Here is a 276,489-nt window from a genome sequence, read left to right on the forward strand (position 1 = left end):
GTCATTTGGGTCCTCTGGGTCATTTGGGTCCTCTGGGTCCTTTGGGTCCTCTGGGTCATTTGGGTCCTCTGGGTCATTTGGGTCCTCTGGGTCATTTGGGTCCTCTGGGTCATTTGGGTCCTCTGGGTCATTTGGGTCCTCTGGGTCATTTGGGTCATTTGGGTCATTTGGGTCCTCTGGTTCATTTGGGTCCTCTGGGTCATTTGGGTCCTCTGGGTCATTTGGGTCCTCTTGGGTCATTTGGGTCATTTGGGTCCTCTGGTTCATTTGGGTCCTCTGGGTCATTTGGGTCCTCTGGGTCATTTGGGTCCTCTGGGTCATTTGGGTCCTACTAGGGCATGCCCGTACTATATCTATATCTAAAATTATATCCCCCCCCGCCCCCTCTATTTACATGAAATGGTTTGGTCCAAAGCGAACGGCTTGCGAGTGGTGACAATCCCCCCCCTCTATTTACATGCAATGGTTTGGTCCAAAGCGAACGGCTTCCGGAGTTTGGTAAAGAAATCGCCATCGCGTGCACAAACGCGCAGGAAAGCGAATGAAACGCAAATTCGTTTTTATTAGTTGTAAAACATAGTTTAACGCCAACATAGTTTGCAAACGTGAAATAAATGAATACGCTCTCAAATGTGCCATCCGAGGCAGAGTGTGTCCTCCACGTTCGGCACACGCGATCGTTCGCTGCTCTCTGATTGGTTGAATCGTTTTTTGGACATAGCTCGGTAAGTAATTGTCCGATTAATATGAAACCTTGAAAAGGCACATCCTCGGGTCCCCAGCAATATACCTGGCAAGTTAAAAGTATATCGGACCCGTGGTTGTCGAGAAACAGCGGTCACAGACAGACAAACGTACAAACGTACAGACAGAGATTACTGGAATTATAGATAGATATTCCTATCCTATAACATATATATCCTATAACCTATCCTATATATATCCTATATCATATAACATATATCCTATATATCCTATAACATAACATATAACAAATATATCCTATATTATGTACTAGCGAGCGGCCGCGTACCAGCCAAAGGGGTAGCCCATGGTTAGCCTAAATATAGATTTGATGACGTCATGTTTACACATCTGAGCGACAGAAACTGGCTACACATCTGAGCGACAGAAACGGAGCTTCACTTTTGGAGAGACAGAAATTCCCAGGCAAACGCTATAACGCACCAGGTTTACAACCTGTGCGTTAATAATAACAGCACAAGTACAATATACTTCAATTGCACAACAAAATACCATATAATTCCTATGATGGTACCACCAGTTTCTTAACTCGATAACTCACGGTGCTGCACGTGAGCGAAATGTAACACCCCCAAAGTCACTGTCCCGGCACCAGGCCAAAGTCGATCCACGCTCTGGTGATCACAAGAAAACAGGTCGTACCGAGACCTGAACCCAGAACGGCTGAAAGTCGACGCTGCCGAAGAGCCGCTGGGTGGGTGTCAGGCCGACGCCGGTCAGGCAAAAGTTCACCCAAAAGGCGACTGGGAATTCACACCTTCAGTTCACCAGACAAGGACGCTGATATGAACGAGCAGTGGCTCCCAAGCAGAAAACAGCGAATTCCCAATCGAAATCCACGACACACACAAGAACCAGGTTAACGGCTGGTGCGCGATGAAAAGGCTGGCGCGAGGTGAAATGGCGGACGGGCCCGTAATGGAGGCGTACCTGCTCTCCAACAATGATTCACTTTTTGGAATCACCAGCAAAACCCGTCACGCAAGTTTATTATCCAAGCATTAAAGACACTGTCACAGGAATCCCTTTCCCGGGGAAACCAATTTTCGCTCTTGACCAACGTTCACCAACGTCCGCTCGACACCTCGAAGCAAATTGGCCTTTCTCTTCCCGATCTCACTTGCTCCGCTTCCGCCTCCTCTTCTTCTTCTTCCGGTTTCTCTCGATCCATTTCGTTTTTCTTTTACAACACTAATTTTTTCCTTTTGAAGACAGTTATCTCCATTTCACTCAAACTATAACAATAATAGTACATGGAACTAAAAATGCTTCCAGTGGATGAAAACCACAAAGACGGAAGTGACGAATCCGTAACACTTGCAAAATCGAAGATTTTAAAAGTATATTGGTCGGTTGCGTTTGTTATTCTGTCTGTTTGTTTGTTTGAACATTGAGTCACTAAATTTGAAAACCAATTATTTTTGAGGTCAAAAGCTCAAAGGTCAACTCAAGTTCAAACTTCCAAAATCATCCATTTTCATCTGAAAACCCGTCAATTTTTATCCGATTGACTTGGAAATTGAACAGCATTTGCACATTGAGTCACTAAATTGGGAAACCAACTATTTTTGAGGTCAACTCAAGGTCAAGCTTCCAAAATCATAATTTTTCATCTGAAAACCCATCATTTTTCATCCTATTGACCCGAGATTTGATCAAGATCATCAATTTTGATATTGATGAAATGGAGAATTTGCTGGATCAATTACAACCTTTTTTCATGGGGGTTTGAGGGGGGAAGGCTAATATGACAAAATGGCGTGCACGGACCACGTGACCAGAATTTTTCGGACACGTCAGTCGTAACTGTATATACAGGTACTCTAATTACAAGTCTTACCAAAATACGCCAATTCTAGGGGAATTATCCCATCCATAAGGAATTACTCAATTGCACAACCGGCTACCGGGGGTGCTGCCTATCCTGAAATGTGAGTAAACGAGTGTATTGTGGAAAGACGTAATAGTCTAGTAGGAAGACTAGGTCCCCCTGCACCCCCCGGAGATATACTTCTAATCAGTGTTTCTAGATTGGAAAAAATGTGTAGAAAATGACTAGCTATGGCCCCAAGCTGAAAAAATGTCCCACATACCATTTTTATGCAAATTACTGCTGCAAATTTTATGCAAAATTATGCAAATTTTATGCAAATTTTTGATGAGGAGTAGAGTTGAGGGGTCTTTGAGGGCTTCATCGAGGTGCTCTCGGTTGCAAGACTGGGTCATTCTGAGAAGCACAGCAGGGTCAGAGATCATGATGTTCTCCTCCTCAGTGAATCTCTCCATCAACAGCCTCTCCATTGCCTCACACACTGTTTTGAGGCAAAAGAGGGACTTTGCGTAGGCCTTTCCACTGAGAACACCTTTGAGAGATCCACTTGTTACTAGTTGTGCCTCAAAGAGAATCTCTGCATATCCAGAACCACGCATCTTGTGTCCAGTGAGCATCCCGATGTAGTTCATGGATGTGTGGAAGGGTCCAATCGTTACTACATGACTAGCAAATTCATTTGGCCAGCGCCAGATGATGGGAAGGGCTTTCATGCAGACACCCAGATCAAATGTATTCAGGACCCATCTCTGACCCACCTCAGCAGTTGCTGCCTCGGAACGCTTCAGTAGCTCACGAACAACTGCGTTGTCTGTGATCGGTCTGTGCCTGGTGCCTGCATGGCATGGCAATGGCCTGCAGCCTGTGCCTGGGCTAGGGGGTTTCACCTCTGCAACTGGTTCTCCCCCACCCAGCAAATCAACAGTCGACTACTGCACGCCTATCCACCAACCGATCACAGACAACGCAGTTGTTCGTGAGCTACTGAAGCGTTCCGAGGCAGCAACTGCTGAGGTGGGTCAGAGATGGGTCCTGAATACATTTGATCTGGGTGTCTGCATGAAAGCCCTTCCCATCATCTGGCGCTGGCCAAATGAATTTGCTAGTCATGTAGTAACGATTGGACCCTTCCACACATCCATGAACTACATCGGGATGCTCACTGGACACAAGATGCGTGGTTCTGGATATGCAGAGATTCTCTTTGAGGCACAACTAGTAACAAGTGGATCTCTCAAAGGTGTTCTCAGTGGAAAGGCCTACGCAAAGTCCCTCTTTTGCCTCAAAACAGTGTGTGAGGCAATGGAGAGGCTGTTGATGGAGAGATTCACTGAGGAGGAGAACATCATGATCTCTGACCCTGCTGTGCTTCTCAGAATGACCCAGTCTTGCAACCGAGAGCACCTCGATGAAGCCCTCAAAGACCCCTCAACTCTACTCCTCATCAAAAATTTGCATAAAATTTGCATAATTTTGCATAAAATTTGCAGCAGTAATTTGCATAAAAATGGTATGTGGGACATTTTTTCAGCTTGGGGCCATAGCTAGTCATTTTCTACACATTTTTTCCAATCTAGAAACACTGATTAGAAGTATATCTCCGGGGGATGCAGGGGGACCTAGTCTTCCTACTAGACTATAAAATCAACCAAGCTACCTTTACTTTACCCCAGCCGTAATGACGTACCTCGTGATGTCATGTGATTTAAATCGACATCACGTCTCAATGTGAATGAGCCAATGGTGACGTGTTCTAAGTGTGTAAAATAAAAAAAAAACAAAGATCTGCACCTCATTATAAATACAACCTTGCTGGTACAACTAATATTTACAAAAATACATCTACAAATACGTTGGGTGGTTCAAGTTTCTAGGGTGTATAATCACCATAACTTTAAGCGATGTACGCTCACCACCTTATTCCTTTATGAAGAAATGTACTGTATTGTTTTGATTTTATTTTTAATTACATCATCTATGCTTAAAGTTAAGATTACTGTTTGAAATTATTTGTATTATATTTGTGTTTAGTTGTTATATCAAGTGAAAGCTATTTTAAATTAATTTTAGATATACGTACTTGTATTAGCACGGCTGTGGGTCGTCGGCCTTTTTTTCCTCTCTCTCTTTCACTGCTCTGTGATTCGCTAATTGCAAGTCGGAAATAAGGATTAATCTATGATTACAATGATAACTTCTTATGTCGTACCAAATTTAAAATTATATAACCAAAGTAACCAGGAACAAATATAACGTCACTTCCTTTTTCTCCACAAATTAAAGGTAATATGTCTCATCCGCTGTATCCGGTGGGATAATGGTTTTGTCAATCGTGTTGATGTTGCTGAAGGTATTGTACTTACATAAGGATTCATTTGCACACATGTTGACGTTATTGTACGGAATTGTTTGCCTGGAAAGGTAGTGGCAGCAGAAACAGTGGATATGTTGAAGTAGAATTGGATAGGTACTTACCTGTAAGTGTAAGCAATGGGATTGGAGGGGTACAATGTACATGGATATTGATATGGATTGACAGGATTGGTCGGTTGCGTGGGTATGGATTGGTTATTATTTACATTTGTAGTGATTGTGATGTCTATTTAAGGATCTCGGCAAAAAGTGTATGTGCTGTCCATGAGTGTTCATTCATTTCATCATTCCTCACCTTGGAACTGTCTTCATTCTTGTCCTTTTGGCGTTAGTCATTCACGAACCGGCTGGCCAGTCCTGATGTTCAACTGGAATCGATTTTTGTTAATTTTTTTTAATTTGTTCAGACTTTCAGTGATAACTCACCTATTCTTCATGAAAAACACCGTGGGATCTTTAACGTCCACTAACTGTTCCAAGCAGACAGGACGTCCAGCTTATTTGATTCTATAAATCGTTTTTGCTCATTCACTCTATGGTGAAGAATCACTTTTTAAAAAATCTTTTTTTCTGTTTTTTTTCACCAAAATTTCTAAAAAAACTCGTCCATGTCACATGCCCAACCTGTCCACCAAGTTTTGTCTGAATATGTCCACAACTTCCTCAGATATCGTGCTAACAGACAGAGAAACTGGGATGAAAATGTAGCCTCTGTCCACCTTTGGTGGCAGAAGTAATTAATGTTTCGTATACCTGATACCAAGATGATGAGATGGAGAGTAAGTTTGTATGTAGATCAATTAGTACCTGAATAACTAGGTGAGGTATCACCTCCACCACCGAAAGTGGATGGAGGTTATGTTTTCACCCCTGTCTGTGAGCAGGGATTGTGAAACCTTGAAAGTCTCACAATTCCTGATCGTGCACACGTTGTCGTACATTATGGCGATCGCCCCATCATTTCTAGTTCTGTCTAATGTTTTTTAAAATTCCTGTACAAGTAAACATTCTCCAACTGCACCAGCCTGGTGGAAGCACATTACCTGTGAGTTAAAAAACAAACAAATTTTCATGAATCTAAAATGTCGTATTTGGTGGTCTCTATAACCTTTGTAAAGGTTGTTATTTGTCTGTTTTACTCGTATTGCTACCTTTTCTTTCTTTTTATTTTCCTAGTGCTGTTTTCTCTTTGAGAATGAAAGAGGACATTGAAAGCTGGTCTCCCATAGCAAGGACGTACAATCCACTCCGAGCAGGCAGCATCGATGGAACAGATGACAAACCACACGATCAAGGAATAGCCCGGGCCATACAAGCACGATACAAGCCGAACAAGGTGTGTATTCCTTCAGTACTGTGTAAGGTATTGCTGCTCTCTCACCGCAGGCACTTTGTATTTTATGGAGTGACTAAAGCTCAGGGATATGCTTCATTTTCAATATGCAGGCTCCTGCAAAAGCTGAGCAACAGAAAATTGAAGGTTTATACACTGACGAAGAAAATAGTCTTCAGAGTCGGTCTTTCGGCATACACCGGCAAATATAGTTTCAAGTACGCAATCACAGGCTCTGGATAGATTCTGATAAAGTTACAGCCGCAGGTTCCTGAGGAACTCTCTATTACAACTTGGGCAGCCACAGCTAGGTGAAGGTGGCCCTCGAGGAGCATTTCATTCATGATTTCACTTTTCATTCACGATCGGCAAGCACCTTCACCTCCTCTCACTTTGTAAAGATGTAGTGGTATGTATTAGTGTTGGACCCAAACCGAGTTCCTGAACTCAAACTCTGGGAGTTGCTCTTCCGAGTCTGAGTCGAGGCAGATTTGTCTGTCAACTCGGAAAATAACTCGGATATTTTCCTGTCACACGAAATGAAGCAATTCCAGTATATTGCAAGCGTGTGCAGTCGCAATGCGTGTTCGTACATGAATCGGATGTGCTATAGAATGGTCATGATGTTTCTCATTGTGAGTTTGAAAGCAAAATGTTGGCATAATCGAGCACTGGAACTGTTACCTGAAGAGCTCTGTTAACCGTGAGCACGGGTCTCACAGCATGGAATGCTTGGGTTAACTCTGATCGACTGTGGTTGTTGTTGTTGTTATTTGTGTGCTTCTTTCATGTACATTTACATATATTTAAGCGGTGAAGTCACTTCAATAATAATAATTGGCTCTCCTTCCTGCCACCCCTCCATCAAAAATGAAGAAAAACCTTTTTAGCCCACCATGTTTAATTCTAGTGGGTTCTAAAGGGTAATGCTAGTGGGTTATAAAGGGTAGTTCTAGAGTGTTCTTAAATGTAATGCTAGGGGTTCTGAAGGGTAATTCTTGTGGTTTCTAAATAATAATTCTAGTGGGTTCTAAAGAGTAATTCTAGTGGTTTCTAAAGTAATTATCGGGGGTTCTCAAGGGTTTCATTCGTATCTAGGCTTTGCCGATTTCATATTAAAAATGCCAAACTGAACCGCTTCATTCACACTGAATCAGATGCGATTTTTCTATTGCTTTGAGAATTGTTACTGCATGTATGATTTTGTGTCGCTATCATATCAGACTTGGTTAAAAACCCAGCTGCTTCATTAATGACCTTCAGGGAGATGCATTCTGCATGTTCTGCCGAGTCCGGTCTGCAAATGAATGCCAGTCGACACCTTGTGGTTGACTGTTAATGCCGTCGAGGTAACTCGGGATGGACAATAAAATGCTACTAATGAAAATTCAATGCCACCCAAAATCCCCCTAACCAAATCACAAAAGGTTATAATGATTTCTGAACGCTGCAGTTCTTGTGTCTGAAAATGAAATGATTATTGTATTTAATTGGATAACTGATGTCACTTGAAATCCCCAACCCCTAAACTCCACATTCAGGGAGTCCAAGGGGATCCTTCTCGGACACTCTTTATTGGTCGGCTGTCTCCCCAAACAACTGAGGACAGCTTGCGAGCGTCATTGTCAGTTTGGGGTTTGATTCGTTCCACACGCCTCGTGCGGGATGTGGTGACCGGAACATCAAAGTGCTATGCTTTTGTGGAGTTCTACGACAGGGAGATTGCTGAAAGGGTTTGTCACCATGGAAACCACATGATCATCGATGGTGTGATGGTACGGCATTCTGCAGCATATTAAATACTTGAGAAAGCTTGGTGTTTGCTTAAGATATCGGGTCTTGTGTTTGAGTCCCTGTTGTGCCGGTTCGTTGACTCAGCCTGTCATTCTTCCGAGGTTGGACAAATGAGTACCAGCTTACTGGGAATAGGGGGCACTTAAAAGTATTCTCAGCCGTGGGTGCATTGTGCTCATCTCTATGTGGAGAGGTGGGGGGAGGTTTATTTGTGACAAAATAATGTAATGCCATTACTAACACGGGGCATGGTAATGACATGACACATGGACTGCATGTTAAACATATTTGCTCTTTCATTTTGCGCATTTGAGAGAATTGTTTCATATCCGAAAGGTAAGAGCCACTGTCTCCCTCTCTCTCTCTCCAAACGGACCACATGGCAAGCTCTCACATCTACTTTCTTAACAGTCCTCTTGAAGTTCAGTTATTCAAACTCTTGGGTCTCATTATCAGCTATGATTTTTTGTGGGCAAACCACATTTCAACTTTGGCCTCCAAAGCCAGTCGGTTGGGCATCCTCTGTCGTACAAAGTCGTTCCTTGGCCCACCTGAACTCCTGTCCACCTACAAGGCTTTCATCTGCAAGATGATGGAGTACTGCTCTGCCCTCCAGACCAGCGCCCCTGCCTCACATGTTGCTCAGATTTATGCCATAGAAACCAAGTCCTTCAAGATTATTGGAATCTCCTGTGATGAAGCGGAGTTTGTTGCTTTTACGTTAGACAGGTCTTCTTCTACCGCCTCCTTTCGGATCTTGCACCCTCTGCTCTTTCTGTGCTCTTTCCCCCAACCACCCCTCAAGTTTCTGCAGGACACATGCAGCCAACAATCAACCCCCTTCTGGTGAAACTACCTAAATTCAGGATCACTGCTCACCTCTGCTCGTTTGTTCCTCTTTTTCCCCCACATGTGGAATCAACTTCCTTGTCCTCTTAAATCTCATTCTTCCCTCAAAGTCTTGAAGACAGCATTTCACCACCATCTCAGATCTTACCCAATCTAAAACCATGATCTTTTCTACCCCCCATTTAACATTACCCCCTCCTCCCTCCTCACCCTGTACTCCCACCCCAAACCCACTTCCTTCCAAAACCCCAGTGTTCCTTCTTGAGTGTTTGCTTCTGTATCCATTTTGTCCACCCCATGCATCCTCCCCTACCTCTCATTCATTGTTTGTCCAAGTCTCCCTCTATTTCATCCTTCATCCCTGCTGTTGATGTTACCCCTCTTTCTACTATTCCTTTTATATCCAGAAGGACGTGGATATAACTTGGTATGGAGTCAACAACGGCTCTGAATTGTTTTGCAGGAATGTGGCACCATTCTTCCAAAAGTAAGTCCTCCAATTCATGTCAGTATGATTGAGGTGCCTCTCCAGACAGTCCCACAAATGCTCTATGGGATTGAGGTGTGGCAATGGGGAGGGCCATGGAAGATGGGTAAGTTTGTCCTTGTGCTCCTCAAACCACCCGGTGATATCGCTCAGGATGGTAACATTGTGTTCTGCATCAACCCTGCCTTTTAATGGAATGAGTGGACTCAAGCCATGCCATGAAAATGCATCGCACACCATTATGGAACTGCCGGAACCTTTTACTGTTGGAACCAGGCACTCAGGGCTGTAGCTCCTTAGGCTGTCACCACAAATGCACCCTCCCATTCCTCGAGAACACGACACCACAGATCATATCGCATTCCTCCACTGCTTGGCAGTCAATGGTATATGCTAACTGGTGTTGCCAGGTGTTATGAGCGGTTTGTGCCTAGTAACCCGGCTATAGTATCCCGTCCTTTAAAGTTCCCTTCTAACCGTTTGACGTTAACGCCCACATTGAACTCTGCACAAAGTTTGTCCACCATTGCTCTCCTGTTTTACCTCGAAGTCTGGACTAATGCCCGTGCATCACATTTGGCAAGTATTCGCTTCCGCCCACTGTTGCCCTTCGATGTCTTTCTTTTTTTTCTGGCTGACATCACCATCAAAACAGTTTCTCGTGAAATGTTAATTTCCACAGCCTTTTCAACTGAAGCCCCTGGCAAGCATGAACCAACAATCACACCCCGTTTAAAGTCATTAAGGCCTCCTCTTGTGGCCATGCTGGTTCTTAATATTGGCCTCGAGCCGCAGCCCATTTACATACGGTGCCTTCAGAAAGTATTAAAACCCCTTATCTTTTTTCACATTTTGTTGTGTTAGGGCCTGAATTTAAAATGGATTAAATTGAGATTTTTTTGTCACTCATCTACACATACCCCATAGTGGAATTTTTATGGGCAGAGGCATTATGTTTTTGGGTTGTCCATCCATCCCTCCGTCCGTCCGTCCTTCTGTGATAAGTTTACTTGAGTGGATCAGTTCATGTGTTGAGTATTGTTGTGATGGAAGCAGGAATGTACCATTATATCTCAATTTCCATCATTCAACTTCCTCATTTTCCTGTTATTTTTCATTTTGCTTCCAGGTGTTTATAGATTGGGAACTTGGGCGTACTCTCACTGGCTGGGTTCCGAGACGTCTCGGTGGAGGCCTTGGAGGCAAGAAGGAGTCTGGCCAGCTGAGGTTTGGAGGACGAGATCGTCCATTTCGTGAACCCATCTTGATGCCAGCACGAGAACGTGAAGGGAGGTTTGGGTTTAAGAGATTCGGTGGGGAAAGAAGAAGAAGGAACTTCATGAGAGCTTTCGAGTCCGATGGCAAAATAAGGGATAAAGGAAGGGTGAGCAGCGAGAGGGGAAGACGGACTGAGGAAGGTGAGCAAGCAAACAAAGCGAGATCGAGAGACGTTCTAGAAAAGGAATGGCCTCATCAGAATCGCCACAACAACACAGAAGATGTCAGAGAATGGAAAAGGAATAAAGACCGGGACAGGGAGAGGGCCAGGGACTGAAGGTTGAGGTGTCAGAGAAACCAAGAGAATAAATAGAGATAACTGAGCAATACGTGAGTTGATGGAAAGGAAGGTGAGAAACGATAGCTTTCCATTATTTTACTAAAGAGCAACCACCAGGAAGGACCAAGCCAAGTGTTGGTTTAACGGTTAAGGTGGCTGGCTTAAGGTCATAGGGTCTCGAGTTTGAGCCCCTGTTGTGCCGTTGAAATAACACCAGATGGGTTGACTCGGCGTGTCATCCTTCTGAGGTCGGCAAAATAAATACCAGCTTGCTGCATCCCTTGCAGCTTGCTGCTTTAACAGGGGGGCATTGCATCAGGGCACAGCCACACATCCAGAAAAAAATGATGCAACCAGATGCTGCATATGAATCGACAAAAACAGCCAGGAAGGACCAAAGGAAGGGATTCTGATTGAAGTGAAGGCTGTGTGACTATTATTGGTCGATTACCTTTCCACATGTTTTCATCATCTCTTGCCGAACAGATGACTGTGTCCTCAGCATGGAAGAATAATCCTGAGGTCTACCTGCCTTACATTTACTTGGCTCTTAATTCCACCAACCTTGTGCTCTCCCTTAAAGTTTAATCCATCCTTCGATTTATCTTGGTGTAAATATTGTATGAATTTAAAATAAAACCTGCTGTGCTGTACTTGTGGTAATTTTCATGTGCGTACTGTAAACACAATGATTCTAATTTCACATTTTGGTCTAAAATTAATGCAAAGCTACAAAAGCCTCAACAACCAATGGATTAATGTTTTTTGTTTTTTCATATCGTCAAATCGAGTCCGTTTAGCCAAGCCATACACCGAAGGAATACTGGGCGATTTGTATCAATGATGCTGGAGCTTGGAGCTGCGTTTAAGATTCGTTTCAAGCTCATCTCAACTGGATGTGTGTCACATGGGCTTTGCCAACGAATCACTTGAATATCTTCCTGTAAGTGGCAATGGATCAGGGTTTTCCATGTGTGCAATGGATGCACCTTCGAATCAGGATGAGGACTATGTCTAATGGAGTTGTCCATCTCCCAATCATGGTTTTTCTCCTTTTCTTTTTTAACCTTTTTTGAATACAAAGTCAAGGCTCGTGCAAGAGCGAGAACACTGGATCAGGACGCAACAGAGCACAAGGAACAGTAGAAAGAGGGGGGAGGGGCGGGCACCAACAGCAGGGTTGAAAGACAAAGAGTTGAACAAATAAGGAATTTGGGGAGGAATAAATAGGTGAACAAGATGGTTACAAAATAAACTCGGGAAGAAAAAAAAACTGGAAATTTGGCAGGAGTTGGGCTTTGGGGTAAAGGAGGATAAAAAAGATCGTGGTTTTGAATGGGCGATTTGAGATGGTGATGAACAGCCTTCTTAAAGATGTGGAGGGAAGAATGAGATTGAAAGGCATGTGGAAATTGATTCTGCAGGCAGGAAAAGAGGAACAAATGGGTGACGGTGAGCTGTGTTATGCTGGATTTGGGTAGTGTTACGTGCTCCTCCCCAAACCCCGGTTACAGTGTACCTCCGAGCCCCGAGAGGAGTCACGGCAGAAAGATGTGTTATTCTGTATGTCAAAGATCAATGGTGAAACCACACCAATTGTTACCAACAAACAAGTATTGTATTAAGATCACACAAGAATAACAGTACAACAACAATAGTAATCAATTGTACAACCAATATATATTTCCTATGATGGTACCATCAGGTTCGTACAAAATAACTCACTGTGCTCCAAGTGAGCGAAAAGAAGAACATTCCCAATGTCTCTCTTCCGGCATCAAGCCAAAGTCAATCCGCTCCAGTGATCGTCAGAACGATGTCGAATCGAGACCAGAATCCCGTTCGGATGACAGTCACAGTCACGCTGCCAAAGCTGCGCAAAGGTGCCCTCCAGGCGACTGGGAAATCACACCCTCGGGTATGGACGTTCCACGGCTCCCAATCGGCGAACCGCAGATTTCCCACTCAAAAGCCACGTTACACACACACACCAAATTAACGTCTGGATGCGGTGAGAATGGCTGAAGCGAAGTGAAAAACCTTGAGCGATGCGCAAAGCGCGCGAGTCAAAATGGCCAACGGCCCGTTCTCGTGGTGTAACGGCACTCCGATGATTCTCGTCGGAATCAACCGCAAAACCTGTCACGCAGGTTTATCTGTCACAGTGATAACAACTCTGTCATAGGAATCCCTTTCCCAGGAAACCCAAAGTTCACACGTGACCCTCGTTCGCCAACGTTTGCTCAGGACCTTGAAGCAGCTCGGCTTCTTGTCCGACTCACTCGCTCCGCCTTCTCTTCCTCCTCTTACTCTTCGTCGTCGTCAGGTTCCGGTTTCATTTAAAACATTAACTTTTTTACCTTTTGAAATAGTAATCTCTATTTCCCTTAAACGACAACAATAATAGTACATGCAACCAAAAATGTTTACAGTGGATGAAAACCACAACAACAGAAGTGACGAATCCGTAACAGGAGTTTCTCCAGAATGCGGTTGATGGTGGACCATGTGAGTCCTGCAGAAACACCCGGGGAGGGAGGAAGGTGGAAAAAGCACGGAAAGAGCAGAGAGTGCAAGACCAGAAAGGAGGTGGTTGAAGACAGAGACCAACAACCTGTCTGCGATGGCGAAGTGATAGGCCTATAGACTCAGGCTCATCACGGGAGATTCCAATAATCTTAAAGGCCTTGTTTCCACGGCATCAAGCTGAGCAACATGTAAAGCAGGGGAGCCAGCCCATAGGTGACAGCAGTACTCCAACAAGCTGTGGATGAAAGCCTTGTAGGTAGATAGGAGCTCAGGTGTACCAAGGAAGGACATTGCTCAAATGAGGATGCCAAGTTGATGGAGGAAAACTTTGAAACGTGGTTTGCCCAAGAAAGATCATGGCTGCTGGTGAAACGCAGGAGTTTGAGTAACTGAACTTCCTCTTGAGGATTGTTAAGAAATTAGAAGAGTTTGCCAAACGGTCCTTTGAGAGTGTGATATTTGTCAGGATGACGTTTTGAAGTTGAGCAAGTTGAAGTCTCCCTGGAATGCATATCGGTGGTATTCATTTTAGTGATAAAGGCAATGTAATAGGTTATGGTAATTGCTTGCAATTCATGGATGGATCGTCTCTGTGTATGGGTGGCTTTAACGAAGAAAACAGGAAAACTCTCCGGGTCCACCTTCGAAAGAAAAATAACGACCATCTATCTATAATTCCAGCAATCTCTGTGTGTCTGTCTGTGTGTCTGTGTGTCTGTGTGTCTGTATGTCTGTGTGTCTGTGTGTCTGTGACCGCTGTTTCTCGACAACCACGGGTCCGATATACTTGAAACTTGCCAGGTATATTGCTGGGGACCCGAGGATGTGCCTTTTCAAGGTTTCATATTAATCGGACAAGTACTTACCGAGATATGTCCAAAAAACGCTTCAACCAATCAGAGAGCAGCGAGCTATCACGTGTGCCGAACGTGGCGATCGGACTCTGCCTCGGACGGCACATTTGACAGCGTATTCATTTATTTCACGTTGGAAAACTATGTTGCCGTTAAACTATGTTTTAAAACGAATTCAAACTGCGATTAAATTAAAACGATTCATCCTAACTGCGATTTGCGAACTTCCGGACAGTGACGACTGTCCGGCAGCACGCTTTCCGGCAGCCAATCACAGAACGCTTTGTTGCGTAGGCGTGGCCGATGTGAGACGAGCACGAGCGGAGCTGAGCGCGTTACGAGCTGACCGCCATTACGGTACGTAATTCGATTTCTTATGCGCATTATTTCTCCCAATTCATTCATCTCCCAATTTCTCCCAATTCAATTCGTATCACTAATAAAAACGAATTTGCGATTCATTCGCTTTCCTGCGCGTTTGTGCACGCGATGGCGATTGCTTTACCAAACTCCGGAAGCCGTTCGCTTTGGACCAAACCATTGCATGAGGGGGGGGTTCTGTGGTCGTTGCGAATGGACCAAACCATTCATGTAAATAGAGGGGGGGGGGGATTGTCACTGTACTCGCAAGCCGTTCGCCGTTCGCTTTGGCGTTGCGAATGAACCAAACCATTTCATGTAAATAGAGGGGGGGGGATATAATTTTAGATAGATATATAGTACGGGCATATATATAGTACGGGCATGCCCTAGTAATTTAAATGCACTTAATCTTACAGATTAATGTGCCAAATAAAGTCTGCTACACGTCTTTCTTTCTTTACAAGGTTGAGGCTCATGGAAACACCAACACCAAAGCAAAGAGAGACAAAGGAAGAATTTGAGCAATCTCGACTGGGGACGAGGTCACAGGGTGAACAAGCAGGATACAAAGTCAAACACAGTAAGAAGGGGCCCAAAGAAAACAGAAAACCGAGGATTAAACAGCAATGGGAAAAGGTGGATGGAGGGAGAGGAGGAAACACAATAACCTGGAATGGAATGAGTTTACAGAGGGTTAATGAAGGGAGAAAAGATCATGGATGGGAGATTACCTGAATAGGTAGTGGGATACAAAGCAAAGGAATGAATGAACAGGAAAAGGGAAGGGAGGAGGTGCAAACACAGAAACATGCAAGAGTGTTAGGTAGGATCAATGGGGATTTTAAAAATAAAATGTGGTAGGGAAATATGGAAGATGATAAGATGGCAGTGCTGTTTGATTGGGACTCCAAATCTAGAAAGGTGATTTACCATTAATCACATAACAACAAACTGACACATACAACATATGACAAAGGGAGCGGGAGACAAGATGGGGAGAGAGAGGGAAGCACACAAGTACTACAGCAGAGAGCAGGGACATCGGGAGATCTGTGGGAGGGAAAGGGCTTGGGGGCACGGGGCATGGGAAGGGGGGGGGGGGCGGGGGAGGAGGTGGGAGAGGTAGAAAACACATGGGCACTGCGAGGACTTCCAGTAAAGAAGTCGGTATTTCAAAAAAGTGTATCTGGGGTGAATTAGTGGGGACAGAAAAGATCAAGGTTTTGGATGGGGGAAGATAAGAGCTGGTGATGAACAGCTGTTTTAAAGACCTGGAGGGAGGAGTGAGATTGAAGAGAGTGAGGGAGTTTGTTCCAGAGGTGGGAGAAAAGAGCAATGAAAGAGTGAAGGTGAGCAGAGAGTCTTGATTTTGGCAGTTTCACCATAAGAGGGTTGCAGGCAGATCTTGTGCGACCTGTAGGAATATTTGGGGGACAGAGCTGGGGGAGCTATGCCGGAGAGGAGTCGGTAGAAGACAGAAAGACCACCAACCTGCCTGCGGTGAGTGAGTGAGTGAGTGAAAGGCTGTAGGATTTGGCTTCATTGCGGGAGATTCCAATGATTCTGAAAGCTTTGGTTTCAACAGCGTGAAGTCGAGCTAGGTGTGAGGCAGGAGCACCGGCCCAGAGGGGAGAACAGTATTCCATTGAGCTGCGGATGAAAGCCTTGTATGTGGTGAGGAGCTGAGGTGTGCCAAGGAAGGACTTCGCACGACGGAGGATGCCCAGTCGGCGACTGGCTTTGGAGGCCAGATTGGAAATGTGGTTTTCCCAAGAAAGATCGTGGCAGATAGTGAGACCCAAAAGCTTGAGCGACAGAACTTTTTGGAGAGGATTGTTCAGAAAGTAGATGGGAGGGTTGTCCAGTCGGTCGTTTCGGAGAGACATAGTGAGAGTGTGAGATTTGTCAGGATTGAAAGACATGTTCCACTTGTTTGACCAGTTTGTGATCTTTTTCAGGTCTGCAGAGAGTGAGGAGGCTGCAGACTGCCGATCTGAGGGATGAGGAATGGAGCGGCAAAGAGTGGAGTCATCAGCAAAGAGATAGAGCGGATTTTCCAGAGAGTTGGAGAGATCATTGATGAAGACCAGAAAAAGCACAGGGCCCAGAACACTGCCTTGGGGAACTCCAGCCAGAACAAGAAGGGGAAATGAGAGAAACCCATTCAGGGCCACACGTTGACTACGTCCAGAGAGGAAGTCCGCAAGCCATGCATGGAGATTTCCATGGATACCATAGGAGGAGAGTTTGGTGAGCAGAGCGGGGTGCCAGACCGTATCGAAGGCACGTGATATGTCAAGGGAGACAGCTCTAATTTCCTGTTTGACATTGAGGACCTCCATCCATTGTTGAGACAGCAGACACAGCATGTCCAGAGTAGAGTGACCTGGTCTGAAACCAAATTGATGATCAGAGATCAAGCCATTCGAGAAGAGGAAAGATTTGATATCTGAAGCAATGATGGATTTCATGACTTTGCTGATAAATGGGAGCAGGCCGATTGGTCTGTAGTTGCAAGGATCTGTTTTGGCACCTTTTTGTGTAAAGCGGTAATGTTTGCTGATTTCCAAGCTGATGGCAGATGATCTTGAGCAAAAGAGAGGGTGAAGAGAATTGAGAGAGGGTGAAATAGAGTGGCAGAGCAGGATTTTAGGACCCGTGGGCTGATGCCGTCTGGTCCAGTTGCAGAATCAGTCGAGGATTGACAGAAACTTCTCCACCTTGTCAGGAGAGAAGGACATAGTCGAGGAGCAGCTGGGTGCGACTGGGGAAGGTGGGTACAGAGAGAGATGGGTTTGGGACACAAGATTTTGAGGCAGACACAGAGTTGAGGCATTCGGCTTTGTCACGTGTGGTGTCAACTGTGTAGCCGTTTGAGGTAGGAGGGGATTGAGGGGGAATAAACACCAGAAACAGATTTGACCTGACGCCACCAGGATTTGGAAGAGGGAGACAGGTTTGAGAGTTCAGTCTTGAGAGGTGAGAGATATTGTTTCCTGGCTCTCCTGAGGGTGGACACACACTTGTTCTGGGGCTTTGTGAAAGGAAATGAGATTGCCTTCCGTTGGATTTGCCTTCCAGGAGGTGAAGGCAAGTTGCTTCAGGGCAACAGCCTCACCAAAAGATTCCATGTACCATGGATGGGAGGAAGGGTGTGACAACTGAAGACGAGATGGGATAAATCTGTGCATGAGAGAGAGCAGTTTACTTTGGAAGAATTACCAGGATGAGTTGATGTCAGAGGCGGTAGAGGTGGGAGACCAGTCCAGATGATTGATGGCTGCTTGAAGACCGTGCCAGTTGGCCTGAGCGAAATGCCAGACTCGTAGACGCTGAGGAGGCTCTCTGAGAATGGTCATAGAGATATCCACTTTGACAAGCAAATGATCAGAAGAACCGATTGGAGCAGAAGAAGAGCAGCAGACATTTGCAGGGAAGTTTGTCATAACCAAGTCTAGATGAGAAGATACTCCGTTGACTGAGATCCGGGTCGGGAAATTTAGATGATGTCATGTTCATAGAACCAAACAGCTTCTCAATAAACGTGACTGAAGAACAGTTTTGGTAAACATTATTTTAAAATGTGATAAATTACAACAGAACTCGGTGGAGTGCATACCTCTGCCAGGCTGAACAGTTTATGTTTTGTACCCCACTGATAGGCCGGATCTGGATTCAGACGTGAACCAAAATCTAATCGGCTTGTCCTCGTCACCTAATCAACTCGTCCACCAAGTTTTGTCATAATCCGTCCATACCGTTTTGAGATATCATGTTTTATATAATATGTGGCCCTATTTCTCAATGGTGAAGAATCCCTTGATGATTAAAATATCCGGATCTGGATCTTCACCAAAGTCGAATGAATTTGTGTCACATCCAGCAGGTGCACCAAATTTAATCCAAATCCATTCAAGCTTTTTAAGTTATCCTGTTCACTGACAAACAGAAGGGGGAGGGGGGGGGGGGGGAAGACGACAACGACGACTTAACGTCCATCCTCCTTCGGTGGCGGAAGTAATAATTACACCAAGGCATAAATCATGAGGTTTTTATTTCAATTTTTTGTTTTTGTTCAATCACCATGTAGATGCAGCATTGTAATCAGGTTTCTTAATGATAAAATATTTTTAACTCTAGGCTGCAATGGGTATTTTAAAATGGCCCAGAGTAAACATCATCTGTATCAGCGTGGAAAGCGGACCGAGACGGGTGGCTCCTAATCAGGCCTCCCGAAATGAAAATGCAAACCTGGGTCTTCTCTTTCCCAAAAGAGAAACAAATAAAGGTCAATTTTACCACATTCCAGAATGCAATGGGGCATGAAGTTCTGTGCTTGCCTCAACTATGGTCACTGCAATGTTACAAGTGTGTAATGTTCCGTTACAAATGTGCCAATGAAGAGTACAATTCGTTTTAAAGTAGAAAATGGTGATGGCAGAGAGTCAAGACCCATTTGTGTACTGGGGGGGGGGGGGGGGGAGGGGGAGTGTCCACAAGCCCCAAAATGCAATGCCACGTGCCACTTCGTCTTCCAATTCCATATTGTTTGGTATATATCAATGCATATTTAATCAGTAATTTGTGTGTCTCTACCAAAAGATAGGGATGTTTGAAGAACTCTGACCATGAATATCACCAGAAGTTGTCCATGACTTGACGGAACTGGATAATATTCTCATCAAGCTGAGATGTTGGCCTCGAGGTACGCAAACTCGCCTCTCAGCCGTCTAGCCTGGGTTTGAACCCCGGCCCAGCAATAAATTATCGCCCCAGTGTTTCACATGCAGGTGATTCATCAACGTGTGTGCCATCCCTCGGATGGACATTAAACGGGGTGTCCCGTTTGCTGGTGGATATTAAAGTTTTGACGGTATCCTCCACGAAGAGCGGGCGAGCTGTCGTGGAACCCTTAAGAAACTCCAAATTCCTTTCCTAACTCCTGCTGGCAGAGGGATGGCAAACCACCAAGCATGACTATTGCCAGGAAACTGCTTCGGCAGCACCGATGCTCTGTAACGGAGCATGGTACATCGGATCTGACATAGTAATTGTTGAAAGCTAGCTCCCCCATGCACATAGCTCCCCCATGCACCCCGGTTGGCAATTTCTACAAAAATAAAAGTTCAAAATATTTCATTCCCTACAATACCACAACTTTTGAAATTTCTTATGTCTGTTTACTGTTGCACTAACATAAAAGTTAAAAGTGTATTATTTACACCGTTGATCATTTGGATCTATTATTTCTGTGAGAATCTCAGAAAAAATATTTAAAATGTGTGAGAATCTCAGAACATAAAAATGTGAGCAAGTGCGCTTTAAAGAAATTCTACAAAGTAACCATTTGTGTAAAATTTCAGTAAAGAAAGCTCAATTCCAGGATATAAACACCGGAAAGAAGTTCCAAAGGTCAGGATGTCCAAAGTGGGGATAATGAGCGTATGGAGAGCTTGACCAGCGGAATGGCGGTTGTTGTGCGGCCGTTGGGCCGGACTGTGCAAGAAAATTCTGTGTCGGATGCAGAGCGGACCAAGAGATCTGGGGGATTAGGAAAGGGAATGATTCATAATGAATGAGAGAAGGCAAGTGGCAAATCAAAACGAGAGGGGGTTTAATGAGAGGAAGCTACCTTGGCATCGGTCGCCCCGTGACACCGCTGTGAAAGAAAGGGCAGCGGGTAGGATCCATTGGCTGCGTTCAAGTCCGAGCGCGAGGCAATTGACAACTCGGCGTTCGGATGCGGTTTGCAGAGAGGGCACAACGATAGTCGGTCGTGTTGAAAATCATTGTACCTGAAACGGGAGGGGGACAAAAATTGTGCTTTTTCACCAAAATCGGAAGACAGACGATGAACTGTCACCATGGTACTTTGCAAGTGGGGCTTTGCACCAGGATGTATGCTGTCTTTCAGAGATGTCCCATCTGCAATCATTTGCTATGGGATGTTAAACAACCCACAATGTCTTTCACTAGAACAGGCCATTGTGTGCCAAACCCTGGCCAAACGTCAGGTCTGTCCAGCCAGTTTGTGAAAATAGCTTTGGCCAAAAACTTTACCTCGCCGACCCAAGAAGTTGGGAATAATTGGGGTCATTAAAGAAGTAGGAATGGAGAGACTGGCCAAATTGCTCTGACCTCACTGGTGATGCAACCAGCTGGCCAAAATCAAAAATGAACCACGGTCCAACAGGCATTTGCAAGATTATGGTGAACCATCTGCCAAACATCACCTCATCATCTTGAGCATAGAGTTTACATCAGTGATGGAGCCCTGATCCCGGCGGAATATCCTTGCACGTGGACATTGCTCGAACTCAAACATAGGTCCATAGCGATCAACCAGTTCCTGCTGGTTTGAAGCGTTCCTTATCGTTGGGAAAAATCTGCAACAAGTGCAAAAAAATGAAATCAAACAACAACAATTAATAATGGAGCTTGAACAGATAAAGATTGAAGAATCATTGTGAAATCTCTTAACATTGAAGATATAACGAGTATCAATGACCTATGCCATGACAATAGCAGATGTAGGAGTAGGAGAGGCTATGACATCTCCTGGGCCAACCTGTCTTTTTTTACCATCTGCCCTCCATCCTTGCTATCTCCGCATTCTCAGCCCTCTGACTCGACCCAAGCATCTCGAAGACATTGCATTCTTCTGGTAATCCCCTCCTGGTTAAACCAGGCTTACTGTCCATCTCCTCTTTTCTTCCATTTGTTGGACTGTTTTCCAAAGACCGTTCAAGACAACTCTTCCAGGGCCTTCCAATTTCATATCATCCCCCATCCCAACCTGCAAATGTTTTCTTCCCCATTAACCCCATCCATTACTCACTCCTTTTACTTGCAGGTGGCATCCCCTCTCTCGTCATTCCATTGCTTCTCATGTTGACCTACTGCTTCACTGACAGTACAATGCTCTATGCCACCATCTGCCTCCTCTCTCACCCCCCTCCCCCCTTCCCCCAAAAAAATGTCCTCGCTCCTTCCTCCATTACCTTCAATTTGAGACATACAAAGCGTGTCCGCTCGCCACCAACTCAAAACCAGGAGGGTGAGAGAGGGGGAAATGCATCCTCCCCTCTTCTTGTTGACGTCACACTCGAACCAATCCTCACGCCCTAACACTTCAGTCCATGGCCATGACCAATCGTTCCCTTCGGGGCGGGGCCTCACGGCCTTTCTTTACACCCATTGAGAATGTTTGGGGGTGGGGTTCCCTTGCCGATCGGCAAATGTGCTGGGTTTCTGTTGGGCTTGTCGGTTTGGTTGTGGCAATGTGCCGATTGCACGGCTGGCCGAGTGAATTTTATAAGAACAAAGGGAAAATTACAGGAGGCGTTACACACTGGGGATTATTAACCATAAGCCCTATTTAACTTGCACAAAACCACCCTCCATATGGCGACATGCAAACACTCTTAACCGCACAGTCGGCCTACTTAATATAGAGATTCTTCGTCTTCATGGCATACGGTCCATTCTAAACTATACATTCCTGACCACTCAGGTAATTCATCTCCTACAACCACAAACGTAACAATATATATATTTTGTGAAACGTTTTGGATTCCCAGCGGGTGTCCTAAGGTGTAGGGGAAGTTTCATAAATTTCTCAATACAATTACGATTTTGTCTTTAGATCTGTACGAAGTGTTTCGTATCCGCCCTTGCTCGCTGGCTGATTTGTCTGTATTGGTTATCATATCAGATCAGAGTCTATATTCGTTTTCCATCACGAGTGTTTGTAACATTGTATTTTGTTATATTAATGGCATAGTATTCATTTGTGATTGGAATAATGGTGTTTGGAATGAAAATAGAGAGATTGAGTTCAAAGTAGAATAAGGAAATGATGTTAGGGTTTCCACCAGTGACATTCAGGGATTCGGCATTTGTGGTTTCGCCATTGACATCAAAGATATATTACCCACCTTACTTCTGTTGGGGTCAACTGCAGTAAGTTATTTTGCCCAAGTCCTTCACGAACCGGCTGCCCGTGCCTGACGTTCGACTGAAGGTGTCACAGAAATGTGGAATTTATTGTTGCATGGTTTGGCGTTCGCTGTTTTTTCGCCGTCATTCATGAACCGGCTGTCCATGCCTGATGTTCAACTGAATGGTAGGCTTAGAGTTAAAGGTATATTAATTTTAACACAGTGGTACTCCCACAGTTTGGGGGCAGCCCCACCAATTTTTTTCTGCAATTTTTGGGGTACCATGCACTTTTCCAAAAATGGGAAGAAATTTTCATAAAATTTCTCAAAACGTTTTTTTTTTTTAGGTTCTGTACCTCACAATTATATATATATCTATATATATATATATATATATATATATATATATATACGAGGGTAGAGAAGGGTGCAATGTTGGGAATATGGAATTTGGCCTCCATATCCGCTTGTAAATATTCCCCTATTTCTCCAATACTCCCCAACTTTCCCCAATCCCCCATTCCCTAGTCCCATTGCATGTAAATAACACTCAGTAGAGCCGACCTTCCCCTTATTCCCCCATTAAATGTCGTGCCCAGGTCCACCGCACCACACGTAGACAACTTTCGGACATCTTGCTAGTTATTCTTAATCTATGTCAGTTAAGGACTCGTTTCCATTAATTCTGACTCTTCGTTGCACCAGAATGTGATTATATGGCATCAGTAGTGAGTTTAGGACCTTTCCCATACCTCCTTCCATCTTCTTCCCCAACAATTACAACAACAACAGAGGAGATGGCGGCGGCGCGGGGGAGGATGCGTCCTCACACCGGCTCGATTAGCGCCATTGACCACGCGCTCCACGGGGTTACCACGGAGGGGCTGGCTGTCAGCTCCTCCTCAAGGGCGGAGCCTGGTAACCCCCCGCACCCAATCAGAAGGGCGGACCGATTCCATCTGGGGCGGCGCTAGCGAGCCGAGGGCGTGTCACTCCCCGCCGGATATACGTGGCGACTTAGCGGACGTGACGAGAGATGCGCCCCCAGCTGGAGAAAGAGGTACCTGCGAGCGCTGAGAGAGATGCGCCCCCAGCTGGAGAAAGAAGTACCTGCGCGCGCTGAGTCAGAGGCGCCCCGCCTGAGAAAGAACGTTGCCTGCGATCGCTGAGAGGAAGCGAACCCGCCTGAGAAAGAACGTTGCCTGCGATCGCTGAGAGGAAGAGAACCCGCCTGAGAAAGAACGTTACCTCCGAGCGCTGTGACCTCCCCGCATCTTTGGACCGGACCGAACCGTGTGGATTCTGCCCCGAGCCCAGGTGCACCTGGAGCCACCGATACCTGCCTTTCCCTGCCATCAACCCCCGTGTGAGTCAGCCGTTGTCCCGTTTATCTGTCGTCTGTCCGGGGTCAATATAAGAGTGTGTCTAAGTGCCTGTCTTCCTGTGATATACCTCTAGCCCCTGTAATCTAACCTTTTCCGTACGAATATAATTGAGAATCGAAACATTGGTGTCTGTCATTATAACCCAGCCGGGTGTCTTCTTTTTCTTATTGAGCCAGCGTAACGCGACTTCGTCAACGTCGAGTATAATCGGGTAATTTGTGCGGACACGACGGCCATTCCGCTCGGCCCATCTTAACATCAAAGTCGTGTCTGTAACAATATATATATACATATATATATATATATATATATATATATATATATATATATATATATATATATATATATATATATATATATCTATATATATATATATATATATATATATATATATATCTATATAATTATAAAATTGAAATCTTGCGTGTTTGTGTGTAACATTCGATTGGTCCGGGGGCGTGGCTTACCCCTTTGAGAGAGTAGTAATATCCACCATTTTATTAACTCGCATAGCTTTGAGGCCTGTTTTGTAGGCCCGTGGTGTCTTGCTCTCTCTCCCAACTTTATTTCAAATCAAATTCGATATATCGTTTCATTTTTCACAGTCGCTAACATAGTTTTAGACTCGGTTGAAAAAAAACGGGAAGAAAATCGCGCCACGTTGATATACGAAAATACACCGCCTAAAATAACAAGCATACAGTATATATCTTCGTTATTTCATTCAACATTATTACCCGGAAGTAAAATATGTTTCAGGAAATTACCGAGAGATATTTCTTCGATTTTTTTAATTATTTATATGCGCATACACTTTAAATAGGTTTATTTGAAATCTTTAATTTTCACAATGTAATTTATTTGTCATTTGATGATCGGCAAAAATATGTTTCAGGAAATTACCGAGAGATATTTCTTCGATTTTTTTTATTATTACCGCTTCCATCTGATTTCATTTTTATCGATGGTTTTAGACTCGGTAAAAGAAATAATTGAGAACATTCACGCACACACGGGAAATTGCAGAGATATATTTTAAAAATCGCGCCACGTTGATATACGAAAATACACCGCCTAAAATACCAGGCATACAGTATATATCTTCGTTATTTCATTCAACATTATTACCCGGAAGTAAAATGTTTCAGGAAATTACCGAGAGATATTTCTTCGATTTTTTAAATTATTTATATGCGCATACACTTTAAATAGGTTTATTTGAAATCTTTAATTGTCACAATGTAATTTATTTGTCATTTGATGATCGGCAAAACGATAGCACAAAAACAATACTATTTGCAGGAAGAATGTCGTATCAACCCTCCGACGGCGCTACGGACGCGGACAACGAATCACACCTCACGTCTATGGACGCGAATAGCAACATTCCTTCAAGTTCTCGTGCGGAAGCAGTATCTCCGAGGGGTGCTGAAACAGACGATGGGAGATTACGACGTCTTCAGCAGCAACGAGAAAGCCAAAGGAAGAGACGACATGCTGAAACGCCTGAGCAAAGGTCACAGCGCCTTCAGCTGCAAAGACAAAGGGCAAGGATGAGAAGGAGTGCTGAGACGGAGGAGGTGAGAGCGCAGCGTCTTCAGGAGGAACGAGAGAGAGTCAGCTTGCGAAGGGATGCGGAATCTGCAGAGGAGACGTCACAGCGCCATCAAGAGCAGCAAGAAAGAGATCGTATGAGGAGAGATGCGGAATCTGCAGAGGAGACGGCACAGCGTCTTCAGGAGCAGCGAGAAAGAGATAGGATAAGGGAAGTTCTTGAGACAAGGCAGAGAAACGCGCAGAATGCAAGAAATTTCACTTCTGCTGACGTCGGTGCGATGGACAAGATTTGTCCACATTGTAGAACGCTTCTTTTCCAAGGTGAAACAGCTCATTTTTGCTGCACGAATGGAAAGGTGTCCTTGGGAAATCTGGGACCTTTACCCCATCAATTACACAATCTGTTTGCCGGCGATGGACCCACAGCGAACGAATTCCGCAGGAACATCAGACAATACAACTGTCTATTTCAAATGACATCATTTGGAGGAAGCCAAGTTTCTCCTCGGCATGGTGCATGGAGCCCATCGGTCATAATTCAGGGTCAAATACATCATCGTATCGGTTCCTTCTTGCCAAATGCGGATGAACAACCGAAATTCCTCCAAATTTATTTCTTAGATCCACATGACAGCGTACAGTTGAGGATGCGGATACTCACCAATGCTGGTATTCACCGTGATGTAGTTGGAGCATTAGAGACCGTGCTGAGACAAGTGCATCCTTACGTTCACTCATTCCGCATGGCACGCGAGGAAATAGGCAATTTGCCAGAGGCGTTCGTTCTTATTGATCCCAACAGGAGACCAGCTGGTGAACATGAGAGGAGGTTCAATGGTCAAATCGCTGATGAAGTGGGTGTCGTTGTGAAGAATACTGTCGATCCTCAAGCTACAGCGCGTCACATTGTATTGAAAGCAAGAGGAGCGCTGCAAAGTATTTCTGAGTTGCACCGTTCTTACGACGCACTCCAGTATGTTCTTTTCTTCCCATTCGGAGATGACGGATGGCAGCCCGAAATGAACATGACCAATGGCAGGAGATTGACTGCCATGAAATACTACTCCTACCGAATAATGAACCACGAGGATGAGTTCAACTACCTCCTCAGAGGGGGCGTCTGTTCCAGCAGTATCTTGTTGATATGGCAGCCAAAATGGAAGGCACAAGATTGGCGTTTATAAGACTGAACCAGGCATCGCTGAGGTCTGCTACATACAGTGGCTTCACTGATGCTCTCAATGACAATGACGATTTGTCCAACATCGGACGCCGCGTACTACTGTCATCAACATTTGTAGGGGGGCCGAGGTATATGATGGAGCGATGTCAAGATGCCATGATGTACGTAAGAAAATATGGTAACGCGACCTACTTCATCACTATGACGTGTAATCCAAAGTGGCCTGAAATCTCCAATAACCTGTTTCCTCACCAAAGTGAGAACGACAGACCGGATCTCATTGCGAGAGTGTTCGAGTTGAAGAAAATGGTGTTCATTAAATACCTCACTGGATCAGAAGGCTTCTTCGGGAACTGTATCGCTCACGTTGTGTGTGTGGAGTACCAAAAGTGAGGTCTCCCTCACATACACTGTTTGCTGTGGCTCGATGAAGCTTCAAAGCCGAGACCACAAGACTATGATCGATTTGTACAAGCTGAAATACCAGATCCCGATGAAGATCCAGAGGGACACAGACTGGTGTTGAAGCACATGATCCATGGTCCATATTGTTCCACAGCAACTGGATGCTGGAAGAATGGAGCATGCAGACACAGATACCCGCGGTCATATGCTCCGTACACACGGTGCGGAGACGATTCGTACCCCATATATAGAAGAAGATCCCCAGAAATGGGAGGATTTGAAGGGCACCAAGAAGGGAGGCAACGACGACCTGTTACAAATCAGTGGGTTGTTCCCCATAATCTCTATCTCCTGAAAACGTTTGATTGCCACATCAACGTTGAAATATGCTGCTCTATAAAGTCGATCAAGTATCTATCTATAATTCCAGCAATCTCTGTGTGTCTGTCTGTGTGTCTGTGTGTCTGTGTGTCTGTGTGTCTGTGTGTCTGTGACCGCTGTTTCTCGACAACCACGGGTCCGATATACTTGAAACTTGCCAGGTATATTGCTGGGGACCCGAGGATGTGCCTTTTCAAGGTTTCATATTAATCGGACAATTACTTACCGAGCTATGTCCAAAAAACGCTTCAACCAATCAGAGAGCAGCGAGCTATCACGTGTGCCGAACGTGGCGATCAGACTCTGCCTCGGACGGCACATTTGACAGCGTATTCATTTATTTCACGTTGGAAAACTATGTTGCCGTTAAACTATGTTTTAAAACGAATTCAAACTGCGATTAAATTAAAACGATTCATCCTAACTGCGATTTGCGAACTTCCGGACAGTGACGACTGTCCGGCAGCACGCTTTCCGGCATCCAATCACAGAACGCTTTGTTGCGTAGGCGTGGCCGATGTGAGACGAGCGGAGCTGAGCGCGTTACGAGCTGACCGCCATTACGGTACGTAATTCGATTTCTTATGCGCATTATTTCTCCCAATTCATTCATCTCCCAATTTCTCCCAATTCAATTCGTATCACTAATAAAAACGAATTTGCGATTCATTCGCTTTCCTGCGCGTTTGTGCACGCGATGGCGATTGCTTTACCAAACTCCGGAAGCCGTTCGCTTTGGACCAAACCATTGCATGAGGGGGGGGTTCTGTGGTCGTTGCGAATGGACCAAACCATTCATGTAAATAGAGGGGGGGGATTGTCACTGTACTCGCAAGCCGTTCGCCGTTCGCTTTGGCGTTGCGAATGAACCAAACCATTTCATGTAAATAGAGGGGGGGGGATATAATTTTAGATAGATATATAGTACGGGCATATATATAGTACGGGCATGCCCTAGTGTTATTAAGTATGCCATGAAAGGTAGCGATCAAGCTACGTATGCACTGCGCACAAACGACGAGATAACGGAGTACTTGACGGGTAGATACATTGGACCTTCAGAGGCTGTTGCCTCCATTCTTGGATTCTCAGTCCATGACAGGAAGCCGGCCGTTATCCGTTTAGGAGTACATCTGCCAAATGAACAACACGTATTTTTTGCTGGGAACGTTCGTGAACAAAGAAATAATCCCAATATGGCCAAAACCACGTTGACAGAGTTTATGGATCTTTGCAGACGTGACCATTTCGCTAAGACACTGTTGTACGTGGATGTTCCGAGATTCTATACATGGACCAAGAAGAGATGGCAACGAAGAAAACAGGGCAGACCGGTGGAGGGCAACCCTGGAATGTTTGAGGATGACATATTGGGACGAGTTTACACTGTTTCGCCGCGTACTGGTGACCTGTACTATTTCCGACTACTCCTCCACCACGTGAGAGGGCCGACTTCGTTCGAAGTCCTGAGAATGTGTGATAATGTCATTCTACCCACATTCAAAGACGCTTGCAGAGAAATGAGTTTGCTGCAAGGAAACGCTGTCTGGCGCGAGACTCTGGAGGATGCTGAGAGGACATGCCTTCCCAGACCCATGAGGGATTTGTTCGTTGTGCTCCTCACACAAAGTGAAGTCGACAATCCATTGGATCTATGGGAACGTTTCAAGGACGCTATGGCTGAAGATTATCTTCTAGCTCATCGACGATCTGCAAATGATCCCAATATTGCCATCAACGAGCGCCATCATGACTTGGCTCTATCGTATTTGCAGCAGAAACTGCAATTGTTGAACAGAACTGTTGCACATTTTCACTTGCCAACTCCAACGACTGTTCTTCGTCATGAAGGGATTGCCAACATTCACCTACTGAGAGAACTCCAATACGACACGGAGGAACAACAGCGAATCGTAGACGAAAGGCAGCTTCTGCTCAATGATGAGCAGAGAGTTGTCTATGACTTTGCGTGCGGTTGCATCCGCACGAATCAGTCATCAATGATTTTCATTGACGCGCCTGGAGGCACAGGGAAGACGTTTCTTATTAACCTGATTCTCTCTAAAGTGAGAGCGAGTGGAGAAGTTGCCCTTGCGGTGGCCTCATCTGGCATAGCTGCTACCCTCATGCCTGGTGGAAGAACAGCGCACTCAAGGTTCCAAATCCCTCTGACACCGAGGGAAGATGGCGTATGCAACATCGATAAAAATTCCACTATCGCAGACCTCTTTCGAAGTACAAAACTCATCGTGTGGGATGAGTGTCCTATGATCAGGAGAGAGAGTTTCGAGGCTGTGGATCGCACGTTGCGTGATGTATGTGACAAAGACGAGCCTTATGGAGGGATCTTGACGATATGCTGTGGTGATTTCCATCAACTTCTGCCCGTGGTGAAAAGAGGGTGTGATGCTGACGTTGAGAATGCGTGCATAAAGAAGTCCTACTTATGGCAGAGCTTTGGAATGTTTCACTTGAGAACTAATATGCGACTGACCGACGGAAGTGGGCAGTTTTCAAGATTTTTGCTCGACATCGGCGAGGATAGAATCGAGAAAAATGCGGATGATGAGATAGATTTGCCAGAGGATATACTGCTGACAGCGAGTGGGCTCGATGAGTGCATCGATACCATATATCCATCATTCGCCAATCCGATGGAGGTTTTTTCAGCAAGGTCTATATTAGTGCCCCTCAACGATATGATGCGAAACATCAATTCAAGATGCATCACAAGGTTCCCTGGTGCTAGCAAAGAGTATGCTGCGTTCAACAGTGTGACTGAGGGTACTGATGCGACGCACTTCCCAACGGAATTCCTAGATTCCGTTGAAGTCTCGGGATTGCCGCCGCACAACCTCGAGCTCAAAAAAGGATCCCCTATCATTTTGATGCGGAACTTGGACCCTCCGAAACTTTGCAACGGGACGCGCATGATTGTTGAGGACATGCTTCGAAATATTATAGTTGCGAGGATCATAAGTTCAACGTTTGAAGGCGAAACTGTAATGCTCCCTCGGATCCGACTAAATCTGTCGGAAGCTGAGGATATCCCTTTGCAGCGCTGCCAGTTCCCCATACAATCCTGCTTCGCAATGACGATCCATAAGGCGCAAGGGCAAACTATGGAGAATGTGCTGGTCTACCTGGAGAAACCGGTCTTCCAGCATGGTCAGCTGTATGTGGCGCTCAGTCGAGGGAAGAGGAAAGAGAACGTGCGAGTTTATGTAAATGGAGGATCGTCGACAAAGAACATCGTCATCAGAAGTGTCTTCTGACAACAAAATCGTGGTAGTCCACGGGTCGCGTGTTTTTTCTAAAAAAAAAAAAAAAAAAACGTGATCGGAGATAAGGGCCGAAATCACGTGTCACAGATAAGTGATTTAGAACGCTGAAGAGGTGAGCCTTATGGCTGGCTGGCCCAAATAATCTCCCTGATGATGTCCAGCATTCGCTTTAGTTCTATTCTCATATCTATTCAAACTGACTGACCCAACGGGTCATGGGTCGTCTAGTATATATATATATATATGTGGAGAGCTATTATTCCCCTCCCCCTTTGTATTTTCTTACTGCTTTACCAATTACCAAGTATAACCAATTATATGTTTTGTTTTGACTGATTGCTGTATTCTTTTAAGATACTTAGTCCTTTCTTGTGCATTGAGGATGTGTAATACCCTAATAAGGAGTTCTGTGCTTGTGAGCTCTTGCCCTGTGTTGGCATAATCTCTTGTTCCCCTTCCTGGCCTTGGTTGCAGCTGTTATCTCTCAGCCTCCCTCATGACTTTGCCAATATCCTGTAGGCTGACACATTTATGAGTGCCCACTCCCTTTGTACTTTCCCAACCAAGGTCTCTATACAGAAAGTTGTAAACATGTTGCCACATATTGCTGACCATCTCCTTATCTGAGCTAACCCATGAGTGGCCTTGGATGTGCTTCCTCTAACTAACTGAACAACAGGATGGGACTAATGGTGGGAGGACCAATGAGCCCATTCTGTCTCTGTATCTTGTGAGCTAAAACCACACCCGATATTCCTTATATAAAGCAAGTTTTAATCGAATTATTTCAGAGCATCTTGTTGTAGTGTTGGTCATTTTGTGTGAGCTTCCTGCGACACCCTGTTCTCCGCAAGCTTGTGTAACGAGTTCTAATAAAAATATCCGTTGCTCCTTTCTCTGAGTCTTCTGAGTCCCAAGTCCTAAGTCTCAATTCCAACAAGTGGTGGCAGCGGTGGGATCAGTCTGTGCAGTCCGGGACGCGGTCCCAGGCAAGTGAGTGGTGAGACCAGCTGGCAATTGATCCGGGTCAGGTGAGCTGTGGTTTTCTTTTGTTTTTCCTTTATAGCCTGGGGGTCAGTCCAAATTGTAACCCACTCTCTTGCTCGGGTGCCGTTTGTTCCGTTCCCTGCTCAAACCTGATCCACGAACCTAAATTTAAATACGGACCGCTTGGGTCCCGGAGCAACTGACTGTTTATGGACTCGTCAGGGTAACGTTACGTAAGGGGAAGTGCCCCATGTTGGGCGCCTGAGGATAAGGAGTAATAGATCTCTGGGTTGTGAAGGTAAGGATAAGGGCGGCGTCCCGATCCAAGGCCTACCCGGGAGACGTCGGAATTATAAGTAAGATTAGAAGTATTATAAGGGCGTAGGACGCCAGGAGAGTATAGTAAGGGTAGGTTAGACAGCTGAGTAGGAGGGCGAGCCTCTCAGGAGAGTAGGTAGCGTGGCTGTACCTCGCGAGGCGGGCGAACCTCACGGGTACAAGGCTACGAGCCTCTCAAGAGTTAGGTAGACGGCCGTACCTCGCGAGGCGGGCGAACCTCACGGGTACAAGGCTACGAGCCTCTCAAGAGTTAGGTAGACGGCCGTACCTCGCGAGGCGGGCGAACCTCACGGGTACAAGGCTACGTCGGTAAACTAAATTTTCCTAGGATGGGGAACAGGATGGGTAATAAGACTGTAAAGGCAGGTGAACCTCTTAGAAATACCCCAGCATTTTTCATGTTTCGGAGGTATGGCTATGATGCTGCGAGACCAGGGAAGTCATGGGTTGCGCTGACTAAGGATTTAGGTGAACCGTGGCCCGAAGGAGGGTCTTTTGCGCTGGAAAAATTGGACGTGTTGTATGAGGCATTAGAAAAGTTAGAACAGGCCACGAAACACTTCCCGCCTGACTATTGGAAAGTCTTTGGTTGGTGGAAGGAAGAAGCGATGAAGCGACATGCAAAGTCGAAACAGGCCAGCTTGGCCGGTGAGGTATCAAAACTCAAGGGTCTGAGAAAACAGGCGAATAAAATGCAGGATCAAGCGATTAAAGAATTAGAGAGGCAGGCCAACGCGCGACTGATGTCGCTCGTTGAAAACCCAGACCCCGCGGTAGGGGAAGTAGTGACCAATCTACCCTCCCCAGCCCCAGACCTAAGCCCTGTCCCGGGGTTTCAGGCACCACCTATCCTTTCTGCGCTCCCGCCACCACCTCCCTGTAACCCCGCTACCATCGCGCCCCAGATACCCCAGAACCATCCGAGCCAGGGAAGTCCGTTTGCACAACTCGGGGCTAACGGGATAGATGACGGGACCGACATCGCAGGGTTCCCGCCACCGATAGGACAGGATGGGTTATACCCCTCACTGGTAGGCTGTAATGGGAAAGAGACCTCACAAACTACCCCATTGGAATGTCAGGAAATAAAGGGAAGGAAAACATTGTGCCCCGTACAAATTATTGGAGTTAATGCTCAAGGTCAGGGGGTTCGAGAAAGGGTACCATGGAAAGAATCCTCTTTAACAGTAATGCGGGAAAGGATTCAACATTTGCTTATTGAGGACCCACGGCAGATAGTGCCAACCATGTCGAATTGGGTTTTAGCTGGCGAGTGCGACTATCGAGACATAACTCATATGGGAGTATCCGTGCTCCCACCCAAGGTATGGGATAGGGCTAGACAAAGAGCACTGTGGCCGATGGATGACCCAAGGGCGGTGGGTGCAAACCAGATAACACTAGCGCAATGGGAGGAACTGAAGGTCCGGCTGCTAGATGCCATCGCGCTGGCGCTGTTGCCAGCAGGAGGTCCGGATTGGGGAAAAATCGGGGCCATAAAACAAAAGACAGGAGAATCAATTGGAGATTACCGAGAAAGGTTGGAAAAGGCCATCGCGCGCTGGGGAGGACTGGGTCCGATGCAGCTGGGAGGGCTACCCCAACCATTGGTAAATCAATATCTAATCGAGGGGCTTCGGCCGGCATTAAAGAAACAGGTACAGTCCGTCCTCTTCGGCTGGAAGGGAATGACAACCAACGAATTATGCGACAAGCTGGAACAATGCCCGGGCTCCTCCTTAGAGGAGAAGAAGGATATTAAGGAGGAAATATTGCAAATGTTTGTCCAGGAGAAACGGGCTCAATTTAATCAAAATAAAAAGGGGGATCAGAGTCAGAACCACATACGCGAACAGTGCCAGAAGTGGGGGCCTGTCCGGGGTTATGAGGACCATGGGAGGGGGTGTTTGCCTTTCTATAGGGGCCAATTCCCCAACGGAGAGTGGATCCACCACGAAAACAACCACTGCGATGGTTGTACTGACCAAGATTTTGGACTAATTAATATGGACGAGATAAAACAACAATGGACAATACCACCCCCTCTTCCCCCTCCTCCTCAAAACCCTCAAACTTGGACCGTGCAAGGGCCCCCTCCCCAAAATTGGTACCCACCAAGACCCCTTCTCCAAACCCCTGGACCACCCCCCAATAGTGGGATGCAGAATGGACCAAGGCGGAACTGGGCCCCGCCTCGGGGTCCGCCGCAATGGCAACCAGTAAACCAGTCACAGTGGGGGCCGCCAGAACGCCGGCTGGGTGGAAGGGGCGCTGTAGAGGGACGACCTATGCCCTCCGCACCACCGGTTCCGCAGGAACCGTGCTTTTATTGCAAGCAAATGGGACACTGGAGACGTGATTGCCCAAGTGCTCGTAAGGGGTTTCCGCCCCAATACAATAGAGGGGCCTATTGACGGGACGCTGGCGGGTCGCCCAAGGAGTGTCCTCTCTTGACCATGACACCGGCAGAGGAACCGACCTTGACGTTGGACGTGGAGGGAAGACAATTAGAATTTCTCGTCGATACGGGTGCGACTCGCAGCACAATTAACAAGGGGCAATTGCCCTCTTTGCGCCCCACGGCGAGGAACGTTCAAATACTGGGTGTTTCGGGCTTACCCCAAGCGCTTCCTATTTCGGAGGAAGTGCGAGTAACATGCGGCCCGCTGGAGGCTAAACATGCGTTCTTGATGACCACTACCGCCCCGACAAATTTGTTGGGACGGGACTTGTTGTGCCGATTGGGCTGTCAAATCTCATGTACAGAGAAGGGAGTTTTCGTAGACGTCGCGGAATCTAAACGCGACTTGTTGATGATGGCATTGTCTCGGCCCGGCCCCACCGCGTATTGGTGGCGCTTGGATGAAGGGGCTCTGGCTACTTGGACGCATATCATAGATAATGTGTGTTTGGACAGTTCAGTTCTGCGAGATTGGCTACAACTGCACCAAATTTCGATAAAAAACTTAAAGGATAATCCACCCCATTGCACTGCGTACTATGATGCAACGGGCGAGGACGAGAATTATCGAGAGAAGGTTAAGGAAAAGCTGGGCGAGCGCACGCCCCTACACTTATCACGGATATGGATCGGCCGTGAGGGGATAGGTATCGAGGCAGTTCTAACCTTGAGTCAGCGTGCGTTGACCCAATACCCCGAAGGAGCGGTCGCCCATGTTACCCTCACTACTGCCAAGGGGTGGCCACCGGAAAGTGTAGGTTGGATGGTGGGGCGGTTACGAGAAGTTCCCTTACAAGGTTATCGGTGTAAAAGGGGCCGCTGGACTTTGAAACGGCTCCAAAATGGTGAAGGGTTCTCGATTGACATGAAACCACAACGAAGGGAGGGAGTGTTCGAAGAAGCAGAGTTGCCTCCTAAGGGCACCTATGCCATGAGGGCAGTGTTAACGGACCCGGGTGAGTCAGATTACCTCCTAGCGGAGGTGCCAGACAATTTATGGCCTCGGAGCGATGATGAGGTTGGACGGATGCGAGACGCCAAACCTCTAGTGATAGCAGTGCAGCCGGGGATGCGCTTGCCAAACGTAAAACAGTATAAGCTACGACCTGAGGCCGACGTAGGCATAGCACCAGTAATTCAATCCCTAGTGGAACAGAAAATTATCGTGGAAACTAACAGCCCGTGTAATACACCAATTCTGCCAGTAAAAAAGCCGTCGAAAGACAAATGGAGGTTTGTACAGGATTTAAGGGAGGTGAACAAGGTGATACAGGGCATACACCCACTAGTTCCAAATGGAGAAACCCTCATGATGTCAATCCCGCCGGACGCAACATACTTCACAGTTATCGACCTTTGTTCTGCGTTTTTCTCTGTGCCCATCGCGGCTGAGTCACAATACTTGTTCGCTTTCACCCATAGGGGGCGCCAGTATACTTGGACAGTACTACCTCAGGGGTTTTCAGATAGCCCCACTCTGTTTTCCCGGGCGCTGCACCGCGACCTGGCGGACGTGGAATTGACGGGAGGGTCAGTGTTGTTGCAATACGTTGACGATTTGTTGATTTGCTCCCCTTCGAATGAGGCGTGCGAAATGGATTCCATGGCCCTATTAAAGGCCTTGGCGGCCAAAGGCCACAAAGTAGGCAGACCAAAACTTCAGTTTGTGCGGAAGGTTGTAACTTACTTGGGACACGCCATTTCGCACGGAAAACGAGAATTGGATGCTGGACGGGTGACCGCTATCATGGAGTTGCCTCGCCCTCGCTGGCAACGGCAAATGCTGCGCTTCCTAGGTATGACGGGATATTGCCGCACTTGGATACTTGATTTTGCGCTGCTGGCTAAGCCACTGTACGAGGCGACCAAAGCAAACGCCCCGGATCCATTGGTATGGACGGATGAATTGAGGCGATGTTTTGACGGGCTGAAAAAGGCGTTGGTCACGGCACCGTCATTAGGACTCCCGGATTATGCGAAACCATTTACCCTTTACACTCACGCCGTGGGAGGTTTCGCCCAGTCAGTTTTGACACAGACCCATGGGGATAAGGAGCGGCCGGTAGCCTACTTTAGTAAAAAGTTAGACCCGGTCGAACGAGGGTTTCCGGTGTGCCTGCAAGCCGTGGCAGCGGCCAGGTACGCAGTAGAAAGAACAGCGGACATCGTTATGGGACACCCAATAACGCTACGGGTACCGCATTGCGTCACTTCGCTGTTGTTACAGCGAAGCACACAGCATTTGTCTAACACTAGATTAATGCAATACGAATCCGCACTGATCACTGCAGCCAACATCACGATCGAACGTTGCACGACACTCAACCCAGCCTCACTGATGCCCACCCCTGAGGAGGGCGAACCCCATGTGTGTGCCGACGTTGTGCAGCTAGTCTCCACGGTGCGATCGGATTTAAAGGACAATCCCCTAGAATACCCCGACTGTACATATTATGTCGATGGATCAGCTAGGCGCGCATGGGACGGGTCCCTGTTGTCCGGGTACGCCGTGTGCTCGGATAGCGAAACGGTAGAAAGCGGGCGTCTTCCACCTACTTTTTCCGCACAGCAGGCGGAGCTGTGCGCCTTGACCAGAGCGTGCAGCTTGGCGGAAGGCCTTGCCGTCAACATTTACACAGATTCGGCCTACGCTCACGGCGTAGTCCACGATAAAGGGGCCATCTGGAAGATGAGAGGTTTTCTCACATCTGCCGGTTCAGTGATAAAGAATGGCGCGTTGGTAGAAGGGCTCCTCCGAAGCATTTTACTTCCCCGCGCTATCGCGGTAATTAAATGTCGTGGCCACCAAAGGGCGGACACTGACGTTGCCCGGGGCAATGCAAGGGCGGACGAGGCGGCAGGAAAGGCCGCCAACCAACAGATAGAACGCAACATGCCGATGGTGACACGAGCAAAGAAGACATCCGCACAGATTGCTGACATACCGACTGTGGGACCACCCGCCACACCAACTAAGGACGATATCATAAATTTGCAGAACGCTGCACCGACGGCCGAACACGAGGACTGGCTCAAGCGAGGGGCGATACGCCTTGGGCCAGGAGAAATATGGACCCTTGAGGGGAAACCTATAGCACCCCAGGCCTTACTGCCTTGGCTGGCACACATGGCTCATCAGAATGGTCATGTGTGCCAGAGGGGGGTGATGGGACAGATAAACTACACTTGGGCAGCGCCAGGACTGTCACGGATTGTATCCGAAGTGTGCCGATCGTGCGTGGTCTGCCAGCAACACAATAGAGGGGCGCCGCCGAGACATGCACATGACGGGGGACGGCCCCCGCCAAGTGGGCCGTTCGCAACTATCGAGTTCGATTTTACAGAATTGGAACCAAGCATGTCGTTTCGATATGTGTTGGTAATCGTAGATACGTTCACCAAATGGGTCGAAGCCTACCCATGCGTCAAGTCCGATGCGAAGCGCCTCGTGCGGGATTTTATGTGCAGATTTGGCATCCCCCAGATAATTTCGTCAGATCAAGGGGGCCATTTCACGGCGCAGGTGGTCAAGGGCATCCTGAAGGCGTTGGGCGTTAAACAGTCCTTCCATTGCGTTTACCACCCACAGTCATCGGGACTTGTGGAACGAACGAATAAGACTTTAAAGAATAAACTAGCGAAACTTTGCGCAGACACAGGCTTGAGGTGGCCAGAGGCTCTCCCGCTTGCGTTGATGAGCATCCGTTCCACCCCGGGTCGCACTACGGGCCTTTCCCCCCACGAAATATTAATGGGACGACCTATGAGCTTGCCCGTTTCAGCACCAACGGACATGTCCACCCTTGCTTTGCCAGTAATGGATGACATGCTTTTGAGATTTTGCATAGGCTTGTCCAATGTGGCACGCAGCATCCATGCTCGAGTACGAGAGGCGCTGCCTGAACCAATAGGCCACGCCATCCACGACTTCCAGGCCGGCGACTGGGTGCTCGTAAAGCACTTCACCCGCAAGGCTGCTTTGGAGCCACGGTGGAAGGGACCATTCCAGGTGCTACTGGTCACACCGACGGCAGTCTTCTGCGAGGGTAAACCTTCGTGGATCCACGCCACCCATTGTAAGTTGTCCATCCCCGCACCACAAGCCACACAAGACACTGCACCTCACATTGCTGAAGACAATGCACCGTCTAGGGCACTACAGTCTCCTAAGGGCGGCGATGACGGTCATGATGATGGGAATTCTGGGTAGCTGCCGAAAACCCCCTGCCAAAGATAGGCTCTTGCACTTTGAGCTATCGAGAAAGGACCTCCCCAAGTACCCAGGACCCGACAACTATTCAGCATTTCCCCTCTACCCCGTCAAGTATATAACGGCTCGCTGGGGAGACAAAATAGCGGTGAATTGCTGTAACTTGGAAACAAGCTTTAAGTGGTTATCTGTAAGATGGGTGGAAGCTATAGTGGTACACAATAAGACACCACAGGCACGCATGACAAGACCACGCCTAGTCCTGACTAAGGTTAGGAAAGTGGAAAACGGAACATACACTGGGGACATAAGTAGTCGATATGCCCCAGGATATCGATGGGGCAAGGGCATTGAGAATACTACCCTCTTATTGCATTATACCCCCATTGGCCCGGATACAACAATGATACTTGAATGTGGAATATGGCCCCCTCGCACGATAATCCCAAATGGAACTGCACCCTACTTACGACCTAGTTGTGCCGCTTACGTCATTAAAACCCCGCCTGCCCAGGAAGTAAGAAGGAAGCCAGAGGAGAACACATACTGGAAGGTCGCACGGCGTATGGCCACAGTACAGAACAGGACACGGTGTTGGATGTGTATGCACCTTCCCCGCACCAGCACAGTAGGAATACCCATGGTAGTGTTACCCTTATCACTCAATGATTTGTGCTCGAAGCCACTAGACACCAAATGCATTAGTACAACCCTGACAAGCCAAGGTTCTGATGGAACCGCGTGTAAACGAGTTTTCCAGTACTCCCCTCCCATCCAGTCCCGACACTTTGAGGAACGTCCGGCGCCGGTTTGGGTCAAACCGGCGAGGGGGGCCCTCTGCTTAGAAGGAAAGGGCCGAGTAATGGTAGGTAAATCCGTGTGTAGAGATACCCTCCCCGCGGACCCTAGGGAAGGGAAACACAGGCTGTTAGTGAATGTTACAAGTTCGCCCTTACATAACCTCACACACCTCCAGTTGGCATGGGAAGGGGAAAATGGGACGAACACTATCCCAGGCCTTCGCTCTTGCATGACCACCCATTTAGTGGCTCCACACGGGACCATGTTTGTATGCGGGAACAAAGCTTACCCGTATTTACCTGATAATTGGGGAGGTATTTGCTATTTAGGATCAGTTTTCCCAGAAATGGAAATGCGACAACACTTGTATAATACCCCTGCACTCATAAGGACACAACGAAGCACCTATTGGCACGACGACGACACCACCACCTTACACGGCGCTGATTGGGAGAAGGCCGTTGGTTTCTTCTTCCCATGGGCTGGGACGGTCATGAGCAGTTACCGCATTGACAAAATTGCGTTAATCTTAGAAAGTGTGGCCAACGCCACCGCTACAGCACATGACGAAATGTTGAACACGGTTGTCCACCTGCGTACAATGGTTATGCAAAATAGGGTTGCGTTAGATATGCTACTGGCAGAACGAGGAGGGGTATGTGGGATAATTGAGGGTAGATGTTGTACTTTTATTCCTGATCCTTCACAGGGGGTCAGTGCTGCTATTATAAGGTGAAGGGAAAGTGCTCATATATTGACAAGGGATCGAATGGATCGGGAAGCCTCCCACCAGTGGCTTACTGACTGGTTCAAAGGATGGACAGGTACGATAGTAAAGTGGATATTGACCGCCTTGGCAATAGTCCTTGGAATCGTGGTCAGTTGTGTAATAATCAAGGCTTTAGTCCTTGCGTGTGTGAGAAAGTTTACCACAGGATGGACACTGAAGACGACAACAGAAAAGGCCATGGTGATGATCGATAAGCTGATCGCGGGTCCAGATGACACACCGGCCGTCGACGTGACTGCAGACCGCGGATCCTGGAACGACGACCCGAACGAGTCACTGGGCTGCGACAATGAGATCTCCGCTTCCGAAGATTGTTCTTCCATTGTTGATATTACCGATAATGATTTTGATTACACAGTTGCGGACCTCAGAGCATTTCAGGCTGCCAGGAGGCCGATTACACTGGACCCCAACATGTCGCATGCAGACGCCAACGAGTTCCTAAGGGAGTCTTCTCGTTTTTTCTCGATGTGTAAGGCTATGACTGTTGCTGGCCACCGACGCCGCAGGCCTACGCCACCTGAGAATAATGTTACTGATGATGTTACCAATGATGATGTGGGCCACTTGCAAGGGTCCCCGACTGATGTTTATGTCTCAATGCAGGCCTTGCCTCTTTATGTTTCACGAGCTCACCTTTATGTCTCACAAGCTCACAGTGAGTCAAACGTCACTGACCCAGTCCGGGATTTGGACCCAACTGCAAACCCAAGCCCGGATGGAGAGGAACTCAATCGTGGAGATACTCTGAGTTCCGAATCTGATTGTTTTGGAGATTCGTCCATGGATAACAGCGGTGGAAGCAGCATCGCCTCGGACGATCTCGACTTTGACCCAAAGGAAGTTGCTCTCCCTCCTTTGGACCGTTATGCTTTGTTTTATGGCCATAGGTTTAAGCCACCTGATACTGATGATGTTGTGTCTTCCCCAGATCACCAGCATGTAAGAGACCTCATGAACATGAATATCGATTGAGCGCCGAAGATCTACAAGGATTTCACCTGGGGAAGCTTGGGCGAGCTCCCGTCGGGGAGGAGTCCTGGCCGCACCTCTGTGCTCCAAGGGTGGGTCGGGAGATCTTCCTGGGTGTGGACCCCGGCGGAACCAGAGGTCTTCGTTGTGGATTTGACGTGCTATTCGATCTTCATGCCTCTACGGTCTCACCTCATACACCCATCTACACCTGACTTACATCATACACCCACATACACCCACATACACCCACATACCCGCGGATCATCCTGCTGAGTGCGATGTGTGGTACTTTGGGTACGGGACATGCTCACTGGGCTGCATCCGCGTGGTATGTTTAGTGAACCTTTTACACTGTCTATCTCACCTCTCTTGGAGGATTTTTCATGCCATTTGATCACCCTGTTTTTATGGACTTACATTGCATACTCACATACAGACGTGAATCATCCTGCTGGGTGCGATGTGGAGTGCTTTGGGCACTACATGCTCACTGGGCTGCCTTCGCGTGATATGTTGAATGATTTTTCTGATTTGTTTGTTTCTGCTTTGTTTTGAAATAAAGGCCTTTGATTGGCTCGTAGATAACTTTGTATCTTAGATCCAAAAGGGCGGTATGTGGAGAGCTATTATTCCCCTCTCCCTTTGTATTTTCTTACTGCTTTACCAATTACCAAGTATAACCAATTATATGTTTTGTTTTGACTGATTGCTGTATTCTTTTAAGATACTTAGTCCTTTCTTGTGCATTGAGGATGTGTAATACCCTAATAAGGAGTTCTGTGCTTGTGAGCTCTTGCCCTGTGTTGGCATAATCTCTTGTTCCCCTTCCTGGCCTTGGTTGCAGCTGTTATCTCTCAGCCTCCCTCATGACTTTGCCAATATCCTGTAGGCTGACACATTTATGAGTGCCCACTCCCTTTGTACTTTCCCAACCAAGGTCTCTATACAGAAAGTTGTAAACATGTTGCCACATATTGCTGACCATCTCCTTATCTGAGCTAACCCATGAGTGGCCTTGGATGAGCTTCCTCTAACTAACTGAACAACAGGATGGGACTAATGGTGGGAGGACCAATGAGCCCATTCTGTCTCTGTATCTTGTGAGCTAAAACCACACCCGATATTCCTTATATAAAGCAAGTTTTAATCGAATTATTTCAGAGCATCTTGTTGTAGTGTTGGTCATTTTGTGTGAGCTTCCTGCGACACCCTGTTCTCCGCAAGCTTGTGTAAAGAGTTCTAATAAAAATATCCGTTGCTCCTTTCTCTGAGTCTTCTGAGTCCCAAGTCCTAAGTCTCAATTCCAACATATATATATATATATATATATATATATATATATACATATATATATATATATATGTATATATATATATATATATATATATATATATATATATATATATATATATATATTGTTGCGGATATGGGATTTGGCCTCCATCCATATCCGCTTGTAAATATTCCCCTATTTCCCCAATACTCCCCAACTATCCCCAATCCCCCATTCCCTAGTCCCATTGTCTGTAAACAACACTCTGTAGAACCGACCTTCCCCTTTTTCCCCTATTAAATGTCGTGCCCAGGTTCACCGCATCTCACGTAGACAACTATAGGACATCTTGCTAGTTATTCTTAGTCTATGTCAGTTAAGGACTCGTTTCCATTAATTCTGACTCTTCGTTGCACCAGAATGTGATTGTATGGCACCAGTAGTGAGTTTAGGACCTCCCCATACCTCCTCCCATCTTCCTCATGAAACTACAACAACAACAACTACAACAATAGCGCGCGGGGAGTGTGCGTCCTCACTCCGGCTTGGTTAGCCGCCATTGCCCATGTGCTCGACGGGGTTACCAAATAGGGGCTCCCTGTCAGCTCCTCGTCAAGGGCGGAGCCCGGTAACCCCCGCACCCAATGGAAGCGGCGGACCGATTCCATCTGGGGCGGAGCTAACGAGCCGAGGGCGTGTCACTCCCCGCTGGATATAGGCAGCCACTTACCGGAGGTGACGTCAGATGCGCCCCCAGCTTGAAGAGAACCAGACGCCACCTCCAGCGCGACGATACCTCCCTGCATCTTTTGGACCGCGCTATCCTGTCCCTGAGCCAAGGTGCACCTTGTGCTGTCCAGCGACTATCTGCCCTTCCTTGCCATCAATCCCTGTGTGAGTCAGTCTTGTCCCGTTTATCTGTGGTCTGTCGGGAATAAGATAAGTGTGTCTAAGTGCCTACCTTCCTATGCTGTACCTCTTGTCCTTGTAATCTCAACGCTCTGCATACAAATATTATAACCTCCTCCGGAGGTCTTGAGAACTGTACCCCTGGTGTCGTGTCATCTAACCCAGCCGTTGTGTCCTTTCCTTAATTGATTTAGCATAGCGCGATTTGGCCAACGTTCGAGTGGAATCGGGTAAACTGTGCAGACGCGGTCATACCAAACCGCTCGGTAAACTAACATCCAAAACCGCGTCTGTAACATTTGGTGTCGAGGAGTTGGATTCGGACCTGGGACTAAATTCATTTAGCCCAAATTTTGGAACACCAATTGTACTATTAGAGTAACATTTGGTGTCGGGAAGTGGGATTCGATCCGGAGCGCGTTTCACGCGCTCGAAATTATAACAGCGAAATTTAATTGTGTTTTACAAAAAAAATAAAAACCCGAATTTTGAAAGTCGCGCTATGGCAGACCAAGACGGCTGGGTTCCGGTAAAGGAGAGGGAGGCAGGGTCGATCCAGGACCAAAATGAGGGACAAGAGGAGAGCGAAGCAGTGAGGGTAGCAGATTCGCAAAATAGCATCGTCGCGCACGAGGTTGCGGGCGCGCAAAATGGCGCCTCGCACATGGCCACGGCGACCGCGCCCGCGACCGTGGTAGCGCCGCCAATGGATTGGGGCCTATTTATGGAACAAATAAAGGCCTTTATGGTTAAGTCGGGTGAAGAAATGAAGGACGAGATGAGGGCTAATAGTCAGCAATTGGGAAACCAAATTGTGGGATTGAGGGCTGATAGTGAGCGATTAGAGGGCCAAATGGGGGCAATGAGGGATGAAGCGAGGGGTACCGGTGAGGGGTTAGACAATAATTTTAAGGGATTAGACAAGAAATTTGGGAAGTTAGACAATAATTTTGAGGAGTTAGACAAGAAATTTGGGAAGTTAGACAATAATTTTGAGGAGTTAGACAAGAAATTTGGGAAGTTAGACAATAATTTTGAGGGGTTAGACAACGGGATAAAAGAGGTGAGAAATGGGTTAATGGGGGTAGAAAACGGAATGGCCGCTCAAGAGAATCAAATGGAAGGGATGCAAAAGGGGTTAGAGGGGTTAGAAAACAGGATGGAAGGCAAATTGAGGGACATGAGGGACCAAGCGGAAAGGGAAGTTAAACAAATGGGGCAGCAGATAGAGGGGGTCAGAATGGGGGTAGAAACCAAACTGGATGCTCACAGGGAGGAAATGGAGCAGATGAGGGTGGCATCTGGGCAGGAGATGCAAGTGATGGGAGAGGAGATCAGAAGAGGTGTGAGTGAGGAGGTCGGAGGAGTGCGCGAGGAGGTGAGGCACTGTAAGGAGCGCATGGAGAAGGAGGTGAGAAAGGGGACTGTAAAATTGCAAGGGGGTATAGAGGAGTTGACGCTGGGAGTAGAACAGCTGACGGAGGGACAAAAAGGACTAACGGAGCAGGTTCAAAGGAACACTGCGGTATTAGGAGGGTTAAAAGAGACACAGAAAGAACTAAAAGACGACTTGATAGCGACGAAGAGGGAATGTCAGATGGTACGTGAGGGACTGACAACGAGGTTGGACGAGGTGACAGAGGTAATGGAGACGAAGGACCGGCAGGTGAGGACGCACATGGAAACGGTCAAGGTAGCCTCGGAGGACGAGCTTGAGGAGACGTACCGGGAAATAAAAGAGGTGAAGCAGAAATTAGAAGAAGTGGAAGAAGGGGTGAGCGAAATTAAGAAGCGACGGAGAGGGGATAAGAAAGAGATAAAAGAGGAGATAAAAGAATTGGTCCAAAGTCTGTGTTTGGGTCGTGATGATGTGCTCATTAACCGGATGAGGGATTCGCAGGTGATGGAGGAGAAGCGAAGAGGAAGAGGACCCGGTGTAAGTGGTGACCAATATGGTCGTGCGTATGATGCGCCAGGGGATTTAAGAAGCTTGGGGGTCGAGATGGACCCGGGTGTTCGTGAGAGGCCGTGGGTGAAGTGTGCGACAGGTCAGGTGTGCGAAAAAGGAGGTGTGCGAGAAAGTCCGACTGGGGTGTGTGAGGAAAAAGTGCGTGCCAAGGAGTGAGGGTGCTGGCGAGAGTGAGTCGGTCGTAGCGCGTGTGCGAGGGAGCACATGGAAGCGCGGTGTGGTAAGTGTTACAGAGGGTGTGACGGGAGAGTGTGCGCAAGAGTGTGCGCGAGAAAGGTGTGTGACGGACAGGTGCATGGGGAAAGAGTGCGCTGTCAAAGGCAAGGAAGAATGCACGCCTGTGGTGAGTGTTACAGAGGGTGTGACGGGAGAGTGTGCGCAAGAGTGTGCGCGAGAAAGGTGTGTAACGGACGGGTGCATGAGGGAAGAGTGCGCTGTCGAGAGTAAGGGTGAGTGCGCTGTCAGGAGTGGTGGTGAGAGTAGTGAGAGTGACAAGGAGCGTGAGTTGGTTGTGACAGGTGAGAAAGGAAGCACACCTGGAATGGTAGAGCGTGAGTGGAAATGCACGCTGGAATTGGTAGTGAGGCACGTGGTTGGGTGTGCGAGTGAGGGCACACCTGTGATTGTCACAGAGGAGGTGACAGAGGAGGGGGCGCGAAGAGGTGTGTTGGTGAGGTGTGCGACCAACGAATGTGTGCCAAAGTGTTCGGTGGTCAGGTGTGTGACCAAGGCTGTGAGTGGAATGAGTGTACCTGGGTGTGTAAGGAAAGGTACGAGGAGCATGGGAACGGCTGGATGTGTGAGCAAGGAACGGGCTGCGGGGTGTAAGCATGCAGGTGAAGCATCGACGTTAAACGGGTTAGCGGTTAGAGCGACTTTTAGCCGAATCGGGCCCTCGGTGCGTGCTGGGCCTCGCTTTGAACGGCCGCGTCCGTGCTCCACTAGGCGGAGCGGGCGGCTGGATAGGAAGGGTCGTCATGGCGACCACTTTTTGTTGAGGCATTCCGGCAGGTCGAGATCGAGCCATGGGATGGCTCCGTGCCGAGAAGGTGCGTGGGACCTCGGCCCGGGTAAACCTCCTTCCCTGCACCGAATGCCGGACGCATCCAGCCGCTGGCACAGAACAACCCGCATTCATGGCTTGGCTGTACGAAGCCGAGCTTTAGAAGTAAATTGGCGCACCGAGAGGCATTAGTGAGTAGACTGTGTGATGAGGTTAGTGTTTTGGCCCCAAAATTAGAGAAAAACAAAATTTGATGATTGGCAAAGGATTGGCAGTAATGATTGGCAGATGATGGGCAGTGATTGGCAAATTTTTGATTTCTTGAAATTTGATGTGCAAAATTGGTAGTGGGAGATGCCCGATGTGGTGGGATGGCAACTCTGTCATCCCTCACAAAAAGGTGGGGCAAATGCGCAATAGCTTATGGGGTGTATGGCAGTGAAAACTAGCCCGGGTGGGTTAGGATATTGATAGGGCCCTAGAAGATGACATTAGGTAACGTTAAGGTTAGATAGTGACTGATACCTGTAGTGGGGACGCAGGTAGATTAGAGTGGATGATAATGACGAGGGAGCGCAATAGTTTAAAGGGACGACTGGGAAGCGCAAGTTTCAGAGGGGAGTAGTTAGAGGAGATGATGCCGTGTGAGAACTGGACAGGTGTGTGGAGCAGTGGATGAGTAGTGAGTGTGTGGATCAGCGTGAATGCGCTTGGGGAGAGAAGGGTGCAGGCGGCACCAAGAGTGAGAGCACAGGTGTGCAAGTACAGGTGTGTGGAATATATGGAGCAGAGAATGACTGGTGTGGAGAGAGTTGGAGTAAGTGGTACGGAGTGGTGTGCATGGTGCGAAGGTGTGAATGGGGGAAGAGTGGACCCCCATCACGAATACCCGGGGCGGGTAGTGTAAGTGTTAGGTAGAGGGTATAGGTAAATTGTGGTTGGATATTGGCATTTGTGGTGCGGTTGCAGAATGGTATTGCGGATGGGTGCATTAGTGTTGTGGAAATGGCTGGGCGTGTAGCCTGTTAGTGTGTGTAGTTGGTTGGGCACTCCACCACTGTGAGGATGTCGGCCAGGTGAGGCCGCAGGTGGGCTCTGGGAGCCGTTAGTGTCAGTGGGGCCCGAGGATCCGGAGGACGGACCCGGGTAGCCCAGTGCCAGAGAGGGCACTGAGTGGGGAGAGCGCCAGAGGGCCTTCCCCAGGTAGTTAGGTTAGGGTAAGGAGCAGGTAAGCTCGGAGGCAACTGCAGTGGTGGAGGTGTGCAGGTGGGTAGACCTGCTGGGAGAGTTACACGTCACGGCCCAGAAATTGTGCGAGGGCACCGGGAGATGAATCGGGGGAGTGAGACCCCAAATTGAAAAGCACCACAGTTTGGTCAATGGGAATTGGTTTTTAGAACCCATAGTGTAAGAGGGCCAATGGTTTGGCAGAGAAAGACCCCGGGTAATGTAAAGTTGTTAAAGTCATTTAGGAAATAGTTAGGATTGATGAACCTGTCGCACCATACGCAGCCACTTACCTGTGGTGATGATGACTCCACACCTGTGTTTCTTTGTTCTGTGTGCAGGAAATGAGAATTGCTGTGTGGATTGGTGAGACGCATCACGACGTGGATGAGACATTGGGGTGATTCCATCTCTCCCTGATGATGATGAATTGGTGATGGCAAATTATGATGTTGAGTTGGAGATGGCAAATTTTGATGAGAGTTGAAAATGGCAAATTTGATTGGTTAGGAGGGAGAGAAGACGAATTTGGTTTATGGGAGGAACGGGGAAGACAGTAGGGACGTTTGTTGATTTGTAAAATAGATGTTTATGGGTAGTGTTGTGTTTTGTGGATACAGTAAGGGGTAAGGGAGGGGCCATGTAGGTTACCTGGTGGGGGGGGGGGGGGGAGTACGGTAGGAACGTACCTGTCTCACCTGGTTCCCATGTGCCCCCAGTGTGCATTACCTTACATTGCGTGCACTTTTGCGCCCTTACCACCTTACTCACTTGTCTTTTCTTTTGTCTCCCACCTCCGAGGATCTGGCTTTGGGGCAGAGAGAGAGGAGAGAGAGGTGCTGGCTCCGCAGTTGTGGGCCTGCACTTTCGCTGCTTGCTGCCGGGATCGATACACCATATGGACCGCAATGTTTGTGGCCGCCCACCATGGACCGCAGTCTTTTGCGGCCAAGCACCACCCGTCGATGGACCTATGGATCAACGTGGCACCTATGCCATACAGGTGAACCACTTTTAGTTGGCCCCCTGACGGCCACAATAAAGAAATGGACGCGGTTGGCGCCTTTCTTTATTTTTGAAAGAAGCCAGAACACCAAGTGGGCTCCAAGGCAAGACCAGCGGCAGAACATCGGCCGGCTGCGACACCACCGGTGACGTTGAACATTTTATTGGTGCACCGGATGGTGCTGACTGTGTTATGGGGTGGTGCTTTTGGTGCTTGGAAGGGGTGCTCTGCACATTATTAAAGGCCGTAAGGCCACAGAGCACTCGTGGGTTGGTGTATCGATGCTGGCATGCGTGCTCTCTCTATGCATAACATCTGCATGTGTTCCTCCAAAAACAGGTCCTGGATCGGTGTAAATATCAGCGTAGTCTTGTGTAAATAATGCTCCCTACTGGCTGTATGTTTAGTTTGAGAATTCTTTCCGCGATTCGGTTATCCTGTGGGTGTGTTTCTGTGAGGAGAAGGGTGCAACGTCGCAGGGGGCCATATTTACTCATTTGTGAACATCTGTAAAACTGTCGCACTCAGGGTAGAGTTAATAGTAGAGGGAACTACATCTGAGTGCCACACTAAAGTAGGTAAAAATTTATCGGGTCGGGACGCCCCGAGGGTAGAGAAGGGTGCAATGTTGCGGATATGGGATTTGGCCTCCATCCATATCCGCTTGTAAATATTCCCCTATTTCCCCAATACTCCCCAACTATCCCCAATCCCCCATTCCCTAGTCCCATTGTCTGTAAACAACACTCTGTAGAACCGACCTTCCCCTTTTTCCCCCATTAAATGTCGTGCCCAGGTTCACCGCATCTCACGTAGACAACTATAGGACATCTTGCTAGTTATTCTTAGTCTATGTCAGTTAAGGACTCGTTTCCATTAATTCTGACTCTTCGTTGCACCAGAATGTGATTGTATGGCACCAGTAGTGAGTTTAGGACCTCCCCATACCTCCTCCCATCTTCCTCATGAAACTACAACAACAACAACAACTACAACAACAGCGCGCGGGGAGTGTGCGTCCTCACTCCGGCTTGGTTAGCCGCCATTGCCCATGTGCTCGACGGGGTTACCAAATAGGGGCTCCCTGTCAGCTCCTCGTCAAGGGCGGAGCCCGGTAACCCCCGCACCCAATGGAAGCGGCGGACCGATTCCATCTGGGGCGGAGCTAACGAGCCGAGGGCGTGTCACTCCCCGCTGGATATAGGCAGCCACTTACCGGAGGTGACGTCAGATGCGCCCCCAGCTTGAAGAGAACCAGACGCCACCTCCAGCGCGACGATACCTCCCTGCATCTTTTGGAACGCGCTATCCTGTCCCTGAGCCAAGGTGCACCTTGTGCTGTCCAGCGACTATCTGCCCTTCCTTGCCATCAATCCCTGTGTGAGTCAGTCTTGTCCCGTTTATCTGTGGTCTGTCGGGAATAAGATAAGTGTGTCTAAGTGCCTACCTTCCTATGCTGTACCTCTTGTCCTTGTAATCTCAACGCTCTGCATACAAATATTATAACCTCCTCCGGAGGTCTTGAGAACTGTACCCCTGGTGTCGTGTCATCTAACCCAGCCGTTGTGTCCTTTCCTTAATTGATTTAGCATAGCGCGATTTGGCCAACGTTCGAGTGGAATCGGGTAAACTGTGCAGACGCGGTCATACCAAACCGCTCGGTAAACTAACATCCAAAACCGCGTCTGTAACAATATATATAGATATATATATATATATATATATATATATATATATATATATATATATATATACACATATATACATGCCTCAGTGTGCCAGGGTTTGCATGTCGAGTAATACAATTGATGGTGAGCTGCAATTAACTGGTGAAGGACAGCTGGCACTTCGCATAAAAAAGAAAAAAAACAGATATATTGACAACTCGATGTTCAGTTTTTCAAGACCCATAATTGTACAACAGAAAACTTCTGGATCACACTCAGACACGACAAGCGATATCATATATTAACGAAACGATTGGCATTTAACAAGCAAAGAATGCAGGTTTGTAATGAGCAAACACCGCAGCTCTCGGGTTCCAATGAATATTCCGTTGTTCGAATTTAATTAACGCTCCGCATTTCACCACTGCCAAGGTGGGAAGGAAAGGAAAAAGTACTTCAAAGAGAAACACTTACGGGAGGTTGTAACTGGCCCAGTATCCTTGCTTGTACAACTTGGATGTCATGTCTTCACAAACAACTAAGCCCCTGTAGAGACAATAAGATAATATTTAAATTTTATTTGGGTGAAACATGATCTATGCTGTTAGGAAAGCAATCAATTGCATTTTCTAACGATCACTTTGGAGAAGGTTGTTCAGAAACTCATACACACAACATCTTGGGTTTTTTTAAAGGGTCATTTTAGGAAATGTATGCTTTGTCTCCACAATAAAAGCCTGCAATTTATTTGTGCCACACAAAACTGAACCAATCGCACATTGTTACTCATCTTTCCGTGTCATTTAGAGTTAGTTTATGCCTTACAGATATGATGCAGGGTTAGAGCTTGAGTTCAGAAGTGAGAATGAGCCACACAGATGAGGCTGAGATCACCAGTTCTCAGGAACGCCGACGGTGGGATTTCTCAGGACTTTCAATAGCAGAATCTCTCACAAGATCAATGTTCCCTTGGTCTTTGGTAACACTTGGTGGGCGGCTACTGTTGCCTTTATTTTGATTTTTCACGCTTCCATGTGTTTGGAAGTGCTCCACAAACCGCTCAATTCTCCCACTGGAAGGCCTATTACGGGTGTGAACATTGTAATACTGACAGTATCGTTGGAGCACCTGCATGAAGGATTTTGTCTCACACCACAAATTCACGATTTTCACTTTTTGTTGCACAGTGAACACCATCGTTGACGTGCGGTCCTACTGACTACTTGTTAGAAATGACATACCATCATAACATGTAAGAGAAAAGAGTAGAGCATTAAAACGACAGAATTTCAGACTGATCAAATCGTCCACTTTTTTTTTTAAACACCTTGTATATATCTTCTTCTATCTATCTTATATATATATATAAAAGAAAGTTTTTGTTTGTTTGTTTGTCTGCACGCACTAATCTCCTGAACGGTGAAAGATAGGAGGAAACCTTTGAAACAAAAAATGTCGGGACGGGCCCCGGCAAGGTTATAGGCTAGGTGTCGAGGCCGGTCGAGGCCGCCTCGGCCGGGCTGGGCCCATTTCGCAATTAAAAGCTGAGCTGAATTATAGTAGTCAATCTTCTACAGCCACGAGTAAAAGCTGAATTATAGTCGTAAATTCATTCAAAAAGAACCCGGGCAACGCCGGGTGCATTCAAGCTAGTCTATAATAATAAACGGCAGTGTCCGTCCATCCGTCTGTCTCCTCCATAACTCCAAAACCATGAAACCTAGCAGCCCCAAACTTTGCATGGATACACCTGGACCTCCAACAGATTGCAATGATGAAAACTGGGTGTTTGTGTGTGTTATAACACCCTTTTTGAAGATGATTAACGAGGTGCTCATAAGAAAAAAAACCGAAAGAGGCTTACCAATATGGTGGCCTGCCATCTTGGTCAGACCACTGCACTTCGCTGGGTTCTTAAGCCACCATTTTGTTTTGGCCTACTCAAACATGCCTTGCCTTGGAAACACGATCGATTATATCATTACATAATTGAAGCATATCATCAAAATCTGGATTCAGATATGAGGATTGGATGCTGTAGAGTGTAGACTATATAAATGTCCAAATCTGGAGTGAAATCCGACAAAATTTACCATGTCTAGCAATTTTATAACTAAGTGTATATATTCATTTATTTAAGCGAGGCTGTGATTCTGCTTCTGGTGTTAGGTTTTTTTTTCATTTAACTTCATAGTAATTTTTAACTCAATTCATACTTCCATGGGATAGGGTATCACTCCACTGCATGCACCAGTGTGTGGGGGGGGGGGGGGGGGGGGAAGGTAGCGGCCACCCCGACCGGTACTTTGGGGGGAGGGAGGGGGGGGGAACTTTTGGTCGGCCAAACACCGCCATAACCACCCCGAGACACGTTTTTTGAATGAAACGTTTTTAGCAAATGAACACTTTTCGTAGTAGTCGGAACTGCTGTTAAGCTCAATTCTGCAGTTTAAATTTTGAAAATCGGTTTAGATTAAGAGTTTGTAGGGCATATCGCATTTTAGTTTCTAATCGTGTGCGGAAATGTATAAAATGAGAAATAGCAGACCTCCACATTACAGATCACGTGCCTCATTTATATAAAATATATAACCAGAAGAAATCAAATGAGTTATGGGCGTAGCTTCTGGATGATCTTTATTGGTGACAAGCTTTCGGCCAAATAGGCCTCAGCCTCAGCGAGCGTAAGTGGCTCAATCTGTGCCCTGCTGCTTCATCAAGTTAGAGGGTGCAATCTGTTTATTAACGAACTTAATATGGTCAAGAATAAACAACTTAGCATCATGATGTTATTTAGCACGAGCTCACAACTCTGCTTTCATTTATTCATGACCAGGTTTTGGAATAATTCGCGATTAGCGTATTTCAGAGGTCACATGACTCCTTTGCCGATCGTTGTAACATCTTAACAAACAGTTACTTTTCCACATCTGATAGCATATTTGACAATCGGAGCTCACCATATCTCACCAATTATATAGGTATTCGGGTTTAAATCTGAAAATGTTGGGCTTTTTATAAAGCATTGTATATATGGATCTACCCTTGTAGATGGCGGCCTAAGCTCACAAACAAGTAATGGCTCATTCGCTTGTATATACAATACATATATGTATATAATATCTACAGTGCATTCAGAAAGTATTCCGACCCCTTTACTTTTTTCACATTTTGTTATGTTGCAGCCTTATATGCTGAAATCGTTTAAATTCTTTTTTCCCTCATCAATCTACACTCAATACCCCATAATAACAAAGAGAAAACAGGATTTTTGAAAGTTTTGCAAATTTATTAAAAAGAAAAAACTGAAATATCACTGACATAAGTATTCATACCCTTTGCTATGACACTTGAAATTTAGCTCAGGTGCCTCTCATTTCTCTTGATCATCTTTGAGATGTTTCTACACCTTGATTGCAGTCCACCTGTGGTAAATTCAATTGATTGGACATGATTGGGAAAGGCACACACGTGTCCATATAAGGTCTCACTACTGCCAATGCATATCAGAGCAAAAACCAAGCCATGAGGTTGAAGGAACTGCCTGCAGAGCTCAGAGACAGGATTGTGTCGAGGCACAGATCTGGGGAAGCCTACAAAAACATTTCTGCTGCATTGAAGGTTCCCAAGAGCACATTGGCCTCCATAATTCTTAAATGGAAGAAGTTTGGAACAACCAGGACTCTTCCTAGAGCTGGCCGCCCGGCCAAACTGAGCAATCGGGGGAGAAGGGCCTTGGTAAGAGAGGTGACCAAGAACCCGATGGTCACACTGGCTGAGCTCCAGAGATCCTGTGTGGAGATGGGAGAAACTTCCAGAAGGACAACCATCACTGCAACACTCCACCGATCTGAGCTTTATGGCAGAGTGGCCAGACGGAAGCCTCTTCTCAGTGAAAGACACATGAAAGCCCACAGAAACTTGTTTCTCACAGTCTGAGAGTCCTTTAGGTGCTTTTTTGCAAACTCCAGGCGGGCTTTCATCTCATCTCAAAGATCTCAACATCTCAAAGATGATCAAGAGAAATGGGAGGCACCTGAGCTAAATTTCAAGTGTCATAGCAAAGGGTCGGAATACTTATGTCAGTGATATTTCAGTTTTTTATTTTTAATAAATCTGCAAAACTTTCTAAAATCCTGTTTTCCCTTTGTCATTATGGGGTATTGAGTGTAGATTGATGAGGGAAAAAATGAATTTAAACGATTTCAGCATAAGGCTGCAACATAACAAAATGTGAAAAAAGTGAAGGGGTCGGAATACTTTCTGAATACACTTTATACACACACATACATTGCAACACCATAATATTCACTGCAAATCCTCTTCCTGTACCTATAATTGCAATACTATACTCCAGCGCTGTATTTAGTCAGTTATTTGATTGAATATCAACTCATTATCCACCATACAACTACCTTCCAAATTCATGTCACACCCACTCACGGCATTTGTTCCAAAACAACGAGGACATTCTCAGTTGAAACCTTCCCAACTTTGAATGCCTTGTAATCCACCACCATCCACTGGTTGTTGTACCTGAATCAGGATGACAGACAAAAAAAAAAAAGAATTGAAAGGTTCAGTGTTGAAACTGACAAATTGAGAAAAAACAATGAAACAAATGAAAAGTCGTAGAAATTGGACTGTCCTTGCTATTCCACAGCAATGCATTTCCTCACACAATCACTTTCAACAACAAAAACATCTTTTTTTTTGTTTTTACATTTAATGCAAAATGCTTTCAAACACTGCAGAAAGAGGTTTTTTTGGACAAAACCTGAAATGCACTATGGGCACATGATGACCCCGCATCAGCCTCGGATGGGTGGTGCAACCATCCCGACCGCAAATGTGCGGTGCTTCTGCCGAGGCCGCAAACGCGTGGTGCCTCCCACCCAGGCTGCAAATGCGCGATGTTACCGCCTCTGCCCTGGCCACAAACATGTGGTGCCTCTGCCTAGGCTGCAACGTGTGGTGCCTCCCACCCAGGCTGCAAATGCGCGATGTTACCGCCTCTGCCCTGGCCACAAACATGTGGTGCCTCTGCCTAGGCTGCAACGTGTGGTGCCAGCACCCAGTCCATGGATGCACGGTGCCACCGCCCAGGCAGCGAATGCACTGTGCCACCGCCCAGGCAGCGAATGCACTGTGCCACCGCCCAGGTAGCGAATGCACTGTGCCACCGCCCAGGCAGCGAATGCACTGTGCCACCGCCCAGGCAGCGAATGCACTGTGCCACCGCCCAGGCAGCGAATGCACTGTGCCACCGCCCAGGCAGCGAATGCCCTGTGCCACCACCCAGGCCATGGATGCGTAGTACCACAGTCAGGGCCGCGGATGCCACCACCAGGACCGCGAATGCACTGTGCCACAGACAGGGTAACGGACGCGCAGTGCCACTGCCAGGGCCGAGGAGACGACTGGTACCGTGTGCGGAACCACCCCGGGGGACGTTGTGTGGTGCCACCTCCCCCAGCAAACCACTGTTACAACTGCGCAGTGCTGCTCTGGGCCACTTACAACCACGCACCGTTACACTTCCTGTAAAAAAAAACATGGTACTAAACTCACGTTCCACTGTTGTGCTGCTTGAAGATTTGTGCCCAATGACTCGCATTCCTTGCCATTCGATTGGCAACAACATTTCTCAACCATTCAGGAATAGTTTGTGGGGTTACTGCTGCCCACAACTTGGGGTTGTTGTTCTGAATCGTAGTTTCCATGACCACCTGTTGGCGTGTGAATAAGTTGTCAATTATGACAGTCATTGTCACTGCAGTGCTATCAGGATCTATCTTCTCCCTTTTTCAAACATAAAGTCTTTTTTAAACATGGTTCCAATTACCATCTTGACGTAGACTTCATTGAACAGCTCAATTAGATCAAATACAACATTCTTTTTTGGCTTCGGAAGCATTTTTTTCACAACTCGAATTTCCACACCTCCAAAAAGCGAGAGTATACTTGATCTATTATATACATGGTCCATCCCAAATATTTCTTCTTTGGTCTTAAGGAAAATTCATTCCACCAAATTTACACCGCTTGTGGAATCCAAATCAGAACTCACACCAAAGTAATTAATTTCTTCATTTTCAGGTTATTTTGATGTGTTCAGGGAGGTACTCAAGTTGTGCAAAGGAGTAAACAGAAGTAAAATCAGTGTTCCTGTGCCACCAGAGCGGAGGCCAGGGATTAGGGGCAATTTCCCCTCATGCCTTTTGCCAGGAGGGGAAAGGGAGGCATAAAGTGCCTCATCATGTCCGAAAAAGTCTGATGACATTGCTGAACAGAGAGTGTAAGAGGTTTCTAAAATGCATCATATCCTTTGACTGTCAATAATTTGTTCTCTCAAGACTTTCGGAGCCTTTAGGAGGCAGACCTCGACATTTCCTCAAAAGGATTCACCGATTCCAACTTGTCTTATTGTTATATGTTACCTCCCCAAACTCCAGTTACGGTGCCCCCCAGCCTCGAGAGGGAACGCGGCAGAAAGATTTGTTATTTTGAGTGTTCTAATAAGCCATGGTAAAACCACACCAATGCAATTGTGTAGAACAAAACAAGTAAATGTATTATGAACTCTCACATACACAACTAGAATGACACTCAGTAGAGAGCATACCTCTGCTTGGTTGGCCATATCACTCAATGGTGAAGAATCACTTAAAAAATTAAATAATTCTCATATCCAAATCCATATTCCGATCTTCACCAAAATCTAATTGATTCTTCCTTGTCACACACACAACCTGTCCAACAAGTTTTGTCCAAATCCATCCATAACTTTTTGAGATATCCTGATATGTATCATTTGTGCCACCTGATGTCATCCTACATCTCTGCCAAATCCATCCATACACACAGACACACTTCATATGCTACATCTCTGCCAAATTTCTTCCGAATCCTTCCGCAACTTTTTGAGATATTTTGTTCACAAACAAACTAGTCCAGGCAAAATAAGGTTTCACTTGGAACAAATTGCAACAGAAATTATTTCACCACAATGCATTTCTACAAGGTCCCCAGAACAACATACTAAAAGTCCCAAGCAATCCCAACATGGGAAATATGTCTAATTTGCATAATCCGATATGGCCACCAATCTGCAATATTTCTCTCATATAACGAATGATGCTCTGTCTATTGGTGACAGATACACGAGTTTCATTACAAAATCACCATACTATGCTTATATAAAGATGTTCAGCTAGTGAAAATTGCTGTAGTGATTGCTGTAGGTCTACAAAATGCTGGAACATCCAAGTCATACGATTAAACAGTTTTGTCATCCTCCTCTGTGAAATCTGGCAGTTCTGCATTGGTACAACTTGTAATGAAAATGTATCTAAGTTGAACCCAGGTGTTATGCTCTCTCTAACCACTGAGAGGCGTCTATAAGAACTCGGACGACCATCGCTCTGAAACATTCCTGTGACATTTAATCCATGACACGTAGACTCGAATGGTGCGTATACGTAGATGATCCAGGCTTGCTTGCATTGATTGATATTACTGAACTTTCTCCATGATTCCATAATCCTGATATATTGCATGATTGTATTTTTACAGGATGTTGCCAGAGATCGAATTGTCATTAAACCTACTACTAGGTCAAAGTTGTGGAACTGATTTTCATTACACAACTTGTACCATGACATTCCCCGCACACAGCACTGCATGTGAGACCATATTTTCTACAAGTACATCTTCGTGTATTGCAGTCCTTTTTACAGTTGCAGCAGATGACGTCCAGGAGTGCTGATGGTGCTGCAGCCTGATCTGTCAGTATTGGTAGGCAATGTCCATCTACTATGTGCCATCCCCACTCCAGTGGATTTAGATCGATCCCTTTCCACTGCTGTATTTGGTGTTACACACGAAGACTGTGGTATCTTGCAGCTGCAGAGGTGGGTGGCAGGGTCTGTGGCTCTACATGTGAAACATTCTTGGTGACCTTCTCACAAAACCGCTTGTACCATAAGGTGTCCAATCCTTCCTCCTCAGATCCTCCATACAACGGACACTAGTGCATGTTCTCCTGCCTTGGCGATAACCTTCTCCTCCATTTGATGTGTTTGACTGAAAACTTTAGCTTGTTGATTGAAGAAGGCATCGTTCATGATTTTTTTCAGTGCTAGATCCTTTCCCAAACCAAACAGGCGAGAAGTTGTATCGCAACCAAGAATAGCATGGACGAATAGCATACAGTCACATACATCACTGCCAAGCAAATTCTTTGATTGCTTCATGTTCCAAATCCTGTTCTTTCTTGAAGTTTGCTTTGGTTCTGGTATCAGGAACAAGTCATGTGCGTCCATTTCAGCATGGTGAATAAGAAGGATGAGTAAGTCCGTGTCATCTCCCACCAGGACAGTGTCTGTTGTTCGTGCAGAGACGACAGCTGTTTGAACAATGAACAAATCAGCATCTTGCTTCGCATGAAATGTATTGCACCCAGCTGTCTCCAGTTTGTCACTCAGATAAGAAATGAAGCGCTGTTTGTTCCTCGCATTGTTCAAGAAATCCTCTTTTCTGGATTGAATCACCATTTCACTCGCGAAGTGAACTGTCACACCAGTACAGGCTCCTGTTCTTCTCATGTGTGTGGCATCTTTCGTTGATGGGTCATTATTGTAGCCATCAAAGACACCAGTAGCATCAGCATATTTCTGTACAACATAGTTGGTGTATTGATCACACACATAATCAAAGGTAGAACCTCTTGGCCAGGGTAGTCTGTGAAGTAGAGCACCACCATCAAGGATGTACTGGACATTTTCAGTAGGTTCTCGTTGTTTCTCTGGGATGACTTTCCAGATAGAATCAGCAAGAGTTGCCTTATTGGCCTGCAGTGGAAGGGAGGAAGATTCCAACAATGCAGGAGGGTGACTACAGAGTTCATACTTGAACAGTGATGGAACATCTTCACAGCGTTCAGCGACAGTTATCAGCCTCTGGAATATCAGCTGTGGATCCACCTTCACAGATTCGCCTTTGATTTTGACAGTTGATCTTGTACCGAGTGTCTTTGCTTGATCAGCTTTTCGGAAGACAAACTCATCGACAGATTTCCCAACCATTGACGCGAGAATCCGTTCACCAACCTCTCTTGATCTTTCAACATTGACTCCTTCCTGAGCTGTCATGCCATTTGCAATGTTGAGCAGTGTACTGTTATTAACAAATGGGTTTCTCTTTTCAAGATAACTGATAAGGTCAAGGGTGTCGCTGACATCTCTAGCTTGTCTTGCTGATGATATGTCCTTGTGTTGGTCACTGGTTTCATATGACACACCACTGAGCTTTTGCATGGCATCATTGATGTTTGCACACGCTGGCATAGATAGGACCCACACCAAGCGCTGGGTTTCTGTCATCCCCGTTCCTCTTGTAAGTCCCCCACTTGTCCTAACACTTCTCATGAGCACTTGTTCAATAATGAGATCGGTCGACAATCCTGACCAATATCTGTCGCTGCGTCGCACCACATGGTATCCCTGCTCAAATTTCTGGTTGACTTCTGGGTGTGTCTCTGGCAGATTTAACATCATTTGAAGATAGATATATGCAGACTTTGCATATAGTGTGTGTCCAGATGCTGCAAAGTATGGTAACATTTCACGTACTGATTGGAGATGCATTTTTCAATTGCCTGTGTGTTCAGCCTTGAGAAACCTCTGTAGAATGTCTACCATTTCCATATATTGTACCCAGAGTTCTGCGGTCCGCATTGGGGTCATTATATCCTTCTTTTCCTTCAGTTTGCTTCGAATTCTGGTCCAGACATCTGCCAAACACACGTTTTCTACAGATGTTGTAGAGGAAACTGCATTGTCATATACTTATGCTGCTATGGTCAAGTCGGTTGTGTCAGAATGTTTTCCGACATCATCACCTGTCATCACTTCATCAGGGTCCTCTGCTTTCATTTTGGATGGCACTGGTACATTGTATGTGCTGGACAGAAGGATGGTGTTCAGTACAGCATCTACTGGTATGTGACCAAGGACTGCTCTGGACACAGCCTTGCCAGTCAACGTGTGGCTCACGGTGTTACTAGCGTACACAACCTCAAGGACTTCTTCCAATCCGGAACCTGCCATCAGATGCCCGATGCTACCCAGGAAACTCATTTCGCGGGTTTCCATCTGTGCTTGACTCAGAACAAAGGCAACATCTTTCCATTATTCAAGGTATTACATCACCATCCTGAAAATACAAAAGTACATAATTAGAGTGTTATAATTATTATTTCATTGCTATTACTAACTTCTATAATTGCAGATTGGAGGCCATATTGGATTATGCAAATTAGACATATTTCCCATGTTGGGATTGCTTGGGACTTTTAGTATGTTGTTCTGGGGACCTTGTAGAAATGCATTGTGGCAAAAAAAATTCTGTTGCAATTTGTTCCAAGTTGAGTGAAAAAATGTGCTAGATTGCCTGGACCAAACAGACAGACAAACAGAAAAACAGACAAGTCAGGAGACGCCGATGGTTCACGAGCGAGCGGTATTCAATGACAAAGGACGGACGGACTACAACCGAAACAGGCCCGGACAGGCCAGGACCGGAAAAGTCAAAACAAAGGTTACTGACCTTGAAATGGGATAGAAAATAATGTATAATCTGTTATGAGGTTAGTTAGCTACACAATACCGAAAATTCGGTTCGATTCCGACAACTTTGAAACTTTGACCATTGTGACCTTCAAAGGTCAAAGGTCGAAGATTCTGAAATTTGTTGCAAAACTTGTATTTCATGATGTATGTGATAATATAAGATCATGTACGACATTTCACCCTATCAGGAAGCGAACAATGTAATAAAACCATCAAAAATCGACTTTTCTAAATTTTGTGACCTTGTGACCTTGACCTTGGGGCGAAAATGAAAAATCGAGCTCCGTGGGGCTAGACATATGACATTGGCCTAACCAAATACCGAAACCCCTGTCAGATTCCACCAACTCCCTCGGAGAAGATGTAGCTTGAAATCGATTACCCCCTAAAAAGACATCTTTTTTCGGGCGTGGCTCCGCCCACAATGGGCGCAATACGCCCACTCTAGGCAGGACACAACTAGATCATGATATCAACCTCACAACCAAGTTTCATCAAGATCGGATGATATCATCGGGTAGTTATGCTGCGGACAGATAGACAGACACACATATAGACACACACCCATGACGAATATAGTGGTCACTCTGTTTGATAACTCGTGAACCAATAGGGGTGAAAACATAACCTCCATCCACCGTTGGTGGTGGAGGTAAGAATAACACTGTTAAAGAAAGTACCATGAAAATATCACTTCCATCTCATGAACAATACACAAGATGGTACCATCATTCCCCAATACTCTCAAAGCAATAAACGAATCCCCACGCTGGGTGAAGGGCGAAGTCGTGCAGAATGGCAAGAACAATAGGCAGGTATCGGCACGGCTATGAACGAGGAGTTTCTTGGGAAGAGTTCGGGCAGATGGCGGCGCGGGGTAACGAACCCCCAAAACATGAGTGTAATTCACACCCCACGTCCACCAACGATTAAGCCGATATGGAAACCAACGGCGATCAACACGATGTCGATATGGGAATCCCAACAACAAAACACGATGCATCAGGCAGACGGCCTCTTCGAAGTAAAATGGCAGATTGACCTGTAATGCAGGCGCTTGCTTTCCCGCCAACAATAGTTCACGCTTGGTACCAAAACCTGAGACGCAGGCTTAATTGCAATCGCAATATGGGACAATGTCGCACGCAATCCCCTTCATGGGAAGCCTAAATTCATTTGCGACCAATACTGAGGAAGTCCGCTCGCAGCCTCTATGCGACTCACGGCTGTCTCTTTTCCCCGCCGATTTTCCTCTCTCCTCCTCTTCCGGTTTCTTTGCCGCATTTTTTCTTTTTCCTCCACAAACATTTCTTTTTACCTTTTACTAAAGTTATCTCCATTTCACACAGAAATCCTAACAACAATATTACCTGAAACTAAAAATCCGACAAATATATAATAACAACAAAGGCGGAAGTGACGAATCTGTAACACACGATATTATTTAGTAAATTTTCACTGCCATAATACATCGCAAGATCCAGGCAGTGAATGAGGCTACCCACAAGCCTACAGCTACCACAGAGTTACATTGGTTAGCAATAGCGCTTTGTGGTGCAAAACCACCAATCTATATGATTGATAATTCTCAATATCTCGATTAATTAATCTTTCCGCACATGGGCGAGATCACTATTGGGGACCGTTTGGTGTGCAACAGTAAATTTGTCTCTTCGTTCAATTTGAGGCCGAGATTTCTTCTTCGATTTGCAACTCGTTCTTTATCTCCACACATTTATCTATATATATAAAACAGTTTGTGTGTGTGTGTGCGTGTGTGTGTGTGTGTGCGTGTGTGTGTGTGTAATGTTACCGATAGACTCCGAAACGGAGAGGCTCACGTCCTTGATATTTGGCATAGACATGGCCATTGAGCCTGGGACGAACATGGCCGAAACAATATTTGACGAGATCCATATTTTTTATTCATATTTACCTCAGCGCATTTCAGCGAAGTACCCGCTAATCTCAGCCAGTGCGAGCAGCTCGCTGATTCGCTCAGAGCGATCACGTGATGTGACCATTGCCATTCACTCCACATAGGTGGAGATGCAGTTACCGGGCGCCATCTTGGTTGGCATTCGATGCTGGGCGATGGTGATTTCCGTCACACGTTTGCACGTAATTCAGAGCGAAAAGTGATCGTGTTTTGTGTCGATTTTTGTCGATTTTGTGCGATATGAATTAAATGTCTTTGATAGGGACCGGTAATTCCGCCAGGGGCGCTGCGCGCACTATTTACGTCACGCTGTGCATGGCACTCTGTGACCGCCGTTGCGGTGCAACGCTTTGCGGGCAAATCGTTTTTATGCCATGGTATGCCATATTTTGGACTTAACCACTCTTCATGACCGATCATGTGACATCTGCACACTCATGGCTACCACCGAGACGGATCCTGGTTTCACGTGAGTAATATTTACCATATTTGCTCGATTTTTTAAACCGATGCATGCAAATATCGTGTCTATACCACACCTAAAATATTTTTTAGAAAGAATAAGCACATCTCCCCTTTGAAAGTGCCCCCTGAAGTGTGTCCAGGTGGAATTTCTAAGTCGTAGGTCTTAGCAACTCTCAGCAATCTTTTACCGCATGGATTTATCTCGAGTATTTACTAAACTGTGCTAAGTTGAAGTTGCGTACATATTTCAGCAGTTTTCAATGTAAATCGGTGTAATGTAACCTCCCCCCTCCCCCTACCCCACCCCTACTACCCATCCCCCTCCCCCCTCCCCCCTCCCCCCCTACCCTCCACCCCTACCCCTCCCCCTCCCATCCCCCTCCCATCCCTCACCCTCCACCCCCTCCCCTCCCCCTCCCCAGCACGCTGGAGTCCAGCTGATCCAGTATATATATATATATACATACATATATGTCCTTATAACTTTCATGCTCTGCTGTTTCTGCTCCCGTACCCTTCGGCTTCTGCCACTCCTTGAACTTCTTCCTCTTCTCGTCAATCCTCTTTCCAACTTCATCATCCCACCACCATGTTTCCGAGTGCCTCGGTGGTCCTTTTGTCCATCCACATACCTCACCAACGGCTCCCAAAAGACTATAACCTCCATATATATATATATATATATATAAATATATATATAGGTTTTATCCCTATCACTCAATGGTGAAGAATCACTTCAGAAATTAAATAATTCTCGTATCCAAAACCATATTCAGATCTTCACCAAAATCGAATCGATTTGTTCATGTCACACACCCAACCTCTCCACCAAGTTTAGTCAAAATACGTCCATAACCTTTTGAGATATCCTGCTATACAGTATATCGTTTTTGGCCCAATCTCCCAATGGTGAAGAATCCCTTAAAAATTATAGCAGCCGGATCCGAATCCAGATCTTCACCAAAATCTAATCATGTCGTCCTTTTCATATACCCAACATCTCCACCAAATTTCGTTTGAATCCGTCCACAACTTTTTGAGACATCTTGTTCACAAACAGACAGCCAGGGGTGAAAACATAACCTCCATCCACCTTTGGTGAATGAAAAAGGAATGATCGTTTTAAGGCCATTTTTCCCCACTAGAGCGGGGGTTAGCCTTGCGGGCTCCATGACAATCATGGTTCCCTGTTTTGAGGCAATGTTTTTATGGCCGGATGCCCTTCCTGACGCCAACCCTTGGTCACGCTCTTACGATGCGCAGGGATACGGTGTACCTATTTTAAATCGGGGTACACGCCGTGATCATTCATCCCAGCAAGCTGGTACTCAATTTGCCGACCTCGGAAGGATGACAGGCTGAGTCAACCCCCCTGGCGTTAATTCAACGATCGACCGGGATTCGAACCCAGGATCCTAGGATCCCAAGCCGGCACCCTAACTGCTAAGCCAACACCAGGCTACCACCTCCACCTTTGGTGAAACAAACAAAAAAACCTTTGCCGGCGTGTATATCTGCTGGAGTCCAGCTGTCCACCTTTGGTGGTGGAGGCAAAAATTTCTACCATTTAGATATTCAAAAAGAAGGTACACTACTGCCTTTGTTGGTCTTTTGTGGTAGCTTGTTCCAAAATCTTTGTGAACAACCAACAACAACAACATGCATTTTAAGGCCATTTTCCCTGCTAGAGCGGGGGTTAGCCTTGCGGTCCCCATGACAATCTTCTCCATCTGGCCCTATTTTCTGCATCTCTCCTTGTTAACCCCCTTGCTTGCATTTCTTCTTCCACCATCTTTGGCCAAGTCTTTCTCGGTCTTCCCCGTCCTCTACTTCCTTCTACATTCATTTCCAACACTCTTCTCAACCAGTCACTTTCATCCTTCCTCAACACATGACCAAACCATCTCAACCTGTTCCTCTTCACAACATCAATCACAGGCTCTATTCCCATCATTTTTCGCAATTCATCATTTGTCTTCCTCTCTCTCAACGATACTCCACACATCCATCGAACCATTTGCATTTCCACCCCTTCCAACCTTCGTTGCTGCTCTACGTTCATTACCCATGTCTTGCTCCCAAAAATCATAACACTTCTCACACATGCAGCATACACCTTTCCCTTCAGCTTCAACGACACTCCCCTCCTCATCAGCACGCCACTCAGTTCCCGAAACTTCTTCCATGCACATCTCACTCTAGCAACCGTTGCCGAGTCTGATCCACCTTCTCCATTCAGCATGTCTCCGAGGTAGCAAAATGTTTTCACACCTTCCAGCTTCACGCCGTCTCCAAGATCCAACTCAACATTTCCTCCATCTGCAGCTCCCTCTGTGCACACCTCACATTTGAATGTAGCTGCCACACTGGTTAATGACCCTCTCAGACCACTACATTTTTGATGAACCCACTCAGCGCACATTGTACATTGAATGGAGTTCACTCTGACACCCTTCCTGCACACAACACAGGGCCACTTCCCAGTTCTTTCCACCTCACCACATGCTTTACCACTTGCCATCACCTTCGTCTTTCCGATATTCACCTTCAGACCTTTTGTCTCCAAACATTCCTTCCACTTGTTCATCTTTTCCTTCAGTCCATCCATACTTTCCGCAATCAACACCAGATCATCTGCATACAACAACTCCCACCGCAAACCCTCCTTTACGTTCTGAGCCAGCACCTCCATCACAGCTACAAATAGTAGTGGACTTAGTACCGACCCCTGATGCACTCCCACCTTCACCTCAAACTCACCAATGTTCCCGTCCTTCGTCTTTACATCTGTGCGCGCTCTTTTGTACATTGCCATCACAACTCTGATCAACCATTCCTCCACTTCTAACTTCCTCATTGCCCATGTCAATACTTTGCGTGGAACCCTATCGAATGCTTTCTCCAGATCAACAAACCCAAGAAACAACTTCTTCCTCTTCTCCATGTACTTCTCCTGCAACTGCCTCACAATAAAAAGCACGTCTGTCATTCCTCTTCCTGGCATAAATCCAAACTGCATTTCGTCGATCTTCGCTTTCTTCCTTATCCTCTTCTCCAACACCCTTTCCAATACCTTCATTCCATGCTCCAATAACTTTATCGCTCGGTACGAGCCACACTCTAGAGGGTCACCTTTCCCCTTGTATAGAGGGACGAGGGTACTCAGTTCCCAATCCACTGGAATGCGGCCTTCTTTCACTGCCAGATTACAGATCTCTGTCATTCTCTTCACACCCCAACTTCCTGCTGCCTTCAACATATCGTCCACAACTCCCGTCGGCCCTAACCACTTTTCTACTCTTCATTGCTTTTATCGCTTCCTCAACTTCCCTCTCAGTTATCTTCTCTGCCGGTCCTAAAACTGGGTTACTCTCTATGTTGCCATCTCATTCATTCTCTGTATTCAACAGCATTTCCATATATCTTTTCCATCTTCCTTTAATTCCATCTGGGTCCACAACGATTTGTCCCACTTCATCCTTCAAGCAACTCACCCCCATCACATCACACCTGTCTTTCGCTATCTGCTTTGCAATCCTGAATACTGCTCTCTGACCCTCTTCCGAATCCAAGCGTTCTCCGAACATTTTCCTGCATGCCTCCTGCGCCTTTGCTACCTCTTTCTTTGCAGCCTTCTTGGCTGCCTTATAACTTTCATGCTCTGCTGTTTCTGCTCCCGTACCCTTCGCCTTCTGCCACTCCTTGAACTTCTTCCTCTTCTCGTCAATCCTCTTTCCAACTTCATCATCCCACCACCATGTTTCCGAGTGCCTCGGTGGTCCTTTTGTCCATCCACATACCTCACCAACGGCTCCCAACAGACTAGCTTTCATTGACATCCAATCACTTTCAAGCTCAACCACATCATCCTCGACCCGACTCAGCCTCTCTTTTAATGCCTCCCTTACTGGCACCTCTTTCAACCTCCACACCTTCATTCTCGGTTGGTACTTCACCCGCCGAGCTCTCCACGCACCTTTCACCCTTATATCGCAGATAACCAAGTGGTGCTGTGAAACAGCCTCCTCCGCCGGGATCACCTTTGTGTTCCGGAGGTGCCCCCTATCTCGCCTACGCACCATCAGGTAGTCAACGGTTATCGTCGACCCACCTGACGTGTATGTAACAAGCTTATTATCCTCTTTCTGGAACTGATTATTACAAATCAACAAATCAGCTCCATCAGCAAACTCCAAAATCCTTTAACCTTCTCCATTTCTCACACCATATCCGTAACCCCCATGAACTCCCTCAAAACCATCCATACTCCTTCCCACATGTCCATTTAGGTCTCCTCCTACCACAACAACTTCCTCATCTTTCACGTTTTCCATCAGCTTCTCTATCGCACACCAGAACTTGTCCTTCTCTTCATCGCTCCGACCAACCTGCGGAGCATATCCCGAGATGACGTTCACCAAGAGCTTTCCAATCATAATTTTCACCATCATCAACCTATCACTCACTCTCGTCACACTCACCACACTGTCTACAAACTCCTCAGAAAACAGGACACCAACACCATTCACGCCCTCCAGGCACCCTTGCCACACAAACTTGTATTTCTGTCCCTGCCTACCCTTCACCATTCTCACACCACTTCCCTTCCATCTCGTCTCTTGCACACAACATATGTCCACTCTTCTTCTGACCAATACTTCCACCACTTCTCCTGATCTCCCTGTCATTGTCCCTACATTCCATGTCCCAAACCTCAGAAACCGATCTCCACTTCGGGCTGTACCCTGCCCATATGTAGCTGTAATTGTCATGGTTCTCTTTTTGAGGCAATGTTTTTATGGCCGGATGCCCTTCCTGACACCAACCCTCTTAGTCGTCTCTTACGACACGCAGGGATACGGTGTACCTATTCTAATCCAGGGTACACACTGGGAAACGTTTAAAACATGGAAATTCTGGGAGTGGTGGGGGGTAGGGGGTGGGGGGGGGGCATCACGGCTGCGGGGGGCCCGTCAGCACCACGCCACGTTTGCCCGGTCAGCACCACGGCGGCCCGGTCAGCACCACACCCTTGGAAAGGACTTTGATGCACGTCGGCCCGGTCGGCCCAGAGCCTGGCGCGAAGTCCAAGGACATCAGCACGTCATCCGAAAACAGCTCCGGTTGGGGCGAACCACTCGGTCAATGGCGCGAACCAGGTCCCGACACGCGCTCAGACTGCAGCGAAGATTTATGTTCCAACAAGACAATGACCCCAAGCATGCAGCTAAAGCAACACTGGAATGGCTTCAAAGCAAGAACGTGAAAGTCCTTGAGTGGCCCAGCCAAAGCCCAGACTTGAATCTCATTGAGAATCTGTGGAAAGATTTGAAGATTGTTGTTCACCGATGCTCCACATCCAACGTGACAGAGCTTGAGCAAATCATGTAACCCATGGCTGCAGCCAATCTTTGTGAACAACCCTCGTAGGTAAAAAAATTTTTAGACTTTGCCTTTTGCCTCACATCTACATGTCTTCACACTTTGATTCGATCAATACGAAGAACAAGTTGATGAGGGATGTAGAAAGGAAAGAATGAAACACAAAGATTAAAAGTTTGTAATGAATGAAAAGATAAAGTTTGATGCATTAAGTTGTGGTGGTGGGTCGGTAGAGCAGAGAAAGTATTCACCAGGCCACTGCTAAGCACGTAGAAATCATCGATGGAATAGGTGACACCGGGATATGAGGTGAATGCTTCGACGTGACCTGGTGGTGGTTGTCCATCTGTGCAGACACAGACACAAGAGGGTGCACACACACACATGCATAGTGTTACAATCAAAACTTACTCTATCTACAAATGTGTACAGTCATGGCCAAAACGTGGCCAAAACCAAAACGTGGTCTATTCAAACTGGTTGAATGAGTGATATTTATATTGCAGGCACCTGCAACTCACCATAGGTGAGTTCAATTCCCAATTAAAGGAGAATCACCTGCTTGAAATCTAATTATTTCTCACAACTTCTAAAAGGTGCCAATAATATTGTCGTGTCCCCAGGGTTAAGACCCCTGGGTGATGAATGACCGAACGTTGTTAACTCCGAGGCGTATTTCGAAACTTGACGGGATTGTCCTCGGCGCGCGCGGGAAAGGCGCGATGCCTTATATAATCGGGAACACAAGGGATGAATCCGAACCCACAGAACAAAGAAATGAAACAAGACAAGAAATGAAATGCACAAATAATGGGTTTATTATAAATAATTTCAACCCAGGTAAAATAAATGCGACGTAAAAACTATCGTCCTACTTGAGACGTCTCCATATCAGACTCAGTTACAGACAGGGGAATGAGATAAAAGGAAATAAATGTTTGTTGATTAGCACTCAGCTCTGGCCTCGACGAGCACGTTGGAGGGGGTGGTCGACGAGAGGACCATGCGTCGAAACGCCCAACAATGGTGCTGGTCAATAGCGCCAGCACGTTGAGCCGTGCAGCAGGCAGCCAAAACGTCTCCCGCTTGATCCCGAGCCAGCCAGCACAACACGGTCCCCAGCTCCAATGCCGCATTCTTCAACGCGGTGAGGGCTCCACAAAGTTCACCTCCGAAAGCGCACGAACTCCAGCCACAGCCGTGAGCCGGAGACAAAAAGCATCCGCTCGCCATGAAGCCAGGACCAGAAGAGGGCGAGAGAGGGGGAAACGCACCCTCCCCTCTTCTCGCCGACGTCAAACTCGAACCAATCCCCACGTCCCACCACTTCAGTCCATGGCCATGACCAATCGTTCCCTTTGCGGCGGGCCTCACGGCCTTTCTTGACACCCATCGAGAATGTTTGGGGGCGGGGTTCCCTTGCTGATCGGCAAATGTGCTGGGTTTCTGTGGGGCTTGTTGGTGTGGTTGTGGCAATGTGCCGATTGCATGGCTGGCCGAGTGAATTTTATAACAAAGGGGAAAAATCACAGGGGGCCAATTGCACACTGGGGTTTATTAATCTTATGCCCTAGAACGAGTTAACACAAAAGCCACGCCCCTTATGGCGACATGCAAACACTCTTGACCTGCACGTTTACCCTGCTTATGTACATCGAAATGGGCTTTCTATGCCGCGTCACATGGTCCATGCTAAACTATACATTCCTGACCACTGAGGAATTTCATCTCCTACCCCCACAAACATAACAATATTGTCCGGGCCATTTTAGAATTTCTGTGTGGAATAAGCTAAGAGTTAGTAATTTTGTCAGATTTTTACGGTGTAGCCCATAGGGAAAAGCCATCTAGAACAGTGTTTGTCCGTCTGTATGTATTATGTATGTATGTACAGTCACGTGAAAAAGTAAGTACACCCCATGTAAAGTTTTGACTTTTTCAACATATTTCAACATACAGCTATTTGATCTTCATTTCAACAATATTGATAGATAAAGGTGATATAATATAACAAATATCATGAAACATTTACATTTTGTAGTCCATTGTATAATTTAAATAAACATAAATGCAAATTTCACATGTGGAAAAAGTAAGTACACCCCTACATTTATCACTACTTCAAATACCTAAAATTAGAATTAGGTGCACCAGCTCAGGTGCAAATGATTAGAACATCGTTAGAGAGGATCTTGGAGGAACCTGTCTTATTTAAACCTCAGACAATTAGTTTGGTTTGCTCTTTGTTGTTGAAGTGTGCGGCGTCACCATGCCAAGATCAAAAGAGCTCTCTGAGGCCTTCAGAAAGAAGGTTATAGATGCCCATGAGTCTGGGAAGGGATTTAAAAAGATCTCCAAACAATTTGAAATCAATCATTCGACTGTCCGGAAGATCATCTCCAAGTGGAGAAGATTCCAAACAACTGCCAACTTGTTCAGGCCAGGCCGCCCCAGCAAGTTCAGCCCGAGAGCAGACTGCAAGATGCTGAAATACGTCTCTAAGAACCCCAGAATGTCATGACGGGACCTACAGGTAGCTCTTGCCACTGTTGATGTCAAAGTGCACGAGTCTACCATTACAAAGAGGCTGCCCAAATTTGATCTACATGGGAGGTGTGCCAGGAGGAAACCTTTGCTGTCCAGAAAGAACATCAGGGCAAGACTAAAGTTTGCCAATGAACACCTAGGCAAAGACCAGCACTTCTGGAACAATGCGCTCTGGACAGATGAGTCAAAGGTAGAGCTATTTGGCCACAGTACCAGAAGACATGTTTGGCGAAAACCAAAGACAGCATTTTACCAAAAGAACCTGATACCAACTGTAAAGCATGGTGGTGGAAATATTATAGTTTGGGGCAGCTTTGCTGCATCAGGGCCTGGGCAGCTCACCATCATAGAATCCACTATGAATTCTTCATTGTACCAGAGGGTGCTTGAGGATAATGTGAGGCCATCTGTCGGAAAGTTGAAGCTCAACCGAAGTTGGACCTTGCAACATGATAATGACCCTAAACATACCAGTAAATCCACCAAGGAATGGTTGAAAAGAAAGAAATGGAGGGTTCTAGAATGACCAAGTCAAAGCCCGGATCTAAATCCCATCGAGATGTTGTGGGGGGATTTGAAACGAGCTGTGCATGCAAGATTTATCCCTGGTGTTGGGCTAGCGGCTAGGGTGCCGGTTTAGGATCCTAGGATCCTGGGTTCGAATCCCGGTCAATCGCTGAATTAACGCCAGGGGGGTTGACTCAGCCTGTCATCCTTCCGAGGTCGGCTAATTGAGTACCAGTTCACTGGTAATTCCCTGCTTGTCGTTAAAGGTGGCAAAAAGGGTTGGCGTCAGGAAGGGCATCCGGCCGTAAAACATTGCTTCAAAAAGGGGACCGAAAAACAACAACAACCACAGTTCCCGAAAAAGGCCAACCCCCGCTTGCGGGGAAAAATGGCCTCTAAAGGTGGTTTTGTGCATGCAAGAAACCCCTCAAACATCGCACAGCTTAAATAATTCTGCATGGAGGAGTGGGCAAAAATTTCTCCCAGTCGAAGTCAGAGACTGGTAGACAGTTATAAGAAACGCCGACTTGAGGTTGTTTCTGCCAAAGGGGGCAATACCACCTATTAGAGCCAAGGGTGTACTTACTTTTTCCACATGCGAAATTTGCATTTATGTTTATTTAAATTATACAATGGACTACAAAATGTAAATGTTTCATGATATTTGTTATATTATATCACCTTTATCTATCAATATTGTTGAAATGAAGATCAAATAGCTGTATGTTGAAATATGTTGAAAAAGTCAAAACTTTACATGGGGTGTACTTACTTTTTCACGTGACTGTATGTCCCCTCAAACGTATACCCCTCAAACGTTACGTCTCTTTTTTTTTTTCTTTTTTTTTTTATATACATAATCGAGGCTCGTGAAAGAGCTAACATTTTTCACACAAACAAATCAAACAGACAAACAAACAAAGTATATAAAAAGGGGAGCGGTAGACAAGATGGGGAGAGAAGGGGTAGCACATAAACACAACATTTGAGAGCAGGGACATTTCATTTGATTTGAGACAGAGCATTTGAGAGTAGAGTCATCAGCAAAGAGATAGAGAGGATTTTCAAGAGAGTCAGAGAGATCATTGGTGAAGACCAGACAAAGCACAGGGCCCAAAATGATCGCATGGTATGTCTTTAAGTTTAAATTGTTTCTTTAAATTGTTCTCTCGCAACAAAACGGTACGTATAAGCCTTAGGCTTTATGCCTACCCTTTGGGCCGCTTCGGACAAATTAAGCCCAGGTTTCTTTATACAGTAGTATATAGTTTCGTTTTCGTAAAAGTAACAATAATAATATAATAAATATGACCATAACACTTTAATTCCAATGTCGTGAATACAAAATTGATGGAATAAAGCGATGTATGGTTCATGAATCAGTGATAAGCGGTGTACGGACTAAGAACCGTGGAAGTAAGGATTTAGCCTCGGTTTTTTGATCGCATGTTATTAACCCAACCCTTGTGAGGTATATAGATTACAGTAGATCTTCCCTCAGTTCTGTAAGTAAAACTTTACTTCACGGATGTCGGGGTTCCTCCAAATTTCTTTGTTTAATATTATAAACAGCATTAGTGACTGTTTAAAAAGCTAATCATGTGCGTTTGTGGTTTATAATATTTTACAAGCCCGGCTACGCCGCTTTCGGTCCTGTTTTGTTTTGTTCCACTGAAAAGCAAAGAAATACATACATGGATACGAAAAGACTTTTTTATTTCAACAATTTTCTGGAAGAAGTGGTGCATTATTTGAAAAAAGTGCAAGGGTGCCAATATTTTTGGCCAAGAGTGCATGTACAGTGCATTCAGAACGTATTCATACCCCTTCACTTTTTTCACATATTGTTATGTTGCAGCCTTATGCTGAAATCGTTTAACCCTCATCAATCTACACTCAATACCCCATAATGACAAAGAGAAAACAGGATTTTAGAAAGTTTTGCAAATTTATTAAAAAGAAAAAACTGAAATATCACATTTATATAAGTATTCAGACCCTTTGCTATGACACTTGAAATTTAGCTCAGGTGCCTCCCATTTCTCTTGATCATCTTTGAGATGTTTCCACACCTTGATTGGAGTCCACCTGTGGTAAATTCAATTGATTGGACATGATTTGGAAAGGCACACACCTGTCTATATAAGGTCTCACAGCTGACAATGCATATCAGAGCAAAAACCATGCCATGAGGTCGAAGGAACTGCCTGCAGAGCTCAGAGACAGGATTGTGTCGAGGCACAGATCTGGGGAAGCCTACAAAAAAATTTCTGCTGCATTGACGTTTCCCAAGAGCACAGTGGCCTCCATAATTCTTAAATGGAAGAAATTTGGAACAACCAGGACTCTTCCTAGAGCTGGCCGCCCGGCCAAACTGAGCAATCGAGGGAGAAGGGCCTTGGTAAGAGAGGTGACCAAGAACCCGATGGTCACTCTGGCTGAGCTCCAGAGATCCTGTGTAGAGATGGGAGAAACTTCCAGAAGGACAACCATCACTGCAACACTCCACCAATCTGGGCTTTATGGCAGAGTGGCCAGACGGAAGCCTCTCCTCAGTGAAAGACACATGAAAGCCCGCTTGGGGTTTGCAAAAAAGCACCTAACGGACTCTCAGACTGTGAGAAACAAGATTCTGTGGTCTGATGAAACCAAGATTGAACTGTTTGGCCTCAATTCTAAGCGTCATGTCTGGAGGAAACCAGGCACCGCTCATCACCTGCCCAATACCATCCCAACAGTGAAGCATGGTGGTGGCAGCATCATGCTGTGGGATTGTTTTTCAGCAGCAGGGACTGGGGGACTGGTCAGGGTTGTGGGAACAATGAACGGAGCAAAGTACAGCGATATCCTTCATGAAAACCTGAAACAGAGCGCTCAGGACCTCAGACTGGGCCGAAGGTTCACCTTCCAACAGGACAATGAACCTAAGCACACAGTCAAGACAACGTAGTAGTGGCTTAGGGACAACTCTGTGAAGATCCTTGAGTGGCCCAGCCAGAGCCCTGACTTGAACCCAATCGAACATCTCTGGAGAGACCTGAAAATGGCTGTCCACCGACGGTCCCCATCCATCCTGACAGAGCTTGAGAGGATCTGTAGAGAAGAATGGCAGAAAATCCCCAAATCCAGGTGTGCAAAGCTTGTTGCATCATACCCAAGAAGACTCAAGGCTGTAATCGCTGCCAAAGGTGCTTCAACTAAGTACTGAGTTAAGGGTCTGAATACTTATGTCGATGTGATATTTCACTTTTTTCTTTTCAATAAGTTTGCAAAACTTTCTAAAATCCTGTTTTCTCTTTGTCATTATGGGGTATTGAGTGTAGATTGATGAGGGAAAAAATGAATTTGAACGATTTCAGCATAAGGCTGCAACATAACAAAATGTGAAAAAAGTGAAGGGGTCTGAATACTTTCTGAATGCACTGTGTATGCTGGATGTGTATATGTGCTGTATGTATAACACCCTTAACCAGCATATGCCACAAGTCAGAAAGAGAAATAAAGTCTGGTGGCCAAGCATGGAAGAATACATTCAAGTACATAATAAATTGGTTTGCACATCAGAATACACCTCGATGCATATCAGTGCATGGTATTTTGTGTAAGAACAGAGGTGCGTACGTCACACAACACAGACGTATAGACACCTGTGCTAAATCAGCAAGTCCTGCAAAGGTCCTAACCAACTGTTGGTACCTGCCACACATCAACCTTGTTTAGGCATCATTACACAGTTAGAGGTTTCTGAACTGTCGCAGTGGAAAAAGAAAAGATACAAAAGTGAAAGTGCAACTTCCAGCTTCAGCTGCAGGTGTACAAAACCTTCAGGTTGACCTACATGGTGGGGGTAGCAGTGCAGCAGCTGGCACTGCATTTAGCAGTGGGCAGGAATGTGTCTTTCACAGACTTGAACGAAGCAATGAGTTACATGTGCACATGTGAATAAGAGAGTGAGAGTGAGAGTGAGAGTGAGAGTGAGAGAGACACACACAGACACAGACACAGACACGTAATGTCAATGAAGAGATAGGGCAGGAGGAAAGCAGCGACGATTGGGTTTAAAGTAAGAGACCATAACCAGATAACGCTAACCCTATAAAGAAAAAGGAACTTGGCCCATATCTTACCAGGTGAACTTGATCCCATGCGTAGGTCATAGTGCTTGACAATGCGCATCATCATCTGGTACGGGCTCCATGTTATATGGGACACCATCAATTCCTTGTTTCCAGGCAGCAACTTGATCAAGGCAGAGCAGTGGTCGTGAGAGAGAGGGCCAGCCACTTTCGCACTGTCCACGTTCATTTTGCTTCCAAACCGGCCATCCTCGCTCCTTCTTTGGGGTCTACTCGTCTTCTCCTCCTTAAAATCTTTCAGACCCGTGTTTAGTGCCGCTTCAAGATCACCAAGCTCTACACTGATCTGCAGTAAGCTGGAGAAAATTACATTTTACAGAAAGTTTACTGAAGGAGATAGATGCAAGTTCAGGAGGGAAGGATTGTCATTATGGCTGCACCTGAGCCTTGCCTACTACGCAGCTACAGTCACGTGAAAAAGTAAGTACACCCCATGTAAAGTTTTGACTTTTTCAACATATTTCAACATTCAGCTATTTGATCTTCATTTCAACAATATTGATAGATAAAGGTGACATAATATAACAAATATCATGAAGCATTTACATTTTGTCATCCATTGTATAATTTAAATAAACATAAATGCAAATTTCACATGTGGAAAAAGTAAGTACACCCTTGGCTCTAATAGGTGGTATTGCCCCCTTTGGCAGAAACAACCTCAAGTAGGCGTTTCTTATAACTGTCTACCAGTCTCTGACATCGACTGGGAGAAATTTTTGCCCACTCCTTCATGCAGAACTCTTTCAGCTGTGCGATGTTTGAGGGGTTTCTTGCATGCACAGCTCGTTTCAAATCCCCCCACAACATCTCGATGGGATTTAGATCCGGGCTTTGACTTGGCCATTCCAGAACCCTCCATTTCTTTCTTTTCAACCATTCCTTGGTGGATTTACTGGTATGTTTAGGGTCATTGTCATGTTGCAAGGTCCACCTTCGGTTGAGCTTCAACTTTCCGACAGATGGCCTCACATTATCCTCAAGCACCCTCTGGTACAATGAAGAATTCATAGTGGATTCTATGATGGTGAGCTGCCCAGGCCTTGATGCAGCAAAGCTGCCCCAAACCACAATATTTCCACCACCATGCTTTACAGTTTGTATCAGGTTCTCGAGGTCAAATGCTGTCTTTGGTTTTCGCCTAACATGTCTTCTGGTACTGTGGCCAAATAGCTCGACCTTTGACTCATCTGTCCAGAGCACATTGTTCCAGAAGTGCTGGTCTTTGCCTAGATGTTCATTGGTAAACTTTAGTCTTGCCCTGATGTTCTTTCTGGACAGCAAAGGTTTCCTCCTGGCACACCTCCCATGTAGATCAAGTTTGTGCAGCCTCTTTCTAATGGTAGACTCATGCACTTCGACATCAACAGTGGCAAAAGCTACCTGTAGGTCCCGTGATGACATTCTGGGGTTCTTAGAGACTTCTTTCAGCATCTTGCCGTCTGCTCTCGGGCTGAACTTGCTGGGGTGGCCTGGCCTGAACAAGTTGGCAGTTGTTTGGAATCTTCTCCACTTGTAGATGTTCTTCTGGACAGTCGAATGATTGATTTCAAATTGTTTGGAGATCTTTTTAAATCCCTTCCCAGACTCGTAGGCATCTATAACCTTCTTTCTGAAGGCCTCAGAGAGCTCTTTTGATCTAGGCATGGTGACGCCACACACTTCAACAACAAAGAGCAAACCAAACTAAATGTCTGAGGTTTAAATAAGACAGGTCCCTCCAAGATCCTCTCTAACGATGTTCTAATCATTTGAACCTGAGCTGGTACACCTGATTCTAATTTTAGGTATTTGAAGTAGTGATAAATGTAGGGGTGTACTTACTTTTTCCACATGCGAAATTTGCATTTATGTTTATTTAAATTATACAATGGACTACAAAATGTAAATGTTTCATGATATTTGTTATATTATATCACCTTTATCTATCAATATTGTTGAAATGAAGATGAAATATCTGTATGTTGAAATATGTTGAAAAAGTCAAAACTTTACATGGGGTGTACTTACTTTTTCACGTGACTGTATACTAGTTCGTGGTTCCTTCCGGTTCAAATTACAGATATACATTTATCTGAATTCAGGTTGTAGCAAACCATCTTAAAATTTCTCGTCTATAATTTCGTGCTATCCATCACCCAAACCCCCCCCCCCCCCTCCTCCGCCCACCGCCTCCCCGAAATAAATACTGTTCACTCAATACGTGACTTTCAAAATGACGTAATCCACACCAGAATGCTCTGCGCGCATGCACAAAAATCCCTCGCAACAACGGTCATATGGGCAGGAAATGTATATCGTGCGTGCCAGATAATAAATTTAACCAAATACGACTCACAAAGCTTCTAAAACAACCCAAAAATATTTGGAAATGTACCTGAGAGAAAGGGGTGTGTCTCTGCACATCGAAAGATTTAGAGAACTTTCCGACCAACTCACCCAAAAAGTTGATATCTTGCAGCCTGTACTGCAAAAACTCCCTACGATGTGGGCCCGTGCAAGGACTGTGAACAGCACGTTCTAACCGACCTTCCCAATCATCCTTGTCAGTGAGTGGACTTTGGTCCTTGCAGGACTACCTCATGTGGACATGGCAGGCTTGGTGATTTATTTAATGGACATGTGTGTGTGTGTGTGTGTGTGTGTGTGTGTGTGTGTGTGTGTGTGTGTGTGTGTGTGTGTGTGTGTGTCTTATATTCACTGCCACCACTCACTTGTAGAAACAGGAAATGGTACAAACCCGACTCGTCTCATATTTTCTAGATTTCTGTAAGTCTGATTTGCATTCAGGAACAGAACAATTATGGTTAACCATCTTGAAATTGCCACTCTTTCGTCCAAATACTGAAAATTATGTTTAAAAGATGCCGCTAACAACGGCAGGTTAAAAATGCCCAGCAAGCAGAACGGAATCACTGAAAACGCGCACACAAGCGCATGCTCAAAAGGTCTCATTAGCATTCATACGTTATTTTGAAAGTCGTGTATTGATTGTGGGTACACAAATGCAGTTACCAATATCTACTTTAGCGTCAGTTCAAATGCAATTTGATCCCTCACTTGGTAACTGTGAAGAATTGTTCACACATGAAAATCAATTAGACATTTAGTGACATGAAGGGAAACATATACAAACAACCAGAAGCATATGTGCAATTTGGGTGTGGCAGATAAGGATTATGGAGTCTGCTCTCACTAAAGGCCCAATGGAGAGAAGGTGATGTGACGAGGAAGTATGGCAGGTTTCCCTTTATAGCCGTCTTCTAAACCCTTGAACTGTAACAAGGCCAAACGCACCTGCACAAGGACAGGAGAATGATCATCACTCAATGGGGTCAGTGGGATAAACAAACAGCTTGTAGGATTGCCTGCGTATCCTATTTATAATGACTGGAATATATAAGATCTAACGCTTCACTGACGGGAATACCAATACTTGTGTAATTGCTAAACTAGAGGTTCCAGGGAACCTGAACTCAACTGCTCTATATCAACAAAAATTGATTTTTCAATATGGCCGCCCTGCCGCGCCCATTTTTGGGCGTGCAACGCCCAAATGCAATCCCAAACTACAGACTTGGCATTTAATATGGAATATTTTTTTGTGGGGGTGAACTTACTTTTCAAGATGACTTAGAACCAAAAGTTCATTGGAATTATGTTGAAATTATTCTAGATTTTGTTAATGTGACCTTTAAAAGAAACAAAAACCACATTTGACATTTCGAAGCAAATAAATTGATCCTTGAAAGTGATGTAAACTGATATCGAACTCAATTCATGGACAGTACTGTGTTAAACTTCTGTGCGTTTTCCAGAAGTATCTCTTTATTTTGCACATTAGCCAAAATTTTTTTTAACAAAAACAAAAGATAAATTACGACTGGGATTACGGACAGTAAAATTACAGTTCAGTACTTCGTGTAACCCCCACGAGCATTCAGGAGAGCACGTACACGTTGAGGCATGCTGTTCACGAGACTTGCCAAGGTTTGGACAGGAATCGCTTGCCATGCAGTTACAATAGCCTGCTGCAATTCACGCACAGAGGCAGGCTGCTGGTCTAAGTTGTCGATTTGACGCGTTAATTTTGCCCACAAGTTCTCTATCGGATTCATATCCAGGGACATGGCAGGCCACTCCATATGCTCTACACCATGGTCAGCAGGAAAGTGTTGGATCATGCGAGCACGATGAGGCCGTGCATTGTCATCTTGGAAGACAAAGTTTCCTCGAAAGGCTGCACGAGCAAATGGAAGCAATGTTTCTTCCAGAATGGCCCTGTGCTTGAACTAGTTCAGGTTTCCATTCAGAACAACCAGGTCAGTTTTGCCCCCTGCATAAAAAGCAGCCCAAACGGTCACCACACCACCTCCAGCTTGGACTCTTGGCACTATACAATCTTCGTTGTAGGCTTCATGCACTTGTCTGCGCACTCAGACGTGGCCATCTTGACGATAGACCAGAAATCTAGACTCGTCACTGAAGATCATGTGATTCCAGTGTCCTGGCTGCCATTGACGGTGCTCTCTGGCCCACTGCAATCGGCGCTGGCGGTGTTGTCTGGTCAGACGTGGCTTTCTCAGGGGACGCCTGGCACAATAGCCTGCTTGAACCAGTCGTTGGTCGACTAGCCTTCTGGATACAGGCACATTTGTCAGTTGCTGCCACTCAGCCCTAAGCCGATTAGCTGACTTGGTACGGCCATTGCGGACTAACCGGTGCAGCTGGCGATCATCCCTCCTTGTGGTTCTGCGAGGACGTCCTGGCCTCGGTATTGGAGTAGGGACACCCCTCTGAGCATTTCGTTTCAGGATCTTTGACACCTGACCTTGAGTGATGCCATACTGCCAAGCAATAGCACGCTGTTACATGCCGGAATTTCGTAAAGTCACCACTAAATGACAAACAGCATTGTAGAGTTGACGGACCATCTCCAGGGGAAGCGGCAATAACTTTTGTAGACGTGCAGCAGTTGTTTTCCACTAAGACAGAACGCAACAACCCTTATATACCCGATTGTGAAGCCAATCGTCAAATGTACCTGTCCGTACATTTTGTCACGCCACCTGTGATATAATCCTGTCATAGACTTCTTGCTGCGACAGACAATCAGTGACATGGTTCTTTAAACAAAGAAATCACCGAAGCGTAAAAGAAACTCACCAGATTGATATACCGAGTTCAGAAATTAAACCCAAGTCAAGAAAAAAAATATATTCCATATTAAATGCCAAGTCTGTAGTTTATGTCTTAAAGATGCTGCATAACAAGTTTCATCAAATTTAATCAATATTTGTGACTTTTAGAGCGTAGACGTCGAATTGTTTACAGACGACAGACAGACAGACAGACAGACAGACAGACAGACGACGGACACTGGGTGTCAACAAAAACTCAGCTGGACATAGTCCATTTGAGTTAAAAAAACAGTTGTTGTTGAAAAATAAAATTAGGTGATGTATCGTACCGCCCTAGCTATACACTCTGGGAGTGAGGATATTGTTAATAGGATATTAATCACAGTCGTTTTAATAACTGAATTACAAATACTCGACAACAACACACAAAGAGGAAGATCAAACCAACCCCCCCCCCCACCCCTCCACCCCCTCAAACCCCCTTTCTCTGATACCGTCAGTCTCACAGTGTCTGTCTATCTGTCTGTCTGTCTGTCTGCCCCCCCTTTATCCCAATGCCCCTTTAGCTTCGTTTCACAGTGTTTTATTCCTTTTTAATTTGATGGAGAAATCCTCGGTGCACAGGCTAAGCGTTAAAACCCTCATTCCTGGCAATCCCGTGGAGCCACAGGCTCATTGGAGGGTGCTGCTTCAGGCAAGCCCAATAATTAAATGGCACGTGATGTATAAGGAACCAATTATCATCAAGTGCTCTCGGCATTTGCAATGGCGGCTGGCACAATACATCCTGCCTTGCAGTGTTTTTATCCCATCACATATGTTCCGACAATTCGGAATTGTGTCCCTTATGCGATGCCCCTGAAACTGCTTTTCATGTTTTTTATTGAGTGCTCGAGGTTGTCCTCCCTTTTTACAATTTAGTTATGTGTGATTCAGGGTCTCTGTTTGATTTTTACACGTTGTGTTTTTAATATTTGGTTTCAATATTTCTCACCTACACAACTGGTCAAAAGTTTTAGAACACCTCAATTTTTCTAGTTTTTATTGAAATTTAAGCAATTCAAGTCCAGTGAATAAACTGAAATGGTGCAAAGGTAAGCAGTAAACTGCTCGAGGTTTAAAAAAAAGTTTAGGTTAGCAAAAACGGGAAAATAATGTAAATTGCACAGCTATATTGTAAAAAAAGGCCTTCTTCAGGGAACAAGTAATGGGTTAACAACTTACAGCTGTTCTGCAGCAATGTAAGTAAATTAAGCCTTGAAAGTTGATGCAAACAATTCCAACAGGTGTCCCAACCTCTGCTGATTACTTGATTACAAACTCCCTGGCTGTATAAAAGCAGTATTGGAACAGACTGTTATTACACCCTCTGAAGCATTATTTGGGTTGCACTGCAGGAAGTAGTATATTGGAAACTGGAGGAAACTCTGACAGGAAGAGGTCTGGCAGACCCAAATCCACAACAGAATCAGAAGACAAGTTTCTGAGAGTCAACAGCTTGTGTGATAGGCGGCTCTCAGGGCAACAGCTTCAAGTACAGCTTAACACTGGTCGAAGTAAGCAAGTCTCAGTTTCAACTGTGAAGAGAAGACTTCGAGCTGCAGGTTTGACAGGTCGAGTGGCAGTAAGAAAGCCATTGCTAAGATGGCAAAATAAGAAAAGGAGGCTTGCCTGGGCCATGAAGCACCACCAGTGGACTACTGAAGACTGGAAGAAGGTCTTATGGACCGATGAATCAAAAATTTGAAATCTTTGGTTCATCACGCAGGGTTTTTGTATGCCGTCGAGTAGGCGGAAGGATGGTTCCTCAGTGTGTGACACCAACTGGCAAACATGGAGGAAGAAGCGTGATGGTCTGGGGCTCTTTTGGTGGATCCAGAGTCGTCGACTTGCACAGAGTGACTGGCACCCTGAACCAAAAGGGCTACCACAGCATTTTGCAGTGCCATGCAATACCCTCTGGTATATGCCTAGTTGGTCAGGGGTTCATCCTACAGCAAGATAATGACCCTAAACACACCTCTAGGCTATGTCAAAACTACCTTAGAGGAAAAGAACAGGACGGTAGGCTTCAAAAAAGTCTCCAGACTTAAACCCCATCGAGCTGGTTTGGGATGAACTGGACATAAGGGTGAAAGTAAAGCAACCTACAAGTGCAACACATTTGTGGGAACTTCTGCAACAGTGTTGGGAAGAACTTCCCGAACAATATTTGATTTCCATTGTAGAAAGAACGCCACGAGTGTGTTCGGCGGTTATATCTGCAAAAGGTGGCTACTTTGCTGAATCAAAAATTTAAATTAAATTTTGTTAAACAAAATGATTCTATGATTTCTTTTTATCTCCAATTGTTTATTTGTTCTATGCTTAATTTCATCGTATATTGAGACATTAAACTGTGTAAATTTCAATAAAAACTGGAAAAATTGAGGTGTTCTAAAACTTTTCACCGGTAGTGTATGTTGACCTGAAAAAATAGTTGTTCGCTGAATTCAGTTAACTGATATGAAAATCCTATTCAAATTTCAAGTCAATCGGATGAAAATTGAGGATTTTAGAAATTTGAAAAAGGTGGTTGACCTTTGGCTTATGTTGACCTTTTGACCTCAAAAATATATAGGATTTTGTCAGACCACCAACTCTACCATTTGGTGAAGTTTCGTGAAGATCAGTTTGAAATTGTGACCTGTAGGCAAGTATAAGTGAGCAGACAGACAAACAAACACACAAACTTGTCAAAAGATCACCATACTTGTCCAAAAAAAAAATTTGCCTAATAATAACAAACGCAACTGACCAATACACTTGAAAAATCTTCGATTTTGATTGTCTTAGGTTCGATTTTGAAAACAATCTTAGATTTTGAAAACTTTTATTTTTCAAGAAAAATCTTTTTAAAATCTTTCGAAAAATCTTCAATTTACATTTGAAAAATCTTCGATTTTGCAAGTAACAAACAGACAAACAGACAGAGGTGAAAACACAACCTCCATCCACCTTCGGTGGCAAGGGTAAACACAACTTTATTGTGGATATTAGTTCTCATTAACAAACCCATTTCCTCCATAATGGTAATACTTACTCCCTCCGGCAGCAGTATATGGTGACAATACCCCCTCCCTCCAGCAGGGGTCAGTGGTTAAACCACTTGCGCAGGTGGAGATAGGGGAAGAAGGGGATTATTTTGGGCCCATGGCCTGTCTATCCCTGGTACCTCGACGACATCAGCAAAATTTGGTGATCAGCCAAGCCGTTTTTGTTTGTTTTGTTCAGACATACATACATACATACATACATACATACATACACACATACATACATACATACATACACACATACATACATACGCACATACATACACACACATACATACATACATACATACATACATACATACATACATACATACACACATACATACATACACACATACATACATACACACACATACATACATACATACATACACACATACATACATACATACATACACACATACACACATACATACACACATACATACATACATACATACATACATACATACACACACATACATACATACATACATACATACATACATACATACATACACACATACATACATACATACATACATACATACATACATACACACACATACATACATACATAAAATTGCTGAATTTTCACATGATGTAAAGAACAAAATAAACAGCAGTATGCAAAATCAATTTGTAACAGTGATATGCAAAATCAATTTGTAACAGTGATATGCAAAATCAATTTGTAACAGTGATATGCAAAATTAAATCAAACATTCACATCAAAAACCCTCCTTTAGATTCTGTACCTGATGCCAGTACTCTGATGTTGGGTGTGCTTCTAGCTGTTCGTTCAGCCAGATAAGGTTCTTGTTGACAAAACCCTCGACGTGAGCACATGACGAGTTAGGAGAGGGTGGAATTTTACAGTATCCGTCCATGTTGTTCAACCAATGCAGGTATATGGACTACGTGGAGAAAAAGCAGTAGAATGAAACAGATTGCATCGAGCTAAGATGTATGATTAAAGCTGCAGCTGCCCTTGTTCATGACTGCCAAAGATTCAAAGATTCAACAGTATCATTCAGAAAGATTCAAGAATCATGTATTGGCAATGTGGTTCAATTAATTATTGACCTAACAAAATAATTAAATTATTGGCCCACTTATCAACACTAAATAAGCAAGACTCAACGAAATACATTACTTACAACACACTGTGTCATAAGGTAAGCAATTAGAACCAGTGATTTTCAATTTCAAAAAGGTGCTTTTTCGTTCCTAAAAAAACCTAAATTCCGTTTCGTGTTTTTAATGGAAGAAGAAACATTTATTTGTGAATTTGCGTCGGAAAAAGTACTGTACAATTTTACTCGAGTCACTGAACCAAAAATCCTCTACAATACCCCTGAGTGGTGTATTTTTCCATCAGGGTGACATGGAAATGCAGAGAATAATAAAATGAAAACCAAGTTATAAACTGCAGGTGAGAAAAATGTGGAAACCAGATTCATGGGATGTGGCACTTTAAACTAAATTAATCTCGATTACGATGTCCATGTATGCCCACTTACACAGGAAATACACATACATGGCAGTAAGTACTTTGACATAAACACACGAGTTAAAAAAAAAAGTTTTTACCTGCAACATGTCACAGGTCCACAGGAGGTTGTTGTTGTTGTTGTTGTTATTATTATTGGGGTCGATTTTTGAAATGTGCATTCATTGGTCGGACAACTGCCAGACCCCACACATTTGGTCACTTGACTCCACCCACCATGGCATCCAGAGGAAATAACGCCGCCATCTTGGTTTTCTTGTGGGCCGAAGACATCAGGCCTCGAGGCCTCTGCTGATTTATTCACTGCCCGCTGATTCACTGCCCGCCATTGGCTTTGTTTGGGTTGAGTGTTACTCATGATGAGTGACCCCCAAAAAATCGCATTAAATGTGTTTCTCAATCATGCTGTTCATCTTTTAAGAATGCTTTAAATGTGAGTTTCCCAATCAGCCTGGTACCACATTTTGACGCATGTTGTGAACGCAGTGCGGTCATTCTTGTTACAAATTATTTTGCCAATCTCATCTGTATTTCAACGATTTTTCACCATAAAAATCAAGTTTCTCCAAAGGTGCACGCACGTGCATGTGATGACTTGTAATTTGTTTTAGCGATCGTACAGTATTTTGAAATAATATTTTTTAAACCAAATTTTCAAAGTGGGGCAACTACTTTCAAATGGAATTTCGTTTTAATTTGGCTCCCCAGAGATTGGTAGATGGTATTGTATTCGGTATTTAGTGGCAGAAATTGAGATTGATATTCACAATTCATTACTTCCACCACCAAAGGTGGATGGAGGTTATGTTTTCACCCCTGTCTGTCCGTTTGTCTGTCTATTTGTTTGTTTGTGAACAAAATTTGTGGACGGATTCGGATGGAGAGATGCGGAGAGATGTAGCGTATGTGACAAGGATGAAATGATTACATTTTGGTGAAGATCCGGATTCGGATCCGGCTACTATAATCTTTTAAGTGATTCTTCACCTGGATGGATTTGGACGAAACTTGGTGGACCGGTTGGGTGTCTGACAAGGACGATTCGATTCGTTTTTGGTGAAGATCTGAATGTTTATTCGGATATGAGAAATTTTTAATTTTCTAAGTGATTCTTCACCATTGAGAGATAAGGCCAAAACGATACATAGATAAGGCCAAAACGATACATAGCAGGATATCTCAAAAAGTTATGGACGGATTTGGACGGATTTGGACGAAACTTGTTGGACAGGTTGTGTGTGTGACAAGGAAGAATCGATTCAATTTTGGTGAAGATCCGGATCGAGCTAGTAGAATTTTTTAAGTGATTGAGTTTTTAAAGACTTCACCATTAAGTGATATGGCCAACCAGGTGGAGGTATGCTCTCTCCTGAGTGCCGTTCTAGTTTATTGTGTACTACTTTTCATAATTACGATACACATTGTGATTTATATTTTAAATAATACTGTGTAGAATCTTACACACATAATCAGACAATATAGCAAGTATTATATTTGTAATCTTTATAAATATTTTCAAGTTTTTGTGTGTTGTACGTTAATCTTTCACGGCCAAACCATAGCACCGATAGGCCCCAAATTTTGGGTGTAGGTACTTCAGGATCTGGGTAACGCTTTAAGCTACGACAAGTTGGCCTTGATGTCCGTTTTGAGGCCACTATAAAGTGCATATTGGGCGTGGGCATCAGGCAGTGCTCACGCAGCCGGGCAGCACCGGGTAGCCCCTGCAAGTTCAACATAATCTTGACTTTTTTCTGCAATTTACTACATTTCGTACGTCAGATTCAGTTTGTTTCAAGTTACCAATTCCATGAATTCCATCCATTTTCCGTGATCATGGAAAAACACTGGCTCTAAGTAATCAACCTTTCTTCCCCACACTACACAATCTCTTCTGAACACAATCCCCAAAATACCTTGGCTGTCATGTTGCCTTCCACAAATCCTGCTGAATATGCCTGCTGTTCATCGCTGTAAGAATTGTTGGTGGTCACGGTAAAGTAATCCCACCTGTGCAAGGGAAACAGAATCAGGTGGGATCATTTAGGACCAGGAAACAAAAGAAGTCGTTCGATTATTTTAAAAGTAAATGAAGGAAGAAATAATAGGAAGTCAAGCGATAGGAATGTTCCCTCACCCTGAGTGTATAAGGTCTAAGAATGAATGAAAAGGAAAGCAGGAGTGGCCTCGTGGACGATTGTGGATTCTAATCTAATCCAGGACTATTTCGATTATTCTGGAAATTGAGCAAGTCCCAGAACTATCATATCATCTGTTAGATTAATGAACAGAATTTAATAATTAAATTAATATATGTGGGAAAATTACGTGCCCAGACCAGGAATCGAACCCAGGTCCTCTAGGAAGCTGTACCAGTGCTCTGCCATCTAAGCTATCTGAGCAACCCTGACTAAGCATGCAATTTTTCCCATACATATGATTGCCACTCTCTTGGATTTGGATTTGTCCCCCCATTGGAGGAAGACCCTCTCGTATTCAGGCACAAACTGTTGGTGCTCCTATGGTTGGCAGCGAGTGCCCCGGAAGCATTGACGGAAAGAGAGTGGCAATCATATGTGTGGGAAAATTACATGCTCAGTCAGGGTCACCCAGATAGGTCAGATGGCAGAGCACTGGTGTGGTTTTCCAGAGGACTGGGCTCGATTCCTGGTCTGAGCATGTAATTTTACCACATATATCAATTTAATTATGAAATAATCCATGGATAAATAACACAGAGGTAATTAACCGAAGATCATTCACAGAGGGGGTAATAATATGCCTGCCTGTTCTGGCTCACCTTTGGTACCAGTTAAAACCTTGTTGCACCCTTTCATGCTCCCATGCAGGAAACCTACAATGCTACCTTGTATAAAACAGCAACCATTCTAAAATGTTTTGAAAATGGTGCAATTTGCCAGCTGTGCATCAACAAAAACAGGTACACCGACATCGCAGACTCACTCACTGATTTTATTAATCAAGTAAAAACACAGAATTCATCTTCCCAGTCGTTTTGTACAATCAACGTGCAATAAATAAATAAACAATGCACAATAAATCCACTCCAGGTGACAATTGAATACTTCTTAAAATAAAGCACTCGATCCACCTCCATGACCCATTCAAGGAATCCTTAGCAAAACAACTGTCAGACAAAATATTTATCAACTTCAACATAAAAACTGGCTGACAGGATGGCCTAGAGATGTACACACACACACACACACACACACACACACACACACACACACACACACACACACACACACACACACACACACACACACACACCTCTAAGCTGTCTCATTTGGGTTTGAATCCCGACCCAGCTATAAACTGTCGTCCCGGTGTTTTACAGGTAGGGTGATTCAACTGATTCATCAATGTGTGTGCCATCCCTCAGATGGACGCTAAACTGGGCGTCGCGTCGATAGCATTATTCCCCCACGAAAAACCGCGAATACACGAGGCAAAGGACCACGAATGTAGAAGCAGGTCACATTTTATGAACTGCAAATACGTGGGGTCCGTGAATGTCGGAACCGCGAATGTCGAGGTCCTGCAGTATTCCATATGTGCTAGTTTCTGACCAAGAATGGCATTTTAGTTGTCAAACACAATTTACTCAACGGATGTTTCCAAGTTCCTGTTCATAAATATAGTAGTTAGTTTGATGCAATGTCTCAGTTGTTTAATGTTGCTGTAGTTTTATTTAAGCCAATTAAAAAAAAATCTCTCATTTCCACTTTCAAGCCAAAATATTGTTGCGGAGATGAGGACTGTATATTTTTTGATTGTGTGCTGTACTATTATTATTATTGGTTATTCTGCGCCCCCCTACCTCCGGAGCTGTGTAAAGGTGAAAGGGCATCCCATAATTAGTCCACAAGCATACACGTCAGCCAAGTAATAGAATACCCCTGTTGATAGTTATCTCTTATTCTGTGTTCTAGGGTAAGGCTGTGTCTCCCATTAATTGAAGTACTCCATTGCACCAGTGAAAGAGAATAGATCCCCTTTCATTCCCATCCCCAAAACCCTCCATTTCCTATCACATCCCCTTTCGTCATTGCCGAGCCTCGATTGCCCATATTACATCCCCTCTCGTCATTGCTGAGCCCTCGATTCCCAATCACCTCCCCTCCAATAACCGCCATTGACCACGAGGCAGGGTCGGAGAAGAAAGGCGTGTCTCCACCTCGTCATAGAGGGGAGGAGGGGCGTACCCGCCCGTCGTCATCAAGGGCGGAGCCCGAGGGTCGCGCGACCAACCAGGGCCGAGGTGAGCACCCCGATGGGCGTGTCCAAAACGCCGGCGGCTTAATCGCTGGAGGCGCTATAAACGGCGCGCACGGAAGGGAGTCGTGAGTTGGTCTGAGTTGGTCACAAAGAGTTGGTCGTCAAGAGAGAGTCGTGAAGAGTCAGTCAGTGGAGTCGGTGGTCAGTTGGTTGCAGTGAGGAGTCGGTGGTGGTGGTCAGTGGTTGCGTTGGTTGCGGTGAGGAGTCGAGGAGGGAGGAGATCAGAAGACAGGAAGGCCTTGAGTTGGACTAAGCAAGAGAGGAAGTTGTTGGACTGGGTGGGACTAAGAAAGAGAGAGAAAGAGTCCTGAAGCTTGTGAGGGAAGGAGAGAGAACCCGTCACACCAACCCACCAAGCTCCGCGTTGGCTCCACCAAGCGTTCACCTCCACCAAGGCTCCACCAAGCTCCGCGTTGGCTCCACCAAGCGTTCACCTCCACCAAGGCTCCACCAAGCTCCGCGTTGGCTCCACCAAGCGTTCACCTCCACCAAAGCTCCACCAAGCTCCGCGTTGGCTCCACCAAGCGTTCACCTCCAGCCATCCACCTCCTGCCATTCCTGTCATTCCCCGCGTGAGTCTGTCTTCTGTTTGTTCTGTCCTGGGTTAATTAAGTCTGTATAAGCTAGTATTTTCCCTGTGTCACCTGCGTCTTATGTGCTTGTAAATAAACGTGCCTGCTTTCTTTTTGCTTGTGTGTAAATAGTCAATAAATTCAGTAGTATTTCCAAACCTTTCTTTGCCTTCGTTTTCCTCTTTGCATTCGTCGCCTTTGTCTTTTCCCTATTGAGTAGCTGCGGTGCGATCCGGCCAACGTTTGGGTGGAATCGGGTGAGTCGGGGATCCTGTTAGGTCGCGGTAATACACCACCGCTCGGTCATCATAACATCTAAACCGCGATCTGTAACAATATATTAGAGTAGGTACAAAACAGATTATTTTTTATTTAAGATTTCATTATTAGTTTCATCTGATGTTTAAACAAGTACAAAAAGTTTTAATTAAAACAAAAGCCGCGTCGATGTTACACAATGCCTAGATGCAGCTGTGCCTATAACGTCGATGTTATAGGCACAGGACATTCCTATTGATTCGATTACTTGATGTTATTTTTGTGCAAAGTGAAAATATATCTCGGCAATTTCCCGTGTGTGGCGACGAATTTTTAATATATCTCGGCATTTTCCCATCTGTTATTTCAGGCGGTGTATGACTGACCATGCCGCGATTTAAAAAAAATATATCTCGGCAATTTCCCGTATGTGGCGACACGTGAACGAAGCTATGCTCCTCTCTCCACATTATCGTGACGACGTATAAATTAAATATTTCATCGTGACGATTGTCATCAAATGGACGAATTTTTAATATATCTCGGCATTTTCCCATCTGTTATTTCGTGACTCCGCGTTGGAGCTCCGCCTACCTAGACACCTCACCTCAGATGACTGAGCATGCCGCGATTTAAACAAAATATATCTCAATGGACTTGAAGTTACAGGCCTTTGAGAATTCATTTCGTTCTATAAAGGGCAACTTTCATCGGATTTTCTTCACGTTTTTTTTCAACCGAGTCTAAAACTATGTTAGCGACTGAAAAATGAAATGATATATCGAATTTGATTTGAAAGAAAACTGTGTGAGAGAGCAAGACACCACGGGCCTACAAAACAGGCCTCAAAGCTATGCGAGTTAATAAAATGGTGGATATTTGTTTATATGAAGCCTCTCCCACAATGGGTGGAGCTATGGTTCCCAGAATGGGTGGAGCTTTGAGGTTTTGTCTTCTCTGCAAGAACAAGAAGAAGAAGAACAAGAACAACAGCAGAGGGCACTCTATGAGCAGCGTCTGCGACGCAGCTAAAAATGTTAAGATTCCCTATTTTGATTTCAACGTATCACTTCTGATTCTGATTCTGATGTAATATACTTTGTTAGAGCGCCGGTGCTGCCAAGGCAGTTTCTTGGCAAGAGTTTCATACTGGGTGGTTTGCCATTGCCATACCGGATACCAGCAGTAGCTAGCGAAGAAATTTGCAATGTGTTCAGGGTGCCGGCGATAGCTCTCCTACTATTCGCAAAGGACACCGTGGGATCCTCAACATCCACCAACGAATGCTGGCAGACGGAACAACTTGTACAACGTCCATCCGAGGGACGGCACACAAATTGATGAATCACCCTGCCAATGAAACACCTGGATGTCAGTTTATATCTGCATCGGGATTCAAACCCAAGCTAGACAGCCTAGAGGTGAGTACGTTTACTTCTAGGCCATCCTGTCAGCCCAATGAATCACGAGAAAGGCCAAAAGCAAAAATGTTGCAGTTTACAACAATATAAGCAAAGTATAATTCAATCTCTTGTAAATATTGCTTTTTAAATTCAGTTAATCTTCCATTCACTAATCTGAAGCAAAAGACTAACAGTTTCGACCTTTGGCAAATGACGTCACCACAATACTCCCCCATCCCAACCACATTGTGACCGAGTCATGTAATCCTTTATTTACCACCTCAAGACATACATGGAGTAGGTGGAAATCCTTGCAGTATCTCATCACAAACAATGTGTTGATATCCTGGGAATGCAGTGGGTACAGTCCATGACAAATTCTGTTTAACCATTTGTATGAACCGATAAGTCTCAACAGGTCGATGAAACAAATAGACGTTTTCTGTAATGTTTAATATGAGCCTGGTGTTGGCTTAGCGGTTAGGGTGCCGGCTTGGGATTCCTCGGATCCTGGGTTCGAATCCTGGTCGATTGCTGAATTAACACCTGGAGGGTTGACTCAGCCCACCATCCCCCTGAGGTCAGCAAACTGAATACCAGCTCACTGGTAATTCCCTGTGTCACAAAATGTGACCAACAGGGTTGGCGGCAGGAAGGGCATCCAGCCATAAAACATTGCTTACAAAAGGGGACCATGGTGCCCAAAAAATGCCAACCCCTGCTCTGCAGGGAAAAATGACCTCTAAAGGTGGTTGTTTTTGTAATATTTAATATGGGGTGGGACCTGATGGCTCCCTTGGTATAAACAAAGGGCTAAAGTGGGGCACCCTTACATGTATTTGTATGCACATGGATTCTCAGGTTCCTTCAATAATTTAAAAAAAAATCAAATTACATTTGCCGGACTTGCATGCGAGAACTGTGCCTGCCCTTTATTTAACTCCAACAACGCACACAAGTGCCTTTTGCAACTTTTTACAACAATGTACACAAGCACACACCTTTTCCAACTGCACCACAATTCCACCAGGGAGCGTTCCATGGGATGACAATCCCACCAACCGTGGCTTTATCTTGTGACTGGGATAAAGACGTTTCACAAGAAACCTCAATGTAGGAGGCCATTGGACTCAAGTCTGCGCAATGTGGATAATATTCAAGTAGTCTTCAATCTGCAATGCCTCTTGGAGTCGAGGTACATAATGTCAAATTCTAGTTTGCTTTTCTTTCAACGAAGGATGTGTGTGTGTGTGTGTGTGTGTGTGTGTGTGTGTGTGTGTGTGTGTGTGTGTGTGTGTGTGTGTGTGTGTGTGTGTGTGTGTGTCAAACTCGCAGACTAAGTTATCCTTGCGATGGATGCTTCCAGTTGTGAATGTATTTGTTTAAACTGTAAAATGTGGCCATGACGGCGTAGTGCGCGTTAATTAATGACATAAATAAATTATTGAAGACGAAAACAAGCATAATGCTTTCACAAAATGAATACAAAATACAATATGAATACATAATACAATATGAATATGCCAACAATCGCTACTGTAATAATTGGAGTTATTGTAATTATAAACAAATTTTCTAGAATTAATGAACCAATGGCAGGTAGGGAAGTGGGAACTCAAATCGGTACGTATGGAGGTTGGTTGGTGAGATTGTAAGAAGGCTAACACTAACAAGTGTAGAGAAAGGTAGGTACTGCATACAATTACAAGTAGTGAAAGGTCACAAACCCCGTGTCCTGCATCCTCTCGGTAAAATTCCCACAGGCGACGGTTCCCGGTCCACCCAGAACGTCTCTCAAGGATAGACGACCCGAGGGAGTCATTACGACACAGCGGAATTGAGATTTGGACGGAGAGGGTTGCTTCTGTGGTCCAGGTTCCCGTCCATGTACGACGACCAAGAAGAGGGCGACGCACAGACAGAAAGACAGAGAGTGCGACATGATGGAGATGCTGGTAATAACCAAAGGTCGTCCCACGAGAGGAAAGCGCGTCAGCACATCAACGAATAAGGAACGACGAAAAAAAGGAAAAACCGAGGGATTCCGAGAAGCGTGACAGCAGGTTCTTCTTCTTTAGAGTCTCGGGGTGCAGTAATTCGCACACATGGGAATACGCTCTTTTCCTCAGTCTCGTATTCCTCTTCTTCTTTCACGAGCATTAACGAACGAGTTTTCCTCAAAGTGCAGAGTTACATACCGAGCTGTTTATTATTTACATCAACATGAACGAAATTAAATGTTGAGCAATTTAGTTGAAAAGTTTGTCGAGGTGATTGTTTTTGTCTATTTGAATAAAAACTGGTTTTTCACTGACTGGTCAAACAAGTGGACCATGTCTTTAAATCCTGACAAATCTCACATTCTTACAATGTCTCTTCAAAAAGACCGACTGGACAACCCTCCCATCTGATGGGATATTGGGGAATGATGGTACCATCATGTGTATTGTTCATGAGATAGAAGTGATATTTTCATGGTACTTTCTTTAAGTGTTATTCTTACCTCCACCACCAAAGGTGGATGGAGGTTATGTTTTCACCCATATTGGTTCATGAGTTATCAAACAGAGTGACCACTATATTCGTCATGGGTGTCTGTCTGTGTGTCTGTCTGTCTGTCCACAGAATAACTACCCGATGATATCATCCGATCTTGATGAAACTTGGGTGGGGGGTTGATATCATGATCTAGTTGTGTCCTGCCTAGAGTGGGCGTATTGCGCCCATTGTGGGCGGAGCCACGCCCGAAAAAGATGTCTTTTTAAGGGGTAAACGAGTTCAAGCTACATTATCTCCGAGGGAGTTGGTGGAATCTGACAGGGGTTTCGGTATTTGGTTAGGCCAATGTCATGTGTCTAGCCCCACGGAGCTCGATTTTTCATTTTCGCCCCAAGGTCAAGGTCACAAGGTCACAAAATTTATTAAAGTCTATTTTTGATGGTTTTACTAGATTGTTTGCTTCCTGATCGGGTGAATTTTTTTTTTTTTTTTTTTTTTTGTATACTGAATCGAGGCTTGTGAAAGAGCTGACATTTACTTCACAAACACATCAACCAGACAAACAAAATATATAAAAAGAGGGAGCGGAAGACAAGAGAATGGGAAGCACACAAACACTTGAGAGCACACAACATTTAAGAGCAGGGAGATGTGTGGGAGGGAGAGGGCTTTGGAGGAGGCGTGGGAAGGGGGGGGGGGGGGGGGTGGGAGAAGTATAAAACACAAGGACACCAAGGACTTCCAGGACAGAAGTTGGTATTTCAAAAAGTGGAATTGGGCTGAAATTATCAGGGATAGAAAAGATCAAGGTTTTGGATGGGGGAAGATAGGAGATGGTGGTGAACAGCTGTTTTAAAGACCTGGAGGGAGGAGTGGGATTGAAGAGAGTGAGGGAGTTTGTTCCAGAGGTGGGAGAAAAGAGGAATGAAGGAGTGAAGGTGAGCAGAGAGTGTCGTACATGATCTTATATTATCACCTACATCATGAAATACAAGTTTTCCAAGAAATTTCAGAATCTTTGACCTTTGAAGGTCACAAAGGTCAAATTTTCAAAGTTGTCGGAATCTAACCGAATTTTCGGTATTGTGTAGCTAACTAACCCCATAACTGATTATACAATATTTTCTATCTCATTTCAAGGTCAGTAACCTTCGTTTTGACATTTCCGGGCCTGGCCTGTCCAGGCCTGTTTCGGTTATAGTCCGTCCTTTGTCATTGAATACCGCTCGCTCGTGAACCATCGTCGTCTCCTGACTTCTGTATTTATTTTTTTTGGAGGTGCCTAAAACACTCCCCTACCTACACCCATGAAGGAAAATATGTATTTAATGTATTACACATGCACACACGCACACACTTGTCACCCGAGTTCAACCCCCCTGTCATGTTGAATTAACACCAGGTGGGTTGACTCAGCCTGTCATCCTTCCAAGATTGGCAAAATGAGTACCAGCTTACTGTGACACACAATTCCTCAAAAAAAACAAAATATACCAAGATACAAACCTGTAAACCCATGAAGGTACCCACCAGTCAGTCATCTGTGGAGGATTTCACATCAAATAACACTCATTAACCCTTTGGGTGCTGCATCGTTTTTAAAAAAACTTACATTAAGGAATTACATTTGTTTTGTCATTTTCAACTATCCAGGCAAGCCTATACCAAGAAACTACCAGGCTAAAGCAATCGAGCAAAAGGTAGCCAATCTCCCTGAACAACGCCTCACTCCAAATGAACACGTCTTTACGAATGTAGGCATGGATTACTTTGGACCTTTTGAAGTGAAGTGGGTTGGACTTGCGTCAAGAGGTACGGAGTTATTTTTACCTGCTTGGCCTCCCGTGCCGCTCATCTGGAAGTTGCGTGTTCACTTGATACAGGTTAATCTGACACGGTTTTTGTGTTAATTTCAGTCCATCACTGGATGCTTTGAATACTGCTGAATGATGAGCAAATACTGGAACACAACGCATATTATCGACAGTGCATTAAGTTTGTCTTTGGTACATTATAGGGATCAAACCGTGGATATGTCGATACGTTGGACACTGTCTATGGAGCAATATTATAACAATACAGGTAATCGGTAACACAGACCTAGAGCCCTTTATACACTGAGTCTGGCCAACTCGGTAATAGGCGCCATGTTGGAGCCGACGTCAAGTGCACGCGCGCGTGCGTTCAAGCGTGCATGCACGGGGTTACATATTAAGTCTCTGCGTGCATGCAACTTTCTGCTATTAGAGACGGGTTTCTTTTTATGATCCCGAGTTTCATTCATTGTTTAGTCACTTGCAAATCCTGTCCCTGTTACACAAATGTATGTACAAGTATTGATTAGATTTGTTGGAATTTCACTGGGCCATTATTTTTCATTCACAGTGTATTAAGCTTTTGTTCTTTTCACATTCAGTCATCCCAAACGAGGGCCGTTGAATTGCTGGGCTTCACTTCTTTCGTTTGAAGAATAAAAATCTCCATGCTACATCCATTATGTTTTGTCTATTATATCTATATGGGATGGAATGAATTGTTTTTTTTAATGTTAATTCATTTATATCCCTTTGTGTGTTTAACTTTAACCCATCAATTGACACTGGACTCCGCATTATGTGGAGTTTTGACAAATCTTGTAATAACTCGTGATGTAGAATCATAAAAAAAATCTTAGAAGATCGATCAACAGAAAGAGAAAAATATTCTCCACAATTTGAGCTCACATTTTTCACAGTTCAATTTAAAGTTTGCTCACAGGAATAGGGCCTATTTTGAATGCAAAATGATTGGTCAATCATTAAATTGGCAACAATTTTGATGATTGAAAATCACCATTTCTAATGGAAATTAGCAATGTTTGAACAAAAATTATATGAAAATGTTCATTTTTTCATTTGTAATGGAATACATCACTTTTTGAAGTATCAATATAAGTAAAGAAGAAAACAAGTACAGATACATTCAAAGTACACCGCCCCCATGCCAAATATTTAAATATCCTACAGCGCGGCCTTTGGCGCCCGGCAATACCACAGTGCAGCTCATAGTGGCTGCATTGGGAGGGAGAGGTGTACACTAATTGATTGATTAATTGTATAATTAAAATCAATAAAAGTTTATCACAAAATATTTTCTTAATCAATTGGCTAATAGCATAACTAAACCACTAGTGCTTCATCCAAAGATGTATCTTTTAGAAATTTAATTAAATAAGTCATTAAGAAAAAATTTAATAATGAATTGATTAATCAATAAATAATTAATCGATTAATCAATAAATAATTAATCGATTAAATGATTAATCAATAAATCATAAATATCCTTGACAGCCACATCACTTGGTCACTGTCATGTCCAAATATTAGCTTCCCAGCTCAAAAGGTGCCTGAGATATTGGCCAAATGAGAAAGAAAATAAATAAATGATTAATAATGAAAATAAATAAATAATAATAATTAAAAAATTAAATTATTAATCAATTCGGTCAGAGAACACATAAACCACCACCATCTCATCAGAATCTGTAACTTAAAAAAAAAAACAATTTTTGACATTAATCGAATAATTAAATAATTAATCGATTAATTGATTAATTAATAAATCAAAAATAGCCTTTGCAGCCAAATCACCTGGTCATTGGCATGTCCAAATATCAGCTTCCTAACTCAAAAGGTGCCTGAGTTAATGGTCAGAAGAGAAAGGAAATTTGATTAATTAAACAAGTACTTAATTAATCGCTAATAATTAAATAACTCCTCAATTAATTGATTATTCAAAAAACAAAAAATACCGTTTTTGACAAAGGACTTGCTCACTACTGTGCCGAAATTTCAGCTTCCTAGCTCAAAGGATGGCTGAGATATTGTCCGGACAAACAAGAAAGCAAGAAAACAAACAAACAACCAGAGTGAAAACTGAGTACTCCCTTTCAGCGTGCGTCACTGCAGAGCCCCCCCCCCTTCGGTGCCCGGTAATGACGATTTGCAATGCCTGGAGATGGCATAGGAAAGGTGCGGTGTACAACAACCAGAGTGAAAACTGAGTACTCCCTTTCAGCATGCGTCACTGCCGAGCCCCCTTCGGTGCCCAGCAATGACGATTTGCAATGCCTGGAGATGGCATAGGAAAGGTGCGGTGTACAACAACCAGAGTGAAAACTGAGTACTCCCTTTCAGCGTGCGTCACTGCCAAGCCCCCTTCGGTGCCCGGCAATGACGATTTGCAATGCCTGGAGATGGCATAGGAAAGGTGCGGTGTACAATATGTTGCCAATTTGAATGATGAAATAAAGAAATATTTTTGCTCCAAAAATATATGTATTTGGTGGCTTTGGTGTCAACAGGTTCAATGACTGACGATGTGTAGTGTTCACTCTGTACTTTCTGCTGGTATATCGGAAGTGATGAAGATTGGTTCAATTCACTAGTCTACTTGTTGCGGTTTTTAGAACCCTCCACTTTGTAAATATTTGTAATAATCCCTTATAAATAATCCCCTGTAAATATTCCCACTTTTGTGTAAAGGTCAAAGGTCGCACCCTAGTTAGGTCATATTGCAACACGTAGAACACCATATGATCTTCTTTAGTTATTTCATTAGTGTGTTTCAGGTAAAGATTTGTTTCCAATAGTTGAATCTGCGTTGTATGAATTAAATAAGAGTAGGCCCCAAAGTTCCTTTCAACATCAGTGCGAGTGGTCTTCTATCCCGCAAGCCACCATAAGCCACGTGGCAGAGTTGGAGAAGGAAGGAGCGCCAGGAATGAGGCGTGGCCCACCAACGCACCATCAAGGGGCGGACCGGTGAGCCCTCACGACCAATCAGGGCAGAGGCAGCTCACCGATGGGCGTGTCCAAAAAAAATAAAAAATCCAAAAAGGCAAGCGGCTTAATACGCGATCGGCCAATATAAGCGGGCGCGTGGGACTACTTAGAGAGATGAGTGATACGGGAGAGGACGGCAGAAGCGGACGACCCGAGAGTGGTGAAGGAGTCCCTGCTTGCCGTTGTCACGGACCATTGGAGGCGCACAACTGGCCGAAGGCTAAGGGTCAATTTATTACGTACGCCGCATCCCAGTCTTCCCCCCGCGATATAATTGTCCGCTCACGTTAAACGCCACGCGAAGCTGCCGGCCGCTTGTTGCCGCAGTACGAGTGAACACCCGGAGCGTGGACCGGAGCGCGAGGTCGGAGCCGGACCTCACCGCCGACCATCGACGCCTACCTACCACCTGCCCGGACCCTTCTCTTCCTTCCCACCAGCCCTGCCATTCCATCCTTTCGTGTAAGTGTGTTTGTTCTGTCCTGGGAGTGATAATATAAGAGTGTATAAGGTTTGCCCTGTGTATCTGCTTCTTCTTCTTCACTGTACATTCCCTTTCGTTTCTTCCTTGGTTTTGGTTTTGTACATAATTAATAAACCTGTGTTCTTCCTTCTTAATCTTTGGGTTTCCTCTCATCCGGTCACTTTAGCGATTTCTCCATTGATATACGTGGCACGATTTGGCCGACCGTTGTAATCGGGTTTAGTCTTTTGTTAATGGCTCGGATTTCGGACTGCTAACCGCTCGGCAAACTCCATCTTGTCCGGGTCCGAGAAGGGAATTATATCCCTGCATTGGGGAGAGATTGGCGAAGGTATCTGGGAACCCCTTGACCAATCTCACCCTGCAAAGGAGCGTGTAATTTCCAGGAACGGAGGATCGGCCAGTGTAAAAGACAAGGGGATTACCCCCCCTTGGTAAGGGGAGCGCCAACCCCCGGTTCCGTAACAATTGGTGTCTGGGAGTGGGATTGGACCCGAACCAAATTTTTTAATCCATCTCAAAAATTTGGTCAAAAATTTAGGAGCGGCCAAAATTATTTTTAACAACCAAATTTCTATCATGCCATGGATGGTCAAGGCGATCGGATGCCGGTGGGGGAGATAGAAGAGGGGTTAGAATCGACCCAGGACCCAAGGGAAGAAGTGGGAGCAATAGAAGAGGGGGTTGAAGAAGGTGCGGTAGAGGGGGTTGCAGGCACACAAAATCGCGGCGCGTCGCACATGGCCGCGGCAGCCGAGCCCGCGATACCAGGGGACGTCCAATTGTTTATGGCTGAAATGATGGCATGGATGGTAAGGAGGAATCAAAAACTGGATGCAATGAGGGACTAAGTGAGGGCTCAGAGAGAGCAATTGGGAAGCCAAATTGGGGGGCTAGAATGCAAATTGGAAGGCATGAATGGCCAAGCCAAATAAATTAATGAGGGGTTGGCGAGGGGGCAAGCCCGGTATGAAGTAAGAAAGTGTGAGAGGAGGTTAACCGCAGGTTGGGCGAGGGGGTCGCATTTGTGCACGACGAGGTGGCGCGGCTTGAGAAGCGCGGAGAAAGCGAGGCTGAGCAAGGCAATGTCACGTGGACCGGGATAGAAATCGTGACTCGGGGTGTGAAAAACCCGACGGCCGCCGAATTGGACAGGGCAAATTCATGTGCAGCTGCGGAAAAAGAAATTAGAATTGGAAAAGAAACCGAACCAACAGTGGAAATTGGAAAGACGCCAGACTTAGCAGGGCACTCGCGGGGTGAAGAAATGGAATATGTGCAAAGTCCGTGCTTGCATCATGATGCCATGCTTAATCCTTATAAAGATTTGCAGGTGTTGGAGCGAGGAGGAGGAAGAAGCGCCAAGGTGAGTAGGTTGGTATATGGGGCGAAGAGATTTTTCGGCAAAGTGTTTGTCGCGAAAAGAATTTTCGCGCGCTTGGGATCGCGAAAGCACCCGGGCGTTGGTGGAAGGTCCTTGGTGTGCTGCGGTACGAATGGCGTGCGTGTGAGGAAAAGGTGTGTGAAGGTGAACGGCGCGCGTGTGCGGATGGCGCCGGAGCACGAGTGTGTTACAGTGAGTGAGAATGAATGCACGACAGAGTGCGATTGTGACACGGAGAGTGAGATGGATGGAGAGAGTGTGCGAGGAGGCAAACCCGAGTTGGTGGTGGAGCACGTGATGGGGTGTGCGACGAGGGATTTCACACCCCTGGGTAGGTGTGCGCTGCGTGGGTATGTGCAAGAGTGCACACCCACGAGTGTTACGGAGTACGTAACGGAGGCGAGGTGTGTAACAGAGGAGTGTGTAATGAAGCAGTGTGCGAACAGCGAGTGGTGTGTAACAGAGAGTGTGGTGGTGGAATTGACGGAGTGTATGGAGACACCTGGATGTGTGAGTGTAAAAGGGGTCGCGTATGCGTGCGAGCATGTAAGGAAAGAATCGACGTTAACCGGGACAGCGTTTAGGCTGACGGATAGCCGACGCGAGCCCTCGGTCCGTGGTGTTCGTTGTGTGCTGCGGGGGCCGGCGGGGATCGGTGTCGCGTCGCTCCTGCTCGGAGCGCCGTGCGCGATCCGCGCCGGGCTCCGCCCTGCACGGTCGAGTCCGCGCCGGGCTCCGCCCTGCACGGTCGAGTCCGCGCTTTGCCAGGCAAAGCGGGCGGCCCGGTTCGAGGGGAGGTAGGAGGGGCCGGCACGGCGCCCCCTTGTGGTGGCGGCGCTCCACCCAGGCAAGGCTGGGCCATCGCTCATGGGAGCGCAAGGCATTGCGCCGGGATGGTGCCTTGAGCCTTGGCCCAACGAAACCTCCTCCCCTGAATCGAGTGCCGGACGGACCCAACCGCAGGAGACCAAACCACCCGAATTCATTGCTCGGCTTTTTGAAGCCGAGCTGTGATGAAAATGTAATGACGTACCGAGAGGCTCAGAGTAGTGACTGGATTAGCGATAGTGATGATGGCGAATGGTATATGGTGTAGAGGGATGGTATATTTACCATCCCTCACATCACATCTTGGGGGCACATGAGCATTAGTTTATGGGGTTATGGCGGTGAAAGCCTAGCCAGGGAGGGCTTGGATAATGTTAGGGTTTAGACATGACCATAGGTAACAGTAGATTTAAGTAGCGACATGATACCTGTAGAGGGGATGTAGAGCGATTAGTTGGATGATAACGATGAGGGAGTGCATAGTGTAAGGGAAGACGGGGAGCACGAGTTTCAGAAGGGAGTAGTTAGTTAGACGATGCTCTGTGTTTGGAGTGAGAGTGATGAAATGAGAAATTGAACGCGAGTATTTGTGGTGAGCATGATGATTGGCATGATATTGAGTGAATGCGCCTGGAGGAAAGGAGGGTGCAAGTGCCACCAGGTGTGCAAGTGCCAGCAGGTGTGCAGGTGGAATACAGGTGGCAAGTGAGAATGGTTGTATGGAATAGATGGCATGGAATAAATGGAGTTTGGAATGGATGGTGTGGAGTGAGTAGTGTGGAATACGTGGAGTGGAGTGTATGGTGCGAAAGGGTGAGTGGGGACAGGATGGACCCCTCACGAGTACCCGGGGAGGGTAGTTTAAGAGTAGGTAGAGGGAGTAGGTAAATTGTGGTTGGATATTGGCATCTGTGGTGCGAGTAGTTGCACAGAAGTGTTGTGTTGGGTGCATTAGTGGAGTAAATTGGCTGGGCGTGTGGCCTGTTAGTGTGTGTGATTAAATGGGCACTCCACCGCTGTTAGTCTGTCGGCCAAGTGAGGCCGCAGGTAGGCTCTGGGAGCCAGTAGTTGTTCAATGGGGCCCGAGGATCCGGAGGACGGACCCGGGTAGCCCGACACCAGAGAGGGCGGTAGGGGGTGAGAGCGCCAGAGGGCCTTCCCCAGGTCGGTTAGGGTAAGGAGCAGGTAAGCTCAGGAGACAACTACAGTGGCAGAGGTGTGCAGGTGAGCGGACCTGCTGGGAGCACCACACGACCCAACCCGGAAATTGTGCGAGGGCACAGGGAGTAGAATCGGGGGAGTGAGACCCCAAATTGGTGAGCACCACAGTTTGGTCAATGGGAATTGGTTTTTAGAACCACATCGTGTAAAATGGCCAATGGTTTGGCAGGGAAAGTACCTGGGTAGTGTAAAGTGTGTTAAAGTCATTTAGAAGGTAGTTAGGATTGAAAGTCTCTTCACACCATCCGCATCCACTCACCAAGGTGACAGGACTCCACACCACCGTCGTTTGCAGACATTTGGTATGTAAGACGCATCATGACGTGGGGGGTGACATTGTGTTTATGTTCCATCTCTTCCTCCCTAGGAGGGATTGATGAGGAATTGATTGGTGGCAAATTTGGTTTAGAGGGATCAATGACGAATTTCGATTAGGGGAGATATGGGGAAGACAGGACATTAGCGACGGATTTGTAAATTGTGTAAATACGGGGTAAGGGCAAGGGTAGATTAGATGACAGGGGGGGAACGTACGGTAGGGACGAGCTTTCTCGGCTCGCTCTCCTGCGCACCTCACCTCTGCATTACCTTGTGTTGATGTGTTCTCTTGCGCCCTTGCACCCCGCTAACCCTGCTTTGTCTTCCTTCCCCACTCATGGACCGTGGTCTTTGTGTGCCGAGGGGAAAGTGTGCAGGTGTCGCAGTTGTGTGCCCGCGCCCTCGCTGCTGCCTGCCTGGACAGGTACCCCACTTATGGACCGCATGTCTTGCGGCCTAGCACCATATGGATCACAGGTCTGTGGCCAAGCACCACACTCATAGACCCCACGTTTTGGGGCCTGGCACCTCTGCTGGGGACCGGCCATTGTGGCCAGGGAGATCTTGCTTGCGGACCACGGTTGAGGTGGCACCTAAGCCATGCAGGTGGACCACCCTTAGTTGGCCCCTGCTGGCCATAATTTAAAAAAGTGGACGTGTTTTGTGCCCTTTTATTACCAACTAGGCAGCAAGCAATAAGTCATCAGGAACATCGGCCCAGCAGCCAAGAACATCGGCCCAGCAGAGAAGACATCGCAAGTCATCTGCTGATTATTCTTGAAATGTATGACTGTGCACGGGATGGTGCTTTTTGTGCATATTGGTGCTTTTTTCATATTGGTGCTGGTGGTATCGGTGCAGTGCAGTGTACATGCTTTCCTCTTTTCAAAAGTTCTTCTTTTGTTTCCCAAAAGACAGGTCCTGGGTTCGCGTTGTAAATACCAAACTAGTGTCTTTGTAAATAATGCTCCCCACCGTCAATGTGTAGTTTGAAAATTAATTCCGTAATTCGGTTATTCTGTGGGCGTGAATCTGATAGATAGAATGCAACGCAGCAGGCGGGACATACTTATTTGTTTTTAAAAATGTCGCACTCAGGGTGAAGTTAATAGTAGAGGGTTAACACACCTGAGTGTCACACTAAGTTAAAGTTTTTTTCGGGCCGGGACGGCCCTGGAGGAAATGAGGGTGCTGTGTTGCGGTTTTTAAAACCCTCCACATTGTAAATATCTATATAATAATAGCGTAAGGACTCGACTTTGTTATCCCTTTTACGCCGCACCCAGTGACCCGATGCCCACGGCACTAATGGATTTACGATCTACGAACCGTGCTCTTTGTTTATCATGTACAGCCATACTCGAAAAATCTGAATTAGCCGACGTTGGGGCCCAAAAGCATCCGATTAACTGCCGATATGACGCCATTCTACGACGCCATCGTATTGGCGTCTGCTGGGCGAAGGCGAAGCAAGCCGTCCGGCGTCCGCTGATTGGACAGGCGAAGGTGAAAGCAAGCTGTCCACTGAGTGGACAATCCAGAGCATGCATTTGTCCCGGTGATCGTTGTTCATATACGCACTCTTCATTCTCATCTTTCTTCCTAACTCTTACTCGGACAAGCAAATCCCCTATGCCATCCATAATGGTACACTCTATCCATACACCACATCCTCCCTTCCGTGGATGTTCCACGGGTTTCGGCTAGTTTGTAATAATCCCTTATAAATAATCCCATGTAAATATTCCCACTTTTGTGGAAAGGTCAAAGGTCGCACCCTAGTTAGGTCATATTGCAACATGTAGAACACCATAGGATCTTCTTTAGTTATTTCATTAGTATGTGTTTCAGGTAAGGATTTGTTTCCAATAGTTGAATCTGCGTTGTATTAATTAAATAAGAGTAGGCCCCAAAGTTCCTTTCAACATCAGTGCGAGTGGTCTTCTATCCCGCAAGCTGCGATAAGCCACGTGGCAGAATTGGAGAAGAAGGGAGGAGCTCCAGGAATGAGGCGTGGCCCACCAACGCACCATCAAGGGGCGGACCGGTGAGCCCTCATGACCAATCAGGGCCGAGGTAGCTCACCGATGGGCGTATCCAAAAAGGTAAGCGGCTTAATACGCGATAGGCCAATATAAGCGGGCACATGGGACTACTTCGAGAGATGAGTGATACGGGAGAGGACGGCAGACACGGACGACCCGAGAGTGGTGAAGGAGTCCCTGCTTGCCGTTGTCACGGACCATTGGAGGCGCACAACTGGCCGAAGGCTAAGGGTCAATTTATTACGTACGCCGCATCCCAGTCTTCCCCCCCCGCGATATAATTGTCCGCTCACGTTAAACGCCACGCGAAGCTGCCGGCAACTCGTTGCCGCGGTACGAGTGAACACCCGGAGCGCGAGGTCGGAGCCGGACCTCACCGCCTACCATCGACGCCTACCTACCACCTGCCCGGACCCTTCTCTTCCTTCCCACCAGCCCTGCCATTCCATCCTTTCGTGTAAGTGTGTTTGTTCTGTCCTGGGAGTGATAATTTAAGAGTGTATAAGGTTTGCCCTGTGTATCTGCTTCTTCTTCTTCACTGTACTTCCCCTTTCGTTTCTTCCTTGGTTTTGGTTTTGTACATAATTAATAAACCTGTGTTCTTCCTTCTTATTCTTTGGGTTTCCTCTCATCCGGTCACTTTAGTGATTTCTCCATTGATATACGTGGCACGATGTGGCCGACCGTTGTAATCGGGGTTAGTCTTGTTAACGGCTCGGATTTCGGACTGCTAACCGCTCGGCAAACTCCATCTTGTCCGGGTCCGAGCAGGGAATTATATCCCTGCTTTGCGGAGAGATTGGCGAAGGTATCTGGGAACCCCTTGACCAATCTCACCCCGCAAAGGAGCATGTGATTTCCAGGAACGGAGGATCAGCCAGTGTAAAAGACAAGGGGATTACCCCTCCTTGGTAAGGGGAGCGCCGACCCCCGGTTCCGTAACATACTTATACATGATTAGGTCTCTACCTCATCCATGTACTTGCTCTCTTTGTACTCTTTTTCCTTAAATGCATTTCCCTTTTCCTCTCATTTTTACTTCTCAAAATCTCTTTCTTTCTATTTCCTTACACTCTTCTGTCCTTAATATGCTTCTTTCTTCCCTATTTCGACACCTTTCCTCCTCCACTGCCTCCTTTCCCCTCTCTCCCAATTTAATCTTCACTCTTTCTCACTCTCTTGCCTCTCCTCTTCCATCTTCGAAGTGATACTGATTATTGATTGTGTTACAAGGAAGCTTACAAATGTATGTTCAGGTTAACTTGACACTTTAATTGCACAATGTTGGGCAAATAATCTTTGGCAATTGAACATACACTTCTCATTGCACATTATAAGATCTGGTCAGAAGTGTGGAAAATCGGCAATGAATGGCTGAAGCTTTTCATTACCTTACAAATCAATTCAAATGTAGGTTATGATAAGCATGTTTTCCTTCTGATAAGCAAAAATAAATAAATAATAATGGCTGTATCAATGACACACTTAAATAAAGTTTACAACTTACACAAGCAGTTAAAAATAATCCTGATATTAAACATTGCCTAGTTATCATGTTCCCCCTCTCCCTTCTAATTTTTTAATTTCACATTTACAAGCGATCACGAATAATGTACGGCAGTAGTCCGTAGACCTGTTTAGTTAGATTTTGTAGCTCGCGCGTAGGGCTTTAACATGGCGCGTGTTGTCACGTGATCGCTAAAAACTGAAACCGAGTTGGCCAAATTCTGTGTATAAAGGGCTCTGCACAGACTCAGACGAATTTCCGAATACAACAAGAACCAGAAGTGAGAAACTTTCCAACCATTTTATATCCGGATTTCATGGATTACAAAAAGTATTTACACCCTGGAAGATGTGAAGGCATGGAAAGTTTTGATGCCTACAACTAGTTGAAGTCTGCATGGATCGGTGATGTTCTTGTGAAGAATGGTGATTACTTTGTACAAGCAAAGGTAGGCCTGTAACACATTAACGACACGGACTCGTGTCGGCTGAACAGATAAACATGATGTTATATTATACATGTTAACATCATGTCCATCTGCTTTGACATCTCCAGTACTCTTGGATGTTTATCCGGCCCAAAAGCTTTATCTTCTTAAGTCAATTCCAAGAAAGACACCAACCCTCCTACTTGGGTCTCATCCAACTTTCTGAAAGCACTCCTATTGCCCAAAAAATGACTCCCACAAGTTTCCAAATGTGAAACCTTGCTGCAAACCATTTTTGCAACCACAGGTGACCGTCTATTGTTCTGTTCATGAATTGTGATCCCTTTCCAATTCCGCGACGACAATGCTGTGTGCGTAAAGCTGTATTTACATATCATCATTTCATAACCAACTAATATAATATATTGGTTGGATATGAAATATAATCTCCAGGGCCTCTTCTTTACTACCTTTCTGCAGCCGCTCTCCACCTTTGCCCACCTACATCCCCGCTTGTTTAAAACGCCTCCACACACCAACACCTACCTCCTCAGATATAACCAACAAAACAAAATAATATGGGTTTATATTTTCTGTTCTTGCCCCAAAATGTTGAAACCTATGTGGATAAGTTCCAACACAAAATGATGATAAAATCCAAGCCGATGAAAATGTTTCAGTCTTTGGGGGGTGGGAGGAGGGTTGATAAGATTATAATCACAAATGCAAATCCAATCCAACCCATGATCATAATATCAAAGTAAAGAAATTTTAAAATAGAGACAAGATAACAGGACATTTTGATTTGTATTTTTGTTTTTTACTTCTCTTAGCTCATGAGAGCTACAGGTTTGAATGAATATCATATGGCACAAAATGTATCAAATCGAAAATGACAGCTTGGATTGCAAAAAGGATGCATTTTGTTTTCAATAGCAAGTTTGAAGGATTCTTCATGTGTACACTCACCCACAAGTTTAAGTGGGCACACTGAGGCTTGGTGTCAAGCTGGTAAGCAAACTCATTTGGTTCATTTATAGGTGATAAAGTCCAAAACCTCTGCTTTAAACGTCATATTAATGCATCCAGGCCCCCGATTACTGGTAACCTGGGAATGAGTTTGTGGTTATTCACTACCTGACATCAAAATGTGGTCATACTGTCAGCCGGAAACACCTAAAAGAGGACAAGCAGCTACGCACACCATCTTGCTGAACAATGTTCTGGTGCCAACTTGCTCCTCAAAGATCTTATCTGTTGCACCTGTCAACCTCTACCAGGATATCTCGTACATTAATGTTGTCCAACATCATAGCAACATAAAAGGAATGTTACAACTCAATTGTGCTTCAAAAGCATTATCAAAGCAAAGTTGTTGCTGATTTCAATTGTTTTAACAATAATACATCCCTCGGACACATTTCATTGCACATCTGTGGAGATCGTCTGCAGATGCCTGCTGATTGCAAGGGAGCAGACAAAATAAATGCACTTCCTTCTTCTCTCCACATAAAGTAGAAACTGCTCCGGTTAGCAAGAAGATGGCTCATGTCATAGATTCAGCAAGAGAGGAAGATGGTTCATGGAAGGCAATGTCAAAAATGTCATTGTATTTTTCTACAAAATGGACCTCGAGACCCTCTGTGATGTATGTTGCCAAGTCTGCAAAGTCCTTTCTGTTATCAGATGGAAGAATAATGATTATCACACCTGCTCTCCGTGCCTGTGGGAAGAACGGATAGTTTCATTTCCACCTTCGTATCAAATCTCAAAATCCCCACATTACGATGCAAAGTAAAGGTTATATACCGATCTATAAATCACCAAAAACCCCTGGGAGATTATGCACAGAAAAGGGAAATAAAATAAATGACGTTGCTTGCAAAGTTATTTTATCTCTTCATGCACATACCATTAGAGATGTGATTATTACAATCGACCCATTGCAGTGTTTCTTGGAAGCTTTATTCATTCACCATGACCCAGTTGTACAAGGCATTTGGCATATTTCTCACCATGCTTGACGATGTTGCCATGCCGTACTCGCATATTTTCGCGTAGCTCATAAATGTGGAAGTACTGCCACAGAGCAAAGCGTTTAATGCGTGCATCTGTTATTTGTACCTGTGAACCACGTTTGACTACTGGCACTGCCAAGCAAAAACCTACCAAGTACCTGGCACTACCAAGTATAAGGAAATCACTACCAAGTAAAACAACCCTGCCTCTGAATGGCAAATCCTCCTGCATTAGATCACACAACATCTGGCCCACTGCCTCAAGCATATGGCGATATGTCATAGGTGCTTCATCCCACACAATGAGAGCTGCCTGACGGACAAGTGTAGCAAGCTCTGTCGAGCTAAAACCCTCATTTATTATCCAAATTGCTCCTCCCTTTATTTGGGCGATGTATTGGCAACAGAGCACTGCCTCAATCGCTCCCAAAAGTATGAAACAACCTGGGTTACGTACATGAAGCAAAATCGTGGTCACTGCCTATGTGCATACGTATATAATACATCATGGTTATATAGCTCAGATAGATAGCACTGGCCCGTAGGCTGACGCTTTAGTCCTGAAGTCCATCACCTTCACAAGGGTCGTGATGCTTAACATCTTCAATCTTTAAATATTTGATGATCCCTTTAACAGTTGTTTTGGTTGTTTTACCATGAACGGGAAAGTTATTGTTATGTTATCTTATGATTTCCAGAGATGTCTTTAGGCTAACCATCGCACCAAAATGGCAGAATTATGATTTTCCTGCTTACAATTGTGGGCGGAGTCAGGCCAGCTGTCCAACCAATGGGATTTGACCAGAAGGCTTCAGATGCACGCAGCCACGCAGGCAGTTTCATTACATTTTAAAGTTATAGTGATAAATAAATACATGCACAAAACACATGATAAAAGATGATAAAAGAAACCAGTGACTTAAATATTAACAAAACATCTGCACAAGAAAAATAGGTTAGCTTATAATCAACGCACTCGCCTCCGACAGAGCTATCGCGTCTGGGTTCAATTCCTGACCCAAATATAAAACTGTCAGTAGAATGAAGAACTAGTCTTGCCGGTGAAGGCGAGCTAGTGTCGATCTGCGTCGACAGACATAGAACAATGGATGAAATCAGCAGGAGGTTTATGAAGGTATGCATACCACAATGGGAAGCAAGCTGAGGTTTTGGGCATTAATCCTTCATCCTAGCAAAAGACGGCCTGAAGAATTAACGCCCAAAATGTCATTTTCCCCTTGCTTTCCACAGCGTTTATCACACCTCAACCAACTTCCAGTTTATTTTAGTCCAGTATAAAACTGTCACCCTGGTGTTTCAAAGGCATCAAGTCGTGCACAATCCGTGTGATGTTAATGTTAAGATGGGAGCCCGTTTACCAGCATTGGTTGCCAGTGTATGTTAAAGATCTAACGCCATCTCTCACCGATGTACATCAAAGATCCCATAGTGTTTATAAGCGAGTATGCTAGCATCCTGACTAAATTCCAAATCCCAGCATTAACTAGCTCCGGTCGAACATTGACCCTGGCTAGCCAGTCCATGAAAGCCTTGGTTCGACAATAAATACTTCATGGACCTTCAATCCCAACTTATTACAAAAGGCTGATGACAATAAGCAACACAAGTATCCTTTAATGTTCTACCATTCAAGTGAGTCGTCGACAACAATGATCAATTTTTAACCCTGAAATGCATGTTAATGTTTTGGAAATTCTAAATAAAGCACAACATTAGTCTAAATCCCATACCGAGTACCAGTGCCCTCTACTGTAGGCCACTCACCGCAATCGTTTTCTCTTTAATGCCACCGACAGGAAGCACTTTGCCAGTAAGTGAGAGTTCCCCTGTCATAGCCAGGTCTGCTCGTATAGCACGACCCATAGCCAATGACAATAACGCTGTCACGATAGTACAGCCAGCACTTGGTCCGTCTTTAGGCGTTGCACCCTATTGAGAAGAAAGAGGAAAATGGAAGGGAAATAAAACAAGAGGAAAATGGATGAGTGAAATTTGAGTTAGAGTGCAATAAAGGGAGTGCAATTGAGTACACAGAAAGAAAATAGAGATGGATAAGTGAGGCATAAAAAGATAGAGGGAAAATAAGACACTCAAGCTGCCAATTTCTCAACTTCATCAATACTTGTCAATACTCTCTGCTCACTTCTGGAACGTGTAGGTGAAGGTGCCCGGAAGTGAGCAACACCGCAGCCTTTGGATCTTTTTGGAGCAGGAAGGACCGTGCAAAGGTGAGGGCAATTTTAATGCTCTCCTTCATCACATCACCAAGATGTCCAGTCACCTCAATGGAGCCTTCATCCTCAGTCTTTGGGTTCAACTGACGCCGTAGTGCCACCTCCACAAACAGCGTGGAACCTCCTGTGAGGGAGGGGATATGGATGAAGAATATAAATTATGCAGAAAGGAGGATGGTGAATGTAGTTTGGGCACATAGCTAAAATAAATAAATAAATGGAAAGATTCAGGAGTGGTTCAGGAGGGCAGGGGGTGGAGTTGGTGAGAGTATTGTGTGAAGTGAAAGTGGGTGAACTGACAAAATAATCGGGAGAGGGGGAGATACAGGAGGCAAAAACTTATGTCAGGTCACATAAATTATAGAAACAGAAGCGAAAAGTAGAACAGCATGCGGTCGAGCACATATCTCCGCCTGGCTGAACAGTTTACATTTTGTGTCTTACTGAAAGGCCAGGTTTCTATCCTGACAACCAAAATCGAATCAGCTTTTTCTGGTCACCTACCTAACTCATCCACCTAGTTTTGTCATAAACCGCCCACAACTTTTTGAGATATTGACTAATATATATAGTTTTTGGCCCCGTCTCTCAATTGTGAAGAACCACTGAAGTTATCGTATCGGGATCTTCACCAAAATCTCATCAATTAATCCTTTTTGCACACCCAATTATTTCAATCAAGTTTCATCCGAATCCACCCATAACTTGAGATATCTTGCTCACAGACAGACATACAATAAGACATCATGCAGAGCACGATACTTGCAAAATACACTTCGCCCCCCCCCCCCCCCCCCCCCAGAAAAAAAGGTTGCATTTGATCCAGCAAACTGTCCATTTCATCAACATCAAAATTGATGATCTTGATCAAAGCTCGGGTCAACAGGATGAAAATTGATGATTTTGGAAGTTTGACCTCGAGTTGACCTTTTGATCTCAAAAATAGTTGGGTTCCCAATTTAGTGACTCGATAAACAAATGCTGTTCAATTTTCAAGTCAATCGGATTAAAAATGGCGATTTTAGAAATTTGACCTCCAGATGACCTTTGACCTCAAAATCAATAGGCTTCTCAATTGACGACCTCTACAACTTGGTGAAGTTTTGTGAAGATCAGTTAAAAATTGACACCAGTAGGCGACTGACATACAAACAAACAGACAGACAGACAGACAGACAGACAATAATGCACAAGACCAACCAATATATTTGAAAAATCTTTGATTTTGCAAGTTACAAACAAGACGACATCATGCAGAGCACGATATTTGCAAAATCCACCTCTCCCCAAAATAAAAAAATTGCCATGGATACAAATTGTCCATTTCATGAAGATCAAAATTGACAATCTAAATCAAAGCTCAGGTCAATTGAATTAAAATTGATGATTTTCAGATGAAAATAGATAGTAGAAGTTTGACTTTGAGTTGACTTTTTGACCTAAAAAATGGTTTCCCAATTCAATGATGCACTATGCAATTGCTTTTTAATTTTACAAGTTAATAGGATGAAAAGTGATGATTTTTCAGACGAAATTGTTGATTTTATAAGTTTGAACTCGAGTTGACCTTTGACCTTAAAAGTAGTTTCCTAATTCAACGAGGCACTATGCAATTGATGTTTAATTTTCAAGTCAATCGGATGAAAATTGATGATTTTGGAAGTTTGACCTTGAGTTGAGCTTTGACCTCAAAAATAGTTGGTTTCCCAATTAAATGACTCAATATTGCAAATGCTGTTCAATTTTCAAGTCAATCAGATGAAAAATGGCAATTTCAGAAATTTGACCTCAAGATGACCTTTGACCTCAAAATCAATAGGCTTCTTCCTTTTGACCAACTCTACCACCTGGTGAGGTTTTGTGAAGATCAGTTTAAAATTGTGACCTGTAGGTGATTGACAGACAGACAGACAGACATAATAACGCACAAGACCAACCAATATACTTGAAAAATCTTTGATTTTGCAAGTAAGAAACAAACAAACAGGGGTGAAAGCATAATCTCCATCCACTTTTGGTGGCGGAGGTAAAAAGGAAAAAACATTATGAAGAAGAAAGAGCAATCGGAGATTGCAGATCCTCGCTAGGACGCGTTTTCAGTAGTTTTTAAGGCTTTTGGGTTAAAATAAATATGGCGGCCGAACCACGTGACTGATGACGTCATCAATTATTTTTTCTCCACCACTTTATCCCTAGATGACGATCAATAAATTTCATCTTTATCGGATGAAGTTTTTGTAATTGTCGAATTATGACGTCATAATGGAGGCACCTATGACATCATCATCAACATATATTATTCCCCATGGAGAGTTCTTTACAATAAGCCATGTCTCAATTTTTTTATGGGCAGCGCTTTTGGAGTTGTAGAGGTGTAAAGCTTTTTATCCAAGATGCCTCAAACAGGGAACCATGATCGTCATGGGGCCCGCAAGGCTAACCCCACCGCTCTAGCTCCACCCCCATAACTCCACCGCCCCACTGCTCTAGCGGGGAAAATGGCCTTAAAACGATCATTCATTCATTCATATTCATTCATTCCAAGATGCCCTGAATTGCCCTGTAGAATACCACGTGACCTACGATGTCATAGTTATCATTAAAAAAAAAATTATACAGGTGGAGGGGCACCTATGGTGAAAATTTCCTGTCAATCGGCCCAACAGTTGCAGAGAAAATCATACTTATTCTGTGTGGACAGACAGACAAACAAACAAACGGACTCAAATGCAATACCCTCTCCTCTGGCAAGGGTAATAAAGAAGGATGAAGAGGTGGGGTTGGAACATAATTTTAAATTGACAAAAGTATTTGGTCTCCACAAGTCATTATTTCACTGTTAATATTTGATTTTTGTTTTTGATTCAGAACTTAATATATCCTTTTAAATCAGATAATAAATAGAAATGGCATTGACAAAATTATTGACACCCGAGACTTATTATTTGGTAGCACAAATTTGGTAGCCTTTGGACAAAATAAATGCAGTCAAGTGCTCCCTATAGCCATGAATGAGCTTCCTACACCTCTCTACTGGCAGTTTGGCCCACTCTTCTTGTGCAAACTGCTCCAGTTCTCCCAGATTTGATGGATGCCTTCTTCCAACTGCTGTTTTCAAATCTCCCCACAGGTGTTCAATGGGATTTAGATCTGGACTCATTGCTGGCCACTTCAGAACAGTCCAACGTTTTGTATTGAACCATTCATGGGTGCTTTTTGAGTGTTTGTGTGTTTGGGGTCATTGTCCTGCTGCAAGACCCATGACCTTTGATGGAGACCCAGCTTTCTGACACTGGGATGCACATTGTGCTCCAAAATGCCTTGGTAATGTCCTGATTTCATGATTTCATGTACACATTCAAGGCACCCAGTGCCAGAGGCACAGCAACTCCAAAACATCACTGAACCTGCTCAATCTTTGACTGTAGGGAAGGTGTTCTTTTCTTTGAAGGCTTCATTTTGTTTTCTGTAAACATAGAGATGATGTGCTTTACCAAAAAGCTCTAATTTGGTCTCATCTGTCCACAGGACATTCTCTGAGAAGGATTTTGGCTTGTTCAGGTGTGTTTTGGCGAACTCCAGTCGGGCTTTCTTATGTCTCTCTCTCTCTCAGCAGCAGTGGGGTCCTCCTCGGTCTCCTTTCATTGAGGTGGTGACAGATGGTGATAGTTGAAACTGTTGTACCTTGTGTCTACAGGTCAGCTTGAATCGGTTTGGCAGTTGATCAAGGTGCTTTCTCTACCATTCGAACAATCCTTTGCTGCAATCTACGATCAAGTTTTCTCTTGCGGCCACGTCCAGGGAGGTCGGCTACAGTGCCATGGGCCTTAAACTTCCTGACACCATTGTGTACGGTGGACACAGGAACATCAAGGTCTCTGGAGATGGGCTTGTAGCCTTGAGATTGTCCATGCTTGGCTACAATCTTGTGTCTGACCCTCTCAGACAATTCTCTGGTTTTCTTTTTCTCCATGCTCATTGCGGTACACACAGTCCCAAAACACAAACAGCAGAATGACTCCTTTTCTCTATTCAAACTGGTTGAATGAGTGATTTTTTAAATATTGCAGGCACCTGCAACTCATCACAGGTGAGTTCAATTCCAAAGTAAAGGAGAATCACGTGCTTGAAATCCAATTTTTTTAACAACTTCTAAAATGAGCCAATAATATTGTCCGGGCCATTTTAGGATTTGTGTGTGGAATAAGATTTAGTAATTTTTTCAGTTTTTTTTTGTTTTGCTCCACTGAAAACTAAAGAAATATATATGTGGATACCAAAATATTTTTTAATTTCAACAATTTTCTGGAAGAAACGGTGAATTATCTGGAAAATGTGCAAGGGTGCCAATATTTTCAGCCACGACTGTACCTTATTAGTTTGAAAGATCAAAAAGAGTAGGAAGAACAACAGAACATGAGAGAAGCTTCAGTAACCTACCCATGGCAGTCCATGCAAGCCCCATGGCCACGCCTGGAGGTGTCTGCAAGTACATGCGGTCCTCTGTGAACAGAGGTTTTCCAACGTACTCGTGCAGATTTTCTGGCTCCACGGACACCTTGCTGATGGAGCCCTCTACCAAATGGTAGGCACCCTTCCAGTATATCTGCAGGAATTGTTTCTAAATTAACAATGGATCCCAAAGCCATATTTCATTCCACCATAAATAAGGAAAAAACGATAAAGACATTTTCTAAAGTTTGTGGAGTCAATGTCCAACCAATTGATATGGCAATCATTTTTGTTAGTTTTAATATGTCAAGGTTTTCATTCATTCATTCACAGCACCTCAATGCTGGTTGCTTAATTTCTGGGAAAATCATTGTGCCACCGATAGTGTTCCATGTAGGTGAGGGAAGGAATTTGGTTATGGAGATGGTGATAATTGCCTGTACTTAATAAAAGACACAAAGCTGGCAAATGGCCAAGAGGTATGTACACTCACCTCCAAGCCATCTAGCCTGGGTTCAAATCTCAGCCAAGCTACAAACTGTCAACCTGGTGTCTCATAGGCAGGGCCAGACATCAATTGGTGTGCCGTCCCTCGGATGGACGTTAAACTGGGTGTCCTGTCTATCACCATTAGTTGGTGGATGTTAAAGACCCCATGGAGTCCTTCATGAAGAGTTGGGTGCTAACGTCAGCACCATCGCCAAATTACAAAGTCGTGCTCTAACATACAGGGGGCCTTGCATCAATGGTGCAGCCATGCCACGCACTCCCTCAGCTGTAAACTCATATTTGAAGGTGATGCTTAATTATATAATGACCTTTTCGATGTGCTTCTGAAGGCCACGCACACCACTCTCCCGGCAGTATTGCTTTATGAGTAGAGACAAGGACTCTGAAGAGATGTAGGCTTGCTCCTCACTCAGGCCGGCTGCCACCCGTGCCTGGGGAATTAGGTATTGCTACCAAGGGTAAGGAAAGGTTGAGAGAAAAAGCAATAAGTAATAAAAAGTAGAAGTAGTCGGTGTGGAAGTGAGAAAAAAAAAGGTTTTCTGGATATAGATTTTTTTTGTGTCATTTATTGTGCATATTATTTATTATTGTATTAATTAATATTAATGTGCTAATCCGTGCATGTGGGGATTGTTTCCCTGCCATCTCTGCTGATTCATCGTGATTCACTGCTGCCCCTTCCCTTCCACAACTCTCCCCTTCCTCTTCAATCCCCCTCTCTCCTCCCCTCCCCGCCCCCCCACCCCAAATCCCGGGAGACCTCTGATCCTCTGGAAGCCCCTCCGATCCAAAATCGAAAAATCGAAGACCGAGCGATCCTGCGGACCATCGAGTAGAAGGGCTGCATCGGGTTTCATAGCAATTGGTTGGTAAATAAGGGACGAGTTGGGATCCGAGGTTTCAGGGGGTAACTCCCCAGAGGAACTCCCATGGTCCAAAATCGAAAAATCGAAGCCCAAGCGATTATGTGGGCTACTGTCTTGTATTAATGTGTCAAGTTTCAGAACAATCAGCCAGGTGATATGGGAGGAGTAGTAAAAATAGCAAAAAAGTTAACAGCCGACTGGACGGATGGACATCCGGCCACCACGACCCATTTTATAAGTTCATCTCTTTGAGATCGAGATAACCAAAACCCACCGTTTAGAGGCCATTTTTCCCCGCAAAGCGGGGGTTGGCCTTTTCGGGGACCGTGGTAGTTGTTGTTTTTTGGTCCCCTTTTTGAAGCAATGTTTTACGGCCGGATGCCCTTCCTGACGCCAACCCTTTTTGCCGCCTTCAACGACAAACAGGGAATTACCAGTGAACTGGTACTCAATTAGCCGACCTCGGAAGGATGACGGGCTGAGTCAACCCCCCTGGCATTAATTCGGCGATCGACCGAGATTCGAACCCAGGATCCTAGGGAATCCTAAGCCGGCACCCTAGCCGCTAGCCCAACACCAGGGATTGCTCGTCGTTGCAGCCTTGAGTCTAAAAGACATGTGCAAGACATGATTGAATACAGGCTTGGGTTGACCTCTTTCAGATGAGTCGTCATCCTTCGGTAATTTATGGCAACAAATCATCATTGAATGATGTGCTTAAGGTCCATAATCATCCAATGTCATATTTATTGCTCCTGTTTAGTTTGCAATTGCCCTTTGACGTAACCGCACAGTGGTTGACCTCCCCCTCCAATGTATAACAACTGTAAATCAATGATTACGGTACCTGAGCAATAGCAAGTTTCTCCTCGGCTACGTAACCAGACACTTGAATCATCTCCATGCGGTCACGAAGGGCTTCTGGAATCGTGTCAGTGACATTTGCAGTGCATATGAACAGGACCTGCACAATGCAGAGCCGTTAGTTTTCCACCCGAGATACCGGTCTTCCAGTGACTTTTCAAGCCAAGACTCCAGGAAGCAAAAAATCAAAAATCAAACACATTCTGGAATTCTAAAGTCGAAAGCATTATTTGTCTACCTGAACATAAACTCAGGTAAGTAATCATTCCAAATTAAGCCGCTATTTAAAATAATGTATCGATACAATCAATTATTGTTTGGTGTTAAATACACCAACAATGATTATGATTTTATAAACGTTTTAAAAGGTGCTCTAATCTGAAAGTTTTTAAATTTTTTAAATTACGTTTTCAAACTTAGCAATGAGATCGTTCACAAATTAAACATTCACAAGAACTTGTAAAACCTTCATTCCACACCATGCCAAGTAACAGTTTACAAGTTCTTGTTAATGTTTAATTTGTGAACGGATTTCATTGCCAAGATTGAAAAACTCATTAAAAAATTGTAATTAAAAAAATAATAATAAATACCCCCTACCCCCTTCCCCAAAAAAGCAGGACACCACAGACACTGAGAATAATGGCTTCCTCCGGGAACCATAATAATTTTTTAAAAAATGAATAATTGAAGAATTAAATAATTGAAAAAAAAAAATGGACAATTAAACAGTAATTTAAAAAATCTATATATCAAATAATGGGAAAATTATTCTCCAAAAAGCAGGACATCTGGACACCAAGACTAAACACCGCAATTGTTACATATTTATGGGAATGTATGTGAATTACTATTCAGGTCTTTGCTTATCAATGTGTAGTCGATTAAGGGTTGTTGTGGTTGGAGGGTCAGGAGCCCTTCTGGAAAAAGAGACCGGAAACGGAAGCAGAAAGACACGAGGTCGAGGGAAGCGACGAGGATTCTTCTTCCTCGCCCCGCTCCGACGAGAGGTGGGATCGATATTGAGCCGTGTGGAAAAGCGGCGTTCCCAAGCCCGTTTGGCGAGAGGAGTTACCGGGACGGGTACCTACCCGGTGGACACGTCAAGCTGCCGTGGGGCCGTGCACCGACCCAGCGTCTGGCACCGTTCGCGGCACCGTCTACAAAGACGCGTACGGGTCGCACGTTGGGGCCTACCACGCGTTGCAAGCGGCGTGTGGCTTTTGCCTGCTTTACAGTACCCGCTTCGCGTGGCCAGGAGGGGGCTGCAGCCGGGGTTCCCGGTACGATACATGCCCGGTGGAAAAACGTCCACCCGGGGTTCGTTCAACCGCCCGAGTGCGGCGAAGCCGACCATCATCTTGGTCAGGAGGGGCCCAGAGACATTGTGAGGGACAGAGACCAAAGGGGGTCGTGAGTACAAAAGGGGATACACGTATGTAAGATGGCCATCTTAATCATCTAGGGGATTGATTGTTGAGTGTGAATTGTGGATGGTGGATTGCTCGGGGAATATATCCTTGATTGTATCATTGAAATTGTATGGTATCATTACCATTGAAATATATCATTGAAAATCAGTTTTCTCTTGGGTGGAATTCATAGGGATTGCGTTGCGAAAGCGCATATATAATACCACTTTCTGGCGAAGTTCCTCTCACGGTCCGGGGGTCACCGAGACCAGGTAGTCACCGAGGGGACCACGTAACACAATGCCTCTCCTCGACTAAACACTGTTAGACCTTATGTTCCATAAGTCATTTGCAAAGTTCCTCCAGGAACTACAACAACAGAATCTTTATTTAATTAAACTTGAAATCAAATACCTTATGGGCCATCTACATAGTACATACACATATATGGCATTTTAAAAAAATCTCCACCCTACCTAAGTTCTCTAAGTGATAGTTTTCATCCAAACCATCCCAACTCAGCACCCTTCCCTCTATACATTCAATATATTCCCCTCCGCTTCACACTCCCCATCGCTTATTCCTACCTCCTCCCATTTTCATTGTGCATTTCATACATAGACACACCATAAAGTGATTTAACGTTTGTAAAACAATAAGAAATGCTTCCAGAATGTCACTAGGCTGGGCCTCGATTTTAAATATATATTTGCAAAAGAGGAACTTTCAATTTCTCTCCACTATTGCAGGCTGCTCATAAAGATGAAATATGAGACAAATTTTGAGAAGGTAATGAGAAAAAAATTATTTATTCATTCATCTTCATTTTGCTATTACCTCCTTCTCAAATGAGTTTATTATACTTGGAGTTGGCAACACCACACATATAAATGAAAAAAACGTATGAAGCAGAATGCATAGAATGTAAACCCCTCAGTTCCTACTTTAATATTCATTCATGGCTTTTTAATGAGTGACGAACGTCCCCATCCCAACACTGTGATGCGTCACGCTGCCCAACAAAGTTAGAAACATGGACAGAAATACCACTCCATATACCATTACCAAAGCACAAAAAAGATGAGCATTGTGTGATGATTCCCAACCTTTGACAGATCCACTGTGACATCCAGGTAATGGTCCAAGAAGTTTGCATTTTGCTCCGGATCCAGCAACTCGAGCAGTGCTGAAGCTGGATCTCCCTGGTAACCGCGGCCCATCTTGTCTACCTGGTTCGACAAAGAGGTTTGGTGGCACAAAAATATGTTAAATCATTTCCAAAAATAACAATTATATTGTGCTTGTCTGTACAAGAGGATGCTCTCGGCACTTTGGCAACTTCACGCACCATTTGTTTCACTGGCTATGTACATACTAATGGATCTTTGAAAACCCCTACCTGCCTGCGGACAAAGTGATACTGCACACGTTTGTGAAGGATGCACCCACCGCAGTGTAGAGAACACACCACCAACACTTTCTTCAAACAACTCAGGAATCCAAAGTTTACAACAGTGTGGCCTTTGTCATCAAATACATGTGTTCAGATGTTAAAAACCACTCTAGTGGAGCTGAACAAAGAAGGCTTGCAATATACCACGAGACCGTGGAAACATGCCGCTTGCATAATGCATGATCATGCCACCCTGTGGTCAAAAAGGTACTCTTTGTTTAAATTTTAAGAAAAGAAAAAAAACAAACTGAGATAAAGTCGTATAATCCCATTTTCTAAATTGCAATTTATATAAAACGTTCATGGATGGATATAAGATTCACCCAACTAAAATATATATATATAAAAAATAAATAAATAAATAAATAAAAATAGAGTTATTTGGTATAATCATTGACCTCAAATAATCAAAAAACCATGTATAATCACAAGTACATATGGGCAGGGTGCAGCCCGAAGTGGAGATCGGGTTCTGAGGTTTGGGACATGGAATGTGGGGACAATGACAGGGAGATCAGGAGAAGTGGTGGAAGTATTGGTCAGAAGAAGAGTGGACATATGTTGTGTGCAAGAGACGAGATGGAAGGGAAGTGGTGTGAGAATGGTGAAGGGTAGGCAGGGACAGAAATACAAGTTTGTGTGGCAAGGGTGCCCGGAGGGCGTGAATGGTGTTGGTGTCCTGTTTTCTGAGGAGTTTGTAGACAGTGTGGTGAGTGTGACTAGAGTGAGTGATAGGTTGATGATGGTGAAAATGATGATTGGAAAGCTCTTGGTGAACGTCATCTCGGGATATGCTCCGCAGGTTGGTCGAAGCGATGAAGAGAAGGACAAGTTCTGGTGTGCGATAGAGAAGCTGATGGAAAACGTGAAAGATGAGGAAGTTGTTGTGGTGGGAGGAGACCTGAATGGACATGTGGGAAGGAGTATGGATGGTTTTGAGGGAGTTCATGGGGGTTACGGATATGGTGTGAGAAATGGAGAAGGTGAAAGGATTTTGGAGTTTGCTGATGGAGCTGATTTGTTGATTTGTAATACTCAGTTCCTGAAAGAGGACAATAAGCTTGTTACATACACGTCAGGTGGGTCGACAACAACCGTTGACTACCTGATGGTGCGTCGGCGAGATAGGGGGCACCTCCGGGACACAAAGGTGATCCCGGGGGAGGAGGCTGTTTCACAGCACCACTTGGTTGTCTGCGACATAAGGGTGAAAGGTGCGAGGAGAGCTCGGCGGGTGAAGTACCAACCGAGAATGAAGGTGTGGAGGTTGAAAGAGGTGACAGTAAGGGAGGCATTAAAAGAGAGGCTGAGTAGGGTAGAGGATGATGTGGTTGAGCTTGAAAGTGGTTGGATGTCAATGAAAGCTCGTCTGTTGGGAGCCGTTGGTGAGGTATGTGGATGGACAAAAGGACCACCGAGGCACTCGGAAACATGGTGGTGGGATGTTGAGGTTGGAAAGAGGATTGACGAGAAGAGGAAGAAGTTCAAAGAGTGGCAGAAGGCGAAGGGTACGGGAGCAGAAACAGCAGAGCATGAAAGTTATAAGGCAGCCAGGAAGGCTGCAAAGAAAGAGGTAGCAAAGGCGCAGGAGGCATGTAGGAAAATGTTCGGAGAACGCTTGGATTCGGAAGAGGGTCAGAAAGCAGTATTCAGGATTGCAAAGCACATAGCGAAAGAGAGGTGTGATGTGATGGGGGTGAGTTGCTTGAAGGATGAAGTGGGACAAATCGTTGTGGACCCAGATGGAATTAAAGGAAGATGGAAAATATATATGGAAATGCTGTTGAATACAGAGAATGAATGGGATGGCAACATAGAGAGTAACCCAGTTTTAGGACCGGCAGAGAAGATAACTGAGAAGGAAGTTGAGGAAGCGATAAAAGCAATGAAGAGTGGAAAAGCGGGAGGGCCGACGGGAGTTGTGGGAGATATGTTGAAGGCAGCAGAAAGTTGGGGCGTGAAGAGAATGACAGAGATCTGTAATCTGGTGGTGAAAGAAGGCCGCATTCCAGTGGATTGGGAACTGAGTACCCTCGACCCTCTATACAAGGGGAAAGGTGACCCTCTGGAGTGTGGCTCGTACCGAGCGATAAAGTTATTGGAGCATGGAATGAAGGTATTGGAAAGGGTGTTGGAGAGGAGGATAAGTAAGAAAGTGAAGATCGACGAAATGCAGTTTGGATTTATGCCAGGAAGAGGAACGACAGATGCACTTTTCATTGTGAGGCAGTTGCAGGAGAAGTACATGGATAAGAGGAAGAAGTTGTTTTTTGGGTTTGTTGATCTGGAGAAAGCATTCGATAGGGTTCCACGCAAAGTATTGACATGGGCATTGAGGAAGTTAGGAGTGGAGGAACGGTTGATCAGAGTAGTGATGGCAATGTACAAAAGAGCACGCACAGCTGTAAGGACGAAGGACGGGAACAGTGGTGAGTTTGAGGTGAAGGTGGGAGTGCATCAGGGGTCGGTACTAAGTCCACTACTATTTGCAGCTGTGAATGAGGAGCTGGCTCAGACCGTAAAGGAGGGTTTACCGTGGGAGTTGTTGTATGCAGATGATCTGGTGTTGATTGCGGAAAGTATGGATGGACTGAAGGAAAAGATGAACAAGTGGAAGGAATGTATGGAGACAAAAGGTCTGAAGGTGAATATCGGAAAGACAAAGGTGATGGCAAGTGGTAAAGCATGTGGTGAGGTGGAAAGAACTGGGAAGTGGCCGTGTGCTGTGTGCAGGAAGGGTGTCGGAGTGAACTCCATTCAATGTACAATGTGTGCTGAGTGGGTTCATCAAAAATGTAGTGGTCTGAGAGGGTCATTAACCAGTGTGGCAGCTACATTCAAATGTAAGGTGTGCACAGAGAGAGCTGCAGATGGAGGAAATGTTGAGTTGGATCTTGGAGACGGCGTGAAGCTGGAAGGTGTGAAAACATTTTGCTACCTCGGAGACATGCTGAATGGAGAAGGTGGATCAGACTCGGCAACGGTTGCTCGAGTGAGATGTGCACGGAAGAAGTTTCGGGAACTGAGTGGCGTGCTGATGAGGAGGAGAGTGTCGCTGAAGCTGAAGGGAAAGGTGTATGCTGCATGTGTGAGAAGTGTTATGATTTATGGGAGCGAGACATGGGTAATGAACGTAGAGCAGCAACGAAGGCTGGAAAGGGTGGAAATGCGAATGGTTCGATGGATGTGTGGAGTATCGTTGAGAGAGAGGAAGACAAATGATGATTTGCGAAAGATGATGGGAATATTGCCTGTGATTGATGCTGTGAAGAGGAACAGGTTGAGATGGTTTGGTCATGTATTGAGGAAGGATGAAAGTGACTGGTTGAGAAGAGTGATGGAAGTTAATGTAGAAGGAAGTAGAGGATGGGGAAGACCGAGAAAGACTTGGCTAAAGATGGTGGAAGAAGAAATGCGGGCAAGGGGGTTAACAAGGAGAGATGCAGAAAATAGGGCAAAATGGAGAAGATTGTCATGGGGACCGCAAGGCTAACCCCCGCTCTAGCAGGGAACATGGCCTTAAAATGCATGTTGTTGTTGTTGTATTGACCTCATCAATAAGCACCAGGGGATTTTCCGTTTTCGTTTTCTTCAGACACTGGATTATCTTCCCCGGCATGGCTCCCACGTAGGTCCGTCTGTGCTTGGGACACAGCGCAGCAACAATGGTCATCATAAAAAGTCAGGTACCACGCCAAGACGACAAATTATATTACAGAAGGGTGATACATTACATGCACAGACTTGTATGCCGTCACCTCAAGTACCATACTCAAACCCTGACCTGTGCCCTTTGATCTCCGCCACATCAGTCAAGCCTCCAACACTGAAGCGGAAGTATTCACGCCGAAGTGCGCAGGCGATCGAGCGTGCTATGCTCGTTTTGCCAACGCCAGGCGGGCCATGCAAACACAGGATGCGGCCTTGGGTGCTGCCTCTCAGCTGACTTACAGCCACAAATTCCTGCAAAGGAACATGCATGAAATTGCAAATTCACATCTATTCACCATCACATTAGTCACATTTGCAAATGGTTAGCCTCACAGTCCACCATGTTGTTTATGCTACAGCATTCAACTTATGGTACATCTTTCCCCCTTACAAGAATTCTCTTCTTGACGTCATCCATTCCATAGTGATCGTGATCCAGCTGTGCACGGGCACGTTGCAGGTCCAGTTCCTCATCACTCCAGCGTCCCCATGGCAGTGACGTCAACCAGTCCAGGTAATTTCGAGTCACACTGGAAGTGGGAGAGAAAATACAGGAAGTTAAAAAGCAGTGGATGGCAAGGAAAGAAAGAGGAAGAGGAAGTGCAGGAAATAGAAAAGAAAAACATTGACGTAAGGTAGAAATATTCAGGTGGGAAAGGAAGAAAAATAGCGATGGTGGGGGGGGGGGGGGGATGCAGAAGACTTGATGCAAGGGGGGGAAGGTGGAAGGAAAAAAAATTCTGGGATAAGGCAAAGTCAAATAAGATGAGGATGATGAATAAAAAGAAGGGAGATTAAGAAAAAGATCATCAAGGTGAACTCACTTGAACTCAGAGGAATGATTGTCCAAGAAGGAGAGCTTGTTCAACTCATCATCAATGACCTCCATAACATGAGGAGGAACAACAAGGCCTTGCAACCTCTCACGGAACCTTTCCTCAATGGCATCCTTATCTTCCTTTTCAAGGCCCAGCTCTTTCTTGATGATCTTGAGCTGTTCCTGCAGCAAGTACTTTCTGTGTGTCTGTTTGATCTTCTCCTCAACCTGCAACGGATGTTCAACGTGTACAGATGAGAAAGAAACATGTAGATTGGGGAGGTACATGATAATTTATTTTTTCTTTATCTCACTCTAATATTGGTTCCATCTCAAAATACAGCAATAATATGTAGCTCATCTTAGTAATCTTCTATTATATTATATATATATATATAAAAGAAAGCTTTTGTTTGTTTGTCTGTGCGCGCTAATCTCCTGAAGGGTGAAAGATAGGAGGAAACCTCTAATACAAAAAATGTCGGGACGGGCCCCGGGAAGGTTTTAGGCTAGGTGACGAGGCCGGTCGAGGCCGCTTCGGCTGGGCTGGGCCCATTTCGCAATTAAAAGCTGAGCTGAATTATAGTAGTCAATGTTCTACGGCCACAAAAGTAAAAGCTGAATTATAGTAGTAAATTCATTCAAAAAGAACTAAAAATTCGGGACGGGCCCCGGGAAGGTTATAGGCTAGGTGGCGAGGCCGGTCGAGGCCGCTTCGGCTGGGCTGGGCCCATTTCGCAATTAAAAGCCAAGCTGAATTATAGTAGTCAATGTTCTACGGCCGCGAGTAACAGCTGAATTATAGTAGTAAATTCATTCAAAAAGAACTAAAAATTCAGGACGGGCCCCGGGAAGGTTATAGGCTAGGTGGTGAGGCCGGTCGAGGCTGCCTCGGCCGGGATAGGCCCATTTCACAATTAAAGGCCGAGCTGAATTATAGTAGTCAATCTTTAACAGCCGCGAGTAAAAGCTGAATTATAGTAGTAAATTCATTCAAAAAGAACCCGGGCAACGCCGGGTGCTTTCGGCTAGTTGAGAATAAAATAAACAATCTTGCAATGCCATAGGCCATAGTCAACATACCTCCCTGCCCAGCCTTTGTTGCAGCTTGCTGAGCTCATATTCTTTCTTTAACAAAGACAGAGCCTTGTACAAACGCTTAGGAATCTGTAGAGAGAGCACAAAGGGAGTGTTTATGTGGATGGAAGGGGAGAAAGAGGTGAAGGGCAGATATGTGAAGAAGAAGAGCGGGAGGTGTTATGCAAGGATAGAGTAAGTGAGGAAGAAAAGAAAGTGCGGGTGGGAGACATGACATTGTTAATGTTTACTAGATGGATTGGTTCCACAATTTCCACAACTTAGAGGTTACAGTTTCAGTTCAACTTACGTTGGTCTCCTCCAAGACTTCCTGCAGCTCTTGGGGATCTGCACCAGTAAGTGCAGCACCCATATCCGACAGGTACAACGGGTTATCGATCACACGCTGCCCGGCTTGCATCATCTGCACCACCGATTCGCTGCACACGTCAAGGAAATAACGTTGCTCAACACTGGAACCTCAACTCCATATTTTTACACCAAAAAAGTCTGGATAAACTGAAGGTTTTGAATTCACCTGACTAACTTGTTCCATAGGATTTTTTTTTAAATTTAAGAATATGAAAGGACCAGGTTTAAGGAAATATTTTAATCTATAATTTTGGAACAGGTGGTTCAATTCAGACTAACATTTTAAGACGTCTCTTTGACCTAAATGGAAAACAAAATTGTGTTTGCAAAGTGAAGAACCTAGATCAAAGTACATTGAGTCCCCGACTTACGAACGCCTGACTTGTGAACACTCGGACTTACGAAACAACCCCCATGAGGATCTTTTCTTTAATGTCCGAGATATGAACATTCGCCCGTACATACGAACCGATCGTGAGCAGAGCAACTCAGGACTCATTTTTTGAGCCGAGCATGACTCTTTCTTCCGCGAGATGTAAAGAGTCTGATGTCATATGGACCACAGTATCACATGGACTGTACAGTACTACATTGTTCACAGCTGCATTCATAGTGCCACGCATTTTACCATGACAACGAACCCTACTCATGGCTGATAAACATTGCAGTAATGTTCCTGCAACAAAGAAACGCATAACCTTAACATTGGAGACAAAACTGGCCGTTATGAAACGATTTGATAAAGGTGAATCTCCCTCCCAAAACGATCCTTCGTTAGACCTTAATTGTTTGACGATCGGAACAATTATAAAGACCAAGATGAGAATTTTACATCTTTACATTAAAAAAATTTTTCTCTCTATTTCAAGTTATTGAATTTTATTATTGATACATAAAGGTAGTTAAAGGCAAAAAAAACATGAGAAAGATTTTATTTTGTATAACGTGACTTGGTAGGGTACACATACATATATTATAGGGTTATCGGCAGTATTTTCCAACGTCCGTACCATTTGACTAATGAACGGACTGCAGGAACGCAACTCATTCATAAGTCGGTGACTCCCTGTACAACAAATAATTTTAAACTAGGAATAGGCATCCACAACCATCCTTGACCATGTTGTGGAATGTCGGCCGAGGCCCTCACATTTTTTTCTTCCTCCTCCCTCACCTTTTCACCTTTATTCGCTCCCATGTTCGTTTTCTCCACAACCGCTTAATCGATTGACACAAAACTTTCAACATAGAAGCACCTACCCATGGATAATTTTTCTTTAATAAAGTTACATGATTGAATAGAAAATGTGACCGGTGTTCCAAAAAGTCTGTTTGCTGCAGGCATGGATTGCAGGGTGTTTCATGTAGCCAAGCGAGGTGATTCCTCGCTTGGCTCGGCCTCATAATTTTTCAAAGCGCAAGAGCAGAATTGTTCAGATACTTTAGTTTATGGTCAGTGGTTAATGTGCTGCAGTTATTGATTAATAAAGTCAATAAATACAACCTGCAGAGTGAAGTTGCATTATCTGTCATTTATATCTGCTGTCCAATGCAAATTCAAAACCAAGTGTTCAAAAAATACCTTAGCTGGTATAGCAAAAGGCATTTCTTTTTTCAGTCAGATTATTTAAGCTCAAGCCAACCGGGAGCAAACCGTTACACATCTAGAGGCGAATCTATCCAAATTAAAGTCAATGTGACACCAAATGCAAATATACAGACCAAACAACTGAAGAATGGATTTATATATATTTATATATATAACCACCTTTAGAGGCCATTTTTCCCCGCAAAGCGGGAGTTGGCCTTTTTCGGGAACCGTGGTTGTATGTTGTTTTTTGGTCTCCTTTTTGAAGCTTGAAATGATTTGAAATGGATTTGACCAATTGAAAAGGCTCTGAGCACTGACAACGGCCAGGTGGAGGAAGAGAACGACTCGGTGATACAAGTGACCAACCCGGAAGTTGAACAGGCATGAGAAACAGATGGGACAGCAGCAAACAAAGCAGTAGAAAAGGTATAAAACAGCAAGCAGAAGCAGTAGAGGTACAATGGGAAGCAGAGACAGTAGTATTGACTGACTCCATAGTGGCAGAGGCAAGAGGGATGGCAGCATTACAGAGAAGGGGCACAGATGGCTGTCAAGTGAGCATTTTTTTTAAGGAAGAGCAAGCCAGTTTATGAAGTAGAAGAGAAGACATCTGTGCATCCCAAATTGCCCGATCGAATGTAGGAAAAGGAACTAGCGACAGTCAAGTGAAGACATAGAAGAAGGGAGGGAACAGCAGGGGTGAAGTAGGGGACGAGAAGTGGCCACAGGACGAGGACGGATGGAACGGCAACAGTGCGATTAGGCCAACCCCAGTGTCGACGTAGCAGGTGAAATTAGATGTACTGTAGGTAGAGAGGAAAAACTACTGCCTTGCCTATCATTGTGTGTAAATTGGTTTAGCAATTGCGTTGGAATTATTGTTTCAGTAGAGTACATGTGCCATGATCAATGTATCAGCAGGATAGCCCTGCCAGCATAAATACAGTTATGCGAAGACGCAGCCATACATATGCATGAATGAAAACAGCAGGTTCTGTATGGCCACCACAATAAAGTCTAGATTTAATCGTGTGACAGGATAGTGCACGCATGCCTAATTCCCTGCCCAACTATAAACCATCAAATTTGTGCTTCTCAGGAAGGGTGCTTCATTACAAAGTGCGGATGGGCGTTAAGTTGGGTGCTCCTCCTAGCATTAGTTGGTCGACGTAAAATACCACAAAGTGGCTTCTATAAAGAGTAGGGCACCCAGGCCAAATTCCTGCCTTGGCTACCGTTGGGAAGGCAAAGGCAAACCACCCAGTTTAATTCTAGCCATGAGACTGTTTTGGTAGGAAAGACAGAGACAGAGACAGACATATTCCATAGTTTTTGCACATTCAGAAAACATTGTTCAATGTTATCAAGGACAGCCACTTACCCACATTAAAGCACCACGACGTTTATTGCAATGTTAAACCTCACAAGATTATATCAGGGCCATATGAAGTGGAATCGGTCGGAAATAGCCATGAAAACATCACAATTGGCTGTGCTACAAGAACGCATTTCAAATTTAAACACACCAAAACAAACAGCAAATAGAACGGCACTCGGTAGAGCACATACCTCCGCCAGGCTGAACAGTTTACGTTTCATATCCCACTGGATAGTTCGAATCTGCATCCATACCTGAACTAAAATCAAATCAGCTCGTTCTTGTAGCCTACTCAACTTGTCCACCAAGTTTTGTCACAGCTTGTCCACAACTTTTTGAAATATTGTGCTATATATCATTTTTAGTCCCATCTCTCAAAAATGAAGAACGACTTAAAATATTCTCGTATCAGGATCTTCATCAAAATCGAATCAATTCGTCCTTGTCACGCACCCAACCTGTCCACCAAGTTTAGTCCAAATCCGTCCATAACTTTATGAGATATCCTGCTCACAGACAAAGAAACAGGGGTGAATACATAACCTCCGTCCACCTTCGGTGGCAGAGGTAATAATATTTACCACCAAGCAGAAAATTCACCAGTGGTTTCCAATACCCTTGTAACACCACTGAAGCCAAACAGGTCACATAAAACTTACCTGATGGCATCACCTTTTTTGCAAGCACAGTTGTGAGGTTCGCGACCTAGGCCACATTAGCTAGGGAACCACAAACCGAGGCCAGGCCATACTGTACCTAGGCTCAGTTAGCCAGAGTGACCCAACGTAGCCCAGCACAGTATAGTAGAAAACGAGGAAATTACGTGTCAGTGATCAGACAAGATCTCCCTCTGCTCGCCCAGCCAATTAAGAGCATGTGTTTGACATTCATATATTGTATGAACCCTCAATGGTCGATTCCATGGCAAAAATAATTTGACATAAAATGTGATGAAGGGAAGTTTTGATGAAGGTTTGTGATATGGGGAGGGTAGTGGGACAATGGCGGATATGGACAATGTCATAATAATTTTTGGGAAGAGGATGAAATGTTCCTTGCAGACTGCCAAGCAGGGTTCCAGGCACATTTTGAACACAAAAAAATATTTTGAACATAAAATCAAAAAAAAAAAAAAAAAATGAAAGAAAATCTGCAAGAGGTGTAATTTGCATGAGACAATAAGCAAATATATCAAGAAATGCAACTTTCACTCTGCAGGTTGTCTCCAGTGCAAGACAAATGTTAGGGCATTAAAGACAGACTGTTGGGAGATATTTTATAAAATAAAGATCCTTACCGGTAAAGGGGGTTGAGTGAGATGATGTCCCGAATGGTTTTCACAATCTCTGCTGTAAGAGCCTTCGAAGGGTCGAGCAGGATGGTGAAGAATTTAACAAAAGGATAATTAATGAACTGGGCAATTAATGCTACATTTCCACTTGCACAACAAAAACTAGAGCAAAGTCGATAGCGTGCCATCGCGAAACCCCACACATCCCAACTAAAGCAAAGTTGAAAGATAGCAAAACATTCCACCGGGAATGACCAGATATCAAATTTTGAAAAACAAATTCCATTTTGACCCTTGTGACCCGAAGTCGTGTTGTGATCATAACTACCAAGTTTGGTGAATTTCTGCACAACAGCTTTGGAGGAGAGAGTGCGTTGGACAGACAGAGCCGATTATAATATCCCTCAGTTTTTTCCAAAAAGCATGGGGATAATAACAACAATGCTCAACATACCTTAACTTCCTCTGTCTGTTGGAATTCCTCGTGAGTCACATTCTCAACTTCAACCATCAGAACCTCTTCCGGCTTTTTCATGCCGTGAACTGTGCCAATGTACTCGGTGTCTGACTGAAGCTTGCCTTCATCCGCTCCGTCCATCAACGACTTCTCAATGTCTGCCTCGGACACAGGCACAGTAGCCTCAACTGATGTCTCTGCTTCAGTCTCCAACTCCAACTGCTTGGTGATCCGAATCCTAACAAAAAAATGACAAAACAATTACTATATCATACATCTGCAATCGTTCAGTTCATGTACGTCTCTAAGGTCATATTCGATTGACATGTAGGTGAATTATAACGATTGTTGAGATTATGTGTTTGTAAAAACTTTTTGATGATCATTACATAAATAACCCTCACATAAAAACAAGGTATTTCCAATTTCAAAGACGAAAGCATAGGGATTGGTCAATAATTTATATATGTTGTCCTGTCCGCAGCTAGTTAAGACCAGCCTTGGATGAATAGTCGAACCAGCTTTATTCCCGATGCAACCTCCCAAATTTTTGGTGGTTATTACGCGCGAGAGATGGAGGCTGCGAGACGTTTATCTCACAAAACGAAAAGAAACACGTGTTTATTCCCGAACCCACAAAACATGCAAACACCACAGTAAATTCAACAAATAATTTAACGAAAATAAAGCAAGGGGTGAAAATGTCGAAATAAATGCCGAGGTAAATTAAATTCCTAATTATAAATTAGGAGGGAAAATAGGGAAAATTAGGAGGGAAAATTCCCACAGGGGAAAATAAAATTAAATAAAACCCCTTCAGCCGGCACTTAGCTTTGGCCTCTCCTCAGTGAAAGACACATGAAAGCCTGCTTGGAGTTTGCAAAAAAAGCACCTAAAGGACTCTCAGACTGTGAGAAACAAGATTCTGTGGTCTGATGAAACCAAGATTGAACTGTTTGGCTTCCATCTGGCCACTCTGCCATAATGCCCAGATCGGTGGAGTGTTGCAGTGATGGTTGTCCTTCTGGAAGTTTCTCCCATCTCCACACAGGATCTCTGGAGCTCAGCCAGAGTGACCATCGGGTTCTTGGTCACCTCTATTACCAAGGCCCTTCTCCACCGATTGCTCAGTTTGGCCAGGCGGCCGGCTCTAGGAAGAGTCCTGGTTGTTCCAAACTTCTTCCATTTAAGAATTATGGAGGCCACTGTGCTCTTGGGAACCTTCAATATAAAAAAAAAATAACCACATTTAGAGGCCATTTTTCCCCGCAAAGCGGGAGTTGGCCTTTTTCGGGGACCGTGGTTGTTGTTGTTTTTTGGTCCCCTTTTTGAAGCAATGTTTTACGGCCGGATGCCCTTCCTGCCGCCAACCCTGTTAGTCGCCTTTTACGACAAGCAGGGAATTACCAGTGAACTGGTACTCAATTAGCCGACCTCGGAAGGATGACAGGCTGAGTCAACCCCCCTGGCGTTAATTCAGCGATCGACCGGGATTCGAACCCAGGATCCTGGGATCCTAAGCTGGCACCCTAGCCGCTAGCCCAACACCAGGGTTCTTGGGAACCTTCAATGCAGCAGAAACATTTTTGTAGGCTTCCCCAGATCTGTGCCTCGACACAATCCTGTCTCTGAGCTCTGCAGGCAGTTCCTTCGACCTCATGGCTTGGTTTTTGCTCTGATATGCATCGTCAGCTGTGAGACCTTATATAGAGAGGTGTGTGCCTTTCCAAGTCATGTCCAATCAATTGAATTTACCACAGGTTGACTCCAATCAAGGTGTAGAAACATCTCAAAGATTATCAAGAGAAATGGGAGGCACCTGAGCTAAATTTCAAGTGTCATAGCAAAGGGTCTGAATATTTATGTCAATGTAATATTTCATTTTTTTCTTATTAGTAAATTTGCAAAACTTTCTAAAATCCTGTTTTGTCTTTGTCATTATGGGGTATTGAGTGTAGATTGATGAGGGGAAAAATGAATTTAAACGATTTCAGCATAAAGCTGCAACATAACAAAATGTGAAAAAAGTGAAGGGGTCTGAATACTTTCTGAATGCACTGTTTATACAAAGAAAATGGTGAAAGCAGCTTGTCTTGTGCACACAGGAAGGGGCGCGGAGGGGAGGGGTCATACGGATGAGGTAAGATGCTGGCAAACCTTCAAATCATACAGATACGATTCAAGATGGCTCACACCATTGGATTTTTCTTGGCAAAATAATTAGTCGCATCAAGATTTTTTTTGTAAAAACAAAACAAAACAGGAAACACTGCAGGTTGTCTCCTGTCTCCTGCACTCCTGTGTTTGACTTTTTTGGGTATCCAACCAACGCTCTGGATGAGCTATAACATTGAACGGATCAGGACACACCAGAACAAAAGGAACAACAGTAGAGAGAAGGCAGGAAGCACCAACAGGGGATTGAAGGACAAAATACAAAGAGACTTGGACTACCAATGGATATGGGGAGGAATGGGGGGCAGGAAAGGTCGCATGGGGTGGATAAAGAGAATCTCTCAGAAAACTGGAAATTTGGAAGGATCAGGGCTTGGGGTGGGGGTTAACGAGGGTGGAAAAGGTCATTGTTTTGGATTGGGGATGATCTGAGATGGTGGTGAACAGCTGTCTTGAAGACCTGGAGGGACGAATTAAATTGAAGAGAATGTGGAAGTTGGCTCCGCAGGTGGGGAAAACAACAACAACAGCAACAACAGGCATTTTAAGGCCATTTTCCCTGCTCGAGCAGGGGTTGGCCTTGTGGGCCCCATGACAATCTTCTCCATTTTGCCCTATTTTCTGCATCTCGCCTTGTTAACCCCCTTGCCCGCATTTCTTCTTCCACCACCTTGAGCCAGGTCTTTCTCGGTCGTCCCCATCCTCTACTTCCTTTTACATTCATTTGCATCACTCTTCTCAACCAGTCACTTTCATCCTTCCTCAACACATGACCAAACCATCTCAACCTGTTCCTCTTCACAACATCCATCACAGGCTCTATTCCCATAATCTTTCACAATTCATCATTTGTCTTCCTCTCTCTCAACGATACCCCACACATCCACCGAACCATTCGCATTTCCACCCTTTCCAGCCTTCGTTGCTGCTCTACGTTCATTACCCATGTCTCGCTCCCATAAATCATAACACTTCTCACACATGCAGCATACACTGATGGAACAGGAGAGGAAAATAGGAACAAATGAGTAGAGATGGGCAAGGTGAGCATTCACCGGACTTAAACAAACTTTCAAAAAGAGAAAGGCAATCGCAACGGCATGTAAATATTTATCAAAGTTAAAAATGAGAACTTAGAGGAAGGAGGACCCTCCCTCGCCCCCAAAGGTTAAAGAGCAATCGGCCGCAAAAGTAAATACAATGATATTTCCACCACCTGCGATGACCCATGACAATCATACGGAGTTTGTCCCCGAGGTCCTGCACCTCGTGGATCTGCACAAATGTCCCCACGGAGTACACTTCATCCAACGATCGCACTTCGTCAGCTTCACTACACACAAGAAGGGCATTATATGTTCAACATCAAATCCCAAATGAACCCGACCCCAACATACACCGATCATGAGATGGTCCATAGAGAAGATACAAATCAAGAACAAACAAATGCCAACACCTCACCACATGTCCTACCTGTCATCCTTCCTCATGAAAACCCCAGCAAAAGGCTGAGCCAGGCGCACCTTCTGCCTGAGGAGCTCCATCAAGCGTGGACTTTTCACCTACGCAAGCATGGAAAAGCATTTACCAAATGATCTATGCAAGGTGGACCGATTGGTTACCAGATTCACCAATTTTTAATTCATTGGAAAACAATTTCACTCCACTGTACAACCATTTGAATTGACTTTCAACACAAGGTCGATGGCTTCAATGGCTCCAATGGTGCCTCGGCGACAGGCCCACAATCAGGAGGGGCCCATAGTGACCAAGATACTTTTTTTTTTTAAGTGTACACATTGCAGTGCATTTCAATAAAGAATATGTAAATAATTTAACGTTACTTTAAAAAAAGAAAACATACTATTTAAATTGAAAAACAATACTACCATTTCCTGGTGTCATGGTGTGTGACATCACCACACAGTTAATGGCATACATTCCAGTTCCAATATGCTATGCTCGCGTTTTATGCGTGTTCTGTTTGCGTGGTGTTGGAATAGTGCGCGCCTGTCATTTATACCATTTTAAAATTTACGTTCATGAGCGATTGGAATTACGTGACTCGTGTGCGCGAATAAAGCTGCGATAAAATTTTCGCACTGAACATGAAAACGAGTTTGTGATGACACCTGGATGCCGGCTAGATTGCCTTCCCTCTCCCTCAGCTTCTGGAAACCCTCCATGTTAGCATTGTGCGTATCGTGATGTGTTTCCCATTTTGCGCGTGAAATCTGCTGCTGTAATAAGCGTAACCCTTGCAATCATGACTGGAAAGCGTCCGTGGAGTAGTAAGGTTGGTAGTGCGAGCCAAAGACAGGGAGGCCATCACTATTGATGCAAAAATGGATGTTTTAGGATGGTATGAAAGAGGTCATCGTACAGGAGATATGAGGACCAGGGAGTGATTGCTACATTTAAGGTGTATTATCTCCGAAGATCACTTGCAAACCTGGTGAAACCAACTAGCTGATAATGATCAGATGACTGTAAAGGAATTTTGTAAGGTCTTTACAATAAGGGATGCGCTATGTAATGCTGAGGAGTCTTGGAAGGAAGTCATCCGTTCCTGTATGAGTGGTGTATGGGGGAAACTTTGTCCTCAATTTGTTCACGGCTTCAAGGGTTTAGGCATAAATAATCATGTGTCTAAAGTACGACATAACATCGTCGCAATGGCTAAGACTGTCGGCTTTGATGAGGTGGAGGAGGGTGATGTAAAGGAGTTGCTGGACTTGTACCGGGAGGTGCTCTCAAATGAGGACCTTCTACTGCTGGAGAAGGAATGTCAGGTGGATCTTAAACATTATAATTTAAATAAACCACTGTAATAGTAAAAATAGCACAATAAGATGAGGATTGAGGCAGCACTCCCCATAACCTCAGCCTATTAAAGTACTGTATTTATTATGGGGAAATTCTTTTTAATTTACACGTTTTTCATTTACACGAACATCTTCAAGAACGCAACTATGGCGTAAATAAAGAGGTTGCTGAACTACACATGCAGATTTTTTTTGCAATGGTTCCCTAAAAGGGTACCCACAAACTTGGTTGGCGCCAGGCCTACAAAAGGTTAATCCGGCCCCGTTTGAACACAACCAAGGATGTAGAACAGCTGCGCGAAGAGGTTCCGAGATGAGACCGAGAGGTTCAAAACCTCGATAATGAACGGATCACAGCTATTGATCCAAAAAGCCAGTGAATTGTTCAGCCAGACAATTACAAAAAAACAAATTAATTATCTCATTGTGATTATTGGGAAAGATATTAAAGTCTGCCTCAGAATGGGCACTTTCTGGTGTTCTTTAGATTGTCTGCCACGGTCCGGGTAGGGTCGCATCAGGTCGCACGAGCGGTTGGGTCAGGTCGTATGAGTGGTCAGGTCACACGAGCGGTCGGGTCAGGTCGCACGAGCGGTCGGGTCAGGTCGCATGAGAGGTCGGGTTAGGTCATATGAGTGGGTCGGGTCAGGTCGCACAAGCGGTTGGGTCAGGTCGTATGAGTGGTCGGTTCGCACGATCGGTCGGGTCAGGTCGCACGAGAGGTTGGGTTAGGTCGTATGAGTGGTCGGGTTAGGTCGTATGAGTGGTCGGGTCGCATAAGCGGGTCGGGTCAGGTCACACGAGCGGTTGGGTCAGGTCACATGAGCAGTCAGGTCAGGTCGTATGAGTGGTCTGGTCGCATGAGCGGGTCGGGTCAGGTCATACGAGCGGTCGGGTTGCACATGGTGTCCTGTACTGTAGGGTCGCACGAGCGGGTCGGGTCGGATGAGCGGGTCAGGTCGGGTCGCACGAGCGGTAGGGTCGGGTCGTGTGAGTGGTCGGGTCGGGTCGCACGAGCGGGTCGGGTCGGGTCGCACGAGCGGTCGGGTCAGGTCGCACGAGCGGTCGGGTCAGGTCGCACGAGCGGTCGGGTCAGGTCGCACGAGCGGTCGGGTCAGGTCGCACGAGCGGTCGGGTCAGGTCGCACGAGCGGTCGGGTCAGGTCGCACGAGCGGTCGGGTCAGGTCGCACGAGCGGTCGGGTCAGGTCGCACGAGCGGTCGGGTCAGGTCGCACGAGCGGTCGGGTCAGGTCGCACGAGCGGTCGGGTCAGGTCGCACGAGCGGTCGGGTCAGGTCGCACGAGCGGTCGGGTCAGGTCGCACGAGCGTTCGGGTCAGGTCGCACGAGCGGTCGGGTCAGGTCGCACGAGCGGTCGGGTCAGGTCGCACGAGCGGTCGGGTCAGGTCGCACGAGCGGTCGGGTCAGGTCGCACGAGCGGCCGGGTCAGGTCGTATGAGTGGTCGGGTCAGGTCGTATGAGTGGTCGGGTCAGGTCGTATGAGTGGTCGGGTCAGGTCGTATGAGTGGTCGGGTCGCACGAGCGGGTCGGGTTGGGTCGCACGAGCGGTCAGGTCAGGTCGTATGAGTGGTCGGGTCGCACGAGCGGGTCGGGTTTGGGTCCCACGAGCGGTTGTTTCACTTTTTGTCTCTCGAAATATTGTGTCAAAGGGTTGAAGGAATTATTCAGATTCAGTTTTAATACTCGTACTGCATTCCAATTATTCAGTACATCGGGACGACATGGTAAGCAATCCTTACCTCAATGATCTTGACGAATCTTGGAAAGACGGGGTTCCTGGTCACAGCGAGGACTGGAACATTCGGGAAAACTTCCGGCACAACCATGGTGGCCAAAGCGACCCCGACACCGTAACTCCCCGGAGCTTGCTCTCCGTTCCCAGAACCCGCGACCCCATCTCCCTCTCCATCCCTTTCTCCAGCAGCTCCACCACCACCACCACTACTTTCCACCGAATCTCCAGCAGGACGGTCATCCGCCAGGTTCCACGTACCAAATCCCTTCAGAGAGGAGGTTGCTTCCAAGACCGAAACGCATGTTTCCGACAGAGTTCGAGCCGAACCCGGAGTCGCTGTTGAAGGGATTCGGGACGAGACCACAGTTGAACATCGCTCTGATGCTTGAACTCTTAATACCGACGACCGGGCACGTGGGTACATTGGACTTGGAGTTCGTGAAGTCGGACATGAGAGAGATCGCGTCGAATTGTCCCGAGGATTCCGCCATCGGGGACCTGAAGAAGGGAGGCAAGTAATCCTGACTCCATTAGTAGCGAAGCCGGAGCAGCGAGCACGGCGCGACCAGAAGCGCACCGAGCAAACAGCATTCACCATATGTGTCGCCATGTGAGCATATTAGTATTACATCCGCCGGAACTGATGCCATCAGGCTTTAGGTCATTGCTGTTTCATTGATTAAGGTAAACTGAATATTGAAGTGAAAGAACAAATGTAAACTTTAATTGAGCTCTCAAACCGTTGTTATACATTATATTTACATTTCACCAGCGCATCCGTTGCGTAGCGTCTTTGTGCAGTCTCTATCCGTCTTGGCAAAGTAGTTCATAGCAGAGTTTTCGGCTTTGGGTGTTGTTTTGAAATGGTCAAAATTACACTCTTAATGAAAAAGGTAAAATTACATTGTATATCATAATTCCTAGTTACTTTATATATATATATAATGGAAATGTAGTTTTCTCTCAGCCTCTTTATTTCGTCTCGTCCGTTTTTTCGAATTCTGCGCGTTAGGCGGTGTAACCGGTGGTGGTTTTAGGGATTTCTAGTGTTGATGTCTGCGATGGTTTGTTGATATGTGCGATGTTACTGGATTTCTTTAACGTTACCCAAATGGTGTATCGAATGCGTAAATCGAAGTTTGGGGAAACCGGATTTGAACTAAAATTGCAATTTGATTTCATGTTTTGATTTGTATTAACGATGCTCTCCGAGTGCCTGATAGTGATAGTGATACCAATCATCGCGTTCTCGTTTGCAACTTATTAATAATTTTTCCCTCGCCATAAAAGTATACGATATAACCAGTATAAATGAGTCGTCCGACTAATTATTCCTCGTCTTTAACAATCAACCTTTGGTAACTTCTCCCCCAATTATTTTTTTGAAATTGACACATCTTCTATCTATAATTCCAGTAATCTCTGTCTGTCTGTCTGTACGTCTGTACGTTTGTTTGTCTGTGACCGCTGTTTCTCGACAACCACGGGTCCGATATACTTTTAACTTGCCAGGTATATTGCTGGGGACCCGAGGATGTGCCTTTTCAAGGTTTCATATTAATCGGACAATTACTTACCGAGCTATGTCCAAAAAACGATTCAACCAATCAGAGAGCAGCGAACGATCGCGTGTGCCGGCGTTGCGAATGGACCAAACCATTCCATGTAAATAGAGGGGGGGGGTTCTGTGGTCGTTGCGAATGGACGAAACCATTTCATGTAAATAGAGGGGGGGGATTGTCACTGTACTCGCAAGCCGTTCGCCGTTCGCTTTGGCGTTGCGAATGGACCAAACCATTTCATGTAAATAGAGGGGGGGGGATATAATTTTAGATAGATATATAGTACGGGCATATATATAGTACGGGCATGCCCTAGTTAATTTAATTATTGTTACTTCAACCCGACTACAATCTGTACCATACACCACAGAGGGCGAAACCCATTACTTCCCTTCCTTCCCCTAGTTTCATTCCTTCTAGTTCTAGTACGTTCTGCGCCAGTTCTCCTTTTCAAGTCACCTCATCCCCTAGTTTTTCCTTCGAGTATCCTCTCTCCCCAGGGTCTTCAACCCCACTACAATCTGTACCACACAGAGGGTGCAAGTGCATCTCATTCATGGCTGCCCTCTTTTCCTATGGCCATCTCACTGTGTACATTTAATCATTCACCCCAAAGTATATTTAACTCTTTCTTTCCATGTCCTCATTATTCCTTCTGGTCTCGTGCCCATTCTCCTAGACTTTCTCCAAAATACTTTGGATTACCATGTCTTGCCTCTTGCGCACCCCATTATTACGCTTTCCATTCATCTATCGTTATACTCTTTCCCAAGCCCAACACACTTTTCCTCAGCGTCTATCAAACGGGGTCCATGGTCCATGCTCTGTGGCCATCTTGGTCACTGGTGACGAGATCCTGAAGGGACAGACCCAAGACTCTAATTCGTACTACCTGTGTCACCGTCTGCGTCTGTACGGTCACCTTGTATCACGGATATCGATTGTTGGAGATTGTGAGGTTGACATCGCCACCGAGGTCAAGTGGCTGTCTACTCGTCACTCCATGGTGCTGATCACCGGTGGAATTGGTCCAACGCATGATGATGTCACCTTTTCTGGCGTGGCGAGGGCTTTTGGGCAACCACTAGTAGAACACCCAGAGCTTCTGGCCCTTTGCCAACAATTCTTCGGGCCATCAAAGCCAGCGTCTCCACACCTGAAGCTTGCCTGCGTGCCAGCAACAGCAACACTGAATTACGGCCAAGACCCTACCACGGGAGACCGGCTTCCATTTCCTGTTGTTAGTGTTGGAAATGTATTCATATTCCCTGGCATCCCAGCGCTCCTGGAACGTTCTTTTGAAGGGTTGGCGCACCTCTTCAGAATTAGAAGGCAGACATTTTCGACAGAATTCTACCTGCTGCCTGACGAGGTGTCGGTTGCAGGTGTGCTTTCTGAGGCACAAGCAGCGTTTACCGATTCGGTGTCCATCGGGTCCTATCCAGACTGGCAGAGCAACTACCACAGAGTGAAGGTGACTGTGGATGGTTTGTCAAAGGACCAAGTGGAGCACGCAAAGCGCTGGATTGTAGAGAGGTTGCCATCCACGGCGTTAGTCGAGTTGGAGACCAGGCCGGAGTTGGTGGCTGAGGAACGGGTGTATGCTTTGGCTGAAAAAGGTGGGGTAATCGTGAATTGAAACGAAGAGTGTCATTTTCTCTCAAACCTGGTGCGGTTTTTATTTTGTTCCACTATTCGTGTTTCGTATCACTCATCCTACCCTTTTCCCCAGATTCTGAATTGGGAGGGCGAGTACGAGAGGCACTGAAAATCATGCATGCTGCGCTCTCTCAATATCTCCCCTCTGAGCTCTCGCTCGCTTTCAACGGTGGAAAAGATTGCACTGCATTGCTGCACCTCCTGCACGCTGCTTTGTGCCGGTTAGTACTGGCATTTCCGTTTTGACTTTGGTGCTCAAATAAAATAAAAACATTTCAATGCTCAAATGCAGTGCAGTCTTTATTGATGATGTGTCATGCTTTATACAGAGTGTCGGTGCTGCCAAAATAGTTTCTTGGTGAGCGTTGCAATCCTCGACAGGTTGCCATTCCGACAGATGAAATCATTGTCAGGAATTTGTAATTTGTTCATGGTGCTGGTCATGGCTCGACTACTCTTCCTGAAGGACATCATGGGATCTTTCACATGCACCAATTAATGCATACAGGATGCCCGTTTAACGTCTTTCCGAGGCACAGCACACACTGATGGATAACCCTACCTGTTAAACATCAGGATGACAGTTTATAGCTGGGTCGAGATTCAAACCAAGGCGAAGCAGCTCAGAGGCGAGCTTCCATACCTCTAGGCCATCCTGCCAGCCCACCTGTCTTTATTACCCCGCACACGAAGCGCAAAGCGAGGTTAAGCAATACGAGACTTTTGAAATGACGTGTGAATGCTAACGAGGCATTTTGTGCATGTGCTGTGTGTACTTTTCCAGTGACTCACTTCTGCTAGTGTGGACACTTTTAACCTGCCGTCGTCAACGCAAAATCTGTAACTCAAATAGTGTTTTAACTCGAACCAGCACAACTGGGATCCACGTGGACCCCAACGACTTTCTCGGTCGTATATCTTTTTACAGAATCATTACAAATTTATATCGGTTGATGTAATTGTCAAGGAGAACCCTCGGCTCAATATGACTGTTTTGGTTTTTGAAACAGGCAGATGGAGTATGTAGTTATGATGTAATATTTATCTGGGGTCCGTGTGGACCCCATACTATCATATAAGGCAGAAGCAGCATTAATATTGCAGGAAGGTGGTGGACATCACTATATAAGGCAGAACACAAACCTGCAGTTTAGCAGTACTTTGGATCTGAATTTGGCAAATTGTACCGAATCTTGTCCCGATTGAACATGCACACAGAGGAGTAAGGTAATTTTCTTAGTCTGTCTGTTTGCCTGTCTGGCAGTCGAACAAAATTGGAAATCATTCCAAACAGGAAACTTACTGATTTTTGGGGACATTATAAAGGACACAAACAACATGCACGAATAACTAATGTACATGTTGTTGTTGTGGTATAACCCCGGACAGTTCTACTGGTGAAACCCGCAGCACGGCGACAGCCGATTGATCTCCCAGGAGCGACCCAGAGATCCCCCACATCTAGGATGGTGTACCCACGAAGTCGGGGCCACGACAGAGTTAGACAGAAAGAACGAGAGAGAGAGAAACGAGAGGGAAAGTGCCGGTCCATGGGGACCGATCAGCACTCTGACTTAATCCTATCTGACTCTCTTAATCCTTTCCACATCAGTATTTCCTTTATTTCGACCATTTTGGGAAGCCTTTCTTCTGTTAATGTTGTTTATGAGGCACCAACTACTTCCATGGTTTATCTCAGCCTGTTATCTCAGGTGGGTCGATTTATTTACGGAGGCTGCTTTTCCACGACCTTATCCGCCATGAACACGGAAACGTGACCACCTCCCAAACTTTCATGGAGGGCTTTGCTTTACATCAACAGATGCCAATGGACGTAGTCTTGGAAGAGAGAAAAACACTCGCATGACCCGATGCCATCCTTTGTTGTCTTTATGCAGCCAGAATCTACATCTAAGGTCATGTGACTGATCAGAGTTTAATACACGTTTCCTTGATGTCTTCCATGATCACATGGCAATGCTTTTGTGAACATGAATCATTCGGATGATTTACATAATGTAAGAATCGTAGTTTGTCATGCCATAAAATCTAATTTTTGTAGTATTTTTTAAATGTTTTTTCTATCACTTTTGAAATCCTTTGATCTTTTTTTGTTTCGCTAAAGGGTACTTATTCTGCTTCTTAACTTTGTAGTTTATAGATGCACTTTGCTTTCTTTCTCAAATTTAGGAAGTGCCCAACAAAGAAAACCTCACTTTTGTGCCTCCATGTGAAGCAGCCAGACTCATTCCCTGAGCTGGAGAAGTTTGTTGAGCAGACATGCCACAGGTAAGTTTGATTTGCACCACAAATGTCGGGCCTTCTTTCTGGGTGGAACTCACAAGTCCATATCTACCTCCATCTGTTCTACCTGTTCCTCCAGGTATGCTGTGAAACTGTGTGTTTTGGAGGGTGGGCTGCTTGAATCTCTTGTGGAGTTCCGGGATTCTAATCCTACCGTACGTGCGGTGCTCATGGGTACCCGAGCTACGGATCCCGGTGGCCGCACCCTACAGGAGATGGCACCCACGGACCCTGACTGGCCACAATTTATGCGCATCAATCCTTTACTGGTAAGAGACAGAGTTGGGTGGAAGTTTTAAATAGGAAGTTGTATGAAGAAGAACCACCATCAGAGCTCACTAAGTTTATAAAGGGAAGTAAAAAGACAATTTTAGCAAAATACATTTTTCATTGAGACTTTGACTAAAGGAGTGGCATTCATACCTAGAATGGCACTGGGTTGAGCGCATACCTCCCTCCGCCAGGCTGAATTGTTTACGTTTTGTATCCCACTGATAGGTCGGATCTGGATTCGGACCTTAACCAAAATCTAATCGGCTTGTTCTTGTCACCTAACCAACTCATCCATCAGGTTTTGTCATAATTTGTCCACAACTATATTTAAATATCATGCTATGCATAATTCTTGGCCCCATCTATCTCTCAATGGTGAATAATCACTTAAATTAAAAATTTTTTATCGTATCCGGATCCAGATCTTTACCAAAATCTAATCAATTGGTCATTGTCACATAACCAACCTGTCCACCAAGTTTCATCCGAATCCGTCCATCACCTTTTGAGATATCCTGCTCACAGACAGACAGACAGAGACAGATGAACAGGGGTGAAAACGTAACCTCCATCCACCTTTGGTGACCGAGATAATAACTATTTATTTAATAATAGAGCACTTCTTCATCATTCAGTGTTTATAACCCATAAAGACTGTGCTCAGAGAAACAAGGATGCATGGCATGACCATCTCCCTTCACCTGCAATAAATCCAATAGGTAGTGGGCTTTGTTGGTGGAAGTGGTAGCAACTGCAACCGTGGTAGGATAAGGGAGAGCAGGATAGCTTGGTCGATAATAGGCTCACTTCTAAGCTATCTCGATCAAATCCAACTAAAATGTCTCGTCTGGTGCAGCATCAGCAGTCAGCTCTGTATTGCAGACACATCTACAAAATAAAGGTTAAAGGACAGCTGACTTTGTGTTCCCATCTACATGATGCCCTTTTCCCAAATACAGATGCAGTGAGATTTGTTGTCATAAAAGATCCCTTAATAACTCTCCTGGAGTACGGATGAGCTATGAATATGAATTGGCTGCAGTGCGTATTCCACGATATTTATGTTGGCGATAATGATGTCAACCTTTGGTGTCATTTTCTTTACTGTGCAGAACTGGAGTTACGGAGATGTGTGGGAATTTCTGCGCTCGCTGCACGTCCCATATTGCATCTTGTATGATAGAGGGTGAGTCATTTGAGAAATTTTCAGTGGGTTAATTTGGTGTGTGTGTGTGTGTGTGTGTGTGTTTTGATTGTGATTTGTAAGCACTAAAGAGGAGACGTCAAAAACTGATAGTCATACGTACCAGCCAGAAGATACTGTGCCTTTAGTACGAGGAGGCCAACTCTGCATAAGCTACATGAAGAGCATAACACCACAATGCTGCTGTTTCCCTTCCATCTGGCAGGTACACGTCGTTGGGGAGCCGGCGAGACACCGAGAGAAATCCAGCACTTCTCTACAAAAAGCCAGAGGGCAGCTGGGGCTACCGACCAGCCTATACCCTCCAGCAGTGTGACCAGGAAAGGACGTCCAGAAAGGAATGACTTTGAAAAGATCACTCCCTGTTTTAATTTTTTTTTTTTTTTTTTTTTTTTTTTTTTTTTTTGTATACAAGATCGAGGCTCGTGAAAGAGCGAACATTAATCACACAGAAAGACAAACAGACACATAAAACAAATAACATCGGGAGCGGTAGACAAGATGGGGAGAGAGGGGGAAGGACACAAACACAACATTTGAGAGCAGGGACCGAGAGACATGGAGACATCGAGAGATCTGTGGGAGGGAGAGGGCTTTGGGGGGGAGGCATGTGAAGGGGGGGAGGGGGGTGGGAGAGGTATAAACATATGGACACTGCCAGGATTTCCAGGAAATAAGTTGGAATTTCAAACAAGGTGGATCTGGGGTGAATTAGTGGGGGTAGAAAAGATCAAGGTTATGGATGGGGGAAGATAAGAGATGGTGGTGAACAGCTGTTTTAAAGACCTGGAGGGAGGAGAGGGATTGAAGGGAGTGTGGGAGTTTGTTCCACAGGCGGGAGAAAAGAGGAATGAAAGAGTGAAGGTGAGCAGAGAGCCGAGATTTCGGCAGTTTAACCATCAGAGGGTTGCTGGCAGATCTTGTGCGACCTGTAGGAATATTTGGGGGACAGAGCACAGAGAGAGCTGGGGGAGCAAGGCCGGAGAGGAGTCGGTAGAAGACAGAAAGACCACCTACCTGCCTGCGGTGAGTGAGTGAAAGGCCCTCAGAGATAGCTTCATCGCGGGAGATTCCAATGATTTTGAAAGCTTTGGATTCAACAGCGTGAAGCCGAGCCAGGTGTGAGGCAGGAGCACCAGCCCATAGGGGAGAACAGTATTCCATAGAGCTGCGGATGAAAGCCTTGTATGTGGTGAGGAGCTCAGGTGTGCCGAGGAAGGACTTCGCACGACGGAGGATGCCCAGTCGGCGACTGGCTTTGGAGGCCAGCTTGGAAATGTGGTTTTCCCAAGAAAGATCATGGCAGATAGTGAGACCCAAAAGCTTGAGTGACAGAACTTCTTGGAGAGGATTGTTGAGAAAGTAGATGGGAGGGTTGTCCAGTCGATCTTTTCGGAGAGACATAGTAAGAGAGTGAGATTTGGCAGGATTGAAAGACATGTTCCACTTGTTTGACCAGTCTGTGATTTTGTCCAGGTCTTCAGAGAGTGAGGAGGCTGCAGACTGCCGATCTGAGGGAAGAGGAATGGAGCGGCAGAGAGTGGAGTCATCAGCAAAGAGATAGAGAGGATTTTCCAGAGAGTCAGAGAGATCATTGATAAAGACCAGAAAAAGCACAGGGCCCAGCACACTTCCTTGGGGAACTCCAGCCTGAACAGGAAGGGGAGATGAGAGAAATCCATTCAGGGCCACACGTTGACTACGACCAGAGAGGAAGTCCGCAAGCCATGCATGGAGATTTCCATGGATACCATAGGAGGAGAGTTTGGTGAGCAGAGCTGGGTGCCAGACCGTATCAAAGGCTCTTGATATGTCAAGGGAGACAGCTCTGATTTCCTGTTTGGCATTGAGGACCTCCATCCATTGTTGAGACAGCAGAAGCAGCATGTCCAGAGTAGAGTGACCTGGTCTGAAACCAAATTGATGATCAGAGATCAAGCCATTGGAGAAGAGGAAAGATTTCATATCCGAAGCAATGATGGATTCCATGACTTTGCTGATAATTGGGAGCAGGCTGATTGGTCTGTAGTTGCAAGGATCTGTTTTTGCACCTTTTTTGTGTAAAGCGGTAATGTTAGCTGATTTCCAGGATGCTGGCAGATGACCTTGAGCAAAAGATAGGGTGAAAAGAACAGAGAGAGTCTGCTCTAACAGATAATCTAACAGATAGTCTGTTAAGACTATTCCAGCCTGCAACTGAGTCGGAATGTGATATCTGCCATGTTTTGAAACGGGCACGTATACAACACCTGGTTATTATACTTTCGGTATCATGTGAGGCCAAACTGTTCGGAAAAATAAAAACCTACGGAAGGTCTTGAAGAACAATATTCCGGTAACAAAACTGATTTATCAGATTGATTTCTAATGGTGACCTTCCAAATTCGATCTCATTTCGGAAAAGGTGAAAACCAGCTGAGTGAGAATGGAGAGTTTTATTTCATTTTTTTTTTTCCTTTGTTAATTTCCCCAATAACTCCACACATATTCTGAGCACATGACAAGCTGCAGCAACCAATCATAAAAGTGACAGTCACACGCATGAGAAGCGCATCGCATTAAGCAGATTGTTAAAACCACCATATTACTGACAAACACATGCCGTAAACAAACAAACACATACAACTCCACTTCTTCGAACTGTAGGTAAAAATTCCAGGACTTGTGATTCGGAGCTTCTGCCTTTTTTTCGCTGTAATAATGGACCTCGGTCTTGACGGGTATTCACCAACTTGCGCGAACGCAGAATACCGTTTATTGAATCTACCTTTGTGGTCGAGGGTGTGATTGAACCGCTTCATTATTCTTCCACAGATTTTGTGCTGTTCACCAATTAATTAAATCATTTACAGATCGAGCGGCGCAGGCACGCCTCCCGGAGGACATGTGACCAGCAGCCACATGCTGCGTATGCTACATGACTCGGGCCGCATGGTTACTGAACTGTTGAGGAATCTGAGATGAAAATTTGTGGGCCACCTTGTTGGTCGACCCCCCCAATATACAGGATCAAAAAATAATGATTTTAAATTGCTTATGCTTTTTTATTTTTCTTGGTCAAACTGTTGCTTTATCATAAAAAAAAGATTGGCAACAGAGGTGTGCGATTCTTTAAATATAAAGGCTTTATGTTGAAATTCTTCTGGAAATTGGTCTTTAAGTACTCAGATTGCATACCTTACGCACGTACACACAAACACGCACGATATATTCCTGATAAACCATTCACTGTAAAGGTAAATTTTTTGCATTGAAATCTGGTGTACGTTTTGGACATTTTACCATGCTTTACAAGGTAAAGGCTCTTCAGCCTATTATTAGCCATACACATTCCCCCATTACTCCTGCCTTCTGGAAGAAGTGCAAAACCTAACCCCAAGCAAAGAATTTGCCAGCACACAGTGGCCTATTCTCTCAAAAAATTTAATAACAGTTGACATCCACACCCTAAATGCAGATGGGATGACCGGCTCTAGGTATCCATCTGAAGGATCATGTACGCTGCAGATACTTTTGGCACTGCACCAAAATGGCAGTTTCTGTGGAATCAGTTATCCAGCACGAAGCAACTCGATGACCAGCACACCACCAAATGAACTATGTCCCAAACAAGTGGAACACCTATCTTCGGTATTTTGTATGGCTTTAGGTGCTTTGTTTATTACATCATCCACCAAAGATAGACGGATGTAGTTTTCACCCTGTCTGTTTGTCTGTCTGTCTGTGAGCAGGATATCTCAAAAAGTTATGGATGGATTCAGACAAAATTTGATGGACAGGTTGGGTGTGTGCCAAAGACAAATTGATGTGAGTTTGGGGAAGATATGGATTCAGATCCGGCCTATCAGTGGATAGAAAACATGAAATGTTCAGCCTGGCGGAGGTATGTGCTTTTCCGAATACCATTCCAGTTCCATTTGGTTATGTCCTGATCCATTCTGTGTGAAAAGCTCCTCCACAAGCCTCGATTCAACATACAAAAAAGTTGGAAATATGGGGACCTGCTCTTGTTCTTAGATCGAAGATTAGTTTTGTATCATGTAATGTATATGTGGAGTTGACAACTTGTAAACTGCTATAATCTGTATTCCATTTTTCTACCTTTTATATACAATACTGTATAAAGTTTTTTTAAATGTCAGCAAGAAGGAGCGAAGCTATGATGAAGGTTTTAATAAATTATTTGCTTTTATACAGCAATAAGTAAAAGGTATGTGCATGGGATTCCCAAAATTGGATTATGCAGTTGCGATAGGAAAAGCAATTGCTTACTAAAAAAAATGGATGTACCACATCACAAATTGATCATGATTGCTGGATTAATCTTGCAGAAACAAGGGGATGAATTGTGATACTTGTGGGTAAAACTGTGTTACGTTTGTAGGAGGTAGGCAATACCTTAGTCCAGGTAGAATGCATAGGTAGTGCTCCGACTGTCGTGAAGAAGAGGAAACCCCATCTAATAAGTAGGAAATTTGTGTAGACCGTATGTCGGGTAAGCTTGTATCTTTGTCCCCATGAGGAGTGGGGTATGTTATTTAGTGAGGGATTATGGGTACAGTAATCCCCTGTATGTAATTGCCTCTGTAATAATTTCCTGTGTTCCTTATGACACCGCACTGCACACCATAGACAAGCCAAGCAATCGACACCATAATTAATGCAGTAATTAAATAAATAGCACCGCAAAGCGGGCGTAACCCCTCAGCCCATGCATGGTGGAAACCAATTTCAAGATGGCTGCCGTGGCGGCCATATTGAAAATCGCAGCGGGCCCATGAACGTTCCTCTACTCGACCCCAACACACACTGCAAAAATGGATTTCATCGGACAAGCCGTTCTGCTCGAAATTTATGGAAACCAATTTCAAGATGGCTGCCATGGCGGTCATATTGAAAATCGCAGCGAGCCCATTTTCGAAAGGAATCTTCCTCTACTCAACCCCAACACACACTGCAAAAATGGATTTAATCGGACAAGCCGTTCTGCTCGAAATTGACGGAAACCAATTTCAAGATGGCTGCCATGGCGGCCATATTGAAAATCGCAGCGCGCCCATTTTCGAAAGGCACCTTCCTCTACTCAACCCCAACACACACTGCACACATGGATTTAATCGGACAAGCCGTTCTGCTCGAAATTGACGGAAACCAATTTCAAGATGGCTGCCATGTCGGCCATATTGAAAATCGCAGCGCGCCCATTTTCGAAAGGAACCTTCCTCTACTCAAGCCCAACACACACTGCACAAATGAATTTAATAGGACAAGCCGTTCTTGAAATTGACGGAAACCAAAAGTTGACGGACGCCCGGATGCCCGCCCGGACGACAATATCCCTTCGCCCAATCTGGGCTGAGGGGTGAAAACCAACCGGAAACCAGGCATCAAACACTACTGCTGGTGCCACAGCCGCTACATACGCCACAGCCACCTCAATCAGGCAGGGCTGTGGAGCCACGCCTAGAAGAGCAGTGATTGGTCCGGGATTTGATTGGCACAAGGACTGGTAAGATTGGACTCGCTGATAGGAGCGGACACGGAGACGTCGTAGGATGACGTCAGAGCCTAAAGTACAAAACAATTAGAACGGCGGACATTTTCGCTTCTTGTTCTGGATCCCATAGCGAACGGTCGCTATTGCTCTTGCGCAAGGAAGATTCATCACAAACTGTCGTGTTCCGACATCTTCATAGTGATCGTGAGGAGGAACTGCGGACCGAGAACTGCGGTGTCGATGGGCACGGCCTGCTCGCTGCGCTCTCGACGAAGCCAGGAGTGAGTGGACGTGCCTAGTTCGCACAAACGAGCGCATTTTCCTGCCAAGGACGCGATCGGTTTTGACGATTCCTGACGAGATTCAAGGGCTGATTTGAGCAAAGTGCCACAAACTACACATTTATTTTCCAGTTATATTTCCCTTTGTCTGTATTCGGGTCTGTGGGAGCGCTCCAATGAGGAATATAGTTTTATCGTGCATTATTTTGTGACCAGCATTTTCTTTAATAAATCCGGTCTTTTTGTACATTTTAATTCCGTGTAGTTTGAGTTGATTTATTACAGGGTCGAGGAAGTCGGGTGGAAGCCATCCAGGTGAGTTCGTCATCCTCCTTTTCCCTCGCGTGTAATGAAGGTCCACCATTGAATTGAACGCCTCGGAGTTAAAGCTCGTTTGGTCCTCCGTGCCACCCTGCGGTGTTCACTACAGGGTAGTCACACGACGATAGTTTTCCTGACCTCACAGGTATGGAACCTTTTTGTCGAAATGCATCCGGATATGATAAATGTAATCCAATTAGGCTAAATTCATCATTGGTGCTTATGGCTCAAAAAATGAAACGACTACAGTGCTAAGGAAGAATTAAGAAACTTGTTTTACTGCATGGAGAGTTTTAGTCTCTTTGTTGTTTTGTTTTAGTAGTTTTAGTTTTAGTCTCTCATTTGTAGATTTAGTCTCTTATTTTGAGGAGAACATTTTGCTCGTATTCAAAAAGCTCTAAAAGATTAATTATTAATTGTGAAATTATTCTAAACCTTTCCCACACTTTTCCCTCCCGTACACCGCCATGTAACCTCACACCAATAACTCCAGTCCTCATGACGTTAAGCAAAAAGATTATATTTGATCTCAAAATGATTTTCTTACAATACGGGACTTTTGGGATGACATAATCTGCCGCGGAATGCTCTGTGCATATGTGCAGAAGCCCCTAGCAATGGCAATTTTCGAGACGTGAACTGCTATTGTTTGTGCATGACAGGGTTTGTTACAGAAAATGTCTCACAAAGCTTCTAAAAGAAGATGTAAATACTTGGAAAGGTACCTGAGAGAAAGCGGTACCTGTGCAAAATGAGAGTTGGAGGGAGACACCATATCTGGTGACCAGGTGCTCTGACCCCGGGTGCTACCAACACATTTGGTACACAGAGTCGAGGCTCGTGAAAGAGCTAACATTTATCAAACAAACAAATCAAACAAACAAGCAAGCAAACAAAGTACATAAAAAGGGGAGCGGTCGACAAGATGGGGAGAGAAGGGGAGGAAGCACACAAACACAACATTTGAGAGCAGGGACATCGGGAGATGTGTGGGAGGGAGAGGGCCTGGGGGGAGGCAGGATAGGTATAAAACGCAAGGACACCAAGGACTTCCAGGAAAGAAGACAAAGGTCACCTCAAAAAAGTGGATTTGGGGTGAAATTAGCGGGGGTAGAAAAGATCAAGGTTTTGGATTGGGGGAGATAAGAGATGGTGGTGAACAGCCGCTTTAAAGACCTGGAGGGAGGAGTGGGATTGAAGAGAGTGAGGGAGTTTGTTCCAGAGGTGGGAGAAAAGAGGAATGAAGGAGTGAAGGTGAGCAGAGAGTCTTGATTTTGGCAGTTTAACCATAAGAGGGTTGCAGGCAGATCTTGTGCGACCTGCAGGAATATTTGGGGGACAGAGCCCAGAGAGAGCTGGGGGAGCAAGGCCGGAGAGGAGTCGGTAGAAGACGGAAAGACCACCAACCTGCCTGCGGTGAGTAAGTGAAAGGCCCTCGGAGATAGCGTCATCGCGGGAGATTCCAATGATTCTGAATGCTTTGGTTTCAACAGCGTGAAGACGAGCTAGGTGTGAGGCAGGAGCACCAGCCCAGAGGGGAGAGCAGTATTCCATTGAGCTGCGGATGAAAGCCTTGTATGTGGTGAGGAGCTCAGGTGTGCCAAGGAAGGACTTCGCACGACGGAGGATGCCCAGTCGGCGACTGGCTTTGGAGGCCAGCTTGGAAATGTGGTTTTCCCAGGAAAGATCATGGCAGATAGTGAGACCCAAAAGCTTGAGTGACAGAACTTCTTGGAGTGGATTATTCAGAAAGTAGATGGGAGGGTTGTCCAGTCGGTCTTTTCGGAGAGACATCGTAAGAGTGTGAGATTTGTCAGGATTGAAAGACATGTTCCACTTGTTTGCCCAGTCTGTGATTTTGTCCAGGTCTGCAGAGAGTGAGGAGGCTGCAGACTGCCGATCTGAGGGATGAGGAATGGAGCGGCAGAGAGTGGAGTCATCAGCAAAGAGATAGAGAGGATTTTCAAGAGAGTCAGAGAGATCATTGATGAAGACCAGAAAAAGCACAGGGCCCAGAACACTGCCTTGGGGAACTCCAGCCTGAACAGGAAGAGGAGATGAGAGAAACCCATTCAGGGCCACACGTTGACTATGACGAGAGAGGAAGTCCGCCAGCCATGCGTGGAGATTTCCATGGATACCAAAGGAGGAGAGTTTGGTGTGCAGAGGGGGGTACCAGACCGTATCGAAGGCATGTGATATGTCGAGGGAGACAGCTCTAATTTCCTGTTTGGCATTGAGGACCTCCATCCATTGTTGAGACAGCAGAAGCAGCATCTCCAGAGTAGAGTGACCTGGTCTGAAACCAAATTGATGATCAAAGATCAAGCCATTGGAGAAGAGGAAAGATTTCATATCCGAAGCAATGATGGATTCCATGACTTTGCTGATAATTGGGAGAAGGCTGATTGGTCTGTAGTTGCTAGGATCTGTTTTTGCACCTTTTTTGTGCAAAGCGGTGATGTTGGCTGATTTCCAAGCAGATGGCAGTTGACCTTGAGCAAAAGAGAGGGTGAAGAGAACAGAGAGAGGGAGTGAAAGAGTGGAAGAACAGGATTTTAGGACCCGTGGGCTGATGCCGTCAGGTCCAGTTACAGAATCAGAGTCGAGGGTTGACAGAAACTTTTCCACCTTGTCAGGAGGAAAGGACACAGAGTCCAGGAGCAGCTGAGTACGACTGGGTACGGTGGGTACAGAGAGGGATGGGTTTGGGACACAAGATTTAGAGGCAAACACAGAGTTGAGGCATTCGGCTTTTTCTAAATTTTTGGAAAATTTGAATTTGAATAATTTGAATTTTGAATAATTTGAAATTTGAATAATTTGAAAAACTTGATGGAGATCGGGTAAAAATCTTAAGTCATTTGCCCTCCCTCCATATTCCACCCCCCCCCCTCCTCCCATAGAAAAGTGAGGATGGATTCCCCCAATGTGAATTTATATAGAATGTCCTGAAGTTCTATAGAATTTCTATAGAACATTTTTTGGTGTGTGTGTCTGTGTCTGCTGCTGCTCCCTTGTCGTAACGGGATTGTAAGAACCATTTTGAAATTGCCACTCTTTCGTCTATATGCTGAAAATTATGTTTAAAAGACGACTTGAATTTAAAATTTTGCGCTTACAACAGCAAGGTCGAGTGTCCAGCGGTAGCGGAGGTGATTCACTATAAACGCACACAGCGCATGTGCGATAGGCTTGTTAGCGTTTTTATGTCATTTTGAAGGTCCCGTATTGTATACCACACCAGCCAGCCAAGAAGTGCATATCATCCAGTGTTGTTTTTAATCAAATGCCTTTTTGTTTCAATGAAAACTCTCCATCTAAGTTAATTACAACTTACAAGAGTGTGTACATAGTGGTGAAGGTTAAAAACCCATTACAAATCTCGTTAAAAAAGAAGTTTATAACAGATTCTCCAATTGCTTCATTCATCCTCCAACAAATTCCATATTTGCATCCCTTTATCTTTTCTTTAAAGCAATGAAGTGTTCTCTTTTGAGCCATCTACATTACACACACACACACTGTCTCCCCTCCCCTTCATTTTTCTCTTGCTCTACTATCCCATTCCCAGACCATCCTGTTTTTAATGGAAGCTGGTAGAATAGACAAGAGGTATTCACACTCACCTTTGAGCTGGATTTAAATCCCAATTAGCTCTAAATTCTCATCTTGGTGTTTCAGTGTATTAATTTGATGTGTCATATAGGGCGATGTATCAATGCATGAAGTATCAATGATGTCCCTCAAATCAGAAGACCCGTCTCCCAGCTCTGGTCGTTGGTGGACTTGAAAATATCCCAATGAGACTTTTGACAAAGCGGAGGTGAATTATCACTGGTATTCTGACCAAAGTCCAAATTCCTGTCGGAGCGATGCATCCACGATTACACTTCTAGCCTAGAAAAGTTTCTCACAGTCGTGATATGCCCCCGTGGTCTGTAAAGAGTATAGGCCTCTACTTATTATCTTTCTTTCTCAATTCCCTCCCCCTCCCTTTATAATAAAAAGACTTTAAGACTGAGGAGTTGGAGCTCATACATATGCAAGGACAGGGACATATAAAACATACTTTGATTTTTCATGACTTACAAGATTTGGTGAGTATTGACAAACTCACATGATATGGAATTTGAACACCGAATCCCAGCATCATGAACCATGTGCTCCGATGTGAACAACAAACAGCCCAAGCCAATTAAGTATTGGGATCAGCCTCTGGTGCTCCCATTCAAAGTTAACAAAAGTTGGTGTACGTGATACGAGCAGAGTTACCTGGCATTGCCCGGAAAATAAAGTCAGTCACGCAATTTAGTTTAGTGGGCTTTTTATAGTCAGAGGAAGCCACGCCCCTTGAGCACGCACTGCTGCCACGCCCCTTGGGCACGCCCCTAGTCTAAATCTGATGCGTCCATGTTTTTTGTCATGAAAAGTTACCCCCCCATGGACCCCCTCCTCCCTCTCTAAGCCACTTCCTTAGGCTGTCCATGAGGCACAACCGAACAAACAGACGTTCACATTTATATGTAAATAGATGTGGATGACTTTCCACATTAAACAGAATTCTTTGGATCCTACGTCTACAATATGTTCAGCTCAACTCTTCATATAGTCTTATACAGATATTTCTTTGAAAGCTTTGCTATTTTAATTATTTAAGAATTTGCAAGTAATTTATTTACAGTGACCAAAATCAATTATAATTGCTCCGTTTCTTAATTGACCAAATGGTAATGGAGAAAAAAGGGTGAAGATTAAATGGAGATAGATGTAGGGAGAAAAGAGATGAGTAAGGATTGGTTGAGGCAGTGTGAAGGTGAGGGTATGGTGAAACCTTTTGTTACAGGCAGGTAAGACATCATGTTAACTGACGCTTATTCCTCTTAAGGCAATTTTCAAGAGCGACAGGCAAGGAAACTCGGCTCAGCCCCATCCTAAAGGACCGCCGTGGCCTTGCAATGCGAGGACATGGCTCGGAGCGTTCCACGATGTGGTCTGAAAGAGCCCGTTCCACGATGCTTCGTCTTCACGATGATGCTGCCACCTGGGCCTGGCATCACGAGCTGATATTAGCTTTGTACATGCAAGCTGTTCATGCACGTGTAGTTCCCCATGAACCTGTATATCTCATCAACGGCTGCCTGAGGTAGGAGGCTGGGAAGAAAGAAGGTAGAGAGGGAATGAGACAGGAAAAGCTGTGTTGGTATGCCACATATGCTTTCAATTAACATGATTATGGAGAACGGACGCCACACAATTTGTACTTTACTTAAATATTATTAATTTGTTTGATTTGATTTTTTCTGTGAATCTAATTATTTGATTTTTTTAGTCCACATATTTCACATTAGAGTGTTCCTAAAACCCACACCGTGAGTTATGAAAGTTCAAATCCCACCATTCTCAGTATAATCTGTGTTGGTAACAATAGCACCAAACCACCCTCATCCCCAACCTTTTCATGAGGACGAGCAGAACCATGGATCGAGGCATGAAGACCACTGCCTCCTCCCTCTTCACAGCCTCAACAGTGCGTCTCGCCACGAGCTCGGCGTGAAGTGGAGGGAAGAGCCACGGAAACCTGCACACAAAATGTCTGTTGTGGGTGACTCATTTATAAAACATCAGTTGTTGATGAAGACCACCTCGTGGTCAAACGTGTTGCCCCAAGCTCTGGTGTCGTTCAGGTTTCATGTCCTTTGCATCTCTGTCATGTGTCATTACTCTAGTCTTTCTTTCGATGACGATTCCTTTTTCCTTGATCAATTGCATTTCCCCATTAACCTGCCACCTTACCTGGGTTTCACTCCTCGGAACATGTCGGTGTCGGTGAGGTACGGCAGTACGGTGGTGGTCCGAACACCAGGCGTCGACTCGAGGCCGAGCGACAGACTCTCCATTAACCCGAAGGCAGCAGCCTTCGACGTGCAGTAGTCGATGGCACCCGGAAGAGCGGCGAGTGCGAGTACAGAGCTCACACAGACGATGTGTCCGTGCCCGCACGACAGCATTGATGGCAGGAATGCCTTGAGTGTCTGGAACGTAAATTAATATATCGAACAAAGTTGAGACGACTAATATTCGTATCATTTTAAAATGGAACTGTCTATCCATATCCGCCATATTTTGTGTTTGATACATGAGGATATCTGTTTGCCCTTTGACATGCACGTGTAGTTCCTGATGCTCTTGAAGTTTTTCTTGATGCTTCTTGTGACCTTAACTTAACTTGACTTAACCTGATCTTGTGACTTGTGACCAAGAAGTTGATGCTTCTTGAAGTGAAGAAGTTTTTCTTCCTGATGCTCACAAACTTCACCTGTATAACGTAGAAGTGCTGGAATGGAAATATGACGCAGACTTTAAAAGTCAAATTACGTTTTTTTTTTGTTTTTTTTAGCTGCGACGAGCAGCTCTATGAGAGGACCGCGTTGTTGTTCTTGTTGTTGGGGTGCCTTTTTGAATAGCGCATGCGCATACACTCGGCGTGCGTTGGTATGAGGTAAGAACATATTGCAACGGATATCCTCATGATTCTACACGTCGCAGCTGGTGACCACACTGTGGTCATTTTTCTGTTGTCTTTTAATCCCCTTCCTTTTTTCATGATTTCTTTGCTTTTTCTTCCTGATTTTGGAAACTGATATGTAACAATCTGTAATGTCACGAGATGTGTGATAACTTGGAGGTGATGTGTAGTAAGATTCTTAAGGATGATCATCAACCTTGCGCCCAACATGCCCATAAGATGGCAGAACTACAGCTCTTCCACGAGCCTCGACTATGTAACTTTTTTTTTTTAAACCCACATAGGGCTCTGCAAAAACTTTGGCCTGCTATAGGAAAACGTTTCTGGCGTATACGTGCGCGTGTGCCCATGTGCGTCCTTCCGTGCATACTCGTTCATTCACACTACCTTGCAAGTGGGTAGATTTTGATGAGACGTGGGACGTAGGTTTGGACTTGGCAAAGAATGAAACCGCTTCATTTTGGTCTATCAAGGTCGAGGTCACAGCTTCAGGTAAAACTTTTGTCTAATGCATTGTAAATGGCGGCGAATTTAGCTCCTGCTAAACTAGTGGAAGATTTGTAACTAAACTTAATAAAGTTGTTCGCGGTCTGCCAGGAAAAAAAATATTCTGGTAGATGTACGTAAAAGGTTAAGGTCACCTGATCAAAGTTGGCAAAATCTAAGTTTAATAGGCCATCACTGAAAAACCATTGAATAAATTGAGCACTTTGACATTAGGCGAACTTGGGTTTTTTTTTAATTACTTTGGGTTAAAATGCCATATCTTGGTAGTGGATGAAAATGTCCCATATTACTTAATATGGAATTCCCTTATTACATGAATGTGCATGTTATGATAACTGTGCTAGGCAGTGGTGGTTATTTGTGGAAGGTTCTGAACGGCAAGTAGTTTGGGCAGTGGGGTTTTGGATTTATTGGACATATAAAACAAAAGGATTCTGCTGATGGGGCTCTGAGAACTGTAGTTACACCAGTCTTAGTATGTTTGTGTGCTTGTATAGGTGCCTGTCCATCTGTGTTTTATCAAAATAACATTAAATTATTATTTAACAATAGTATCCAGCACTGTGGGTGGGGTTTGATGCTTCATTGAGAACCTCCCCATTTAGCCTGTAACCCGTCCCCACAAAGTGGGTTTTGCAATCAGTGTGTGTGTGTGTGTGTGTGTGTGTGTGTGTGTGTGTGTGTGTGTGTGTGTGTGTGTGTGTGTGTGTGTGTGTGTGTGTGTCCGTTCAGTGCACAACCTTTTCACCATTTGAGCTTTTGTCATCAAATTTTCAACAAATCCTTATGACAATATGGAGAAGACTAATTAATAATTGTGTCAAAGGGCAAAGTCACAGTGAGTAGAAATAGGCCTCGTCCGCCTGTCTGCAGCTGCGCTGCATGAGACGGCCGCATTTTTTTTATCACTTCATTGTTTCTTTATTTACCATTTGAGCTTCAGTTTGTCTGCCATCAAATTTTCACCAAACCTTTATTATGAGAAAATGGAGAACACTAATTGATAAATTTTCCTTTTTTTAAGCTACTGCTTTCTTCAAGTTTAGTTTGATTACAAATTGGACGTGGATGAGTACAAAGCGGACGTAGACGAGTACAAAGCAGACATTGACGAGCTTTTAATTTTGAGAGGCATTCTCGTTTGGCATGTAATGGATTACTCACAGAGATTGGCAGCAGAGTGTAGTATTTACTGGGTTTTACATTTAACTTTACAGAATTCTAAAACTCCAAAAATAATCCAGCAAACCGGAAATAATGTCAAGCAGGAGCGAAAGTGGTTTATGTGTCAAATAATGTCAATCTGTGGTCAAGCAAGGAGACAAGAGATGACATGCAGCGTAACGATGAGAAATCTGATGTTCAGGAAGTAATACATACCCAGAAGTGTCCCAAAACATTCACGTGCTCTGTGCTGAGCAAGGCTTCATCTTCAATATTGAGCAGCGAGTGCCCAGCCACCACTCCGGCATTGTTAACCAGCACGGTCACCTCTCCAACCTGTACACCGTCACCAAAATGGACAACCATGGTTGCACCAAATTCAATGTGCCGATTATAACTCTCGCAAAGTAGTACACAATAACTTTCACAAAATAATCCACCAATTTGATTCTAACAGCGATACAATGAGAGATGAAAAATCCTACCATCTTCCCAAAACTGAGTGGGTGAGTGTTTCGATGATGAGACCGAGTGCTGGTTTAAGGGTGTAGTACTGGTGAAAAATTGAGAAAACGACATAGGTACCTTTGAGAGGCCTTTACACAAAAACAAAGTCAAGTTAATATCTAATTTTCAGTTTTTCGTGAAAGATATAATCTTGGCTTTAACTCGGACCAGTTTCAACGCTTCTTTGTCATATTACATGCATATAATTTGCATAAATTAGACCGTCAATAAAAAACAAGGAAAAACAAAGAACACATTTCTACTTCTATCTACTATGTCACCTATCATTCTTTTCACACAAAACTTGGTACATGTATTATACATGTGTTACCCTACTACATGATGAGAGGATTTTGTGAAATTATGTCAAATGTTCACTAATTAGCTAATTATGCCAATTACCAGATAAAACTTGGTTGTCCTTCAATAAATCCACAATGGCTACTCCTATAAACAAAAGCCTTCATCATTTTAAAGGAAGTGATATTCTGAATATCCTGTCCAAATTTCAGCCCAAAAGAATGATGCAAATTTAAAGTTATAACAAATTTCATGCAAAATATTATATTGAATTGAATTGAAATTTGAATTTTTCAATAATTAGGGGTAATTCTATGACCTCCAATAGCATGATTCTTGTTTATAAGACTATAAGGAAACTGTTCAGCTAAAAAAATATATATATATATCACCTGTTCACCAGTACTACACCCTTAAGGGAAGGAATGATAATAATTGGTTTAAGGAAAGGAATGATCAATGTATTGGAGATGCAGGAACTCGATACTAACATGCATTTGATTTTGGCTCAACGCTTGACAGCATCACACTTAACCAAAAACTGCCGTTTTATGCTGTGCCAAGAGGGGTCGCTGCATGTCGTCGTGCTCCATAATGCAGACAGGATCATAAAGGCTCGGCTACCACCATGCATATTCGCCTCAAAGCCGTCTCGCTTGGGTTCGAATCCCGACCCAGTTATAAACTGTCATCCTGATGTTTCACAGGCAGGGTTATTCATAAATATGTGTGCCATCCCTGGGATTTTTTTTTTCTTTTTTTTTGTATACTGAATCGAGGCTCGTGAAAGAGCTAACATTTATTTCACAAACAAATCAACCAGACAAACAAAATATACAAAAAGAGGGAGCGGAAGACAAGATGGGGAGAGAAGGGGAAGCACACAACCACAACATTTGAGAGCAGGGAGAAGTGTGGGAGGGAGAGGGCTTGGGGGCAGGAGGCGTGGGAAGGGGGGACGGATGGATGTTACACCTGGCGTCCCGTCTGCCCACATTAGTTGGTGGACGTTAAAGATCCCATGGTGTCCTTCGTGAAGAGAAGGCGAGCTATCGCCGGGACCCTGAACAAATTACAAATTCCTGCCCTAACCTACAAGGGGCATTGCATCAGCAGAAACACCAATGCCACCCCCAGCCAATGAGTGCTTCTCACAGTCAGGTGCTGCACATGTAAGAAGAAGAAGCCTGCTATCCCATCTCCATTTGGGTTGTGGACCTCATAGATCCAACATTATCTTTTGAAAAGAGCTGTTCACCTGTACTTCCTTTCATACGCTCTCATTTTTACCTTTGAGCTCACTCTCGTGTTTACTTCCACAAGCCCGATCTCGTTTTCTTGCCTTTTCACATCAATACCTACATTTTATAGGGTTTTTTTCTTCTCTAGTATTTTTAAATACTGCACTTTTGCAATCACTGAAACATAATTGTGCATCCTGCATTTTGTCTTCTCTTGTCTGCTTGTTCAATTTGACTGCATTTGTGCTCCAATCACAAGTCCCTTGGAAACTGGAGCCAAAAGAGGATCTTTTGCAGCCAAAGCAATTATCGAATGGAGCTAGGTGGATTCGGGGTTACCTGTCAACCCAAAATCTTCAGATATCCCCTGGTACTCTTAAATAAGGAAATAAACCTAGAATGAAAATCGATGCCTTGGAGCCCAATGGCGAGCAACTCAACATGTGGACAACTGCCACACACTAGTGAAAGGTCAGAGTTCAGTGTTACGGTTTTGTTATCATATCTAGAATGTACGACGTTTTCATTATCATTTTAATCTACACTGAGCAGAACAAGGAAGAACGATATGTACTTTGTCTTGTCGGCATTCCCTGCACATGGGCACATGGGATTCGGGGTGATAAAACAAGAAGGAATGCACGGATAGCAATGATACTCATATCGGATGCACAACAGCTTCTATTTACATGCCAATACCATCACAGGTACTTCAAATGTGTTGATTAAGACACTTGTAGTATTCTTCTTCTCCTCCTCCTCCTCCTCTTCCCTTTATAAGATGTGATGGGTGAGGTAAGGTCGTAAGGGGTCTTTATAAAGTGCAGTACATGTGAATTTAACTTGGTGACTTTTTATACCCTCTTCATGATAGCCTTTGGTAGTTGGTGGATCGGCAGGAGACAAAGGAGAAACAAAAACAAAAGAAAGACTGAAGATTTGGCACTGGAATAGCTACTGGATTCCATCATCAGGGCATCTAATCATGGAGATAAAAAAAAAATGATGGACGAGGACTTCAAGTCGCACTAATGTGGGAAGAAAAAAATGGCCAAATCCGGTAAACAGTAATCTAAAGTAATCAAAAACAGCTGTTACAATCTCATTGGCCAGCATTGCAATGTGGAGAAAGTTCAACCCGAGACCGGAGTTTGAAAGGGGAACAAAGAACGAACTAGAAGGGCACTCGGTAGAGTGCATACCTCCGCCAGGCTGAACTGTTTACCTTTTGTATCCCACTGATAGGCCGGATCTGAATTCGGACCTGAACCAAAATCTAATCGGCTTGTTCTTGTCACCTCACCAACTCATCCACCATGTTAAGTCATAACTCATCCATAACATCTTGAAATAATATTCTATACAGTCATTTGAAAAAGTAAGTACACCCCATGTAAAGTTTTGACTTTTTCAACATATTTCAACATTCAGCTATTTGATCTTCATTTCAACAATATTGATAGATAAAGTTGATATAATATAACAAATATCATGAAGCATTTACATTTTGTAGTCCAATGTATAATTTAAATAAACACAAATGCAAATTTCGTATATCGAAAAAGTAAGTACACCCCGACATTTATCACTACTTCAAATACCTAAAATTGGAATCATGTGCACCAGCTCAGGTACAAATGATTAGAACATCGTTGGAGAGGATCTTGGAGGAACCTGTCTTATTTAAACCTCAGACATTTAGTTTGGTTTGCTCTTTGTTGTTGAAGTGTGCGGTGTCACCATGCCTAGATCAAGAGAGCTCTCTGAGGCCTTCAGAAAGAAGGTTATAGATGCCTACGAGTCTGGGAAGGGATTTAAAGAGATCTCCAAACAATTTGAAATCAATCATTCGACTGTCCGGAAGATCATCTACAAGTGGAGAAGATTCCAAACAACTGCCAACTTGTTCAGGCCAGGCCGCCCCAGCAAGTTCAGCCCGAGAGCAGACCGCAAGATGCTGAAAGAAGTCTCTAAGAACCCCAGAATGTCATCACAGGACCTACAGGTAGCTCTTGCCACTGTTGATGTCAAAGTGCACGAGTCTACCATAAGAAAGAGGCTGCACAAATTTGATCTACATGGGAGGTGTGCCAGGAGGAAACCTTTGCTGTCCAGAAAGAACATCAGGACAAGATTAAAGTTTGCCAATGAACACCCAGGCAAAGACCAGCAGTTCTGGAACAATGTGCTCTGGACAAATGTCAAAGGTAGAGCCATTTGGCCACAGTACCAGAAGACATGTTTGGCGAAAACCAAAGACAGCATTTGACCACAAGAACCTGATACCAACTGTAAAGCATGGTGGTGGAAATATTATGGTTTGGGGCAGCTTTGCTGCATCAGGGCCTGGGCAGCTCACCATCATAGAATCCACTATGAATTCTTCATTGTACCAGAGGGTGCTTGAGGATAATGTGAGGCCATCTGTCGGAGAGTTGAAGCTCAACCGAATGTGGACCTTGCAACATGACAATGACCCTAAACATACCAGTAGATTCACCAAGGAATGGCTGAAAAGAAAGAAATGGAGGGTTCTGGAATGGCCAAGTCAAAGCCCGGATCTAAATCCCATCGAGATGTTGTGGGGGGATTTGAAACGAGCTGTGCATGCAAGAAACCCCTCAAACATCGCACAGCTGAAAGAATTCTGCATGGAGGAGTGGGCAAAAATTTCTCCCAGTCGATGTCAGAGACTGGTAGACAGTTATAAGAAACGCCTACTTGAGGTTGTTTCTGCCAAAGGGGGCAATACCACCTATTAGAGCCAAGGGTGTACTTACTTTTTCCACATGCGAAATTTGCATTTATGTTTATTTAAATTATACAATGGACTACAAAATGTAAATGTTTCATGATATTTGTTATATTATATCACCTTTATCTTTCAATATTGTTGAAATGAAGATCAAATAGCTGAATGTTGAAATATGTTGAAAAAGTCAAAACTTTGCATGGGGTGGTGTACTTACTTTTTCACATCACTGTATGTCATATTTGGCCCGATCACTCGATGGGGAAGCATCACTTAAAATAAAAAAAACTTCCGGATGTTTATCAAAATTAATTTCATTTGTCCTTTTGAAACGCCCAACCAGTGCACCAAATTTTGTCCTTGTCACCCACCCAACCAGTGTGCCACATTTTGTCCTTGTCACCCACCCAAACAGTGCACCACATTTTGTCCTTGTCACCCACCCAACCAGTGCACCAAATTTTGTCCCTTCTCACCCACCCAACCAGTGCACCAAATTTTGTCCCTTCTCACCCACCCAACCAGTGCACCAAATTTTGTCCTTATCACCCACCCAACCAGTGCACCACATTTTGTCCTTGTCACCCACCCAACCAGTGCACCAAATTTTGTCCTTGTCACCCACCCAACCAGTGCACCACATTTTGTCCTTGTCACCCACCCAACCAGTGCACCAAATTTTGTCCTCGTCACCCACTCAACCAGTGCACCAAATTTTGTCCTTGTCACACACACACAACCAGTGCACCAAATTTTGTCCTGATCACCCACCCAACCAGTGCACCAAATTTTGGCCTCGTCACCCATCCAACCAGTGCACCACATTTTGTCCTTGTCACCCACCCAACCAGTGCACCAAATTTTGTCTTTGTCACCCACCCAACCAGTGCACCACATTTTGTCCATGTCACCCACCCAACCAGTGCACCCAATTTTGTCCTTGTCACTCACACAACCAGTGCATCACACATTTTGTCCTTGTCACTCACACAACCAGTGTACCACATTTTGTCCTTGTCACTCACACAACCAGTGCACCAATTTTGTCCTTGTCACTCACACAACCAGTGCACCAAATTTTGTCCTTGTCACCCAACCAACCAGTGCACCAAATTTTGTCCTTGTCACACACCCAAACTGTCCACCAAATTTCGGCCTTGTCACACCCAAACTGTCCACCAAATTCCGTCCTTGTCACACACCCAACCAGTCCCACCAAATCTCGTCCTTCTCAGACACCCAACCTGTTCATCAGCTTTCATCCTTGTTAGACAACCAACTGTCCACCAGATTTCTTCCTTGTCACACGCAAACTGTCCACCAAGTTTCTTCCTTATCACACGCAAACTGTCCACCAGATTTAATCCTCGTCACACACCCAACCAATCCACCAAATATCGTCCTTCTCAAACACCCAACCTCTCCACCAGGTTTCTTCCTTGTCACACGCAAACTGTCCACCAGATTTAATCCTTGTCACACACCCAACCTGTCCACCAGATTTAATCCTTGTCACACACCCAACCAATCCACCAAGTTTCTTCCTTGTCACACACCCAACCTGTCCACCAGATTTAATCCTTGTCACACACCCAACCAATCCACCAAGTTTCTTCCTTGTCACACGCACAACCTGTCCACCAAATTTCTTCCTTGTCACACGCAAACTGTCCACCAGATTTAATCCTTGTCACACACCCAACCAATCTACCAAATCTCGTCCTACTCAAACAGCCAACCTGTTCACCAGCTTTCGTCCTTGTCAGACACCCAACTGTCCACCAAATTTCATCCTTGTCACACGCAAACTGTCCACCAGATTTAATCCTTGTCACACACCCAACCTGTCCACTAAATTTCTTCCTTGTCACACACCCAACCTCTCCACCAGATTTAATCCTTGTCACACACCCAACCTGTCCACCAGATTTAATCCTTGTCACACACCCAACCTGTCCACCAGGTTTCGTCCGAATCCGTCCATAACCTTTTGAGATATCCTGCTCACAGACAGACAGACAGACAGACAAACGGGTGAAAACAATTTCTGTCCAACTTCGGTGGTGGAGGTAAAAGCAGCAAATTGAGGAACTGCAAGCCTGCAACAGAGATGTACGATTCATCCGGGCTACCTGCCCAAAGTACACAGACTTTGTGCTCCTACCTTTTGCCGCGTGACTTGAGCTTGTCGATAGACGGCATGTCGATCTGAGACGTCGCACACAAAGTACCAGCAGTCTGAGCCGGCCTGGCGCACTTCAGCACACGTACTCCTCAAAGTCTCTTCCGTACGGCCCCAGAGAACGACCTGAGGGAAGAGACACGTGGCGTGAAGGACAAAAGGCAAGGTGATGGATGGAATGTTGAGAGGATTAGACAAGGATAAGGAATATCTAGTCGGAAAAGCAGTGAGATGAAGAAGAAAAGCAAAAAGAGGAGACTTAAGGAAGAGATGGCAAAATGGGGGAAAGAAAGTGTAAAAAAATACAGGAAATATATTTTGATGTTGAAGAGATGCGACAATGGCAATATAATAAATTAACTTCTTCTTCTTCTTCTTAGTTCCATGCAGCACAAGGCTGCGGGGTAATGTCATTGGCTGAGGGCGTGTTTGAGGCGCTGACGCAATGCTCTTTGCTGGTTCGGCCATGGTGCCGGCGATAACTCGCCTACTCTTCGAAGGACACCATGGGATCCTTAATGTCCACTAAGGAATGCTGGCAGACAGGACATCTGTTTAACGTCCATCACCTGCCTATGAAATGGCAAATGACTAAATGAGCAGCATTTTGGATTTTCTTATCGGGATTTAAAGACGTCAAGTCCACGAACAGCGTTTAGTCACCATTACAGTTACATATTTTACTAAAAGGAAATATAATAACCTTCTGTGGAACGTTTTGGGGTCCCAGCGGGTGTCGTAAGATAGGTAGGTGGTTTCAAAAATTCTTCAACACAATTATGATTTTGGAATGCGATCGACATGGAACTTGCTCCTGAATCCGGAAGTAAACGGATCGAATCACTGGTTTGATAATATCTCAATACACTTGTGATTTAACATTATATTTTAATATTTTAACATTATAGTATTAATTTGTGATCGATGAATGATGTTATTTGGAATGAAAATATCGAGATATTGAGTTTAAATCAGAATGAGGAAATGACGTAAGGGTTTCCATCCGTGACATTCGCGGATTCCCCATTTGCAGTTTCGCCATTGACTGGATATAGCAACATTCAGACTCATCCGGTTTTTGTCCAAGTTCTTCACGAACCTGCTGTCAATGCCTGACGTTTGACTAAAGGTGGCACAGAAATGTAACTTTATTGGTTGATCATTTGCCATTAGCCTTTTTTTTTATCCAAGTCATTCACGAACCGGCTGTCCATGCCTCAAGTCAAAAAAAATTAATACTTCCGTTATTTGATAACTGCTAACTGGTCTGCAACACCCAGGTCATAATATCCTCTTCAACTAAAGTATCAAACAAGCCCGGCTACGCCATTGTTAGATTGTTGGTCTTGTTCGTTGTGTTGTCTTCTTGATGAGGCTTCCATGAGCATGTGGCAGTTCAGGTTAACAAGGCCGACGAACCACTTGGGCTAATCAGACGATCCTGTGTGAGTCTGGATGAAGAAACCCTCCCTGTGATGTTCAAGGCACTGGTACACCCACTGTTGGAGTTTGGTAACATTGCCTGGCACCCTAGATTCCTGATGGATATTGGTGAAGTTGAGAAGGTCCAGAGATGAGCTACAATGATGATTCCCACCCTCTGTGAGTTTTCCTATCCGGAGAGACTCCGGAGATTGAATATGTTTTTGCTTTTCCACCGCCGCCGTTGTGGTGATATGATTCAAACTTTTAAGGTGCTACACGGAATCAACCAGATTAGACCCCAACATTTCTTCACTCCTGCTCAATACCCTTCAACGCGAGGCCTTTTAATCCACACGTTGAAGGGTATTATCATCACAATAATCTGTTAGAGAAAAATGCCTGGATTATGACGTCACATTTCTATAGTTAACAGCATGATTAGAGTTGTTAGTACCCTCGCCTATCAGGGACAAGCTATTGTAAACAGTCTGTATGTGTCAGTGAGCTTGTGAGTGTGTGAGTCCGCAAGCAGATCTATTTTAACAAGCATTCTGAGTGTTGCGCTGCAATACATGTCCCCTACCAAAGTTCAAAGTGCCATAACTTTGTCAAAAATGATCGAATATGCAAATTTATGCACGGTTGATGCTGGTTTTCAAACTTGATCTGAGGTATGCTGAGACACATGTGTGTCACGCCTCGCCTCGTTGATAAGCCCGCAAGGTCGCTCAGTGGAGCAACCTGCACATATTGCACTGTGTGAATTATAGAATTACCAACTCACGGTCTGAGGTACTAGCGATTCAAGAGATATCCATTTTAAAAAAATATTTTCGTTTAATTAACGATATCTGCCAAACCACGTGCCCTATAGCAAATTCCAAAACGACATTTTAGTAGATTGATATGCTGAACAGATCTGTGAAGTTTCCCCTCGATTGGATCAAAAATGAGGGAGGGGCTCGGTTTTAAAGGTTCATGCTTAAAAACGTCATAACTCTGAAACCATGTGACGCATGACATCATGCTCGTTGACTTTTTTGTTCGTCATGGGTACGCGATTCTGCCTGCAAAGTTTGGCCTCGATCTGTTCAGCCGTTGCAGAGAAAAAGGGGTTTTCGTGTTTTCACGAAAAACAATATGGCGGCCGAACCACGTGACCTGTGACGTCATAATTACCATTAAAATATTCTACAGACCGAGTCCCTCCTATGGTGAAAATTTTATCTCAATCGGTCCTATTATTGCAGAGAAAATCTTTTTTAAAGGAAATTAAAACTTAAAATGGCACTGAGTTATGGCACTGAGTTAAGGATCATCAGAATTATCAGAATTCCCAAATTTAAAGTGCCATAACTTTGTCAAAAATGATCGAAACGTCGTGAAGTTCGAACTTGATCTGTAACTTATCATGAGGAAACCATGTGCCAAGTTTGAAATCATTAGCGTTAAGCGTTTAGAAAAAACGTCCGGAAAACTGTTCTTTGCGTGACGGACTGACAGACTGACAGACTGACAGACTGACGGACTGACGGAGGGACGGCGTGCAAACCTATAGTCCCCTCCGGTGTACACCAGTAGGGGACTAACAAGCATTCTGAGTATTGCGCTGCAATACATGTCCCCTACCGGCAGTCTGTCGTCCGGAAAACTGTTGGGGAAATTACCAAAGTTCAAAGTGCCATAACTTTGTCAAAAATGATCGAAACGTCGTGAAGTTCGAACTTGATCTGTAACTTATCATGAGGAAACCATGTACCAAGTTTGAAATCATTAGCATTAAGAGTTTAGAAAAAAAGTCCGGAAAACTGTTCTTTGCATACGGACTGACAGACGGACAGACGAACAGACGGAGGGACCGAGTGCAAACCTATAGTCCCCTCCGGTGTACACCGGTAGGGGACTAATAATCCTCATCATCGTTCCTCGATCTACTTACTATATATATATATATATATATATATATATATATATATATATATATATATATATATATATATATATATATATATATATATATATATATATATATATATATATATATATATATATATATATTGTTGGGGATATGAGAATGTTTTTTTATTTTATTGTTGTGGTAAAATGTTGTTGTAAAAGGTTGTTGTAAAATATCACCCCTCCCCCCTCCGTTTGTGGTTGTATAAAGGTCAAAGGGCGTTCCCGTAGTTAGTCCATAAAACATACATGCAGGACACGATATATCTTTTTTGACAGTTATATCCTTATTATGTGTATTAGTGTAAGGCTGTGTCTTCCATTAATTGAAATACTCCATTGCACCAGTGAAAGAGATAGATTCCCTTCATTCCCACTCCCAATACTTCCATTCCCCCCTTTCCGTCAATTGCAATTCGCATTGCCAACTGCATGTTGGGCGGTTTTCCCTTCATCCGCCATTGACCACGAGGCAGGGTTGGGGGAAGGAAGGCGGGTCCCCACCTCGTCAGAGAGGGGAGGAGTGAGCCAGCCCCACTCGACCAACCATGAACAAGGGGTTTGGCTTGAGAGGGCGGGGAGAGAACGTTTGGGGGAGGTTCGAAAAGGTTAAGGGGCGGGGCCTATATAACCCACGGTGGGGTGTTCCCAGAGGAGAGGACTTTGAGTCAGTTGCCAGAGGGGTTGGTCGTCAGAGGAGGGTCAGTGGTTGCGTTGGTTGCGGTGGTAAGAAGTCGGTGGTGAGAAGTGGTGGCGTCGAGTGGTCAGTGGTTGCGTTGGTTGCGTTGAGTTGTCGATGGTGAGGAGACACCAGGGCCAAGAGAGAGAAGGTGCCAAGGGCCATTACCAGCAGTTGCGCCAGAGACGGCAGACGCGCCCTGAGCTGAGCCAGAGAAGCAGCTTTGGCTCCACAAGCAGCGTTGACTCCACCAGGCAGCTTCAACCCATTACCCCGCGGGGACCAAATAGCGGTGGCATCGGTGGCCGTCGAGGTCCAGCCGACGTCCCGTGCGGGATCAAGCCCGAACCATCTGCCCCAGCTGAACCTTCCCATTCCTCCTTCCAACATTCATTCAATTTCATCCTTCTTGTATACGTGAGTTTGTTTTGTTTGTTCTGTCCCTGGGTATTTAATTAAGTCTGTAGGTAAGCTAATAATTGCACTGTGTCTCTGATCCTTCTGTATATTATTTTATTATCTTTCCTTCTCCTTGGTTACTTTGAGCATGTAAATAGTAGGAATAAATTTAGTGGTATTTCCAACCTTTCTGTCTTCTTCTTCTCCTTCTTCACATCCGTGTCGCCTTTGTCTTTTCCCTATTGACTAGCTACGGTGCGATCCGGCCAAAGTTCTGGGGGAATCGGGTGAGTCGGGGATCCTGTTAGGTCGCGGTTAAATACACCACCGCTCGGTCATCATAACATCTAAACCGCGAAATGTAACAATTGGTGTCTGGGAGTGAGATTCGGGGCCCGAACCAAATTTATTTTAAAAAACATCAAAAAAAAAAAAATTCGTCAAAATTTGGAGCGGCCGAAATTTGTTTTGTTTTACAAAACCTGAACTTTGAAATCGCGCCATGGCTGGTCAAGGCGACGGGATGCCGGTGGGAGAGATAGAGGGGTTAGGAGTAGCCCAGGATCAAATGGAGGGGAGCGATGAGGAGGCGGTTGAGGGTGTATCAGGTGCACAAGATGGCGTCCTCGCGCACATGGTTGTTGCGGCACCAAATTTAGCCGCGCCCATGGTCGCGGTAGCCGAACCCGAGATGCCAATGGATTTGAACCTGTTTATGAAACAGATGATGGCCTTTATGGTAAAAACAGACGATAATTTCAAAGGGATGGAAAACAGGATAGGGGGCCAAATGGGGGTAATGAGGGACGAAGCGAGGGGTACCGGTGAGGGATTAAAACATGGGTTAACGGGGGTGGAAAATAGAATGGCTGCCCAGGAGAATCAGTTAGAGGGGGTGAAAAATGGGTTAATGGGATTAGAAAATAGGATGGAGGACAAATTGCGGGAGATAGGGGAGCAATCCGCCCGAGAAATTAAACAAATGGGAGAGCAGATAGAGGAGGTAAAAATCGGGGTAGAAACCAAATTGGATGCTCAGAGGGATGAATTGGGACAGATGAGGGTGGCATCTACAAAAGAAAGGGAGGAGATGAAGGAGGAGATACGACGAGGTGTGGGTGAGGAGGTCTCGGGGCTACGCGAGGAGGTAAAGCGAGGTGAGAAGCGTATGGAGAAAGAGGTGAGAAATAATACGGCAAAGTTACAAGGGGGAATAGAAGATCTGACGGAGGAGGTGGAACAGCTGACAGAGGGACAAACGAAGTTAGTGGAGCAGGTTCAAAGGAACACTGCAGTACTAGGAGGGTTAAAGGCGACACAAAAAGAAATTAAAAATGACTTGATAGCGACACAGAGGCAATGTCAGATGGTACGTGAGGAACTGACAATGAGGGTGGACGAGGTGACAGAGATAATGGAGACAAAGGACCGGCAGGTGAGGATGCACATAGAGACGGTCACGGTAGCCTTAGAGGACGAACTTGAGGAGACGCACCGAGAAATAAAAGAGGTTAAACAAAAATTAGAGGAAGTGGAAGAAGAGGTGAGTGAAATTAAGAAGGGACGAACAGAAACTAAAAGAGAAATCCAGGAGGAGGTGATGGAATATGTGCAAGGTCGGTGCTCAACTCATGATGTGATGCTCACTAACCAAATAAAGAGTTTGCAGGTGGCAAAGGAGGTGCGGAGACGAGGTACGGAGGTGAGTGGCAATGTATATGATGTGAGGAAAGCTTCAGTCGGCTTGGGGATTGGTTTGGATCCGGGTGTTCGTGAGTGGCCGTTGGTGAAGTGTGCGACAGGTCTGGTGTGCGAAAAAAGAGGTGTGCGAGAATGTCCGACCATGGGGTGTGTGAGGAAAAAGTGCACGCCGAGGAGTGAGTGTGCCGTCAAGAGTGAGTCAGTCGTAGCGCGTGTGCGAGGGAGTACATGGAAGCGCGGTGTGGTGAGTGTTATGGAGGAAGTAATGAGAGAGTGTACACCTGTGGTGAGTGTTACAGAGGAAGTAACAAGAGAGTGTACGCCTGTGGTGAGAGTTACAGAGGATGTAACGAAAGAGTGTGCGCGAGAGGATGCGTGAGAAAGGTGTGTAACGGACAGGTGCATGAGGAAAGAGTGCGCTGTCGAGAGGAAGGGTGAGTGCGTTGTCAAGAGTGGAGGTGAGAGTAGTGAGAGTGAAACGGAGCGTGAGTTGGTTGTGACAGGTGAGCGAGGATGTACACCTGGAATGGAAGGATGCACACCTGGAATGGTAGAGCGTGTGTGGGGATGCACACTTGAGTTGGTCGTGAGGCACGTGGTTGGGTGTGCGGGTGAGAGCACACCTGTGGTTGTCACAGAGGAGGTGACCGAGGAGGGGGCGCGAAGAGGTGTGTTGGTGAGGTGTGCGAGCGACGAATGTGTGCCAAGGTGTTCGGTGGTCAGATGTGTGACCAAGTCGGTGAGCGGAATAAGTGTACCGAGGTGTGTAAGAAGAGGTACGACGAGGAGCATGGAAACGGCTGCATGTATGAGCAAGAAAGGGGTAGCGTATGCATGTAAGCGTGCAGGTGAAGCATCGAAGGTAACCGGTTTAGCGGTTAGAGCGACTTATAGCCGAATCGGGCCCTCGGTGCGTGCCGGGCTTCGCGTGCCGCGAGAACCAGCGGGGATCCGAGCCGCGGCGGGTTCGAAAGGACCGCCGTGCGCGATCCACGCTGGGCCTCGCGTGGAACGGCCGCATCCGGGCTCCACTAGGCGGAGCGGGCGGCTCGATAGGAAGGGTCGTCATGGCGACCACTTTCTATTGAGACGTGCCGGCAGGTCGAGATCGGGACATTGGATGGCTCCACGCCGAGGTGGTGCGTGGGATCTCGGCACGGGTAAGCCGCCGTCCCTGCACCGAATGCGGGACGTATCCAGCCGCTGGCACAAAAGAACCCGCGTTCATTGCTCGGCTGTACGAAGCCGGGCTGTAGATGTGAATTGGCGCACCGAGAGGACCTAATAAGTAGACGGGTGATGGTGATAGTGATAGTGATTTGATACGAAATTTAGAAAAGTGAGTAGAATTGGCAGTAAATGGAAAATTTTTGATTTGTTGGATTTGGACGAACAAAATTTATAGTGAGAGACCCCCGATGTGGTGGGATGGCAAATCCACCATCCCTCACAGAGTGGGGCAAATGCGCTATAGCTTATGGGGTTGATGGCAGTGAAAACTAGCCCGGGTGGGTTAGGTTATATTGGTAGGGATCTAGCGAAGATGACATTAGGTGACGTTAAGGTTAGTTAGTGACTGATACCTGTAGTGGGGACGCAGGTAGTTTAGTGTGGATGATAATGACGTGGGAGCGCAATAGTTTAAAGGGACGACTGGGAAGCGCAAGTTTCAGAGGGGAGTAGTTAGCTGAGATGATGCCGTGTGTTTGAGGATTGAACAGGTGTGATTGCACAGGTGTGCAACTGAACAGGTGTGTGGAGCAGTGTATGAGGGAGTAGTGGTGATTGTGTGTTGTGTTGACCAACTGGTCCAGGAAGAGGAGGAGGGTGCAGGTGGCACCAGGTAGGATTGCACAGGTGTGCAACGACAGGTGAATGAAGGACAGGTGTATGGAATAAATGGTATGGAGTATTGGAATGGATGGTCGTGGAGTGAGTATGGTGGAAATTGTGGAGTGGAGTGGATGGTGCGAAGGTGTGAATGGGGGAAGAGTGGACCCCCATCACGGATACCCGGGGCGGGTAGTGTAAGTGTTAGGTAGAGGGTACAGGTAAATTGTGGTTGGATATTGGCATCTGTGGTGCGAGGTGAAAGAATGGTATTTGGATGGGTGCATTAGTGTTGTGGAAATGGCTGGGCGTGTAGCCTGTTAGTGTGTGTAGTTGGTTTGGGCACTCCACCACTGTGAGGATGTCGGCCAGGTGAGGCCGCAGGTGGGCTCTGGGAGCCGGTAGTTGTGGATGGGGCCCGAGGATCCGGAGGACGGACCCGGGTAGCCCAGTGCCAGAGGGCACCAGGGGGTGACAGAGCCAGGAGAGGGCCTGCCCCAGTTAGTTAGGTTAGGGTGAGGAGCTAGGTAAGCTCGGGTGGCAACTGCAGTGGTGGAGGTGTGCAGGTGGGTAGACCTGCTGGGAGAGCTACACGTCGCGGCCCAGAAATTGTGCGAGGCACCGGGAGATGAATCGGGGGAGTGAGACCCCAAATTGAGAAGCACCACAGTTTGGTCAATGGGAATTGGTTTTTAGAACCCATCGTGTAAGTTGGCCAATGGATTGGCAGGGAGAGACCCCGGGTAGTGTAAATAATAATAATAATAATAATGCATTTATTTTATATAGCGCTTTTCAGGAAGCCCAAAGACGCTTTGACAGAGTGCAAAACATAGCGCATAGCAAAACATAAAGACAATTGCAAAAAAAAGAAGAATCAATAGGGAAATATTCAAAGCACAAAGGAGGGAGAAGGAGAGGAGATAGTCAGGGGTTAGATGCTGTGGGTTAAATGTTGAATGCAGTGTTGAACAGGTGGGTCTTGAGTGATGTTTTGAATGTGGTGAGTGAGGAGGAGTCTCTGATGGTGTGAGGTAGCGAGTTCCAGAGGGTGGGAGCAGCGATGGAGAAGGCCCTGTCCCCCCAGGATCTAAATTTGGTCCGGATGGGGGGGGTCAGGAGGTTGGTACCAGCAGAGCGGAGGTTGCGGGTGGGAGTGTGTCTGGAGAGGAGGTCAGCCAGGTAGGATGGGGCCAGGTTATGGAGGGCTTTGTAGGTCAAGAGGAGGATTTTGTACTGGATTCTCTGGGAGATGGGGAGCCAGTGAAGCTTGTAAAGGACGGGGGTGATGTGGTCACGGGTCCGGGAATGGGTGAGTAGACGGGCAGCGGAGTTCTGAATGTATTGGAGTTTATTGGTGATTGTTGAGGGTGAACCATAAAGGAGGCTATTGCAGTAGTCCAGACGGGAAGTGATGAAGGCGTGGATGAGGGTTTCTGCAGCCACAGAGGAGAGGGATGGACGGAGACGGGCGATGTTTTTCAGGTGGAAGAAGGCTGTCTTTGTGATCTGTTTAGTGTATTTGTCGAAGGAGAGGGTTTGGTCAAAGATGATGCCAAGATTCCGGATGTGAGGGGAGGTGGACACTGGGAAACCGTCGATGTTGAGGGCAAAGTTATGGGTGGACTTGGTGAGCGTTTTTGGGCCAATGATGATTATTTCAGATTTATCACAGTTAAGTTTGAGGAAGTTGATTTGAAGCCAGGATTTTATTTCAGTGATGCAGTTTGTCAGGATAGAGTGGGTGGCGGTGGAGATGGACTTGGTGGAGATGAAAAGCTGGATGTCATCGGCGAAGCAGTGGAATTGGAGACCATGACGGCGGATTAAGTGACCGAGGGGGGACAGGTAAAGGATAAAGAGGAGGGGGCCAAGAACTGAACCTTGGGGGACACCTTGGGGGAGGGGAGCAGTGGGGGATTTGCAGTTATTGATGGAGATGATGATGGATGGTAAAGTGTGTTAAAATCATTTAGAGGATAGTTAGGATGAAGGATCTCCTCGCACCATCTGCATCCACTCACCTGAGATGACAGGTACTCCGCACCATGCCATGTTTTATTATTTTTACTGTGCAAATGTTTGGATTGTGAGACGCATCATGACGTGGGTGTGACATTGTGCGTAATTCCATCTCTCCCTCCTTATGAGGATTGATGACGAATTGGGTGATGGCAAATTTTGGTTAGAGGGATTGTGGTGACGAATTTGGTATAGGGGAAGTATGGGGAAGACGTGACAGTAGTGACGAATTTGTAAATGTGTAGATTGTTGTACATATGGGGTAAGGGCAAGGGTAGGGTAGGTGACAGGGGGGTGACGTACGGTAGGGACGAGCTTTCTCACTTCGCCCTCCGTACGCATTTCGCCTTGCATTGCCTTATTGATGTGTACCCTTGTGACCTTACCCCTCGCTCAATTGTCTTTCCCCTTTTGTCTCCCACATGACCTGTGCGCCATTGGGTGCCGAGGGGAGCGTGCGTGGGTCGGCCATTGTGCGCCCGAAATTCCCAGAACCAGCTGTCTGCATCGATGCACCACATTATGGACCACATGCCTGTGGCCGAGCACCACTTATGGACCCCATGGGTTGGGGCATGGCCCCTCTGCTGGAACCGGCCATGAGGGCCCGAAATCTTGCTGGCGGACCTTGGCCACAGGGCACCGATGCCCCACAGGTGAACCACACTAGTCGGCCCTGTGGGCCATAAATAAAATAAATAAAAAGGACACATTGGGTGCAAGTTTTAATACAAATAGGCCGCCAGTAAGCAAAGCAAAATGAAAATGACAACATCTGGAAGACAAATAATAATAACCAGCAGAGGGAGCCGAAGAGGAAGAGACCACCTGCAGGGTTAGGGGTTGTTGAATTTATTTTATTGTTGAACATTGATGAACAATGGTGACTGCACCGATTGGTGCTTGGGTGTGTATTGGTGCGTTTTTGGGTGCTTTAATGGTGCGTCGATGCAGAGCAGACTGTCTCCCCCCCAGAAAGAACAATCACAGGTCCTGGGTTAGTTTTGTAAATAAAAATAGCGTCATTGTAAATAATGCTTCCCACCGTCAGTGTATAGTTTGAAGACCATTCGGCAATTCGGTTAACTGTGGGCGTAAGTCTGTTAGGCAGGGTGCAATGGAGCAGCGGGACACATTTATTTATGTTTTAAAACTGTCGCACTCAGGGTCAGGTTAAAAGTAGAGGGAACTACACCTACGTGCCACACTAAGGTAAAAGTTATAGGCCCGGGACGTGCCTAAGGGGAGGAGGGTGCAGTGTTGGGGATATGAGAATGTTTTTTTTTTTTATTGTTGTGGTAAAATGTTGTTGTAAAAGGTTGTTGTAAAATATCACCCCTCCTCCCTCCGTTTGTGGTTGTATAAAGGTCAAAGGGCGTTCCCGTAGTTAGTCCATAAAACATACATGCAGGACACGATATATCTTTTTTGACAGTTATATCCTTATTATGTGTATTAGTGTAAGGCTGTGTCTTCCATTAATTGAAATACTCCATTGCACCAGTGAAAGAGATAGATTCCCTTCATTCCCACTCCCAACACTTCCATTCCCCCCTTTCCGTCAATTGCAATTCGCATTGCCAACTGCATGTTGGGCGGTTTTCCCTTCATCCGCCATTGACCACGAGGCAGGGTTGGGGGAAGGAAGGCGGGTCCCCACCTCGTCAGAGAGGGGAGGAGTGAGCCAGCCCCACTCGACCAACCATGAACAAGGGGTTTGGCTTGAGAGGGCGGGGAGAGAACGTTTGGGGGAGGTTCGAAAAGGTTAAGGGGCGGGGCCTATATAACCCACGGCGGGGGTGTTCCCAGAGGAGAGGACTTTGAGTCGGTTGCCAGAGGGGTTGGTCGTCAGAGGAGGGTCAGTGGTTGCGTTGGTTGCGGTGGTAAGAAGTCGGTGGTGAGAAGTGGTGGCGTCGAGTGGTCAGTGGTTGCATTGGTTGCGTTGAGTTGTCGATGGTGAGGAGACACCAGGGCCAAGAGAGAGAAGGTGCCAAGGGCCATTACCAGCAGTTGCGCCAGAGACGGCAGACGCGCCCTGAGCTGAGCCAGAGAAGCAGCTTTGGCTCCACAAGCAGCGTTGACTCCACCAGGCAGCTTCAATCCGTTACCCCGCGGGGACCAAATAGCGGTGGCATCGGTGGCCGTCGAGGTCCAGCCGACGTCCCGTGCGGGATCAAGCCCGAACCATCTGCCCCAGCTGAACCTTCCCATTCCTCCTTCCAACATTCATTCCATTCCATCCTTCTTGTATACGTGAGTTTGTTTTGTTTGTTCTGTCCCTGGGTATTTAATTAAGTCTGTAGGTAAGCTAATAATTGCACTGTGTCTCTGATCCTTCTGTATATTATTTAATTATCTTTCCTTCTCCTTGGTTACTTTGAGCATGTAAATAGTAGGAATAAATTTAGTGGTATTTCCAACCTTTCTGTCCTCTTCTTCTCCTTCTTCACATCCGTGTCGCCTTTGTCTTTTCCCTATTGACTAGCTACGGTGCGATCCGGCCAAAGTTCTGGGGGAATCGGGTGAGTCGGGGATCCTGTTAGGTCGCGGTTAAATACACCACCGCTCGGTCATCATAACATCTAAACCGCGAAATGTAACAATATATATATATATATATATATATATATATATATATATATATATATATATATATATATGTATATACATATATATATAAATAAATACATACATATATACACACACACTGTGTCTGTATACACATATATACATGCCAGTGAGGCTCTGAACTGAACTAATAAATGTCCAGCCTTGTTAATGCTGCATTGGTGGTATTACTATGTCGCTGTTCCTGCTGTGTAATTCAATCAAATAAATACAATAAAATTCACAAACAAAAAAAAGTTCCAAAGTAATTCACTAAATTTCCTTCAGGGGTGTGTTCAGTTACCAAGTTTTTTGTACATCGCTCGCCAAGTGGCTTAAGCACTGGAGCAAGCACTCCATTCAAAACTGTTGATAAGGAACGGCCGGCTTGGCAAGCGCTTGCTAGCAGCTCGGTAACTGAACACACCCGCCCTGTTAGATAACAAAAACCGCTAAACGTCACAAGTGCAGGATTGCTCACAAAATGATGACTCCAATGAAAAGATTTTGATGTGAAAACCCAACAATACATTTGTCGAATATGAACAATATTATTTGGAGATTTATGTCGTGAACAACGTGTTCAATGTGGCCACAATCTTGCCTGATTAAATGATTCGCTACTACTCTGGGCACAAGTCTTCATCAGTCGAGTTGTACAAGTTCACAACTATTGCACTCGACGAGATGAGAGAGAGAGAGAGAGAGAGAGAGAGAGAGAGAGTTTGTGTGTGTGTGTGTGTGTGTGTGTGTGTGTGTGTGTGTGTGTGTGTGTGTGTGTGTGTGTGTGTGTGTGTGTGTGTGAGATCACCTTTAAAACAACATAATTTTGAGACTACTTTGTACTTTCACATGTATTGCAAGGACATTTAATTGAAAATGAACGAAGTGTATGGGAGCCAAGTACTCAGATGCGATTACTTGGAAGCTGCAAGATGACCGACAATGCTTGAGAGATAGAGAGATGGCAAGATGACCGACAAGCGCTTTGAACTGTTACCAATTGCACCACGCCCATAGCACCGACTTCTTGCGAAGGACACCATGGGAACTTTCATGTCCACTGGCAAATGCTGGTGGACAGGCCCCCAGGGTCACATTACATTCAACAGGCACCATACTGATTGATGCAATGCTCTTGCCTGCACCAGGATGACAGGTGATGGGCAGGTCTGGAATCAAACCAAGACGAGGCTGCTCAAAGGCGAGTATGTTACTTCTGAGCTAACCTGTGAGCCACTCATGGATTTAAGCCGGTGCTATGGGCGTGGTGCAATTGGTAACAGTTCAAAGCGCTTCCACTCCTCACTGACATGACACGTATGTTGATGGTTTCTGAGTCCTCTTGGGTTCAAGCACAGTGCTTTTCCCTTGAAATTCTCTGCAAAGTCGATGAATTTGTTTCATCAATGTGTCCCAAATAAACCGCTGAAGCATCTGTTGCCCCAGTCACACTCTTCGTTTCAGTGAATAATAACACTGTCTCAATCTTTCTTTTTGTATACAGTCAACGCTCTGGACGAGCAATAACATTGAACGGATCAGGACGCAGCAGAACAAAAGGAACAGTAGAGAGAAGGCAGGTGCTGCAACAGGGGATTGAAGGACAAAATAGAGGGAGACTTGGACAAATAATGGGTGTGGGGAGGAATGTGGGGTAGCAAAGGATACATGGGGTGGACAAAACGGATACAGAAGGAAATTCAGGAGTGAAAACTGGATATTTGGAATGAGGTGGGCTTGGGGATGGGTAAGGGGAGTTGACGAGGGTAATAAAGATCATTCTTGTGAATAGGAGATGATCGAAGATGGTGGTGAACAGCCGTCTTGAAGACCTGGAGGGAAGAATGATATTGAAGAGAATGTGGAAGTTGTTTCCGCAGGTGGGAAAAAAGAGGAATAAATGAGTGGAGGTGAGCAGTGATTCTGGACTTTGGGAGTTTCACCAGAAGGATGATGGTGGACCTACTCTTGCTGTCTACCATCAACCCCCTTCTGGTGAAACTCGCTTCTGGTCGACGAAACGACCTTTAGTAGCGAAATCCAAGAATGGATCGAACAATGTCCCAACAAGGTTCCCTTGATACACAGTTTGATGTGTGATGATAAAAATCACTGCTTACCAACCCGCAAAGAGAAGAAAAGTGTTATCATTTCACGCAGAGCCAACGCATGTCCTACGTTTTTAAATTCCACAAGTTTTGAACTTGAATGCAAAGCGGGAGAGGTATGGAAGTTGCGTGTGAGAGGTCAGGTAGAAAGGATAGTCGAGAGAGAAGAAATGGAACGGAGAAAGGGCAATCCATACCAAGCGGGGAGATAAAGTGAAGGGTGAGGGTGATGAAAAGGGCTCACAGCGTTCCTTGATCGCCTGAATGCCAATGCGCTCTTGCACAAATCATGTTTTGTGTATACTAACCCGCTGCCCTGACCGCTGAGTGACTCCCAAACACCTCTCCTTTAGCCACAGGCCAGGCCGAGAGATTCTGATAAGTTCCCAACAATTGTACGTTATCTTGGCAAATGGAATAAACATCTCACAACCAGTTTAATTTTGAGAAAGAATTCGTTACACATTAAGCGTCTTCTGTTATTTCTCACCATCTTTGGAGAGATCCCTCCCTCCACAGCATTGCTTGTATACAATCAGATCTCTGACCTGCGATGATCGTTCTCGAAAGCAGGTCACGTCGACCCTTCTGCGACCCTAAAGACCGGTCATCCTCATCCACGGCATGTCACTTCATGTTCCATCAAGCTACCCTAGCTGTGGTGGTGGTTCTTTAGTATGCAGCATATGGCTGTAGGTACAATCATTTGCGGGGGGGTGCCCCTTGTAGGTTAGTGCAGGGATTTCGAGTCTGTTGAGGGTGCCAACGATAGCTCGCCGACTCTTCGCGAAGGACACAGTGGGATCTTTAACGTCGACTAACTAAAGCTGGCAGACGGGATGCCCAGTTAAATGTCCATCCGAAGGACGACGTACACAGGTTGATGGATCACCCTGCCTGTGAAACACTGGGATGACAGTTCTTAGCTGGGTCTGGATTTGAACCCAGGCCCGACAGCTCAGAGGAGAGTAGGCATACCTCTATGGTCTCGGACCCTTGGCCATAATGGCAGCACTTGTGGTTGTTGTTAGCTGCAATTATGTCTCGTCCAGAAAACGACCCAAACTGGCAAATGATGACAAATAGATAGGATGATAGAATGATACCATCAAATAGAATGATGACAATCCTGTACATTACAGGATTGCAAGATACTGAAATTAATCTGTGACTACTCTTTTATTCATTTTTACTGCTCATCTTCATGGCAAAACAGCTTGAAAAGTCCCAAAACTTAAGTGAAATCTTTCAACTCCAATAATATGCTGCAGGTCAATCCAAATACGAGAGGGTAGTTCGGCAGTGTGTGTGCGGGTACTCATCGATAGTCAAATTATGTACAAACATATTTATAGTAGAGCAAGTTGGAGAAAAAGGGGAAAAACGTTAAATCGGGACAATCAAGACGGATTTCGAGTGGAGCTGAGACTCAGCAAGAGATAAGTATGGGTTAAAAGACAGGAGAAAAAGAAGCAAACTGTCGCGTTAAGAGGCAGACATCCAACGAAGCATCTGACTGGGACATGAACATGATAGCGGGGTCGGACAGCGGGCATTTGGCTGAACTTTTGACCAGAAAACTCCCACTACCCCTTCCCTCTCACTTTCCGTCTTCCCTCCGCCCCGTTAACCTCCCAATACCCTCACCCTCCCTCATCGTGGCCTCTCGGTGCTCCTCCAGTCCTTAGGATGGGGCGCGGGGGGGAATCTTGTTTTATTGTTTTATTTTTAAGCTTCGTGCAAGGTTCACCGCAGGGTGTGGAACGTTTCGACGCTCTGGAATGCTTCATCGATGGTGCTTCACCTTGAGTCGGACTGTGGAAGGAAAAGTTGCTTTTTATTCCCAGAGCAGGCATCCGCAGAAAAAGAGATGGGAAGATGGAGAGAAACAGACTCCGAACTTTTCCTGTGACGTCCTCCAATTCGGATTGAAGACCAGGTCGCTCCCCTCCCAAATATTGTTACCATGGTCGAATTGTCACAAGGATTTGGCACAGGATCACCTGTTTCATCTTCTACATTCCTGCCTTTGTTCTTCGATGCCAATCTCAGCTACATTTGCTCATGGATCCTCAAATTCCCCAAATTAAGCCAAACGTTGCTGCGATGCAAAAACTTTGATGTGATTACTTCTGTGAAATCATGCCCATGGTTGGAATTTTGCCAGGGCAAATGGAAAGGGGCAGCAGCAGCAGCAGCAGCAGCAGCAATACATACACTGAAAAAGCCATAAAAGGAGAAGCAAACAGCAGACTCCTATTCTGATGTACCAGAATCTATTACAGAGTGTCGGGCGGATGCTGCCGAAGTTGTTTCTTGGAAAGGGTTGTATTGAATGGTTTGCCATTGCCTTCCCGGCAGTAGTTAGGACAGGAATTTGGAGTTTGTCTTACTCTGCGCGAAGGAGACCGTGGCACCTTTAGCGTCCACCAACTAGTGCTGGCAGATGGGATGCCCAGTTTTACATCCATTCGAGGGACGGCACACACATCGATGAAACACCTGACCTATGAAACACCGGGATGACGGTTTATAGCTGGGTCGGGACTTGGGATTCAAACCCAGGCTCGATGGCTTAGACTAGTGTGCGTACATTTAGGCCATCCTGCCAGCCCCAAATAGCAGAAGATGGTTATTATTATTATATCTGGGTTCTTGATATAGTAGTCAGTATAGGGAATTTTAGTGGCACTCAGAGGTTTAGGCCAATAAATGTTTTTTTAAATGATGACTAGATTTTTCAACTTCTAAATAATACAAAATTTGATTTATTTTTTTGCCCCAAAACTGTATAAATGCAAATAACCATTAGAGTATAGAAGTGGTTGCCCTTCGTATCTCTCCCGAAGAAGGCCGAACCAGAAGGTTGCTGACCAGACAGCAATCACACTCTAAAATATCAATCATTATAACCTGGTGTCAAGGAACCTCTAAGAAGACCAGACCACTTCCTACTTACGGTTGTGGCAGATATCTGGGATTTGATTGTGGTGCCGGTGATAACTCGCTTACTCTTGATGATGGACATTGTGCGATCTTTATTGTCTACCAACTAATGCCAGCTACCAACTAATGTACAATGTGTGCTGAGTGGGTTCATCAAAAATGTAGTGGTCTGAGAGGGTCATTAACCAGTGTGGCAGCTACATTCAAATGTAAGGTGTGCACAGAGGGAGCTGCAGATGGAGGAAATGTTGAGTTGGATCTTGGAGACGGCGTGAAGCTGGAAGGTGTGAAAACATTTTGCTACCTCGGAGACATGCTGAATGGAGAAGGTGGATCAGACTCGGCAACGGTTGCTCGAGTGAGATGTGCATGGAAGAAGTTTCGGGAACTGAGTGGCGTGCTGATGAGGAGGGGAGTGTCGCTGAAGCTGAAGGGAAAGGTGTATGCTGCATGTGTGAGAAGTGTTATGATTTATGGGAGCGAGACATGGGTAATGAACGTAGAGCAGCAACGAAGGCTGGAAAGGGTGGAAATGCGAATGGTTCGATGGATGTGCGGAGTATCGTTGAGAGAGAGGAAGACAAATGATGAATTGCAAAAGATGATGGGAATATTGCCTGTGATTGATGCTGTGAAGAGGAACAGGTTGAGATGGTTTGGTCATGTGTTGAGGAAGGATGAAAGTGACTGGTTGAGAAGAGTGATGGAAGTTAATGTAGAAGGAAGTAGAGGACGGGGAAGACCGAGAAAGACTTGGCTAAAGATGGTGGAAGAAGAAATGCGGGCAAGGGGGTTAACAAGGAGAGATGCAGAAAATAGGGCAAAATGGAGAAGATTGTCATGGGGACCGCAAGGCTAACCCCCGCTCTAGCAGGGAACATGGCCTTAAAATGCCTGTTGTTGTTGTTGTAACTAATGCCAGCAGATGGGATGCCCAGTTTAACGTCCTTCCGATGGACATTGAACACATTGATGACTCACCTGACCCATGAAACACCAGAATGACAGTTTACAGCTGGGTCCAGATTCGAACTTAGGTTCGACAGCTAAGAGGTGAGAGCAGGTACCTCTCGGCTATGACATAAGCAGCGACTTCAAAATCAAAATAGGAAAATAGGTACCATTTATTTATTTATTTGCACAGCACCAGGGGAGGGGAGGGGGAAAGGGGTTGATGGGGGATATTAAATTGAGAAAAATTTAGAGAATAATAGGATACAAAATGGAGGGTAAGGTCGTGTTGGAAACAGTGAGTAAAGAAAGGAAAGAAGTTTGAGAACAATTCATCATATTTGTGTACCTAATCTAATAAATACACGGCCCTGTAAACAAATGTATTTCAGCCTGAATACTTGAAAGGTTTTCAGAAAATTACTCCACCACTTACATCATGGTCTCTGCTCAATGATCGGATATTTTCGATGTTGGCCACCCATAATAGATCGTGGACCACAAACAACATTTACAGCGCTTCTCGTTAACATTACAAGATGTCAGAATGAACATTGAGTTATGTCTTCTTCTATTGGTCTTCTGGCTGGAAGCCTTAAGGAAGCAGCTGCTGCACCAACCCCCCAGTATCATCACCACCCATCCACACAAACCACTATCCCCACTCCTCTCTATCTCCATTGCATCCAGGTACCCATCTAAAAACCATTTAAACCTGTGCACCGCCTCCGCTGCCACTACCTTTCCGTGCATTATCCATTATCCCTTAACTCAGCAGTCTCGTGTACCGTTTAACCCAAGGTACTTCTCTTAACTCACCTGTTTGAGGTTGTACTGCTCCAGATCATTTCAAATATCCACACACCACAACCTTTGACCTTTAACATTTTTTTTATATTCTAAAGATCAGTCTATCAAACAGGGCTTTGAACACCCACGACCTGAAGATAGAATAAAAGGTCACAATTCGGTAAACACAGAGTACTAACTCTCGTAAACTGTTCGTACTGAGATTGAAGAGGTGGTGGCAGGTGCACACAAACACAACTACCTTTATGATGACGAGCAAGTCCGTGGGCCCCAGCCCCTCTTTTTATTACATTGACCAATTTGTTTTTATTTTTGAATTCTAAGAACGGGAAAGGGTAAAGGATTAATTAATACATAAACCACTGTTTTTGGTCATGGAAACATGGCCACCACCACAAGAAATAAATAAATTAATAACCTTTTAAAATTTTAATTGTTTGGTAAATAATTAATTATTTTGTTCTTGGAATGCTAAATAGCTATGGCCTTTGTCTGGATATTTATCGATATTTGATGTGAATAATGAAAATGTTTTTCTCCAAATGAATTACTTTTGGCTCTGCACCTGCCTGGATTGCGTCATTGGTGATTAATATTATTCCATCAAATAATTAACGTTCACCACCATCTCTTGTCTTCCCCCATCCAAAACCTTGATCTTTTGTACCCCCGTGAATTCACCCCAGATCCACTTTTTTTTTAAATCCAGACTTCTTTCCTGGAAGTCCTAGCAGTGTCCATGTGTTTTATACCTCTCCCACCCCCACCCCCCTTCCCGTGCCTCCTCCCCCCAAGCCCTCTCCCTCCCACAGATCTCCCGATGTCCCTGCTCTCAAATGTTGTACTTGTGTGCTTCCCTCTCTCTCCCCCATCTTGTCTCCCGCTCCCTTTATCTTATGTTTTATGTGTCAGTTTGTCTTTTTGTGTAATTAATGTTAGCTCTTACACGAGCCTCGATCTTGTATACAAAAAACAACAAAAAATGGTACCGTTTTCAAGTTTGTGCGACTAGTGGCTTCGGAGATGCAAAAATGGCACCGACACACTGGATCTTCGTATATATATATATATATTGTATTACGCAATAACAAATCGGGTAAATAAGCCTCTTTTTTTCTAAACGACATATGTGTTTTTTATTGAAATACGAAATATTACTTGACGAAGTGTGGTGCTCACATTATTTTGCGACCCGCTGTATGAAGCTCTTTCTAACCACGTACTGATATAGATGTTTCGTACTTTCTAACCTCGGTGAACTAGAAAGTTAAAATTTGACGTACTGATGTAACTTGAAAGCCACGATTCCATAGGGCGAAGTGTGGGAAACTTACCTGTGTTCAAAAACAGCCAAAAAGGTAGGGCCAGGAATGACATGTAGCATGATATTTCAAAACCTTGTGGACGACCGATGACAAAACTAGGTAGATGAGTTGTGGAGATGGCCAGAACAAGCCGATTAGATATTGGTTCAGGTCTGGATCCAGATCTGGCCTATCAGTATAGTAATTGTGTTGTATACAGTGGGGCTTGGCGTCAGGAAGGGCATCCGGCCAGAAAAACATTGCCTTAAACAGGGAACCATGATTGTCATGGGGCCCGCAAGGCTAACCCCCACTCTAGCGGGGAAAATGGCCTTAAAACGATCATTCATTCACAGTATAGTGTTATATTTGGATAGTAAATGTGTTTTGTATAGTGTTATATTTGGATAGGGATAGGGAAATGTGTTTTATATAATGTTATATTTGGACAATAATTGTATTCCAAATAGGGTGTATTTGTACAGTAATTGTGTTATATATAGTGTTATATTTGCACAGTAATTGTGTTATATATAGTGTTATATTTGCACAGTAATTGTGTTATATTTGTATCGGAAATGTGTTTATATAATGTTATATTTATACAATAATTGTGTTTTATATGTATATAGTGTTGTATTGTAGAGTAAATATGTTGTACATGGTGTTATATTTGTACATCAATTGCATTCTATGTGGTGTTATATTTGTACAGCAATTGTATTATATGTGGTGTTATATTTGTATAGTAAATATGTTGTACATGGTGTTATATTTGTCCATCAATTGTGTTGTACATGGTGTTGTATTTGTCCATCAATTGTGTTATTTGTGGTGTTATATTTGTACATTAATTGTGTTATATGTGGTGTTATATTTGTACATTAATTGTGTTCTATGTGGTGTTATATTTGTACATCAATTGTGGTCTATGTGGTGTTATATTTGTACATTAATTGTGGTCTATGTGGTGTTATATTTGTACATGAATTGTGGTCTATGTGGTGTTATATTTGTACATTAATTGTGTTCTATGTGGTGTTGTATTTGTAAATTAATTGTGTTATATGTGGTGTTATATTTGTACATTAATTGTGGTATATGTGGTGTTATATTTGCACATTAATTGTGTTTTTGTGGTGTTATATTTGTACAGCAATTGTGATCTATGTGGTGTTATGTTAATACATTAATTGTGTTATATTAGAACATTAATTGTGGTCTATGTGGTGTTATATTTGGACATTAATTGTGTTATATTTGTACATTAATTGTGTTCTATGTGGTGTTATATTTGCACATTAATTGTGTTCTATGTGGTGTTATATTCGTACATTAATTGTGTTCTAAGTGGTGTAATATTTGTACATTAATTGTGTTCTATGTGTTGTTATATTTATACAATAATTGTGTTATATGTGGTGTTATATTTGTACATTAATTGTGTTCTATGTGGTGTTATTTTTGTACATTAATGGTGTTGTATGTAGTGTTATATTTGTACAGCAATTGTGGTCTATGTGGTGTTATATTTGTACATTAATTGTGTTATATGTGGTGTTATATTTTTGCAGCAATTGTGGTATATGTGGTGTTATATTAGAACATTAATTGTGTTATATGTGGTGTTATATTTATACATTAATTGTGTTATATGTGGTGTTATATTTGTACAGCAATTTTGGTCTATGTGGTGTTATATTTGTGCATTAATTGTGTTCTATGTGGTGTTATATTTGTACAGCAATTGTGGTCTATGTGGTGTTATATTAGTACATTAATTGTGTTGTCTGTGATGTTCTGTTTGTACATTAATTGTGTTCTATGTGGTGTTATATTTGTACAGCAATTGTGGTCTATGTGGTGTTATATTAGTACATTAATTGTGTTGTCTGTGATGTTCTATTTGTGCATTAATTGTGTTCTATGTGGTGTTATATTTGTACAGCAATTGTGGTCTATGTGGTGTTATATTAGTACATTAATTGTGTTCTCTGTGATGTTCTATTTGTACATTAATTGTGTTCTATGTGGTGTTATATTAGTACATTAATTGTGTTCTCTGTGATGTTATATTTGTACATTAATTGTGTTCTATGTGGTGTTATATTAGTACATTAATTGTGTTCTTTGTGGTGTTATATTTGTACAGCAATTGTATTATATGTGGTGTTATATTTGTGCAATAATTGTGTTATATATATATATATTAGGGTGGTCCAAAAATTTGAAGATTGGATTTGCATTTCTCCACAAGCCTGCCCCTATTCCTATTGAAGAACGTAGTTTGTGGTGAAAATTTGAGCTTGATTGGACAATATTTAGAGGTTGCTCAAAATGTTGACAAATTTTAATGAATAATAAGATACAAAAATTTTAGCATCATACATCAATTCAAAGATAATTATCTATTTTCAATTACTCAAATTATTTATTATTGTTGGCTTGCACTTGTCTTCAATGGTATGACCAAGAGATTGTGCAAAAGCACTGGCCACAAACATAGCACGCCGATCTGAGAGATTTACTCTGTCCAGAGTTGCCACTATTGCTGGAGTGAACACTTGATGGGAGACTTTTTCACCTGTTTGGCAGAAGATGGACTTTGGAGTTTGAATTCATTGTCCCCTGAATCGGAGCTTTCAATCTCAGACTCATCATCATCATCAACCACAGCCGATGTTGAAGGAACAGATTGCATTGCTGTTAGAGTCTCAGCTTTCTTTCTTTTATCTTCATTCTCAAGCCTGATACGCTTTCTGTTCTCCTTCACTGCCAGAGTGTTGTCCACAGATCCCATACGTGAACTTGAGGGATCCTCACGCTGCATGATAAGGAATGCTTTGTCTTCTTCATTCGTCATTTTCTCAAGCGCATCATTTGGTGAGATATCGAAGAGGGATTGAAGATCATCTTTGAACATCTGCTCCTTCACTCTATAGTTTTCGAATGTCTTGGTTCTATTTTTCTTACCAGTTTGTAGGCATCATACAACTTCAAAAGTTGGCGCTCACAGGAATCTACTCTCTGCACTGGAATTCGTGCTTTCCCCCAGTATGCACACACAGCTTGTACACTAAGTTTGGCACTTTCACGAACTGTACGGTGTTCTTGTATGTGATGGTACACCATTTTCTGCAACGTGTGTCCTTTGGTTGGTAGTCCCCCACATATTATTTCCTTTTCAGACTTGCCCAGCAACCAAACTGTGGAAGAGCTGCGAGTTTCTGCCATCTGAAAAAAACAGGATAAATTAAAAATGTTATTTTTTGAGCAACCTCTAAATAAGTTCCAATGGACCTCATATTTGCTTCATATGATCTTCATAAACATAGCAACAAGGGCGGCCTTGTGGAGCATGGATCTTTAATAGCATTGAATATTACATATATCTGTGGACCACACAAATATATATATCGTGTTATATTTGTATAGTAAATATGTTGTACATGGTGTTATATTTGGACATCAATTGTGTTATATGTGGTGTTATATTTGTTCAGCAATTGCGTTCTATGTGGTGTTGTATTTGTACATTACTTGTGTTCTATGTGGTGTTATATTTACACATTAATTGTGTCCTATGTGGTGTTATATTTGTACAGCAATTGTGGTCTCTGTGGTGTTATATTTGTACATTACTTATGTTCTATATGATGTTATATTTGTATTGTAAATGTGTTGTACATGGTGTTATATTTGTCCATCAATTGTGTTATTTGTGGTGTTATATTTGTATATTAATTGTGTTCTTTGTGGTGTTATATTTGTAGAGCAATTGTGGTCTATGTGGTGTTATATTAGTACATTAATTGATTTCTATGTGGTGTTATATTTGTACAGCAATTGTGGTCTATGTGGTGTTATATTTGTCCATCAATTGTGTTCTATATGGTGTTATATTTGAACATTAATTGTGTTCTATGTGGTGTTATATTTGTACAGCAATTGTGTTCTATGTGGTGTTATATTTGTACATTAATTGTGTTATATGTGGTGTTATATTTGTACATTAATTGTGTTCTATGTGGTGTTATATTAGTACATTAATTGTGTTCTATGTGGTGTTATATTTGAACATTAATTGTGTTCTATGTGGTGTTATATTTGTACATTAATTGTGTTCTATGTGGTGTTATATTTGTACATTAATTGTGTTCTATGTGGTGTTATATTTGTGCATTAATTGTGTTCTATGTGGTGGTATATTTGTACATTAATTGTGTTCTATGTGGTGTTATATTTGTACATTAATTGTGTTCTATGTGGTGTTATATTTGTGCATTAATTGTGTTCTATGTGGTGTTATATTTTTACATTAATTGTGTTCTATTTGGTGTTATATTTGTACATTAATTGTGTTCTATGTGGTGTTATATTTGTACATTAATTGTGTTCTATGTGGTGTTATATTTGAAAATTAATTGTGTTCTATGTGGTGTTATATTTGTGCATTAATTGTGTTATATGTGGTGTTATATTTGTACATTAATTGTGTTCTATGTGGTGTTATATTTGTACATTAATTGTGTTCTATGTGGTGTTATATTTGTGCATTAATTGTGTTCTATGTGGTGGTATATTTGTACATTAATTGTGTTCTATGTGGTGTTATATTTGTGCATTAATTGTGTTCTATGTGGTGGTATATTTTTACATTAATTGTGTTCTATTTGGTGTTATATTTGTACATTAATTGTGTTCTACGTGGTGTTATATTTGAACATTAATTGTGTTCTATGTGGTGTTATATTTGTACATTAATTGTGTTCTATGTGGTGTTATATTTGTACATTAATTGTGTTCTATGTGGTGTTATATTTGTACATTAATTGTGTTCTATGTGGTGTAATATTTGTACATTAATTGTGTTCTATGTGGTGTTATATTTGTGCATTAATTGTGTTCTATGTGGTGTTATATTTTTACATTAATTGTGTTCTATTTGGTGTTATATTTGTACATTAATTGTGTTCTATGTGGTGTTATATTTGCACATTAATTGTGTTCTATGTGGTGTTATATTTGAAAATTAATTGTGTTCTATGTGGTGTTATATTTGTGCATTAATTGTGTTCTATGTGGTGTTATATTTGTACATTAATTGTGTTCTATGTGGTGTTATATTTGTACATTAATTGTGTTCTATGTGGTGTTATATTTGTGCATTAATTGTGTTCTATGTGGTGTTATATTTGTACATTAATTGTGTTCCATGTGGTGTTATATTTGTACATTAATTGTGTTCTATGTGGTGTTATATTTGTACATTAATTGTGTTCTATGTGGTGTTATATTTGTACATTAATTGTGTTCTACGTGGTGTTATATTTGTACATTAATTGTGTTCTACGTGGTGTTATATTTGTACATTAATTGTGTTCTATGTGGTGTTATATTTGTACATTAATTGTGTTCTATGTGGTGTAATATTTGTACATTAATTGTGTTCGATGTGGTGTTATATTTGTACATTAATTGTGTTCGATGTGGTGTTATATTTGAACATTAATTGTGTTCTATGTGGTGTTATATTTGTACATTAATTGTGTTCTATGTGGTGTAATATTTGTACATGAATTGTGTTCTATGTGGTGTAATATTTGTGCATTAATTGTGTTCTATGTGGTGGTATATTTGTACATTAATTGTGTTCGATGTGGTGTTATATTTGTACATTAATTGTGTTCGATATGGTGTTATATTTGAACATTAATTGTGTTATATGTGGTGTTATATTTGTACATTAATTGTGTTCTATGTGGTGTAATATTTGTACATTAATTGTGTTATATGTGGTGTTATATTTGAACACTAATTGTGTTCTATGTGGTGTTATATTTGGACATTAATTGTGTTCTATGTGGTGTTATATTTGTACATTAATTGTGTTCTATGTGGTGTTATATTTGTACATTAATTGTGTTCTATGTGGTGTAATATTTGTACATTAATTGTGTTCAATGTGGTGTTATATTTGTACATTAATTGTGTTCTACGTGGTGTTATATTTGTACATTAATTGTGTTCTATGTGGTGTTATATTTGTACATTAATTGTGTTCTACGTGGTGTTATATTTGTACATTAATTGTGTTCGATGTGGTGTTATATTTGAACATTAATTGTGTTCTATGTGGTGTTATATTTGTACATTAATTGTGTTCTATGTGGTGTAATATTTGTACATTAATTGTGTTCGATGTGGTGTTATATTTGTACATTAATTGTGTTCGATGTGGTGTTATATTTGAACATTAATTGTGTTCTATGTGGTGTTATATTTGTACATTAATTGTGTTCTATGTGGTGTAATATTTGTACATGAATTGTGTTCTATGTGATGTAATATTTGTGCATTAATTGTGTTCTATGTGGTGGTATATTTGTACATTAATTGTGTTCGATGTGGTGTTATATTTGTACATTAATTGTGTTCGATGTGGTGTTATATTTGAACATTAATTGTGTTCTATGTGGTGTTATATTTGTACATTAATTGTGTTCTATGTGGTGTAATATTTGTACATTAATTGTGTTCTATGTGGTGTTATATTTGAACACTAATTGTGTTCTATGTGGTGTTATATTTGAACATGAATTGTGTTCTATGTGGTGTTATATTTGTACATTAATTGTGTTCTACGTGGTGTTATATTTGTACATTAATTGTGTTCTATGTGGTGTTATATTTGTACATTAATTGTGTTCAATGTGGTGTTATATTTATACATTAATTGTGTTCTATGTGGTGTTATATTTATACATTAATTGTGTTCTATGTGGTGTTATATTTGTACATTAATTGTGTTCTACGTGGTGTTATATTTGTACATTAATTGTGTTCTATGTGGTGTTATATTTGTACATGAATTGTGTTTTATGTGGTGTAATATTTGTGCATTAATTGTGTTCTATGTGGTGGTATATTTGTACATTAATTGTGTTCGATGTGGTGTTATATTTGAACATTAATTGTGTTCTATGTGGTGTTATATTTGTACATTAATTGTGTTCTATGTGGTGTAATATTTGTACATTAATTGTGTTCTATGTGGTGTTATATTTGAACACTAATTGTGTTCTATGTGGTGTTATATTTGTTCATTAATTGTGTTCTATGTGGTGTTCTATTTGTACATTAATTGTGTTCCATGTGGTGTTATATTTGTACATTAATTGTGTTCTATGTGGTGTTATATTTGTACATTAATTGTGTTCTACGTGGTGTTATATTTGAACATTAATTGTGTTCTATGTGGTGTTATATTTGTACATTAATTGTGTTCTATGTGGTGTTATATTAGTACATTAATTGTGTTCTATGTGGTGTTATATTTGTATATTAATTGTGTTCTATGTGGTGTAATATTTGTACATTAATTGTTTAATGTGGTGTTATATTTGTACATTAATTGTGTTCTACGTGGTGTTATATTTGTACATTAATTGTGTTCTATGTGGTGTTATATTTGTACATTAATTGTGTTCTCCCAGGTGTTATATTTGTACATTAATTGTGTTCTGTGTGGTGTTATATTTGTACATTAATTGTGTTCGATGTGGTGTTATATTTGAACATTAATTGTGTTCTATGTGGTGTTATATTTGTACATTAATTGTGTTCTATGTGCTGTAATATTTGTACATTAATTGTGTTCGATGTGGTGTTATATTTGTACATTAATTGTGTTCGATGTGGTGTTATATTTGAACATTAATTGTGTTCTATGTGGTGTTATATTTGTACATTAATTGTGTTCTATGTGGTGTAATATTTGTACATGAATTGTGTTCTATGTGGTGTAATATTTGTGTATTAATTGTGTTCTATGTGGTGTTATATTTGTACATGAATTGTGTTCTATGTGGTGTAATATTTGTGTATTAATTGTGTTCTATGTGGTGTAATATTTGTACATGAATTGTGTTCTATGTGGTGTTATATTTGTACATTAATTGTGTTCTATGTGGTGTTATATTTGTACATTAATTGTGTTCTACGTGGTGTTATATTTGTACATTAATTGTGTTCTATGTGGTGTTATATTTGTACATTAATTGTGTTCAATGTGGTGTTGTATTTATACATTAATTGTGTTCTATGTGGTGTTATATTTATACATTAATTGTGTTCGATGTGGTGTTATATTTGAACATTAATTGTGTTCTATGTGGTGTTATATTTGTACATTAATTGTGTTCTATGTGGTGTAATATTTGTACATGAATTGTGTTCTATGTGGTGTAATATTTGTGTATTAATTGTGTTCTATGTGGTGGTATATTTGTACATTAATTGTGTTCGATGTGGTGTTATATTTGTACATTAATTGTGTTCGATGTGGTGTTATATTTGTACATTAATTGTGTTGTATGTGGTGTTATATTTATACATTAATTGTGTTATATGTGGTGTTATATTTGTACATTAATTGTGTTGTATGTGGTGTTATATTGTACATTAATTGTGTTCGATGTGGTGTTATATTTGTACATTAATTGTGTTCGATGTGGTGTTATATTTGAACATTAATTGTGTTCTATGTGGTGTTATATTGTACATTAATTGTGTTTAATGTGGTGTTATATTTATACATTAATTGTGTTCTATGTGGTGTTATATTTGTACATTAATTGTGTTCGATGTGGTGTTATATTTGTACATTAATTGTGTTCGATGTGGTGTTATATTTGAACATTAATTGTGTTCTATGTGGTGTTATATTGTACATTAATTGTGTTCAATGTGGTGTTATATTATACATTAATTGTGTTCGATGTGGTGTTATATTTGTACATTAATTGTGTTCTATGTGGTGTAATATTTGTGCATTAATTGTGTTCGATGTGGTGTTATATTTGTACATTAATTGTGTTCTATGTGGTGTTATATTTGTACATTAATTGTGTTATATGTGGTGTAATATTTGTGCGTTAATTGTGTTCGATGTGGTGTTATATTTGTACATTAATTGTGTTCTATGTGGTGTTATATTTGCACATTAATTGTGTTCTATGTGGTGTTATATTTGAAAATTAATTGTGTTCTATGTGGTGTTATATTTGTGCATTAATTGTGTTCTATGTGGTGTTATATTTGTACATTAATTGTGTTCTATGTGGTGTTATATTTGTACATTAATTGTGTTCTATGTGGTGTAATATTTGTGCGTTAATTGTGTTCGATGTGGTGTTATATTTGTACATTAATTGTGTTCTATGTGGTGTTATATTTGCACATTAATTGTGTTCTATGTGGTGTTATATTTGAAAATTAATTGTGTTCTATGTGGTGTTATATTTGTGCATTAATTGTGTTCTATGTGGTGTTATATTTGTACATTAATTGTGTTCTATGTGGTGTTATATTTGTACATTAATTGTGTTCTATGTGGTGTTATATTTGTGCATTAATTGTGTTCTATGTGGTGTTATATTTGTACATTAATTGTGTTCCATGTGGTGTTATATTTGTACATTAATTGTGTTCTATGTGGTGTTATATTTGTACATTAATTGTGTTCTATGTGGTGTTATATTTGTACATTAATTGTGTTCTACGTGGTGTTATATTTGTACATTAATTGTGTTCTACGTGGTGTTATATTTGTACATTAATTGTGTTCTATGTGGTGTTATATTTGTACATTAATTGTGTTCTATGTGGTGTAATATTTGTACATTAATTGTGTTCGATGTGGTGTTATATTTGTACATTAATTGTGTTCGATGTGGTGTTATATTTGAACATTAATTGTGTTCTATGTGGTGTTATATTTGTACATTAATTGTGTTCTATGTGGTGTAATATTTGAACATGAATTGTGTTCTATGTGGTGTAATATTTGTGCATTAATTGTGTTCTATGTGGTGGTATATTTGTACATTAATTGTGTTCGATGTGGTGTTATATTTGTACATTAATTGTGTTCGATGTGGTGTTATATTTGAACATTAATTGTGTTATATGTGGTGTTATATTTGTACATTAATTGTGTTCTATGTGGTGTAATATTTGTACATTAATTGTGTTCTATGTGGTGTTATATATATATATATTTTTGTATATGAACACTAATTGTGTTCTATGTGGTGTTATATTTGTACATTAATTGTGTTCTATGTGGTGTTATATTTGTACATTAATTGTGTTCAATGTGGTGTTATATTTGTACATTAATTGTGTTCTATGTGGTGTAATATTTGTACATTAATTGTGTTCAATGTGGTGTTATATTTGTGCATGAATTGTGTTCTATGTGGTGTTATATTTGTACATTAATTGTGTTCTAAGTGGTGTTATATTTGTACATTAATTGTGTTCTACGTGGTGTTATATTTGTACATTAATTGTGTTCGATGTGGTGTTATATTTGAACATTAATTGTGTTCTATGTGGTGTTATATTTGTACATTAATTGTGTTCTATGTGGTGTAATATTTGTACATTAATTGTGTTCGATGTGGTGTTATATTTGTACATTAATTGTGTTCGATGTGGTGTTATATTTGAACATTAATTGTGTTCTATGTGGTGTTATATTTGTACATTAATTGTGTTCTATGTGGTGTAATATTTGTACATGAATTGTGTTCTATGTGATGTAATATTTGTGCATTAATTGTGTTCTATGTGGTGGTATATTTGTACATTAATTGTGTTCGATGTGGTGTTATATTTGTACATTAATTGTGTTCGATGTGGTGTTATATTTGAACATTAATTGTGTTCTATGTGGTGTTATATTTGTACATTAATTGTGTTCTATGTGGTGTAATATTTGTACATTAATTGTGTTCTATGTGGTGTTATATTTGAACACTAATTGTGTTCTATGTGGTGTTATATTTGTACATGAATTGTGTTCTATGTGGTGTTATATTTGTACATTAATTGTGTTCTACGTGGTGTTATATTTGTACATTAATTGTGTTCTATGTGGTGTTATATTTGTACATTAATTGTGTTCAATGTGGTGTTATATTTATACATTAATTGTGTTCTATGTGGTGTTATATTTATACATTAATTGTGTTCTATGTGGTGTTATATTTGTACATTAATTGTGTTCTACGTGGTGTTATATTTGTACATTAATTGTGTTCTATGTGGTGTTATATTTGTACATGAATTGTGTTCTATGTGGTGTAATATTTGTGCATTAATTGTGTTCTATGTGGTGGTATATTTGTACATTAATTGTGTTCGATGTGGTGTTATATTTGAACATTAATTGTGTTCTATGTGGTGTTATATTTGTACATTAATTGTGTTCTATGTGGTGTAATATTTGTACATTAATTGTGTTCTATGTGGTGTTATATTTGAACACTAATTGTGTTCTATGTGGTGTTATATTTGTACATTAATTGTGTTCTATGTGGTGTTCTATTTGTACATTAATTGTGTTCGATGTGGTGTTATATTTGTACATTAATTGTGTTCTATGTGGTGTTATATTTGTACATTAATTGTGTTCTACGTGGTGTTATATTTGAACATTAATTGTGTTCTATGTGGTGTTATATTTGTACATTAATTGTGTTCTATGTGGTGTTATATTTGTACATTAATTGTGTTCTATGTGGTGTTATATTTGTATATTAATTGTGTTCTATGTGGTGTAATATTTGTACATTAATTGTGTTCAATGTGGTGTTATATTTGTACATTAATTGTGTTCTACGTGGTGTTATATTTGTACATTAATTGTGTTCTATGTGGTGTTATATTTGTACATTAATTGTGTTCTCCCTGGTGTTATATTTGTACATTAATTGTGTTCTGTGTGGTGTTATATTTGTACATTAATTGTGTTCGATGTGGTGTTATATTTGAACATTAATTGTGTTCTATGTGGTGTTATATTTGTACATTAATTGTGTTCTATGTGGTGTTATATTTGCACATTAATTGTGTTCTATGTGGTGTTATATTTGAAAATTAATTGTGTTCTATGTGGTGTTATATTTGTGCATTAATTGTGTTCTATGTGGTGTTATATTTGTACATTAATTGTGTTCTATGTGGTGTTATATTTGTACATTAATTGTGTTCTATGTGGTGTTATATTTGTGCATTAATTGTGTTCTATGTGGTGTTATATTTGTACATTAATTGTGTTCCATGTGGTGTTATATTTGTACATTAATTGTGTTCTATGTGGTGTTATATTTGTACATTAATTGTGTTCTATGTGGTGTTATATTTGTACATTAATTGTGTTCTACGTGGTGTTATATTTGTACATTAATTGTGTTCTACGTGGTGTTATATTTGTACATTAATTGTGTTCTATGTGGTGTTATATTTGTACATTAATTGTGTTCTATGTGGTGTAATATTTGTACATTAATTGTGTTCGATGTGGTGTTATATTTGTACATTAATTGTGTTCGATGTGGTGTTATATTTGAACATTAATTGTGTTCTATGTGGTGTTATATTTGTACATTAATTGTGTTCTATGTGGTGTAATATTTGAACATGAATTGTGTTCTATGTGGTGTAATATTTGTGCATTAATTGTGTTCTATGTGGTGGTATATTTGTACATTAATTGTGTTCGATGTGGTGTTATATTTGTACATTAATTGTGTTCGATGTGGTGTTATATTTGAACATTAATTGTGTTATATGTGGTGTTATATTTGTACATTAATTGTGTTCTATGTGGTGTAATATTTGTACATTAATTGTGTTCTATGTGGTGTTATATATATATATATATTTTTGTATATGAACACTAATTGTGTTCTATGTGGTGTTATATTTGTACATTAATTGTGTTCTATGTGGTGTTATATTTGTACATTAATTGTGTTCAATGTGGTGTTATATTTGTACATTAATTGTGTTCTATGTGGTGTAATATTTGTACATTAATTGTGTTCAATGTGGTGTTATATTTGTGCATGAATTGTGTTCTATGTGGTGTTATATTTGTACATTAATTGTGTTCTAAGTGGTGTTATATTTGTACATTAATTGTGTTCTACGTGGTGTTATATTTGTACATTAATTGTGTTCGATGTGGTGTTATATTTGAACATTAATTGTGTTCTATGTGGTGTTATATTTGTACATTAATTGTGTTCTATGTGGTGTAATATTTGTACATTAATTGTGTTCGATGTGGTGTTATATTTGTACATTAATTGTGTTCGATGTGGTGTTATATTTGAACATTAATTGTGTTCTATGTGGTGTTATATTTGTACATTAATTGTGTTCTATGTGGTGTAATATTTGTGCATTAATTGTGTTCTATGTGGTGGTATATTTGTACATTAATTGTGTTCGATGTGGTGTTATATTTGTACATTAATTGTGTTCGATGTGGTGTTATATTTGAACATTAATTGTGTTCTATGTGGTGTTATATTTGTACATTAATTGTGTTCTATGTGGTGTAATATTTGTACATTAATTGTGTTCTATGTGGTGTTATATTTGAACACTAATTGTGTTCTATGTGGTGTTATATTTGTACATGAATTGTGTTCTATGTGGTGTTATATTTGTACATTAATTGTGTTCTACGTGGTGTTATATTTGTACATTAATTGTGTTCTATGTGGTGTTATATTTGTACATTAATTGTGTTCAATGTGGTGTTATATTTATACATTAATTGTGTTCTATGTGGTGTTATATTTATACATTAATTGTGTTCTATGTGGTGTTATATTTGTACATTAATTGTGTTCTACGTGGTGTTATATTTGTACATTAATTGTGTTCTATGTGGTGTTATATTTGTACATGAATTGTGTTCTATGTGGTGTAATATTTGTGCATTAATTGTGTTCTATGTGGTGGTATATTTGTACATTAATTGTGTTCGATGTGGTGTTATATTTGAACATTAATTGTGTTCTATGTGGTGTTATATTTGTACATTAATTGTGTTCTATGTGGTGTAATATTTGTACATTAATTGTGTTCTATGTGGTGTTATATTTGAACACTAATTGTGTTCTATGTGGTGTTATATTTGTACATTAATTGTGTTCTATGTGGTGTTCTATTTGTACATTAATTGTGTTCGATGTGGTGTTATATTTGTACATTAATTGTGTTCTATGTGGTGTTATATTTGTACATTAATTGTGTTCTACGTGGTGTTATATTTGAACATTAATTGTGTTCTATGTGGTGTTATATTTGTACATTAATTGTGTTCTATGTGGTGTTATATTTGTACATTAATTGTGTTCTATGTGGTGTTATATTTGTATATTAATTGTGTTCTATGTGGTGTAATATTTGTACATTAATTGTGTTCAATGTGGTGTTATATTTGTACATTAATTGTGTTCTACGTGGTGTTATATTTGTACATTAATTGTGTTCTATGTGGTGTTATATTTGTACATTAATTGTGTTCTCCCTGGTGTTATATTTGTACATTAATTGTGTTCTGTGTGGTGTTATATTTGTACATTAATTGTGTTCGATGTGGTGTTATATTTGAACATTAATTGTGTTCTATGTGGTGTTATATTTGTACATTAATTGTGTTCTATGTGGTGTAATATTTGTACATTAATTGTGTTCGATGTGGTGTTATATTTGTACATTAATTGTGTTCGATGTGGTGTTATATTTGAACATTAATTGTGTTCTATGTGGTGTTATATTTGTACATTAATTGTGTTCTATGTGGTGTAATATTTGTACATGAATTGTGTTCTATGTGGTGTAATATTTGTGTATTAATTGTGTTCTATGTGGTGTTATATTTGTACATGAATTGTGTTCTATGTGGTGTAATATTTGTGTATTAATTGTGTTCTATGTGGTGTAATATTTGTACATGAATTGTGTTCTATGTGGTGTTATATTTGTACATTAATTGTGTTCTACGTGGTGTTATATTTGTACATTAATTGTGTTCTATGTGGTGTTATATTTGTACATTAATTGTGTTCAATGTGGTGTTATATTTATACATTAATTGTGTTCTATGTGGTGTTATATTTATACATTAATTGTGTTCGATGTGGTGTTATATTTGAACATTAATTGTGTTCTATGTGGTGTTATATTTGTACATTAATTGTGTTCTATGTGGTGTAATATTTGTACATGAATTGTGTTATATGTGGTGTAATATTTGTGTATTAATTGTGTTCTATGTGGTGGTATATTTGTACATTAATTGTGTTCGATGTGGTGTTATATTTGTACATTAATTGTGTTCGATGTGGTGTTATATTTGTACATTAATTGTGTTGTATGTGGTGTTATATTTATACATTAATTGTGTTATATGTGGTGTTATATTTGTACATTAATTGTGTTGTATGTGGTGTTATATTGTACAATAATTGTGTTCGATGTGGTGTTATATTTGTACATTAATTGTGTTCGATGTGGTGTTATATTTGAACATTAATTGTGTTCTATGTGGTGTTATATTGTACATTAATTGTGTTCAATGTGGTGTTATATTTATACATTAATTGTGTTCTATGTGGTGTTATATTTGTACATTAATTGTGTTCGATGTGGTGTTATATTTGTACATTAATTGTGTTCGATGTGGTGTTATATTTGAACATTAATTGTGTTCTATGTGGTGTTATATTGTACATTAATTGTGTTCAATGTGGTGTTATATTATACATTAATTGTGTTCGATGTGGTGTTATATTTGTACATTAATTGTGTTCTATGTGGTGTAATATTTGTGCATTAATTGTGTTATATGTGGTGTAATATTTGTGCGTTAATTGTGTTCGATGTGGTGTTATATTTGTACATTAATTGTGTTCGATGTGGTGTTATATTTGTACATTAATTGTGTTCTATGTGGTGTTATATTTGTACATTAATTGTGTTCGATGTGGTGTTATATTTATACATTAATTGTGCGGTGCATTTTATACATCAACAACATAAACATTGTGCGCAGTTGCACGTTTTTATGACCACGCCCCTCACCCTCAGCCCGCAAGCACCACCTCCCACTCTCACCGTTAGATGACACCTGCATAACAAGCACGTTGTTTTTCAGTTTATTTTCCCAGTTCGCCTCGCTTACCTTCCCAGCACCCTGCCGAGCAAACTCCAGGGCGAGCCATCGGCCGATCCCACGCCCGCCACCCGTGATGAGCACGACGTCGTCGGCACCGAACTCGCGGCCGTTTCTCCTGTCGTCGCCGCCGCGACCGCCTTTGTCATCATTGTTGTTGTTCTTGTGGTAGCCGTGGCGGCGAGGCAGCGGCACGAGGCGCGAAGCGGCGCGCAGGGCGGTCCGCAGGAGCCACGCGAGCAGGCACGCAAGGAGGCGCGCGAGCGGGGCGCGAGGCTGGCTCATGGTGCGGGACAAGGGCACGTGGGGGGGAACGAGAGCGGACAGGCGCGAGTTCTTAGTGTTTGTGTGTTTGCATGCGACGAGGAAGGAGGAACGAAAAAGTGGGGTGGGATTTGAGGTGTGGGGGGAGGTTAAAAAGGACAGGGCGTGGGAAGAGAATAAAAGAGGGGTTGTGGGAAGGTTAAGAATAAAGATTTCTGTGGTTGGTGGAAGTAAAAGGGTTAAAAGTGGAGAAACGACAATCAAGTTGAAATTTAATTGGAAAAGTGCATTTCTGAGCAACTCTAATGGTGCTAATTGTAAAAGCAACTGTGATATTTGTATGTACATAAGGTAGGAGATAGTGAGGGTAACGGTAGATATGCAAAGAGAGGGCAATTGGAGGAGTCTGGAGCAGAGGAGGCCGTGACGGGCAGTGTTTATGTTTGTTTTGGCCTGGGAGCAGCAAAGGGGAGGTCGAAGCCGGGACAGGGCACCTTGCTTTTAGACCCTTGATAAGTCAATCACGTCGGACAACGTGATAAGGATGGGAAAGTGGTTTGGTGATATCGGTTTCAAAGTGAAAAACGAGTGCAGAAATACTTTGAGGATCACAATGAAAAGGTGAGGTGAAGACTTATATGGGACCGAGAGAAAAATAAGTAGGGGAAGCAGAGGAGAGGGGGGGGGGGGCTCGAGGTAAATATCCCAGCTGTATATAAAAAGGATTTAAGAGGAGATAAAATTGCACGAACGGAAAAATGAGGGTTGAACAGCTGTGAGAGGGGTTTGAAAATGGGGGTCAATCGGTCATGGTGGTATTAGCTGTTTGTGGTTCAGGCCATCTGCCAACAATGGGGCTTTTTAGGGCTTCCATTCAAATACGCCTCTCGGGAGCTTAGGGTTGCGGGAGGGGAGTGGTGGGAGGAAGGAACACTGTGAGCCCGTATCATTGAAACTTTTGCACAGGAACAAACTCAAAAAAAAACTTTGAGGCTGTAAGCGAAGCTATCTATATACATTGTAAGGCACAGTAAAAAAAAAAAAAAGTATTACAGTGCCTCGTACATTGGTTCATTTACTGTTCATTTTCACAAGGTAATTGAGGAACAAGCAAGCCTGTGCCACATCCACATCACAGCATTTCAGTAGCAGGGAATTCGGTCAGAGTACCCGCATATAATGATCGACACATCCAGAAGCGAAATGCAGACAGGGACATCCGGCTTTACGTATCCTTATACAAACAAGGCCCGACAGCACACTGATGTTGGCAAAGACGTTGGAATGGTCAGTTGTAATGTTGGGTCAACAGCCTTGTCTGAGATGCAACTATATGTTGGCAATGCATCACAATGGCATGTTTTGTGTAATAAATATGACTACTACTACTGCTACTTCTTTAATGGCCCAAAGTAAGCTCACCTTATGTGGTCGGCGATGGGGAAGTTTCTCTTAAGTCCCTTTATGAATCGGCACATCATGAGCCAGGGGTTCAGATTGAACACGACTTCTGATTGTGATGTTCTCGACTCTGTTACAGAGAGTTGGTGCGTAGTATCTTGGCAAGGTTTATACTAGGTGTTTTGGCAAGGTTCATACTAGGTGTTTTGGCAAGGTTTATACTAGGTGTTTTGGCAAGGTTTATACTAGGTGTTTTGGCAAGGTTTATACTCGGTGTTTTGGCAAGGTTTATACTTGGTGTTTTGGCAAGTGTTACGTGGTCCCCTCGGTGAATACCTGGTCTCGGTGACCCCCGGACCGTGAGAGGAACTCCGCCAGCAAGCTGTATTATATATGCGCTTTCGCCACGCAATCCATATGAATTTCACCCAGGAGACAACTGATGTTCAAGGATATATTTCCAATGGTAATGATACCATACAATTTCAATGACACAACCACGGAGATTTTCCCCGAGCAATCAACAATACACAACCATCCACAATATTTCAATGACACAACCACGGAGATTTTCCCCGAGCAATCAACAATACACTACCATCAACAATTCCCCAGCCACAATCAATTCCCTATGAGTAAGATGGCCATCTTATATACGTGTGTCCCGGTGAGTACTCACGACACGCTTTTGGTCTCGGTCCCGCACAATGTCTCTGGGCCCCTCCTGACCAAGATGATAGTCAGCGTCGCCGCACTCGGGCGGTTGAACGAACCCCGGGTGGACGTGTTTCCACCGGGCAGGTATCATACCCGGCACCCCGGCTACAGCCCCTCGCGGCCACGCGACGCGGGGACGGGAAAGCAAGCCAAAAGCCCCACGCCGCTTGCCAGGCGTGTTAGGCCCCAACGGGCGACCCGTACGCGTCTTTTTAGACGGTGTTGGGAACGGTGCCAGACGCGGGGTCGATGCACGGCCCCACGTCAACTTGACGTCTCCACCGGGCAGGTACACGTCCCGGTGATTCCTCTCGCCAGGCGGGCTTCGGAACGCCGCTTTTCCACACGGCTCAATCAATCCCACCTTTCGTCGGTGCGGGGCGAGGAAGAAGAATCCTCGTCCTTTTTTCCTCGTGTCTTTTCCTCTTCCGTTTCCGGTCACTTCCGTTTCCGGCCACTTGTTCAGAAGGGCTCCTGACCCTCCAATCACAACAACCCTTAATATACTACACACGGATAAGCAAAGACCTGAATGGTAATTCACATACATTCACATAAATATGTAACACTCCCCCCCTTCAAGAAAGAAAGTTTGAACCCAGCGAAAACTTTCTTTGCCGGCCAATTTGGAGAAACAAACCAGATAACTCAACCCCCCCCCCCCCCCCCCAGATTAACTCAATCTGGACAAAGCATCCGCCACGACATTGTCCCGGCCCCGTACATGTTCAATTTCCAAGTTGAACCCCTGCAAAGCCAAACTCCATCTCATCAACCTCTGATTTTTATTTTTCATTCTTTGAATGAAGGTTAAGGGGTTGTGATCCGTAAAGACCTTTATGGGAAAGGACGTGATTCCTAAGTACACCTCATAATGTTGAAGCCCCAGCAGGAGAGCCAGGGTCTCTTTCTCCACGGTGGCATAATTTGCTTGATGTTTATTGAACTTTTTGGAGTAGTAGCACACGGGGTGGTCCACCCCATCCTCATCTTCCTGTAACAAGACCGCTCCAGCCCCCACATCACTTGCATCTACGGCCAACTTGAAAGGTGCCTGAAAGTCCGGAGCGGTTAGGACCGGAGAGCTCATTAGTATCGATTTGACATGGGCAAAGGCCGCCTGACATTTGCCATCCCAAACGAATGGGGTCTCCTTTCTCAACAAACTCGTTAAAGGGGCTACCACATCCGAAAAATTCTTACAGAACCGCCGGTACCACCCCGCCATACCTAAGAATCTCATCAGCTCTTTCTTCCCCTTTGGGACTTGGAAGCGATCGATAGCTTCTACCTTGGCGGTCACTGGTTGTACTTGACCCTGCCCTACTACATGGCCGAGGAACACTACCTGTGCTCTTACAAATTCACTCTTGGCTAAGTTGATGGTCAGACCTGCCTCGGACATCGTCTGAAAAAATGCATGGATTTGCTTAATGTGGTCTTCCATGGTCATGGTGTGGATGATTACATCATCCAGATATGCCTCCACCCCCTCCAGGTCTGCAATGAGCCTATTAATCAGTCGTTGAAATGTAGCCGGCCCGTTCTTCAACCCAAAAGGGAGGACCTTGTACTGATATAACCCATTCGGAGTGACCAAAGCTGAGATTTCTTTGGCTCTATCGGTAAGAGGGATCTGCCAATACCCTTTCAGCAAGTCAAATTTGGTAACAAATTTAGCTGGGCCTATTCGATCAATACAGTCGTCAATCCTCGGGAGCGGATAGGAGTCGGTCTTGGTCACTACATTCACCCGTTTTAAATCTGTACAACACCGGAAGCTGCCATCGGGTTTCGGAACCAACACACATGGGGAGCTCCATTCACTGTTGCTTGGTTCGATGATGTCATTGTCCAACATATATTGCATCTCCTTCCGAAGGTACTCCATCTTCACCGGGTTCATCCGATAGGGGTGTTGTTTCACTGGAGTGGCCTCCCCCACCTCGATATCATGATATACTAAGTCCGTACGACCAGGTACATCTGTGAACAAATGTTTAAATTCGAACATTAGGCTGGACAGTTGTCCTTGCTGTTCCCTTGTTAAATGACCTAACTTCTCATCCAAATGATTCAACACTTCGGTGTTCGTCAATTTGGGGCAGGCCTGGTCATCCAAGTTATCAAACTTCACACCGGCGTTTCCGTCCATTGTCACCGGTACGACCGGTGAGACAGGAACTACGTCTTCCACCGGTTCCCTCTCATGATATTTCTTCAGTCGGTTGACATGACACAACTGTCGCTTTTTTCGTCGGTCGGGAGTGGTCACCACGTAGTGGGAGTCTCATTCACCACGGGAGTCCACCGTGGAGTCCCGTGGAGTCCCGTGGAGCACCACCACGGGAGTCTCATTCACCCTCTCCTCCACTGCATAAGGACCGAAATATCTAGCCTGGAGGGGCTGACCTGGAACGGGCAGCAATACTAGCACCCGGTCCTGAGGACTGAAATTCCTTATCTGCGAGGTCTTGTCATGTCTCTCCTTCATTTTCCCCTGGGCCCTTCTCAAGTTCCGTCGTGCCACCTCACACGCCTTTGCCAATCGGTTTTTTACTGTGGACACATACTCCACCATCGGTGTCCGGGACTCCTGTAGTAACCACTGTTCTTTCACCAATTTCAACGGTCCCCGCACTGCGTGTCCAAACACCAGTTCAAACGGACTGAATCCCAAGGAATCCTGCACGGACTCCCTCGCCGCAAACAACAATAGGGGTATCCCTTCATCCCAATCCTTGGCACATTCAAAACAATACGTTCGGATCATATTCTTTAAAGTCTGGTGAAACCTTTCCAGGGCCCCTTGGCTCTCGGGATGGTAGGCGCTGGATCTTACTTGTTCCACCCCCAACAGGTGTACCACTTGCTGGAACAGTGTGGACATGAAATTGGACCCCTGATCCGATTGAATGATCTTAGGTAGACCAACCCAAGTGAAAAATTTAATCAAGGCCTTTGCAATAACTGCCGCCGTTATTTTCCTCAGAGGCACTGCCTCGGGGAACCTGGTGGACGCACACATGATGGTCAGTAAGTATAGATGTCCGGCTTTGGTTTTGGGTAAAGGGCCCACACAGTCCACAATGACTCGGCTGAATGGCTCTTCAAAAGCTGGAATTGGCTTTAACGGGGCGGGTGGGATTTTTTGATTCGGCTTTCCCACCAGCTGACAAGAATGGCAGGACTTGCAGAACTCCGCCACATCCCGTCGCAGTCCCGGCCAGAAAAAATGTACCAATATCCTGTCACAGGTCTTGTTCACTCCCAGGTGCCCGGCCCAAGGGTCTCATGTGCCAAACTCAAGATCTCCTTCCGGTACAGCGGTGGCACCACAATCTGATAGTGAACTTTCCACTCATCGTCTGCGGGCACCTCCGGGGGCCTCCATTTCCTCATTAGGGTTTCCCCCTTCATGAAATACCCCACAGGTATCTTCGTAGCCTCTTCTTCCGTAACGGCTTTCTCAATTAACCTCTGGATCTCCGAGTCTTCGTGTTGTTCTTCCACTAGTCTCCTTCGGACCAGCGCGGTTTGCTCCACTTCGTTCTCCGCGGTCTCCGACGGACACTCCACGTCCCCTTGCGTTCCAGACGCTACCATTTCTCGAAATTCCTGGGAATCCCTCCCCTGGTTATTTCCCTTTTCCGAGTTGTCTTCCCGTACCTCTAAGGGTTCCAACTCCCCCTCTCTTTCTTCCTCCTTCTCTTCCGCGTGCTTTCTACCCATAGCCCGAGTCACTGCACAGGATGGAAAGATACCCGGAATCTCCATCTCTAACCGAGTGGTGTTATTTTCCTTACTGGGCTTGTCCACCATTATTGGATTACCCGAAACTCGCCCCCCGGCCAAATCATTCCCGATAATAAAAGAGATTCCCTCCACAGGAAGGGTGGCTTGTAAGCCTACGGTGACCGGCCCGGATACCAACTCAGAACTCAACTGGATGACATGAAGCGGAGCTTTAACATAGCCCCCGACCCCCTGTAAAAGCACACTAACCCCAGTTGCCGTCTTCTCCGACAATGGCAAAATGCCCTCCAGCATCAACGATTGGTGGGCTCCTGTGTCCCTCAATACCCTAACTGGCTTCTGGTTACTCGGGTCGCCATCCAGCGACACGAACCCCTCTGAAATGAAATGTTTGTAGCCCTCCTGAACAAGGTTCTCCCGGGACGCCGTACCTTTGACAGGGGAATCTTCCCCCAGCTCTGCTCTCCAAGAATGATTTCTCACACTTGCCAGTGCATTCGGAGTCGCACTAGACTGATTCCGTTCCGGGTTCTCCCTTTTTCGGAGGTAACATTGGGACATCAAGTGTCCAGTTTTATGGCAAAAAGCACAAGTAGGCCCGGGGGAGAACCTCGGGGTCGGCCTTGAGCCCCCCGAAAAATAAGTTTGTCGTGGGCCCGTAGCCCTCGGATTTCTAACCGTTGGGGTATCATAGTTGTCCCCATAATCATCTCGAGGCCGCCGCCATGTAAGGTCGTTCTCCGCACCGGGTGTTCCATAACTCCCCTGCTGAAGTCTAGGCGAGGAGTTAGGTTTGTGGACCCCTATTCGGTGGGTTAAGGCATAATCATCTGCCATGGTGGCTGCGTCCCACAACTTTGGTACTTTCTTTTCCTGCAGGTACACTTTGATGTCCTCGTGGACACACTGCTGGAATTCCTCCACCAGGATCAAGTCCCGCAATGTTTCGAAGTCTTTCCCGACTCCTTTTGACTCACACCACCGATCAAACATGTTTTCTTTCACTCTGGCAAACTCCACATGGGTCTCACTCTCCCTCTTCCTGGCATTCCTGAATTTTTGCCTGTAAGCTTCCGGAACCAACTCATAGGCCTTGAGGATGTGCTTCTTCAGTACCTCATAATCTGCACATTGGTCCATTGGTAGCGCCAAATAAATTTCCTGAGCTTTCCCCACCAGCACACTTTGCACGAGTATGGTCCAGGCCTCCTCCGGCCAGTTTAATTGTCGAGCCACTTTCTCAAAGTGTGGGAAAAATTTCGCGACTTCCTTTTCACTGAACGGTGGAACCAGCCTCACATGTCTGCCCACATCCCAGGTTTTCTGGTTAGGTGTCGACCCCGTCAGCAAGGGTGGTGCCTCTCCCCGTTCTCTCATTAACTCCAGCTCCTTGAATTTGATTTCTTGCTGAAGCTCCATGTCACGTTCCTTTAATTCCCTTTCCGCTTTTCTCTCCTCTGCTTCGAGGTCCCTTGCAGCTCTCCTCTCCTCTGCTTTTCTCCCTTCTAACCTTTCCTGGAGTTCTCGTTCCACTCTCCTTTCCTCTGCTTGTTTCTCTTCTCTCCTCGCTTCTGCTTTCCTTTCTTCTTCTTTTAACCTTTCCTGGTGTTCTCGTTCCACTCTCCTTTCCTCCGCTTGTTTCTCTTCCCTCCTCTCTTCTGCTTTCCTTTCTTCTTCTGCTCTTTCCTTTTCTGCTTTCCTTTCTTCTTCTGCTCTTTCCTTTTCTGCTTTCCTTTCTTCTTCTGCTCTTTCCTTTTCTGCTTTCCTTTCTTCTTCTTTTAACCTTTCCTGGAGTTCTCTTTCCACTCTCCTTTCCTCTGCTTGTTTCTCTTCTCTCCTCTCTTCTGCTTTCCTTTCTTCTTCTTTGATCCGTTCCTGGCTCCGTAATTGCAACTCCAGTTTCCGGCGCTCAACGTCTTCTGGTTCTTCGGGTAGCCACTCCCAGGCTAACTCGTCCCATGTTCCTAATCCCACCATAGATTGTATCACCGTGGCCTGCAACTCTGCCTTCCTCAAATTAGTTCGGACCTCCAAGTTAAAATGTTTGGCCAATTTCAAGAGGTCCGACTTTAGCAACGCTCGGAACTGTGCCTCACTCGGGGTTACCCCAAAGTTCTGTGCCACAAACGCCATGGTGCCTATCGTTAACACCTGTTAACCTTCACCCAAGACTTTACCCCAATTTCTCCAAAAAATTTACCAATTAATAATTAATTAATAAATTTTAATTAATAAAAAATTCTTATTTTATTATTTTATACAATTTTAAATCCCGGGCGTAGACCCAATTGCGAAACCGCAAATCGTAATTTGGACGAGCCCCCAATTCTGTTACGTGGTCCCCTCGGTGAATACCTGGTCTCGGTGACCCCCGGACCGTGAGAGGAACTCCGCCAGCAAGCTGTATTATATATGCGCTTTCGCCACGCAATCCATATGAATTTCACCCAGGAGACAACTGATGTTCAAGGATATATTTCCAATGGTAATGATACCATACAATTTCAATGACACAACCACGGAGATTTTCCCCGAGCAATCAACAATACACAACCATCCACAATATTTCAATGACACAACCACGGAGATTTTCCCCGAGCAATCAACAATACACTACCATCAACAATTCCCCAGCCACAATCAATTCCCTATGAGTAAGATGGCCATCTTATATACGTGTGTCCCGGTGAGTACTCACGACACCCTTTTGGTCTCGGTCCCGCACAATGTCTCTGGGCCCCTCCTGACCAAGATGATAGTCAGCGTCGCCACACTCGGGCGGTTGAACGAACCCCGGGTGGACGTGTTTCCACCGGGCAGGTATCGTACCCGGCACCCCGGCTACAGCCCCTCGCGGCCACGCGACGCGGGGACGGGAAAGCAAGCCAAAATCCCCACGCCGCTTGCCAGGCGTGTTAGGCCCCAACGGGCGACCCGTACGCGTCTTTTTAGACGGTGTTGGGAACGGTGCCAGACGCGGGGTCGATGCACGGCCCCACGTCAACTTGACGTCTCCACCGGGCAGGTACACGTCCCGGTGATTCCTCTCGCCAGGCGGGCTTCGGAACGCCGCTTTTCCACACGGCTCAATCAATCCCACCTTTCGTCGGTGCGGGGCGAGGAAGAAGAATCCTCGTCCTTTTTTTCCTCGTGTCTTTTCCTCTTCCGTTTCCGGTCACTTCCGTTTCCGGCCACTTGTTCAGAAGGGCTCCTGACCCTCCAATCACAACAACCCTTAATATACTACACACGGATAAGCAAAGCCCTGAATGGTAATTCACATACATTCACATAAATATGTAACACAAGGTTTATACTAGGTGTTTTGGCAAGGTTTATACTAGGTGTTTTGGCAAGGTTTATACTAGGTGTTTTGGCAAGGTTTATACCAGGTGTTTTGGCAAGGTTTATACTAGGTGTTTTGGCAAGGTTTATACTCGGTGTTTTGGCAAGGTTTATACTAGGTGTTTTGGCAAGGTTTATACTCGGTGGTTTGGCAAGGTTTATACTAGGTGTTTTGGCAAGGTTTATACTAGGTGTTTTGGCAAGGTTTATACTCGGTGTTTTGGCAAGGCTTATACTAGGTGTTTTGTCAAGATTTTTACGAGGTGATTTGGCAAGGTTTATACTCGGTGATTTGGCAAGGTTTATACTCGGTGTTTTGGCAAGGTTTATACTCGGTGATTTGGCAAGGTTTATACTAGGTGTTTTGGCAAGGTTTATACTAGGTGTTTTGTCAAGGTTTATACTCGGTGATTTGGCAAGGTTTATACTCGGTGATTTGGCAAGGTTTATACTCGGTGATTTGGCAAGGTTTATACTAGGTGTTTTGGCAAGGTTTATACTAGGTGTTTTGTCAAGGTTTATACTCGGTGATTTGGCAAGGTTTATACGAGGTGTTTTAGCAAGGTTTATACTAGGTGTTTTGTCAAGGTTTATACTTGGTGATTTGGCAAGGTTTATACTAGGTGATTTGGCAAGGTTTATACTCGGTGATTTGGCAAGGTTTATACTCGGTGATTTGGCAATGTTTATACTTGGTGTTTTGGCAAGGCTTATACTAGGTGTTTGGCAAGGTTTATACTTGGTGTTTTGACAAGGTTTATACTCGGTGTTTTGGCAAGGTTTATACTTGGTGGTTTGGCAAGGTTTCTACTTGGTGTTTTGGCAAGGTTTATACCAGGTGTTTTGGCAAGGTTTATACTTGGTGTTTTGGCAAGGTTTATACTTGGTGTTTTGGCAAGGTTTATACTAGGTGTTTTGGCAAGGTTTATACTAGGTGTTTTGGCAAGGTTTATACTTGGTGTTTTGGCAAGGTTTATACTAGGTGTTTTGGCAAGGTTTATACTAGGTGTTTTGTCAAGGTTTATACTCGGTGATTTGGCAAGGTTTATACTCGGTGTTTTGGCAAGGTTTATACTCGGTGATTTGGCAAGGTTTATACTCGGTGTTTTGGCAAGGTTTATACTTGGTGATTTGGCAAGGTTTATACTCGGTGTTTTGGCAAGGTTTATACCAGGTGTTTTGGCAAGGTTTATACTTGGTGTTTTGGCAAGGTTTATTCTTGGTGTTTTGGCAAGGTTTATACTTGGTGTTTTGTCAAGGTTTATTCTTGGTGTTTTGGCAAGGTTTATACTTGGTGTTTTGGCAAGGTTTATACTTGGTGTTATGGCAAGGTTTATACTCGGTGTTTTGGCAAGGTTTATACTTGGTGTTTTGGCAAGGTTTATACTTGGTGTTTTGGCAAGGTTTATACTTGGTGATTTGGCAAGGTTTATACTCGGTGTTTTGGCAAGGTTTATACTCGGTGTTTTGGAAAGGTTTATACTTGGTGTTTTGGCAAGGTTTATACGAGGTGTTTGGCAAGGTTTATACTAGGTGTTTTGGCAAGGTTTATACTCGGTGTTTTGGCAAGGTTTATACTCGGTGTTTTGGCAAGGTTTATACTAGGTGTTTTGGCAAGGTTTATACTCGGTGTTTTGGCAAGGTTTATACTCGGTGTTTTGGCAAGGTGTATACTCGGTGTTTTGGCAAGGTTTATACTCGGTGTTTTGGCAAGGTTTATACTAGGTGTTTTGGCAAGGTTTATACTTGGTGTTTTGGCAAGGTTTATACTCGGTGTTTTGGCAAGGTTTATACTCGGTGTTTTGGCAAGGTTTATACTCGGTGTTTTGGAAAGGTTTATACTCGGTGTTTTGGCAAGGTTTATACTAGGTGTTTTGGCAAGGTTTATACTTGGTGTTTTGGAAAGGTTTATACTCGGTGTTTTGGCAAGGTTTATACTAGGTGTTTTGGCAAGGTTTATACTAGGTGTTTTGGCAAGGTTTATACTAGGTGTTTTGCCATTGCCTTCCCAGCATTTTTACTCCAATGCAGTATTTGCTCCGCTGTTTGATTATGTTTATAACATATCCTGATGCTGTGTGGACTGTTCTTCCCCGCTGACCGACCTCTGGTAGCTTGTAACTGTTGCTGCGTTTGAGTCTGGGGAGTAAATGCTGAAATCTATCTATCCGGGTTCTTCCCGACATCTTTGGTCTTTGTTCCTTTCACACTTATTTGCACTTTTTCACCTTTCTCTTTAATCATTCTAATTCTTGCTTTTTCTTTTATTTTTAAAAATCTTTTATTATATATTTCTCTTTTTATCTAGCTGTGTAGGGAGAAGTGAATTATTGCAGAACTTTTTCTGTAAGGCTCACTTGGCTGTGCCTGGATGAGTTTTAGGGTCATGGAGTAGCGGCTGAAACCTGAATCCTACCCAGGTTCGTCCTGATGTATCCATTTTTGCTCTTTACTTCTTCAGGGTCCTTCTGATGACTCTAATGCAGTATTTGCTATTTCGTTAAATTGAGGCAGTGATAAATTTCGATGGCTCGCTTACTCTTAGCGAAGGACACCATGGGAACTTTAACGTCCACCAACTAATGCTGGCAGCCCAGTTTGACATCCACCTGAGGGGCGGGCGGGCGGCACACCATGTGATGCAACACCTGTGCATGTGAAGCACAAATTTGAAGGTTTATAGCTCGGCATGAAATCAAACGCAGACTAGACTGCTCAAGGATAAGTGCTTCACGTCTGCGCCACCCTGTGAAACACATATATTAACTAGAATTGTACTCGGTAGAGCACATACCTCCGTCAGGCTGAATAGTTTACGTTTTGTATCCCACTGATCGGCCGGACCTGGATTTCAGCCTGAATTAAAATTGAATCTGCTTGTTCTTGTCGCCTACCTAACTCATGCACCAAGTTTTGTCATAACTCATCCACAAGTTTTTGAGATATCGTTTTTGCCCTATCTCTCAATGGGGAAGAATCACTTCATTTTATTTTTAAATCTCGTATCCGGATTTGTATCCAGACCTTCACCAAAACCAAATCAATTCATCCTTGTCACACTCCCAACCTGCCTACCAAGTTTCGTCCGAATCCGAGAATAACCTTATGAAACACCGTGCAAATATATATATTGTTGTGGATATGAGAATGGTTTTTTTTGTTGTTGTTGTTGTGTAAATTGTTGTAAAATATCGCCCTCCTTGCTCCAGTTATGTATAAAGGTCAAAGTGCGTCCCATAATTAGTTCATAAACACCACACGTTAGCCAATCATAGATTTCCCCCCTTGTTGACAGTTATATCCTTATTATGTGTATTAGGGTAAGGCCTTGTCTTCCATTAATTAATACTCCATTGCACCGAATTCAAATAGATAGATCCCCTTTCATTCCCATTCCCAAAACTTCTACTGCCAACTGCAATTGCCGCCATTACGGCGTGGTCAGCTCGGGGAAGAAGGGCGTGCCCGCCCATCGTCATCAAGGGTGGAATCAGAGGGCCTGTGCCCACCAATCAGGGCCGAAGCGAGCTCACCGATGGGCGTGTCCTGAAGGCCGGCGGCTTGATCGCCCGAGGCGTTATATAAGCGCGCGCGGACGCCGTTGCACCAGAGAGAGAGAAAGAGAGAAGGTTCGAGAGAGAAGGTTCGAGGTCAATTACAAGAGTTGCACGAGAAGTCAATTATAAGAGTTGCGCCAAAGGTCTATTACAAGAGTTGCGCCAAAGAGAGGTGAATGACAAGAGTTGCGCAAAAGGTACCAAGACAGAGTTGTGCAAAAAAGGGTCCAAGAAAGAGTTGCGCCAGAGACGGCAGACGCGTCCTGAGGTGAGCCAGAGAAGCAGCTTTGGCTCCACCAGCAGCGTTGACTCCACCAGGCAGCTTCAACCCGTTACCCCGTGGGAACCAGATAGTGGTGGCATCGGTGGCCGTCGAGGTCCAGCCGACGTCCCGTGCGGGATCAAACCCGAACCATCTGCCCCAGCTGAACCTTCCCATTCCTCCTTCCAGCATCCATTCCTGCCATTCCATCCTTCTTGTGTACGTGAGTTTGTTTTGTTTGTCTTGTCCCAGGGTTAATTAAGCTTGTATAGTTAAGCTAGTATTTTCACTGTGTCACCTGCTTTTTCCATTTTCCCTGTATATAACCTTGACTGCTCCTTTTTGTTAGTGTGTGTAAATAATAAATCCTGTTATTCTTCTGTACGTCTTCTTCTTCCTCTTTACATTCGGTCGCTTTAGAGGTTTCCAAATTGAATACCTGTGGCGCGATTTTGGCCAACGTCCAGGAATCGGGTTAGTCGGGGTAACTGTTCGGCCGCGGCGCCATCCGCTCGGCAAAACAACATCTTATCCGCGGTCCGTAACAATATATATTTATATATATATATATATATATATATATTTATTTATATATATATATATATATATATATACATACATTTATATATATACACATACATATGTCTTCAGAAAGTATTCATACCCTTGACTTTTTCATATTTTGTTGTCTTACATCCTGAATTTTAAATGGATTAAATTGACATTTTCTGTTACTTATCTACGCATAATACCGCATCGTGTCAAAGTGGATTTTTTTTTTTTTTTAGAAATCCTCAGAAAATAATTAAAAGTGAAATGCAGAAATATCTAATTTACATAAGTATTCAACTCCCTGAGTCAATACTTCGTAGAAGTGCCTTTGGCAGCGATTACAGCTTTGAGTCCTCTTTGGCTTTGCACATATGCACCCTGCCGAGATGTAATTTGCACATCTGGATTTAGGGAGTTTCTCCCATTCTTCCTTGCAGATTTGCTCAAGCTCTGTCAAGTTGGATGTGGAGCATTAGTGAACATCATCTTCAAGTCTTGGCACAGATTCTCAATGGGATTCAAGTCTGGGCTTTAGCTGGGCCACTCAAGGACTTTCGCATTCTTGTTCTGAAGCCATTCCAGTGTTGCTTTGGCTGTATGATTGGGGTTATTGTATTGTTGGAATGTAAAAGTTCGCTGCAGTCTAAGGTCTTTTGCACTCTGAAGCAGGTTCTCCTCGAGGATTTGCCTGTATTTGGATCCATTCATTGTTCCCTCTATCCTTACAAGTCTCCCAGTCCCTTCTGCTGAAGAGCATGCTGCCACAACCATGCTTCACGGAGGGGATGGTGTTCGATGGGTGATGTGCTCGGTTTCCACCAGATGTAGCTCTTTGCATTCAGGCCAAAGAGTTCAATTTTCATCTCATCAGACCACATAATATTTTGCCTTTTGCTCTGTCTTCCACGTGGCTTTTGCAAACTCCAGGTGTGCTGTCATGTGCCTTTTTCTCAGGAATAGCTTCCATCTGTCCACTCTCCCATAAAGCCAAGATTTGTGAAGTGCTGCAGAGACCGTTGTCTTTCCGGCATGTTCTCCCACCTCAGCCAAGGAACTCTGTAGTTCTGTCAGAGTGGTCATTGGGTTATTAGTCACCCCCCCGACCAAACTCCTTCTTGTCCTGTTGCTCAATTTGGTCGGACGGCAGCTCTAGGAAGAGTCTGCGTAGTTCCATATTCATTCTGTTTCCTAATGATGGAGCTCACTGTGCTATTGGGAACTTTTAACACTCTAGAAAATGTTTTCTACCCTTCCCCAGATCTATGCCTCTTCACTTTTTTCTCGGAGTTCTACGGACAGTTCCTTGGACATGGTAGAGTTTCTGCTCTGACATGCACTGTCAACTGTTGAACCTTGTACATAAAGGTGTGTTTCATTCTAAGATATGTCCAATCAATTGAATTGGCCACAGGTGGACCCTGATCACATTGTAGAGACATCTCAAGGATGATCAAAGGAAATTGGATGCACCTGAGCTCAATTTGAAGTGTCATAGCAAAGGGCATACTGATTAGCATGCATACATGTCATAGCATACTTATTTATTCGAAACGTTTCAGCTTTTCATTTTCAATTGTTTTGTTAAAATTTCTCAATAAAGTCCACTGACATTATGGGGTATTATGTGTAGAAAAGTGACAAAAGAAATCTCAATTTAATCCATTTTAAATACAGGCTACAACACAAGAAAATGTGAAAAAGTCAAAGGGTGTGACCACTTTCTGAAGGCACTGTATGTATATCATTTTTAGACCTATCACACTCAATGGTGAAGAATCACTTTTAAAATGATTGGATTTGGATTCGTGCCTTTTCCAAAATTGAATTCGTTCTTCCTTGTCACAAATCCAACCTGTCCACCATGTTTCTTCCGAATCTGTCCACAACCTTTTGAGATGTCCTGTTCACAGTCAAACAGAATTCAATTCCCATTGCCAAAAAAATATAATTCCCATTCACCTTAGGTGGCGGAGCTAATAACAAACTATTATTGACCCAAATAATGAAACTGGCATCACTACACAAAGGAAAGTAGCAAGTTTCTTTTTCTTGTAAGGATTTTTTTTTTTTTTTTTTTTTTTGGATACTGAATCGAGGCTCGTGAAAGAGCTAACATTTATTTCACAAACAAATCAACCAGACAAACAAAATATATCAAAAGAGGGAGCGGAAGACAAGATGGGGAGAGAAGGGGAAGCACACAAACATAACATTTGAGAGCAGGGAGATGTTCTGGAGGGATAGGGCTTGGGGGGAGGAGGCGTGGGAAGGGAGGTGGGGTTGGGGGGTGGGAGAAGTATAAAACACAAGGACACCAAAGACTTCCAGGACAGAAGTTGGTATTTCAAAAAAGTGGATTTGGGGTGAAATTAGCGGGGGTAGAAAACATCAAGGTTTTGGATGGGGGAAGATAAGAGATGGTGGTGAACAGCTGTTTTAAAGACCTGGAGGGTGGAGTGGGATTGAAGAGAGTGAGGGAGTTTGTTCCAGAGGCGGGAGAAAAGAGGAATGAAGGAGTGAAGGTGAGCAGAGAGTCTTGATTTTGGCAGTTTAACCATAAGAGGGTTGCAGGCAGATCTTGTGTGACCTGTAGGAATATTTGGGGGACAGAGCCCAGAGAGAGCTGGGGGGGCAAGGCCAGAGAGGAGTCGGTAGAAGACGGAAAGACCACCAACCTGCCTGCGGTGAGTGAGTGAAAGGCCCTTGGAGTTAGCTTAATCGCAGGAGATTCCAATGATTCTGAATGCTTTGGTTTCAACAGCGTGAAGACGAGCTAGGTGTGAGGCAGGAGCACCAGCCCAGAGGGGAGAGCAGTATTCCAAAATAACACGTTAACACATTTAAGTTTAGCAGGTATCCGTATACACGACCATAACTTTTCCCTACTTCTCTCAAAATATAGAGTTTGCAAAAACACTGTTTTGAGGTTGTCGACAGCTATAGGCACCACCTTGTAGATTGCACCTTATGCAACCTCTGTAAGAAGAGGTCACATGGATTATAACACCCAGGCCTGTCAGTGGCCCCAGGAGGCCTTCGTCAAAGCATGCAGGGAAACCAATTCGTGATTACCCCGTCACTGAGTCTGGAACAGAGTTCATCCAAAACATTATCCATGCATTATGTGGGTGCACCACCCTCCTGTTTGAAACAAATGGCGTCTCATTTGAAAAAGATGATGTCGCAATTGTACAAAGAAGTGTCTATAGCATTTATAACCAACTATTCCCATCGATATAAGTATCAAAAAACAAGGGCTCTATCACTCGCTGTTTGGAGACAACGCCAGATCAACTCTTGGGATTAAGCGTAAATTCGTACATCTCTCGTGAGTTTTCAGGCGTCAAAAATCTCACATTCTGTCTGTTGACAGCACCAGTCAAATTAAAGTATGCCTCATCAGAATGCCATAACACGTTAAAAATTCAATAAGCGACCTCTATCAACTTCAATGGTTCCATGCTTTTCTCTACCAACCAACAGCTGTAATACTGTTATTACTCTCTCTGCATAACATGAATTTTTAAAATGAAAACATGTTTAATTCCTTGAAAAGAACTATCCACATTGTTTTTGTCAGACAGACGATGCAGTAATTTCTTCTGGTGACTGTCAACCACCCGACAATGCATATCCTGGCCAGTTTCATTGGTGTGCACAGTCGGTCGACGACTCTGTTTGGTTTGTTCACAAGCATATTGCCTGTGTTCGGAAATTGCTGAAAAAAACGATGAATGGACTAAGAACCATCTTTAGAGGCCATTTTCCCTAGAGCAGGGGTTGGCCTTTTTCGGGCACCTTGGTCCCCTTTTTGAAGCAATGTTTTATGGCCGGATGTCCTTCCTGCCGCCAACCCTGTTATTCACCTCTTGCAACACACAGGGAATTACCAGAGAACTGGTACTCAATTTGCCGACCTCGGAAGGATGACAGGCTGAATCAACCCCCCTGGCGTTAATTCAGCGATCGACCGGGATTCGAACCCAGGATCCTAGGATGAATGGACTGAAGTACCTATTTATGTCACGCAGTGTTTTTGTCAGGAAAAATTGTAATATACTGTCGCAGCCGCAGGACCGGTAGGGAGCCTGGTTCGAGTTCTGCGGGTTGTGTCAAAATGACTGCAGCCACCAGCTAAGTCCACAGCCCCGATCAAGTTCCCAGACCTATTTGTCACGTTACAATACTTGTGGAGACCATGCACTTAACCAAATGATGAGCCGATAGGCGCTCGCGACATTCCTAATCTGGCCGAGCAACCATAGGTCATGAGCACTCTGAGCCGGATTGAGCCAATTCATCGAACAATACCAAATGAGATCACCACGAGCATAATCCAACTCTGATACCAGGTACATTGATTTAACAATTACATGGCATGGGAGAACAATAACATGAAGCAATAACCAGTATGCAATAAACAAGTATAAATGAATCAGTAAATAATCCCGGTTATAACCCTTACCACAATCAAACAAACCAAACATCGCAGATTTCTTAACGGTTCTTATCTTAGGGCCCATTCATGAAATCGAAAATAATACGGTCCAAACTAGAGATTCATAGAATACGATACCCCGCACACTAGTGCTCAAGTATATACAGTACTCCATTTTTAATGAAATTGAAGGAACTGCGCTCCAACGCGAGTCGAAAGAATTGACGCGACCAAAGACGGAATTCGTCCGAGTTGCTTTATTGAAACAAAACAGCTCAGGTATTCTCACAAGCCCGTTTATCGGGCAGCAATATATATACACATTTATGTCGGGAAGTTTGCCCGGCAAAAGCTATACCGGGCATGCCCGGGTGTCAAGGGCGAGCCTTGGAAAGGCAAGTCTGGACCTGCCCGGGCGTGTTTGGCTGCGGCCTGGCAAGTCGAGGCTGGGCGTGCCCGGGCGCACTGGGCGAGCCCTGGAAAGGCGATAGCGGGCATGCCCGGACGCTCTGGGCGAGCCCTGGAAAGGCGATAGCGGGCATGCCCGGACGCTCTGGGCGAGCCCTGAAAAGGCGATAGCGGGCATGCCCGGACGCTCTGGGCGAGCCCTGGAAAGGCGAGAGCGGGCATGCCCGGGAAAGACGAGACCGGGCGTGCCCGGGAGGTTCGGGCGTGCCCAGGTACAGTGAGTCCGGGCATGCCCGGGAGAGGCGCGTCTGGCCGTGTTCTGGCCGGTGCAAGGCGATTGTGTGCATCCAGCGGTAACCGCTACACACGCCCCTCCAGAATCGACCTGCACCGGCAGGGTCAATTTAAGGGGGGTCGGATGACCCGGCCGAAGCGACCCCTGGAAGGTCGTGGGGAGGGGTCCGACGTGGTGGTGGGTGGTCGAGCGGGGGGAACTGTGGACGGGGGGCGGCCTCGCCGCGGAGGAAGGGCCAACCGTGGTGGTCGGTCAACGTCCATGTGCGCCGGTTTGAGGCGGTCCACAGAAATCCGGTCCGGCCGGCCGCCGAAGTCGACGATGAAAGACTTGTCGCCCCGTCGCAGGACCCGGAAGGGCCCGTCGTACGGCGGCCGGAGTGGCCCCCGGTGCGCGTCATGACGCACAAAGACGTACTCCACTGTGCGAAGCGCCGGGGGGGACGTAGGACTGGGGGCCACCGTGGCGGGACGTCGGCACGGGGGCAAATCGTCGGGCGGCCTCCTGGAGGTCCGAGCGCTGGCGAGCGGCGGACCAGGGACTGGTAGCGTCGGGCACGAATTCGCCCGGGACGCGGAGCGGCTGGCCATAGATGAGCTCGGCGGCGGACGCCTGGAGGTCTTCCTTGGGGGCCGTGCGAAGGCCCAAAAGGACCCACGGCAGCCGGTCGGCCCATACGTCGTCCTGAAAGCCGGCCATGAGTGCGGCCTTCATGGAGCGGTGAAACCGCTCGCACAACCCGTTGGCTTGGGGGTGGTAGGCCGTGGTGCGGTGCAGCGTGACCCCCAACGAACGGGCGACCACGCCCCAAAGCTCATACGTGAACTGTGGGCCGCGGTCGGACGAGATGTCCGCTGGTGCGCCGAAGCGCGCGACCCAGGTGGCGATGAACGCCTGCGCCACGTCGGCGGTGGTGGTGGAGGCGAGGGGCACGGCCTCCGGCCACCTGGTGGTCCTGTCCACCATGGTGAGCAGGTGGGTGAACCCCCGCGAGGGGGGCAGGGGACCCACCAGGTCCACGTGGACGTGGTCGAAACGCCGTTCAGGCACGGCGAAAGGTGCCAGCGGGGCCTGGGTGTGGCGGTGGACCTTGACCCGCTGGCAGGCCGTGCAGGCGTTGGCCCAGTCGCGGATGTTTCGTCGAAGGCCGTGCCAGACGAAACGCGCCGACACCAGCTTCTGAGAAGCTTTCCGGCCCGGGTGAGAAAGGCCGTGGATGGAGTCGAAGATGCGGCGCTGCCAGGAAACGGGCACGATGGGGCGAGGCTGGCCCTGGGAGACGTCGCAGAGCAGGACGGTGCCCGCGAAGGGAATGTCGGTCAGGCGGAGGCCCGTGTCCGCCGCACGGAGTGCCTGCACCGAGGCGTCGGTGGTCTGGTCGGCCGCCATGAGCGCGAAGTCCACGCCGAGGTGGACCGCGTTCGCGCTGGCCCGAGAAAGACAGTCGGCCACGGCGCTGTCTTTGCCGGCGACGTGCCGGATGTCCGTGGTGAACTCCGACACGGCGGAGAGGTGGCGCTGCTGGCGGGCCGACCACGGCTCCGTGACCTTAGCCATTGCGTAGACCAACGGCTTGTGGTCGACGAAAGCCGTGAACGGGCGGCCCTCCAGGAGGTGTCGGAAATGGCGAACGGCCAGGAATAGCCCGAGCAGCTCGCGGTCGAACGTGCTGTAGTTTAACTCGTTCGGCCGGAGTTGCCGGCTGAAAAAAGCGAGTGGCTGCCAAACCCCGTCCACCCATTGCTCATGGACGGCGCCCACCGCGTAGTTGGAGGCGTCCGTAGTGAGGGCAATGGGCGCGTTGAGCACCGGGTGAGCCAGCAGCGTTGCGTCGGCGAGGGCCCGTTTGGCGCTGGCGAAGGCCGCGTCCATGGCCGCGGACCAAACAATGTCATGCTTGGCCGGCTTGCCCCGGAGGGCCTCGTAAAGGGGCCGCATGAGCTGAGCAGCGCGGGGCACGAATCGGTGATAAAAATTCACCATGCCGAGGAACTCTTGGAGGGCCTTGATGGAACGGAGACGCGGGAACGTGGTGATGGCCTCGACCTTGGTCGGCAGTGGCACGGCCCCGGTCTTGGTGATGCGGTGGCCCAAAAAGTCAACGGTCGTCGCGCCGAAGTGGCATTTGATCGGGTTGACAATTAAGCCGTGCTCGCTGAGGCGACCGAACAGTGTTCGGAGGTGGAGGAGGTGCTCGGCGCGGGACGTGCTGGCGACGAGGATATCGTCCAGATAGACGAAAAGAAACGGCAGGTCGCGCAGCACGCCGTCCATCAAGCGCTGGAACGCCTGGGCCGCGTTCTTGAGGCCAAACGGCATCCGCAAAAATTCGAACAGGCCGAACGGCGTGATGACGGCCGTCTTCGGGACGTCGGCCGCCCGGACAGGTACCTGGTGGTAGTTCAGTATCAGGAATCCGTTCAGTCAGGCACCAATCAGTTCAGTCAGGAAGTATCAGTTCAATTTTCGAAAAGATGCCCCGTCCCGCCAAACGGGCGGAAAAGTCCTGAATATGCGGGATCGGGTACCTGTCGGGGGTGGTAGCGTCGTTGAGACGGCGGCAGTCGCCACACGGACGCCATCCACTCCCCGGCTTTGGCACGATGTGCAGTGGCGAGGCCCACGCACTATCGGAGCGCCGCACGATGCCGAGGTGCTCCAATGCGTCGAACTCGGCCTTCGCCACGGCGAGTTTGGCCGGGTCGAGGCGGCGGGCCCTGGCGTAGACCGGCGGGCCCGTAGTGGGTGTGTGGTACTCGATCCCGTGCCGCACCGCGACGGCCGAAAACGTCGGCCGCGTGAGGGCCGGGAATTCCGCGAGCAGGCGAGCGAACTCGTTCGCTGCCGGGAGGGCGCAAGCCAGTTCGGTCGGCGCGGAGCTGCTCATCGTGCACGCCAGGGAGCTGAAGGTCTCGGCGTTGACAAGGCGACGACGTTTGACGTCGACCAGCAGCCCGTGCGCGCAGAGGAAGTCGGCGCCCAGCAAAGCCATGGGGACGCAGGCGGTCACAAAAGTCCATTGAAAACGCTGGCTGCCGAAGCAGAGGGTGACGACGCGTGGGCCGAAAGTGCGTATGGCCGAGCCATTAGCAGCGACCAAAGAGGGGCCGCAAACGGCGTCTCGCCTGTCCTGCTCGGAGGCGGGTATGACGCTCAGTTGGGCGCCGGTGTCACACAGGAAACGCCGCCCAGACGCTTTGTCCCGAATAAACAGCAAGTTGCCCGAGTGGCCGGCGCTCATGGCTGGGAATGAACGCCGGCCCGGCCGTTTCCCGACCTGCCGAAAGTGCACGGGGGCCGGCACGTCCGAGCCTTGTGTCCGAACCTGGCGTGGTAATAACACCACGCCCGGTCAGGTGGAGGCCCCGGCCGTCGTGTCGGAAGCGGGCGGTGCGGCGTGGCGGCCGCCAGTTGCACCGGCAGTTCGGCCTCCAACCGCGCAGGGCCCTTGGGCGTCGTGGGCGTCGCCTCGGACGGCGGCGGGCTCCAGGTAACCGCGCCGATGTGCTGGCCCGCCGAGGAGATCTTATCGGCTTCCCTGGCAAGGGCGCGGGAATCCGTGATCAACGTGCCAGCCAGGGCGAGGCGTACCGGGTGAGGCAGCTGGCGAAGGAACAGCTCGCGGAACAGCAAATCCGGAGAGTGCTCACCGAGCAACGAGAGCATATAGTCCATGCGCTCTGACGGGCACGTGTCGCCGAGCTCGGGCAGAGCGAGCAGGCGCCGTGCGCGTGCTGCCGGTGAGAGGGCGAAAGCGTCGAGGAGGAGTGTCTTCAGCGCGTCGTATTTGTCAGCAGCCGGCGGGTGCTCGAGGAGGCTCAAGGCGCGGGCCGCGGTGGCGGAACCGAGCGCCGCCACAACATGGTGGAAGCGGGTGTCGTCCGCGGTGATGCCTCGCAGGGCGAACTGAGAGTCCGCCTGAGCGAACCAAACAGCCGCGTGAGCCTCCCAGAAGGTAGGCAGTTTAAGCGTCACTGCCGTATCCATGTCGGTAGGTCACCAATGAAGGAACTGCGCTCCAACGCGAGTCGAAAGAATTGACGCGACCAAAGACGGAATTCGTCCGAGTTGCTTTATTGAAACAAAACAGCTCAGGTATTCTCACAAGCCCGTTTATCGGGCAGCAATATATTGTTGCGGATATGTGATTTGCATCCATCCATATCCGCTTGTAAATATTCCCCTATTTCCTCAATACTTCCCAACTATCCCCAATCCCCCATTCCCTAGTCCCATTTTCTGTAAACAACACTCTGTAGACCCGACCTCCCCCTATTTCCCCCATTAAATGTCGTGCCCAGGTTCACCGCATCTCATGTAAGACAACTATAGGACATCTTGCTAGTTATTCTTAGTCTATGTCAGTTAAGGACTCGTTTCCATTAATTCTGACCCTTCGTTGCACCAGAATGTGATTGTATGGCACCGTTAGGAAGTTTAGGACCTCCAATACCTCCCCGCAGCTCTTCCTCACGGTTCAGCAACAACAACAACAACAACAACAACAACAGCAGCGGCGGGCGCGGGGAGTGCGCGTCCTCACTCCGGCTTGGTTGGTAGGGGGTGTTGGGAGGGCACCAGGCCTTTCCAACGAGCCGCCATCGAACATGTGCTCGACGGGGTTACCAAATAGGGGCTCCCTGTCAGCTCCTCGTCAAGGGCGGAGCCCGGTAACCCCCGCACCCAATAGAAGTGGCGGACCGGTCCCATCTGGGGCAGAGCCAACCAGCCGAGGGCGTGTCACTCCCCGCTGAGCATGCGCAGGAAGAAGGTGGTGACGTCAGATGCGCGCTGAGCTTGGAGAAAGAAAGACGCCACCTCCGAGCGCTGTGAGGCCTCCCTGCATCTCTTGGACCGTGCTTGATCCTGTCCCCGAGCCAAGGTGCACCTTGTGCTATCGAACTACCTGTCCTTCCCTGCCATCAATCCCTGTGTAAGTCAGCCTTGTTCCGTTTGTCTGTGGTCTGTCTGGGCTAAGATAAGACTGTAACTAAGTGCCTATCTCTTCTGTGCCTTTACCTCTCTACCTTGTAATCTACCCCTTTTCTCCCCCACTGTAATTATATCCTCCTCCGGAGGTCTTGAGAACTGTACCCCTTGCGTCGTTTCATCTATCCCAGTCGTTTTGTCCTTTCCATCATTGATTTAGCATAGCGCGATTTGGTCAAGGTTTGGGTGGAATCGGGGTCTAGTCGGGGAATAACTGTTAGGTCGCGGTAATACACCACCGCTCGGTCGAAGTAACATCTAACCGCGATTCGTAACAATTGGTGTCGAGGAGTGAGATTCGAGGCCCGAACCAAATTAAAAAAAAAAAACATCTAGGAAAAAATTTGGTCAAAATTATAAAGACACCGAAATTTGATTTTGTTTTACAAAAAACCCGAATTTTGAAAGTCGCGCTATGGCAGATCAAGACGGCTGGGTTCCGGTAGAGGAGAGTGAGGCAGGGTCGATCCAGGACCAAATTGAGGGACATGAGGAGAGCGAAGCAGTGAGGGCGGCAGGTTCGCAAGATGGCGCTCTCGCGCACGAGGTTGCGGGCGCGCAAAATGGCGCCTCGCACATGGCTACGGCGGCCGCACCCGCTGCACAAGTGGGAGGGATGGCCCAAATGCAGGCCCTCATGGAGCAATTTATGGTACAAATGCAGGCGTCCCTCAACCTGCAGAAGGACGAGATGAGGGCTAATAGTCAGCAATTGGGGAACCGGATGGATGCTCAGAGTGAGCAATTGGGGGTAATGAGGGACGAAGCGAGGGGTACCGGTGAGGGGTTAGACAATGGGATAAAAGAGGTAAAGAATGGGTTAACGGGGGTAGAAAACAGAATGGCCGCTCAAGAGAATCAAATGGAAGGGATGAAAAGGGGGTTAGAGGGGTTAGAAAACAGTATGGAAGGCAAATTGAGGGACATGAGGGACCAAGCGGAAAGGGAAGTTTAAAAAATGGGGCAGCAGATAGAGGGGGTCAGAATGGGGGTAGAAACTAAATTGGATGCTCACAGGGAGGAAATGGAGCAGATGAGGGTGGCATCTGGGCAGGAGATGCAAGTGATGGGAGAAGAGATCAGAAGAGGTGTGAGTGAGGAGGTCGGAGGAGTGCGCGAGGAGGTGAGGCACTGTAAGGAGCGCATGGAGAAGGAGGTGAGAAAGGGGACTGTAAAATTGCAAGGTGGTATAGAGGAGTTGACGCTGGGAGTAGAACAACTGACAGTGGGACAAAAGGAGTTGGGGGACCAGGTAAAGAGGCACACAGCGGTAATAGAGGGTTTAAAATCGACACAGAAGGAGATGAAAAAGGACGTAGGGGTAATTAAAAAAGAGTGTCAGACGGTACATGAGGACCTGACGAGGAAAATGAACAAGGTGGTAGAGGTGATGGAGGTTAAAGAGCGGGAGGTGTGGGAACATATAGAAAAAAATAAGGTGGAGTTAGAGGAAGAACTTAAGGGGGCGCACGAGGAGATGAAGGAGGTGAAGCAGAAATTAGAAGAAGTGGAAGAAGGGGTGAGCGAAATTAAGAAGCGACGGAGAGAGGATAAGAAAGAGATAAAGGAGGAAGTAAAAGAATTGGTCCAAAGTCTGTGTTCGGATCGTGATGATGTGCTCATTAACCGGATGAGGGATTCGCAGGTGATGGAGGAGAAGCGAAGAGAAAGAGGACCCGGTGTAAGTGGTGACCAATATGGTCGTGCGTATGATGCGCCAGGTGATTTAATAAGCTTGGGGGTCGAGATGGACCCGGATGTTCGTGAGAGGCCAAGAGTGAGGTGTATGGCTGGTCCGGAGGGTATGGAACGAGGGTGCGAGCGAGAGGGTCCGGTGATGGGAGAGTTGCGAGGTGTGAGTGAGCAAGGTTGTGGTGGTATGGAATGGGTAGCGGGTTGCGGAAGTGTGACCCATGCATCGACACCAACAGGGGTAGTTTTTAGAGGGACAGGGGAGGCACGGGAGCCCCTTGGGGGTAATGTACTGTGGGGGCCCGGCCGGTTCGGCCCCGCGCTGACCCCGCAAGGGGCGACGCACGGGGTCCGGCAGGCGGGCAACGACTCACATACGAGGTGGTCCCACAAGGTCCCACTCGCGCCGTATGACGGCAAGAGTGATCTACGCGCGTACCTGGCGCAGTTTGACTGTGTGTGTAAGGGCAACGGTTGGGGTGAGGACGAAGGTGGAGTACACCTGGTGGCCGCATTGCGCGGCGCGGCGGCGGAGGTGCTGACGGCATTACCACCGGGTGCTCTCACCCTGCCAGCCCTCCGCGACGCCCTAATTAATCGATTCGGCATTGAACAGCAGAGCGAGCTTGTTAAAGCTCAGCTCGCGCTGCGAAAACGCAAGCCCCAGGAAGCCATCGGGGAACTTGCCCACGACATTCGCCGCGCAGTGGGGATCGCACATGCTAACATGGCAGCGGATTCCCGGGAAAGCCTGGCGCTGGACCATTTTATCCAGGCCCTCCCGGATATTGAGCTCCGGCAACAGCTCGCCATGTGGCGCCCGCAGACTCTGAGCCAGGCGGCTGACGCTGCAGCCCGTTGGGAAGCAGCGAGGCCCCTGGCCCGGGGGAGCGAGCGTCACGCAATGGCGGTCCGCCAGGTGGGACCCCCGATGGAGGGCGGACCCCTTAGGGGGCCCGCCCCCGACATGAGTCCTGACCTGGCGGGCATGGTCCGGAGGCTGGTGGACCAGCGCCTGGCGGGACCTGGACCATGGCAGGCGGCCCCGGAGGTGGCCTGCGGTGGACCACGAGCGGGTAATCCAATTCGGACCTTCAGGGGGGAAAATTTGGAATTCCGGAGACAAGCACCTTATCAGGTGAGGTGCTATACTTGCAACCGTCTGGGTCACCTGGCGCGGCACTGTCGAGCCACGTGCCGGGATGATCCCCGGCGGTTGAGGTCCTCAACTCCGCCCAGGGGGGAGCGGGTTAGCCGACCCCAGACACCCCCCTGCCAGACCCCGGGAAACTAGAAGGTGTCGGGCACGTAGGGCGGTGTTCGGCAGAAGAGGATGGAGGAGAGCCCTCATTGACGCGACAGGTCATTTATTGTGGCCAGATTGGAACCGGTAGCCTGACAATCAGATGCAAAATTGCCGGCGTGGGGGTAGACGCCGTAGTGGACACAGGAGCTAGCGCCACGATCATCAGCCCTGTGATCCTTGATTCGAGCGCAGGTGGCTGGGATAAGATCCAGCGCCTGCAAAATTATAGTTTGCAACTTGCTACCGGGGTAACGGCCCCGATCATAGGGCGTGGTTCTGTGACCCTCAAGTTAGGGTCGGTAAGGAGGGAGATAGATGTTTGGGTGGCGGAGGTGTGCGACCCATGTTTAATAGGGTTGGATTTGTTGACTGCCAGCGGTTGTAAAATCGACTTGTGCCGGGGGATCCTGCAGGTGGGAGTAGAAGAGCTGCCGTTAGGGGGAGTGAGCACGGCCGAGAGAGCGGAGCTGGAGGCTTCCGAGGCCGTGACCATTCCCCTAAGGGCCGAGGCGATAGTGCCGGCCCGGTGGGCAGCTCACCCAACATGGCAGGAGTCCTGCGGCCTGGTCGAACCGGTGGCAGCGCAGTCCATACCGGGTTTAATCGTGGGCCGCACCCTTGTAAAAACGGACGGACCGGTAGTGGCCGTCCGAGTAATAAATATAAGTACAGAACCACGCACTATAGTAAGGGGCACGAGGGTAGCTGGCTGCACCCCAGTTGAGGAAGTCGCGACAGTGAGGGGCGAGAATGTCCAGCCGAGCCGGCCCCGGGGGGAGACTTCAATAAGAAGTAGGAATTGGCCCGATCCCATTTGCGAGATGGTAAATCGTAATAGCGTAGAGTTGGGAGGTACCCAGAGGGAGGCCTTACACAAACTGGTTGGGTCCCATTTGGACCTCTTCTCCCTGTCCACCGAGGATATTGGACATACGGGCCTGGTGAAACATCAGATCCACACCGGTGAGGCCCGGCCTATTCGTCAGGCCGCCCGACGGCTCCCTTGGAGCAAGAGGGCGGAAGCTGACGAGCAGGTTGAAAAAATGCTCGACGCAGGCGTGATCGAGCCCTCGGGAAGTCCTTGGATGTCACCTGTTGTGCTGGTCAAAAAGAAGGATGGGACCACGCGGTTCTGCGTGGACTATCGCCAGCTAAACAACGTGACACTCAAGGACTCATATCCCCTGCCAAGGATTGATGACACCCTCGATGCCGTTGCGGGCTCAAATTGGTTCTCAACTTTGGACCTCAAGAGTGGGTATTGGCAGGTGGAGATGGATAGGGCAGGGAAGGAGAAAACGAAATTTTCCACAGGTAAGGGACTGTATCAGTTTACTGTGATGCCGTTTGGTTTGTGTAACGCCCCCGCCACCTTTGAAAGATTGATGGAACATGTACTAGGCGGCATGCCATGGCAATCATGCCTGGTGTACCTGGATGACGTCCTAGTACATGCCAAAACGTTCCCCCAGGCAGTAGCTAATTTGGACCAGGTGTTCGGGTGCCTCAGACAGGCAGGGTTGAAGCTGAACCCGAGTAAGTGCACTTTGTTTGCAAGAGAGGTGGCCTATCTAGGTCACGTGATTGGCCGCGAGGGGGTAAAAACGGACCCAGACAAAATTAAAGCGGTAGAGGAGTGGCCCGCACCACGTACCATCAAGGAGGTGCGGGGATTTTTGGGACTCTGCTCCTACTACCGGCGCTTTGTGGCGAAATTTGCGGAGTTGGCCCGTCCCCTCCACCGGCTTACGGAGAAGGGGACGCGATTTAATTGGACACGGGAGTGCCACGAGGCCTTCCAAAAATTGAAGGGGTGTCTAACATCCGCACCCCTTCTAGCTTACCCCACTAGCAACGGGGCATTTACCCTGGACACGGATGCGAGCCAGGAAGGATTGGGCGCAGTTTTGTCTCAGACACAGGAGGGCATGGAGAGAGTGATTGGTTACTATAGTCGGGCCTTAAGTAGGCCCGAGCGAAATTATTGTGTCACTCGCAAAGAGTTATTGGCTATGCTGGCTGCCATGAACCATTTCCACCCGTACCTGTACGGGCGGAAATTTTTGGTTAGAACTGACCATTCCTCCTTGCAATGGCTCCTTCGGTTCAAGGAACCGGAGGGCCAAATTGCAAGGTGGTTGGAAAAGTTGCAGCAGTACGATTTTGATGTGGCCCATGGTAATGCGGACGCACTCTCTCGGCGTCCTTGTCTGGGGGAAAACTGTAAATTTTGTGCGAGACACGAGGAGAGGGAACAATTGGCGATTCGGATCCGACCCTCGTTGTCCGTGCAACCCGGGTGAGAGGGCCAATTTTGCCACTAACCGCAGATGAGGAATTCGGAACTTTGGCTTGGAGCGCGGCCCAGCGGGAGGACCCCGTACTGGGGCCGGTGCACGAATGGGTGAGATTGGGGCAAAGACCTAATGGGGAAGAGGTCACCCCCCTTGGGGCACAGACCAAGGCATATTGGGCTCAGTGGAAAACCCTGGAATTGAAGGATAACATCTTGTATCGCAAGTGGGTGGAGGTTCCCTCTGATAAAACTTCCTGGCTGGTGGTAGTCCCAAATAAATTTAAGACCGATATATTGCAACAGGTGCATGGTACCCGCCCCGGCGGCCATTTGGGCAGGACAAAGACGACATCGCAGGTACGCCGGAGGTTTTATTGGGTGAATATGGGGCACGACATACAGGACTGGTGTCGGAGATGCGACGCCTGTACTGCCAAAAAGGGACCAGCACGGAGGATGAGGGCCCCCCTTCAATTACACCAGGTGGGGGCCCCCCTAGAGCGGGTGGCCATGGATATCCTAGGCCCACTACCCCGCACCCGCCTAGGTAATAAGTACATCCTCGTTGTGATGGACTACTTCACCAAGTGGCCGGAGGCCTACGCCCTCCCCAACCAAGAAGCAGGGGTGGTAGCGCAGGCCTTCGTGGAAGGATTTGTGTGCCGGCATGGGATTCCACAGGAGTTGCACACCGACCAGGGACGAAATTTTGAGAGCAAATTGCTAAAAGATGTGTGCAGTCTCCTGTCAATTCGGAAAACAAGAACAACGCCTTTAAGACCTCAATCTGACGGGATGGTGGAAAGATTCAACTGAACTTTAATCCAACAACTGGCACTGTTCACCGCCACCCGTCACGATGACTGGGACGAACATCTCCCTTATTTGCTCATGGCCTACCGAACCAGCCAGCACGGGGCCACCGCATGCAGTCCAGCGTTGCTTATGTATGGGCGGGAGTTACGGGCTCCCGCCGACTTGCTATGCGGTCCCGTGCCAGACACAGTGGTTAACCCGCCGAGGGAGGGGTACGCACGTCACCTAGAGGAAGGCATGGAGCTAGTCCATGCCTTCGCCCGCCGCCAACTCCATCTGGCGGGGGAAAAGATGAAGCGCAGGTACGACCACCGGAGCCAGGGGAGTCAGTACACTCCGGGGATGAAGATTTGGTTCTTCAATCCCCGGAGGAGGAAGGGTAGGTGCCCGAAACTCACCTCTCCCTGGCAAGGCCCGGGGGTCGTCCTGTCGCAAGTCTGTGACGTGGTAGTAAAAATCAAAATGGGGCCACGAGCCCTCCCTCGGATCGTCCACGCCGACCGGATAAGGCCTTACACCGGCGAGCAGGCGCCCCCGTGGATTGCCTCGGCTTTAGATGCCGAGGCGGGACCCAGTACCTCTGAATAAGGGGGGCTTATTAGTGCCAGAGGACTGGGGGATTGATGAGCGATGGGCCCGGTGGGTAAGGGTGGCATCCCTGCCACCATTCCCATGAGGGGGGGCAAATGCGCTATAGATTATGGGGTGTATGGCAGTGAAAACTAGCCCGGGTGGGTTAGGATATTGTGTGTAGGGATCTAGCGAAGATGACATTAGGTAACGTTAAGGTTAGTTAGTGACAAGGATACCTGTAGAGGGGACGCAGGTAGATTAGAGTGGATGATAATGACGAGGGAGCGCAATAGTTTAAAGGGACGACTGGGAAGCGCAAGTTTCAGAGGGGAGTAGTTAGATGAGATGATGCTGTGTGAGAACTGGACAGGTGTGTGGAGCAGTGTGTGAGTAGTGAGTGTTGTGGATCAGCGCGAATGCGCTTGGGGGAGAGAAGGGTGCAGGCGGCACCAAGTATGAGAGCACAGGTGTGCAAGTGCAGGTGTGTGGAATATATGGAGCAGAGAATGAGTGGTGTGGAGAGAGTTGGAGTAAGTGGTACGGAGTGGTGTGCATGGTGCGAAGGTGTGGATGGGGGAAGAGTGGACCCCTTTTCACGAGTACCCGGGGAGGGTAGTTTAAAGAATAGTTAGAAGGTATAGGTAAATTGTGGTTGGATATTGGCATTTGTGGTGCGGATGCAGAATGGTATTGTGGATGGGTGCATTGGTGTGGTGAAATTGGCTGGTCGTGTGGCCTGTTAGTATGAGTGTGAATGGTTGGGCACTCCGCCACTGTTAGATGTCGGCCAGGTGAGGCCGCAGGTGGGCTCTGGGAGCCGTTAGTGTCAGTGGGTGCCTGAGGATCCCGGGTGTGGATCGGGCAGCCCGTGCCAGAGAGGGCACTGAGGGGGTGAGAGTGCGAGAGGGCCTTCCCCAGTTAGTTAGGTTAGGGTGAGGAGCAGGTGAGCTCGGTAGGCAACAACAGTGGTGGAGGTGTGCAGGTGGGCGGACCAGCTGGGAGCGTCACACGACCCAGCCACCGAAATTGTGCGGGGGCACCGAGTGATGAATCGGGGGAGTGAGACCCCAAATTGAGAAGCACCACAGTTTGGTCAATGGGAATTGGTTTTTAGAACCCATAGTGTAAGTTGGCCAATGGATTGGCAGGGAAAGACCCCGGGTAATGTAAAGTTGTTAAAGTCATTTAGGAAATAGTTAGGATTGATGAACCTGTCGCACCATACGCAGCCACTTACCTGAGGTGATGATGATGACTCCACACCTGTGTTCCTTTGTTCTGTGCTGCAGGAAAGGAGAATTGCTGTGTGGATTTGTGAGACGCATCACGACGTGGATGAGACATTGGGGTGATTCCATCTCTCCCTCCTTAGGAGGGACTGATGATGAATTGGTGATGGCAAATTTTGATGTTGAGTTGGAGATGGCAAATTTTGATGAGAGTTGGAAATGGCAAATTTGATTGGTTAGGAGGGAGAGAAGACGAATTTGGTTTATGGGAGGAACGGGGAAGACAGTAGGGACGTTTGTTGATGTGTAAAGTAGATGTTTATGGGTAGTGTTGTGTTTTGTGGATACAGTAAGGGGTAAGGGAGGGGCAATGTAGGTTACCTGGTGGGGGGGGGGGGGGCGTACGGTAGGAACGTACCTGTCTCACCTGGTTCCCATGTGCCCCTAGTGTGCATTACCTAGTATTGCCTGCACTTTTGCGCCCTTACCACCTTACTCACTTGTCTTCTTTTGTCTCCCACCTCCGAGGATCTGGCTTTGGGGCAGAGAGAGAGGAGAGAGAGGTGCTGGCTCCGCAGTTGTGGGCCTGTACTTCCGCTGCTTGCTGCCTGGATCGATACACCATATGGACCGCAATTTTGGTGGCCGCCCACAATGGACCGCAGTTCTTTGGCGGTCAACCACCACCCGTGGATGGACCTCTGGGTCAACGTGGCACCTATGCCATACAGGTGAACCACTTTTAGTTGGCCCCCCTGACGGCCACAATTCAGAAATGGACGCGGTTGGCGCCTTTCTTTATTTCTAAAGAAGCCAGAAGGCCAAGTGCACTCCATGAAGGCAAGACCAGCGGCAGAACATCGGCCGGCTGCGACACCACCAGTGACCATGGACACTTGATTGTGCATTTATTATTGAACACTTTATTGGTGCACCGGATGGTGCTGACTGTGCATAATGGGGTGGTGCTTTTGGTGCTTGGATGGGGTGCTCTGCACAGTATTAAAGGCCGTAGGGCCACAGGGCACTCGTGGGTTGGTGTATCGATGCTGGCATGCGTGCTCTCTCTCTCTATGCATAACATCTGCATGTGTTCCTCAAAGAACAGATCCTGGATCGTAGTGTAAATATCAGTCTTGTATAAATGATGCTCCCTACCGGCTGTATGTTTAGTTTGAGGATGCTTTCCGCGATTCGGTTATCCTGTGGGTGTGTTTCTGTTAGGAGAAGGGTGCAACGTCGCAGGGGGACATATTTACTCATTTGTGAACATCTGTAAAACTGTCGCACTCAGGGTTGAGTTAATAGTAGAGGGAACTACATCTGAGTGCCACACTAACGTAGGTAAAAATTTATCGGGTCGGGTCGCCCCGAGGTAGAGAAGGGTGCAATGTTGCGGATATGGGATTTGCATCCATCCATATCCGCTTGTAAATATTCCCCTATTTCCTCAATACTTCCCAACTATCCCCAATCCCCCATTCCCTAGTCCCATTTTCTGTAAACAACACTCTGTAGACCCGACCTCCCCCTATTTCCCCCATTAAATGTCGTGCCCAGGTTCACCGCATCTCATGTAAGACAACTATAGGACATCTTGCTAGTTATTCTTAGTCTATGTCAGTTAAGGACTCGTTTCCATTAATTCTGACCCTTCGTTGCACCAGAATGTGATTGTATGGCACCGTTAGGAAGTTTAGGACCTCCCAATACCTCCCCGCAGCTCTTCCTCACGGTTCAGCAACAACAACAACAACAACAACAACAGCAGCGGCGGGCGCGGGGAGTGCGCGTCCTCACTCCGGCTTGGTTGGTAGGGGGTGTTGGGAGGGCACCAGGCCTTTCCAATGAGCCGCCATCGAACATGTGCTCGACGGGGTTACCAAATAGGGGCTCCCTGTCAGCTCCTCGTCAAGGGCGGAGCCCGGTAACCCCCGCACCCAATAGAAGCGGCGGACCGGTCCCATCTGGGGCGGAGCCAACCAGCCGAGGGCGTGTCACTCCCCGCTGAGCATGCGCAGGAAGAAGGTGGTGACGTCAGATGCGCGCTGAGCTTGGAGAAAGAAAGACGCCACCTCCGAACGCTGTGAGGCCTCCCTGCATCTCTTGGACCGTGCTTGATCCTGTCCCCGAGCCAAGGTGCACCTTGTGCTATCGAACTACCTGTCCTTCCCTGCCATCAATCCCTGTGTAAGTCAGCCTTGTTCCGTTTGTCTGTGGTCTGTCTGGGCTAAGATAAGACTGTAACTAAGTGCCTATCTCTTCTGTGCCTTTACCTCTCTACCTTGTAATCTACCCCTTTTCTCCCCCACTGTAATTATATCCTCCTCTGGAGGTCTTGAGAACTGTACCCCTTGCGTCGTTTCATCTATCCCAGTCGTTGTGTCCTTTCCATCATTGATTTAGCATAGCGCGATTTGGTCAACGTTTGGGTGGAATCGGGGTCTAGTCGGGGAATAACTGTTAGGTCGCGGTAATACACCACCGCTCGGTCGAAGTAACATCTAACCGCGATCCGTAACAATATATACAAATTTATGTCGGGAAGTTTGCCCGGCAAAAGCTATACCGGGCATGCCCGGGTGTCAAGGGCGAGCCTTGGAAAGGCGAGTCTGGACCTGCCCGGGCGTGTTTGGCTGCGGCCTGGCAAGTTGAGGCTGGGCGTGCCCGGGCGCTCTGGGAGAGCCCTGGAAAGGCGATAGCGGGCATGCCCGGACGCTCTGGGCGAGCCCTGAAAAGGCGATAGCGGGCATGCCCGGACGCTCTGGGCGAGCCCTGGAAAGGCGAGAGCGGGCATGCCCGGGAAAGACGAGACCGGGCGTGCCCGGGAGGTTCGGGCGTGCCCGGGAACAGTGAGTCCGGGCATGCCCGGGAGAGGCGCGTCTGGCCGTGTTCTGGCCGGTGCAAGGCGATTGTGTGCATCCAGCGGTAACCGCTACAAAATAATGATTTTAAGTTTAGCACTACTGAAGCAGTCTTACACATTCACCTTGTACACTGTTATAAGACGACGCGACGTTGAGTCACAGTTTAGGAGATGTAGGCTTTATTGATCACCATAGAAGGCTTACCTTTTCCACATACGAAATTTGCATTTGTATATTTAAATTATACAATGGACTACAAAATGTAAATGTTTCATGATATTTGTTATATTATGTCACCTTTATCTATCAATATTGTTGAAATGAAGATCAAATAGCTGTATGTTGAAATATGTTGAAAAAGTCAAAACTTTACATGGGGTGTACTTACTTTTTCACGTTACTGTATGTATGTATTGTACAGGTGGGCAACTCTTAGTTTGTGGTTGGGTGCCTTCATTTTAGAATGCAAATTATATGCTGTTCAGCCTTTCCGTTTATTTTGTATAACGTGTCAGTTTCGGATCAATTTTCAGGTACTTTGCTTCACTTTATCCTTGAATTGTACATCCTAATGATATACAAGTTTCAGCAGTATAAACTGCTGATGTCTTCTCGTTTAGCAGGTTCATTGATGCCAAACTGTTGATCCCTCCGAAGGGCAGCTTGCTCTACTATGCAGCGAACCCTGCTGGAAAAGTAACAAAAAGGCGGTTCCACCGCAGGAACAATCCAGGGTTAAGAAACCATCTATTTCTTACATTTACGCTGAAGGTTGGGGTTAGTCGGTGTGTCGGTAAGTGGTAAATAAGCCCATAATCTTGACAGAGCATCCGGCGATAACAACTCACAAATGTTTTTGGGGCTGACAGCAAAACCTGGATATTTCGTGTGACAGATGCTAAAGGTTAATAGCTAGGGCAGAATTTGGAATTTGGCCGAGGTTTCCATTGTGGAGTTGTATATTTCTCCTTGGAAAAGCCATACCCAATCTGCCAGCTTGATCAGACCCACTTTAGGTACCCAGGGATACTTAACCCATTAGCTCAAAGTTTCATTGTTAACACATATTAGGCAGCTTGTCATTACAGAGAATAATTTTGCACAAGAGAAGAGATACAGGTAGAGAGGTAAAGGTGGACATCACGTGGTCCACAAAACTCCACATGAGGACTACAGCCATCAACAGTCTGGGAGGCAGAGCTAATGCTGATTCCTCCTAACCCCCTTCCCCCCACAATGGATTGATCACATGGTGATTATTTAGCTGCTAAATTAGTCCTGATGTTAATCCCTTCTAATATTCTATTCTATCTGCTCCAAATTATGTGCTAATGGCCTCCCACTTCTGGCGTTTATCCATTCCAATTCAGGCAGTGGTGTATCCAGACCTTGCAATCGAGGGGTGCAAAATCCTGCCAAATTATACACTGCCTTCAGAAAGTATTCACACCCCTTGTCTTTTTTCACGTTTTGTTGTTACGGCCTGAATTTAAAATGGATTCGATTGAGATTTTTTGTCACTTTTCGACACATAATACCCCATAATGTCAGTGAAATTAATTTAGAAATTTTTACAAAACAATTGAAAATGAAAAGCTGAAAATTCTCGTCAATAAGTATTCAACCCATTTATTATGACGCCAAATTGAGCTCAGGTGCATCCTTGAGATGTCTCTACAACTTGATTGGACTCCACCTGTGGCTAATTCAATTGATTGGATGTGATTTAGAAAGAAACACACCTTCCTATACAAGGTCCCACAGGTGACAGTGCATGTCAGAGCAGAAACTCCACCATGATGTCCAAAGAATTGTCCGTAGAACTCTGAGATAGAATTGTGAGGAGGCATAGATCTGGGGAAGGGTAGAAAACAATTTCTAGAGTGTTTAAAGTTCCCAAGAGCACAGTGAGCTCCATCATTAGGGAACGCACAGCAACAAGTGGAGGCTGTCAGAGGTTCAGTGAGGATTCTAAAAAGAGCCCTTGGAACAAAGCTATAAGAATGAAGTTTCACAATCTGGTTCATGAATAGATTTGGTCCAAGATCTTGGACCAAACTTAAGAAAGGGTTTAAGACTTAGACACATCGGTGCGATGATCACACATTCAAAGTTATTCATCTATCGCTGAAGAGTGATTATCTAATGCATCATTAATACCTAAACAAAAGCATTTAAATAACAAAGAAACTTTTACACGTCGGTGAGGGCATGTTTAAGAGTGTGTTCAAGGCCTTAAAGCAAGAATTAGGCAAAATGATATAGTTAGAACTGCAGTCGTACACTCGTATACTTCCTGACAGTTCCCTCTACCCTCACAAGTCTCCAAGTCACTGCCATTGAAAAGCATCCCCAGAGCATGATGCTGCCACCACCATGCTTCACAGTAGGGATGGTGTTAGATGGGTGATGAACTGTGCTCCTTTTCCACCAGACGTAGCACTTGGCATTCAGGCCAAAGAGTTCAATTTTCGTCTCATCACACCACAGACTCTGCTTAGTTAAACGGTGTGATTGAGAATCGGCAAATAAATTGGAATTTGTGATTAAATCTTAATTTAATTTGTGAAATCTTCCAGATTTTTTGAAGCAATAACGAAGGGACGCAGATGATCTGTAAATGCGAGTTTGTAAAGAAATTTAAACATTATGTAATGTTAATGCCACGTTTCTGTCCCATATTTGTGTTTGGTTCCGTGTTTAGTGAATTGCCACATGCCCTTCCCACTCGGGCGGTATCGCGGGCGCATGCCTCGCAGCTCTGGCCTGACCATAAGCAGTTAGTTATCTTACACATTCCTTCTTTCGACGATCTTTCAATTCGCTATCATCGATTGTGATCGGGAGGATCATTAATGTACTCCTTTGCTTAAAAGCGCATTCAGATTGTTGAGGTGAATCGATGCACCTTCTCGATTTGTAGATATAATTTTGGTTATTGCGGTGTAAATGACTGCAGCGTCATGGGCGGTGCACCCGTTAATTTGATTTTTGTTTTTTCCAAAGCGTACTTTATTCACGTGACGTCATAATACCAACTGCATTTTAAGTTATGAATTCAAACTCAAGCAAATAACGTTTTATACTAATAGACGGCAGCTGTGTCGTTTTTCATACTGCTTGGGTAAGATTTTTTTTAAATGAGGAAGTTAGGTCGAGGAAGAGTGCGATCATTTTATTTCAATTTCGGAAAATGGCACAGGAATTAGGGAAACGCCGTGCTCGTTCGTTTGCACTGTGTGTGTGGGTCAAGTCAAACAAATACGGTATATTGCGAATCGAGTCGTATTGGTCACTGGGCCTCGGATCTGGGTACTGTAATTGGCTATATATATATATATCTATCCAGCTCGAGTTGACATTTTTGCTGCAGATTTATGATGTCCAGGTGAGTTTCTCTTAACTGTTGAATATATTTAAATAAATCACTTGTGACGTGGTGGGTGCTGGTTGGTGGTCACCTAAAGCAATTTGTGAGGGTCTCAGTCGTAGGTTGTGGGAACCTCCAACGATCAACCACGGGAATCGAACCTCCACTCGACCGGCAAGGGCAATGCAAACAAAAACCCAGGTGTTCCCAACCTTTGACCCCGTTAATGAGACAAATTTCCCGCCACCTCGTGGAGTCCGCTGTGTGACGAGGTTGGCCTAAGTATTTCACGAACCGGCTGGCGAAGCCCGGTGTTCGATAAATTCACCCACTCTGTCAAATGACGCTTTACGGCTTAAACCGTGGGATCTTTGACGTCTACCGGTTAATGCTAGCATATGGGACACCCGGCTTAACGTGCATCCGAGGGACGGCACACTGTGATGCAACCAACGCCCTGCCTGGGAAGCTCCGACAGTTTATATCGGCTCGGGAATCGAACCCGAACGACAGCTGTAAGTGTTCTTCCTCTCCACCATCATGTTGTATTATATCATGCACAGACAAGATTAACAATCGTGATTAACAGTGCAATAGACCAATGTTAACAAGAATGATTAACATTAACATTAACAAGAATAGTTAACAAATGTAAAAGTGCAATGTTAACAAGATTAACAAGAATGATTGTTTATACTTTATACTCTGAAAAATTACATTTCGTCGAGCGTTTAATTACCTGGAACAGTGAGTGTGACACCTGGGCTTGAGCATTGCGACACAACCGCGGGAAATTTGGTTCGTGGTAGCGATGGCAACAACGTATCGATCTCGGAAGTTGTAGATGAGATGGTAGAGGGGGGTGATAGAGGTTATGGTAAAGGGTGATGGGGTGGAGGAGTTGTAGAGGGGATGGTAAAGGGGTGATAGGGAGGGTAGTGGGAGAGGGTATAGTAAAAAGGGTGGAGGGAGGGCAAGTGGTAAAGGCGAGGTGGTGGTAATAGAAGGCATGGTAGAGGGGGTAATATAGGGGGGTGTGTTAGAGGGGATGGTAATGGGGTTGTAGAGCGGATGGTAAATGGTTGGCATATGGGGTGCTACAGGGGATGGTAAAGGGTGGTAGAGGTGATAGAGAGAGGAGTGGTAGGGCAAATAGTATAGGGGGTGGTAGGGTAGGGGAGTGGGAGGGGAAGTGGTAAAAGGGAAGTGGTGGTGATAGAGGGCATGGTAGAGGGGGTAATATAGGGGGTGTGTTCGCGGGGTGATGGAGGACATGGTAAAGGGGATGGTGGAGTGGGTGATGAGTGGTGGCGTGGAGGTAGTGTTAGAGGGGTGATATAGGAGATGGTAAAGGTGGTGGTAGTCGAGGGGGTGAAAGGGAGGAGGTAGTAGAGGGGGTTGTGGGGGAGATGGTAGAGGGAGTTGTAGTGGGGGTGGTAGAGCACTTGGCTGGCTGAGCTGTTTTAATGGCAACATCCCTAATGGAGAAAGATTTTCTCCACAGCTGATGCTTCCATGTGCACAAAATACAAAATGGGAAATGTCCTAAGATGTTATAACAATTCTTCATTGCTACCAAATGCCATGGATATCTTGCTAAGTGTTACTGCCTCATCTCCAGATGTTATCTGTCTAACAAAAACGTTTTTCTCAGTATGTTTTGCACTTACTCATCTCCTTGGTTATCTTTTGTACCATTTTGAAGGATCTAATGCTCATATTGGTGGCATGTCCCTTTTCACAGGAATGTCTGTCTTCTCCATGTTTGTGGTCTATTGCACTGAGAAAAAACGTTTAAACTGTGACTTTGACCAAACTGTGACTTTGTCTGTGAGACCCTCTCTTTGACTCCCTCCTATCCCACATCCAAACTCTCTTCCTAACCTGAAGTGACTTCAATTGTTACCGATCCTGCCAGCTTGGAATCTTTGTTCACACCACTGTCCAAGGTATTGCAGCCAAGGCCTTTTGCGATACCCTTGGCCTCAACTAATCCGTTGGATTCATAACACATACTTCCCCAAGTTAGTTTGACTTTATTATGTCGAACTTTCTCTTCAACCTTTCCTTTTCCAACCTCTCATCCCCTTGCTCCTCAGGTCATGTACTCTAAAAGTTTGTTTCACTGGTGGTCTTCAGGAATCTGCCAAAGTGCTGCCGTGTCTGACAGTTTAATCGAGCAGATTGGTCTATCCTGGAAGTCCACATTCTCTTTCACTGACTAGTCTCCTATCTCTTCATATACGGACATGGGACTCATTTCTCAAAAAACTAACCTTTCTTTTCCATCAGTTCATGCAGCTATCCTGCCCAACATATCTTACCTGGTACAACAATTCATGCGGTGAGGCAATTGCCAGGAAGCAGCTTGCGTTTTCTACTGGAAACCCAACTCCACTGATGGGAACCTACAGTCTCTCAACAAAGTTTGTAGACATTGTTTCTATCGTAAGATGTGCCAGAATTCAGCAGCTGTCCCACCACCTGTCTGAACTTTCACGTCTTTCACCAATGACAAAAAGGTCATGGCAGTTGTTTATTTGATCTGTCTCTTAAATGTGTTTCAGTTCTATTCCTTCGTTTTCAGTTCTTTGAGTTCTATACCATGCATTGATGCTGTTTCCTTTTGTTTCAGATAATACAAATAATACATTAAACCAGGATGGCAGACACCAGTCCATTTACAGTGGAATAGAGGCACAGTGGTGTGGTACCACAAAAGGAAAAACACAAACAAGACTATGAAACATTTGCAAGAAGACCTTGAGGAGCGTTTTGGGGAGCCAGCACCTTCAAAATCAAATCTTCATCTTTGGGGGGAAAAGACATTTCAGACTGGAAGTGTACTCGACAACAAGCAAAGCGGACGACCAAAAATTCGTCATTTGGGAATTCGGAACATTAAAACATCCGTGATCAGATCTCTGTAAAAAATCATTACGGAAACGTTCTGCAGAGTTGGTGTTTCGTATTCATTGTTACTGCGAACAATGAAAGAAGACCGTCACATGAAACCACATAAACCAGCTGTCTTTTGTGAATTGTCAGATGCAGATCATGAAAACAGGTTGACAGCGTCTGTGGCCACCGGGCAGTCGTGACCTGTGCCAATGCTCTATGGGCAACGATAAACCTAAGGTAACTAAATTGGGATCCCACACACAACAGATTTCCAAACACGAGACGAGGGAGATGAATACGAAAATAAAATGTCTCGTCGTGTACAGTGTACGCGGAGCTCGGTCTTATCTGGTCTCGTGTCTTGTCCGTCCAACGCGGCTCCAAACTCCGGCGTGGAGGAATCCTCCGTCCGCCTCGCACGCCCCGCTAGGCCCGAGCCAACGCCCTCGCCGCTGCACACGAGGTCCGTGTACCAAGCTCCGAAGCACCGAGAGGTCCCACCGCAGGACAGCGAGCTCCACTCGGGCTACACCTCAGCCCAACTCGGGCTGCGCAAGACGAAAAAGAGCTGCAATAGCGAGTCACTTTTCTGCGTCTCTCGAACCACTGCCAGAAGCAACTGCTCTGACCAAACTGCGTGCACTCCAGCAAACTCTCCACTCAACTGCGCTACTCAACTCTGCGCAACTCAACTCAACTCAGGATCTCAACTCGGGATCCAACTCTCCGGACTGCCTCTCTCAACTCAACTGCCGTCTCATCTCAACTCAAAATGCGCACACGAACTCTTGACTCAGACCTCACTCAACGTGCTGAACTCTGGTGAACTGCCCGAAATGGCGTCCGGCCCCCGTTAATATCTCTGGCCAATGACGTCAGATTGGCGCACTACTCTGACAATCAGAGCCTCCACCGACTCGCCGGCTCGCTCAGGTCACGCCCACTGCGTCACTCCCACTCTCCCGCTCCTGCTCCTTGGTCACAGCACGTGCTATGCGAGGTGGGTAGGCCTCTCGGAGGTGTAAATGGTGGCGGCCAATTGTGGCAGTGTTCTAGTCTGATTTTTTCCTAAGTCATGTCAGGGGGGAAAGGCGTCATTTAGTGTTGTACTAAAGGTCCTAACTAATGTTTAAGTGGTGTGCAGTGCCAAAATGGACAAAGGTTTGGCTACTAGGTGAGACATACAAGGGCTCTACTGATTAACCCCTACACTAACTATCACTCGAATCTCCTGGTAGATTCACAATTATACACCTTAACCGACAAAACGCCTAAACATGACTTATTACAGGTAGATTCCCTATCGCGACATCTCGAAGCATGTTACCTATTCAGATCTACTCTGCTCTACATATTGCTCTACCAAATTCGTAACAATATGTTATTACTAGTCAAGAAAACCTGTCAAAAATGACGGGTTGGAACCGTTTAATCGCGGTGCAGCCTCATGAGCATGCTAATGTGTCAGGTGTGCTTATACCTTTTTTATTTGACATCATACGGATGTAAATAAACATTCGTTTTACTCTGTGTGCATTGCACATCATGTGCGGTGAATGAAACCTCCCTGCACCTTGTATTTATTGTTATTTAAAAAACGCTTCTGTACACCGCCCTTGAGGCTTGGTTTGCAAGCCATCGTCTACAATTCCAAAATAAGAGACATAATTACTCTTTAATGGAAAATATTTTTTCGAGTTTGTTTTATCCTTACAAATAGACCACAGTGAACACACATTCGTGTTAAAAGATTGGCCTTTAAAACCTACCCTTATGAAGAGGGACAGACATCTGTACAATACACACAAACTGACATTGTGTTTTATATGGTAGATGACTCGTTATTATGTGTTCCTGTAATATGTTATTACTCCTGCGGCTTATGGCTGTTTATACCCTGATTTGATTTATTTATACCTTGGTAGATGGTATAAACTATAGGTTCTCAAAGTGGTCCCTACCACCCCCCAGTGGGCGCTGGGAACTTTCAGGGGGGCGCTCGAGAGTCCACGGGCAGTAGGGGGGCGCTGGCAATGATTTCGGGGGCACTGGCGATTTAGAGGAGCAGCGGCGATTTGGAGCGCTCATTGGGCTTCCTGCAGTCTGAACAGTTTACCCAGCGCCATTCGGCAAATTGGCCATCCAATCAGCGACCACATTCTTTCCCCCTCCGCATGGTTTTTATGATCACATATTCGCTGATGTCGTGTAGGTATTTTCTTGTCCATACATGCTCACGCAACAAACATGATAGTGTATGACACCAGCAAAATACTATTGGCCGCCAATGCGGCCAATAGTACAACACTAATTTTTGTCACGTGGTGCCATTTCAACCAATCGGCTTGCAAGAATCTTTTTATGTGGGATATAATACGCTCTATTTGTGCTGGACTATTCAACGTGCCTGGTTCAACTTTACAGGCTGGCCTGGCCAGCACAGACATTGGGCAAGGTATGAACAGTCAGTGTTAGCGCTGGTGTTAGTCTTTCAACATTTTGGCGTATTATTTCGTTATTCAAAAAAGCTTCACGTCCGGTCGGCTTCAAGATGTCGGCCTCAAAGAAAAAGTGTCGTCAGTATTCCGTTGAATACATCAAGTATGGATTCATTCCATCTCCGACGAACAAACAGTTACCGATGTGTTTGTTGTGTGGTATCACGCTGTCCAATGAAGCAATGAAACCATCTCGACTGAGCGAGCACCTGAGTAAAAATTACAGTGATAAGGCTCGCGCAGAGGTCAGCTATTTCCAATTGCTGAAAGAGAAATTTGAGAAGCGATCCACGGTAACGACGATGTTCAAAGCCAGCCAAAAGCTCTTGGATAAAGGACTGGAAGCGTCGTATAAGCTGTCATTGCTCATCGCCAGATCTGGAAAACCGTATTGAATCGGCGAACAGTTGATCAAACCAGCTGTTGGGGAAGTGATAAAAACCGTTATGGGCCAGGATCCGAATCCAGTTCTCTAGTCGATTGCGCTCAGCAATGATTCCATGGCCAGGCGGATTGATGAAATGTCATCAGATGTAGAAGATAAGCTGTGTAGTGAGCTGAGAAGCACACACTTCGCCATCCAGCTGGATGAGTCCACTTTGCGTGACAGTGAAGCTCTGTTACTCTGCTACGTTCGCTTCATCCGTGATCAGGAAATGGTGGAAGAAATGTTGTTTGCCCGCTCTCTCCAGACCGATACGAAGGGTTCTTCCATCTTCCAAACGTTGGAGAAGTACTTTACTGATAAGAACATACCGATGGAGAACATTCTCGCTTGCGCGACGGACGGGGCACCAGCGATGGTTGGCCGCCAGCGTGGTTTTATTGCGCTTCTGAAGAACCAGGTACCGTCCGTGTTCGCCATTCACTGTGTCGTGCACCGCCAGCATCTTGTAGCAAAAGCTCTCAGCACCAGACTTCATACATCACTCCAAACAGTAATCAAAGCAGTGAATAAAATCAAGGTGTCGTCTCTGCATGATCGGCTGTGTCGTCAGCTTTGCCAGGAGAATGATGAGGCATTCGAGCGGCTCCTGTTGCACACCGAAGTTCGATGGTTGTCCAAAGGCGCTTGTTTGACCCGTTTCCATGCCCTCTTCTCAACAGTGGTCGAGTTTCTGTCGGAAATTGATACGGAGCTATCGGAGAAAGTGAATGCGATTGAGCATGATGTGGCTTACCTCACGGACATATTCAGTATACTGAATGATGTCAACAAACAACTCCAGGGTGACCATATGACGCTGATTAAAGCAAAGAAAGTGATCGGCGCGTTCGTAACCAAGGCGACTCTGCACAGGGAAACCCTCGGCCGCAGAGATATGTACCACTTTCCCCGGTTGGCAAAGAAACTGCTGTTTCTGATGAAAAGCTGCTCGTTTATTGCAATCACCTTGAGAAGATTCGTGGAGATATGGAGCAGCGTTTCAGAGACATGCTAGAACTGTCGGTACCAGCATGGGTGATCAACCCGTTCAAATGTGACATTCAAGATGTGAAGCGCGAATTACAGGACGAAATTATCAACCTCCACAATGATGATGAGGTGAAGGCAAGATTCTCGTAGCATGAATACAGCAAATTCTGGATTCTGGAGCGGGGCGAATACCCCGCAATGTGGACAGAGGCAGAACTGCTGCTGATGGCGTTCCCCACATCATACCTCGTTGAAAGAGGGTTCAGCGCCGTGATGGTGCTGCTGACCAGGTATCGAAACCGCCTTGACATTACCAAGAGGGGCGATCTGTGTCTCTACCTCACTGAGATGGAGCCAGACGTTCGTAATCTCGCATCGAGTCACCAGGCCCACCCTTCACACTAACGGTATTTGGGCCTGTGATAACAGATGCCCAGTTTGCCTCACCTGTACCTGTTCTGCTGAAACATTGTTGGTCGTGCAAAATAAAATAAAAAGGAAAGTAAAATATTATTCAGAAAATATTTGGCTTCTGTTATTTTTGCTTCCTATCTACATAAATTCTGGGTGTCCGACCACGAACGATAGGACAAGGGGGGCATTGGGCCGGTCCAAGAGTGCAGAAGGGGGCGGTAGTCTAAAAATGTTTGAGAACCACTGGTATAAACAAATCTTGTATAATCAGCTAAAACCGTGTCTTGGGACTTATGACTGACTCACTCTGTACATCCACTGAGTCTCTGTTTTCCTTTCTCTCCTCCAATATACACTCCTTGTCTTATACTACATCCGTTTGTTATGCCAATGTTTTCCCTTTTGCTTTATTTTGTTTGTTGGGTTTCTTACTTACAAATGGGTTTCCTCTACTTGGTTTAAATTTATGCATTTCATGTAAATAGTATGAATACTGTCTTCGCAATTTAAACCGAATATAATTTCTTTATTTTTTGATATTACAGCCTGGTGTTGGTTTAGCGGTTAGGGTGCCGGCTTAGGATCCTAGGATCCTGGGTTCGAATCCCGGTCGATCGCTGAATTGACACCAGGGGGGTTGACTCAGCCCGTCATCCTTCCGAGGTCGGCAAATTGAGTACCAGTTCACTGGTAATTCCCTGTGTGTCGCAACAGGCACTAACAGGGTTGGCAGCAGGAAGAGCATCCGGCCATAAAACATTGCTTCAGAAAGGGTCCACTGTGCCCGAAAAAGGCCAACCCATGCTCCGTGGGGAAAATGGCCTCTAAAAGTGGATGATGATGATGATTTTGTGATATTATGTTGTGCATCTCAGATTTATCGAAAAATCTTCATTTTCGATATCCTTTCTAAATCATGATGCAATGTTTCTAGTTTGTCTAAATTATATCGGTTTGTTTTCATTTGCAGGTGTACTCAAAAGAGATGCTGCCAGGGAGAATAAAACCTCTTCGACTTCACCTCACCATTTCTCGTACAATATAGGTGACCTAAAAGTGCCAGGTCCTTGGATGAGAATGCTCGGATTAAGGGCACCCAAGGCCACTCTACAAAAACTTTGCTCCGCCAGCCGACCATTTTGTAGTATGGAGCTTTCGTCGGTGGGATCCATTGCAACATGTTTTGGTCTGGACAACCAACAGCGTTGTGTGCTGGAGCTTAGGAGGCACAAAGAGGAAGCCGAACAGCGAGTGGCTGACGCTGCAGTGCTCGTGCCACTCTGTTGCGTGGAGGGTCAGCCATCTGTGCTTCTTACAATACGTTCTCACAAGCTTCTCGGATCCCACCAGGGCCAGATAAGGTTGGGTGTTTGTTTTCTAATACAATATTCTATTTTCTGTACCAGTTTTATTTCTTCTCACTCTCACTTATTTCCTCTCTCTTATTTCTCACAGCTTCCCTGGAGGTATGCGAGATTCCAGTGATGCTGATTCGGTGCACACAGCACTTCGGGAGACACGTGAAGAGCTGGGAATCGATGTGCCTCGGACTAACATCTGGGGCTTGCTCCCTGCCCTCCATTCTGGGGTTAGGGCGTAGTTATTTGGCAATACTCTCACGTGTACCAAAGTATCTTCCCCTGAGGTATACATTTAGTTAAGATCAAAGCAAACCGAACCCAATTTAATGTTACGGCACTCACCGCATCATATAAAGACCCATGGAACAGCAGTATGACTGTGGTTGGAAGAATGAGAAAACGGAACTCAACAGGTGATTCCAAGTTCCAACAAAATGCCAAGAGAACTAGAACGGCACTCGGTAGAGGGCATACCCTTACCAGGCTGAACAGTTTATGTTTCGTTTCCCACTGAGGCTGGATGTGCATCCGGAAATGAACCAAAATCGAATTGGCTTGTTCTTGTCACCTACCTAACTCATCCACCAAGTTTTCTCATAACCCGTCAACAACCTTTTGAGATATTGTGCTATATATCATTATTGGCTGTGTCTCTCAATGGTGAAGATTTTTTTTTTCTCTCTCTCTCTCAATGGTGAAGATTCACTTGAATGAATGAATGAATGATCGTTTTAAGGCCATTTTCCCCGCTGGAGCGGGGGTTAGCCTTGCGGGCCCCATGACAATTATGGTTCCCTGTTTGAGGCAATGTTTTTACGGCCGGATGCCCTTCCTGGCGCCAACCCTGAGTCGCCTCTTGCGATGCGCAGGGATACGGTGTACCTATTCTAAACCGGGGTATACACCGTGATCATTCATCCCAGCAAGCTGGTACTCAATTTGCCGACCTCGGAAGGATGACAGGCTGAGTCAACCCCCCTGGCGTTAATTCAGCGATCAACCGGGATTCGAACCCAGGATCCGAGGATCCCAAGCCGGCATCCTAACCGGTAAGCCAACACCAGGCTTACAAGTGAAGATTCACTTGAAGAATTTTTAAAAATTCACGCATCCGGATCGTCACCAAAATCGAATCGATTTGTCCTTGTCACACACACAACCTATTCACCAAGTTTTGCCTTGAATCCATCCATAACTTTTTTTAAATATCGTGCTACATATACTTTTTAGCCCTATCTCTCAATAGTGAAATCTCATTTTAAAAAATTCAAGGATATGCACGATATTATTTGCTTTTGATAAGCCACAGATCCAGGGTCACATGTCATGACCGTCCCTTGGCCTCCAAGCCACTGCAGCAATTGGCAAACTTTCACAATTTTTTTTTCTTTAATGCAGTTGATGCACCCATTACGTTCCACGGCTTTTATTCATGGTGTCCATTTCGGGTCCGATAAATACATCCTGACTGTCTTTGTCTTATTTTTATACCTCGCACCAGGTCATGTCTTCGGAGTTGTGTAACTAAGCAAACCTCCAATAGTTTCCCATCTCAAAGGAATTTACACGTCTTCCTTTCTGTATTTTGTAAAAGCAATGCCCAGTTAAGTCTGCTAGCACTTGCATCACACCTCATTCTCATTTACTTTTGTTTAACCAATAATTGTTTTGCCCTTTCCATCTTCCACAATGGCCTCTTAGTCGAGCAAAAAGCTGGTGAGACCTGTCATTGGGTTTGTTGGAGAAGTGAACATCGACTCTCTGCGTCCTTGCCCAGATGAGGTCTGTATGACGTTACTTTTATCTTCGTTAGAAGTAAAGTCTTAATTTTCACCTTTGCCAAACTTTCTAACATTATCTCTCTTCCTTTTCATATTAGCTTATCTTTCTTGTAGTGCACCTTTTCCAAAATCCGTTTTTTTCTTTTTTTTTCTTCTTTTTTTTTATGTTGAAGGGTCCAGTCACGGAATACATAGTCCTCATCGAGGCCAGGTCTTAAATAAAAGAGAAGAAAAGTGTGTAATATTTGTTTGCAAGAAAGAGAGATTAAAGCTAGCCTGGTAGCTATAGTTTGAGTGAGACAGAAAGTAAGACCAGCAATTCTGACATGGAGAGTGTAAGATGGTTCCGGACACCACTTTAATGCTCCTAAGTCAGAATTTTGTCAGTCTACTGCAGTGGTGTAAAGTTTGAATTGTGGATTTGTACAACTTTTTTGTATATACAGTGCATGCAGAAAGTATTCAGACCCCTTCACTTTTTTCACATTTTGTTATGTTGCAACCTTATGCTGAAATCGTTTAAATTCATTTTTTCCCTCATCAATCTACACTCGATACCCCATAATGACAAAGAGAAAACAGGATTTTAAAAAGTTTTGCAAATTCATTAAAAATAAAAAACTGAAATATCACATTTACGTAAGTATTCATACCCTTTGCGATGACACTTGAAATTTAGCTCAGGTGCCTCCCATTTCTCTTGATCATCTTTGAGATGTTTCTACACCTTGATTGGAGTCCATCTGTGGTAAATTCAATTGATTGGACATGATTGGGAAAGGCACACACCTGTCTATATAAGGTCTCACAGCTGACAATGCATATCAGAGCAAAAACCAAGCCATGAGGTCGAAGGAACTGCCTGCAGAGCTCAGAGACAGGATTGTGTCGAGGCACAGATTTGGGGAAGCCTTCAAAAAAATTTCTGCTGCATTGAAGGTTCCCAAGAGCACAGTGGCCTCCATAATTCTTAAATGGAGGAAGTTTGGAACAACCAGGACTCTTCCTAGAGCTGGCCGCCTGGCCAAACTGAGCAATCGGAGAAGAAGGGCCTTGGTAAGAGAGGTGACCAAGAACCTGATGGTCACTCTGGCTGAGCTCCAGAGATCCTGTGTGGAGATGGGAGAACCTTCCAGAAGGACAACCATCACTGCATCACTCCACCGATCTGGGATTTATGGCCGAGTGGCCAGACGGAAGCCTCTCTTCAGTGAAAGACACATGAAAGCCTGCTTGGAGTTTGCAAAAAAGCACCTGAAGGACTCTCAGACTGTGAGAAACAAGATTCTGTGGGCTTCCATGTGTCTTTTCAGGCTTTCCCAGGTCTGTGCCTCGACACAATCCTGTCTCTGAGATCTGCAGGCAATTCCTTCAACCTCATGGCTTGGTTTTTGCTCTGATATGCATTGTCAGCTGTGAGAAAACTATAAATTTTCTGGTCTTCATCAATGATCTCTCTGACTCTCTTGAAAATCCTCTCTATCTCTTTGCTGATGACTCTACTCTCTGTCGCTCCATTCTTCATCCCTCAGATCGGCAGTCTGCAGCCTCCTCACTCTCTGCAGACCTGGACAAAATCACAGACTGGGCAAACAAGTGGAACATGTCTTTCAATCCTGACAAATCTCACACTTACGATGTCTCTCCGAAAAGACCGACTGGACAACCCTCCCATCCACTTTCTGAATAATCCTCTCCAAGAAGTTCTGTCACTCAAGCTTTTGGGTCTCACTATCTGCCATGATCTTTCTTGGGAAAACCACATTTCAAATCTGGCCTCCAAAGCCAGTCGCCGACTGGGCATCTCATCCTCCGTCGTGCGAAGTCCTTCCTTGGCACACCTGAGCTCCTCACCATATACAAGGCTTTCATCCGCAGCTCAATGGAATACTGCTCTCCCCTCTGCGCTGGTGCTCCTGCCTCACACCTAGCTCATCTTCACGCTGTTGAAACCAAAGCATTCAGATCATTGGAATCTCCCGCGATGAAGCTAACTCCAAGGGCCTCTCACTCACTCACCGCAGGCAGGTTGGTGGTCTTTCCGTCTTCTACCGACTCCTCTCTGGCCTTGCCCCCCCCCCCCCCCCAGCTCTCTCTGGGCTCTGTCCCGCAAATATTCCTACAGGTTGCACAAGATCTGCCTGCAACTCTTTTATGGTTAAACTGCCAAAATCAAGACTCTCTGCTCATCTTCACTCCTTCATTCCTCTTTTCTCCCACCTCTGGAACAAACTCCCTCACTCTCTTCAATCCCACTCCACCCTCCAGGTCTTTAAAACAGCTGTTCACCACCATCTCTTATCTTCCCCCATCCAAAAACCTTGATCTTTTCTACCCCCGCTAATTTCACCCCAATTCCACTTTTTTGAAATACCAACTTCTGTCCTGGAAGTCCTTGGTGTCCTTGTATTGTGTTTTATACTTCTCCCACCCCCACCCCCCCCCCCCCTTCCCACGCCTCCTCCCCCCAAGCCCTTTCCCTCCCACACATCTCCCTGCTCTCAAATGTTGTGTTTGTGTGTTTCCCCTTCTCTCCCCATCTTGTCTTCCGCTCCCTCTTTTTATATATTTTGTTTGTCTGGTTGATTTGTTTGTGAAGTAAATGTTAGCTCTTTCACGAGCCTCGATTCAGCATACAAAAAAAGACCTTATATAGACAGGTGTGTGCCTTTCCCAATCATGTCCCAATCATGTCCAATCAATTGAATTTACCACAGGTGGACTCCAATCAAGGTGTAGAAACATCTCAAAGATGATCAAGAGAAATGGTAGAAACCTGAGCTAAATTTCAAGTGTCAGAGCAAAGGGTATGAATACTTATGTAAATGTGATATTTCAGTTGTTTATTTTTTAAATAAATTTGCAAAACTTCCGAAAATCCTGTTTTCTCTTTGTCATTATGGGATATTGATTGTACAGACTTGGCATTTAATATGGAATTTTTTTTTTTATTGACTTGGGTTTACTTTCTTAACTCAGTATATCAATCTGGTGAGTTTCTTTTACACTTTGGTGATTTATTTGTTAAAAGAACCATGTCACTGATTGTCTGTCGCAGCAAGAAGTCAGCAACAGGATTATATCATAGGTGGCGTGGCAAAATGTACGGACAGGTGCATTTGATGATTGGCTTCACAATCAGGTATACAAGGGTTGTTGCGTTCTGTATTAGTGGAAAACAACTGCTGCATGTCTCCAAAAGTTATTGCCGCTTCCTCTGGAGATGGTCCGTCAACTCGACAATGCTGTTTGTCATGGAGTGGTGGCTTTACGAAATTACGGCATGAAGCAGTGTGCTATTGCTCGGCAGTATGGCATCACTCAAGGTCAGGTGTCAAAGATCCTGAAACGAAATGCTCAGAGGGGTGTCCTTACTCCAATACCGAGGCCAGGACGTCCCCGCAGAACCACAAGGAGGGATGATCGCCAGCTGCACCGGTTAGTCCACAATGGCCGTACCAAGTCATTTGTCAGCAGCAACTGACAAATGTGCCTGTATCCAGAAGGCTAGTCAACCAACGACTGGTTCAAGCAGGCTATCGTGCCAGGCGTCCCCTGAGAAAGCCACACCTGACCAGACAACACCGCCAGCGCCGATTGTAGTGGGCCAGAGAGCACCGTCAATGGCAGCCAGGACACTGGAATCACATGATCTTCAGTGACGAGTCCAGATTTCTGGTCTATCGTCAAGATGGCCGCGTCCGAGTGCGCAGACAAGTGCATGAAGCCTACAACAAAGATTGTATAGTGCCAAGAGTCCAAGCTGGAGGTGGTGGGGTGACCGTTTGGGCTGCTTTTCATGCAGGGGGCAAAACTGACCTGGTTGTTCTGAATGGAAACCTGAACCATTTCAAGTACAGGGCCATTCTGGAAGAAACATTGCTTCCATTTGCTCGTGCAGCCTTTCGAGAAAACTTTGTCTTCCAAGATGACAATGCACGGCCTCATCGTGCTCGCATGATCCAACACTTTCTTGCTGACCGTGGTGTAGAGCATATGGAGTGGCCTGCCATGTCCCCGGATATGAATCCGATAGAGAACTTGTGGGCAGAATTAACGCGTCAAATCGACCACTTGGACCAGCAGCCGACCTCTGTGCGTGAATTGCAGCAGGCTATTGTCACTGCATGGCAAGCGATTCCTGTCCAAACCTTGGCAAATCTCATGAACAGCATGCCTCAACGTGTACGTGCTTTCCTGAATGCTCGTGGGGGTTACACGAAGTACTGAACTGTAATTTTACTGTCCGTAATCCCAGTCGTAATTTCACTTTTGTTTTTGTTAAAAAAAATTTTTGGCTAATGTGCAAAATAAAGAGATACTTCTGGAAAACGTTCAGAAGTTTCACAGTACTGTCCATGAATTGAGTTCGATATCAGTTTACATCACTTTCAAGGATCAATTTATTTGTTTCGAAATGTCAAATGTGGTTTTTGTTTCTTTTAAAGGTCACATTAACAAAATCTAGAATAATTTCAACATAATTCCAATGAACTTTTGGTTCCAAGACGACTTGAAAAGTAAGTTCACCCCCACAAAATAAATATTCCATATTAAATGCCAAGTCTGTAGATTGATGAGGGAAAAATGAATTTAAACGATTTCAGCACAAGGCTGCAACATAACAAAATGTGAAAAAAGTGAAGGGGTCTGAATACTTTCTGAATGCACTGTATCGTCGAGGCTCGTGGAAGAGCTAGTACACTAAACGGATCAGGACATAACAGACATAAAACAGGACGCAAAGCACATGCTTGGGGTGGGAAATTTGGATACAAAAGGAAACTCCAAGGATGGAAAACTGTAAAATTGGAAGCAGGAGGTGTTGGAGTCGGAATAACGGGGGTATAAAAGATCATGGTTTTGGATTGGGGATGATCTGAGATGTTGGTGAACAGATGTCTTGAAGACCTGGAGCGAAGAATGAGATTGAAGAGGACATGGAAGTTTATTCCACAGGCGGGGAATAAAGAGGAACAAATGAGGAGGTGAGCAGAGAGTCTTGATTTTGGCAATTTCACCAAAATGGGATTGATGGTGGACTGTGTGAGCCCTGCAGAAACCTGGGGGTTCAAAGCACGGAAGGAGCAGAGGGTGCAGGGTGCAAGACCAGAAAGGAGGTGGTAGTACATAGAGAGACCACCAACCTGTCTGCAATGTCGAAGTGATAGGCCCATAGACCTAGCTAGCTTCATGCCGAGAGATCTTGAAGGCCTTGGTTTTGAAGGCCGAGAGATCTTGAAGGCCTTGGTTTCCACAGTGTCGAGCTAAGCAAGATGCGAGAAAGGGGAGTCAGCCCAGATGGGAGTGCAGCATTCCAACAAACTGTAGATGAAAGCCTTGTAGGTGGATATAAGTTCAGGTGGGCCAAGAAAGGACTTTGTATGACGGAGGATGCCCAGTCGGCAGCTGGCTTTGGAGGCGAACTTTGAAATGTGGTTTGCCCAAGAAATATTATGGCTGATGGTGAGACCCAGGAGTTTCAATGACCAAACCTTCTCAAGAGGATTGTTAAGAAAGTAGATGGGAGGGTTTGCCAGAATTTCCTTTCAGAAAGAGAGTGAGAGTGTGAGATTCGTCAGGATTGAAAGTTTCGTAAGTCTTCAGCTTGCTCACCATCATGATTACCTTACGTGCTCACTTTGCTGTTTTATGCTCGAATTCCATTAGGGCCTATCTTTGTATTACAATGCACCAATAAATGGCCAACAGTTTCGATTTTGAACATGTCTGCATTAACCTGCCCATAGTCCTTTGGTTTCATCAAGCTGGGACTTGTTGGTTTAGCTGCATTATTTTCCATTGTATTGAGGAATGGCCATGACCGTTGAAGGATTTCACACTGCATGACTAAAGTTTTATCAAGCGGCAAATTAGATGCATTATCCAGTGCATGAGTTATTGTGTTTGTGAATGTCCAATCACAGTATATTGTTACAGACATGATAACACGTGTTTTATTTATTTTCATTTCTTTCCATAACCTTTGACCTCATTTATCACACTCGTCTTTAAACTGACTAGCCCTGGTTCGAATATTGATCAAGCTATAAACTGGCATCCTGGTGTTTCGCACACAGGTCTAGGCATCATTGTATGTGTCATCCCTCACTCAGATAGACGTTAACCTGGGCGTCCCCTTCTGCCGAGATTAATACATGGACGGTACAGATCCCACGGTGTACTTCGCGATGAGTAGGCGAGCTATTGCCAGCACTCTGGCCAAATTCCATATTTGTGCTCTGACTTACAGGGGGCACTGCATCAGTGGCACATCTGTGCCCGCACCAAATGATGCTACCTGCACCCTCGTGCTGCATATGAAAGAAGAGGAATCCTTTTTTTATGTGAAGGAAAGAAAGTATTTTAACTGCACCTGTCAACTTTGGTTGTTTTCCCGAAACTTTTTTATTTTATTTTTTTGTATACAGAATCGAGGCTCGTGTAAGAGCTAACACTGAACATGAAAATATGCAGAGACACATAAAAGATGCAATGAAGGGACTAGGAGACAAGAGGGGGAAGCACACAAGTACAACATTTGAGAGCAGGGAAATCGGGAGATCTGTGGAAGGGGGAGGGCTGGGGGAGGAGGGAGGGGTACATGGTATAAAGCAAATGAACACTTGTAGGAATTTCAGGAAATAAGTTGGGGATTTAAAGAGGTGGATTTGGGGTGTTTTAACGGCGGTAGAAAAGATCAAGGTTTTGGATGGGGGAAGATGAGAGATGGTGGTGAGCAGCTGTTTAAAATGGAAGTGAAATTTGAAAGTGAAATTCAAATGGAAGTGAAATTGTTATCCTGTGCATCATAGTTGTAGCAACAGATCATTTACAGAACGGGCTGGCAGGATGGCCTAGAGGGACACACACACTTCTAAGCTGTTTAACCTGGGTTTGAAACCCGACCCAGCTATAAACTGTCATCCCGGTATTTCACAGGAAAGGTGATTAATCAATGTGTGTGCCATCCCTCGGATGGATCTTAAATGGGCGACCCATCTCTGGCATTAATTGGTGGACGTTAAATATCCTACGGTGTCGTTCGCAAAGAGTATGTGAGCTATCGCCGGCACCATGAGCTAATTCCAACTTCCTGCCCTAACCTACAGACGGCATTGCATCAGCTGCACAGCCATGCCCTCATTCAATGATGCTACCTTGTGCCTTCTACTGCCTTGTGCTGTATATGAAAGAAGAAGGAGACACATAACAAAAAAGGCAGATTGATGTGCTCTGACAAATGCATATGTTTGTATGAAAAGGAGTTCCTCATTCTCTTCATCATTTTCTCCCCTGGACAGGTGGAACAAGCTTTTGCACTTACTCTCAGTCAAGTGTGCTCTCCACAAAACCAGCGGTACACACATTTTAGGCGTAATGGGCGTTTTGCTTTTACTTTACCTATATTTAATGGTGGCCCAGGTCAACGGGTCTGGGGCTTCACAGGTATTGTTCTGCATCAAACACTATGCTTACTGCTTCCAAAGGCCTATTGTCCCATATGGGGCCAGAGAAAGCGGGGGAGACCATGGACTGTGATGACGAAGAAGTGACAAGTAGGGATGGGGAGTTGAAGGAAAGGGTAATGAAGGTGGAAGAATGGTTGCATTGTAAAAAGCATTTGCTTTTTGCTGTTTCACAGATATGAATTGTCACATCTCTTAAATAATTTGTGATGTTCATAATGAAATAAATTTAAGCATCCTCTGATGTTACTGTGCTATTTATTTAGAGATTATTTCATTGTGGCTAATTTATGAGATTAAGTTGAATCAACTTGAATAAAGTTTCATTGTGATGATTCAAATAATATTTCATATGATCAGTTTGGAATTAAACAAAAGATGTGCAATGAAACAGAAGGTTGTTTAACGGACTGTAGCTATACATATTCTACAAAAGTACATCAAGCCTGGGAAGAGCTCCACAAATATACATGTTTTGTTTTTCTTTACAGGAACGAAGCTCATGGAAGAGCAAGGTGGAACTGACAGTGGTACAAACATCAACGGAACTAATGATCAGGAAAAGAAGAGATGTAGGAGGGAGGAAACACTGAAACCTGGAAATAAAATGGTTGTGTAAGGAAAGGGTAATGGAGGTAATATAGATCATGGGTCAGAATTGGGGACAACAAGAGACGGCGGTGCATTGTTTGCTTGAAGTCAAGGAGGGAAGAGTGACACAGAACATCCTCTGAAAGGTGGTTCCAAAGATCGGAGAAGTTGAGGTGTGCAGTGAGCACGGATTTTAGAAGTTTAACCAGGCTGGTGTTACTGGAACAATAGGTCCAGAGCATTAGTTGTGTCTCAAAGTCATACAATCAGGCAGATAGAGAGAGGAGAGACAATGAAAGGTTCACTCTCACAGTTCTTGGAGCATGTATCATGTATGTGGGAACTGTTGGTCATAGAAGCCTGAAGACAATACCAAAAGAAAATGCTTAGACAGGGGCAAGACAATTTCTGTGCAACCCCCGTTCCACTCAGGCGACTACTTGTACAGCTGTGCTGCTAGCCTGTGCACTAGCCAAAGGACGAACCCAGCACAGGCTGTACCAATATCACAAACTGAAGCAGGATAAGGACTAATATATGACCGGATTCTACACCATGAACCATACAGCAACGTGGCTCCTCGAACTGTGAACGAAAACAGTCTCTAACAGTCCACACCCGGAGAAACAACCAACTTGTCCCATGGTCGTGCAACCAACCAACCAAATGGCTGACCAAACCTCTCTTCATCCAATAAGGTGATGATCACCGGCACGTGGATGTGTCATTTTCTGACCTCATTCTTGGGCTTACGCATCATCTTAGTAATGCTTGTCTTCCTGAAGGTGGTAGGGTCATCATTATTCTAACATGTTATCTCATCTTCTTCCTCTCTCGGCAAGATCAGATGGAATGTAACGTAATTGCTTCACTAGCTTTTGCAAAGCCAAACTGTGTCATACAGCTCTGTGAAAGGCACCTCCCCTGGTATAAGAACTTGCATGCCATTGCACAATAATTTCCATGCCATTGGAAAATTCCAGTCAGGCTTTCTTATGTCTCTCTCTCAGCAGTAGGGTCCTCCTGGGTCTCCTACCATAGAACCCCCTTTCATTGAGTTGGTGACGGATGGTGCAAGTTGAAACTGTCGTACCTTGAATCTGAAGGTCAGCTTGAATTTGTTTGGCAGTTGATCGAGGTGCTTTCTCCATCATTCGAACAATCCTTCGCTGCAATCTTCGATCAGGTTTTCTCTTGCGGCCACATCCAGGAAGTTTGGCTACAATGCCATGGGCTTTAAACTTCCTGATAACATTGCATACGGTGGACACAGGAACATCAAGGTCTCTGGAGATGGTCTTATAGCCTTGAGATTGTCCAATTCCATGCTTGGCTACAATCTTGTGTCTGACATCCTCAGACAATTCTCTGGTTTTCTTTCTTGTCTCCATGCTCATTGTGGTACACACGGTGACACAAAACAGCAAAATGACTCCTTTTCTCTGTTCAAACTGGTTGAATGAGTCATTTTTATATTGCAGGCACCTGCAAATCACCACCGGTGAGTTCAATGCTTGGACTGGACCATCACCATCACCTTTGCAAAATAACTCATTTGGACAAGCTAAGTGCACGAAAAGGCCATTTTATTTCATTTTATTTTCCCCTGTGTGTCCGTTTCTGTATCTGAGTGGAGGATCCTCAAAGTAGGAGTTCAATTCGTTTTTACCACAACTTGATTTCATTCTTTGATTTCTATTTTCATTAAATCATTGTTGTTGCATTTTATTTGTCGTGTCATGTCTGTTCATTGTGGGTTTCGGATTAAACACGTGTGCTTCTGTTCAGCACTTGGTTTCCTTCACCCGTGGGTGACGGACCAACCGCCAATTTCGGCTACACGCCTCGGAATTGAAGAACGTTCTGGGTATTTGTCCAAGGCTGGTCTTTATCAGCTATGGACACCGACAATATGTATAGAAGCTCATGATGGAAAGTGTGTATTCCCTTGGTACGTTTCTCCCCTACCTCTCACCCTCCCGTCTCTGTACGATCCGTCTGTTGCTTTTCTTTTTTTCTTTTTTTTCTTTAATCTACTCCATCACGAAGGTCGGAAGAATAAGACGCCCCATCGGAGCACTTCTGGTGGCTTAATTGGAGCTTTTTTTTTCTTCTTCTTTTTTTGTATACTGAATCGAGGCTCGTGAAAGAGCTAACATTTATTTCACAAACAAAATATATAAAAAGAGGGAGCGGAAGACAAGATGGGGAGAGAAGGGGAAGCACACAAACATAACATTTGAGAGCAGGGAAATGTGCGGGAGGGTGAGGGCTTGGGGGGAGGAGGCGTGGGAAGGGGGAGGGGGGGGGGGGGTGGGAGAAGTATGAAACACAAGGACACCAAGGACTTCCCGGACAGAAGTTGGTATTTCAAAAAAGTGGATTTGGGGTGAAATGAGCGGGGGTAGAAAAGATCAAGGTTTTGGATTGGGGAAGATAAGAGATGGTGGTGAACAGCTGTTTTAAAGACCTGGAGGGTGGAGTGGGATTGAAGAGAGTGAGGGAGTTTGTTCCAGAGGCGGGAGAAAAGAGGAATGAAGGAGTGAAGGTGATCAGAGAGTCTTGATTTTGGCAGTTTAACCATAAGAGGGTTGCAGGCATATCTTGTGTGACCTGTAGGAATATTTGGGGGATAGAGCCCAGAGAGAGCTGGGAGGGCAAGGCCAGAGAGGAGTCGGTAGAAGATGGAAAGACCACCAACCTGCCTGCGGTGAGTGAGTGAAAGGCCCTTGGAGTTAGCTTCATCGCGGGAGATTCCAATGAAATCTGCACACTTTGGTTTCAACAGCGTGAAGACGAGCTAGGTGTGAGGCAGGAGCACCAGCCGAGAGGGGAGAGCAGTATTCCATTGAGCTGCGGATGAAAGCCTTGTATGTGGTGAGGAGCTCAGGTGTGCCAAGGAAGGACTTTGCACGACGGAGGATGCCCAGTCGGCGACTGGCTTTGGAGGCCAGATTTGAAATGTGGTTTTCCCAGGAAAGATCATGGCAGATAGTGAGACCCAAAAGCTTGAGTGACAGAACTTGTTGGAGAGGATTATTCAGAAAGTGGATGGAAGGGTTGTCCAGTCGGTCTTTTCGGAGAGACATCGTAAGAGTGTGAGATTTGTCAGGATTGAAAGACATGTTCCACTTGTTTGCCCAGTCTGAGATTTTGTCCAGGTCTGCAGAGAGTGAGGAGGCTGCAGACTGCCGATCTGAGGGATGAGGAATGGAGCGACAGAGAGTAGAGTCATCAGCAAAGAGATAGAGAGGATTTTCAAGAGAGTCAGAGATCATTGATGAAGACCAGAAAAAACACAGGGCCCAGAACACTGCCTTGGGGAACTCCATCCTGAACAGGAAGAGGAGATGAGAGAAACCTATTCAGGGCCACACGTTGACTACGACTAGAGAGGAAGTCCGCCAGCCATGCGTGGAGATTTCCATGGATACCAAAGGAGGAGAGTTTGTTGAGTAGAGCGGGGTGCCAGACCGTATCGTGGGCACCTGATATGTCAAGGGAGACAGCTCAAATTTCCTGTTTGGCATTGAGGACCTCCATCCATTGAGGACCTGAGAAAGCAGAAGCAGCATGTCCAGAGTAGAGTGACCAGGTCTGAAACCAAATTGATGATCAGAGATCAAGCCATTGGAGAAGAGGAAAGATTTCATATCTGAAGCAATGATGAATTCCATGACTTTGCTGATTAATTGGGAGAAGGCTGATTGGTCTGTAGTTGCTAGGATCTGTTTTTGCACCTTTTTTGTGCAAAGCGGTGATGTTGGCTGATTTCCAAGCAGATGGCAGATGACCTTGAGCAAAAGAGAGGGTGAAGAGAACAGAGAGAGGGGGTGAAAGAGCGGAAGAACAGGATTTTAGGACCCGTGGGCTGATGCCGTCAAGTCCAGTTGCAGAATCAGAGTCGAGGGTTGACAGAAACTTTTCCACCTTGTCAGGAGGAAAGGACACAGAGTCCAGGAGCAGCTGGGTACGACTGGGTACGGTGGGTACAGAGAGGGATGGGTTTGGGACACAAGATTTAGAGGCAAACACAGAGTTGAGGCATTCAGCTTTTTCACGTGCGGAGTCAGCCGTGTAGCCGTTTGAGGTGAGGGAGGGGATGGAGGGGGAACAAACACCAGAAACAGATTTGACCAGACGCTACCAGGATTTGGAAGAGGGAGACAGATAAGAGAGTTTGGTATTGAGAACGGAGAGATATTGTTTCCAGGCTCTCCTGAGGGTGGACACACACTTGTTTCGGGCTTTGTGAAAGGAAATTAGATTTCCTTCCGTTGGATTTGCTTTCCAGGAGACGAAAGCAAGTTGTTTCTGGGCAACAGCCTCACCACAAGATTCCGTGTACCATGGACGGGAGGAAGGGTATGACAACTGTAGACGAGATGGGATAAATCTGTGCATGAGAGAGATCAATTTACTTTGGAAGAATTCCCAGGATGAGTTGATGTCAGAGGCGGGAGTGATGGGAGACCAGTCCAGATGATTGATGGCTGCTTGAAGACCGTGCCAGTTGGCCTGAGTGAAATGCCAGACTTGTCGACGCTGAGGAGGCTCTCTGAGAATGGTCAGAGAGATGTCCACTTTAACAAGCACATGATCAGATGAGCCGATTGGAGCAGAAGAAGAGCAGCAGACATTTTCAGGGAAGTTAGTCATAACCAAGTCCAGAAGAGAAGATGCTCCGTTGACTGAGATCCGGGTCGGGAAATTGACAGATTGTGTCAGTCCCAGTGAGTCGCAGAAGTCCTTTGCTGAAGAGCCATGGCTGGTGAGAGAGGTACCCACACCCAGCCAACTGGCATGGTGACAATTGAAATCACCACATATGAGGAAGAGAGAGTTGGGCTGGGTCGATAGAAGTTGGTCCATATTATCAGACAGCGAGATGTAGATGGAATCATCACTGTTTGGTGGACGGTGCAACATACATATGAACAAAAGGTGGGAGCGAAGGGGAAGCTGTTGCCAAAGGTATTCCTGGGGGTGAGGTGGAGAGAGGGCAGAGCAGGGCAAGTGAGGAAGAGAGCTTTTAGCTGCGTCGCAGACGCTGCTCATAGAGTGCCCTCTGCTGTTGTTGTTGTTCTTCTTTTTCCTCTTCTTCTTCTTCTTCTTGTTCTTGCAGAGAAGACAAAACCTCGAAGCTCCACCCATTCTGGGAACCATAGCTCCACCCATTTTGGGAGAGGCCTCATATAAACAAATATCCACCATTTTATTAACTCGCATAGCTTTGAGGCCTGTTTTGTAGGCCCGTGGTGTCTTCCTCTCTCACACAGTTTTATTTCAAATCAAATTCGATATATCATTTCATTTTTCACAGTCGCTAACATAGTTTTAGACTCGGTTGAAAAAAAACGGGAAGAAAATCCGATGAAAGTTGCCCTTTATAGAACGAAATGAATTCTCAAAGGCCTGTAACTTCAAGTCCATTGAGATTTTTTTTTTTTTTTATCGCGGCATGCTCAGTCATACACCGCCTGAAATAACAGACAGGAAAATGCCGAGATATACTATATATTTTGTTTAAATCGCGGCATGCTCAGTCATACACCGCCCGAAATAACAGACGGGAAAATGCCGAGATATATATATTTTGTTTAAATCGCGGCATGCTCAGTCATACACCGCCCGAAATAACAGACGGGAAAATGCCGAGATATATATATTTTGTTTAAATCGCGGCATGCTCAGTCAAACACCGCCCGAAATAACAGACGGGAAAATGCCGAGATATATAAAAAATTCGTCCATTTGATGACAATCGTCACGATGAAATATTTAATTTATACGTCGTCACAATAATGTGGAGAGAGGAGCATAGCTTCGTTCACGTGTCGCCACACACGGGAAATTGCCGAGATTTTTTTTTTTTAAATCGCGGCATGGTCAGTCATACACCGCCTGAAATAACAGACGGGAAAATGCCGAGATATATTAAAAATTCGTCGCCACACACGGGAAATTGCCGAGATATATTTTCACTTTGCACAAAAATAACATCAAGTAATCGAATCAATAGGAATGTCCTGTGCCTATAACATCGACGTTATAGGCACAGCTGCATCTAGGCATTGTGTAACATCGACGCGGCTTTTGTTTTAATTAAAACTTTTTGTACTTGTTTTTATAAAGATAGCAACCCCACCTCCAGGACGAGGCTCAGGTCTATCATACCGGAGGAGGGGGTAACCTGGGAGAGATACCAAGGAATCAGAGACATCATGAAGGAGGAAAGTTTCTGTTAAGCAGACCACCTCTGGTTTGTCAGAAGCAACCTGTATGGAGAGATCAGTCAAGTTTGAGCGAAGGCCCCGGATGTTTGAAAGCAGTTTGAAAATTTCAAGCAGGTGATTCTCATTTACTTTGGAATTGAACTCACCTGTGGTGAGTTGCTGGTGCCTGCGATATAAAATCACCAATTCAACCAATTTGAACAGAGAAAAGGAGTCATTCTGCTGTTTTCTGTCACTGTGTGTACCGCAATGAGCACGGAGAAAAGAAAGAAAACCAGAGAATTGTCTGAGGAGGTCAGACACAATATTGCAGCCAAGCATGGACAATCTCAAGGCTACAAGTCCATCTCCAGAGACCTTGATGTTCCTGTGTCCACCGTATGCAATGTTACCAGGAAGTTTAAGGCCCGTGGCACTGTAGCCAACCTTCCTGGACGTGGCCGCAGGAGAAAACTTGATCGAATATTGCAGTGAAGGATTGTTTGAATGGTGGAGAAAGCACTTCGATCAACTGCCAAACAGATTCAAGCTGACCTTCAGATACAAGGTACGACAGTTTCAACACGCACGCACCGTCCATCACCAACTCAATGAAAGGGGGTTCCATGGTAGGAGACCCAGGAGGACTCCACTGCTGAGAGAGAGACATAAGAAAGCCTGACTGGAATTTTCCAAAACACACGTGAACAAGCCAAAACCAGCAAGATTCCAATCCACCGATGACCAGCAAGAAGAGGATTCCAATCCACTGATGACCAGCAAGAAGAGGATTCCAATCCACCGATATCCAGCAAGCGGGGGATTCCAATCAACTGACGACCAGCAAGAAGAGGATTCCAATCCATCGACGACCAGCAAGTAGAGGATTCCAATCCACCGACCAGCAAGAAGAGGATTCCAATCCACCGATAACCAGCAAGAAGAGGCTTCCAATCCACCGATGACCATCAGGAGGATTCCAATCCACCAACGACCAGCAAGAAGATGATTCCAATCCACCGACGACCAACAAGAAGACGATTCCAATCCACCGACGACCAGCAAGAAGAGAATTCAAATCCATCGACGACCAACAAGAAGAGGATTCCAATCCACTGACGATCTGCAAGAAGAGGATTCCAATCCACCGATGAAGATTCAGGAGGATTCCAATCCACCGATGACCATCAGGAGGATTCCAATCCACTGACCAGCAAGAAGAGGATTCCAATCCACCGATGAAGATTCAGGAGGATTCCAATCCACCAATGACCATCAGGAGGATTCCAATCCACCAATGACCAGCAAGAAGAGAATTCCAATCCACCAACGATGAGCAAGAAGAGAAATCCAATCCACCAATGACCAGCAAGAAGAGAATTCCAATCCACCAATGACGAGCAAGAAGAGGATTCCAATCCACCAACAACCAGCAAGAAGAGGATTCCAATCCACTGATAATCAGCAAGAAGGGGATTCCAATCCACCGATGACCAGCAAGAAGAGGATTCCAATCCACTGATAAGCAAGAAGAGGATTCCAATCCACCGATGACCAGCAAGAAGAGGATTCCAATCTACCGACGATCAGCAAGAAGAGGATTCCAATCCACCGACGACCAACAAGGAGAGGATTCCAATCAACTAATGATCAGCAAGAAAAGGATTCCAATCCTCCAATGACAAGCCAGAAGAGAATTCCAATCCACCAACGATGAGCAAGAAGAGGATTCCAATCCACCAACAACCAGCAAGAAGAGGATTTCAATCCACTGACGATCAGCAAGAAGAGGATTCCAATCCACCAACGACCAGCAAGAAGAGGATTCCAATCCACCAACGACCAGCAAGAAGAGGATTCCAATCCACCGATGACCAGAAAGAAGAGGATTCCAATCCACCGATGACCAGCAAGAAGACAATTCCAATCCACTGATGACCAGCAAGAAGAGGATTCCAATCCACCGATAACCATCAAGAGGATTCCAATCCACTGACGACCAGCAAGAAGAGGATTCCAATCCACCGACGACCATCAGGAGGATTCCAATTCACCAACGACCAAAAAGAAGATGATTCCAATCCACCGACGACCAGCAAGAAGAGGATTCAAATCCATCGAAGACCAACATAAAGAGGATTCCATTCCACTGATGATCAGCAAGAAGAGGATTCCAATCCATAAACAAGCAATAATAGGATTCCAATCCACCGACGACCAGCAAGAAGAGGATTCCAATCCACCGACGACCACCAGGAGGATTCCAATCCACTGACGACCAGCAAGAAGAGGATTCCAATCCACCGACGACTATCAGGAGGAATCAAATCTACAAATGACCAGCAAGAAGAGAATTCCAATCCACCAACAACGAGCAAGAAGAGGATTCCAATCCACCAACAACCAGCAAGAAGATTATGAACCACTGACGATCGACAAGAAGAGGATTCCAATCCACCAACGACCTAGAAGAGGATTTCAATCCACTGGCGACCATCAAGAGGATTCCAATCCACCGACGACCTGCAAGAAGAGAATTCCAATCCACCAAGGATGAGCAAGAAGAGGATTCCAATCCACCAACAACCAGCAAGAAGAGGATTCCAATCCACCAACGACGAGCAAGAAGAGGATACCAATCCATGAACAAGCAAGAATAGGATTCCAATCCACCAAAGACCAGCAAGAAGAGGATTCCAATCCACCGATGACCATCAAGAGGATTCCAATCCACTGACCACCAGCAAGAAGAGGATTCCAATCCACCAATGACCAGCAAGAAGAGAATTCCAATCCACTGACGCCGAGCAAGAAGAGGATTCCAATCCATCGACGACCAACAAGATTACTAACCACTGACGATCGACAAGAAGAGGATTAAAATCCACCAACAAGCTAGAAGAGGATTCCAATCCACCGGCGACCATCAAGAGGATTCCAATCCACCGACGACCAGCAAGCAGAGGATTCCAATCCACCGACGACTAGCAAGAAGAGAATTCCAATCCAGCAAGTACGAGCAAGAAGAGGATTCCAATCCACCGACGACGAGCTAAAAGAGGATTCCAATCCACCGACGACCAGCAAGAAGAGGATTCCAATCTACCGACGACCATCAAGAGGATTCCAATCCACCGACGACCAGCAAGAACATTCCAATCCAATGACGACGAGCAAGAGGAGGATTCCAATCCACCAACAACCAGCATGAAGAGGATTCCAATCCACCGACGACGAACAAGAAAAGGATTCCAATTCACCGACGACAAGCAAGAAGGGGATTCCAATCCACCGATGATGAGCAAAAAGAGGATTCCAATCCACCGACGACGAACAAGGGGGGGATTTCAATCGGTGAATTGAAATCACTTAGTCGTCAGGTTCACTATGTTTTTTCGTTCAAAATTTTGGTAGATTAGCAAAACTATACATTTTTGGAATATTCAGAGCATGAGGAATCCAAAAATTAATGTTTACATTTGCGTAGACACCTTTGCGAAAATGACACTCAGGACAGTGATGAAGATCTGTAAAAGCATATTCCTGAACGGTATAGACCTCGTAGATCCTGTGTATAGGACTTATAGTTCAATCTGATACTACCTATAACTTCCTACAACAAGCTATAACTTCAAAGGACTTGCAATATCATGTATTATGTAATACAGTTATATCACAAATATAAAGACAATGGTTTTCAATCACCTTTGTTTGTTGCTTTTCTATAATCCTGAGCACTATTTTGAGGCCTTTATTGGATTCCTTGACCCAGAAAACATAGGATTCGCATATTTAATTAAGTCTCTAGGTTGAGAAGCCGAGATCGCGCAAAATATGTATTTTATGGCGGCCATTTTCAAAATCCAAAATGGCGGCCATGCAGGTGTCTGTGCAAATGCCAACATTGATTTTCAGATTCTCCATGCTCTGAAGATTCCAAAAATGTACAGGTTTGCTAATCCCAAAATTTTGAACGAAATTATATTTGTTAACATAGTGAACCTGACTATCTTCATCACTGTCCTGAGTGTCATTTTCGCAAAGGTGTCTACGCAAATGCAAACATTGATTTTTGGATTCCTCATGCTATTAATATTCCAAAAATGTATAGTTTTGCTAATCCCAAAATTTTGAACGAAATTCTATTTGTTAACATAGTGAACCTGACTATAGTGTGAATTTTAATTGAAATCATAATGTGAATTCGGGTGAACTGAAATCACTGCAAATGAGGAGGAGAGACTTCATCGGATAAAAAGGGAAGTGTAAGTGGAGGAATCATACATTTTGGTAGATTTATACATCATGCAGATGAACATTAGGTGTTTGTGAAGACGAATGTGAGTGAGGTCAGACATATTCTAGAGGGTTAGGAGAGTTAGTATAGATGAAGTGTTATGAAGGATGGAGATCTTGAAATGAATTGCACCACCACCACTACCGGAGTGGAGGTTTGGAATGTCGAAGTGGTCCAGAAAATAGCCAAGACAAGCGTTACGCCTCGGTCCCCCGTCGGGGAAGTGATGTGAGTTGACAAAGTGGAAGACGCAGAAAACATGCTGTGATATGATATTTCGCTCACAAGGTTCAGACATACATGGAGGCGGCCATCTTGCATTTTGACGTGGCGAGCCAATTTTCAATAGCGTTCTTCCTTATGCCGAGATACACCCACACACCAAATTAGAAGTTGGTACTTCGCTTATTTTTCAAGATATTCATCTCACATGGTTCATACATGGCGGCGGCCATCTTGGATTTTGACGTGGGTTGCACCCACACCAAATTCGAATGCGGTCCTTCGCTTACGCCCGCACGCACACACGGACGGACGGACACATGGACGGAGGGGAAAACCATAGTCCCCCTTTCGCTCCGCTGTGCGACGGGGGACAAGAAGAGCCACAGATTCTGGAATATCCTGTGAAAGAAAAGATTCTGTTATAAAGGATACAATGTCTGGAGCAACAGCAGCAACCTGTACAGGAGGATCCCTAAAGTTCGCTCTGATGTTGGACATTCTAATTGGTTGAAAAAGTTTTTGCTTTTAGAGCTTCCTTTAGGTTACGGAACCTCTGACACCTTCCAGTTGTTGGTCGTTTGTTGTGACATCTCGTAATTAATACTCGGATATGATGGTGCAGGGATACTACAGTGACCTATGAACTGTCATCGCGGTTCGATTCTCCACCCGACTATAAACTGTGAGGTTGGTGCTTTGTAGACAGGTGTTGCATTGATACGCACCTAGTCCCTCAGATGGACATTAAGCCGGTTGTCCCGTCTGCTAGAATGACCTGGTGGACTATAGAGAACCCGCGGTGTCATTCACGACCAAGAGGCGAATTATCTCAGGCACTGTGAACAAATTACGAATTCCTGACAAAATCAGCTCCTGTGAAAGACTTGGCATGAAAACTTTTCCAGCCAATCCGATTTGTTGAAATTTTAAAAATCTCTTGAATTTGATATTTTGAAATAAGAATCCACTGGCACAGGCACTTCAACATTTTTAGCCATTCTTACACCCCTGGAGTGCAAGGTCTTTATCGCTGGATGCATCACTCATACAATCAGTTAGAACAGGTAAATACGTCATTAAAGGTGCTAAACGATTACGTGTTGTGAAATACTTTACATTACATTTGCATTTCTAAAAGAGAACGTTAATTGTTGTTCCGACTGCAAATGAGGATGCAGAGATGAAGGTGATAGCACACCAGGTATTCATATTCAACGTTTTTAACATTCTATTGTACGAGCAATTAAACTTGAAGTTGTAAACTACGCGCTTTAATGGCGGTTTGCAGGGTTCTTGTTGAATGGAAGTTTATTTTTCAACGGAACGACCGTTTCTGGAATTTAAATATACTAGGGCATGCCCGTACTATATCTATATCTAAAATTATATCCCCCCCCTCTATTTACATGAAATGGTTTGGTCCAAAGCGAACGGCTTGCGAGTGGTGACAATCCCCCCCCTCTATTTACATGCAATGGTTTGGTCCAAAGCGAACGGCTTCCGGAGTTTGGTAAAGAAATCGCCATCGCGTGCACAAACGCGCAGGAAAGCGAATGAATCGCAAATTCGTTTTTATTAGTTGTAAAACATAGTTTAATGCCAACATAGTTTGCAAACGTGAAATAAATGAATACGCTCTCAAATGTGCCATCCGAGGCAGAGTGTGCCCGCCACGTTCGGCACACGCGATCGTTCGCTGCTCTCTGATTGGTTGAATCGTTTTTTGGACATAGCTCGGTAAGTAATTGTCCGATTAATATGAAACCTTGAAAAGGCACATCCTCGGGTCCCCAGCAATATACCTGGCAAGTTAAAAGTATATCGGACCCGTGGTTGTCGAGAAACAGCGGTCACAGACAAACGTACAAACGTACAAACGTACAGACAGAGATTACTGGAATTATAGATAGACTAGGGCATGCCCGTACTATATATATATCTAAAATTATATCCCCCCCCTCTATTTACATGAAATGGTTTGGTTCATGAAATGTTTTGGTTCATTCGCAACGCCAAAGCGAACGGCGAACGCTTTACATGAAATGGTTTGGTCCATGAAATGTTTTGGTCCATTCGCAACGCCAAAGCGAACGGCGAACGGCTTGCGAGTACAGTGACAATCACCCCCCCTCTATTTACATGAAATGGTTTTAATTAGTTTTAAAACATAGTTTAACGCCAACATATGGCATGCCCGTACCCGTACTATCCGTAATGGCGCACGCTCTCACAGGAGCTCCGGAAGGTCGCATATCGCAGGAAAGCGAAAGAATCGCAAATTAGTTTTAATTAGTTTTAAAACATAGTTTAACGCCAACATAGCGCCAACATAGTTTGCCGACGGGAAATAAATGAATACGCTCTCAAATGTGCCATCCGAGGCAGAGTCTGTTCGCCACGTTCGGCACACGTGATAGCTCGCTGCTCTCTGATTGGTTGAATCGTTTTTTGGACATAGCTCGGTAACTACTTCTGCGATTAATTTAAAACCTTGAAAAGGCACATCCTCGGGTCCCCAGCAATATACCTGGCAAGTTTCAAGTATATCGGACCCGTGGTTGTCGAGAAACAGCGGTCACAGACAAACAAACACACACACACACAGACACACACACACACACACACACACAGAGATTGCTGGAATTATAGATAGATTTAACAGAACACGCACACAAACACACCTGGGTCTCAAAAATGAAGTCGAAACATTAAGATGTCGGAAACCGAAGACTTGTAGCGGCTACCGCTGGGTTTTCACAATCGCCTTGCACCTACCAAGGACGCGGAGCGATCACCATGCCGGGCTCGTCTAGGACGCCCGGGCAGGCCCGCGCTCAACTTGCCAGGCCTCGGCCGGGACACCCGGGCATGCCCGGGCACGCCCGGCCACGCCCGCTCTCGACTTGCCAGGCCGCGTCCGGGATGCCCGCCCTCGACTTGCCAGGCCTTGGCCAGGACGCCCGGCCACGCCCCCTCTCGCCGTTCCCGGGCAAACGCTCCGGGATAATGTGTGTATATATATTGCTGCCCGATAAACGGGCTTTTGGAGAGTACCTGAGCTGTTTTGTTTGAATAAAGCAACTCGGACGAATTCCAGCTTTTTGTCGCGTCCATTCTTCCGATCGACGTGGGAGCACGGCTCCTTCAGACTGCCGAAATTGTACCAGTGATTATTGGAGTAAAGGAAATGAGGAAGAAGAGGTTCAGTTTTCAAATTCAAACTGATGAAGAAGAACCTGAGCCTTACAAAAAAAAACACCTGTGAAAATATATTATTACTGCAGGTGGAGGCTGTTGACCTCGGTGACGATCCTGAAAAGAACAGTTGGAACAAAACTTTGGGAACAAGAAAACTTCACAACGTGGTCCGTGTATAACACCCGATTTACGTTGGTGGGTGTTACATCTGGGTTTTAATGGAACTAGGGCATGCCCGTACGTGGGTGCCCGTTCCTTGCCAAAAAAAAAAAAAAACGCTACCCGCACGCTCTACCCCGCCCGTACGCCCGTACGCCCGTAAACAAAAAAAACAACGCTCTTCGCTTCCGCCCTTCGCTCTGACTGAATTGGGAGAAATAATGCGCATAAGAAATCGAGAAATTATTATTTTCTCCGGAAGAAATCGAATTACGAACCGTAATGGCGCACGCGCTCGGCTCGGCTCGCTCTCACATCGGCCACGCCTACGCAACAACGCGTTCTGTGATTGGCTGCCGGAAGTGCAGTCTTCACTGTCCGGAAGGTCGCATATCGCAGTTACGATGCATCGCAAATTAGTTTTAATTAGTTTTAAAACATAGTTGAACGCCAACATAGTTTGCCGACGTGAAATAAATGAATACGCTCTCAAATGTGCCGTCCGAGGCAGAGTCTGTTCGCCACGTTCGGCACACGTGATAGCTCGCTGCTCTCTGATTGGTTGAATCGTTTTTTGGACATAGCTCGGTAACTACTTCTCCGATTAATATGAAACCTTGAAAAGGCACATCCTCGGGTCCCCAGCAATATACCTGGCAAGTTTCAAGTATATCGGACCGGTAGTTGTCGAGAAACAGCGGTCACAGACAAACAGACATACATACATACATACATACATACATACATACACACACAGATTACTGGAATTATAGATAGATAAACAAAAAAAACAACGCTCTTCGCTTCTGCCCTTCGCTCTGACTGAATTGGGAGAAATAATGCGCATAAGAAATCGAGAAATTATTATTTTCTCCGGAAGAAATCGAATTACGAACCGTAATGGCGCACGCGCTCGGCTCGGCTCGCTCTCACATCGGCCACGCCTACGCAACAACGCGTTCTGTGATTGGCTGCCGGAAGTGCAGTCTTCACTGTCCGGAAGGTCGCATATCGCAGTTACGATGAATCGCAAATTAGTTTTAATTAGTTTTAAAACATAGTTGAACGCCAACATTGTTTGCCGACGTGAAATAAATGAATACGCTCTCAAATGTGCCGTCCGAGGCAGAGTCTGTTCGCCACGTTCGGCACACGTGATAGCTCGCTGCTCTCTGATTGGTTGAATCGTTTTTTGGACATAGCTCGGTAACTACTTCTCCGATTAATATGAAACCTTGAAAAGGCACATCCTCGGGTCCCCAGCAATATACCTGGCAAGTTTCAAGTATATCGGACCGGTAGTTGTCGAGAAACAGCGGTCACAGACAAACATACATACATACATACATACATACATACATACATACATACATACATACATACATACATACTGTAGCGGCTGCCGCTGGGGTTTCACAATCGCCTTGCACCTATCAAGGACGCGGAGCGATCACCATGCCGGGCTCGTCCAGGACGCCCGGGCAGGCCCGCGCTCAACTTGCCAGGCCTCGGTCGGGACGCCCGGGCATGCCCGGGCATGCCCGGGCAGGCTCGCCCTCAACTTGCCAGGCCGCAGCCAGGACGCTGGGCCA

At 45.0% G+C, this 276,489-nt stretch overlaps 6 protein-coding genes across 9 annotated transcripts; 3 read left to right on the plus strand and 3 right to left on the minus strand.

Annotated features, from left to right (window-relative positions):
* The first annotated feature begins 4,668 nt into the window (after positions 1–4,668).
* SNRNP35 (small nuclear ribonucleoprotein U11/U12 subunit 35) lies at positions 4,669–11,643 on the plus strand. Of its 2 annotated transcripts, none has more exons than XM_068120141.2 (4): positions 4,669–4,879; positions 6,146–6,305; positions 7,844–8,077; positions 10,562–11,643. In XM_068120141.2, the coding sequence occupies exons 2-4, from the start codon at positions 6,165–6,167 to the stop codon at positions 10,985–10,987; spliced, it is 801 nt and encodes a 266-aa protein (XP_067976242.1). In that variant the 5' UTR covers positions 4,669–4,879; positions 6,146–6,164; the 3' UTR covers positions 10,988–11,643. The 2 variants fall into 2 exon arrangements, with proteins under 2 accessions (XP_067976242.1, XP_067976241.1); XM_068120140.2 differs by having other exon boundaries at positions 4,869–4,946.
* A 7,130-nt stretch (positions 11,644–18,773) lies between these two features.
* PLBD2 (phospholipase B domain containing 2) lies at positions 18,774–94,509 on the minus strand. The gene is made up of 12 exons (XM_068120122.2): positions 94,086–94,509; positions 87,740–87,833; positions 85,069–85,227; positions 79,292–79,392; positions 76,087–76,391; positions 69,157–69,251; positions 56,060–56,217; positions 54,932–55,024; positions 50,963–51,034; positions 20,970–21,122; positions 20,369–20,531; positions 18,774–20,277 (listed from the first exon to the last, which is right to left on the minus strand). Exons 1-12 carry the CDS (start codon positions 94,298–94,300, stop codon positions 20,110–20,112), a joined length of 1,776 nt encoding a protein of 591 aa, XP_067976223.2. The 5' UTR covers positions 94,301–94,509; the 3' UTR covers positions 18,774–20,109.
* A 12,702-nt stretch (positions 94,510–107,211) lies between these two features.
* LONP1 (lon peptidase 1, mitochondrial) lies at positions 107,212–139,817 on the minus strand. The gene is made up of 18 exons (XM_068120123.2): positions 139,177–139,817; positions 136,067–136,155; positions 135,810–135,926; positions 132,416–132,656; positions 131,968–132,029; positions 127,640–127,769; positions 127,336–127,419; positions 126,260–126,480; positions 125,827–125,965; positions 125,509–125,687; positions 125,275–125,362; positions 121,378–121,500; positions 118,843–118,959; positions 117,438–117,578; positions 116,608–116,773; positions 112,077–112,291; positions 111,698–111,862; positions 107,212–109,617 (listed from the first exon to the last, which is right to left on the minus strand). The coding sequence occupies exons 1-18, from the start codon at positions 139,780–139,782 to the stop codon at positions 109,441–109,443; spliced, it is 3,060 nt and encodes a 1,019-aa protein (XP_067976224.2). The 5' UTR covers positions 139,783–139,817; the 3' UTR covers positions 107,212–109,440.
* A 1,482-nt stretch (positions 139,818–141,299) lies between these two features.
* Positions 141,300–148,504, plus strand: LOC137429839 (FAD synthase). The gene is made up of 7 exons (XM_068120135.2): positions 141,300–142,353; positions 142,467–142,614; positions 144,584–144,682; positions 144,777–144,966; positions 146,083–146,156; positions 146,380–146,536; positions 148,346–148,504. The coding sequence occupies exons 1-6, from the start codon at positions 141,441–141,443 to the stop codon at positions 146,516–146,518; spliced, it is 1,563 nt and encodes a 520-aa protein (XP_067976236.2). The 5' UTR covers positions 141,300–141,440; the 3' UTR covers positions 146,519–146,536; positions 148,346–148,504.
* Positions 148,505–155,536: 7,032 nt separating this feature from the next.
* LOC137429842 (short-chain dehydrogenase/reductase 3) lies at positions 155,537–204,619 on the minus strand. The gene is made up of 6 exons (XM_068120139.2): positions 204,248–204,619; positions 167,438–167,581; positions 160,690–160,809; positions 158,070–158,308; positions 157,729–157,854; positions 155,537–157,427 (listed from the first exon to the last, which is right to left on the minus strand). The coding sequence occupies exons 1-6, from the start codon at positions 204,521–204,523 to the stop codon at positions 157,343–157,345; spliced, it is 990 nt and encodes a 329-aa protein (XP_067976240.1). The 5' UTR covers positions 204,524–204,619; the 3' UTR covers positions 155,537–157,342.
* A 37,412-nt stretch (positions 204,620–242,031) lies between these two features.
* LOC137429844 (mitochondrial coenzyme A diphosphatase NUDT8) lies at positions 242,032–260,456 on the plus strand. Of its 3 annotated transcripts, none has more exons than XM_078779905.1 (5): positions 242,032–242,886; positions 250,572–250,962; positions 251,057–251,189; positions 252,664–252,744; positions 260,048–260,456. In XM_078779905.1, exons 1-5 carry the CDS (start codon positions 242,712–242,714, stop codon positions 260,297–260,299), a joined length of 1,032 nt encoding a protein of 343 aa, XP_078636031.1. In that variant the 5' UTR covers positions 242,032–242,711; the 3' UTR covers positions 260,300–260,456. The 3 variants fall into 3 exon arrangements, with proteins under 3 accessions (XP_078636031.1, XP_078636032.1, XP_078636033.1); XM_078779906.1 differs by having other exon boundaries at positions 242,126–242,267; XM_078779907.1 differs by lacking the exon at positions 242,032–242,886 and adding an exon at positions 246,147–246,272.
* Positions 260,457–276,489: the final 16,033 nt, after the last annotated feature.

This window comes from Myxine glutinosa, chromosome 6, assembly GCF_964187855.1.
Source record: "Myxine glutinosa chromosome 6, kmMyxGlut1.1, whole genome shotgun sequence".
Taxonomy (NCBI): domain Eukaryota; kingdom Metazoa; phylum Chordata; class Myxini; order Myxiniformes; family Myxinidae; genus Myxine; species Myxine glutinosa.

Coding starts and splice junctions, on each gene's coding strand:
- LONP1 (XM_068120123.2), bottom strand. CDS start 139,782: ATGGCGACACATATGGTGAATGCTGTTTGCTCGGTGCGCTTCTGGTCG. Junction 125,363..125,508: donor GCGGAGATCAAAGGGCACAG/GTCAGGGTTTGA, acceptor TCCCAAGCACAG/ACGGACCTACGTGGGAGCCA. Junction 118,960..121,377: donor TCACAGTGGATCTGTCAAAG/GTTGGGAATCAT, acceptor TGCATTGTGCAG/GTCCTGTTCATATGCACTGC.
- LOC137429844 (XM_078779905.1), top strand. CDS start 242,712: ATGACGCTTTACGGCTTAAACCGTGGGATCTTTGACGTCTACCGGTTA. Junction 242,887..250,571: donor ATCGAACCCGAACGACAGCT/GTAAGTGTTCTT, acceptor TTTCATTTGCAG/GTGTACTCAAAAGAGATGCT. Junction 250,963..251,056: donor TCCCACCAGGGCCAGATAAG/GTTGGGTGTTTG, acceptor TATTTCTCACAG/CTTCCCTGGAGGTATGCGAG.
- PLBD2 (XM_068120122.2), bottom strand. CDS start 94,300: ATGTCGCACTCTCTGTCTTTCTGTCTGTGCGTCGCCCTCTTCTTGGTC. Junction 69,252..76,086: donor CATGGGATCAAGTTCACCTG/GTAAGATATGGG, acceptor GTGTCTGCACAG/ATGGACAACCACCACCAGGT. Junction 55,025..56,059: donor AAGCAGCACAACAGTGGAAC/GTGAGTTTAGTA, acceptor ATCCTGATTCAG/GTACAACAACCAGTGGATGG.
- LOC137429839 (XM_068120135.2), top strand. CDS start 141,441: ATGTCTTGCCTCTTGCGCACCCCATTATTACGCTTTCCATTCATCTAT. Junction 144,967..146,082: donor TGCGCATCAATCCTTTACTG/GTAAGAGACAGA, acceptor TTTACTGTGCAG/AACTGGAGTTACGGAGATGT. Junction 146,157..146,379: donor TGCATCTTGTATGATAGAGG/GTGAGTCATTTG, acceptor TCCATCTGGCAG/GTACACGTCGTTGGGGAGCC.
- LOC137429842 (XM_068120139.2), bottom strand. CDS start 204,523: ATGAGCCAGCCTCGCGCCCCGCTCGCGCGCCTCCTTGCGTGCCTGCTC. Junction 160,810..167,437: donor CTCAAGTCACGCGGCAAAAG/GTAGGAGCACAA, acceptor GACGGTGTACAG/GTTGGAGAGGTGACCGTGCT. Junction 157,428..157,728: donor CTGCTCGTCCTCATGAAAAG/GTTGGGGATGAG, acceptor CTTTCTTCCCAG/CCTCCTACCTCAGGCAGCCG.
- SNRNP35 (XM_068120141.2), top strand. CDS start 6,165: ATGAAAGAGGACATTGAAAGCTGGTCTCCCATAGCAAGGACGTACAAT. Junction 6,306..7,843: donor CACGATACAAGCCGAACAAG/GTGTGTATTCCT, acceptor CTCCACATTCAG/GGAGTCCAAGGGGATCCTTC. Junction 8,078..10,561: donor TGATCATCGATGGTGTGATG/GTACGGCATTCT, acceptor TTTTGCTTCCAG/GTGTTTATAGATTGGGAACT.